We start from the raw sequence: 243,793 nt of genomic DNA on the forward strand, positions 1-243,793 counted from the left end.
AGTAAAAAATCCCCTGCATGGAATTTCCAGGAAAGGTCCCTCAAAGGGAGACAGGTAACTTGGTCAGTGCTCCATTGTCCTTTTTCCTTTTTATTCTTCCTGCCTGGAATACAGATGTGATGGCTGGAACTCTAGCAGCCATCTTGAGGCATGATGTGATCACAAGGCTAGAAATTAGGCACTTGAAATGGTGGAACGGAAGGATAGAAAGAGCTAGGCTCCTGCTGCACTATTGTGCCGTGGGAGGCTTCCTACCTCTGTACTTATTTTATAAGTACATTTCATAGAGGTTTGTGAGAGGAACAAACCTCTAACTTAGTTGAGCCACTTTAGCAGGTTCTCACTGTTAGCAATTAATCTCAGATTTGAACAGATACTACTTCAACACCTTATTCGCCCTTCTTTACTGACTTTTGGCATGAGCTGACTTACTTATAGCTTTCAGCTCCTGTCACTTCTTCAGAGCAGCCTTCTCTGATCAACCCCATATCTAAAGTTGCCAGCCTCCCCTTGTCACTCTCTGTCATGTCACCCTGGTCAATACTCCTTATTGTGATGTCCACACCAGCAGTTACCTTATTGCTTTTCATCCTGACTTGCTTTGTTACCTGTCTTCCTCGCCAGAGAATGTAAGTTGCACGACAGCAGGGACTGTGCCTGCCCTGCTCTCTGCTGTTGCTAGAATTCTTGGCATGCGGTGGGTGCCCGACAAGTGTGTGGGGACTAGATAAGTCTCCGTGGGAACCGAGATGACACGCCGGGAGTAGGTGGTGCTGTTGAAAATCTTCCTCAGAAAAAATCCAAGAAGCTCAAGGGGAAAACCCGTCAGTGGCTGTGGTTAAGAGTCCAGGGTCCTGAGTGGGAGGGAGATGTTGACTTTGGGAACATAAAACACACCTACTTGGTGCCCCACCGCCTCAGCGGAGCGTGAGTTCACACTCATTGCCTGAACCTCCATTGCATGGCCTCTAATGCTGGCCTGCACTGTGTGGCCTCAAATTCTTAAAACTTCCTAGGCAGGCTCTTACCTGGCCCCATGGGAAATGTTGCACCGCCACCCCCCCCAAGGAAGATGGCTGTTAATGGACTGAGCACCCGAGAGCCCACTGTCCATTTCCTTTCCTCCTGAGAAGACTTCTGACAGAAACAGTTCTGGCTTCTCACTGCTTCGTTACACCCCACTCAGTCTCAGCTGCCCGGCCCAGGTCCCTCTCCCTCATGGAGACACCCCTGGCTGCTCTGGGTCCTTCCTGTGCCTATTTCCACGACCCTCACTTTGATACATCACTCATGTACCTACTCACTCGTTCATTCACCTAAATAGTTTTACGTAGGGCCTCCTCTGAGCTGAGCACAATGCCAGTCCCTGAGTTAACAATGAGAGCAAAGATAGATTCAGTCCCAACTGATCACGCATTCATTATTGAACAGACATTTCCAGTTTTCAGTGCCTTGGTGATCACCAAACAGGGGTTCACAGAGCCCCCAAAGTCAGGTGGCAGGCACAGAGCAGAGGCAAAGCAGAGGGCTGGAGCTGAGAGTGGGGCAGCCAGGAGGTTGTTGAAGGGCAGCTTTGCTTTCTGACAAGGAGCTGCTGGGCTCAAGTGGGGGAAGAGGAGGGACTCTGTTACCCCACAAGAAGGTAGAACTGAAGCTGGGATGACCAAGAGGGAGAAGGGGCAAACATTTTGATTCTTTCAGTGAAAGCCCATGAGCTCACAGCAGGGTGGTCTGAAGGCCAGCCAAAGAGCCACAGAAGGGTCTCAATGGCACCCTCAGAGGGACAGAAAGACTGTCCTTCTCTTGTGGGTGAGTGGGGTCTGGGTAAGCACAGCTCTAGCCTTTCCTGGCTCAGGAAGTTTAAATATGCTCTAACCACAGTTGGTCAATCAACGAACCTGTTCCGAGGCCTCAAATTCAAATGCAGCCAAATGGTCATTATGAGATTGTATCTTAATCTAGAATCCAAGTCACCACAGGCTCTTATGACCAGGCTCTTTTCTGCCCTTGATTTGTGTGACCAGGAAGCAGCTTCTACGTTATAGAGGGCCAGCCAGTCCCCACGTGGCTTGCAAGCACCGCACAGTATCCTGGATAAGTCACATTCAAATTGATGTCCCCAGAGGCACTGCTGGATTCCAAGGGGTGACTGGATCGGCGTGGATGAGCCACGCTGAGTAGTATTTTAATGTTGTGTGTATTTCAGTGGAACATGACTTTGCAAATGCCTGGCCTCTTTAGCATTTGATCAGCTAGAATGTTGAAGGGACCGGGTTGGCCTGTACTTGGCCTTGCTGGGCAGGCCCGAGGTCACAGAATGAATGCAGGGAACCCATCTTATGATGACCTACCTTCTCTACACCCAGCCTGGCTTCTTCCTGCCACCCAGAACTCTGCAGGCTGCTCCTGCTCCTTGCTGTGTGCTCAGCAAACATAAATTCATTTTGGAGATTCAGCAAAACCTAATTAGGAGGAGAAATCTCTCGGAGAAAAGAAAACCATAAACAACGATGCATCCCAGCCCGAATCACCTGCTGCTTTAAACTCTTGAACACCCACCCCTTTCACTGAGCGTGGCACACGTTGGGAGTTGGCCCCGTAGCCCTGTGGCTATGACCATATTGGCGTGGTGTTTTGTGGGACAGGTTTCATCCACCGTGATTCACCAGGCTGTGAACTTTCAGGGACTAGGGACCAGTGTCAGAGCTCCTGGTGGAGGCCCTACCCATGCTCACCAAGTGTCTTTAGGACGAGCAAAATGATGCTGTGAGTCCAGGGAGTAAAGACACCAAGAGTAGATGGGAAGCAGCAGGGACTTGGGCCCGAGGGGTGTCTGGGGAGATGCCACCTTCTCCAGGTGGTCTGGGAAAGGGGGCAGAAGATCCCAGTGCAGCCGCCGCAGGGGATCGCCCAGCCCTAAGGCTGCAGAATAGCTCCAGCTGCTTCTACCTCCGCCGCTACCGCCAGCCCACAACCTGTTATGGGGCGAACTGCGTCCCATCCAGAAAAACGTGTTGAAGCTCCACTCATCCGTATCTCAGACGGTGACCCTATTTGGAAACGAAGTCATTAGGGATGCAATTAGGTAAGATGAGGTCATCCTGAACTAGGGCGGGCCCCTAGTCTAATGTAACTGGTGTCCTTAGAAGGCCATGTGAAGGCAGAGGCGCACGGGGAAAGTGCCGTGAGAAGATCAAGGCACAGATTTGGAGGGACACAGCTGCCAGCCAAGGAATTCCAGAGAGAGGTGGCAAACCACACGAGGCTGGGAAGAAGCAGGGAAGGATTCCTCGACAGGTTTCCGGGGAGCGTGGCCCTGCCAAAACCTTGATTTCAGACTTCTAGCCTCTGGAAGTCTGAGGCTCCAAGACAATAAACTTCTGTTGCTTGACTGCCCCCTCCCTGACCCCGAGTTTGTGGCACTCTGTCCCGGCAGCCCCAGCAAATGAATACACACACCACCCTGCTCATGATGGTGCTGTGCCCAAGGTGGCTCTGTCGTGAGGCTAATGGAGCCAAAGACCAGGGTCCCTCCCTGCAAGGGCTCTGCCGAGGCTATGCACCTCGCTTTGTGTTTGCAATTTTGGGTCCTTTCCCTAACAGAGCGTCCCTGGAACTGTGTGCGCTCCCCTCAGGCATGGCCAGCGGGGCAGGACTGCCATCCCCCTGGATTTCCGTGCCTGTCTCCACGGGCAGCATCCCAGGCCAGGAGGCTTTGGGAAGGGCAGCCGACGCTAGATTGCTCTGCGTGTTTGTGGGGCAGAAGGCTGCGTTACAGAGGACTTCTTGGGGTTTCTTCTGGCCGAGAGCCTAGAAGCCCTTTCCTTCAGAGTCTCAGCGGTGAACAGAAGCTGATGCAGCCACCAGGCACCCTCGGTTTTGAGCAGAGCCAAAAAGCCTGATGGGAGAGTCGAGTCCTGGGAGAGGCCTGTCACCGGTCCAGTCTGGCTGCTCCTGTGCCGGGCTGTCCTGCCGTGTGGCTTCCCTGCCTCCACCCACACCTGCCTTCACGGTCCACATTCAGATCAGCCGGGGTGGCCGAAACGCCCCCTCGCCCTGACCCACCACACATGCACACATGGACACGTCCCGGGTCTCCAGGCGGCTCCTGTCTCATCCTGTCTCCCCACTTCCGAGCCGACCCTGATTCAAGTTATCTCCACCAACATGTATGTGGCACTTGGTCTGTGCTAGGCCCTGGGGGGCCCTGGATGAAAGGTACACGGGGCCTGGGAAGGGGGGAACAGACCTGGATCTAAACAAGCACGCAGCACAGAAGTAACGCGAAAGAATGTGGAGAATACGCGTTGAGTAAGCAATGTGCTACGTGACTTCTCTGGAAGGCAATTAATTCTGATTTGCGTGGGGTAGGGCGGGAGGTGGGTGAGGTTTTACTATCGGAACTGGCAGCACTGACCAGTGGGCGATGAGATGAGCACATTCCTGAGGGGCCCTGATAGGAATCCTTGGTACCTGGGCCGTGGGAAAGTCCAGGGGCCTCGCAGTGAGAGGCCCAGCAGCTGGGGACGTGGCAAGGCCGGGGACAGCCCCTATTTACCGCACAGAACCAAAGCCTTGTGGCATTTTAACGACCCGTCCAGCCCTGGCCTCGGTGCACCAGCTGGCTCCGAGCCCTGAGTGGTGTGAGGGATGGGCAGCTCGACGGCACCTGGTCGGTCGCCTTTCCCTCTGCAAACGTATGTCCTTCCACTTTCAGAACAGCCGCTCACAGGTAGGCCTGCCTCTTCCCCCTCTGTGTTGCAACGGAACCACCTGCCTCCCGTGAAAGAAGGTATTGTTTCCCACCTGGGCCGCCCACAGCTGGGTGGGTAGAGGAGTGGGTGCCCAGTCCAGAGCGCTGTCCGGGGCAGGGCCCTGCCTGCCTCCTGCCCAGAGCAGCGAGGTGTGGGCCTGGTGTGTGTTGTGTGTGTACGGGGGTGGGGGTGGGGGCGGGGGGGTGTCCAGTCCTCCTGCTGCAGAGCTGCACAGTGGGTGTGGCTGCGTAGAACCAACAGCTCCCTCGGCCTCGCAAACTCAGACTCAGGGCCACAGCTTTCTCGAAGCTGTAATTACACTTGGGAAAACTATTCTCCCCAGAGCTCCCCAGCCCTCAGGGGAGGAAATGTTTACAAAAGGGAAAAAGGTAAAGAGATTTTGTTTGGTTTGGTTTCTCGTTAGCTTCCCCCCATCACAGCCACTGTAGAAGAAAACCCTCATCACTACAGCCCACGCGAAAAGAGCAAAGGGGGGAGCCCTGAGGTGGCAGGGTCAGGGTCAGGGTCAGGCCCAGGCCCGTGGGGGTGGGGACTGGGGGGAGACCAAGCCCCACCTGCTGACACACCAGCTGCACCACGTTGCCTGGGGGTGGGGCCTTGTCTGCAAAAGGCCAGTTGGGAGAGAGAGAAAGAGGCTTTATGAGGGGGGCATGGGCTCAGGGGGCACCCTCGGGTGGCTGCGCTGGCCCGTCAGCCAGCCCTGCTGTCTCAGCCTGAGAACACGTGCTCTTCAGCCACCTCAGCTTTTCCACTCTGACAGCTGCCAGCAGACAGTGAGTTCTGGGCTTCAGGTTGTTCTCCTGCAGAGGTCCTAGAAAAGCAAACAAGTAGGTGCCCGGCCCACGATGACGGGTCCTGTCCCCACAGTGGGTGTGTGCCACCCCCCCCCCCCCGCCCCCCTCCAGGCACCTCCTGGGGCCGGGCAGCTCCTGTGCAGACGGACCAGACCAGACCGCTGGAGCGGCACCGCCCTCGCTGGCGGGGGGCCCGGGCTTCTCTTGTCCCTTCCTTCTCTTGCAGTCTCTCCCCCCTTGCTCCTTCCTTGTCATTTTTAACCCTCTCACTGTCCTCTCTGCCCTCTCACGGGGTCGTGCTCAAGAAAGAAGCAAACTGCCAGCCACCGTGCACAGCCGGCTGCTCACAGGACACGTCTGAGTCCTGAGTTCACGGTGGGAACACGTGTCACCTCAAAGCCCCTCGAGGAGCAGCCCCTGGGGCGGCAGGAAGCGGCCCTGAGGGGCCGGGAGCTGGGAAGCTGTCTGGACATCCCGAGCCAGGCCCCAGGGGGTCCTCCGCCCCACACTGTCCCCTCGCAAGCCTGCCCCACTGCCACCACTAGCCAGTGCTCTCCGGGCCTGCCGGGCCTCGGAGGTTAGGAGCCGCTTCCCCCACACCAGGGTTGTCCCACCACGTCGGCTGCCCTGACTCAGAGCACTTCACGACGGGCTTTCTGCAAGCAGCCGTGTCGTCCTCGGAGGGCCACCCATGGGACCAGAGGCCACACGGCCAGGCCTGCGACGCCGTGCTCTGCCCTGGTCACTCCCCGACCTGCTTGCCAGCCTGGGCGTTGTCAGCTGCTCAGAGTCCTCCGCTCAGTTCCACTTTCCAGCTCACTCATCAAAGTTTATGTCATTCTCTTTATTATTGGTGTTAAATGTGCGTGCCCTCGGAAACTGGATGGGAGGAGGCATGCACCGGTCATGTAACCGTTGAGTGGAAAGCTTCCCTTCGACGTCCGAGGGCACGAGAGCAGCAGACCAGGAGTCGTATGTGTCTTGTTCCATGGGTGTGCACACGTGTGAGGGACCTTCAGTGGGTGGAGAGCCAGCAGGAGACAGGAGAGCTCGAGGCTGCTGTGGGACCGCCTCGTGCCACACCTGGGCCGGGCGTCCGTGCTCGCCTCTGCGAATCTGCCCGCCCGGCGAAGAATTTGTGTGGCTCCGGAGAGCCCCTGGTGTGCATACACTGAGTCCCAGAGGGTTTGGGATTGTGTTATGGTCCTTCTTCTCAAGAAGCATGCGATCTTTGGGGAGCACTAGAAACAGTGCCTGCAGGGTGCATTACAGAGCCGCACACCCCCAGAACAGCCCCTGCAGCGACGGGCTCAGGCAGGTGTGCTGCAGGGAGGTTACAGGGGGATCCATGGGGGCTGAGGTCCCAGGAGAAGGCTCCGCAGGTGGGTGTTCTCGGTCATTTGGGGGAACAGCAGGTGCCCAGGTTCAGACAGGGGCAGGAGAGACAAGCGGAGTGTGTGCGGGGTGGGGGGGACCCTGGGGGGCTCAACCCCACTGCCCACACTGCGGTGCCTACCTATTGGCTCGGGAGAGATCTGCGTCTTTGGCTCCTGAAACCTTCGACTGGAGACCGCGAGCAGGTCGCTTGTTCCTGGAGCCGCAGTGTCTCGTGAGGAAGACTGAGGGGTGGCAGTCACAGCACTGGACACACCGGAGCGGCTCGGGCCCTGATCCAACACGAGCGTGTCCTGTCTCGGCCCAGTGTCCACCTCTGAGCTGCGGGATCGTTAGGATGTGGAAGGGTGGGGTGCAGGGGGAGGCTTGGGGCTCAGGATAGTAGCTTTTACAGAAGCGTTTTGTTGTGTCGGCAGCCAGTGCAACTGTGCCGCTGTGTGCCGGCCAGCTCTCAGCCCCAGGGATGGTGACACTGGTTCTGCCCACCTTCCGTGGCTGTCGTGAGGATCAGACGCCCTCGTGCCCACGAGTGTGCTCTACGAACTGTGACCGCCTGCACACCCCAGTCGTCCCCGCTGCTGTCCCCGTGGGTGCAGGGTGGTGGGGGACCGTGTGCTGCGCTGGGCGGGGTGCTGCAAAGCAAGCCTCTATGATTATAACAAAAACAGGAAAGGGTTTTTTTTTACCACTTATAATTATTATTAGCTTATTTTATTTGAAATATTTAGTTTAACGTAAAGAACGAAATAGGAAAATCTTCTAATGTGTCACCTTCACAGCCAGATTATAAGCCCGAGAACGAGGATCTGGCTGACACGTTGTGTATCTTCCAGACCTGGGTTCTCGAACCCAGGACGCTTCATACTCGTCAATTACAGCGGAGACTTCCTCTCTGCAAGGTGATATACACACTTTCCCACAGTCCTTGAACTGATAAATGCAGCTAAAACCCTGAGCATGACATGCACAACAAACATAAGAAAGCGCTGAAACATAGAGAGAAGATGGCAGGATGGTTCGGGACCGCGGGACCCACGGAATGACACACGGGGGAGTTCCCTGGGTTCCCTTCTCATTTCATGGTATCCCAGGCTTGGAGCTACAGAAGCATCAACTCCAAAATATCAGTGATGCAGACAAAAAAAAAACCCTCCATCAAAATTCTCCCCTCTCCAGCTCAAGGGTCAGGAACTCAGCAGCTTAGCAAGACAGAAAGGTTTTAGGCAACAACCACTGTACTCTGGGCCCAAACCATGGCCCCACCGAAACCCACCTGGAAAAGGCCAAGCAGGGACCTCAGCTTCTACCCCCACGGGGCTGTGGTGAGGCACCCCGGTGCTGCCATGGGGTGGTGTCAGAGAAGGCCAAGCAGGGAGCCAGAATGTTCATCCCTGCCACCTATGAGCCCCCCCCCCCCCCGGCCCCACGGAGACCCCATAGCATCTGTGGAGACCATGTGGGCCACCTGGCTGTTCACCCATCGGGCAGTGAGGGGGGAGCACCCGTCCTGCCCCGTGGGCGGAGTCAGAGGCAGCGTCGTGGAGAGGTGGGACTTACATCTCCTTCCCCGGAGGGAATGAGGCCACCCTCACCGTGGTGTCGGTGGGACCACGTGACGATGAGAAGACAGAAATTGGTAGAGCAGTTTAAGAAATGTGTGGGACACCGATACAGCAGTGCTGGAAAGGAAATTTATAGAACTACATGTATACATTAGGAAAGAAGAAAAGTCTCAAAGCAATAATCTAGGCTCCTACTTCAAGAACTTAAACTCAAAGAAAGCAGAAGAAAAAATAGCAACAAAAATTAATGAAATGGAATCGGAGAAACATCAGTTTTTAAACAAAGAAAACCAATGAAACAATATACATTATATATTCATTCCTCATGAATATATATGCAGAAGTCCTTTAAAATATTATCAAAGAGAATTTAGCTATATCTAAAGAAGTTACACACCCTGACTAACTGGGGTTTATTCCAGGGATATGAGGCTAGTTCAGTATTTGAAATGGCCACTCTGTAAGGCTTTGGCAGTTTCTTTAAAAACAAAACATGCCACTAACATATGATCCAGCAATTATACTTTTGTGCATTTATCCCAGAGAAACAAAGACTTATGTGCACACAAAAACCAGTATCTCATTGTGGGTGGTAGCTTTGTTTGTAATAGCCAAAGCCTGAAAATGACCAGGTGTCCTTCAGCGAGTGAATGACTAAACAAACTATGGTAGGTTCATACAAAGGGATACTCCTCCGCAATAAAAGCAATCAACTACTGATACATTCAAAAATCTGGGTTAATCTCCAGAGAATTAAGCTGACTCTAAAAGGCCAGTTTCAAAGGTTACGTATTGTATAATTCCATTTATGTGACATCCTTGAAATGGTACCATTATAGAAAGGGAGGCCAGAGTCGTGGGTGCCAGCAGTGAAGAGAGGCGTGGAGGTGGGTGGGAGGTGAGTGTGGGTATCAAAGGGCAACAGGGGACCCTTATGGTGGAAATGCCCTGTATCCCGACCGTATCAATGTCAATATCCTGGTCATGATGTTGTGCTATAGTTTTGCCAGATGTTACTATCGTTACTCGGGAAACTGCATAAAAGGCACCTGATTATCTGTCTGCATTATTTCTTACAACTGCCTCTGAATCTACAGTCTCAATAAAAGAAGCTTAACTTTAAAAATCGTTGACAACAACAAATACTTGTTTATGTTGGCTGCATCTATTGATATATCTACAGTAGTAAGAATAAAAACAGAGGCATTAACCATGTTTACTTAATTCATTTGAAAAGAATAATGCATCCAACACACATGAAGACAAAGGGCATATTATCATGAAAAATACATTCTAAAACAAAGGAAAATTAGTGAGAAGCGTGGCTTTGCTTTCCATTTTCCGGATCTCTGTAATGTCTGACAATAAAAGGAAGACAGCTAGACTCTTGCACATGCTCCTGTATCCTTTCCCTTGCAAAAAATGTCACTTTGGTTGAAGAGTGTGAAGACAATCCAGCCCCAGTTTGATATGTAATTGGGAAAGAGGTGGATATTTTGCTAGCCTTTTCAAATAAGTGTAGATTTTCAACACTACACAGAAGTTTGACAAATGACAGTTTTTAAGAAGGTTAGTTGCAATGTCGAATCTGAAACTGTATCAGTGAACTTTCCATCCTCTGTGGCATTAAGATTCGTTGACCTTTCTTGCTCCTATGCTTGAATGTTGGCCTCGTGGAGCCCCTGGGGGAGTCTGGTACCCCCAGGGGTTCCTGGACCACACTTTGAGAATCATTGTCCTAATGTCCTTGGCGCCCAATAAATGCATTAATTTTCTGATGGAACATTGAAACCTTTAGTTCAAAAGACTGTGCAGAGACCCGGCAAACGAAGTGACTGGGGGCAGAGCACGGCTTCTCCGGGAGGAGTAAGGCATCGAACATTTGATAGAACACAGGGCCGCTGCTCTTTGGTGCCCACCTTGGGTGGCCCATGCTGGTCTGACTCCTGGGGTGCTACACTGTACCCTCAGAGAGGAAGGGGCTCCTCTGCAGCACCCCAGTCTAACAGGTGACATTTCAAATGCTTTTTAAAGACACTTTAGTCTCTTCTCACAGATGAAGATGAGGCATGATGGAGATGGCCAGTATGGGGGTGCAGACTGGGGAGCAGGACCTAGGACTTGTGACCCTCCTTCCCATCCATATCCCCAGCAGAGCAATGAATGGCCCCTTTTAGCTGCTATTAACCAGCTTATAACTCAGCTTTTCTCTTAACAGGGGCCTAATGCTTCCCACATGCATCTAAACCGATGAAACAAAGAGCTCTTTCCACTTCACAGTGAATAGTAACCCAGGAGAGCTCGCTGCCACAATGTATCATCACAGCCAGTAACTGAGCAAGGACAGAACAAGACCAGACACTTGTGTGAACAGGGAAACGCCAAGGCCCGCTTTTAAGCCCTTTTGCTTTGAAGCAGCCAGTGGCCACGAACTCCAATCTGCAAAGACATCTCAGTGAGAGACCACGAGGTGCGGCTCTGGGGTTTGCTTTGTTTTCTTAGGGGAAGGTTTTGCATGCTATTCTGAAATGGTCTGGGCGAACCCAGGAAGGGATTAGCTGCTGCACAACCCGTACCAAGGCCCCGATGGGTTTTCTGTTGTGACTACAGATGACAGGGGCCCCTTTGTGTCCTCTGGGGTGTCCCTGCGGGAGCCTGGTGCAGGACACAGTGAGGGTCCGCTTCCCTTCGAGAAGTCCCCGGGCACTGGGGGGGGGGGGGCCCTGTGCCTCAGCCCCTGTGCCACCCCTACCACAAACACATCAAGGCATGCAGAATGGCACGTCTGTGGAACTGCCAAATCCCCTTCGGCCAGCTAGGTGTTGAGTCCCCGCCGAGCAGTCAGACGGAAGCTTGCCCTGCCAGGCTGTTCTAAATTCTGTGGAAAGCATCCTGGAATTGCATTCAGGGGGCAACGGAATTGTGTGTGATGCTGCTTTTTCTAAATTTCCTAAGTTATTTTTAGTTAATTTAACTTAATTTGCCAAGGACTTCTGGGGGTCAAAAATCGTATTTTAAAATGCCTCCTCTCTCTTCCCTCGGAAGCTGAGGAACAGGCGAGTCTGACAAAGACTCAGAAAGCACTCGGAAGGGCAGTGTTCAGACCCAGAAACTGGCTTCCTGGTGTCACGCCGGGTCAGAAGCCAAGGGAGCCAGCCCCTCGGGGCACCTTGGAAATGGCTGCACGCTCTGCAGGTCTTTTGCCAGAGAAACACGGACACAGGGCTATTGTCCCACACGGTTTCTTTAACTTCTCACGGGCCTGGTGAGTTTACGCGTGCCTCAGAAGAGCTCTCAGTTAAATTCAATGACAATACATGTACGTGTAATACCGACAGCAATACAGACTCTGCATAATAAACATCTCCAAGCTCCAGCTGGTGGCCTACTTCCCGCAGCAATCACGGGGCCACCGGGTTTGCTCTGATGAGATCTGGTTCCTGTTTGGGGATCCTGGAGCAGTGCGCCAACGGGGGATTCCGGCGCGGTTTGTGGCTGTTACCAGGAGGCATACGTATCATACATAGTAGCTTAGAATTTTAATTCCAGTGTACTTCACTCATTTGTGTTTTTATTCACTCAATGGTTAACAGCTACTGTAAAATAGACACTATTTTAGGCTACCGAAAATAATTTTTAAATAAGCATTTGCACCTCTCTTACTATATGTCCGATACTTTACTATAGTACATCATTAAATCTCCTAACGACCTCATGCTGGAGGCATTTTATTGGTCCCTGCCAAGAGTGGATGGTCTTCCGAGGGAGACAAACACTTAAACAGATAAATACAGAAGAGTATGGTGGATGTAGTGGCAGATGTACCCCAAGGAAATCATGGGGACGCAAGAGAAAGACAGGTGACCCAATTTCCCCTAACACCAGGTTGAGGGGAAGGTAAGGAATACTGAGCTGAGACATTATCCTTTCTTTCACACTCAATTACTCAAACTCGCATGGCTTGAAGACATTCTGTAATATTTTATAGCGATCTGACACACCACTGTGTTCAGTATATTTCTAAATATCAAAGTGTTAGGGTTCAAAATATATCTATTTTATTCTGAAAATGTGGACTAAATCTGGCTTTGGCTGTTTCCAGCTATCTGTTGTTTCCGTTTTTATGAAGAGTCCACAAGCTTTACTCCTTGAGATATAAGAATTTGTGATGATGAGGTGAACTATTAAAAAGCAACTCTGGGTAACTCGGTGTGAAGCACTTTGATCAAGTTTGCAAAACGCCACTCGCGGTCTGAATTCAGAGACCAGTTGTGCTGTGTTTGACTCCATCCAACGTTTGCGCTGAACGGAGGCAACGTGAAAACGCTGGGAAATGATACATAAAAGTTGGTGGATTTCTCATTAAAACTGAGATTTTTTCATTTCCCTTTGGAAAAAACAGAATGGTGTAGTAACAGGGCCAATATTTTGGCGTGGGCAGCAGTCCTCCAGCCCTGAGAAGCAGCTGTCTCCTCGGGAGATGGTGAGCTGGTCTTGAAAGGCTGAGCCGCTGGGGTTTCGGGACGGGGGGCACTGGGGACAGTGAGTGGCAGGAGAAAAGGGGATCTGTGTGTGCAAGGTGAGCCACAAGGGGTTCCATGATGCACGCGTATAAAACTTGAGTTAGGAGGGGTGGAGATGAGGTCAAAGAAGCCAAGACAGACTAGATTTTGGCAGCTTTTGCATGTGACATTAAGGAGCTTGAACCTGACCTTGTAGGTGGTGAGCAGACATTCAGGGTTTAAGCATGTGAGTCAAATGGTCAGATTTCTGGGCCAGCCAGGTCACTGTGGTGGCCAGTGGCGGGAGAAGGGCAGGGCGCCGACCTGAGGGCTGGGAGTCTGGTTAAGAAGCTACAAGAGTTAGTTACTTAAGAAAGATATAGAGAAGCCTCGGAGTCCTCATACTTTTTTAAATTAAAAATATTTATTTTGTTGTAAAAAAAAACAAACCCTATATGCATTAAGCAATTTTTAAATAGGAAAAAAATTACCATTGTTCTAATAATACTCCATCACCCAAAAAACGTTTTTCGGCATTTTTCCTCACTTGTGTCTGGATGTTTCCATTCCACCTTATTTCCTTCTTTTACATCATTCGTTCTCCATGTTTCTCTTCCACAGATTCATTCCAAAGGCCGAAGGGCCCTCCTGGACACTTTTTAGTTCCTGTTCTCTTTTCCTACTCCGCTGCTCATTTTCCCCACCCTCTTCTCTGCCACAGGGCCTTGAGGAAGACCCGCCCACATTCCACAGTCCGAAATTCCCCGTGGATTCTCGGGCAGGAGCAAACTTCCCCCTGTCAGAAAAGCAGGGGAGGGCAGGGTGCTAGCAGCCTCTGGAAAATCCCCCCTGGGGCGCCCGAGTGCAGCCTGCTCTGTTTTTTCTTTTCATCTTGTGTCATCGGTATGCTTGGCCCTCGGGAACCAGCGGATACTGGGCCTGGTGACCTCCCGTCTGTTTCCTGAGTGGAAAGGCAAACAGCACCAGGACCTGCTCAGGCTGCCCCAGAGGTTAGTTATGGACGCAGCCTGAGGGTCTGAAAATAGAAACACGGGCGCCGGGAGGCGTCCCGAGGTGAGCGAGGCAGGGCCTGCAGATCCTTTACTAGGAACCAACAGCTATGGCTTCACAGAAAGAGTGAGCAGAGCCCGGTCCCTGCTGGGGCAGGACGCTCAGTTGCTTCCTGGTGTCCACAGATCGTCAGGGAGGGGTGCCGAGCTGCAGGCCTCCCGAAAGGGCTGGGTCCCCTTCGTGGCTGGAAAGGCTTTCATTGGCTCCCAGCCACCTGGCTTTCCCGCCCTCCGAGATGCTGGTGTCGGGAGGCCAGAGTGAGGCCTGGCCAGCAGGGCCTTCAAAAGTTCCCCAGACGATTCTAGTGTGCAGAAAAATACCGCCTAAGCTCAAAACTGAGCTGTTTGGGGATATCAAGGGACCTCCCGTCGTTTTTCTTGGTACTTGATTTAATAACTACCGTTCCTGGAAACCCATTATGTGCCAAAGGTGCTAAGCTCTGTTCACAGCAGCTCACGACAGTTAGGCCTGGGTTGCTGATAAGGAAGCAAAGGCTTACAGAGGTCGGGAGACTAGCCCGAGTTTGCACAGCAGAACTTGGACTTACATCCTGACCCCTGACTTCACCGTCTGCGCTGTAACCACTCCATCGCACTGCCCCTCTCTTGGAAGACTATCGGGGAGGGCTTGGAGCATGAGACAGCCCTTTCATTCAGTGCAGCCGCTGAGTATGACTTAAAACGTGAATGAGGCAGAGACAGAAGAATGCGAGGGAGTGAGGAAAGAGGAGGGAGTTGCCCAATTTGAATTTGGAATCAAAACCCATTCCACAATGAAGCCTTTCTTCGAGCGGCTCAGCAGCTCCGCAGTGTTCCGCTGCAGTCTGGGGCCCGGCGGGAGGCAGGCCCGGGCAGGGCTCGCACTCAGCTCTGACGGCAGACTCGGACGTGCCCACGACGTCCGCCGGATGCCTTGGTTTGGCGCCCCTGGGACCCGTCCAACGCACCCTCCCAGTGGCTGGAGACCCCCGTGCCATCCCCTGACCAGGAGGCGGAGACGAGAAAGCTAGGGAACTGGTGATACGATTTCAATTTTTCTTGTTATCAATTTTCTCATGTTTTAGTTTTATGATGACAAAAAAAAAAAAAAAGGAAAATATTGACTATTGGGTGGGCACTTACTCCACAGGCAGCTGTTCTTGAATCTACAACCTCCCCAGAGGCACTCGCTATAGACTGAGAATCTATTTTAAAAATTGAAACTATAGCGCAGGCTGTTTAGTAGCATGTAGACTATTTGGTCACTTAATTTGGGTGAAAACACGGTAAGAATACGGATTTTCTTCTCTTTGAGCTCAGAGTCTCTGCCCCCATCCCTGCTCCCCAGACTGCGGCGTTTTCCTCCACTTCCCATCGCCAGAATTTAAACTGATGATGGAAACTCGATGCTTGACGGGCGTTCCCTGCAATGGTTGCAGAGTCGCCCCGCTGTTCCCCTACACAACCGTCTCCTTCCACGGTGGCGTCTGTCCCGCCACCTTCCTGGCTTAAGCTGGAGAGTTCCACTGCCCACGTTTGCGAGGCAGAAGTGCGCCTGGTCTCTCTCTCCTGGAGTCCGGAGCACTACATGAAGACGCCTGCACGGAACGGTTCCCTTCCTGCCTGTGCACTGGCTTTCTCGTCGTGCTCTCACCTCCCTGGCTCTGGGGCTGTTACCCCAAGCACCAGGGGCAGACACAGCTTGTCACACTCGTCCTTGTGGTGCGTTTGTCTGTTCGTGCCGCAGACCCAGGATGTCCCAAGGAGCTGACTTGCTATTTCTCATTAAATATATTGAGTGCCGCCCTGGCTGGCGTAGCTCAGTGGATTGAGCATGGGCTGCAAACCAAAGTGTCACAGGTTCGATTCCCAGTCAGAGCACATGCCTGGGTTGCAGGCCATGGCCCCCAGCAACCGCACATTGATGTTTCTCTCTCTCTCTCTCTCCCTTCCCTCTCTAAAAATAAATAAATAAAATCTTAGCATACTTAGCTTTCACTGCCCTCCCAGCAGAAGGGTTATGGAACCAGGTTATGGAAGAGTTATGGAATCTGTATATTGAGTGTCCAGAGCCTTACATGGAAAGCCTATCAAAGTCTTTCTGACTACGTCAGAGACGGTCAGAGTTAATAGCACCCAAAACACTACTTAGATCATTGTAACAATTCTTTCACGTACCTCAGTTAGGTAGGCCATTGAAAAAAGATCGTGGAAAGATCTTGAAAAGACCTCGTCTTATGAAGTCTGACTTAGGACGTCTGCGCCTGAGTGTGTGCGGCACACATATGCACACCGGCACACAGTCGCACGGAAGCGTGAAGATGGTTCTATTGACACTAACGGAATAGGCAGCCATGGTTACAGGGCCTGGCCAAGGCTTTCATGGAGCCACCGTTGGGTTTCTCGAGAGAGTGCTTTTCCCCCCTTTCTAACAGTGGAGCACACAGACTGGCGGGACCACAAATTCCGGGAAGTGTTCACCCCACGTGGGGCAAAGGGCGGGTCTCTCTCATCTCTAACCAAGCCTCTGGTTCCATAACCCTTCTGCTGGGAGGGCGGTGAAAGCTAAATATGCTAACCCTGAGCACAGAAACCCGCATAAGCCTAGGAAGAAGCGCCTTTTCCTACAGCTGGCTTTTCCTAGAGAGGCGTGAAATTGGGAAATGCAGTGCCTTGGAGGAGATAAAATTGCTTTCATTACCACCAGTAAGACTCTTAGGCTTGGAGGTAAGACAAACTTAGGTCTACTCAGACCCATATAGCAATGTGAATTTGGCTTGTGTTACTTCCTTGTGTGGAATCAGATGGGAGTTTTTGTTCCAGTCTGAGTGCTATGGAAATTGTAGGATAGTGCCCGTGTGATGGAGATGTCACCACAGGAAGACCCCGACCCTGCCGAGAAGCTCAGGAGAAGGGGAGTCCCAGGGTGGGCAGAGACCTGCCCCCCCCCACCCCCCCGCCCACTGCCCAGCTCCTGGGGCAGCAGCCATGTTGTCTGGGTAAACCTAATGGGACCTTAGACACCAATGAGCTCTGGTGTAAAATCCCTAATGCCAGTGGGCTGTTAGAAGTGATCCAAATCGCAGTCCGTAAACCCCTGGAAGTTTGCAAATACACATTTAGGGATTTACCAGTGCCGCTCTGCCACTAACTAGCCGGGCGACCTCGCCGGGCCAGGCTGCAGACACCAGCAGTAGCAGGCGTGAGCTTGCCGTCGCCCTCAGACCCCGCTGCCGTCATTGACGACAGAATGCCCAAACCTATAGAGAAGTTTTCTAGGAGTTTATTTCAGCCCGCATTTTGAGGGTGTGGCTGGAAGCAAATCTCAACAGATTGAGAAAATGCTCCAGCGAATGGCAGTTTCACAGTTCTTTTCATGCACTAAGAATCAAAGGAGAAAACGTAAGGAAGGTTACATGAAATCTGTTGATCATAGATTAAGGAGGGGGGAGGAAGCAAAGCTGGAAGGAAATCTCTGGGACTGGGTAAAAAGCAAAATGGAGAGACACGTATTTCTTCCACACTGGTGGCTGCAGGATAGGTGCGAGCCAACCTTTACCGCACAGAGAGATGGTATTCGGGAAACAAAGAACAGTGAGGAATTCTGTTGTCTTGTGCTCCGGTGCCCACGGTTGTGCCTTCAAGGAGTCTGGAAGAGAAAATTACTCTGACATTTCAAAAGTATGTTATTCGAGATGCACGAAGATAATAGACAGGACTCGCTTCAGATAAAGATTGACCTTTTATCGAGGCAACTACAGGCCAGGACGTGACTATCCACGATGATCCACTGGGTTAGGAATTTTTCTGTTCAGAACATCCTGTGTGGTTATTTTCCATCACCGAGTGTATAAGGCCTGTCATGCAGCACCTCTGTGCTTGTCCAGGTTAGTATACAGCCCCCTTTTCATTCACACCTTCCTGCCTCCGTCCCAGGATCCTGGCCTAGCAACAGACCCAACATGCACACCTCCGCTGGGCTGGACCGACTACCGCCAGTGGGGTGTGGTGAGAGATCAGACAGGTATAACCAGGGGGTTGTTCTGGTGTTAGCTAGCTGTGTAGACCTTGAGCAAGTCATATCACTCCTCTAAGCCTCAGTTTCCTTGTATGTAAAATAAGGATAATAATAGCCCTACTTCATATGTGTAGGACTATTGCAGATTAAATGAGAAGTGTGTGTAAAGCACTTAGCACAATTAGCTATTGGTGATGATGATAATGGAGACAGTAATGATGACTTCCAATCCCACCCACCCCTCAGGGTGTTTTGAGCTCTTCAGCCAATGGTTTCCAGGGGAGACCCTGTCTTGACTCTGGACTGGATCCCTTTCCTCTTTCCTCTCTTAGGAACTTTATTCGAGCTGTCACATACACCATGATTATATCCGGGCATCCTGGGAGGCATGCTTTTTTGCAAAGAGAAATAAACCTTTTCTCCCATGGACTCACAGACGTCAATGCCTTGATCTTTTTTTCTTCCTTCTTTTCCTTTCTTTTTTCTTTTCTTTTCTTTTGTTTTCTTTCTTTCTTTCTTTCTTTCTTTCTTTCTTCTCTTTCTGTTTTATAAAAAATTTTCAATTACAGCTGATATACAATATTACATTAGTTTCTGGTGTACAGCATAGTGATTAGACATCTATATAACCTACTAAGGGGTCACCCTGAAAAGTCTAGCACCCACCTGACCCCATCCATAGTTGTCACAATATTATTGACTATGTTCCCTGTGCTGTACTTTACATCCCTGTGACTATTTTGTAACTGCCAATCTGTACTTCTCAATCCCTTCCCCTTTTTTACCCATCCTCCCAATCCCCCTCCCTTCTGCCAGCCATCAGCTTGTTCTCGGTGTCTATGAGTTTGCTTCTGTTTGGTTTATTTATGTGTTTATGGATTTATTTATTTGATTCCACATGTAAGTAAAATCATATGGCATTCATCTTTGTCTTATTTCACATAAGATAATACCTTCTAGCCCTGGCTGGCGTAGCTCAGTGGATTGAGCACGGGCTAGGAACCAAAGTGTCCCAGGTTCGATTCCCAGCCAGGGTACATTCCTGGGTTGCAGGCCATAACCCCCAGCAACTGCACATTGATGTCTCTCTCTCTCTCTCTATCTTCCTCCCTTCCCTCCTTTCCCTCCCTAAAAAAAAAATAAATAAATAAAATCTTTTTTTAAAAAAAGGCAACCACACATTGATGTTTCCCTCCCTCCCTTTCCCTCTCTCTAAAAATAAATAAATAAAGTTAATTTTAAAAAAGATAATACCTTCTACGTTCATTTATGTTGATCTTGACTTTCCTTTTTCTGCCATTTGTTTCCTCGTGTTTATAGCTCAAATGCATGTGTTACTCCAAGCTCAGCGACTGCCCCCCGGCCACCGACTCCCTAGGAGTGCCCGTCTACCCCCTCCCCCACATGCCACCAGCCACAGCCTTGGGTCTCGCAGGGGAGTTCGGGTTCTAGAAAGGCTGGAGGATGCCTGAGAGACGTCCTTCTTCCCCGCCACATAGTCCCGCCCCCAGTGCAAAAACTGTGAGACTCTGGCCATTTCCTTTATTTCCCTACAAATTTCTCCCTGCAGAGGTTCCTGTTCCTTTGAAGCTAAGTCGACTTTCACCATTGAACGGATCTGTACTCAGCAGTGGGTTTCTTTGGACTCTATACCAGCAGTAGGGTTGGTGGGTTTCAAGAAAAGCACAGATTAGCGGTAACAGATTGCGCAATAGTTTCCCACCAGTAGAGTTTGAGCGTATGCGTTGCTCAATATCCTTGTCAACACTTTGTCATGCTGGCCTTTTCATTTTAGTCATTCCGGTGGGTGTATGATAACATTTGGTTGTGATTTTAATTGGCATCTCCTGATGCAGTACTGATGTTAAGTAACTTTTAGAGGCTTGCCGGATGTCCTCTTTGGCAGTGCCTGTTTAAGTCTGTTGCTCACTTAAAAAATTGGATTATCCTTTCTACTTGTAGAAGCTCTCTACATATTCTGGACACTAATACCACGTTAGGTTTACATATTGTGAACACCTATTATCCTGTGGTTTGCCCCTTCGCTCTCTTAATTGTATCTTTTGGCACAGAAAATGTTCTGAATTTTAGTGTAGTCCAGTTGATCAAACCGATTTTTCAGGAGGAGTGCCTTCTACACCCTACTCAAGAAATCTTCGATTGCCTCTAAAGTCATGAAAACGTTCTCTTGTGTTTTCTTCCAGGAGCTGCACGTCTCACCCCTCACACTGAGACCTATAATCTGAATTAATTCTTGCGTGCAGTGTTAGGTAGGGGCCAAAGCTCATTTTTCCCATGTAGATATACAGTTGGTCTAGGACTGGTTACTGGAAGGACCATTCTTTCCCCCCTGAACTGCAGGAGCACCTCTGTCGTGAGGTAATTGTACGGGCAGGTCTGTCTGGGGCTCTGGGCTCTGCTCCGTGGATGTGTTTGAATATCTTTGTGCCGATGTCGCACTGTCTTGACTACCTGTCGCTTTATAGTAAATCTTGATAGCTGCTAGTATAAATCTTCTAATGTTATCCTCCAAGATTATCCTGAATATTCTAGATTTTCTTCCACTGCCACGTGAATTTTAGAATCAGGGTGCCAGTACTCTGTCTCTCTCATACACACACTCACACACACGCACTGGCATTCGATTGGGGACGCCCTTAAACCCCTAGATCATTTGGGGACGGAACTGACATAGTACAATATTGACACTTGACATATGCCTCCACTGTTTAGGTCTTTAGTTTCTCTCAGCAATCTTTTGTCATTTTTAATGTAGAAAAAAAAAATTTAAGTGAAATATATCTTTTTCGCATGGCATAATTCTTTCCTCTTTCATTGGGGGAAAGGACTAGCAATGTACAAACTATTGAAAATCAAACACTATGTCCAGTCTATCGATGATAACCTTTGAAGCAGCCCCGAGGTCCCACTGTGGCTTTTGTCCAGCTCGGCAAGCCTCCCTGGTGCCCATCCTGCCCCAGGTCCCCCCAGACCCCTTCAGTGCCCCCCACTTTTCTTCCCTCCCACTCTCCTCCTCTGCCACTTTCTCATCCCTCATCACGGATGTCTTCTTGCTACTCACCTACAGTGGTGTTTCAGACCGAGTGTTAGCAAGCTGGCTCCAGTAAAGTGATCCTTTACCAGCAGGATATCAGGGGCTTAGACTTGAATTTCTGAGAGCCTACCGATACTGTGATGCCACATGCCTCAGCAGACACACTCAGTCTAAAGGTGCCTTCTGCCCATTCCAAGCATTTCGTAGTCATTCTCCTTAAGTTTTGATGTGACTAGCTGTCGTATCCCTCATGCAAGCCTTCTCAAACAAAACACATCTGGTGTGGTTTGGGGAAGTGTGATGCTTGGAGAGTCCCCTCATCTAGAAGGGATCCTCAGGGATTTGGCTGGAGAGGTTCAGCGGGTTGAGCGCTGGCCCGTGAACTGACAGGTTGCCCGTTCAGTTCAGGGCACAGACCTGGGGTTGCAGGTTTGGTCCCTAGTTGGGGGCGTGGGAGAGGCAACTGACTGATGTTTCTCTCCCTCTTTTTTCCTCCCTTACCCTCTCTCTCAAAAATAAATTTTAAAAAATCTTTAAAAAATAAAATAAAAATAAAAGGGATCTTCAGGGCCCCCTGCTCACTTTCCCCTGAACTGAGATGCCCTGGGTTCCATCTCCTCCTTGGCATTGATCTGCGGCAGGTTCGCTCGTGAGGTTTTATTAGGCAGACCTCCCCCAAGAATCTTATCATTGACTTCACTGCCCGCATTTCAGCTGGGCTGCCGTGTCCTCCGTGTGTGAGTTGAAGGGGCCCACAGCGTGGCTGTTGACATGGCTGTCGGAGGAAATGGCTGTAGACCAGAGTGGGACAAGGCCTCTTTGAGCCAAGAACAGCTTTCACGGCCAAGCCCTTGAGCAGAAGTGGTGTTGAAAGCCCAGCTGGTGGTCAAAATCCCTAGTTACAGCTGAGCTGCAGAAAATGGAGACCAGTAAACAACTGAGCAGCCCCTCTGCCACGGAGCTCAAAGGCAGCCCATTCAATGTTAAGACAAGAAAGAACCAATCTGAGCCCTCTGGAGAACGGCCTCAGTAAAGCTTTTCATTAATTGAAGTTTGGATAGAAGTGCTAGAATCACTCTGGGAATCTCCCAAAATTAATTAACTGTTTGGCTGCAATGAGTAAATAGAAAGCTTATGAAAGGGGATTTCACTTCTCTGTCTACCATGGCTGGTAGCGTCCACTCAAGAGAGACTCAGCAGATGGGGCCAGAACAGTGGGGTCGGTAGAGCTGAGCCAGAGACGGTGGCCCTCACTTGGGCTGGCTTCTATTGTAGAGTCCCCTCTGCCAAAGCAGCGACACCTTTGTTCAACTTGCCACTTGCTTTTTCAGACCTTGCCAGGAATCTCCTCCTTCGGGCAGCCTTCTTTGCTCACCTCTCCCAAGCCCCCGCCCCCCCACCATGCCTGGGCTGGGTGGTAGCCTCCTCTGTGTTCTTACCCCTCCTGTGTCCACCTCTATCACTCCACTCTGTGCTGTGATTGGCGGTCCTGTCGTCAATCTCTGCCACGTGACCATAAGCATCTCCCTAAGGAGGCCTGTGTTCATTGTCCTCATGCCCGAGCTTCTATCACCCTGCCCAGCCTGTGGCCGTGCTCAGTGTGTTTAAGACTGAATTGTCACTAGAACCCTATTGAGATGTTTTCACGGTTTATTTTGGAACAACTGTGATCAGTTGCAAGAACAGTCCCTAAAGGTATAAATTGGCTGAATATGTGGATTACTTTGTGCATTTTTTTCAACTAAAAAAAAAGACATGCACTCTCATTTAATTAACTTTTGCTAATTAAAATTTAAAATCCACATGACTGTGCAGTAAGAAATATGGCACTTTGTAGGCCCAGTATATAATAACATAGTTAAAAAGTTCACTTTAATGTTGTATGTATTTTTGTATGTTATATGTATGTCATGTTGTGTGTATTTTAATGTTGCCTAACACACTATCTGTAACCAGCCCGAGGTGCACCTGAGTACCCTGGAGCCGCACGCACGGGGCAGGTGTTTCTGAAGCCAACCCGGACTCCCGGTGCCGCAGCAAAGAGAAAGCTCTTCTCGTCTCCGTCCCCTGGCACCTGGGCACACGTCGTTTGTACCATGTGAGGCTCGAGCTGCCGAACCTCTAAGGACTTCTGTGGGGTTTTCTTTTGCTGTCGTACTCTGGGGGAGCACCGAGGGGAATGTGAACTTGCTGTTAACACAGAGTCCTTGGAGAGTTTCTTAGAAAAAAGTCCTTCCTCTCTGAAGAGCTGCAAGGTGAGGCGTCTTAGCCGAGGTGAGCAGACTCGGGCTCCACGGCCAACACTTGTTGTTTTTAATCATGTGGGGCCACTGGGGAAAGAAAGTAAGCATGGATGAGATAAGGTCATGTTTTAAACGTGTTGGCACCTAATGTTTATCAGTTAGAGCTTGACTAGCATAAGTTAACGACCTGGAAGGGGACTGCCCAGGGAGGGGCAGGGGCACAAGGGGACACTAAAGAGAGATGGGAAGTGCCAAAGACACACTGTTCCTGATTGTGATTTTGTTCAGGGACCTGACTGCTCAGAACGACCTTTTGAGCATTTAGTGCATGTCCTAGGCTGGCAGTCTGTCACCTAGGAGGTCAAAGCAGGACGGCTTCGATTCCCTGAGGGCCCTTTGTCTGTGCAGAGCCCGGAGCCAGTAGGAGCCAGCAGGAGCCAGTAGGAGCCAGTAGCAGAAACAAACAAGCAAACAAATGAACTAAGCCAGGACAAAGGGTAATAGAGTTGCTAGATAAAATATACAATGCCCAGTTAAGTTTGAATTTCGATAAACAGTGATTTATTTTTTTAGTGTAAGTATGCCCCAAATATTGCCTGGGACATACTTATATTTAAAAAATCACTTGTTATGTGCATATGCTTCATGCTACTGAACTATGGTTATGCTGCATTAAAAATAGCATGATTTTAAAAATTATTTGTTGTTATCTGAGAGTCTAATTTAACTGGGTATCTTGTATTTTTTATTTGCTACATCTGGCAATCCTGTAGGAGAGGCAAAGAACACCCCTTCCCTTTCCCCCCTTTGCTCTAAGCCAGGGTAGAAAACGTGGCCATAAAAATTCTTTCAGGCTTGGAGATTCAGCCCCTGAAGAGGGGACAGGCACAGACACTCGGAGATGAAGGATGGGGTTCCAAATCAGAACTGCACTCCTTCCTGGGAATCTCCAAACTCTGGGCGGGGGGGGGGGGGGGGGGGGGGGAGGCGCGGCAGGTGGGCGGCCCTAACAAACAGAGTCCCCGGGGGTTGTAGGCCCACTGTGGCCAGGCTGCAGGGAGGCCGAGACCGAGTCCGGGGACCTCAAGATCCTGCAGAACAGACCTGGCAGAAGTCAGAGATCAATGGCCCAGATGTGCTGTCATCGTCGCTGCATCTTGCGCTGACAGTCACACCCACGTCTATAAACTGCAAAGCCATGCCTGCGCGCCCTCTCGTTTAAGCAGACCCAATACCACATCTAAAAACCTGTATTTGCCTGAAATACAGTAGAGGGACTGACCACAGACTTTCTTTGTTAGTATAATTCCCCACGTGCGTAAAATGGGATGCGTTTGGAAAAGAACGAAACGGGAGGAAGGCTGGCACGCCGCCCTGATGAAGGGCAGGGATCGCAAACGCAAGTTATTCCTGCAGAGGGACGGTCCCCCGCAGGCATCTCCAGGTGTCCAGGACGACTGTGTGCGTGAGGCGGGTTTATCGGTGGGCGAAGAGTGGCTGCACGGCAGCGAGACACCTGCCCCGGAGGTTCACAGAGGCAGGCGCGGTGCGTGGGTGTGGGACCAGGCTGCTGCTGGCTTCCATCGGCAGCGAGGTCCCTCCTCACCTTGACTGCTGGTGGGCGGAGGGTGGAGAGACGATGAGGACCTGGCAGGGAGGGGCAGTGGAAGGACTCCCTGCAGCCAAAGCATTGATGGAGAGAAGAGGGGCGCCTTGCTCTGGTCGGGGAGTTGGCGCGGGCGGGATGGAGGGAGCCACCAACGGAGACCTGCATTGGGCTGCTTTAAGAATCTGCCGCGAGGCCCGCGTTTGGTAACTGCCCTGAGCAGAGTGCCAGATTATGAGAACTTGGCAGTAGAAACGTGATAAAAATTACAATGATAATAACGTTCACTATTATAACAGTAGTACAAATTGCTTTAAGTAGTATAAAATTTACAAGCAACGGGAATAAACAAAATCCTATCCTTTGTGTCATGGGTTGCATTGGGTCCCCCCCCCCCCCCCGCAATAGATGTGTCAAGGTCCTAAGCCCCAACACCTCAGAATGTGGTTTCTTTGGAAATAGGGCCCTTGGGCGTATAACTAGGTTAAGATGAGGTTGCCCTGCAGCAGGGCGGGCCCCTAATCCAATGGCCAGTGTCCTAAGAAGACGGACGTGTGACCGCAGAGTCACACAGGGAGAGGACCATGTGACGGTGACGGCAGAGGCTGACGCAGCAGCTGTCAAGCAACGCTGGGGCTTGTCGGCAGACCGCTGAAGCTGGGAGATCGGCCTGGACCGGATTCTCGCTCACGGCCCTCAGAAGGCGCCAACCCTGCCCAGACCTTCATTGCATACTTCTGGCCCCCACAACCGTGGGATAGTACATTTCTGTTGTTTTAAGTCACCCAGTCTGTAGCTCTTGTTTACGGCAGCCCTAGGAAACTAATACGCACAATCATCATCATCATCGTCGTCATCATCGTCCTCATCACCACCATTGAATTATTACTATGTGGCAGGCACCATGTTGAGTGACTTGTTCAAATTACATCACGTATTGTCCAGCATAGCCCTGTGAGCAAGGAACTATTTTTATTGCATATCACAGCTGAGGGGAGGGAAGCTTAAAGAGGCTGAGGTCAAGTCCTTTTAGGCAGAAACTTAGACAACAAAGAGAGTGTTTCAGGCTGAGAAACCTTCAAATCACACATTAGAAGCATAGCTTACTTCATCCTGGTGTTCGGTGAGCCCTACTCAGCACCCAAAGGGAAAGAAGTTTAAAGTAGGCAGGTTGGGTGAGTCAGGACAGGCTAGGTTATGCCGCAGTAACAAAGGAGCCTGAGACCTGGTCCCTGGAAGCCTCTGCCACATTCAGTTACTGGGTAGAATTCATGGAGCGGCAAATCTAGATAGAAACTTAAAAGGAAGGTCAATGAGTGCAGCAATGGTCACTTCAATTTAAGGAGGATTTAGATTCATGGTTTATAAAATGATAATTTTGCTAAAAAGTAAAAAACTAGGCTTCGTGATCAAAGAGAAAGTTTCTTGATGGTAGCTATCTGGTAAAATATTAGCGTCCAACCCACGGTAAAGTTTCTCATGGATTAAATGTGTCGGAGAATAATAGGATACCCATTTAATATTTTTGTTTTATGTTGCTCATTTCTGACATAGTCAAAATCTTTTATCCCCTGAAGTAAACACCACATCTCGATAAGGTCTTTATCCAGTACATAGCAGATGCTCATTTAATGTCTGTTGATTGACTAAATGAAATGAATGCTAGGTGTTTATACTACAAAATAAGACACAGGTAGAATAATCACAGAAGAAAAGGGCCAAAAATCATGTCCTGGACTGCTTTTCCCCTCTGGGTTTTCATAGGCCAGTCAAGTCAAAAGAAAAAAGTGGACAAGGTGGCCCGCTCAGGGCTTTAACAACAGCCACAATGGTCACCCAGTGGCTCCACCAGCACAGTGAATCAGAACGTTAGGCTGGACACAGAATTAGAGTAAGAACAATCTTTACATTACCTATGTTTAGCTTTTTGAAAATCTCACTGCATTGTCCTCATGTTTCTTACTTAGTCAAAGCAAAATGCATCAACTGGCACAGAGCCAAGCCACCTGCCTTCCTCTCCAGAAGTCTGGTGGACAGAGCCTGGCCTCAGGGCCCGGCTGCAGGGCCCGGCCCCAGGGCTGTGCCAATGCCACTGGAGAGAGTCACCGCCTGTTTTTGGAGGGGGCCAGTGCTCCCAGGGACAGTGCCCCTCCTGGTTCCTAGCTGTCTCCCACCGAGCAGGGCAGCGTGGGGTGGTGGAATTCTCTCTCTCACGGGACAGCACCCAGGGCCCTGACGCCTGGACTCCTGCCCAGCTCTCCCCAAGCAAACGGTTCCCACAGGGATTAGCCGGAGGCCCGTCTGCCCTCCTCTCAGCAATGGGGGTGCATTTCTTTCCTTCTCTCCGCACCCACCTGGAAAAGCTGTGGCCTTGCAGCCTCCTGACTGCCTCCTGCCCAACAACCCTGCCCCCCACCCCGGCCTGCAGCAATGCCGGGGATGGAAGGCAGAAGCCCAGAACCCCAAGCTGGGGCCAGGGGGCTGGGCCCTGTCACTGGGCCCTGTTGCTGGGCCCGTGGCCCTTCCCTCTCAGTTTGCCCCTCCCCTCACATTGGGCCATTCCCGGAGGACCTTCTGGCACAGCCTCTGCTTTCAGGCTCCCGTGGAGCGGAGGGAAAAGGGTGCTTGTTCCGTGCCTCACAGGTGCATGGGCTCAGGGAAACGCCGTCTTCACTCCCGGGGGCTGGGTGGTGTGGCCCTCAGGCTGGGTCATGAGGAAGAAGGGCAAAGATGAGTACAGCAGGTATTTATAAGAATTCTCTCTCATATTCGCACAGAGCGGATGACTTCTGAAGGGTCCTAACAGGCAGCAAAAACTTTTTAATTAGTTGGATGACACGGCCGTTTGGGTGGCCACGAAGATGGGGAGAGGTAACAAGTGATACAATTAAGTTGCCTTTGGGGGCAATAGAATAGGAAACAGGACCTAGTGCTGTGGCGGTTTGCTCCTCGTCACCAGGCCCTTGTTTAGATATACGTGTGTGTTTTCCCAAGTTTAAATTTTCAGAGTTATGTAACAGTTCCCCTTGGCTTACAACCAGCCTCCCAGATTAGTGGGAGGCGCCCTGCACGAGTGGGGCGCTGGCATGGGGGCCCCACGTGACTCGGGGCTTCCTGGTCTGTGTTCTCTAAGGAAAAGCTCCGCTTGCAAAGGTCGGGGAAGAGTTGCTTGCAGTTAGGTCCTGAGCCCATGCGGGAGGCTTTGGGGCCAATCCCCTGAGCATCTCCAGTGACCATGCAAGGGAGGAACTCTCACAGGTGACCCCTTGCAAAGAATGCCGAGTGCCTTGAAACACCTCTCCTGGCAGGAGCTACCGGAGAGAAAGTCAAAGTTTCCAGTTCGTCAAGTTCTCACGTCAGTGGTGTGCTCAGCGTGACTCCTGGAAGCAGTGCCTTGCGGAGCCCACATCCTGAGTGTCTCCTCTCCTCTCCCTCTCTCTCTCTCTCTCTCTCTCTCTCTCTCTGTCTCTCTCTCCCTCTCCTGCTGCTGAATGACCAGTCGCTTAGCTGCTGCTGAAAATGCAAATTATGGCGATTTCTGTAAGATTTGCACATGTGTGGTGGAAAAGAGATTATGGGCAGGACTGAACATTTCAAACTTCTTTTAGTAAAACACTCTATCTGTCACTGCAGAATACTATAGCTCCCCTAAAACCCAAACCAACCAACCAGTCCCTTCCTGCCCCTGCCCACTCCACCCTCCACTCCCCTCCCCTCCCCTCCCCAGCAGTGTTTGCAATGAGGTTCAGTAGCTCCAAACTCTCCAGATTCCTAGTGAAAGGCCTATAGAAATGCAAAGCACCCAGCCTTGCTGAACCCTCCTAACAGGAAAAACAAGGCCTTGACTTCCTGCTCCTGAGGGGGTCACAGGGGGTGCCTAGCCCCAAGTCCTGGGGGAAGGCAAACATTCAGTTTAAGGAGAGCCAGGCAATCTTTTGCAATATGCACGGTGCAGAGAGAGAGAGAGAAGACCTTTCAGGCCCTGTGGGGGGCGGTTGGGGTGTACCTCTGGGTGAGAACTTAAACCCCAGGGAGCCCCACCCCTCCCCTGCTTCTCAATCTGATTTGCAACTTTAACAAGAGGTTAGCAGGATGAATGGAAAACAAGAGAAGCAGTGCAGGAATGTGAAAGTGTTGCCTGTGACTAAAACAGACCAGATTACTCAGGTTATTGTCCCGTGACCTATTTTCCAGAAAAGAATAACATTGATTTTTCTTATCATATTACTCATTCGAAAATTCAAATATTAGAAAGAGAGCTGGACCTCTACCGCTCTGGGGTAACAACTGGTAAGACCTGGTGGACGTTTTCCCAGATGGGGGTGTGTGCATGAGTGTGATTCATTGTGTGTGAGTGTGTCCAGTCTGGTATGCATTTAATTGTTTTCTAATATTTTACTATGATAAGCTATAATGCAGTGGATATTTGGGGGATTTTTGGCTGATTATTTACTTACAAATAAAATTCTAGAAGCTAAATGGCGGCCTCAAAAGGAAAGTTTGTCTTAAATTTTGATACAGATTATTATTCTGCCCTGCAGTTTATCATCTTGACATCAGAGTACAAGGATCCCAGTTTCCTCAGACGCCTGCAACCCCAGGCTCTGAGATGCTTTGGCCAATCTGGAGAACCCATATGTAATAGTTTTAATTGGCATTTCTTTGATTACTTGAGATAAGCACTGGACTAATTGATGTCAAACACCACATTCATTTTGCCTTTGTTCATTTAAAAAAAATTTTAATTGTGGTAAAATACACATGATAATTTATTATGTTAGTCATTTTAAGTGCACAGTTCAGTAATGTTATATACATTCATTATGGTGCAACCAGTCTCCAGAACTCTTTCTATCTTCACAATTAAAGCTCGGCGCCCCATAAACAATAAACGCTCTGCTTCCCCTCCTCCCAGCCCCTGTGACCACCAGGCTGCTTCCTGCCTCTATTAATCTGCCTGGCCTAGGCATCTCATGTCAGTGGAATTGCACAGTGTGTGTGTCTTTGACTTATTTTACTCAGAGTAATGTCCTCAAGATTCATCCGCGTGGCAGCGGGTGTGTGCATTTCTCTCATTCACGTGGTCGAATAGTGTTCCATTGTCTATATCACCACGCTTCGTTTCTCCACCTGTCAAGGGATGGTTGGTTGTCTCCACTCTTTGGCTATTTTAAAATAATGCTTCTATGAACACGGGTGTGCAAATATCTCTTCAACATCTTGCTTTCTATTCTTCTGGGCCCATACCCAGAAGTAGAATTGCTATGTATATTATAGTAATTCTGCTGTCACATTCTTGAGGCACCACTATATCACCGTCCACAGCAGATGCATCCTTTTTCATCCCCACCAACCATGCACAAGTGTTCAGATTTCCCCACGTTCTCGCCAACACTTGTTACTTTATGTTTTTTTTTAAATACTTGCCATCCTAATGAGTGTGAGGTAGGTGCCAGTGTTTTTGAACCTTATAAAAATTGAACCATTCAATATGTATGATTCCATATCTGGCCTTTTTTGTTTAATATTATTTTTATGAGAATCATTTGCATTATCACATAGAACAATATTTAATTAATTTTCAATGCTTTATAACATTTATTGTGCAAATTTGTTATATCTATTTATCTACTCTGATGTTGAGGGACTTTGGGGTTGTTTCTAGTTTTTTGGCTATTATAGCTACTATTATAAGGAACATTTTAAATGCCTTTTTGTAGTCACATGTGTGCACTCCTGTTGAATATATACCTAAGAATAGAATTGCTGGGTCATAATGTATGCATATATTTAGCTTTAGTAGATACTATCAAACAGTTTTCCAAATTTTTGTACCAATTTGCACACCTATCGATAGCGTTGTTCCACACACTCACCAACACGCAGTTGTTTTACTATTAGCCATTCTGGTGGGTAAAGCGTGGTATGGAACTGTGGTTTATACGTGCATTTCCCCGGTGAGAAACGAGCACCTTTTCAGATGTGTATTGGCCACTTGGATATTCTCTAGTGATCTGCCTGCTAAGGTCCTTGCCCGTTTTTTTTTTGTATTTTTCATTTTTTTTTAAGTAATGTAAAGAACTTCTTTATTCACTCTGAATGAGTCCTTTGTTAGAAATATATATTGCATTTTTTTTCAGTCTGTGGTTTGCCTTTTCATTCTTTTAAAATGGTATCCTTTGATGAACAGAAGTTCTTTCTTTTCATGCAGTCTAATTTATCAGTGTTTCCTCTTATGATCAGTGACTTTCATGTCCTGTTTAAGAAATCTGTGCGTATCTTGATAGCACGAAAATATTCTCCTGTGTTATCCTCTCAAAGTGTCTTTGTTTCCCTTTTCACAAAATCCAGCTGGATTTTCCTTTGAATCATGTGCGTTAGAGACTGAGATGAGGTTTTCTCTGTATCGGCATCTGCCGACCCAGAATCACTTAGTGAGAAGACTGGCCTCCCCCGCCCCGCCCCGCCCACCGCCCTACACCCCCCCAACCCCCCACCCCCCGCTGTGCTGCAGCATCAACTTTGTCATAGTTCCTGTGGGGGTGTTTCTGCTTTCTGTCTGCCATTCCGTCCACACGTTTTGCTCTCAGGCCAATACCAGCCTGCCTTAACCACGTGGCGTCGCGTTCTCTTGGGGCAGCACCTGCCGGTCTTTCCATTTGCTCTTCTTCATGCTCACCCGGGCCACTCCGGGCCCTTGCCTCTGTATTTCCATATATAATTAAACTACTGTGCTGAGTTCCACATTAAAAACACACAAACAAACCTGCCAGGATATTTTTGAGGTTTGCATGGAGTCTCTGGATTGATTTCGGGGAAATCGATATCTTTAAGATACTATGTGCCCCAGCCCACAGGCATCTCCCTCCACTTATTCAGGTCTCCTTCTAGTTGCTGCATAGGGACCTGGCACCTCTTTCGTTAGAGCTGTTCCTCAGTATTTGATTTTTAACACTGTTGCGTATGGTTTCAAGTTTGGAACTTAATTTTCTTTTTTTTTCTTTTTATTTATTTATTTATTTTTAGAGAGGGAAGGGAGGGAGAGAGAGAGAGAGAGAGAGAGAGAGAGAGATCAATGTGCGGTTGCTGGGGGTTATGGCCTGCGACCCAGGAATGTACCCTGGCTGGGAATCGAACCTGGGACACTTTCGTTCCCAGCCCGCACTCAATCCACTGAGCTACGCCAGCCAGAATTTTCTAATTATTTCTTGTGTATTGACCTTGTTTCCAGCAGATTTCCTTAACTGACTTATTAATTCTAAATTTGTACATAGATTAAGCTGAATGGATCATTAATTTTCATTCTTCTTTACTATTCAAGTGTTTTCTCCCAAACAATTCATTTTAAGATGATACATTTTCCTAGTAACCTTAGCTGCATCTCACATGTTTTGTTATATAATATTTTTATCTTCAGTAAGGTAAGATATTTTCTAATTCCACTGAGATTGTCTCTTTGACCCATGATTTATTTAGTAGTGTGTTACCTAATATAATAATACTGGGGAATTATCAACTTATTTTTTGTTATTGATTTGTTAATTCTACTTCAGTCATAGACATAGCCTATGACTTCAGTCCTTTGAAGTTGTTGACTTTGTTGTGTGGCCCAGCATTTGTTCAATTTGGTAACAGATCTATGTGAACATGAAAAATATCTATTCCACATTTGTTGGGTATAGTATTTAGAACATTTAAGTCAGGACAAACTTTGTGAATTATATATATCAAATCTTCTGTGTCTTCACTGGTTTGTTGTTTGCTTTAGACTACTTATTTATTTGTTTTTAAAGATCTTATTTATTTATTTTTAGAGAGAGGGGAAGGGAGGGAGAAAGAGAGGAAGAGAAACATCAATGTTTGGTCATCTCTCACACACCCCCAACTGGGGACCTGGCCTGCAACCCAGGCATGTGCTGTCGCTGGGAATCGAACCAGTGACCCTTTGGTTCTCAGGATGGCACTCAATCCACTGAGCCACACCAGCCTGGGCTGCTTTAGTCTACTTGTTCTGTCAGTTTCTGAGAAAAGTGTGTTAAAATCTCTCTCCCTGATTGTGGATTTATCTATTCTTTCTTTTGGATATACCAATTTTTGGATTTTAAAGAATAATTAGCCCTGGCTGGCGTAGCTCAGTGGATGGAGCGCAGGCTGGGAACCAAAGTGTCCCAGGTTTGATTCCCAGTCAGGGCACATGCATGGGTTGCAGGCCATAACCCCCAGCAACCTCACATTGATGTTTCTCTCTCTCTCTCCCTTCCCTCTCTAAAAATAAATAAAATCTTTAAAAAAAAAGAATAATTTCGCAGGACATAGAATTGTAGAGTGACATTTATTTACTTTTCCAGCACATCAAAGAGATTATTGAATTGTCTCCTGACTTCAGTTGTGTCTGATAAAATGTTAACTGTCACTCTTTTTGTAGCTTCTTTGGGAATAATATGCAGTTTTTAATATTCGTATTTCATTTCCAGCAGTTTTCGTATATTGTACCTAGGTGTGGTCTTCTTTGAATTTATTCTGCTTGATGTTTGCAAAGCCTGGATCCGTAGCTTGCTGTCATTTGTCAACTTCAGAAAGTTCTCAGCTGTCATCTTCAAACATTACTTCTGGTCCATGTTCGTTTCTCCTCTCTGGGATGCCGTTACCCACTCATGGGAATTTTTTACATTGTGTCCCATCGGTCTCTTACATTCTCTCCTATATTTTATGATCTTTTTGATCTCCTTTCTTAGTTTCAATCTTTTCTTCTGAGCTCTCTTGAAGTACATGAATCCTCTCTTTGGCTGAATCTAATTCACTATTAAACTCATTAATTAAGCTCTTAATTTCAATTGTATTTCAGTTCAATCATTTTCATTTGGTTATTTAAAAAAATTGAGATGTAATTGATATATAACATTGTGTTTGTTTCATGTGTACAACATAATACTTTGATATATGTATACACTGCAAAATGACCACAATAAGTTTAGTTAACATGGTTACCTTTATAGATTCCAATTCTTTGGTAAAATTTTCCATTTTGTCATCTATTTTCTTGATCATATTGATCAGTTATTTTATTTTTTTTTAAGATTTTATTTATTTTTGGAGAGAGGGGGAGGGAGGGAGAAAGAGAGGGAGAGAAACATCAACGTGCAAGAGACACATCCATTGGTTGCCTCTCGCATGCCCCAAACTGGGGACCTGGTCCAATCGAACCAGCAACCTTAAAGGTTCACAGTCTGGCGCTCAACCCACTGAGCCACAGCAGACAGGGCTGATCAGTTATTTTAAGTCCCTGCTGATAACGCCACTGTTTGGATCACCTATAGCTCTTGGGCAGGGGGGAGTGGGTGCCCATTTTTCACTTTCTTTGTTTCTGAGAATACCAAAACCCCCCCAAACTCACCAAATTTTACTAGTTGGGTTGGCTTTAAGTCCATGAAGCAAATTCAAGGTCTCATTCTCTAGCACGGACAACCTTTTAGCTATCTTTTTTTTTTTTTTTAAGTCTTCGTGTCTTCATAGCTGCTGTTTCCTACACTCTCAGATGCTTGACCCCATTCCTGCCTCCCTCCTTGTCGGCTGATGCCCTAGATCTCTGAACTTATTAAGGTTTGAATTTATTGAGGCCTCCACCTCAAGGTTTCTCTGTTTTCTTATCTATCTTCTCTTCCTTCACTCTTGATGTGGAGGAAGACTCAGAAGACACCTTGCTCCTCTTTCGTCAAAGAATCTCTGACCTTGATCTCATCTGAGTTGACTCCTCCTAGGCCTTGCCCTGTTAATGCTCATTCCTCTCCTCTGGTTCCTTAGTGTTTGTCAGTAAACACGGTCAAGTCTCCCCATCCCCACGTAAACAAATAAACAAACCAACCTTGGTTCCAAGCCTTCCATGAGTACTACTTCTAAGCGGTCACGACAACAAACTTTTCAAAGGAGCAATTTGTATTCGTTTTCTTATCTTCCTTACCCGCCCCTCATTCCTTGACATTTGGTTTCTAGCCCCACAATGGTATGGAGACTCTGTTCAGTAGCTGCCCTTGACCTCAGTCTGAATGCCCGTGGCTTCTCCCAGCGCGCCTCTTCTCTGACCTCTCTGCAACATGATCGATTGCTTCTTGACGCTCCCTTCCCCTTCAGCTTCTTCAACATTTTTCTCAGACCTTGCACTTTTCTAACAGGCGACTCCAATGCCCCTCACTGCATCCCACTCCTCCTTCCTTCTCTCCCTGCTCTTTCCCCCCTTAACTGCCACATTCACATTCACAGCCTCTTGTATCACCGGACTTCCAAAAACTTGTTTCCAGTTCCATTTTCACTCTTCACTCTTCATTCCAGCTACCTACTGGACACCTGTCTCTGGGTGCCCTACTAACCTCTCACATTCAACATGTCCAAAATAAGACAGCTTCTGCCCAAATAGGCTTCTTTTCCTGACCACCCTCTCTCTGTTCCAGGTACCAAGAAGTTCCCAATAACTCAAGCCTAAAAAAATGTGTAGCCCTCACTGACTCTTTATTTTCTGGTTCCACCCTCCAACAAATCAGACACAATGTTCTGTTAATCTTGTCAACGTAAGAAACATTTAAATCTGTAGAGAATTTTTTGTGAGTTTACTTAAGCCAAACTGACAACCATTGCTAGGAAGCAAAACCTCAACAAGTTGAGCTAATGCTCTAGAGAATGGCAGCTCAACCCCTTATTTCATACATCACCATCAAAGGAGGAGAGCCAAGGGGGTTACATGAAATCCACTGGTGACACATCGGGGAGGCGGGAGAAAGCAAAGCAGGGAAGTCTCTGCCATCGGACCAACAGTGAAATGGGGAGACACATACTTCTTTCACACTGGTGGGTGTGCCATCATTGACCATGAGCATTTGCAGCACTGAGATGGTGGGCAGTGGGGGCAAGATCACCATGAGGGGTTGCTTTGAGATGGTGCCCGGAGGGGTCTGGAAAAAGGAGATTATCTTGACATTGCAGAGGTATGTTTTTTTAGATGCCAAAAGACAACAGACAGGCTCAGTTAAGGGAAAGACTGACCTTTGTTAGGCAAAGATACCAGCCTGGGACATGACTACCCGCCACAAACAGCTCTTGGCTAATGAGTTTTCGTTTCAGACCACCCTGTGCGGTTCCTTGAGGTCTCCGACTTTGCAAGGCTGCCACGCAGGCCTCCGCTGAGCTTGTCAGGTTTAGCACGCGGCCCCCTTGCTTCTAGAATCTCTAAAATATGTCTTCCCTGTGCCTCTTTCTTGCATCGTTACTGCTCATTACTTTTGCAATGCACTTTCAGTCCTGTTTCTCTATCGTCTAATCTCGCTGGCTTGCTGCTACTAGATGAATATTGCTTAACATGTGTCGAATGAATAACCAAAGCACAGGTTAGTTATGTTACCTGCTGGCTACCTCCCTCCTGTTGGCTAAATGAAATTCGGATTTCTAAGTGAAATTTAAACTGGGTACAACTCAGCCCTCTGAATCTAGTCCTAGCATTTATCTGTATTTTTCCAGCTCTGAATCTCCCATACAGCCTGTGTCTCGGTCAAACACACCAGCATTTCCGAGCTGTGCACTGCAGTACAACCGTGCCCTTCAGGGGTTAATACTTCTTCCTTGATTTTTTTTTTTAAAAAGGGTCTTTGATAATTAAAGTTAACCAATGCCCAATAAATTTTCTGCATAATCTTTCAAAGCCTTTACTATTCTGACACTCACTGTGAATTTTCAACTGAGGGAGAAAGCATGTGGTATTTCCCAACGCTGTTTAAGCATGAATCATATGTAAGGGACTATCACTTATCTCACTGGATGTGCATGTTCCCAGGGACACGTTGTGAAACAGGCTGATACAGATGCTTTGTTATTCCCCAAACATACCCCCTTTCTAACATCATTCTCTTAAATTAGAACAGTGGTTCTTTCGAAGGTCGATTTTGCCCTCCAGGGGAAGTTGAGCAACGACTGGAGAGATTTTGGCTGTCAGAGCTGGGAGAGGAATCCAGTGGGCAGAGGCCGGAGATGCTGCTGAGTATCCCACAGCACACAGGGCAGGCGCCCCCGCCCCACAGAGAATTGTCCCAGCTCAAAACGTCAATATTGCCGAGGTTGAGAAACCCTGATCTAGATCAGCGATTTTCAACTGATGAGAAGCAGGAATTTTTAAAGCATGCCTGACTATTCGGTCAGGGGCACTGACCTCCTCCCCCTTAGATTATCAAGTGAAAAATGACAACAGCCAACACAACAATAGCAGCCTGGTATGAATGAGTCAAAATGATACTTAATTTTTTTATGTTAGATCGGCAAAAATGTATTTTTTGCTGTGCCCCAGAATGTTAGTAATTACTGACTGTGTGCCCCGAGATGAAAAAGGTTGAAAGTCACTGATCTGTATTGTCGTCCCCTCCCTTGCCCCCTCTGCCACTCAAACCTGTCTCCATTGCCTGAAGTCCAGATCAAGTATTTTCTCTTCCACGAATGCGTAGTTTTATCACTTAGATTCCTCCCCACCTTCTGACTGTCTATAGCACTTGGCCTGTTTCACCCTCATACTAATTCTTTCCGATATTATACATGTGCATGGACATTTATAACACCACAGGCAGGACGAGATTGTAAAGTTTTTGAGTGCAGGGGCCATATTGTAATTCTTTTTTTTTTTTCTTTCTTCAAATGACCAGCACAGTAGTAGCTAGCAGGAAGCTCTTGCTGGAAGACCAAAATGAGCTGTATTCAACTTCCTTTTCAGTCACCAGCTGAATGTAATTGTTCACCCAATCGGGTCTGTTTTTCCTTCTCGGTTACCCACGTCTTTGTTTTTCCTTCCATGTTTGTTCTTCCACTGCCCGGGCTCAGGCCCTGCAGCCGCCCACCCGCCTGCCCCTGTGACTCCCTGTCCCTGCTCCGCCCTGGGGCCTCACTCTGACCCACGGCTCTGTCCCGGCCTGCATGCTCCCAGGCAAAGCACTTGCCTTTCCCGGGAACTGTAGTTCTTCGTGCCAGCGTGGAGGTGAGCTTACCTGCCTCGCAGGGTTTTTCTGCGGGTCAGGGATGAGCGTATGAAGAGCCTGAATCCCGGGGGGCACAAGTCAGTGGGCTCTAGCGGTCAGGAGCTTCTGAAGGGCCCTTCCTGCCCCTAGCCCCTGCTCTGAAGACTCTTTGTTTGGTTCTCTGCCATCCCTGAAGCCTAAACTTCAATAAGCAAAGCTTTGGATCTTCATCAGCACTTTACTCAAAGAAGCTTATCTCTAATTCTCCTTCCCACACCCTCAGCTGCTGACACACTAGTCCGTTCGCTGTACTTCAGATAGGCCTGAGCATCCCCATCCGCACGGTCTAGTTCACAGCATCCTCCCCTTTGGAAACCCCGCGTCTGTGCACACATCCTATCCATCCAGCCTCTCCATCCGGCCTCTCCATCCGGCCTCTTCCCTCCACAAAGCTTCCTCCAGTGTCTTCACCTACAGAAGGGCTTTTCTTTTCTGAATATTTGGAGTCCTTATACTTTTTCACTAATGAGCCCATTAATTTTCATTGCCTGATGATATTTCTCATGTGGGGACCTGTTAAAATACACCTTCTAGGGTGGTGTAGCTTTTGTGTGTTTTCTTACTCTCATTTAGATTGTAAGCTGCTTGAAGATAATGCCCATATTTTACCAAAGTTTCCTTGCAAGTAAGTACTAGAGGCTCCAAAAATATTCAGTCCAAAATGTCCAGCCTCCTCTTGCTGTGCAGTGTGTCTTCACGTGTCTCTCCTCCTTGACCTCGTGCCACCTTTCGAGTGTCCCTCGAGCACAGGCCGAAAGGAAGAGGGGTATCCGGGCCCTGGAGGTGTCCTGGATGGAACAGGGCAGGCAGGAGAGGGCGGCACAGCATCCCCGGGGTCTGAGGGAATTCTCATCAACGAGAATAAAGGCAATCAGACACTAACATTGTGATTAATCATTGTAATGATTGATCCAACATAATCCTCTTGATCTGGAAGGATTAGATTCCACTTGATGAAACTACCAGTCCGCGTGGAGAGCTGCCCCCTTGCACTGCTCCTGTGGGTGCGCAGCAGGGCCCAGCGGGGCAGGAAGGGCTGCCCAGCAAAGTGCCCCTGGGGTAGGAGCCGCTGTCCCTGGGCAAGGTGCCGGCATCTTAAAGCCAACAACTAACAATTTGGAAATAATTTCAAATCTGCAGAGAAGTTACGAGAATAAGAATAGGACATAGTACACCCCATAGAGCCTTTAGTCAGATTCACCTTTTCTGCCTATTTTATTATTTGTGCTCATTCTCGCTCTCCCTCTCTCCCTCTTTCTCTCTCTCTCCCCGCGCCCCATTCTCCTTGGCTTTACTCTGTGTTAGCTTTATTCTCGGTCAGCCTTTTCTCCCCAGTTGGCAGAGGTGCCCTGTGGCCACGCTAGATTAATCCAACAGGTTTACCAACTCCAGCAGAAGTAGAGACACCTATTTCCCAGTGATTGCCACGAGAATCCCAGGAGCGTCCCTAACTGGCTGACAGCTGAACCAGTCACTGCCCGGGAGGGGCAGTGCTCTCACTGGCCAGGCTCCGCGCTCCCCTTCAGGCCAGAAGTGGCTGCGGAGTCTCCCCAGCCGCATGGACTGAGAGTGCAGGGAGGGAAAGCTCCCCAGAGAGACCTCGGAGAGGATGCACAAATGACCCCCAACCCCGCCTCTTTGTTGTGACAACTTCTCTCCCCTTCACACAAAACGCCTTACAGGAGGGAAAGCCTTTGTCCTCCTCAAGGGGAGGCCTCCCTCCCTGTGCCCTTGCTTCTGGCCTGGGAAGTGCTGTGGATGCCTGGTGCCCCCCAACAGAGAGGAGAGGAGGGGCCGCCCCAGGAGCGCAGGCATGAACAAGCCCCGTGCACTTCGGGGTGGGGGGGGGTGGTGGTGGTGGTGGCTCTCTCCCTCTGGCCCGGGCTGTTGCGTCATCTCCCCCACGTCCCCGGCAGGCCCCACAGGGAAGTGCCAGTCACAGTGGTGTGTTACCTCATGTCAGGTGGCGACTGAACGTGCAGTGAGCACACGCTGACAGGAAAGCTCCGGCAATCTGCTTATCTGGATGCCACCCTTGCTGAGTAAAGGGTCATTATCAGAATTATTCACACAAAATTACAGCAGCTGGAAGTCTGCAGATTATTCATTACATCACCCTCGTTTTAGTCACTCAGCACACACTGTACCTCTCAGGAACCTGCCCTCGCCCCTTCCCCCTTCCCCCTACCCCTGCTTTCCCTGGCACCTCCGAGGCTTCCCCCTTCCTCTGCCCGCTTCTGAAGTGAGAAGTTACGGCAGGTCAGCCTCGGGCATGGCCTTTCCACTGCCCAGGACCCCTTCACTGAGGTCACCACTTGGGCCGCCGTGAGCAGAGTTACGTGCCAGCAGGCCTCTGCAGCAAGGGCCTGGGACTCATCCCCATCGAGCCCATTCCTGCAACCAGCCCACCACCGACTTGGGTATCAAATGTCAAAACAAGCAATTTAATTGAGCTGTTAAATGTCAAGTCTGGTTCCCACATGACTGGCCACTTAATTCACGTCTTGTAAAGGAAAAGACACAAGTGTTCAGAGGAGGAGGCAACTTCAAGAACCTGTAGGCCCACCGAAACGATCCTGGGGTTGCTGGCATGTGCCAACCTTGGCCTCCACCTCGGCCACACCTGCCCCTCCTGCACCTCCTCATCCAACAAGCCTGCACCTGCAATGCAAACACTCGCAGAGCTCACGCAGCACACACGAGTGCCCATGCAAAACCCAGCCACGCCGAGGGTGGAAGCTGTGGGAAAGAGGCAGGAATGGAGGAGGCGGTTAACGAGGTGGGTTCAAAGGCGTGGGCTCCTGATTACCACCATCCAATGAGAACGCAGGAGAACGGTGTGTCCTGAACGTCAAGGCAAGATCAAGGCTTGTGGGGAAGGTAGAAATACCCTGCAGCTTCTTTGCTGATTTATTTTTTTAATGTGTTTCAACTTCCTAACATAGATATAGAATCTTAAACAATGCTTTAGAATCAGGCGACATTTCTCTGCCCTGTTCTCCCACCTCTGGGAGCAGTTTCCAGACACCGAGGTCTTGGAAACATGGCGCCAGAAAGCAGGCGCTCCTGCCCTTAACTTGTTCAGGCTCTGAGAGGGGCAGACGTTCTCTTTGTGCTCATAGGCCCAGAGGCCAGAGATCGGGGTGTAGGGCTGGGAAGGGCTCTGGGACACGTTACCCAGGGCAATGGAGGGATGCACCCGGACAGCCGTCCTGAGCATGCCCAGGGCTGCAGGCTGCACATTAGCTCCCCAGGACTCTGGTGACGAAGTACCGCGGCCTGGGTGGCTTACACAATAGCAATTTGCTATCTCCTACTCTGCAGGATAGAAGTCAAAATTAGGATGTCAGGGTTCGCCCCTCCCGGGGTGGAGGTGGTGCAGCCCCGCAGAGAAAGCTGGCCCAGCCCGGGACCCCGGCAGAGGCGGGGCCAAGACCGAGGCTTTGACGTTGCACGCACCATGCGGCTACTGACCCACTACCTGGGGGCCCTGCACTGCCACGTGGTGGCCACGTGGTGGCGCTCCATGCGTGGCTGCCCAGGTTCAGCAGTGTTACCAGCTCCTCTGGTTATCCCTACTTCATAGGTCAGTGAAACCACATGGAGTGCGTGGCTCAAACTGGCGCAAAAGATAGTCCAAGACAGTGGAGTCCCCAGCTGGGGCCTCGAGATGGTGCTCACGACCTTCGCGGGGACCCTGCTAGAAAGGCCACAGAGGGGACTAAAGGAATGGGAGTCCTGCGTTGACCTGGACTGCCAGAGCTGGTGGCCTTGTTGTGCGATTGGCCCACAGGACAGCCCGCGCCTGGCTGGAGGCACAAGGCGGGCGGGGATGGCTTTTGTGGCTTCTTCACACCCGCACAGACATCCTGGAGCAGACGCTGGTCCAGGGTCTTCTGTCGTGCTTTACAGCAACGATCTTAACCTATCTGTGGACAAATAGATCTTTTGAGTTCCAAAATTTCTAACTCACTTCCAACTGCCTGGCTGCGACCAGCCAAGTGAATTTGAGACCTGAAAGAAGAGAACGGAGTACAGCACCCCCTGACATTTTTACCGGCTTTCCTCTGAGGAGCCCTGTGGATTCAGCCAGCGTTTTAATTCCTGACAGACCCCCAAAGGTGTTAGGACGAGGCTCCTCTCTGACTGGGAAAAATGGGAATCGAAAGGCTTGTTGCGCCCCAAACATTGTAAAAGAAGCTGCATTTCATGAAATGGGAACCCCGGTGCTATTTGCTACATTTAGATGAATGCGAATGCGAGCCTCTCATCTACCCACAACTTCAAGTGCTGCTGCCGGCTAATTCATCGGGTGAGACGGCGGAGCGGTCCCCGAGTGCTCCAGGTACCCGTCTAACGAAGAACGTGATATCACACTTGCGCGAGGAATTCTTTCTAAACCCTTTGCAGTGGACTTCCTGGGACCTCCTGAGCTTCTTCTGGGTCTTCTTCTTAGAGTGAAAATTAAGAATTTACATTTCTGACTTCAGTAAATTGTTAAATGTCTTCAAAGTTTTTAATACATTTATGCATTTTTTTAAAAAAAGATGTCAGCAGAGTTTGCTCCTTCTGGGGCTGTGAGGGAGACTTTGTTGCAGGCCCTTCTCCTCGGGCTGCGGGTGGTCACCGTCAGGCTCATGGGGCGTTCGCCCGGTGGGTGTCTGCGTTCCAAGTCTCCCTCCTGTGCAAGGACGTCAGCCGTCCTGAGCCAGGCCCCACCCTGTCGCCCTCATCTTAACTCGGTCCCCTCTGTCAAGACCCTCCCTCCCAGGGAGGCCGTGTTCCGAGGTCCCGGGACAGGCTGTGGAGGGGCTAGGAAAGCAGCATGTATGAGTCTGAGGACACAGGCCCACCCATCACAGCCCGTAACCAGTTTCCTTGGCCTCTCGATCTGTGCCACCGCACTAACCCTCCTAATTTTTCCGACAAACCTTTTCCGTGGCTGAGTGCTTTTGGCAAACCCTTATGTCCACGGCTTATGGGGGGGGGTCTTAAAATCTGAGGTTCTTTTATTTTTAAGATTATTTATTTATTTATTTTTAGAGAGGGAAGAGAGGGAGAAAGAGAGAGAGAGAGAAACATCAATGTGCGGTTGCTGGGGGCCATGGCCTGCAACCCAGGCATGTGCCCTGACTGGGAATCAAACCTGCGATGCTTTGGTTTGCAGCCCGCACTCAATCCACTGAGCTACGCCAGCCAGGAAAATCTGAGGTTCTTGAGATCAGAAATGTGGGCTTCCCCCCACCCCCCAAGATCTCAGAGCCATCAGCTGGGAAGGTTGTCCTGGCCTTCTGCCTTTGCGAAGGGGATGCAAGGTCCGGACTTCCGAGCAATAAGAGAGAGCCGCCCTCATTTCTGCCTTTTCTAATCTCAGACAAGAAGAAAAAACAACAAACCGATTCGTGCCCAGGAAAACATCTACCAGTTCGACTGCATCCTGCTCCTTCCTCCACACCCTGGCCTTCTGCCCCCTCCCCTAACCTGTTACTCCTGATCCTGAGGGGAACAGCCCCTTCTGAGCTGGGTTCCTGTTTCATCTCCTTCCTGTTAATTAACATGAAGTACCCGTTTCTGAGAAAGTGCCCAACTGTTTATTTCAGAGCGGGCAAGTCTGAACACAGCTCTGCCAACCACAGTTGGAGAGAGAAGCGGTAAAGGTACTTGGCTCATCCAGACGAGAGCCATGGCAGAGAGGTTCTGGCGTTAGAGTGAATGGCATCTGTGTCTCAGGGCGTGAAGTTCAGGGCCTTGGAGACCCTCTCTGGGGGGCCAGCCGCACCAGCATGTAAAGCAGGGGCTCACTGAAGATGGAGGGGCTTCCAGCAGGGTTACTGCCTATAGTTACCTCCCCCCATCTTAACGACCCCTACCCCCAAATTTCACTATTAGAAAGTCTATCCTTTGGCTAGCGCAGGTTTTGTGGAGCCCCCTTTTAAAATAAAAATATCAGAGTATTTTACTTCAGCAAGAGAGAGATTCTTTGAAATGGGGACACAGACGTCCCACCTTGATGAGTGTGAGCTGCTGCGGCATTAGAGAGAGAGAGAGAGAGAGAATAGGTCAGAAGACAAAGGGTGACCAGCCAATAGGTGGGGGTGAAGGACCCTGGAGAGGAACGTCACTCGCTTGGGGATTTTGCTCAGGGATAGCCTTGCTCTGGTGGTTGCCCGTCAATAAATGTCGAGTTAGAGTCACTCTAAGTCACTGGTATCCACAAAAGTGGACTGAGGCCCGTTCGTGGTCACAGAGCCCAGGACGAAAGGTTGTGCTCAGGGGAGGCTGAGTTTGTGACCCATTATCAGTCTTGTAAAGATGGTCCTCAGTCGGGGAAGGAGGTGCTCAGTGAGAGAGCCGGATGGACAGGCTGCTGAGTTATTCAGTTATTTTCTTCTATTTTACTGCAGAACATTCATGGAAAAAAAGTCAGGATTCCCAGGGCATTTTGTTTGTTTGTTTTCAAGGACCCTCACAAGCCAAGGGGTAAAACATTGCAACTCAAAGGACTCTTTCTTTTCCCCATGCCGTGGGAGACCTCAAAGAGCTTCCTCCCTGCACTGCGCGGTTAGGGTGTTGTTATAAAACTAGGAGTCAAGTGCTCTAAATTGGAGGGGAAAATTAAAAAGAGGCCTGCCATTTGCGGATTCCCAGGCTTTCTCAGGTAACAAGGCAGCTTCCCAGCAGCCTACAAATCAAACCCAGCTCCTTTGTGCAGGACATTTGCATCTGAGGCAAAGATTTATAGCGAGTGGCCACCAGATGGTGTCTTAGTTCCCCTCCAGTTAATCTTTCGCCTTGCTTTGTTCTGTTCGCTGATGTGAGCTGACATTTCATGGGAAGAAGAGTCAAGGCCAGGGAAGGTGGTGGGACCAAAGGCGCCCTAAGCGCCATCTTATTTGTTCAGCCTGACAAGACTCCAAGCCCATAAACGTGGGAGCCACGGTCATTGACCTAGAGCTAATATAAGTGCGCATTTATTTCTTCACACAGTGGGATGAGATGATTAAAGTCGTATCAGCTCCCAACATGTACTTGGACCTGACTCAGTGTTAATTGCTCCCAGCAAGCATGTTGATGCTGGATTCGGAGCTAATTTCTAACTCTTAGGTTGTTTGGGTGACCTGGGTGTAGGGGAGATAAACTCCGTTCTTGGGGAAACCATCTTTACAAATCACACTTTCTACATATATATCACGCTACTTTTTAAAAAGCATCTTTTAGAGGCTGAATTTTTTAAAAAATTTCCACTGAGAAAACAGGAATCTAAATCGGAAAACTTGGCTCTAAATGAGCAGAGTGACCTTCTTAACTTTCTTCTCTTCAGCAGACATTCGGAACACTTTTCCCAAAGACGTCACAGTTATCCCGGGTAACTTGCCTGACTCCTCCTTTGAGTCACCAGATCCCTCCGCAGACGCTCCCAGCATTGGGGGACTAGCCCTGAGTGGCCGGTGCAGGAGGGGTGGAGGTACCAACAATGACCTGGAGACTTGGGGTCCTCATACCTGATGAAATAGCCCTGCCCCCTCCCTGAGCTGTGTCTCCTCTCCTTGGAGATGGTCGCTGTTGGGCGTCACTGCCGGTTTTCCTCATTAACACACGGGCACACGCCTGGACCTCGGGCGGAGCATCAAGAAGGAAGAATCCTTGTCTCCATCATTTCCTGCTCACTTCCCACGGGCCCAGGCACCAGTGGAGGTTCCATCCTCCAGGGCTTGTATCCAAGCGCCAAGACGAGGCAGCCACGGCGGGGCCAGCCAGGATCTCACTCGCTCCACCAGCAAGAAAGAGGCGACATACCGAGAAGAATTCTTGTCACTTCTCGGTGCCTGAGGTTGTCAGAGCGGCCCGGGGCCGCACTGTCCATGCTTCTGGGACTTACTCTCCCTGAAGATGGCATCTGTGTGCCTGGACCATTTCCGCAGGAAGCAAGCCCCTGGCGGTGCTTCTATCACAAACCCATGTCTGCACCTTCACTCGCCAAGTTCAGTGTGTGTATTTTTCACGCGTTCAAACAGGGGCTCCCGGTCAGAGGCCTCGCAGGGATTTCAGAGAGTGGGTTTGGGTGTGCTGTAGGCAGCAAGTCTCTGGTTGGTTAAAAACATCCACCTTGGTACGGCACGCATGTACTTCTTTCCCTTTCTTCACTTCTAAGGTTGACTCTAACACAGCGCTTGCAGGAAACATAAAGGTGCATTAAACGAGCTAACGGGAAGTGGTGGCTGGAGACCCCAGGCCTCCTGTCTTACCAAGTCAACCACGAGGAACTGCCCTGCAGCTGATGGAAAACCAAGCACAAAGGAGTCAGGCCAGTTGGTTAAACTCTCGCTCTGCCGCGTGGAAGCAGGTTGCTTTGCACCTACTACGACTGGGAACAAGTTTCTACTCCATTCCCACGCCACAACAGAGACGGTTGAGGGGGCAAGCATTCCTTGCCCTAAAGCCCTGGCAAACGGATTGCATGGTTGGCCGCGCGCCACCTGGTGGTTGATAGAGATAAAGCAGCCTCCCGAGCAAAACTGCACTGTTTTGGAGCAAGAGGGACTTTTTAAAGTGATTTCATCTTGCCCCCTTATTTTCAGGGGGGGACATTCGGGCTCAAGGAGGATGACAGGCTTGTCTGAGTTCTCACAGAGGCAGCGTGTGGCGGTTAAGAACAAGCATTCTGGCGTCTGTCTGTCTGAATCCGGCCTTGGCAGTCAGGAGCTAGTGTAAACTTGGGCAAGTTTTGTAACTTCTCAGTAACCAGTTTTCTTATCTATGAAATGAAGGAAATAATGCTCACTACCTCAAAGGTTTTTAAGAAGATAAAATTAGGCAATTGGTAGTACTTAGCACAGTGCCTGACCTCAGTAAGAGATGCCTTTCTAGAACACGCTCTCTTATGGCGATTTACCTGTATTTATAATTTCCCCTACAGTGGATAACACTCTGAATGTTTCATTCTGACCTAAGAGTAGAAGAATGGAGAATCTCAAAGACCACAGAAGAAAGCAGCAAGGGGTACTTGTCTTTGGTCATTGAGTCAAGGCAGGGTAGAAGTGACTTTTGGGGGCCGCCATGGCTCAAATTCATTACCACAGATGAAAGGCCCTGGGTGCTTCTTCAATGCGTGAAGGGGAAGGAGCCTGAGCACAGGGCTTGTGGGCGGGGCGGCTCTGTCTCTGAAGAGAGCCGTAGGGAAGGGAAGCCAGGGAAGGTCTCATTGGGCACTGCCTGCCTGTAGCCCGGAAGATCAGCTGGGAACCCCTGCAGCCACAGTTCCTCTGGCTCCCTCTGCTTAGAGCAATGGCATTACAAGGCCCACCTACCTAATGCCACGGATGCCATGTTCTTTTTTTTAAAAGATTTTATTTATTTATTTTTAGATAGGGAAGGGAGGGAGATAGATAGAGAAAGAGAAACATTAATGTGTGGTTGCTGGGGGTCATGGCCTGCAACCCAGGCAAGTACCCTGACTGGGAATCGAACCTGCGACACTTTGGTTCACAGCCTGAGCTGTGCCATGAGTTATGCCAGCCAGGGCTAGATGCCATGTTCTTTAAACAAGTGTGGACGCCTCCATCCTGTCTGTGACTGGCCTGGCAATCCTGCTGGAAATAAGACAAGTGCACCTTGCCAGGAGCCAGGGAGATAGAAAGGGAGAAAGGAAATGAATATGTCAGCCTCTTTCTCCTCCTTCTCTGTAATCTACTACCAGTGCCTCCCGGGGTTTAGCCCAAGTCAGAGCCAGGGGTGGAGGGGGAGGGCCCGGGGGAGGCAGCCCAGAGATGCCGGCCCCCCAGGGCAAGGAGTAGGCCAGGACATGGGTTGTATGCATGCATAGGCTGTTAAATTTTTAAAATATTATTTACATATTTATCTGTACCTCTCGCAGCTTGAAGAGGTTCTTTATAACCTCGTCTTATGGAACTGGTACTCCCAAAGGGAATGAAAATAGACCAAGCTCCCAGGTCCAGGGTGTGTGTGGGTCTCTGCCCAGACACCCTTTAGCGTGGGCACCAAAGCAGGACATGGCCTTGAGTGAGGCGAAGGGCACCCTGGCTCTGTTTTTCTTTTTACCACCTCGCACATTTAATTAGACGACCTTCTTTAAAAATTCCTCCTGTGAGTCGGTGTGGAACAGATAAAATGAAAGCATGCCCCACACACCGCCTTGACAAGCTCCCCAGGTTTATCGTTGACTGGCTGTGTGTCAGACCTCTAAGCTTATACCTGTGCCCGGAGGTTGCAGGTGGCCTCCATTTCCAGAAAAGACCTATTTTGGACCAAGGGCTGCAGCTGCTGGCCATTTCCTTTGGGAATTTCTTCCCAAATATCATGAGGAATCTCGGGTAGACGGGGGACTACCCATAGCCCACATTCGGGAGGACTTCCCGCAACGTACTCTGGGAGACCAAGCCCGGATTAGCCGGCCTTGGAAGCTGAAATGTTGGTTTTGGAAGCGCTGTGTTAATTTCTGTTCTGGTTATAAATAGTGAGATGAAAGAGTAGAGCTGAGGATTCTGACAGGACGTGTTTTTTTAAAACCAGGTGACAATGAAATACTGAATGCAATAATAAATTTCTTTGGAGGAAGTACAGAAAGGGTAAAATTATTGACGGGAAACTATAAGACGGCATATACACCAATGGGTATTTCACGACGCCCGTCGTTTTGCTGCGATTCCAACCAGAGTTGCATAAGATAATCACAGTACAAGGCAAGTATGATACTGGGGCTTCTGAGAACAATTTTTGCATTTTTAAAGAGTGAAGTTATTTCCCTGAAGGAGCCAAGATGGGGGAAAGCAAAGGAACATGGAGCCTCTGGAAGCATTCAGCTGCTGGCTTAGAATCTTGCAAGACAAATGTGTTTGCACGTAATTCTCAGAACAGAGAAGAAAGCCCTGAAAGATTACTTAGGGCAGGCATTTTAAAAATGATTAGAAATTTCTCTGAATAAAGTAAAGGAAGGGAATGAAGTGGCACCTATGCGAATGTGCAGACGGTTGGCACATGGGAAGCAATTCTGACAAAGCCTTACGTGCATCGTCCCAGGAAGCACGTGGGTGAGAGGCCGTCCACCTGCCAGGAGACAAAACAGGCATCAGACGTGGTCCCTGCCACCTACCGTGTCCTTGGGAATGTAAGGCGCTTCAGCACCAGACAAGTGTACGAGCAAGTGCAGACGTATAATTAACTCCACAGAGCAGCCTTTGAGTCCGATCCGAATGTGTCCTTGCCCACTCTCGGAACTGAAACCGCACAGTGAGGCAGTTCAGGCAGCTCAAACAAAGGGGCGGCAGAACCGTAACTGACAAGGCTTTAAAGTTATTTAAAAACAGCTTTTGTATTTCAGCTTTAGCTTTGTTTAAAAGCATTTCCTTCTTCATCTAGCCTCTCTTTCCTTTCTCTAACACTAAGTGGAAATAACAAAACTGGACGACTTAGGTGGCTTCGGAGGCAAAGAATCTCTTGTCAGGTAAGGTCACTGTGATGACTCAGATATGAATAAAGAGCGATTACTACCTTGGAAGAGGGATCTGTCGGTTTAGGCTAAAACCTCAAATGACAGTTGTCTCATGTAAAAGGTGACCAACGGTAGGCAGTCTATGCCTAGGAGGATGCTGCAGGGACCCAGGCTGCTTCTCTCTTTCTCCCCTACCACCCTCAACATGGGGCCTCTGCCTCATTGCCTCATGGTGGCTGCAGGGGGTCCAGCCATTGTGTTGAATTTTAGCCAGCCATTAAGAGAAGGGAGAGAAGAAGGGCATACCCCACCCCTTAAGGCTGCATCTTAAAAATGTCACACGACATTCCCACCTGCATCCATCAGCCAGGACAAACACCATGTAAAGGTTAAACAGTGTCTCCTTTTTGCCCCTCTCTGAGAAGTGAGGTGGGGGGGTAGTCAATGTTTATTCACTGCCTACCTCAGCCTGCTGGTTCGCCCTCCCCACCCTCCACCTCCTGGCAGCCCTGACTGTGTATTGAGTCCTGGGAAGAAATCTGATGACTGGGTTTGTAGTTCTTGTTTGAGAGAAATGATGAAAAACAAAAACAAAAATACTAACCCTGAGACTGGGAAGTAAAAGAGACTTAAGTATGTCTGCCACCTCAAGCTGCTTACATACAGATCAGGTCCCCATATTCTCCTTTCCCTCCGATTTACAAAGGCCCAGTTAAAGCGATTCTTACCTGAGCACCCAGGGCTTGGGGAAGGGGTCCCACAGGTCTGCATCTGATCTGGGTACAGGGCTCTCCAGGGAGCGGGGTGGGGGCCTTGATTCCACTGATTCCACGGGTACCCCAGCATAGCCTAGGTGGGTTAACATTTAAACTGGAGAACATTAAAACGGAGAATATTTAAACAGCTCGCACATTTTCTCCCAGCGAACAGTGCTGCTGTGCACATTCGGGTCCATGTCTCCGGGGGCATGTGGGCAAGAATCGGTCTGGAGCGCTGTCTTGCTGGGTGTGTGGTCTTGCTGGGTGTGCAGTCTGCACGCCTCCATCTGAAGCAGACGTTGCTGCGGGCTCCCCAGAGCTGCCCAGGCCCCGCCCACTGCGGTGTGTGACCTCCTGCTCTCCCTCCCTCTGTGACCTCCCAGCTCTCAGAACTGCTGGACTTTTGTGTTTCCTAAACTAAAGGCTGCAAAAATGCTTTTTCATCATGACTTTAGTTTGCATTTTCCTATTTCTGAATGAGCTGGTGCATCTTTGGTGTTATTTGTATGGGCTGTTCAGGTTTCCTTGTCTGTCAATTGCTCCTTCGTGTCCTTTGCCAGTTTTTCTGCTGCGTTGTTCCTCTTTCTTGTTGATTTATTGGAGTTCCGTGCGTAATCCGGTTACCACTCCCCCGTCGGTGATCCATCAGGGTATGGGGGTTTCCTTCAACTTCCCCAAGAAGGAAAAGGATTCCTTTCATGAGCTGCAGACCATGGTTTGATATAAATCTCTAGCACCATTCTAGAACAGATTACTCAGTGGATGATTTGTGAATATTTAGAACAAGAAGTCATAACCCCTGCGAGGGACACAGATCACCGAAAATGAGTCACACCGGACTCTCAGCCTTGTCTTGGTAGGGTTGCCACTGATAAGGGGGTGACACTTGTAAATGATGAGCCACCGAGCGCTTTCACAAACAGTATCTCATGACAGCCTGAGACCAGCATTGCCACTGTCCTTGTTGTAGGGGCTGGAAGAGAGAGGCCTTACACAGCTCAGTGGAGTGGCAACTGAGGAAGAACCTGGCCTGACAGGCCAGGGGACTGCTGAAGTTTTTGTGCTGGGATGTCAGCAAGGCCTTTGACCTTGGCCTTGTCAACACGTGGAGAAATGTTGACTGACTCATCTATGTCAGATGTGCTGCGGAGTCGGTCCTGTGGGAATTTTCTGGACACCTGCAGGGGGCACTGTACTGAGCCCATTCAACAAGCTCATCAATGTCTTTTAAAAGGGCAGAGGTGACCAGCAAATCATATTTGTAAATGGCTTGAAACGGAAGTAGGATAAAAAATTATTAACACATGAGCCAATTCAAGCCAAATGCAGATGCTGGAGACACAGGGAAAGAGGTCTGTCCACATCTTTCCTCCTCCCCTCCCTGATTTCAAAGACCCAGCCAAGGAGGAGGCCAGAGGGCAGCTTTGGGCGGGGCGGGGGGGGGCGGGGGCGGGCAGGCCGAGAGGCCGGGCGTCCTGTGGGGGTGGGATGGAGCACAGGAGCCAGAGGCTAAGTCTATGTCTAATTTAGACTGAGTCCCAAGGGCAGGAGCAGTGTGAGAAAGGGCATCTGAGGTCGAGGTTCCGGAGGGGGCTGGGGGAGCTGGAGAGGAGTGGGGCTGAGCTGGGGGGTCGGGGGGAAGGACCCAGAATCAACAGGGCTATTGTCAGAGGCCCGAAGTCTGAGGGCCCTGGGCTCCCTTGTAGGTACCAGTTAAGGACAAGCAGGGTTAGGAGAATAAAAAAAAACACCCGCACACAATTGTGCACGTGCTAGGTGTCGTGTCCAGACAGGAACAGGCCCTGTCCAGGAGAGACACTGTAGAAAAGACCCGCAGATCCAGAACAGTCAGGGCATTCCAGCTCCAGGTCTTCTGACTCGGCGTTGGAGGGATAGTTAAGGATCAAGTTCAAGGAGCACCTGATTTTCGCAGGAAGGTAGAGTGCAGAGGCAGGAAGGGTGGCCCTGTAAGGGGAAGTATCCCCTGGATTGTGGGCCAAAGGAAACCATGAAAAGTTTCTTTGTTTTTTATTTTATTTTATTTGTACATTTTTTCTTACTTGCAACAACCTCTCCCTGAAATGCTCAGAAGTTTCAATATTCCTCCCAGAGAGAAAGAAAGAGAGAAAAAAAAAAACATTTGAGAATATATTAGTCAAGACTAATTTTCTTTCTTTTTTCCTCAGAACTCCCAAGTGGTAAACATTCATTGTCATTTTTGGAAAATACAGTAAAGTACTAAGAAAATAAAATTTCCCATGCTCCTATCCACTGTTATTATAGTTCCAGTGCATGATTATTTCCAGGCCCACATATGCCAGTAGATAAACTTGTGTTTGTTTATTTTGCCAAATTGGAATCATAATTGTGTGTTCGGTAACCTGCTTTTGCACTTAATGATTTATTGTGAGCGTTTTCCCATATTCCCCAACCACGCAATTTGTAATGGCCACCTAACATTCCATTGTACAAACATCTCGTAATTTATTTCACAGACCCCTTGCTGCTAGACGTGCATGAATGTAAATCCTGAGATGCAATCTGGACATGAATCCAGACAAACAAGCCCGAGCGCTTCAGCTCTGCCCTTAGGAGACGACCGCGAGGAGCCAGGAAGCCCGCTGCTGCATGCTGGAGCGGCCCCCACAGGCTGGGTCCCCCCGCTGTCAAGGGCAGCTGTCCCCCAAAGCTCCCAAGTGATCGCGCCGAGTGCTCCGCAGCATCGCCCAGACCCGCAGCCCTCTGCCCTCTCCACGCCGAGGGACTCGGGTCACCAGGACTCACAAGCCTATCCAACTCGGTCCCAGGAGAAGCCAACGCTGGGCATTTGTGCCCCAACTCTCGTCCCTGTTCCCTTTCCACGCCCCCTGCAGGCGCCGACAGCTCCGCTCACCACACCCACAACTCCGCTGTGGTCCGTGCACGCTACACATCCCATTCCATCTCTGAGCCTTCCTTTCCTCTCTGTGTCGGTGGAAACCAGGCTGCTCCCCGCCCCCCCACTCAACAGGACACCGCTCCCCTTGGAGCCCCCACCGCCACCCCTTGCCACTTCCCTTGTCTGGAAAAACCACGGCTTATTTGAAGCTCGGGCCGGCCAGCTCAACCCCGTCTGTCTTTCGCCACTGCTGTCTCTACCAGCCTCTGGTCCTCCATGGTATTCATTAATAATGTGCACTTCTCCTCAGCCTGCACTTCTGTCACGGTTCACAGCGACTCTGATATCCATGTGGAGGACCCTCCAACACCACGTCTGCCAGGGTCCTGTATGAGTTTCCAACCCGGGGGTTAAGATAACAAAATTATTCTTCCACAGTCCTAGAGGCCAGAAGTCCCGGATCTCCTGGGTGTGTCTGTGTCTGCTGCTTTCTGAGATGAGGGTAGTTGCTGGATTTAGGGCACGCTCAGGTAATTCAGGATTCCTGATTTAATTACATCTGCAGACTCTTTTCCAAGCAGGTCGCATTCACGGGTTCCAGGGCATGAGCATACCTTTTTGGGGGCCGCCATTTACCCTTATCCCGCTTCCCACTCAACTTTCCTTGACTCCACGGGCCTCAGTTTCTCTCCCCTTTTCCTCTGTTTAGCGTCAAAGCAAAGCTTCTCCAAGTCGTCTACACACAGTATGGCCTCTGCCTGGCCGCCTACCGTGAACTCTGCAATCCCCTCCGGCCTAGGTCTCGGCTCAGTCGCCCTCCATTCACTCCTCTCATCAAGGCCACCTGTGACTCCCTGTTGTCAAGTTCAAGTTGGTCTCATATGACCGTCCTGTAAGTTTTCTCCAATCCCTCTCCTCTCGTGTTTGCCCCGATTCAGTCCTCTCTAAATTTCCCTCCGATCCCACCACCCACTTCTAACCAGCTCCCTTCACCGGGCCACCCTCTCCCCGACCTGTATAATATGCCATCTCATTCTTCTCTCTCCCTCTCTCTGTTCTTTGTGTGTGAGAGAGAGAGAGGGGAACGGAGAGTGAAAGAGAGGGAGAGAAACATCGGTGTAAGATGTTTACATTAGTTGCCTCTCGTGCGTGCCCCAACCAGAGAAAGAATGCACCACCTGGCGTGCCCAGAAATCGATGGAGGACCTTCAGCTTTGCTGAATGACACGCAGCCAACCGAGCCGCGCTGGCCGGGGTCGTCCTCCTCTTTGAGTTTCTTTTCCCTACATGTCCTCACATGTGGCTTTAAATGTCATCCATTGGCTGATGTCTGTCCAACTTATTCCTCTATTCAAATATCCTTGACCTCCAGACTGTTGCACCCATCCAAGTACCAGCTTAGCACCTGCTTCAGCTATTTCAGGGGCAGCTCAAACCAAACATTTCTTAAATGTGACCCTCGATTCCCACCGGCTTCGACCCCATCTGTTTTCTCCATCGGGTCCTCCAAAACGGTACGCCCATCTTGCTGGTAACTCGAGCCTTGTGGAAAAGTTCCTGGAGATAAAGTCCTAGTGTAGGAAACTCTGAGTAAATTGTTTGTGCCACTTGTTAAACGTTCAGAGATCTTTGACATGTTTTCTTCACGAATAACAAGTGAGGCTTTGAAGCTCCCGACTTTATCAGCTCTGGAAAGAGTTACGGGGATTTTTTTTTAAGTAGGTAGTTTCCTTTACTTGGGATTCTTTCCCTCTTTGAGACGCTGGTTGATTCATCGAGGGCTTTTAGATGCAAGCAGTGGACACAAACTGTGGCTGATTCAAGTAGAACATATAGTTCCTGGAGAGCTCACGGAGGGCCGCCGGTAAGAAGGGACACTGTTCCCTTCCAAGGGAAGCCCTCAGACCAGCACTCCCCCAAAATCATGCCCTGGCCCCCGCTCAGCTGCCATCACCGTCACTGTCTGAAAGATGAGGTCCTCGTCCCTGACTCTTTGCGTCACAAATTCAGAGTTCAAAGCCAGGAGCAGACAGAGCTTCCTGGCTGAGCCTGGGTCGGCGTCTCTGCCCCAGTTTCCCAGGATCAGGGAAAGGACATGTGGGCCATGTCAACAGCCTCCCTCACGACTCCTCCAGTGTCACCTCTGGGCAGCCTCCCAGGTGACCAGTACCCAGGGCCTGGTGCTGAGGGCTTTCCCAGGTCTTGTTACCTTTCAGAAGAGATGACAAGTTCACGGCAGCTGTGTCACAGAAGCCGTGTGAGACTCTGGAGAGGAACTGTGGCTTGGGGTGGGGAGGGTTTAGTTTATGCCCTTCTGAAGGTCTGGCCCCCAGTCCGTCCCACTGGCCAGCAAGCCCTGCAGGCTGTGTGTCAGTGGCTGTCTTGGTATCCATGCTGGGCCTCTGCTTCCATGTTCTACAAGAAACATGTTGCCAATGTTTTGTCCTCTTTTTGTAATCAGAGGGGCTGAGGACCCTTTGCCAACATGAATACGGGGTAAGAAGCCAGGACATGGTTGTGACGAAGCAGCGGGAATTTTCTCAGCTGGGTGCTTCCTTGTTTCCTCCCTCTGCCCACCAAGACTGGGGGGAGGAACTGGACTCCCCTTTCTTTCAAGCATTACCTTACCACCCTACTGCTTCCCCTGGCACTTACAGTGGAAACTCGCCGCGTCCATTTCCAGCTCGGTATGGAATCTACTTGCATTCTGGCCACTAGAGCAGTATTTCTTTCCTCCACGGGGTTGGGTGGTGAGCTTTGCCCTGGTTTCTGAGGTCTCATGTTCACCACGGTAAGCCAGGCCTCCTTTTTGCCCCTGTTGTTGTTTTTTTTTTTTCCTTCAGAGAAGAGCAAACAAAGGCAGATATCTAGCAAAGGTGCCCCAAATGCTAAAGCTGTTGTCCTCAGAGTGTGCCTGACAGTCACCCGCGTCAGCAGCCTCTTGAAGGGCATGTTCAAAATAAAAGCCACGAACTCCCCACCAGCCCTCCCCTCATCAGCGTCTTCAGCAGCAGAGCCAAGGAAACTGCACTTTTCTTCCATTCCCAGGTGACAGGTGTGCTCTGTCCTTTGAAAACCACGGGCCCAGACGGGCTGGGGGAGTCAGGACAGTGACGGAGTTTGAAGTCTTAGTCCTGGGTCCTCTGCCCCTCCCAGTACGTGAGGGTCAGTGTGGGCAGAGGGCAGCGGGTGAGCGCTGTCCGACAGTGTCCCCCGTCTGCTCCACAAGCATTTGGTGGTCGGTCATCTGTTACGTGCAAAACCCATGCCAGGAAGGATTCAGAGCCTCCTCAATCTCAAAATTGTGTCAGGACACAAGGGTTTGGATTTATGGCAGGCCCGTCCCCCTGGGTCTTTCATAGTACCCCACGCCAGGGCAAACCGTGACCTTGAACTCTCCTCTGGCCTCCATCCATAGGCCACAGACACTGAAGCAGGTTACACAGTGGAAAAAAAAAAAAATAAAAATTGCATTAGGCCTACTAGTTCTTTTTTCTGTCATGTAAAATAAGGAGCCTAATGAATGGAGTTGGAAGGTCTTCTAGTTCCCATTCCTGTAATTTGTGAAGTGGGTGGATTTAGCCATGACTGCTTCCTAGACTCTCTTTAAGAGAAAAAGGAAAATGTTCAAACACACACACAAAGGCACAAAGAATAATTTAACAGATAACCATGTGCCAGCACCAATATTGAACAAACACACTTCCACGTGTTGCAATAGTTCCCCTGCATCGTTTTTAAAACAAGAAATCTTCATAAACAGCCCTGGAGTCCCCCCACCACCATCCTGTTCCCTCCTCCCCACAGTAATTCGGGTGAGGCTGGGATGTGTCCTTCACCGTGGTTGTTGTTGTTCAGTGCAAAGTGCCGTACTATGTGTCGTTTCTGTTCCTTTGTAGGGACAAAAAGCCTGTGGCATGTTTTTGCCTCACCAAATGCATATTAATGCAGGTGCACTGTCTTGTTCCTTTTGTCTGGTGTGTGGTACCCCAGTGGAGGAGTGTCGCCCCAGTTGCTTTAGCCTAGGTCCCCTAGGGGTCGACACTTCCTACCGCCATTCCTGCTATGCAGATGATAACAAAGTGCCACCCCTTCCTACCGTGTCCCAGTGCCACTTACACTCCCACTGAACTCCTTTCCTATTCTGTCATCCGAAATTCCACTGTGTGCTAATTTTATGATAATTAGAAAGGAAGCCTTTCTCTATTTCCCTCTGGTGTTCCAAGTTCAATTTTGAAGGGTTGGCCAGAAAAGGGGGGAAGGGGAGTTCCTCACCGCCTTTGGGTTTTCTAAGTGCTCTAAGGGTCAGAGTTCGCAGCCCGGCGGGGGCGCGCTGCCACAGCCCATGCTGCAGAGGGGACGGGGCTTCCCTCCGAAGCGGCCCAGCGCCTCACCGAGCCCGGAGCGTTGACTGTGGCAGATTTAAAGATGAGGTCACAAAGAAGCATGCCGTTTCGACCTGAAAGGCACCATATTTCCCTTATGGCAAACTGTCAAGTCAACGTGGCATTTCTTTATGAAGCTGTAAGTGCAATCGTAAGCCCTAGGCCACGAATTTTTTTTTGAGGGCTGGGACCGGGCTCCTAGTGCGTTGCCAGCACTGTGAAAAAATGCTCTCAGGGGGAAGGAAGGAGCAACCGACAAGCCCAGAGGTCAGAGTCCGGAATCCTCCCCACCCAGATCCTCCGTTTGAACGCCCACCCCTGAGGACCTGACTCACAGGTGCTCTCTGATGGTGAAGGAGAAAAACAGGCGTTGCTCTCAGCACACCACGTGGAGAGGAGCCGCTCATCCCGGGGGCACGGCGCGTGTTTTCGTAAGTACAGCGTTCAGCACAAACACGCAGCCGTGGGGCGTGTCGGGTGCTGGGCTCGCCTGGCGTCCCGCTCCGTCGGGGAGCTTGAATGCCCCTCTTCACAGGGGCGGAGGCTCGGATGGAATTCCAAAGGCAGCAACTTCATCCCTGCACAAACACTGCTGAGTGCCTACCCGGGAGGCACGATGGGAGCGAGGCCCCAGGGGTAGGAGGATGAGAGACTCGCTGGAAAGAATAAACTCAGGGTCACAGCGCGAGGCGGACTGGGGCGCAGGGCGGGCAGCGGGCGCTGGTTCCCCGAGGAGGGCGCAGAACTCATGGCTCGGGGTCGGCAAGCGCCTTTCCTGAGAAGGTGACATGTGAACTGAGAGTCGCAAGAGAAGGCTCGGATTTGCTAGGGCTTCAGACTTAAAAGCCTCCCCCGTCCCTCCTGACTTCACATGGCCTTACAGGTTTCGGCGAGTGTTCGAGCCAGCGTGTGACGGTTCCCTTGGCTAGGCCGTGGCACCGGCCCTGCCCAGCTGTCTGGTCAAACTCCAGTCCAGGTGTTGCTGTGACGGTATTTTTTTTTTTCCAGATGGGATCAACATTTAAATCAGGAGACTATGAGGAAAGCAGATTCTCTTCCTCGGTGTGGGTGGGCCTCGTCTGATCCGTTGAAGGCCTGGGGAAGAGCCCTCCGACGAAGACGGAATTCCGCCTCTAGGTGGCAGCAGAGAGGAATCCGCTTGTGTTTCCAGCCCTCAGACTCCAAACTGCAAAGTCAACTTCCATCCGAGCTTCCGGCCTGCCCGCCTGCCTTGCAAACTTCGGCCAGCTCCCACAGTAGCATGAGCCGATTTCCTTAAATAGCTCTCGCTTTATATATGTATACCCCGTATAATATACCCTGTATAACCCTAGTACAGAGGGCTTTGTGTTTAACCCACAGCATTGGTAGGCTTGGGCCCCTGGCTGTTTGCCTTCATACAGGGGGGCACAGAACACACAGCCTCCCTGGGGAAATACACCCGGACTCTGCCTGTCTTGCTCCCAGCGCTGCTGTTCTGTGTCTTGGCTCTTGTTGGCTCATGAACTCTGCGGCAGGAGCAGATCCCAGGACATCCTGGCCGCCCTTTCCCGGCCCACACTGCCCTCATCGCAACTTCAGCCGCCATCTGCACTCAGCAGCTGCTGTCAGCCCGGCCTCCAGGGCAGCCAGAGCAGCTAAGGCTTGCACTGGTACACTGCTGACCCTCGGTCCCTCCAGGGACCCGTGGCAGGTAGACCGGGAGGGCATACTGTGGCTTTACCTGTGCAGGTTTGCATTTTGAGTCTCAGGGAAAATTCAAGATACTAGGTGTGTGGTAGTGCCCCTCCCAGTTACCAACGATGGTGAGCCAACCACTACTGAGACACTCGTTGAAATATATTTTGGTTAGCTGTGGTTCCCCCACACGTCACTCCTGACTGAAAGGAGTAAGTTGGGTCTCTTGTCTTTGTATCTTTGGTGTTTGGTACAAAGCTTTGAGTAGAATAGGTGCTTAATAAATGCTTGTTAAAGTATCAAGAATGGATGAGGATAAGCACTCAACACGTGTCAGCCCCCTTTCTAAGCATTATATATAATATGCACATAAATGCATCTGTCTGTGTAATTCTCACAGCAAAATCCTAAATGGCATGTGTACTGCCATTATCCCCACTTTCCAGATGAGAGACCTGAGGCACATACAGTGAGATCATTTTCTTAGATGCAATGGAAAAGGCTGAATCAAGATTCAAACTCATGTTCCAGAGGCCGCACTCTGCCAACATGCTGCTTACATAAACCCTGTAAAGCCCAGAAGGACTGGGATGATGTTAGAGGTCATCTCTCTGTGGCCACATCGGCACACCATTTCTAGGATCAGAACTGGAAGAGCGTGGCTGTCCTGGCCGGTATTATGGAAAGAGCTCTGTGCTGAGAGTTAGGAGACCTAGGTGCTAGCCTGATGCGGGGCCTGTGGGTTGGAGACTCGCTTTCCTTATTTGCAGAATAAAGGCATTGGAGCAGATGGCCTCAAAGGTCGCCGTGGGGTCTGCATGCTGTGAGAGGCTCTGACAGCTCTTTCTGGCTCTTCTGCCAACCAAGTCTTGATAGCACTTCTCTGGCTTCAGTTCACTCACTGTCCCTCTGGGGTGGTTTACATGCCCTCTGGGAGCCGGAAAGTCCTCTGGGAGCCGGAAAGTCCTCTGGGAATCCCAGGAAAGCTAAGGCTCATCCACTCAGAGGGGAAAAAAGAGAGATTTTTATAAGCTCACAGCTGACACCTGACTTCAGGTGTTCCAGACCCGAAAGCTGTCCACCTGTAAGGTCCCAGCAAGAAATCGCCCGCACTAACCAGACAATAAGCAGGAAGTGACCGAGTTGAAAATGGCTCTGATCAAGGATGTCATGGGGCGGGGAAAGGTGAGCTTGGTTCACAGGGCGCAGGTAGCAAGGGCCTCACCCTAGTTTCCTGGTGCCTCCAGACAGGAAATCCAGAGGGGCTGGATGGGGAGTGCAGTGGGGCCTCTCCTGGGCGCCTGCCACCCAGTCCTTCTCCTGGGGACCCTCCTGGGGGCAGTGCCCCTTTTCAGGCCATCACGGGCTCCCTTCCTGGCCAGCCTAGCCCATCGGAGAGATTGCTGGAAGCAGCAACTGTCATCCCCTCAGCTGCGCTCCCACCCGACACACCTGGCCTTTTCCAGACGCGCCCCAGCTTGTGCACTACGAGTGTGGCCACTGTCTTTACACAGCGAAGCTGTTGCTTTTTAACAGGAGACTCACTTAACTCAATACCTTAAGGTCCCTTAGGCCAAGAGATACCCATATAGATAAAACTCCAAGAAGCTCATGCTTTTAGCATAATTGCTTCTAAAAATACTTTCCAGAAAGGCATGCTGAAAAGTTCAGTGTCATACTTTCAAGCTGTAGCTGAATCCTCCTCAAGAACTGCAATGTTTCTGTTGTCTCTTATTCCGGTCCTTTGATTCCTGGATTCTGCAATGCATCACCATAACTTATGCAAAGGAGCTTATTTTGTCAACCAAGACTTCTTGCCTGTTGCTCCCCCCCACACAGCCCTCCGGCTCTTCCGCCCTGTGCTCTCCTGGGAGGGACAATGAACCCATCTTTCTGGAGCGGCCAAACCTGCCTCTTTATAGATTAAAGTGCTGTTGTTTGCTATAGAAAAGAAAATGCCCCGGAGAGCTAAGAAACGAGTGTCAATATTAGGAGCTTAAGGACCTGTGAGTACACAAGGGGGCTGGGTTTCCATCGTGTGTGTTTGCTCGGAGTTGCTTGCTCCGAGGCTATTCCTGTCTCTGTGTTTGCTGAGGAATATTTGCTGTTTTCTGCAAAACAGACCATGAAAGTGGCTCTAAGTTTTTAAAAGCGTAATTATTTGAGTAAAGCTATTCCTATGGAGGAGATGTGTTTTCAGTAGTAAACTAGAATAAACAGTGAGGGATAAGAACCTAGGGCGTGATTTGGGGACCTATCTTACCCTTTTGTCCCACCAAATACAGGATTCGTGTTAAAATGTGTTGGTATGGGGTTCAGCAATGCCTGAGAGCATGTCATCCTGGGAAAACGTAAGTCGGGCAGAATTGGCTGTTGAATAAATAGGGATCACTAGGATGGAAGTACTATGGTAAGCAAACAATATGCTTTAAAAAAAACAGTGATTTTCAGCATATATATATATATATATATATATACATACACAAAATGCAGTATTCAACCTGTCTCTGACAAGTCATGGCTGAGTTAGAAGCTGTTTGTGGAGATTATGGGAGGCAGCATTAACTGTTGAGTTTCTCTTGCTTTTTAAAATTGTACCGTTTTGTTCTCAGTTCTGGGGGTGGGATGTGCCTCTTCGCTGCTAACCTTCCACGTTGACAGGCAGCTCCCTTGAGTAGTCTGGAGAACCAGTGCCCTCTTCTGGACAATCCGCTAATTGCAAATTCAGGAACCTTTGGTCTGGTTACCAAGCAGGCCCGGTCATTGAATTTTCTTGGTAGAAAACACAAAATAAATTATACTATGTTCCATGCATTAAAGGCCTACTTTTATCTTTGAAGATAAAACAGCTTGCTTCGGAATTTTCAGAGTGATTTGGAGAGACAAGGGGAATCTATTATTTTCATAGTGTTTCTTACAGAAATATGGCCTTACTTTATAGCCAAAATTTTATTTTTTTAATCTAATGACTTATTTTCTTTCTCTTCAAATTATTTCAAAATATACCATTTAAAACTCCTTTTTTAATAAAAAGAGTAGAAACAGAATGAATAGCAAGGGCATGTAGGACATTTGTTTTCAGTAAAGATAGCTGGGACTTTAAGATCATTTTGAAAGAGAAAAGTTATAGTTGTAATTTTTTTCTGTGGAGGTTTTTTTTTTTTCCCTAGAGTACTTACAATGTCTGTAGTAATGTTTTTCTGAAATTTTCCCTCCTTTTCCTTCCTTAGAACTTTCTATAGAATTTGACTTTCTTCTTCTCTTGCTCATTTTTAAGAAAGTTAGTTTTCCTTAACTTTTAGAAGGCGACAGGGTAGTTTTTCTATCTCCCCAGGACTCCCTCTTGTTTTGGGGGTTGTGTGAGTGTGTATGTGCGACTTGATCTCTGAGATGTTCCCCCTCTCCGCCCCTCCACCGCTCCCATCCGGACCTCCTCTTTCCGGGTCTTCCTCGTGCGCGCCCTGCTCCATCCGACGGCAGGGTTCCCCCTTGGTGTGGAGCTGTGTGCGGGAAGGAGGCCTTGGCTGGACCGCTTGGGGAGTTCAAGGGAGTGAAGCCGAGCTCCCCTGGACCCCTTGCATATCTGCCCACTCCCGGACTGGGCAGACCCCTCCCAGTTTTGGCGGCTCTTCTCGCACTGTTCCTGTGTGCTTTCCAGGGAGCACCTCGCGGGGACCTGGGATTCTGCTGTTCACCTGTGTGTCAAACGCGCCCCGTGCCTCTTCCGCACACACACGATCGGCCGCTGTGCAGGCCTACGGCTGTGGGTGGTTTGCTCTCGCCCCCCTGTAGTCTGGGGTTTGTGGGGGATGGCTTAACCTGCAGTTGCGCTGCAAAGGTTATCCATGGGTGTTTGGTTTTGCTACTTAGTTGCTCTTTCTGTTTTCACCAGGGAATTTGGTGTGATCAAAAAACTATGGGGCCACCCCTTCCAACTTCCCAGAGTCCCTCTCAGACCATTTACTGACAATGAAATTCAATTTGCCTTTCATTTCGCAGTTTGCTTTGAACTTCGTTTGTTCTCCTCTAGTGCAGGTTCGGGTTGAGGTTAATAATCTCACCCAGCTCATTAGTTACTTCAAATCTAGTGTGTTCTTCACTCGGGCGAATCAGAGCTGAAGGTTCTGGGCACTCTGGGTTCTCTCGAATCGCATTTGGCCGTCAGCAGGCCCCAAGGCCAGTGATTCATTCAGCAGGTGCATCCAGGCTGCATGTGACCAAGAGCTGAGCCGCCCCAGATCAACCATGGTTCATCTTTCCCAGTCCATTGCATCTCTACTCTGCATCTTGCTGACAGATTCCATCTCACTGAGAACTTACTACCAGCGTGCTTTTTGAAAATGTCAGGACCTCCACTCCAATCCAAGTGCTAAATGTCTAGAATCCCATGGACTCCAGACTCTGTATAAACTCGAGGAATAACCTCAGCCTGGGCTAATCTGCTCTGATTGCTCTGGGCTTGCAGTCACTTGCTCCACAGGCCTTTCCTGAGCGCCAGCTGCATCACCCGACCCGCCGTGCTGGATGTTAAGAACGTAAAGACAGGTATGATCTGATCTCCCCCTCTGGGGACAGGGGAGAGTGATACACAAGTACTCGTTGTGGTGCAGGGACAGGATTGCTAGAGTAGAAATACAGGTTACATGCATGCTTGGGGGGGGGGGAGATGCAGAGAAAGAAGCAGCTAACTGTCAGCGGCAATTTCTATGTCAGAAAATAAAATCACATGTGTTCTATAATCGAACATATAAAGTGGGAATGGGATACACAGTTACAAACATAGTTTTTGCATTAAGAAAAATGAGTGGTTTTATTCCTGCCAAAATCTATTTCATTTGTGTTACTTTTCAACAGTGATGCTGTTTGGTGAAGGCACACATACAGACACATACATACATGGGCACATATGTGACCCCAGCTATTTTCTCTCACAAGGCTTGATGAGTGAAGCTCTAGGCCCCGATGGTAGACACCTGGGAGGGTTTGCATCCTCTCTCCCTCCTCACCTGCACCAGTTGGAAATCACTTGAGATTTTCAATATGTCTCCATCATTATGATTTTCAAAAGAGAAAGGAGGTAGGAAAATGACAGGCATGAATCCTAGACAGCATCGTTTTTGAAGCAGACACTAAAGAAGGGAAATGACAAGCCGGTGTTTCCAGAACCACAGTGAGACTCTCAGCAAGCATGGCAGGTGGCACCGCTGCTGACTGAGCGGTGAGGCATGGACCACGTGCGGAGCATGGTGCTGGGGACTCACAGGCCCTTCCCAGTGGGGAGGGGGTGGACGTAACTACCCCAGGAGTCCGCTGAGGCCCCTCGGTTGTGCCAGGCTGGAGGTAGGGTGGGGAATTAAACACCAGTGGAAGTAAAGTTGTGATTTAGAGAAAATGACCCCTGGGCACTCCTCAGGCAGACATAAGAAGAGTTTAAACTATATACAAAAGAAAGAGAGAGTCAATTAATCTTGGACTTAATTTTGGAAGATTTCAGCCAGGGCAGCAGATGACATGAGTGCTTCTGGTCCTTGTAGCAACCCCAGAAGTTCCCCAGGGCCCAGCTCCCACCTTCCAGCACCTGGTCTCCCTCCAGCTACTTGGGGACGTGTGATCTGACCTCTGAGTGTGTCAGGAGCTGCAGGGTCACGAAGCAGGCAACCCCCCTCTCTCCCTGTGAGTTGCACTATATCTGAAAACCATACACGAAAGTGCAGACGCCTGAGTCTGACACTCCAAGCTCTGCTCCTCCTGGCGAATGTCCCCAGTCCCTCCCCGGAAAGCCAGGTCTGGGGATTGCAGACAACTCACAGGATTTTCAGGTGACTGCTGCACAGAGCATGGCATCAGCTTGGCATCAGGCTTGCCAAGTTACAGATAATGAATTCCCATGTGTTTGAAAATGGGTATTTCTCTAAATCAAGTTCTATTTCATAAGTCTTGGGGGGAATTCCATATTATTTTAAAATCCGTTTCAACAGAAGAAATAAGGAAGGAAAGGTTTCGAGGGAAGGGAAGGTGCCTCCCATTGCTGTATTGAACATTAGAGTTTTGGGGTTTTTGTTTTATTTCATTGATTCCATAGCAGAATGTAGACAGGTGCACGGCAGATGTCTAAGTCAGAGTTATTGGGAATGCACGTTTCGGGAGTGAGGATGGAAGGATGCTGTGTGGGAGGCTGAGGAGCAGGGCCAGCCCTGAACTGACTGCCCTCACGAAGCAGACCAGAGCCTCCCCAGGGAGGGAGCTGCTCCCCAGCTTACGCGGGGTCCAGCTCTGGAACAACCCACAGTCCAGCTGTGGCCGAGAAGCACCAACCACAAACGTCATGGGAGAGAGTGTTCTTGGGAAACGACGGGGCTGCCGTTGGTTGAAAGGGATGAAGCTCCGAACAATCTCATTAGCATCAGCATCTTTACCGGCACCCTTCGAACGCTGTCTGGGTTTTATTTCATTTCCTGCCATTGTCGTGAGCAGCCCTTATCTGGATAAGGACACCCTCCGGCCCTGGCCCTCGGGTTCTGGTTGGTGCCTGGGCCTTATCTAAAATGACAGACGCTTTCATGACTCGGAGAGCTAAATGCCTCTTTTTTTCTTTCAAACAAAAACCGTGGTAGCAGAAATCCTCCTTTCTCATCTTCTGCAGAGCGTGGTCCATACGCGCCTCTTCCAAGTCCTAAAGATGACCGTACTGTGACCGTTGCTTTGCCGACGAAACGCTAAATGGACCCCAAAACGTCTTGGGTAAACGGTAAGAAACCGTTACACTTGAAATCTGATAAACATCTGAACATACAGAATGGATAGAATTATGGTACAAATACATATCTCCAGAACTGAATCTTTCTCTTCTCCCCGAAGGGATTTGCCACAGACCTTTTCCAGCAGGTCCCATTGTGCTTTTACGATAAGAAAGAGCAGGCAGGGGCTCTGATACCCAGCCACCTGAGCCCCTGTCTGGCTTTGCTCTTTACGTCCACTGGGATCTGGGTGAGCTAATCACTGTGCGCCAGACTTCCTCATTGGTGCCCAGGCCTGCTGCTTCGCCCTGCTGAGATGATTGCCGGAGATAAAGCAAAGAAACAGAATTAGCCCGGGGGCTTGGTTAGCTGTTATTAGCATATTTAACAACTGATGCTCTCCTCACTCTTTGGGGATATTATCTATTACACAGAATAATGTCTACAGTAGTCTGCCCGTTTTGAGACAGTTGCCGAATTTTACAAACCAGTGAATGCAAACAGAGGCCACAGAGTGGGAGTCTTTTGGTGAAAGGGATGGTTCACTAACAGCCAAGAAGGAGCTTCGTGATCTCACCTGTATCAAGGAAAGGTGATGAGTGCCTGTCACTCAGAGGAGACACTGGAGTGGTGTCAGCTGCAGTGGGCAGGTGCGGCTGGAGGAAAACATGGAGAGAGGCTTAAGGACCAGATCTGGGTCCCAGCTCTGCCTGTTTTTCTCCTGGGCCATCTGGGACTTTTGCTTTAAGGATTTGCACACGAATCCTATGTTGAATAGCAGGAGAAAAGCCTGGTGAAGAGCAGGTGGGTGGGGATTACCAAGTGTTGGGACGCTGAGCAGCAGTCCACTCAGTGTCAGGGTGTTAGAAGTCTAAAAGTTTGAGAAACCAGTTATGAAACTTTTCTAAAAGATCTATGAAAAAGCAGGTAAAACAGAACTTAAAGGGGATGTCTAAATGACACTCTAGTTTTAATCTGATGATCTTGTAAAATAAATGCCACCTTTTCCTGCAAATAATAGAGAGCTGAAATCAAGATTTCTTATAAGATCAAAGGAGTTTATTGATTCAATGGTAACTAAAAATCTTGAGGTACTGATTTCAGGTGAGGTTTGATCTAGCAGCTCAAAAGATGTCACCTAGGGCCAGTCTTCTCTCCTTCCCACAGTGCCTTATATGGCAACGACTTCACCCTCAGCCTCCCACAAGGTGGCCCCAAAGGCAGGTCTGAGATCCCCGCTAATGGAAAAAGGGTTGCAGTTGCTCCGAAACTGACATCCTCATCTCACACTTTCCAGGGTCTCTTCTCCCAGAGCTACCACAAGAGAAAGATGGCGCATTTGCCCCAAGCCCCAGCAAATGTCTTCTCTTGGCTTGTAGGCTCTGATGCGGTTAGTGCCAATCTGCAAGCCAATCCCGGTGACGGAGACACATGTGGCTGTGCCGGCTGGTTTAAGGCCACCAAAGCCCACTCTTGGAACTGGGGGTAGGTTCAGTCCCATCCAAGCAAAATTTCTCTTGGAAATTTGAGGTCCCGTTGCCAGGACAGGGAATAGATAGATGCTGAGTAGCAAATAACCGATGTGCAGTACGTCACATTTTGAAGAGGGACCACCAAATGCACATTTGTGCTTACGGATTTGGATACTAGGAACAAAGGCAAGAAAAATGCATCTCTGTCACATGATTTTTCCTGTTGATAAGTCATAATAATCAGGAAGGATTTTAGCACTGGGCGGTTTTGCACCTTAGTTCTGACATGGAAGGGGTGCCTCAAGGTCGGTGTGACATTGACAGGTTAGCAACTGAAGGCCAAGGTCAAACGAACAGAGGGCTTAATTAGTTCCCTAAACAGAGAACTGTCTGCTGCCTCCCTGGCCCCGGTGCCTTCTGAAGAAGGTGCTGTCGCTCCAGCCCCAAGGGCTCTGCATTCTTGGGCTCCTGTTCCTGTCTCACCTGATCCCCAATGACAGTGTCCTCTGACTAATACAAACATGTGTATATATTTCACGTGTGCCTTACGAGCAAAACCTTGAATTCAGGCCTTGAAGTGAGATAAGGTGCCTTGTCTGCAGCGACAAAAGGATACTAGAAATGCAGGAAACCGGCGGGTCGGCCAGAGCAGCCTGAGGACTCTGCCTTCAGTGGCCGCATCCCTCTCCTGTTAGTCCTGCAGGGACACTCACAGTGGGCCCTGGGCTTCCGGCCCTCGTAACGGCAGCCAGGAAGGCAGTTGTTGTAATGCAATGGGGCTAAATGAAAGGTTCCTCACTCCAACTTTCGATCATAGTCCAGAAAAGGATTTAGTGATGGAAGTGAAGGCACCCGGAGATCAGCTGCAGCGAAGATGAGCACTTAGATGTTCCAGTGCTCCATTTGCTCCGTGGGAGGGGCTGGTTTGTGTGTTCAGCAGAGACTTGCCCAGGGCCCATCTGGGACAGGTGCTGGGTGCCGCGGTGAGCACATGCACCACCCCGCCCCGCCCACATGGAGCTCACGGTCGAGCTCAGAGAAGACAGACAATAACCGGGTGACTATGCAATTCCACTTCGGGTCAGGGCTACAAATTAAAAACACAGGCACGCGTAGACCCTGTTAAGGAAGTCTTAGATAATCTAGATTTTGTAAATTAAATATGTAGAGAAGCTTGCAATATGGAACGCCTTACAATGCTGGGTAAATTATAAAGATCACAGTCTTTTTTGTCAGTTCTGTTAAGGTGCAGTTTACGTGTGATGAAATTCATTGATTTTCATTGTGCCAGTCAGTGGATGTTGACAAGCGTCTGGAAGTCATGCACCACGACCACAGCCAGGATGCAGCTCGTTTCTGCCGTCCCACCAAGCCACCTTGTGCCTTTTACAGTCCGTTCCTGCCCCTCACTCTCATCACCGTCCCTGGCAACCACCGCTCTACTTCCTGTTAGGACAGTTTTGCATATTCTAGAATTTCCTATAAGTTCAGCCCTACAGCATGCAGTCCTTTGTGTCTGATGGAGCAGGTCATCGAGAGGAAGTGACCACTAGGTGACCCAGGAGCTGGACCCAGGCTGTAGGAGGCTCCTCACCCCCACCCAGTCCTTGGAGTGCTCACCTGCTTCCCTTCCCAGCTGGGAGCTGCTGCAGGGAGCAGCCTGGAGACAGTCATGTGTTGTTGAGGCCATCGGATGGTGTACATGACCGAACCCAGTTAAGGCCTGTCTATAAACTTCTAAGATTCTGGTGGACAGGTGCAGAGATTTTATCTCGTGGCCACCCCAAGACAAGCCTCCTAAATAAGTTCTCCTGCCCGTTAAGCCCGTCACCTCTCTTTGCCCTCTGTGAATGGGGTCCAGTTTCAGATTTCGCCTGGAATTCTCCGGAGGTTTCAAACCGACAGTGTTTGAATTCTTTCACTTAGGGCCACGCTTTTAAGATTTCTGCATGTTTGTGAGCATGGCAGGCATCTGTTCCTTCGTGTTGACAAGGGCTACTCCCCCGAATGTAAACACCCGAGTTGTGTTATTAATTCACCGGTCGATGGACACTAGAGTTCTCCCTGCTGTTTAGCTATCATGTATGAAGCATAAACTAGTCGCCTGTAAGTCTCTGCACAGGCACATACTTCAATTTCTCTGGGGTAAGGGGTGGATTGGCCGAGCCATACGGTATAGTAAGCAGAATTCTAAGAACGACCCCTGGGGATTCTCACCCTGGTACACTCCCCGTCCAGCGAGTGCAGGGAGCCGTGTCACTGCCCTGGTTGTTACCACAGTGGCAAAGGGAAGGGAGCTGAGTGGGCCTGAGCGAACCATGGGAGCGCTTTACAAGGCGGCAGGAAAAAACCAAAGAAGTTCAAGCAGATGAGAAGCACGGGAGGACTCGGCGTGTCTTGACCGCTTGAAGATGGGGGCGGGCCCTGAGGAGGCATGGGGCTGCCTTTAGGAGTGAGAGATGCCCCCAGCTGACGACCATCAAGGAGAGTCTCCACCCAGAGATTAATCATCGACATATTATAATGTACACAGTAACATCTTAATCCGAACAGGCCCCTGGGTTTTCACTTTCAGTGAGTTAAATGTGAAACATACAATTCATAGTAAGGGAAACCAATGTGGAAACCAATACGTGCGTGTGCGCATGCGGGCCTGTGTACCTTGCACGGAGCTCGTTAACTCGTTCCATTTTACTTTTTTAGCACCTACTTGTGGTTTGATGAATTTAAAATGTCCACACCCACAGTAAGAAGGTAGCATATGAACATTTAAATGTCTAACGTATGTGGATAGTCTCACCCACTCTTCCTTGTTCCCCACCCGCGCCTTCCCCTGAAACCTTGAGTTCAATGTTGCAGCCGTGGCCGCACCACCGCGCGACGGCCAAGGCTGTGTTCAGGACCGTCGGTGCGCGAGGCCAGCCGCAGTCAAACGCCGTTCCTGGGCCTCCCCTTCCCTTCACGCGTCTTCACAGGCCTGTCCTCACTTCTACCAGGAGCTAGCTAGCCCCCAGACTGTGCAAAATGACTTTTAGACAGTAACTTAAACAGAATAGGAAAAAGTGCATATGCTGAAGGTAACGACAGAATTCATTCTAAAACCATATGTAAATTCTCTCGGGTGGAGGGAGGCAGGAGCGATGCGGTCCCCGCGGGTCCGTGAGGTCCACTCAACTGCACCCACTGGCGGCCTCTCGTGGCTCCGCCCCGTTCCCAAATCCCACAGCCCTGCTCTTCCTGTCTGACCACCCTCATGAATGATCTCTTTGCGTCTGCGATCTTAAACAAGAATCCGCTGACATCCTCCGCTGGACCGCCTCACGCTAGGTCGCAGTCGTCCGGGTAACACCGTTTGGGCTGCGAGCACCGCTCCCCGGAGTTTCCAAGAAAACCACTCCCTGCAGAGGCAGGTGCTGCGGCCCCTGGGGTGCGGAGCGGCCCCGGGGAGGCCGCGGGGTGTGGCCGCCGGACTGCCGTGGGCCCCGTCTTGGTCATAAGTACAGTATTTTTTTTTAATGGAGCACTTTCACTTGCAAACCAGAACCACTCATTCCTTCCGGCTTGATAAAATCCAGTCGCTGTCCTGACTTTGGAGAAGGTCCAGGATGATGTGCCAAGGAGCACCCCGGCCGCCAGGCGCCCCCCCGCCCCCCCCCCACCCGCTGCCAGGCAACAGGGTTCTGTGGGCCAGAACTCCCCGGAGAGGCGGGAGGTGGGCGCCACTGAAACGTGAGGGGAGCGCGGTTCCATGGCCTTCCTGCGCTTTGCGCGCTGCTGCCGGGATATCCCACCCCTGCCCAGCAGTCAAGCCGAAATAGCACCGAGGTCAGCGGCATTCTTTTAAATCAGTCCCCTCTCCAGCTGAGCCGCAGGTTGGTCAGGTTAACTGGAAACGCACCCGCCTCTTTTTTTTTTTTTTGTCTCATAAATACCGTGGGGAAGAGTATCAGATGTATGCTCGGAGCGAATAGGAAACAACTGAGGTTTCTGGAAAATTCCTAGGTCAATGCTGGCATTTAAGCCTTGCCTCGTCGGTCCTTTCAAAGTCATTGCAGCTGCGGCACCGCCGGAGCTGCAGTCGGGTGACTGCGCCTGGACGCGGGGACCCTGGTCCCCGGCCGTGTCATCTTTGTGTCTCTCTGTGGGGAGGAGGGGCTGCCTGACACGGTTATTAAACCTGGCAGCTGCGTTGGCGGCCCCGGGCAGCGTTTTGAGTGAGCTTGCAGAAAATGCGGGGCTTTCAGCTGACCGCCAGCTGGTCGCTCCTAGCTGCCTGAAAGGCGGCTCCGGAGCACTTTTCCCTCTCCCTCCTCGCCAGTGGCGGTGCGGGGAGTGCGCACACCTCAAGGAAACCATTGGAAACGTGAGTACCTGGCTCGCCGCTGCCGGCAGGCGGGCGGGCGGCACGAGGAGAGGCCGGCGCGCGGGGGATCAGGCTGCGGGCCGCCTCACCACGCATGTCGCCTGGGCTAGAGGTGGTTCGCGCTGGCACAACGAGGAGGCGACCACCCGGGCTGCTGCAGGAGGGGATGCGAGCTCCAGGTCTCTAGCGCACCGCTCCGGGATTGGGTCCTGTGCTTTGGGGACGGATGCACAAAGAACCTCAGGCCCAGGCAGCCGAGGTAGCCTGCCCGGCCCCAACCCCCCCCCCCCGCCCCCGCCCCCGGCTCCTTTTTGAGGAAGGGGAGAAGCTGCGTTTTCGTGGTTGAATCAAAACACTGAGATTAGGTCCGCGTTGCCCCGCCCGGGGGGACCTTGGTGCCGCCACTCCCTCAGGGACCTGGGCGTGGCTGTGGGAGAGCGAGGCGCCCGTCCGGGTTCCTCTGGGATCTCAGAGCCTTCGGGATTTCAGAGCCTGGAGCTCGCACCTTCTTTCTCATCCTCACCTACCCGCCCTAACAGGGCAGACATTTGTATGGAGACCAGGCACACAGTGTAAAGACCTCAGTTCCCCCAAAAGCAGGAGTGTGAAGGGGTGTGGTTCTTTTCTATTGATTGCTAGAGGAGTTCTTGAAGTTCAATTTCGTTTTTACATGCGCATTTTATTTGTGAAAAGGATTTTCAGCTTCACAGAGCTCGAACCATGCAAGGGTCTCTCTGTGGTTGATGGGTTTGTCAGCAAACCTTGGCTTTTTCCTAGGGCTTCCAAGGAGGGTTTAGCAGCGTCATTTGGCTCCGGAATGTCCTGTTCGGTGTTTCGCGTGCATGTCCATGTCCGTGTGGTTCAGGCCCCAGTGTGTGACACCGAGACGCAGTCTCTGCTCTTGCCAGATCTACGGCCTGGCTCTCGCCGACTGGGAGGCTCAGTTCCTTGACTGCCCAGCGCCAGGGTCAGGGGCTGGTGACCACAGAAGGCTTCACCTTCCCCAAGCGGCGGGCCAGAACCGGGACTCAGGTGGTGGTGGGTGTGTTGCCAGTCAACTGGGGGTCAGCTTGTTTGAGCTGCCCAGGCCTCCGTTTTGTGATCTGTAAAATGGGTATAACAAAGTGATGTTATCTTATGGAGGGAGGCTAGGATTTGTGCTGGTTTTCCAATTCCATCTTCCACCAAGCAGCATTTCTCTTATAACCTGACAGTTGAGGATTGGCCTAATGAGCACAAGTAGGAAAGAAATGGAAAAAACTGCAAAATGTGAAAATTTTAAATAACAACCCTCAAAAAAAACTTACTAAATTAACTTTGCAGTTGCCTAAAAACAGGCTAACCTATTGATTGTGAGTTAACTTATAAGGTAAAGAACTAAAATTGTTACGATGTGCACATGACCCCACTGAGTTTACGGGTCACCTAACTGGAAAGTGAGGCTTGGTAGTTGGCGCCTTAATTTTGCCCCAAATCTGGGTTTTCCATCCTGGAGTGTGGTTTCTCAGGTTTTTACAAATAAGTTCCTCATTAATTAAAACCAGGTGATGATTAGGTTTAAAATAAGGCAAAAAAGACATTGTGAAAAGGAATTAATATGATTCCGAGATATTAAGTATAACACTAAAGAACAAGAAATAAATATCTCTACTGACTTCTACTCTAGTAAAGTAATGGTTAGAGTATTGTTTCTAATTTTGTCCATTGTGCTTTTAAAAGAATGTGGAGAAACTGGGGGTGGGGTTCAGAATGGAGAGACCAAAATAACTTGATGAAACAGAGAGAAGAGATGCTAAGAAAGAAAGAGACTCAGAGAGAGAGAGAGAAAGAGAAAGCAAAAAAGAAAAGAAAAAAGAAGAAAGAAAGAGAAAGAGAGAAAGAAAAAGAAAAGAGAAGAGAGAGGAGAAAAAGAAAGAGAAGAGAGGGAGAAAAAAGAAAGAGAAAGAAAGAAGAAAGAAAGAAAAAGAGAGAGAGAGAAGAGAGAGAGAGAGAGAGAAGAGAGAGAGAGGGAGAGAGAGAGGAGAAAGAAAGAAAGAAAGAAAGAAAGAAGAAAGAAAGAAAGAAAGAAGAAAGAAGAAAGAAAGAACCTCTGAGGCTGTCTGTGTGAGATGCAGAGAAGGCGGCACAGGAGGAAACCAGATTCGGGCAGAATGTAATAAAGAACTCCAGAAATGGAGAAGGAGTGACATGAGCCACGAGGAGCTTTAGGAAGAAAATAATTTATCACCTGCCCTTCATGGTCTAGCCTTATCCTTTCTTAAACCTAATGTGTCTGAGCGCAGGTAAGGATATTTTGCCACAGCTCCCAGTGAAACATCGGATAGAGAAACACTGGCCATGCCCAAGAGGCCAAGTCCATGGCTACAGAGGCCAGCAGGGCGCACACAGGCCCCAGGAGGGCAGCTGTGACTCACACCTGGGTGACAGCCCGCTCTGCCCGGTCTTCTGCTTTGTCAAGGCATCCTGGAAATCTAGTTTTTGTTGTTGTTTTGGTTTTTTGTTTCTTAATATGAAACCTCCAGATCTTTAAAGGTTGGCAACTAATTAGGAGTAAAACATTAAAAAATATCTTGTGTTTGCCAAACAAAACACACCTGCGGAGTGGCCCCCAGGCCCCTCAGTACCCACCCAACTGCTCCTTCTCTGTGGGGGAGGGGCAGGGGTGGGCTAGCTGTCCCCCACCCCCACCCCCTGCGCCTCTTCTTGCTTGAGTTTTGTGCTTTGTTTCATTTGTTTTTTTTATGCTTTGCTTTTAACTTAAAGAAACATTTCTTTGCCTCATTCTTTCTGAAGGCACATATCTTTCTGGCTGAGTGCGTACTCCTTGATAGATCTTTCTGGATTATCTGAATGAGAGGCATTCTCTAGTTCCCTAATCTTCTCCCGACTCCAAGGTAAGGAGGCTGGCCCCTGGAGATCGGGATAGTGACCATGGGCCCCTGATAAGAGGCACTCACACCGGCCCTCTCCCCATGGTGACCACCGGAGCTTTCTCCGCTGGTGTGGTGAAGGTGGGGTGAGTGGGGATCCGGAGGCTCCATCCCTTCTATGGGGCGCCTCGGAACTGTCCGGAAGCTGCCTTCTGGTGTCTCTTGGATTGGGGGCAAGGGGAACCCTGGATTGTCCATGCATGAAAGAAGCACTAAAGCTCAAGTGTGATTTCAAAAGTTCCCAGTTCCCACACCTCTTAAATCTCCCTCTAGCCTTCCCTAAGCTACACGAGCCACGGAAGGTAGTAAGTCTCCACGAGCAAAGGGGGGGCATTCAACACCACTTTCCACAGTTAAGAACTTCTTCGCCAGAGGCAGAAAAAATTCAAGAGACCTAAAAATGTGATGGCTGGGTTCTCCTCGCCTCTCCCCTCTGGGTTAGGGATGCTGTTATTCTGTTTGGATGCTGGGCACAGGCCAAGTCACAGGAAGGCAAAGCACCCACCTCTCTTTCTCTGGCTGCTCCCCCCACCCTCACTGTGGAGCTAAGGCCAGGGTGGTGCCTCTCTCTTCCCAGCGATGAGGCACGGAGAGCCTTCCAGGCAGACACGGAGACCAGTGCGTGTCAGGTGGCAGGGACACACACAGAGGAGGTGAGCGCTTGCCTCAGAGCCGTGAGCAGAAGCCAGGCTGGTTCGTGCAGCTGTGTGAAGCAAGGTGGCGCATCCATAAATGCAATCAGCATTCCCCAGTAGCCGCCTGGTTCGCCTCCCGTTGGCTCTGGGTAAGCAAGCGAAACCAGAGCGAGTGAACAGGTGTCAGGCTCCCCTCCGCGGTGATGAAAAGCCTCCCAAAGCTATGGCCGTGCTGTCTTCAATCCCTTTGCCAGCCCCTCAGGTCTCCAGAGTGGAAAAAGCAGCACCTGTGATCCAATCGTTTTACTATCAATGAGACGGAAAGGAGAGTTTTGAAGTTAGAATGTGGAAACAGCCAGGGAAAAGGGAAGGAAATAGGGTTCAGGTATTTGGTTGGGTTTCTGGTTGCCAAAACCTGGAAGTGTGTTTCTCGGAGAGGCAGAAGCCACACCAGCCGGAGTGCGGAGTTGCCAAGGCCTTAGTAGGCTGGGCAGAAATGCTTTCCCCGCCACAGTCCTCTCTGTCCCAACGGCCGCATGAAAACAGTGGCAGACTCTTCCCCTGGAACCTGAGAGGAGCACATTCTACCCCATCAGACTGTGTCACCGCCTGGGGGCCAGCTCTGGAGGACGTGGGTGCAAGGTGGGCTGCTTCGAGGCCTGTCTGAGGATCTGACTCACTTCAAACCACTATGCAGGCTGTGGCTCCCGAATGACTGAATTCGAGAATCCTTCCCTCTCCATCCTCCTGGTAGTCCTCGGACCAACCTGCAGAGTGTGCTCTGGAATCAGCCCTCCCTGCTGTCTCCCTGTCTTCCTGCCGTAGCCCAGCTGATGGTTAAATATACCAGTTGCCTTGCCCCATTGATCATGCCTGGAAGATCAGCTTCTGCCCATTTCTCGATTCATAACGACAGGGTTGCCTGTGGCGAATCCTCACTGATGGGCTGTTTTCCAGGGTTTATATGTTTCCTTAAGGTAGCTTATCCAGTTGTCTTGGCACTCCTCAACTCCCCCGTTGGCTCTTTTTGGCAAGTTTAATCTTAAGAGAGCATCTACGTAAGTGTGTCCAGGGACAGAGAGAAATGGTAAAACTCCAATCCATTCTTTTGAACTTCTTCATGATGACGGTAGAAAAATTAAGGGGAAATCTGATACTGTTGGCTAAAATGCAGCTGTATATTCATGACTGTTCAATTCATCTTTGTCCTATATGGTTAAAGATTCTTGTTATATGAGATTAATAAGAATATCATTAGTAAAGTGGCCCTGGATGGTATGGCTCAGTGTGTTGAGTGCTGGCCTGTGAACCAAAGGGTCACTGGTTCAATTCCCAGTCAGGGCACATGCCTGGGTTGCATGACAGGTCTCCAGTAGAGGGCGCATGAGAGGCAACCACACATTGATGTTTTACTCCCTCTCTTCCTCCTTTCTCCTCTCTTTAAAAATAAATAAAGTCTTTTAGCAAAGAATTTAGTAAAACACAATTATATAATACTATGAACCATAATTTTTTAAAACGCAGCAATGCTACTGGAAATTTTATTTTCTTTTAAAGTAGATTGTTCTCATCATCAAACCAAAAAGGAAGTTATCCTTCTAATGTGTTGTTATATACAGTGGGTCACAAAAATGCAGGACATTTTAAATGAAATCTACTAAATAGCTAATGTTTTTCCCACAAAGTGTAAAGAAGGAAGAGTATGACAATTTAGAAGACCAGCTCTTGCTGTCATGGTTAGAAGAAAGATTTACACACAACCCCCCTCCCCCAACGATTATAACAAAGGCAGGGTTAGGTGGAGTGCCAGTCGGGCTAAGCAAATGCTGGAATGAGTGACTCATGGTCTGTGCTGTGTCCAGGCTGGAAGGGGGACACCGGTGTTCGCGGTACAAACAGGGTCCTCCATGGTGGCTCGGGGCCTTGAGAACAGTCTAGGACTGGAAGGGTAAGCAGGGAAGGTGGAGGTGTTTTTCAGCTAAAGGCAAACAGCTTAAGCAGTGGCTCCGAAGCATGGATCTGGCAACTCCGCTTTGATGGTGGAGGGGGAGAAAGAAGACAGGCCTCCTTGCTGGAGTCAGATGATTGAAATTCGAATCCCGAAGGTGTGCGAGCAATTTGCTTCACACACAGAGTCTCTGTTTTCTCATCTGTAACGGGACGGCCATTGCACGGCTTTGCTTATAGAGAATGGACGCAGAGGGTCCAGCGGGTTCACGGTGCTCAGACGGTGAACCTGTGATGAATGTTGTTAGCAACACAGAGACTGAGATGAGACTTCACCCAAGGTCCATATTGGGAGGAGGACGTAGAACTTGCTCCCAAGAAGCTTTCTTATACCGCTTATGTAAAAGGCTCACTGAATTTTTACATTCTCTGCTTGGATCTCTCTCTCTCTCTCTCTCTCTCTCTCTCTCTCTCTCGGTGGGGGGAAGGGTCTGTAATTCAAACTTTAATACTTGAACAAGTTAATGGGAATTTAAGTGCACTTTGTCGGTAAGCCATGTGGTCTATGGTCAGAATCACACTGGGCTCCATCCAGCCTTTCTGGACAGCTAATAGTGGCTCCGAGTTTAATGATGTCATAAGCTGTGACTTCCAGTTACTTCAGTGACAGATGAACTTGGTGAAAATTCAATACTCAAACACAATTAAATGTCGTATGGGATCACCTAATTTCCACTAGCATATTATTCTTCCTGGACATATCCCAACCACCCTTTATTTTTTTGCTATTTTAAGTGAAAGTTACAACTTTATTATGCCTTGGGTCTGGCAATGAATAATATGTTTCCATTGTTATATCTCTGTGTTACAACTTTCCAGAACAGTTTAGTGCAATTTTTAGAATATGAGTCAGTTGCAGTGCTCACGCTGTGGCTCTGAAATGTCTCTTTTATGACCCTTCCGAGCGAAAATTTTCTCCCCACTCTCGTCTTCCCTCCCTGCCTTACTTTCTTTGTTAAACATAATCACCGAGCTGAGTAAGCTGTGTCATCTGACACTCCCTTGCCAAGGTTCCAGGAATAAGCATCTTAAATAATCCAGTAAAAATCACTGAGCTCATTAGTGCCCCCAAAGAAAAACAAATCAGTCTTGTATTAGGATTTTTAGAAGACTGTTTTCCAGGCTTTTTTTTTTAATAGAGTGGATGGGGAGGGCCAGGGGCAAGCTTTCTGCCTTACAAAAAGTAAGGCCTCCCATTTTCTGTTCTTTCATTCACATTTATGTCTCCAAAGGAAGAAGAGTGGGGACCAGGCGCAATCTCTCACCAATGTCAATTAACTCTTTACTGGCCAGATTCTCTGGCCATTTACGGCCCACTCTCTAGTGTTCTGAGTAACAAAGATTTTGTTGTACTTTGAACTAGACTAGGTCCTTTGTTCTAAAAGCTCAATACGGAATTTTGAAATGAACAGAAACACTTTGCAAGCAAATGTTTACGGCCAACCCCTAATGCTTTCACAAGCACCGAGATGGATCAAAGATACACCAACCCTCCGTGTTCAAAAGCAACCTCCGGTGATGGCCCACGTGTCGTAGGCAGCGGGCCTGGCGTTGTTACCTTACCACACCGGCCCTTCAGTCCTAACAGGAACCCCAGGCCGAGGCCTTGTTGTCCTCATTTTTAGAGCTGAGAAAACCAAAGCTCAGAGAGGTCAAATACATTCTCCCAGGTCACCAGTACTGAGAAGCAGGCACAGGAGGCCGACTGAGGCCCTCCCGGCCTGAAAGCCCTTGCTGTACCCCGTGTATTCTGCCTACGATGTGGTGCACAGCAGACCCCCTTGGAAGAGTCTGTCCCCCATGTAAGTTCCACTAGAGAGCCCCAGTGAGTGAACGGTTGATGCTGGAAGCAGGCTCCTGGACAAGGCCAGTGCACGGGTGTGTGTTCGTGTGTCATCTGGTTCCCAAGAGCTAACCGCTGCGGGGCAGATCCAGCAAATTTCCTCGATGACTGGCTATCGGGCAGCCCTCCACGGTGGTAAATCACATCTGAGACCCACACAAAAGGGTAAGCAGGGTTACTCCACGGACCACAAGCCAACAAAGGCTCTGTGTCCTCTGCAGATGCCATGATTAAGGAGTGGAAATATGTATTTCGCTGGAACCCTCCATCCACTGGAAAAAACAGATAAAGTAAGATTGGAAAAACCAAGCGCTTAAGCAAACTTGGTCAGGCTTTAATCATGACTAAGCCCAGGGAAGCCTCAGACTGCTAAATGAAATGCATGTGCACATTCTCTCGTTGTGGGGCCAACTCACTCTCAGGAGTAACTGTTTGTTGTCCATATAATTGCCAAGTTCCTCAATCTTCAAGGGTACGGACTGTGATTTTAACTCTCTATCCTGGCACTTAGTTTAGTCTTTGGCATAATAGTTCACGTTAAAGAAATATTTGTTCAAATGAGTGTATTAGCCATTTTTCTCCAGAGAAACAGGGCCAACGAGGTATTGGTTGGTTGGTTTATTGTAAAGGACTGGCTCACATGATTACGGAGGTTGGCAAGTTCAGTCCGCAGGACTGGGCAGCAGGCTGGGGGCCCGGGGACAGCCCGTGCTCCAGTTCAGAAGGAATCAGGCAGGAAGAGCCGATGTTGCAGAGGAAGTACAAAGGCAGTCTGCTGGCGAGTTTTCTCTCCCTCGGGAGAAGGTGCATCTTTTTGTTTTATGTAGCCCTTCAGCTGACCGGACGAGGCTCGCCCAAGTTACAGAGGGTGATCTGTTTTACGCCACCGATGAAAATGTTACTGCCGTCCAAAAACATGGTTGCAGAAACATGAGCGTACCCTGGTCCCCAGCCTCCCTGATCCCCACGCTGGAGAATAATGTCTGATTACTGACTGGGCACCCTGGGGCCCAGTCAAGTGGACACATCAAGTTAACTATCACAGTGACAGGATGAGCAGATTCGAAATGAATGGTAGTTTCTGAACTGAGGCAGAGCAAGTAGGATGGCAGGCACTGGTCGCTATTAGTATGGGCTTCTGCTAAAAGACACCTGTTGGTTAGAAGTACTTGTCTTCCCGGTGAGGCAGCTCCAACAGACCACAGAGTTTAAACCCAAGATGCTACTCTAAGTGAGTCTTCCTTTGGCCACTTGTACCTGGGTGATCATTTACCACTGGACCAAGGGAACTGAAGAAAGGAGTTGAGACATGCACCATGCTCCCCAGAGTTGGAGGGATAAAAAGCTGCCTTTCTTTGGGGTAATGTCATTTGGAGGTAAAATCTTAAAACGTGCAAAACCTAGTTTTTCCAAGAACTTATGGAGGAAACAATCTCTATGCTGTCCAAATGCACATAGCCATATTTTAGATGACTTTGTTTAGTTGATTTAATGCGATTAGGAGCTAAACATGAACAGTAAAAGCCCCATGAGGAAAAGAGCACATTTGGATTTTATTTTCCTTTAACCTGAGCTAAATAGTTTGTATTTTTAAAAATGCTTTCTTCTATAACACAGCACCAAACCAATGAAAGCAGAGAGGAATATAATCGCACACACGATCTTTCTGCAAAGATAGTATGGCATTTCCCGCTGAAGTAATTCATTGTTCACAGAATTTGGCAATGAGAAAAGGGGGAAAAGCCTCTAAACAAATAGTCCATTGAAAATATACGCCATGACCTAAGGATGATGCAATGGCACATTGCAATTTGGAAAGAAGTCCTGAATGACAATTTTGTTACAAAAGGATCAAAAGCTATGCAACAAAATGACAAAGAAACAATGTTTATTTTGAAGTCTTATTCAGTTTTCCTGTTTGACTCTACCCTGGGAGTTTTTAACGAGTTATTTGTTTTCAGTTCTCTGCCACACTTAGAATTAGCATGGGTATTTCTCAGCTCTTGAGTTCCCTTTGCCTCTGGGGTAAGTAAAAGACTGTGGGGGACAGAGAACCCCATGTCTGCCATGGTAAGAAAGGAAGGGGAGGAGCAACCCCCCCCACCCCCCCCGGGAAAAGTGCAGCAGAGGAGAGGTGCAGACTCGCTGTGGTCACACCTTCACGAACAACACAGTTTAGGGAGAAGGAGACAGGCCTGAGGTTCTGTCCCCAAATGGGCCTAGGTTTGCAGGGGTTATTGAAAATGGTCCTAAATCCCTCTACTCGGAATTTCTCTTCTGAAGATTTTCCAGCTCAGAAGCCTAGAAAATGACAAAATATGCAAGTATTTGAATAATACAGAATGTTAAGTGGACTTTCCAAGGCTCATTTGCCAATTTCCTTCTCATTTAGTTAAATTCTTTTTTTTAAAGATTTATTTATTTATTTATTTATTTTTAGAGAAGGAAGAGACGGGGGAGAGAGAGAGAGAGAGAGAGAGAGAGAGGGAGAGAGAGAGAGAGACATTAATGTGCGGTTGCTGGGGGTCATGGCCTGCAACCCAGGCATGTACCTGGCTGGAAATCAAACCTGGGACACTTTGGTTCCCAGCCCGCGCTCAATCCACTGAGCTATGCCAGCCAGGGCTTCATTTAGTTAAATTCTTAATTTATCTATTATGATTTAAAAATCCCTAGCTGGTGTGACTCAGTGAATCCAGTGCCAGCCTGTGAACCAAAGGATCACCATTTCCATTCAAAGATCAGGGCACATGCCTGGGTTGAGGGCCAGGTCCCCAGTAGGGGGCGCATGAGAGGCAACCACGCATTGATGTTTCCCTCTCTCTTTCTCCCCCTCCTCCCCCGTCTAAAAATAAATAAAATCTTTAAAAAAGAAAAGAAAATCAGGGGAAATATAACCAGCTACATATATGTAAAGAAAACATTTTAAATAGGAAAATTTGCAAAGGTATATGTACAAGAATGGCTTTTTTCTTTTTGTATTTGTTTATAAGTTAATTTACCTACATTAGGGTATTAATTAAATAAAGTAAACTACATGCTTAAAACAGCATACTCTGCAACCACACATCCCAAAATGGGCTTATATTGTAGGACTAAATATTCCCATGTGGAAAGTTATCCATGATATGTTATTGGTAGAAAGGTAAAATAAATTATGCATTACCATGCATTATTTTGTTTTAATAAAAACTGTGAATAATATGTTTGTTTAGAAAACAATCTGGCATAATGCTAAATTGTTAAGTAATCATGGTAGGTAACAGATGCATAATTGGATTTCTGTGAAGAGCATTTATTGCTTTTGAAACTTGAAAGAAAATGTATGTAACCACAAAGTGACTGAAGGCCTGCAGTAGAAAGCATGGAGTTAGAAGAAAATGACCTTAATAGTACACATATTGGATGATCATGATTGATTGAGGTTAAAACTGTAGAGACTTTCTTTGAAATAACTCAAAACGTTAAGGTCCCATTTTCTCAAATGAAACCAGTTGAATAGCCTTAAACATACAAAATGTGTCATAAATTAGAAAGTAGAAGTAATAAATTGTGGTTGATTTCATTGAATTGTTTAAAAGTCTTTACTTTCTCAGGTTGATTTTTTTTCAGCTCTATTATTTAAAATTCTTTAAAAGATTCTCCTTTGTTATGAATTCTGCAGTAGTGGAGGGACTTGCTCTCCTCCCGAAGTCAGCCTCCACCGAGGGGCACGGAGGTCGGTGTTTCCGGCACAGCTGGGCCGACGCATAAAGTAGATTCTGAAAGAAATGTTATCGTGTGATTGGAATGCCTCGGACAACATGGGTCCACGCACCACGCTTTACAGATGTAACGCTTCTCGTTTGCTTTGTGTAATTACCCTGACACCTGTCCCCTGGGAGGCAAGGGTCCCAGCTATCAGATTAGTCAAAGAGAAACTGTGCACTGTGCCCCACTCATTGCACTCTGCTTTGGTATATGGACTGTGGTTTAATTTTACTTGCCTATTGGAGGTAGCACTTCTTCCCCTGTCATTTTTCTGGTGTGATTCCAGTTTTATAAATGTGCACACATTTACGTGTGTGTGTAAGGTGCATGTGAGTGAATATGTGGTGACAGGACATTTTCCTCGAAAAGACGGCCCTAAACCACCGCATCCTAGTCGGCCAAGGCTCCTGTGATCCTCCGCCCTGACTCTGACGAAAGGTGCGAACTTCGTGAAGCAGTTCTCCAGCCTCCCAGAGAGTCTGCCGTTGGAGCGGGTGTGGATTTTTGATTTCTGGCTGTGTGTGCGTGGCATCTACCCGTGCCTAAATACGGCGCACACATGGACCGTGCACATCTGTCCCTCCAGCACGGTACTCGGAGCGTCTCTCCACAACGGCCTCGGCACAGCCAGGCACGCCCTGGCCCCACCCCCTCCACGGAACAGACGTGCGCTTGTGTGACTCCCCGTCCACGGAAGCGCCAGTGGGGCCTGCAGCTGGGATGAGGATGGTACATTTCAGTCCACCCCACAGAGAAACACACGCGGGAGTGAATAGCCCCATTGTTGGGGCCAACAGTGTCAGCCTTTCAATTACAGAAAGGGGGGAGAGAGGGAGGGGAGGAAGAGGAGAAGACAAAACAAGACAAGGTATAATCAAGTCTGGTGATAAAGTAATTTTTTTTTCTTTTTAATGTTCAATGAACTCTGAACTTTTTATTGGCCTCCTTCCCAGCCAGGGATGCCCCACTTCCGCTGCCTTTAACGCCTCAAAACCGGTGTCGTTGACCTCGGACACCACTTTGCCATCGACAGTCCTGCCGGTCATGGTCTTTTTGGATGATTTGTAAGGAGTGGCTTTTGTCCAGGGCGTCAACAAGATTGAAATCCTCCCCTTCTTCCAGTGGGCTGCGGTAGGCGGTGATCTCAGCCTCTAGCTTGACCTTGATGTTCAGCAGGGCCTCATCCCCCTGGGCCTGGCGCTGGCCCTCTGCCCGGGTCTGGGCCAGTGCTGACCCCAGGTGCAGCAGGGTCCCGTTGAGCTGTGCTATCTGCCTGGCCCAGCGTGTCTCCACCTCCCTCAGGCTGTTCTCCAAAGTGGCCTGCAGATTCCTCACTGAGTCCAGGTCGCTCTCCAAAGACTAGACCGCATGTCTCAGCTCTGTGAGTGTCATCTCAGCAGCGCCTACCTCAGCAGACTGTGAGGTGGCCCTGTGGTGCTTGGTCTCCTCCATCTTCTGGGGCCAGTACTTGTCTAGCTCCTCTCGGTTCTTCCGAGCCAGCTCGCCGTCTGGGCCCGGATGTCTGCCATGGTCTTGCTGAGGTCCTGAGATTTGGGGGCATCTAACTCCACGGTCAACCCAGAACTGGCAATCTGGTTTTGTAGACCATCTACTTCCTCCTCGTGGTTCTTCTTCATGAAGAGCAGCTCCTCCTCGAGAGCCTCGATCTGTGTCTCCAGCTGCAGCCGAGCAATATTGGTGTCATCACTGACCTTTTGGAGCCCATTGATGTCATTCTGCACAGACTGGTGTGTGGCCGGCTCCGTCTCATACTTGCCTCTGAAGTTAGAAGCAGCAAGATAGGCATCGTCAGTCTGTAGAACGATGCGGGCATTGTCCACAGAATTTGCAAAGATCTGAGCCCTCAGGTCCTCAATGGTCTTGAAATAATGCCCCCAGTCTTTGATCTGGGTTCCCTTCCTCTCTAAGTGTTCCCGGATTTTGATCTCCAATCTCCAATTATCAGTCTTCAGGCATCTCACCCTCCCCACGGAGGAAGCCAGGTGGTCAGTCAGGCATTGCATAGTCTCCTTCTCGCTCTGTATGTCCCCTTTGCCCATGAGACCCCCTGCTATCCCTGTAGCTGGGACCCTTGAGTCCCCAGCTGTCCCGCACTCTGGTGGAGTAGGACACGGAGATCCGGGAGCCTGAGCCACCAGCACCTGCATAGACGCTGTGGCCAAGCTGCTGGCCAGCCAGACCCGGTAGCTTGTGCAGAAGCTAGAGCGTGTGCTGAAGCTCATGTTGTTCAGGGAGGAAGGTGAGAAGCAGAGGCTCAGGTCGAAACTGCCTAAAGTAACTTTTATTTTAAGTGCAACATTCAAATTAATCTGCATTAATACATTAGTCACCATCCCTATTATCATCATTTGGGAGGAGAATACAGAGAGTCCCCAATTTACAATGGTTCAACTTAACAATTTTTTCTGCTTTCTGGTGGTGCAGGAGCAATATGCATTCAGTGGAAACCACACTCTGAATTCTGAACTTTGATCTTTTCCCAGCTGATGATAAGTGGTTTGGTAGTCTCTCATGATGCTGGGCAGCAGCAGCGAGCCGTGGCTCCCAGCCAGCCATGTGATCACCAGGGTCAGCACCCAATCCATACTCGGTTGTTGCCAGGTTTTTTTGGATACTGTGTTCTGAGCACATTTAAGGTAGGCTAGGCTAAGCTATGATGTTTGGTAGGTTAGGGGCAGTAAATTCAGTTCTGACTGTAGATAGTTTCAAACTATGATGGGTTTACCAGGACATAAGTAAGTCAAGCAGCACCTGTACCATTTAAAAATCGATCAGTAGGATTCCACTGGCGCCAGGAATGGCATGTTTAGCTCAGCCCCGGCCTGGTGGAGGAGCAGAGGGGGAGGTTTAGGGGGAATTGTCGCAAAGGTTTACCGCGTGGATGCTTTTTGCTCACCCTGCCGTCCAGCTGCGGCAATCACCAGACACGGCTCAGCTCACACCGCATGTCTGCTTTCTGAGTGTTGAGCACATCTGCCCACATGTGAGGCCGGAGGCAAGCTCTGGAGCTTTGATTCCTCTAGGGAAACTGGATGGGGGTTAGGGTGGGCCTGGGAAGCCTATTCAGAGGCCCTATACCAGGAGCCAGCCCTGACTGCCACCAGCCGTCCCTCCATTCACTGAGCCCTTTCACTCGCTCCAGCCCTGAGAAAGGACCATCTCTTTCTAGCCACACAAAGCACCACTGCTGGGCTGCTCCTAGAGAGAAAATAATGTGAGCTAACGTTATTGACTTGTTATCAAAAGCCTGGGATGCTCCTAGGCTGGGCCTATTATTATCTTACTTAATACTCACGACCAGTCCACAAAGGGAGTACTACCGAGAGCTGTTTTTTTTTTTCAAATAAATGAGAAACTGAAGGCTTAGAAGAGGGAAGTGGCTCCCCAGGATCGCCTGGTTAGTAAAGGGTGTAGCTGTAGCACTGAGGCTATCAGGCTACAGATCAGCATACCCAGTGTCTGGGAAGGTTCAGGGTTTTCCGTGCCCAAGTGGTCAACTATAAACCCCTTGAGATATTTATCCCAGACATATTTGATATTTGATCATGCCTCATGTAGCTCCGGACCCCTCGCAGTTCCCACCACAGTGCTTTCTGCATAGTGGAGTTTCAGTAACTAAGTGAGGAATTAACTAGTGGAAAAAAAGATGGTACATTCTAGTTCAAGGGTTGGAGATTGTGGCTTTAGCTACTTTTAAAATATTTTTCTTTTCAAAGATTTCCAGGTTACAAAAACATAGGAAAAATAGCATCCCGAACTTCATGAACCCATCCACTATCATCAACTATCAACGTTTTTGCCAACCTTACCCCTCCCTCCCCAACTGTTTTGCTGTGTTTTGTTTTTTTCCTATTATGTTTGAAAGCAAATTCCAGCTGTGTCATTTCCCTCTAAATACTTTACTATGGATAACTCACATGCACACACACACACATAACTATAATGCAAATATCATAACAACATTAACAATAATTTTTTAATATCATGTAATACCTAGTCCATATTCAAATTGTCTCAAAAGCATCTTTTTTACAGTTTGTGGAATCAGAATAGGAATTGTGTGCACACTGCATTTAGTGTATCTCTTATGTGTCTTTTCTTTTACAGTCTTACCCTCTGCCCCCCTTTTAAATGACAGTGAGCTTTTTTGCTTTTTTGAAAAACTGAGGCATTTGTCCATCGTATTGCTTTTTAACTGACTCTGGAAGTACTTTCTGGAGGGAGTTGATGATGCCCAATTTTTAGAAGATCTTCATCCCTGACATCCTCTAGAATGGTGTCTATACCAGTGGGATTCTGGGTCGCATCATAATTCAGTGATTAATGTGCATTGAATGCCTGCCACATGCCCATCCCGGGTCCAGTGCAGGAGATAAGCAGCTTGGGCCTTGCTGTAAAAAGAGATAAGATGAAAATAAACTCTCTAGGGTGAATAAATGATGTCTCCTAAGTCACCTTCATAAAATGCATTCAAGATATTGGTCGACCGTATCTGAACAATGATGCTTCAGAACCCTATCATGGCTGGTTGCACTCAGAAGGCTTAAATGGACCTCGTTCTCAGCTCTTTGTCAAGTGCCCGTGCCATTTTCCCCCGGTGTGTTGGTTCCTTCAGGGATCGACTGTGGGAAATTACGGGCACAGCAGAGAGCTCTCCACTCTCGAGTGCTGCGCAGGGGAGAATTTCTAACAAGAACAAGGCCTCCCTGCGACTGGTCAGACCGGACTGGGAGGAATCCCAGGGGAAGGACTGGGAATAACTGGGAAAGGGGGTTGGGCTGTGGGGCAGGCACGTGTCTGGGCAGCTGCTGCCTTCAGGGGCCTGACTGAGCTCCACTGAAGGAGAGTTTGTGAATCTTAAAGGGTAAAATGCAGGTGTGGCAAGAAGCTAGATATGCAAACAATATTTCTTCTTTTTAATTTGGACTTTTTTTTAAAGAAATACTCCCTTTAAAATGGTTATCTGAGACATGATACCTTGAGTTATTTTTAAAGGGATGTTTAGAAAATCGATACCTTATCTGTGGCAGGATCACAGCACGGCTGGGCGCCAGGGCCCGTGGGAGGAAACCCCAGGTCCTCCGCGTCCAGCAGCACTCCCACGGGGGACCTGAACGCAGATGGCCGGCTGCTCCGGGCTTCAGATGCCTGTTTAGGGGCATGGTGACCTCCAATTGTAAGACTTTTATTGCCAGGTCTATCGTGGTTAACAGGACAAAGATCAAAGCCCTGGAGTTCCCTTCCACACCACGTCCAGTTCTCAGGATGCTAAATTGAGCTTTATTAAGCTGGTAAGGAGATGAGGACAGGCAGGTATGCTCACTTTTCATTTGAAACCAGCAGTGAATAAAATAGATTTGCTTTTTCTTCAGGTAACCAGCTGATACCACCGTAACCCTGTCTCTGTGAAATGAACTAAAGCAAGAATAATACTTTGTCTTCAGAAAATTAACAGCCCCATTAACTCCGTGCTTTCTTGCTATATTTCAAATAATTGTGCTTGATAGTAGTGTAAGGTTTTCTTTTGTGAAGCTCATGGCACAATTCACAGGCCATCTCACTAAGTTTTGTTATACCCCTAGGATGTGGGTATTGTTATTCTTATCAGGAAAATGAAGACACCCAACAGCCTCGGGTCATGTAGCTAACTGGGACGTGGGCAGAAGCAGAGGCAGGGGCTCCTGGCCCCAGTCTCAGCTCTGTGTTGGAGCACACAGCCTTTGAAAGTCAGGTTTTCAGTGCTGCAATTTACACAGAAATACAAAAAAAATTGTCTCTTGGGAAAAATACTACCCACTCCTGCTAGCTCCTTTAGGCATTCTACAGATTCATTCATTCATTCATTCATTCAGTATATATCAGTTGCCCACTTGTGCCACACATTGTCCTGAGTGCTGGGGATGCCCTCTCTCAGAGACAGGTGCCTGTGCCCTTGTCTCAAGTGCCACCTAGCACCCTGTGGGGGTGTACAAAAGTGGTAAGGGCTGAGAAGAGGACCTCGGAAGAATGGGCATTTATAATGGTAACAATCATCACAAGAGCTAATTCTTACACAACGCACTGTTCTAAGTACTAGCTCACACATCCCCATAGCAACTGTTTGAGGTGGGTACCGCTGTTAAATCCATCATACAGATGAGGAAATTGGGGCCCACAGTGGTTTAGTGACTTGAGTAGGAAATATCAGGAATATTTAGTTTTCATCTCATGGGCTGTTTTACTCCAAGGTGATGACTCAGTTTTGACCTTACCATGCAAAGCAAAAAAGAACATTAGGCCCTGGCCGGTGTGGCCCAGGTGACTGAGCACAGGCCTGTGAACCAAAAGGTCTCGGGGTGGATTCCCCGAGAGCAGGAGGCAACCATGCATTGCAAGAGGCAACCACACATTGATGTTTCTCTCCTTCTTTTTCTCCCTTCCTTCCTCTCCCTGAAAGTAAATAAATAAATTCTTTAAAAGGAAAGAAAAGGAGCATCAGTCATGAAGGCTTGGCTCCCTGGTTGATGGTACCTAGGACAGCCTACCGCATTCTTGGTGCAACTGCGTGCATCTTGAGCCACGGTGGGACTGCCAGGCGGTCCTCTTCCGGGCTCTGCTCCTTCCACGCCTGCTCCGATGTTCACAGGTGTGACCTGAGCAGCTGCACCTGTGTGTTTGGACAAAGCCAGGCCTCACTGAGGCGTTGTTTAGCCAATAGCATTTATTGCTTTTTCTGCTGTGTCCCTAGCACAGGATGTACTAGGGACGATTCCAGGATGAATTATGCGAACCAGGGAGAATACCCCTCCCATCCCAGGGAGCTCAGAAAGGAGGGGAGGAGACCAGACACAGGCGCAGGAAATCACACGAGGGGAATTGCGGAACCAGAGGAGGATTTCAGGACTCCTGCCCATCATGACCAGGGGGCTCACTAAAGAGGAGTTTGATGAGAAAGATTGGATTTGATCAGCAGCCGACGGCAGAGGTGGACTAGGGAAGGCGCCTTTGTACAGGCTCCTGCTGATGTTAAAACTGTCTGTTCCTTCGCCCCCTGCCTGTGGGCAAGGTGGAAGACTTTGCTAGATCAGTGGTTCTCAGCCAGAGCTGGTTTTGCCACTCGGGGAAAAATCAGGGGACATTTGGCAAGGTCTGGAGACCTTTCTGGCTGTCACAATGGAGGAGGGAGAAGAGATTCTGGTGATTCTAGTGGGAAGAGGCCTGGGACACAGATACATGTCCTGTGATCACAGCCCGATGGGCAGAGAAGTGTCCTGCCCAGGTTTATCTGGCCCTGAGCAGTGCTGAGTCTGAGAAACCCCATGACAGCCTGAGGGAGAGAGTCTGGTCCGAGCGGTGAGAACTGGGTCACTTTAGCTCCTTGGGACATGGTTTATTTCCCTGTGACGTAATGGCTTCTTCGGTTACACCTGCTCTCACAGTCTGTGATTCAGTGAAGGTAACTAAACTGGAGATTAGAGATGGAACCTGAATGTCTTCAGAAAAGCGGAAGAAATATGGAAGGCTGAGAAGAGGCTTTTTAGGAGATAGTGCTTAAACCTCAGGTGAACCTTTAAAAACCTGAACCATTTCATCTTCATAAAACCTGTCCAAGATGCTGGGAGGGCCTCATTCTCTTGCTTTGTCTCTAAGGAAGGAATTCTTGTTGGGACTCGGGGGACAGCCCTGAGCAGAATCGTCTAGAGTTACACACACCCGAAGATGCCAGCCGGCTGCGGCTGAGGGCTGCTTTTCAAGTATTGTCCCTGCTGCCAAGTCCCTGAAAGGAGTCGCCCTGCTCCCCCCAGCCCGGGGCCGTTCTTCCACATCCCTGGCTGAACTAGAGCCACACCCTGTCTGCTACCTGTCTCTCTTCAGGTCACAAAGAATCTACTCTTCCGTCTTAAGAAACGACCAGAAGGGAAGGCATGAAAAGAAAACAAAACAAGCTTTGCCTACCTGGGGAAGCGGGCTTAAGGAGAGCCCAAATTGTCAGAGTTGCCCACATAGATGGATGATACTGTAACTGGAAAAGACACTGGCATTCAGGCTGCCTGTCACTACCAAATCCAATAAGCAATGTCAGTGATTGAATCTTTTATGGGTGCTTTATTCAGATGGCCGGCGATCCGAGAAGATGGCGGGTTCATACCGTAACAAACCATCTTGCCTTCTCTTTCCTGGCCAGATCTTTTCTAAGGGGGGTTGGGGGGGACAAAGGGTTCAGTGAAAGCCTTGAAATTCCAAGGGCAGGGGTAGTTGCCTGGTAGGGATGTCTCCAGGTGGTATCTTTAGCCAGTACCCCAGAAGGTCAGCCACTTTTTTCCTCAGGTGCCAGATGGGCCTTATCTATAGTTTCTGAAACAAAAAGCTTAACATACACATTACTTGCTAGATTTATGGCTAGATTTTTACCTTAAGCTAAAATTTTCCAAGTTTTGAGTCCCCTATCGATACTACATGTATTGGTACATTCCAGAAAAAGCAATGGATGCTAACAAAATCTCCTGCCCACAAACTAGTAAAGGCTGTTTTTTTTTGTACCGTAAAAAAAATCCAACATTAAAAATTCAAAACATCTCTTGTAAAAACATGCTGTTTATAAAGAGAATATTCTATATGAAGATAACTCTAATTATGGGTCTACTGCCATGTCAAAATATGATCAATTTTAATTTTGGAATATTGGAGCAATATTTTCATGGGAGTATCAGAATCTATTTATAGGCAGTTATAGTCACAAATTGTATACAAGCATATGAGATTAGAATACTAAAACAGAATAATTTCTGTAGCATAGTCAACAGAGAACATGAAGGTCAAGAAAAAAAATTAGTAGATAGTCTATACTTATGATCTTGAGATCATAGCAAGTCCAAGAAGAATGTGAAGAATGTACTAGAAGGGGGATCAGGGACTGGTGATACTGATTCCATCATGTACCTTGAGGCTTCCAGTGGCTCTTTAGAGAGATTGTCAGAGCGAGAGCACCTACCCTCAGGGCTCGTTGGGAGGGTGAGATGAGTTAGTCAGATAAACTCTCTTAGAGCAGTGCCTGGCACAGAGCAGATGCTGAATGCCTATCATTACCATTATTATTCCGTTCTGCTCCCACTTCTGAAGGGGTGGCTCGGCTTGTGGCTTCCTCAGAACTGATGGTGCTTTCTCTTCCATCATGTGGGTTGTTGGTGAAAACATTGCATTACTCTTGGATCTAGAATGACCCTCCTTTATGGGTCCTGGAATTACTTCTGAGCTAGGAAGGAGGCCAATTTACTCTTCACCAGCTACTTGAAAACCTTTGTGTGCTGAAGATTGGCATGGGTCAGCTCAATGGGCTGGGTGATGGGCACTTGGGCCCAAGGCCATTGCTTGGCCCACCATGTAAGTCAGTTTGCTGCTCTTTCCCACAGATACAGCCTAACTTCAGGTACCATTTTACAAATGTGGGCCACTGGACATGTAGGGACAGACTAAAACACTGCATAGGAGGCTTATAAAAATGCACCAGCCTGGATGGCATAGCTCAGTGGATTGAGCATGGGCTGTGAACCAAAGTGTTGCAGGTTCCATTCCCAGTCAGGGCACATGCCTAGGTTGTAGGCCATGACCCCCAGGAACCGCACATTGATGTTTCTCTCTCTCTCTCTCTCTCTCTCTCTCTCTCTCTCTCTCTATCTCCCTCACTTCCTTCTCTAAGAATAAATACATAAAATCTTAAAAAAATGCACCAGCGTGATGAGGAAATAAAAGTACTTTCCCGTTGATACGTGGTTAGCAGAGTTCTCCTCACAGCTCAGCTCCATCCGAAACCTGACTCCAAGCCTTACCATCACTGTCTTTTTTCAAGAATTACAAGGAAATCATATAGAGTGATAAATGTAGTGACGGTTAAGTCCACACAATCAGTTGTCACTTGCCTTATCTACAGAGAATAAAGGCATTTGAGGATGAAGAAAGTTGAATGGAATGTGTTTAGAACTTTGAATATCTTTAACAAGTTATGGGCTGACCTAAGAGTGAATGATTTTTATCCAGAATTTCCAAGGCATTGAGGAACAGCCAAGCAGAACAAACTCAAAATCCTTGTCGAAGTCAGGAAAGATCGTAGCTTTCGTTCCATCTATCTGCAAAGTTCTTCAGTGCTGCTGAGGGTTAAGTCTTCAGCTTCTTTTTATTAAGCCATGTTGCCAATGCATCCCTTTTACTTCCTTAAAAAAAGAGGATTTAAAAAATAGATGATTTAGACTTAAATGTTTATCATTTCTAGAATCATCTGAGAAGAGTTAAGGGGTCTGACCATTTATCCATATGTTATCCAAAGAGACTCTTGTGACTCCAACCAATTCCATGAACCGTAGTATTCCATGGTCTGTAAATGTGAGAACCTAATGCAATGTGTATATCACTTTAAAAAAAAATGTGAGCGGACAACTTAATATTTTCCTTCAGTACTGTGTTTTGTATGCTGGCAAATCAGGGGTTTGATGGTTGAGGGCACCCTGGGATGTTGAGCTAAGTCTGCTAAGAGTTGTTTCCGCCCCCCGGAAGGGTTGCCGGAAGCCCTGCTGATGGGTAACTGCAGCCTCAGGTCGCCAAGGCGGATGGTCAAGAGGTGGCCATGTTGGGTCCAGGGTAAAATTCTAATTGGATGATGAGCATTCTCAACGGGCATATAGCAATTTTCCGAATTGTGTAATCTAATGGCTTGAAATTTAGAAAGTAGTGATGTCATCTCCCTGTCTTTTACAAGAACATGCATCTCCCCCTGTAATTATTCTGTATGTTATTTTAAATAAGAGCAGCATGCCAATGCCGGCGACTAGGAGGGTTGGGAAAGAAAGCGGCCAACGGGGTGTGGGCGACAGCTTTGTCGGAGAGCCGGTCTGACGTCACTGGGCTTTCTTGATAAAATTCCTGGCAAAGTCTTCTTCGTGTGTTTTCAAAGCCTCCTCTTTGTTCTCAGTTCATGTCCTATTCCAACTTTCCAAGAGGTTGGTTTACCTGCGTTGAAATGAACTCAATTCAAATATAGTCCTTCCCAGATTACAATGTTGACTCTCTTCTTTATTGGTTTTTAACAAAATATATGATGAAAGAGAAGTAGTAAACTCACTGAAAATGCCCAACACTGTGTAGGCCATTACACTCCAAGTTTGTAGAGGCAAGAATTACATCCACTAACACTATGGAGGGGGGGGAACTTGAGATCTGCTCAGTGAAAGGTTAATGTGGAATCGGTGTCTTCATTTGTGGTGTGTGGCGTCGCAGAAAGAACCCCGGACTAGCGGTTACGAGGCCTGAGCCCCATCCCTGGTTCTGCTGCTGTCTTACTGTGTAATTCTGGGCATTTCGTTTAATTTTGCAGCGCTTCAGATTTCTCATCTGAAAAATGAGGGCATATGGTCAGATTACTTAGAAAACCCCTCATTTTCTAAAGTTCTATGGTTGCTTTCTGAAAATGAAACCGAGTAAAAGTTTGACAGTTCGTTATGGTCTTTTCCTGGCTTGTTTCCTTATCCCACCAGAGAGAGAGAGAACCACACTGCTGTTTTTGATATCAAAGGTACTTCTTTTTTAAATATATTTTATTGGTTATGCTATTACAGTTGTCCCATTTTCCCCCTTCACTCCCCTCCACCCTGTACACCCTCTCCTACCCATATCCCCCCCTTTAGTCATGTCCATGTGTCATACTTATAAGTTCTTTAGCTTCTACATTTCCCGTACTATTCTTACTCTCCCCCTGTCTATTTTCAACCTACATTCTATGCTACTTATTCTCCGTACCTTTTCCCCCTCTCTCCTCCTCCCACCCCCCTGCTGCTAGCCCTCCATGTGATCTCCATTTCTGTGGTTCTGTTCCTGTTCTAGTTGTTTGCTTAGATTCTTTTGGTTTTGCTTTAGGTGTGGTTGTTCATAATTGTGAGTTTGCTGTCCTTTTACTATACATGTTTTTTCTTTATTTTCTTTTCTTATATAAGTCCCTTTAACATTTCATAAAATAAGGGCTTGGTGATGATGAACTCTCAAAGGTACTTCTTAACAAGTGCATTTGTTTTTCCTTCTGCATTGGGAAACATCTTTTCCCCAGCAGGCTTGGTTCCTCACACACCCCTGCTCAAGGAGCAGCGTGGTGGGGTAGAGAGACCCAGGCCTCATTGCCTCAGGCTGGGCGACGTGGGAAGTGGAACTCTCTGACCCTCAGTTTCTGTATCCATAAAGTGGGAATAATAATGCCTGCCATCACCACTCCAAGCGGTTTTGAACGTGAACGGGGTCAAGCGTGAGGTGAGCTGGTGTGTAGCAGCCAGGTACCAAACGTGAGTTCTCTCGCCCTGCTTGCCGAGGTCCTTCCCCCATGAGATGGCCCTGCCCTTTCCCACTTGCATGGGGTACAAATGGGTCTCCTGGCACCCAGCTGCCCCACGGCGTTTGGCACTTCACAGATGCTGAACAACGCATAAATATCGTGTGAATGGATGAACTGAATAAACCTTTTTTAAATTCTTCAGTAAACTCATGGGGTAACCTTGGAAGAGGTTCCTGATTAACCTAGAAGGTATTGCAGCTTAAAAACAAAACATAGAAGTAACTATTTTAAAATGAACAATTCAATAGCATATAGCACATTCCCAATGTTATATAATCACCACTTCTACCTAGTTTAAAAATAAAGCCCTGCATTCCTTAAACAGTTTCTCCCGTCCTTCCCCTTCCCTCCAGTCGTGGCAACCACCAATCTGCCTTCTGTCTCTACGGATTTATCTGTTCTGGATATTTCATATAAGTGCGATAATATAATATGTGATCTTTAGTGCCTGGTTTCTTTCATTTAGCATCATGTTTTTGAGGTTCAACCATGTTGTGATTGAACACTATTCCATGTAGGTATATACCACAATTTCTTTATCTAGTAATCCATTTATCTATTAATCTGTTATTAATCTAGTAATTCCTTGGCTTTAGTGACTGAGGCTGCTATTAACATGGATGTACAGGTATTTGTATGAGTGCCTGTTCTTGCTTCTTTTGGGTTTTTTTCCAGGAGAGGGACTACTGGGGTACATGCTAATTCTACGTTTGACTTTTGTGCAGAAGTGTAGAATGGTTTTCCACGACAGCTGCCCCATTTTACATTCCTGCCAGCAATGTGTGAGGGTTCCTGTTTCTTCTCGTCGTCCTCAACACTTTTTATTTCTCCTTTTTTCATTTTCATTTTTATTTTTGTATAGCTACCCTAGTGGTTGTGAAGTGGTGCCCCATTGTGTTTTGGTTTGCATCTCCCTAAATGACTAATGATATTGAACACCTTTTCCTGTTTTTGTTGACCATCTGTGTATCATTTTTGAAGAAATGTCTCTTCAAGACTTTTGACCATTTTAGGACCAGGCTGTTTGTCTTTTTGTTGTTGAGTTGTAAGAGTTCTTTATATATTCTGGATATTGGAGCCTTATCAGATCTATGACCTGTGAATATTTCTCCCAGCTTGTAGGTTATCTTTTTCACTTCCTTTTCTTAAAGATTTTATTTATTTATTTTTAGAGAGGGAAGAGAGGGAGAAAGAGAGAGAGAGAGAGAAAGAGAGAGAGATCAATGTGCGGTTGCTGGGGGCCATGCCCTGCAACCCAGGCATGTGCCCTGGCTGGGAATCGAACCTATGATACTTTGGTTCGCAGCCTGCACTCAATCCACTGAGCTACACCAGCCAGGGCTCTTTTTCACTTTCTTGACAATGTTCTCTGATGCACAAAATTTTTTAATCTTGATGAAGTCCAATTTACCTATTTTATTTGGTTGTTCATGCATTTTGTGTCCTGATGCTTTTTTTTTAAAAAAAATGACAGAATCTTAATGCTTTAGAGGAAGATGAAACCTTTGCCAGAAGGTAACCTGTGCTTTGAAATCAAGAGCCAGGCAAGTGCAGATGCGACGGCCCTTTGCAGCCACCAGAGGGGAAGGGCCAGAAGCAGCCTCGTGCCAAAGAGCTCCCAGAGAGTGTGGCTTTAATACAAATGAAGCATCAGCGTCAACATCATAAACATTTTACTAACATATATCAGAAAGGACCATGTCTTTGGGTTATTATTTTTATATTCAAAGTCAGAAAAGCTAGATGGAGTTTGTGGAAAATAAATATATTTTAATACCTTTTCCCTGCTAGTTAATTTCGATAGCTCCTGCGCTTCTCTTTATAAATAATGAGATCATTCCACATTGTAATGACCGTACTTTTCTCCAAGTCTCTACACCCATCATTTATGCCATGCCACAAGTCAACCAAACAGCTCTTAACTATATTTTTACTTCACTAGATTATTTGGGAATCATATGAAGAAAGAAAGCCACAGTTTATTTTCTGGATCATGGTTATTAGCATGGGGCATTGCAAGGTTAGGCTGGTGTAGCAGCTTTAAAAGCAGAAATTCCTTAAGTTCAGGAGAGGAAAAAAAAAAAAAAGCCATGGCTATTGGCCTCCTTCCACATATCCTGTGCTAACTTCTGCTTTGTTTGCGTGTGTACGGTCAGGTTAAGTGAGCATTCAAAAAACGAATGTCGGCCACTTCTATCTGGGGAATAAAACAAGCCCCTCTGCCCGGGTTCTGAAGGTGTGCAGTCCGATCAGGCGTCTTCTCTGCAGGTGTGCTGAGTGTCCCTCCTCAGACATTACCGTCAGCGAAGGAAGCGTGTCACCGAGGCGGCTTCCTCGGATTTTGTTCTTTGATTGAAAAACTCCTTTGCACCTCAGTGAGCACTTCATTTATTCACCCCAGAGGACCAAAGCTAGCTAATACAACACAAATGTCTATGGCCTTTAAAACGCGCAGTATTATGTGTGAGGCACGCAGACTCCTTGAAACTGGACTTCTGTGAGCTGTGATGGATGTCTTCCACTTGAGCCCCTTTCACGCTGCTGCACCGTCCAGGTGAGGATGCGGCCCTTCCTTTTCAGTGTCCCCCAAGCTCAGTCTCCCCTACTCCAGGATGAAATACAATATCTCAAGCGAACAGAGCCTCAAGAGGCTGGTCATTGGTTCTCTCTGTCCCCTGAGGCCATAGCCCCGCCCCGTTGGCTGGTGCTGACAGGCTGTTTATATTTTGTAAGGGCTACTCTTTAACCAGGCAGCCGGGTGACGAGAATGGGCCCGGCTGTCTGCGGGCTGCAGGGAGCTGGGGCCGCACGCCAGAGGAGTCCGGAGCGGGCGCAGGAGCCACCGTTATGGAACTCGGGTAAGGACGCTCTGCGGTGAGGGACAGCGCCGCTTCTGCGCGCTGCTGAGTTCCTCGGCACTGGTTGGGAGTTGAGATTGAGTTGCTGGCTTTTTCCCGGTTTTATTTTATTTTATTTTTTCCTGCTGAAGACAGAAGGAGCATATGGGTTTATGGGATTTACCGACAAAGCTCAGAGTGATCCCCATCAGCCCAGGCAAGAACGGAGCAGGGAGGCAAAAATTTAGAGACAGGCACAAGTTGGTGGCACGTTTGAGACCAAAGCAACCCAACATGGAAGGGGCAGAGCTTACAGCTAGTTCGGTGCTGCAGTGAGAATCAAAGGCTGTTTTATTTTCTGACTTAACCATGCACAGCCAGGAGCTGAGCTCTGCCTCTGAGCTGTTTCTCAAGCCAACTGTGAGCCCACGTAACCCAGTCAACCCCTTTTGAAAGGGTCTCATATCCGCTGATATTTTCAAAAGGCAAACCCAATTAGTCTTGTATGCCGTAAATCATTCTATTCAGAAATGTGGGAACCCTTTAGAGCTGGCAGGCTCTAAAGTTTACTGCCCCATAAAAGTGCTCAAAGGGCACTATGGCAGTGGAGCCCAGGAAGGAAGGAAGAGAGCCCCAGGCGATGAGGGCACAGGGTGAGCCAAAGGACAGCCTGTGAGGTGGGGGGCGGGGGGGCCTGAAATGCCCTTAGCCTGCCCACCTGTGTTCTTTCTGGCCTGTGTGTAGACGAGTGAGGACTGAAAACTGCTCAGACACAGGTCTTTGGGGCCCGATTCCATCACCTCGATGACCCATTCGGTGGCGAGTCAGACACCTCTCCTAGTGCCAGGGACACACAAAGCACAAAGGGTGTGTGTGTGCTGTCCTTGGACCAGAAGTGGGGGGCAGCGAGGGGATGGGGCAACCAGAGCCCTGGGAGTTGCTTTGGGAACTCCTGCCTCCTGCTGAACAGATCACCCAGGGCAGCTTTGGTCAGAGAAGTTTGTCCTTTCCTTTCTGGTGGGCCTCATGGTATAAAGTCTGTGTTTGATAAGGATGGAGCCCCAAAACAAAAGAGGTGTGGTTTAATTTTGAGATAAAGCTAAAAGTGAATCATGGGGTGTTAATGCTTCTAGTACCTTACACATTTCCCCACCTCCGCTAATCCCCAGACTTTGTCGGTATTATCTAGAGACAGCATGTTTAACGCCAATACATTCTGGGGACTCCTGGAGGCATTAAGTCAGATGCAAAGGTTATTTTTTAAATGAATTTGATCCAAAGCAACATGAATGTTTCAGCGCAGTGTGTGAGAACATTAGGTGGTTCCTTCCTGGGGTCCAAGATCTCCTTCTGTGGCTGAGAGCCTGGGAAAGGGGCAGCAGTTGCTCATAAAGGGGAGGGGGGACGTGTACCACCCCCACCTTCCTCAGACCTCCCAGATCCTGGCTTTTCTCATGTCGGTGCGTTCTCACATTCCCACAGAAGGCCTCCCCCAGCCCCCCATGGTGGCAAGATGAAGGAGAGGGAGGAGGAAGCCTGGTGAGAGAGAAGATGGGGTGAATTCTAGGAAACCCCACAAAGCACCAAGACAGCTCTTGCCTGCTTCTTATATGAGAACAGTGGACATGCCAGGCTCCTATTTCAGACAGGGTATTTTCAGATAGATGTACAATCTCCTAGAGCTTTTATTTTTTAATTTTTTTTATCTTTTAAAATATTTTATTATTTATTTTTAGAGAGGGGGCAGGGAGGGAGAAAGAGAGAGAGAAATATCCATGTGTGGTTGCCTCTCCCATGCCCCCAACTAGGGATCTGGCCCACAACCCAGTCATGTGCCCTGACTAGGAATTGAATCAACGACTCTGGTTCGAAGGCCAGCACTCAATCCACTGAGCCACACCAGCCAGGGCCCTAGAGCTTTTAAATACTGAGAACTGTTCTCATGGGCTTTTGAAACCAAAGAAACAAGCATGTATGGATGAAATGCTACAGCAGTGACAAGTACTAATGGTTATAGTAACTGTGATTTTTTGAGCACCTATCGTGGGCCAGGTCTTTACCTGTGTTATCCGCTCAGTCTTCACTAACCCCGTTAAAATGAGCATAATTATTGTCCCCATTGTACAGAGGAGGGAACTGGGGCACAGAGAGGTTAAGGAACTTGCACAAAATCACACCTGAAATGTGAACCATTAGGAAGGGACACAGCACCTAACCTTGTGTCATGAAATAAGGATTTCCTGTGGATTATAATTCGCATTCGTACTGGTAGATTTTCAAGGATCCATCTAGACACTGCCACCCAAAGGTGGCCTCCTGCGGAAAGCTAACTGGCAGCTCAGAAGGAAAGCCAAGAACCGCTGTGTTTAAATGGGTGAGAGTGCCCAAGGGCTGCCGCCTTGCCCCGGGGCACACAAGGCCAGGACTGGCCGACTGACGGGGGGGCGTTTGGGGCCTGGTCCTGCCACACTGGGGACCTGTGCTGTATGGTAACCCCTCAAGAAAGACGGAAGGTGAATCAGAATCATAGACTGGGACTGCATACCCTGGGGAGCCCCTGGGAGCCGTTTAGATAAGCATCAATTCACCTCAAGTCTTACCTGCTGGAAAAGCCACACCTGCTGGGAACATTATCCCTTATCACACCTGCAGCCCTGTTCAGCTTTTCAAGGAGAGCTTTTCCAGGTATGCAGGCCTTTAACACCAGGTGTATTTGCCCACTCTCAGCCCACGCCTTCCGCCTTCCGGGACCGTACCTGACGAGCTGGCGCAGAGGGAATGGCACGAGGCACGTTTTGCAGCCATTGTGCAAATAGAACTTCAGTGAAATTCTTCAACCCCTTGGCTCTAGAAACCACAGGGACTCGAAGGGCCAACCTCTGACTTTACAAATATCAGATATGCTTCAAAGAACTAACTTGGGAAATGATATGTGTCCTTACAGGGGTGTGTGGGAGGAAGATATTTAAACCTTAGCACCCCAAAACCTGGTATGAACTCAAGGCAGACAGCTCTCACTGTGTGTTCTTTGAGGCGTTAAGGAGCTAACTCTATCCTAACTGAGAGCCCACCAGGGACCCCCAAAGGCAGAGTTCTCCCGGGGTGCATGGCCTCTCTCAGACGTCTCTGCTCTTCCCAGAAGGGCACAACAGCACTTAAACTGAATTCTGGGGCTGTAATCTGACCTCAGAACTATGTACCACAAAGAGCGCTGGTGTGCTTTCCAAGGTGGTTTCAAATTCACAGAGTTTTCCAAGACATTCTTGTGCAACATTAGGCGATTTAGCTTTCAGTACAGCAGCCCTCAGCACAGTGTTGCTGAGGAGCCTCTGACTCCAGCAGAAGTCCGGGGAAATCTGTGAGGTCGGCTCCTTCCGGGGCCAAGTGCTTCCCAGACCATCGATAACCGCATTTCCAGGACCGGCCAGAACCGGGTCCCTGTAATAGACAGATCACTGGGGACCATGAGTCTGCAGCTGAGCCTCTCAGGATGTAGGAACCTTGACTTGTGCCCCTCACTGGGTGATTCTATTAAGAGCGCTTTTTAGCAAGAAAACAGCAACCATCAGTGATTTCTTAAAAGTGTGGCCCCTTTAAGTCAACCCTCAGGGAGGGCAGGTACTGTGCCTTCTGGATCCTCTCTGTGTTCTGGGCACACTGTGGGCGCAGCATAAATACTAATTAATGCCAGCTCATTACACAAAGACAATGAAAAGACTCCTGTGAGGTAGCCGTGACCCTCCAAGCCTCAGGAGCCCTGTTGGATCTGTGACAAGGAAGGACGGTGACGAGGCCTGAAAACGGCAGCTCCCTTCCCACACTGCACACACGCAGGGACCCGAAAGCACCATTGTCTGCACTGCCAGGCCGGGCTGGGCGGGGGCAGGGCAGCCACCCCGCCTTCCCCATGGTGGTCCAGGGGTCTCAGGGAATGCTGGCCTCCAGGGTGAGGCTGCCTTTTCCTCACAGGCCACGCTGACCAGGGCTCTGCAGCTGCCACCAGCTCACAGACCTGGTGGTGGCTGAAGCTTTTCTGGGTGTGGCTTTGGAGGAGCAGGGTCCTGGGAGAGGCATCTGCTGATCATCAAGGACCTGAAGCCGGGGTGGAATGGGGCTCGGTGGATGCAGGGCTCAGTGAGAGCTGATCCTTGTCCTTTCCAGGGATTGGGGTTACTGGGTCAGAGGAACATTCAATACCAGCTGGGTTTCCGAGGCTGGTTGTAAACCTGCTCCTTGCAAAGGGAAACCATGTCTAGCTGAGCCTGCACCCCCACCCAGAGCGTTAGGAGTGGGTGGGGGTCAGTCACAGCAGAGCTCCCAGACCCCCCATGGAAACCGTTACTGTACATCTCCTTCCCCAAATGGACATCAATCTATCTTCTCTTATTTCCTGCACTTTACTCTCTGAAAAGCCCAAGGTCGGGGTTTAGGGAGGCCACAGGCAGGGAAATGGATGGCGACTGGAGATCAGGGAAACCATTCCAGCTCCTCCCCCCCCCGCCCCCCCCCCCCCCCCCCCCCCCCCCCCCCCCCCCGCAAAACGTGCTTGTTGCTGTGATGGGAGCTGGTGTGCAGGGGCCTTCCACTGTCCCCTTTAGATCCAAGCAGTCCGTTCTGCACGAGAACAACTCTTCCCAGTCCCTTCACCTGGCGATTGTGCTTGGAAGGTCTGGGCCTAGGCTCAAATCTGTGATTCCTTCTATTGACTCCGAGGGAAATTTCGGTTTTATTCAGGCGCCTCCTCCTGGGGCCACAATGTGCACTCTTGGCCATTGACTGGGAAGCTTGGGGCGATGACAGGTCATCAGGCTGCAGAGCTACATTTCAGAGAGAGAGACTAGCCCTGATTAAACACCACCCAGATGCCAGGAACTGTTCTAAGTGCTTTATGTATGTGAGCCAGCTGCCCCTTCAGGGTGCCTGTTATTTGTCTCTGTTTTCAGGTTAGGAAACTGACGCTCAGAGAGCAGAACAAACCGTCCAAGGTGGCACAGCTGGTCAGGTCGGGCTGGCACGCAGGCTCCAGAGCCTGCATTTCCGAGCACTGTGTGATACCCCCAGGGACGCTTCATGTTCCTCTGTATGGGTGTATGCATTACCCTATTTCTGCTCATTTAACTTTTACGTCTGTATGATTATAAATAATGGGTGGTGAAAGTTTTTGTAAAAATAGCTAATAATTAACATTATTGAATTGCTAACTGTGTAACAGACACTCTTTCAGGTTCTTTATGTGTTATGAGCAATTTAGCCTTTGTTATGACCATTTAACAGATGAGGAAACCGAGGCACAGTGCAGGTGGTTAAATGTGTGTCCCAGGCTGCACGAGTACATCGTGGCAGAGCCGCCTGAGGGCTGCCACTCTCTGTCATTGTCTAGAGGTCCATCCGTGACCACGCCTCTGAGTTGCTTTGGGAAAGATGTTTACACTGGAATTACCAAGGCATAAAATATAGACTTTTTAAAGATCTGGAAACATATGACAAATGACTTGCCAGTAACCCTGGATGGTTATGCGGATTTGTATCCCCATGAGCACTGTGCAGGTGATGAAGGAATCCAAACGTTTGGAGAGGAATCCAGGGAGAAGTCCTGGGAAATGGTGATACCCTCCACCCCCTGGGCCCTGCGTCCACAAGCCATTTAGATCCTGTGGGCTGGTCTGACACTTCCTACCCTCAATAATATTCTTTTTATGAAAAAATGTATTGACTTCAAAGCCATATTTGGGAGGAGGCTTCTAGGACGCTGGTAATGTCCTATTTTTTAAATCTAGATAGTGATCTGTTGTGGTTTCTTTGTGATAATTCATTGAACTGTTGCCTTGGACTTGTGCGCTTCTTGTAATTCATACTTATTAAATGTTACTTTAAAAATCCATGTGACAGGTATAGATGCTTTGGAAGTTAAGCACAGGATACGTGGAAATGTACGGTATAGAGTAAGAAAAATGACTCAGTTGCTACCATATTTTCTCCACATGTTGGATGGAAAGAGATTTTGAAAGAAACATTTTCATGGTTCCTTTCTTTTTTTTCATCTCTAATTCAGGAACTGAAAAGACATTAAGTTACAAGAGTCCTAAGGAACACAGTTCTGAAAAAAATGTCCTGTTTCTGTTTTTATTGGTTTTTTTTTTTTTTGAAGTTTCAAACTAACAAAAAAAAAAAACTCACTCGGGCCAGAGCATGACACATATTTAAAATATGCAGTTATGATGACTGAGTTTTGGCAGGGACTTGAGAACAAGAGAGTGGTTCTCCTTCTCTCTTAGCTTTCGATGTGTTCTTCCATAACATTTGGTTCCAAAATCGAGTGTGACTCTGTGATATGGCCTGGTGCTTCCACTGAGTGACGTCCCTAGAGACTCGGGAACATCTTTCCACGGCTGATGGGTCAGCCTAAGATGATCACAGACCATCGTTTCAAAAGAACATGAGAAAGTCCGCTCTTGGTCTAATGGAAGCCGGTAGCAATTTCCTTGTCGGCCTTCCAGTTGTTTTGAAATATTATTTTGGTGTTTATTTGCCTCTATATTTGATTTAAAATTAATTGTTTAGCCCCATTCAGTTTCTTAGCCCCTGGACTCCAGTTGTAATTTTCATCAGTTTTTATTCCTCTGCCACGGGGGTCTTAAGTGGCTGTAGAATAAGGGGGCATCTTGTGCCTTTTTTTGATGAGACCAAAGGAGCATGTTTCCTAATTCTTCTTTTAGTTTCCACCCTCTAAAGTTCTTGACACGAGATTCTGGGAGTTCTTTGGTTGAGTTATTAATGCTCATTTGTTTAGACTGACTTTCTTCCATTTCTAGCTAACGTCTTACTGTTACCACTGTATTAGTCAGCACCTGCTGCCATAAAAATACCATGGACTCGGTGGCTTAAACACCTGAAATGTATTTTCTCGTGGTTCTGATGGCGGGAAGTCCAAGATCGAGGTCCCTGATGGCTGGGTTCTGATGAGCGCTCTCTTTCTGGTTTGCAGACCGTGCCTTCTCACTAGGTCTTCATTCAGCCTTTTTGCTGGGCATGCAAATGAGGAGAAAGCTCTCAAGTCTTCTTCTCTTCCTAGAAGGATACCAGTCCTGTTGCATTAGGCCCCCGTCCTTACAACCTCTTTTAACCTTTACTACTTTCCTGAAGGCCTTACCTCCAAATACACTTAACATGGGAGTCAGGGTGTCGACACGTGAAATTGACAGGAAGATGCAATTCGTTCGATGACATCACCACATTCAGTGCAGTGGTCCCCCCTTATCTATGGGGAAGTGTGTTCCAGGATCCCCGGAGGATGCCTGAAACTGCATGGTATTGAACCCTGAATATACAGTGCTTTCTCCAATATATACATACGTACATGCCTGTGATAAAGTTTAATTTGTAAATTAGGCACAGTCAGAGACTAGCCACAATAAATAAGAAAATAGAATAATTACAACAATACACCGTAATAAAATATATGTGAATGCACTCTGTCTCTCAAAATACTGTACTGTGCCCACCCTTCTTCTGCCTGTGGTGACGTAAGGTGATACAATGCCTATGTGGTGAGATGAAGTCAGGTGACATTTTCCATTTAATGTTTTCAGATTGTGGTTGACTGCAGGTAGCCGGAGCTGGATAAGGGAGCTACTGTACAATCAAAATTAAACATTTTTCTCCTTTGAAATTAGCTCCCCCCGCAGTGTTTCTCTTAAATGATATTTTATTTTCTTAATCTGTAAAACACTTTTGGATTTCTGCTAATGTGTTATGGGAATCCAGACACAAATAAGCATACAGACACCTTAAGGGGCTTACAGAGGGATGGAGATGAGCCGCATGAACAAAGGGCCAGGACACTGGGAGAGCAGAAGTGCTGTGAGTAATGTATAGTGTGCTATGGCACTCGGAGGAAGAGGCTACTCTCACCTAAGGGCCGCCATCTGAGCTTTCTAATCAGAGACGGGCAGGACTGGGGCTGAGGGAGATGTAGAAAAGGCCACACCAGACTCGGCGGGAAGAGAACCACGAAAGCAGGAAGGCGCAGTTTCACTGAGATTTGGGGAGTCCACTGAAGAACACTGTGGCATTTAATGTTGTGGCACAGGAGAAGGTTAGGTTCAAAGATCAGCACTTACAGAGAGAGTCACAGTGACTAAGTGACCCTTGGCAATCTGGAAACACTGTCCTTCAGTGACTCCAGCTCCACCCGTTCTCTCTCCAGTGTTGCACAGGCCAGTTTCTCTGAGCACCAGGTGAAGTAGGTGGCAGTGTTTAGCCAACCACGTGAAGTAGTTGGCTGTGTTTAGGGGCTATTTCATGGCAAACAGAAAGAGGGAGAGAGAAGGAGAGAAGGGGGTGAGGGGGGAGAAAGGGAGGGAGAGAGAGAGAGGAAAAGGAATGATAAGGTAACTTTAAGAAATGAGATCACACTCACTGTGGCAGGGAGCTCACACAGTGACAGCCGTGGCGAGCTAGGATTGGCAGAAAGAACTACAGGTTCTCTCCGTGTTCCCCAAGGATAAATGGACAAAGAATGTGAACTAGCAACCTAAAGGAAATATTAATGGAAATGATCATATTTAAAATGGTCCATATGATTAGTGATAGCATAAATCCAAAACTGAAGACCAATGATTTACTATTTTCTCCTTATCAGATTAGCAAATATTTTAGAATAACACTTGGTAAAGTGTTATTTGTCAATCTCATATGTCACTAATGGGAATGTAAATTGATACAACCTTTCTTAAAAGTAATTGTGCAATGTTTTACTCTCTTGATAGCCCTAGAAAAATAAGTAAATAAAATCTTAAAAATATTCTACAGATTTAAAATGCATATTATATGATATTTTAAAAGCAGTTTTCAAAATTATATGTATAATAAAAACATGCCTCAGGGAAAAATAGAAATAATAAGTGATAATCACTTATTCATTTGGTCATATTGCAAATATTTATTAAATGTACATGTCTGGCAATGCATTTATCTGTAGGCAGTGAGTCTATAGATAATTTCTGTTTTATTCTTTATGCTTTACTGGGTGTTCCAGATTTTCTAGAGCATTTACTTGTTTTTTATCTAAAATATAAGTTTTAATAAATCCTTTCTATTTTTTAGGGCCCACACCCCCTTCCCATAAAGTTCTTCCTAGCTACTCTAACAGGAAGTGAACCCTGAACCCTCACTTTTCTGTGACTCTTTCAAACCCGTCTTATCACATATGGCCTTGGACTGCAGCCGCTTGTATGTGCGACTTTCTTCCCAGGTAGTTTGGACCATTAGAGACCAGTGAATACAGTTTAGTTAGGTCCTCAGTTTCTAAGCAAAAAGCCTAGCTTGCCTTCCTTACCTTTTTCATAAAGTCTGTCCTACTACTTGAAAAAGTCAGCAATTTCTTCTTCTCTTCATCTTCAAAACAGTTTTTTAATGCTCCTTTTACTGGAAGTCCATTCTACTTCAGATTATCGTTCATTGTGTTTGTCTTTTTTTTTAATTTATTTTTAGAGAGGGAAGGGAGGGAGATAGAGAGAGAGGAACATCAATGTGCAGTTGCTGGAGGTTATGGCCTGCAACCCAGGCATGTACCCTAGCTGGGAATTGAACCTGCGACACTTTGGCTCGCAGCCCGCGGTCAATCCACTGAGCTACGCCAGCCAGGCCATTGTGTTTGTCTTGACTGCCGCGTTCATCCTCCAGCCCCTTAAGACAGGAAAGAAATCTCATTCCTCTTTGTGTCCAGAGCACGCCTTACGCCAAGTGTGTGCTTGGTAAACACGGGGAATGCTTGTGACCGAAGGAACGCAGGCTCTCTTCAGCTGTTTGCAATGGGTGCCTTTTAGTGAGTTACTTATCTGAAGAGCGTAAGCTTCACAGGTGCAGGAGCAAAAAGGTGGGATAAGAAAATGTACAAAACCAAGCAGACCCAAGCACTGAGCAGTGGCAGCCCTGAAGCCTAACTCTCCAGAAAACTCTGCCGGGAAGTGCTGGCACCTTGGACTCATGGTGCCCCAATAATACTCTTTAGCTCCTCTCTGCATCTCGAGAACTTTCTCCATGAAGCTTTACCTTTTCCGCCATTGCACAGACTCCTAGAGATTAATTCCCCAAAGAATTCCATTCTTCCAGCCACAAACTGAACACCATAGATTTGCCCTGCAACCGGCTATCGGGTCCTAATCCTCCAAACGTGGCTATTAAGGGAAAAGTTTAAAATCAAGGACTGCATAAATGTTCTTTTAGAATAAACACTAAATGAAATAGGGCACAAGATCCCATTCAATTTAACATGTACTTATTGTGCTCCAGGTTTTTACCAAGTTTTGTCCTGGGCATCAAGGATGATCCAAAGATTAAATAGGACACTGATCCTCATCCATAAGATTTCCAGGCAATAGCACAGGAAAGGGAGGAGTGAAGTGGGAGGAGCCTGGAGAGAGGGAGGGCACTGCACTGCACGGGAGGGTCAAGGTGCTGGGTCAGGGCTGGACAGAGGTGGGAAGTAGGTGGGAGGGCTGCTCGTGGCTGTGTCATAATTGCATTAGCGGAGGCCATTGATACTTATGGTCTGCACCCAGGAAATGTAAGCTGTGGGTGGGATTCCAACAGAATAGGAAACACTTCAGGAAAAAAAATCTAAAGCAATATTGAAGATGTGTCTTGAGACCTGTTGCTATAGGAAATGGAAAAGGGTAGTTTTTAACAGGATCCAGTATGTCTCTGAGTGTTCTTAGCTCCTGGCGACAGAAGCTACTCCAGCTAGTTTGCGCATAGTAGGAACTTATTAAAGATGGCCGTGACACCATCAAGAGAGTGGTAGAACAGCCTACGCATGTGAGAAAATATTTTCAAATCACATCTGATAAGGGACTTGTATCTAAAATGTGAAAGTTCAACAATAAAACATTAATTTTAAAAGACAGTTAGCCCTGGATGATGTGGACTGAGCACCACGGCCTGCAAACCAAAATGTCACTGGTTCCATTCCCAGTCGGGGCACATGCCTGGGTTGTGGGTCAGGTCCCCAGTAGGGGGCATGCAAAAAGCAACCCGTCGATGTTTCTCTCCCTCTTTTTCACTCTCCTTTCCCTTCTCTCTGAAAGTAAATGAATAAAAACCTTTTTTAAAAAGACAATTAAAAATGGGCAAAGAATGATGGTTGCACAACAATGTGAATTGTACTTCACAACAATGTATTCACAACAATGTGAATATCACTGACTTAAACACTTAACATGGTGAAAATGGTAAACTTTATGTTATGAATATTTAACCACAATTTAAAAAAATATTAAAAATAAGTGAAGGATTTCAAGAGATATGTCTTCAAAGAAGATACACAAATGGCCAATAAGCACATGAAATATGTTCACCATTATTAGTCACTAGGGAAACACAAATCAAAACCACAATGAAATACCACTTCACACTCACGGGAAGTTAGAACCCTCAGGCCGTGCTAGGGGTAGTATGTGATGTAACCACTGTGGAAATCAGTCTGGCGGTCCCCCAAGTGTTAAATATAGAATTTCTCTATGAACCAACAATTCTACTCCTAAGCGTATAACAAAGAGAAATGAAAATATATGTCCACACAAAAAATGGCACACAAGTATTCAGAGCACTATTCATGCCAACCAAAAATGGAACAGATCCACATGCTCGTCGGCTGATGGCTGGGCCAACAAACCACAGTTTGTCCATACAATGGAATATTAGTCTGCGATAAAAACAAATGAAGTACTGACATGTGCGACAGCATGGGTGAACCTTAAAAAAATTGCTAAGAGAAAGAAACAAGACACAAAGCCCATATTGTGGGATCTTATTTGTACGAAATGTCCAGAATAAGCAAATTCGTGGAGACAGAAAGTGGATTAGTGGTTGCCGCAGGCTGAGGGGAGGGGGGAATGGGAGTGACTGCTAGCAAGAATGCGGTTTCATTTTTGGGGATGATGAAAATGTTCTGGAGCCCTGAGTGGTGCGGCTCAGTGGGTTGGGCGCTGTACCGTAAACCGAAAGATCACTAGTTTAATTCCTGGTCAGGACAGGAATTAAACTAGTGGGCCAGGTCCTGTTTGGGGGTGCGCAGGGGGCAGGCAATCAATGTTTCTTTCCCTCTCTTTCTCCCTCCTTTCTCTGCCCTCTAAAAACTGAAAAAATAAAAAAGGTTCTAGAATTAGATAGTAGTAATGGTTGTACAACATTGTGAATATCCTAAGACCCACTGAATTGTACACTTTTTTTTTACTTTTCTCACCTGTAAGGTCTTTTTTTTTTCCAGGCAATTTTTAAAAAGGTTTTATTTATTTATTTTTAGAGGGAAGGGAGGGAGAAAGAGAAAGAGAGAAACATCAATGTGTGGTTGCTGGGGGCCGTGGCCTGCAACCCAAGCATGTGCCCTGACTGGGAATTGAACCTGCGATGCCTAGTTCGAAGCCCGAGCTCAATCCACTGAGCTACGTCAGCCAGGGCCACCTGTAAGGTCTTTTTAATTTTTTTATTGTTGTTCAGTTACAGTTGAACCTATTTTCCCCCATTGCTCTCCCCTGCCCTACACTCCCCCCACATTCAATCCTGCCCCCCCTCCATTATCCTTGCCCATGGGTCCTTTATACATGTTCCTTAACTTGACCCTTCCCCTTCTTTTCCCCCTTTTCCCCCTCCCCTCTCCCTTCTGGTCATTGTCGATTTGTTCTTATTTCCATGTCTCTGGTTCTGTTTTGCTTGCTGAATTGTACCCTTTCAATGAACAGATTTTGTAGTATGTGAATTCTATCTCAATAAGGTTGTTACTTTAAAAAAAAAATAAAGAGTAGTAAGAGGCTCAGAGAATCTCTAAGAAATCCAGAGAATCAGGCTTGGAGGCCACTCGGCTGAGAACAATGCCTAAATTATACCACCAGATGGGTGCAGGTTGGGCCCTGATACTGCTCCTGCAGACACAGGCACCAGGAACACACCTTTGGACAGCTGCTGGGACCTTTGCCCCTGTGAGCCCTGAGGGTTACGTCACTCCACCAGGTTCTGCTTCCTCACAGGAAGTGACTTCTCTGCAGTCTGCTTTCTCATCTTGTTCTAGGCAAACTGAATCAAGTGTCTCTCCACCCGATGCCAGAGGCCTAGGTCAGAGTTTCAAACTGCAGGGCAGGCCAAGAAAGCAGGTGGTGGCCTGGGAGGCAAGACCCAAACAAATGTCCACTGTACCACATCTCTCTTGATGGACCCTCCTGGACAGTGGTGTAAATGAAATGTTCAAGCTGAGCAAGCCCTTTGAAATTCATCTACCAGCCTGACCACGTGGTCTGGTGACTGTTACATCGCCAAAGGCAATGGGCGATTCCTAGCTTTATCTCGCCTGACTTTTTGAACTGATGGCAAAGTTAACCACTCCTTTCTTAAACATTCCTCTTCACCATTTGTGTTCCTTTCTAACCAGTTTTCTCTCTGTTCCCATCTAGAGCTCCCTTCCCACTGAAAGCTAGTATTCTCATTTCCATAGTTAATCCTGCTCTTAGTAACCGAGTCCACATGGTGTAAATGTTATGGGTTGAATCGTGTCCCTCCCCCTTCAAATACATATGTTGGAGTCCGAAGCCCCACTACCTCACATGGATATAGGGTAATTTCCAAAGAGAAGATGGAAATAAGTCCGATGTGACTAGTTAAAATGAGATCATACTAGAGTAGGGTGGGCCCCTAACCCAATATGACTGGGGTCCTTATAGAAAGGGGACATTTGAACACAGACACACAGAGAGAAGGCCATGAGGGCATTGGGGTTATGTTGCCACAAGCCAAGGAGCTGCCAGAAGCTAGGAGAGTGTTCTGGAATAGAGTTCGTCCCAGCAGTAGTCAGAGGGAGAAAGTTCCTGTTGACATATTGAACTTGGATTTCCAGCCTCCAGAACCATGAGCAAATAAATTTCTGTTTTTTAAGCTGCTTCACTTATGGCACTTTTTAGGACAGCTCTAGCAAACTAAGTGAATTTTTCTCTACTCCTATATTTGGCTTCCTACGTATAAGTGGACCACCACCTAATCGTATAGCTAGCCCATAACGCCCAAACTACCTAACAGATCCAAGTGGCTGTCCGGCTGCTGGCACATGTGCACTCGGATAACCCACAAAAACCACAGGTTCAACTTGTCTAAACTCAGGTCATCACATCTCTGGTCCTACCTGCTCTTCCTCCTTTTTTCTCTCTTGGCAAGTGGTACCCTCCATCCATCGTGTTGCCCCATGTCGGCACCTGGGTGTTAGCTACAACTCTACTCTGTGGCTTGTCACTAAAGGTTCTACTTCTCCCACATCTTTGGAGCCTTTCCCGTCCATCCCAGGCCAGGCTGTCTTCCTTCCACTTGCCTTCCACAGTAATTTTTTTGCAACACAATCTAATCAAGTCACTCATCAGCTTAAAATCCTTCAGAGGGTCCCCATAGCTTCCAAACAAAGGTCAAATCCCAGAGCTTAGCAGGTAAGACCTTTGTGGTCTGACTCCTTGCTGCCCTCCATAAGCTCACCTCTCACCTTTGCTCCTAGCACTTGCTCTCTGCAGCCATGCAGAGGTTCAGATCTGCCCCCCTCACCCCCCCACCTCCGCCCACTTCTCTCTCCTCATCCTGCCTGATGCCTGCTCAGGCTTCAAAACAAATGCAGCCTCTCCTGGGAAGGATAGGCTTAAATTTGCTTCTGTGTTCTCATAACCCTCTGGGCATAGACTCCATCACAGCAATTTCACAATGCACTACAATAGTTGGTCCCCCTTCTTACCACCCTCCCCCAAAAGTAAGGCACTTCAGAGTCAAGACTTCAGGCTCAGTCTAGTGCCTGGCACATAGGAGACACTCTATCAATGTGGAAGGCAGGCAGGCAGGCAGGAAGGAAGGAAGGCTCCTCACCCCAACCTGTTTTAGAGTAAAAAACAAGACCCTGAGAGATAGTAATATCTCATCATTTTCAGTGACGATTGTGTTGTGGTTGACTCATTTGTGAGCATGAAGGTATAGCAGAGATTTTGTCCTCTCTCACATCCGGGAGTTGTGATTGCTTTTAATAATGCACCGTCCTGTAATGAAGGCTGGCTCATTTCAGCTCTCTAGGCTCCTTCCAACTCCAGTCACTTCCCCTGAGGGGAAGAGTCTGCGGTGTGTTTACAGGCCCGGCCAGCAGGACACGTGAGGAGCAGACCTGCACGGTGAGCCAAGCCCCTTTTTTCCTGCTCCCTAGGGCTGCGATTGGCCCTTCCCGGAGGCTGGCCTCTGGAGCCTTTAGTCATCGCGCTGGGAAATCCTTCTGGGACTGGGCACCGGTTTGCATGTTGTTTTCCTGCTTGGTGGGGGATTAGCTGCCGGCGGGTCGGGAATGCTGCGAAATAGAGCCGGGCAACACGTAATCCAGGATTTGCCTCTGCCGCTCCGCATATGGGAAACAGATGCCGCTGCTCGGGCCTGAGCGCAGAATGGGAATGAGGAGCCCGAGGGCCTTTCGGAACCCAGGACTCGGCGATAAGGCCCTGCGACCTCCAGCCAGGAGGCAGCTTTTCCTCCGCTGGTCTGGTGTCACTACTCCAGTTTAGCGCTCAGGAACGGCTGGGGATAAAGCAGTGTCACCTTCAGAGACGGCGGGACGGCAGGATCACGGCGGCAGGGAGGAGCGGCGCCAGCGCCTCGGTCCTGTGCCCGGCCGTGAGCGGGCACACCCAGCCCCGGCAGGGGGCACAGCGGGCCGGAGGCAGGGTCCCCGATCGCCCCCGCGCGGGTCTCTCAGTAAGTCAGGGATTCTGCGGTGGTGCTTGCGGAGCTGGCGGCTGCCACTCGGAGGCCTGGTCCTGCCCACCTGGAACCTCCCCTGGGGCGAGGTCTGGGGAGGGGGTGAGGTGTGCGGGAAGCGGGCGAGCCGTCCACTTCCTGATCCCAGCTCCGGGTGGAAGCCCGTCCCGAGCCCCGCGGGGGCGGCCCGCAGCGGCTGCAGGCGCTGTCCGCGGGGGCTGTGGAACTGCGCGACCCCGACGTCGCCTCGCTCCCAGGCTGGGCCAGCGGAGGTCTCCCGGGGCTTGGGAACCATTTGCCATTCCTTAAATAGTGCGTGCGCAAAGCTTCGGAAGTAAAGCTTTAAATGTCATTTTGCACCGAGGAACAAAAAGGAAAAGATATTCGGCAGTCTTAAAGTGGTAGCTTTACTAATTTTAAAAAACTGGGTTTCTTTCTCCACTCTATCCTTCACACCCCTTCTCTTAAATTTTGGCCATTTCCCTAAAACTACTCAAGTAGATTTCCGTCCTATTAGCCTCGACCCTTACCCTCCGCCCGAGTTCATACAACAGTTCTGGCTTATGTGAGGAGGGGGATATCGATTTTTTAAGGCTTTTCAGGGCGCTTTTGGATTGATGTGTTCTGAAAAATGCATGCCCCGTGTTGGAAACTTTATGCTGCTAACAAATCAGGTACAAGGCTGGGGGTGGGGAGGAAGGTTTGTTGCCTGGCATGCCTGCCTGATTCCAAGCGTTTTCTGAATGGGCACTTTGTTCCCCCCTCTGTAGTCCGACCCCAGCGAGCCACCGGTTCCTTCTTTAACCCTTCCCTCCCCCAAGACATCATCAGCCTTCCTTTGTGAAACAGAGACAGCTTTAGATCCAACTGGTTTTAGATAGCTAATTTTAAAGCACTTAGAATTCCAGGCATCCAAAGATTAGGTTAGCCCTTAGGGTGGGTTAGGTTGGGTGGTGGTTGTGTCACTATGCACACCAATGCCTTTTCTTCAGTAAACGTTTTGTAGCCTGTTTCCTTCTAAAAACGGAGATCAGCTCTTCCATCAGTGTTTTAAGAATATAGTTGCAGGTATCGTTGCATGACAACTTGCCTGTCGGGGTTTCTTTTCCAGGGCTTAGGAGGAGGTATTGTGTCAAGTTTGGCTTCCCAGTTGCACTTGACCTCTAGTCTCAGATTTCCACTTGACTTCACCCTTGGCAGACCTAGTACCTGCCCTTCAGCTGTAGGAAACAAAAGAGCAGGAAGGATTCAAAACACTTCAACTACCACGACCTCGACCAAAGACGCCAAGCATTTCATCGACTTCTTTATGGCGCACATTACGTTACATTTCCTTCCTCTTCAAATGTAGGTACACCTAGCCATTAAGGGTCAATTAAAAAACGTGAAAACAAAAATCTCCACTTCCCTCCTCCCTCAGGGTACATACAGATTTGGTGGAGTCAGGTTAGGCCACCTACTTTCATGAAATATCTTCATGGTGAGATAATTCTGGAGTGGGTGCAGAAAGGTTAACAGCCAATCTCCTTCCTCACCCTCATAATTGCACATTTTTTTACCCTGTAGCCTCCCTGTTCTTTCTACTTTTTTCTATACGATCCCATGTAGGTACATGGCCATGGCTTTATCTGGGGTTGTGGAATCCAGGGTATTACCTGTCAGTGTCAAGGTTTGTTTAGGTGACAGTGTCCCCCTTATCTAGTCTCAGAAACTTTTTTCCAAGCCCTGCCCTTGTTTTCCTGGAAAAATCTTTGTTTATTAAATCCTCCATTGGAAAGTCCATTGTATCTTTTAAAATTAAACATGGCGCCTACATCTTGAATTATTTTTCTTGCATCATCATTTGAATGTTGACTGGCATGGTTTCCTGATTGGTCAGCCTATTATTTCTGCTTCATATTGAAACACAAGTGGAAGGATCTTTTCATAAGATGTGAGTAAAAATGGGTCAGGGAGTCTCCTTGAAAATTAATAACATACACTCTAACCTTATCTTTGGTCTGCCCTTGGGTTGAATTCTGTCCTTTGAATTTTTGTCCACTAACTTAGAAAGAAATTGGATATTTACTTTGGGGCTCATGAGTGATCTGTTTACTTGGCCTTTTCTGCCCAGCAGTAACTCACCACCACTTCAAATGCTGCCTGGTTCAAATGTGCCTGTTTACTGGAGATAACCCAGTTGGGGAATGCAGCAATGTGCTAGGAACCTTTGAAAATGACACCTGGAGCCCTGGCTGGTGTGGCTCAGTGGTTTGAGCACAGGCTTGTGAGGGTCGCAGGTTCGATTCCCTGTTGGGGCACATGCCTGGGTTGCCGGCCAGGTCCCTGGTGGGGGGACGTGTGAAAAGCAACCACACATTGATGTTTCTCTCCCTATCTTTCTCCCCCCCTCCCCCTCTCTCTAAAAATAAATAAAATCTTAAAATAAAAAGGAAAGATAATGCCACCTGGAAATCCTGACATCTGGGGAGCAAACATTTTTCAGAACTTTCCTCTTCTCTCGCCACTCCACCGCCTGGTTTACACCGATTCCATCTTGGATTACAGATTCCCAAAAGGCAGTTTTAGCTTGATGTGTACAGGTTCGAAAGGTTTATGTTGGCATGTGTTGGGAAGACGCTTTTGGTGCTGCTGCTAACGATGCAGATCTGAACAATGACGGTTTTCCGTTTGGGTTTCACGTGAAAATATATTCCAGGGCGTCTGTTTGAGAAGCCTTTCTGAGATTATCTTAAAAGTCTGGAGTCAAGGCTGAATTACTATCACACTGTAACACCACCATTGTCTCATAGGCTCTTATGTGTTTGATCTTAAGTCTGACTTACCAGTTGGCAGGTCTGAAAGCGTCCCTGCAGGACATCTGTGAGTTTAGTTTATTACTTTCCCCGGAAGCGAGTGGTCTTTGATAGGGATAATATTTGGTCAGAATTAGAAGAATTGTCAAGTAGAACCTCCGAGATGAATAGGTAAAGGGGAAGTGAAGCGGGGGAGTAAACCCAAGGGCACTGAGCCACTGTGTACTGGCCACTCAACTTTTTTACATATATTTTTAGAGTTTCATAGAAATTCAATCTCAGCAACTGAGCTTCTGTTGGCAAATATTTTGTCTACTAATGCTGGTTCCTTTCTATTATTTTTGCACATCCAGCCTTTGATTCTCATCTTAATCCTTGAACAGATGTATCTTCACCCTGGAATTTTCAGTACATTCTTCTTTTTTGTACTATCCTGGATATCTAGATGAAATTATTTAGGCAGAGGGGCTGGCCAGGGAGATGAGGATGTGTCCTTGAGTCCAACAAAACCAGTGCCTGTCAGCATCTTTATGAATTTATGACAGTTTAAAGGTGCTCAGAGACAAGCTGTGGCTACAGATGCACTTCTGCCTTAACTGCTTGAGATGAATCAAGCTAAGAGTGCAGGCTTTTGGAACCAGCGCAATTTGTAGAAGTATGCTGGAGGCAACTGCAGTTCTGGGAGGTGATTAGCCTTTTAAATCACCATCTCCTTATTGTAAATGTATTCCAGGTTTCAGAATGCCTGCTGGTGAAGGATGTCTTTTTTAGTTTCAATGTAGCCATTGCTTTCAACCAAAACACCAGACAGGTGTCCAGTCTTGCTGACCTGCTTATTCGCCATTAGGATCAGGACTAGAACTCTGGGACTCCCATTGCTGATCTTCAGAGATGATGGTTTTAAGGACCGGGAAGCAAACAAAATGAAGTCTCTCAATGTAAGACTGCTGAAAAGAGAGATTTGGCATAAGACCCAACATGTGAAAGATTAGGTAGAGACACAGTTGTGTTTAACTCTGTCCAATCAGGTAGAAGAAAGGAAATATGCATATCCAGCTGAGTCTGCCAGCCCACAGGATTTATTGAACAAATATTATGTGTCAAGTCCCCTGCTTTATGACTGAAAGGTACAACAGTGTAACAGGCAGAACATAAGCCTTGAAAGGATTTTCAAGCCTGGGCGGTACCTTCAGGCATTAGTGAGCATCCTTCTTCCACCTGTTCACTGTCAAGGGCTGTGGTAGGACCCTCTGCCCTCGTCCAGCTACACCCACTTCCCATGGAAATCAAGATGGTCCTCTGACCTGAGCTTTGCTTCTTTTGGTAACGGAAGGTGTGTTCTTGGCTCTTTCGACATGACCTGGGCAAAGTTACACTTCTACCTAAACCCAAGACTCCTATTTGGTATTTGGCTTTATTCCTATAATGCCGCTCAACACTTAAGTGGGCCAGCATCAAACTGACTGGAGGGTAAATGATAGACATCCTTGAGCTTTGCCTTCATTAAGAGGATGAGATCAGGTCTCCTTAATCATGAAAATAGCCCCTTAGACTAAACAAAGGACTGACTCTTTTGCTGACTACATGCAATTTATTTAAATTAGTGTTGCACATTCAACAGTGGTATCAACGCTATAGTATAAAATCTCCAAACAGGTTAAGTTTTCTTGTCTTTTGCCCAGGGATAAAAAAGGCGTCAGCCACATTGAATGGGATTTGTATCTTCTTAGCTGTGCCTGTATCTCTTCAACTGGTAAAATGGAAGGGGGCCCATCTATCTTATTTGCTGGGAAACCTGCCTTCGTTATGATTCTGCTGGGAATTAAAATAGTGAACCAGAAGCAAAGGAGGGGGAGGGAAAGGGCAGGAACTTGCAGGATACTCAAAAGAAGGGAAGTGTGGGGTCAGTTCTGACACTCCCACTTTTTTTTTGTAATTCAAGATTAACTGTACAGTTAGCCTTAGCAGCACACAGGCTACCTCAGTGGGTAGTGACCTCCATGGTGTTGGTGAGAAAACCGTCTCTGTCTCCTTGCAGATTTGAGACGGCTGGCTTCTGTGTATTGTTCAGCATATGCCCAGGGCTGCTTCTACTAACCCTACGCACTGGATTCTGCTTATTTAAAAGGCAAAATGATTGCCATATTAGTGGAAGGAGGAGATTATAAAAGTGAACCTCTCATGAAATGCAGGCTCATATCGTGGATACCCCCTTATTTAGCATGGCCCATCGGAAGTCACCCAAGCAGAGTGGATAAAAAGTTACTCAGACGGGCTGAGTGTTTGCTTCTCCATTGCTGCAGAAAACAAATGGCCAGGACTCGATGTCTTTCTCTTCTAAATCTGAGCCAATATGAAGTCACTGATCAAACAAAAATGTAACAACTAGTTAGAGAATGTGGTCTCCAGACTCCTACTACTAGTAAAAAGAATTCTTTTTTCACAAAGCCATTTGCGTTTTAGAGAAGCAGTGCCTCATCCCTGCGTCGCGCCACCCACTGTACAACACGAGCCTTGAATGATAGAGGCTCTCCTTTGCCCCAGGTCACGTGGACGCCACATGGTCATGTTGTACAAAGGAGTGATGTGACAGGGAGCCATCGATGAGAGGAAGGATGAGCAGAAGCCGACTGCAACATTTTTGCCTTTTCCCCCTATTTTCGGACATTAAGTAGTAATTACACTTTGAGGGTCCTTCATCCCCTTCCTCCCCGAATGTCTCAGGTGAGAAACTTGAAGTACAAAGGAATTAATACCTGAAGTCTGAGCCACACTCAAGCTGCCAAAACATCCGCCAAGACAACATGAAAAGATCTAGGAGCTTGGAAAGGAAAGATGTGGGGGTGAAGGGTTTGGGGGGCCTGTGCAAAGTGCTCCTTTTTCTCGTGAGATTTGCTCTAATAGCTCCACTTCAGCTATAGATCCCACAGAAGAAGGTGTGTTTTATTCATTTGTAACACAATTGCATTAAAAGAAAGCATACTGGATTTCTCAGGGATTTCCTCTACAAGGATTTTACTTATCCACATACATTGTTAAGCAAAGTTACGGAATCTTTTTTGTTTGTTTGTTTCGTTCCTGAATCTTTAATAAGCATCTCTTACAGATCAAATTCATACTACTTTCTAAAGAGTCTTTACAATATCAAGAATGGAAGTAATTAAGAATTTGCTTTGAATAGTTAAAGCAGTTTCTATAATGAGAGGAAGACAGATTTGTGGGGTGATGAAATGCTGAATTCCATCTGGATGGGAGCTGGTTTGTATTTATAATGCGGTACAAAATATTCTTGGCATGTTGGGCTTATTGCATACAGGATGCTCCATGCTAAAACTGAATCTAGATAGCGCTCAATAGATTTCTTTTCCTAGATTTTTTTCCCTAAACTATTGCCTCCTCATCCGGTCCTTTGGATAAAGGCATTCACTGAAGTGCTGCCGGGTCTCTCTCTCTCTGAGTAGTTTGGTCTTCTGTCTTCATTATTCAGCCCTTCCCTTCAGCTGGTATCTGCAGGTGGCGGTCAAGGGAAACTGGAGTTCACCTGCAGACCAGAGGGACCGGCTCATTCCAGGTGAAGAAGCCCAGGACTCCTGCTTGTGTCTTTCCTTTGTTTTTCTGTTCCTGGAAATTCAGGGCCTATCTTTCTAAATTTTATGCATACTGACTGCTACAATAATTACACTCGATATGCATGCTGCCTTTGGCATCTGCAGCTTAAAAAACATTCACTTGATTCACTTGAAATCCTTGGCTAGGGTATATAAAGTTTGTGAAACAAACACTGAAGGTGAAGTGAAAGAAAAAAAGTGAATTTAACTCCCTCATTTAAAAAAAAGATTTTATTTATTTATTTTTAGAGAGATGGGAAGAGAGGGAGAAAAACATTTAAGAGTGAGATATATTGACTGGTTACCTCTCACAAGCCTCCACCTGGGGACCTGGCCTGCAACCCAGGTATGTGCCCTAACCCAGAATTGAACTGGTGACCTTTTGGTTCACAGGCCAGTGTTCAATCCACTGAGCCACACCAGCCAGGACTAACTGAACCCTTTAAAGTAAAAATATTTAATTTTTTTTAAAGTCTGAATTTATATGGCTGGTTTTGCAGAGAAAATTTGATGGTTTGGGGATGTGATTATTGACTCCGTGTACTACTGAAGCTCATCCTCATTGGAAATGGGAGTGAGGGTTTGGCCCTTTCTTAATTCAGTATGCTCAAGGGGTGAGCCATATTGAGATTCTAAGTGACAGAGGTTGACTTGCCTTTTGTATTGCAGGCATGGTTTATCAATTCTTGGTTAGCTTTCAGTCTTAAAACCAGTAGAATTCCATTACAGAAGAAAACCCAAAATAAAACATTAAGCTCTTGACTTAGGTAAAGCCTTGTGGATTTTTTGCACCGGAGCTGATTGTGTCGGGGACTGTCAGTTATTTCTCCCGAGAACCTGGGATACTGCCTGCCTTAAGGTAGATTGAGGTGACTGTATGCTGTCCATCTTTTATTTATGAGAGAACCTTGCTGACCCCTCAGGATGTGCCGTGCAGTTTTCCCCATTCCTCCTCTCACCCTTTATTAGTCATGAGATTTATTGGCCCCTGTGGCATGAATCTGGATGAACCAGCTCACTGGTTCGAGCCCATCATTTCATCAGCATAGCAGGTAACTTTGAGCTGAGCTAACTTGGCACTGAGACGACAATCATGATTTAATCTCACATTTGAGCAAATCTTTACCTTTAAAAAAATCACTTCCATAAATTATTCCATCGTATCTTTATAATGGCTCTGAGAGGTAACATGTGAGAGGCGAGGAAAGTGAGGTTTAGAGAAGACCCGTGACTTGCCCAGTAACCCAAGAGTTAGAACTCATCCTTAGGGCATCCTTCTCTCTAAACCAAAATGCTCAATAATACTCAATTGTATGACAAATGATAAAGTCATGCAAGAATTATGGGAAGCTCTAGATTTCATTTAGAGCTCCATGTTTTATTGAGAAAACAAATCTAGGAAGGTGTCTGGGAAAGTAATTTGCAATAGAGACTCATCATTAAAATTTAACTCTAACAAGCATGGATACCCCGGGAGGTCACTCTCCCTGGGCTCTGTCCAGGTGGTGTAGGGGAGCACAGGGCTCAGCCCTGTGAGGCACAGTCCCTTTCCACAACGCTGGAGAGGAAGCCAGGCCCTGAGTCTGCGCCTGCACATTCCCACAGCTTCTCGGAGTCCTATGGTCAGTGACTGAGGCAACAAACCACACAGGAAACATCTAGGAAAAAAGTAAAAATAAAATTTAACCCATGAGGAAACTATGTGAATAAGATATAATCAAGTGTCCTCTTACATGACACAAATGATAAGCACAAAGACGGTTTAGAGGAGAGAGAGGTGACCACAGGCCAAAAAGCAGGGGCAGTATCACTAAGGAAGAGGGACTACAGGTAGTGCTTAAAGAATGTGCAAGTTTTGATGGAAGAGAGAAGTGGATTGGACATAACAGGCTGTCGGGAACATCCCAAGAAAAGTTGGAGAGCCGTCTTCCAGATGCGGATTAGCAGGGAGACCTATCTGGAGGAGGTCTAGGTGGGGAAGGTGTGGGAATTAAAGTTCAATAGGGAGGATGGGGCAGGCAGAGAGACAGGGACTGATATCAGGAGCTGTAAGGTGTGTGGGCAGGGCTCGTTCCTTCCGAGGGCTGTGCCGGAGACTCTGTTCTGTGCCTCCCTCCTCGCCTCAGGCATTCCTTGGCTTCTCTCTGGGTTTCTCCTGTGCATTCCCTTCTAGGCATGTCTCTGCGCCCAAATCTCCCCTTTTATTAAGGATGCTGGTGATATTGCGTTAAGGCCCACCCTCGTGACCTCTGTGAAGGCCGATTTGCAAGTCAGATCGTAGTGTGAAGTCCTGGCACCTCTCGTGGAGGAGTGACTTCAGGAGGAGCAGCAGAGGGTCTGCGCACCTGGGGGCCGGAAGTGGTGGTGGGAGGGTGAGGACTGGAGGGAGAAGGTGGTGGGATATGCTGAGCTGCAGACACTGTGGGACAACCACGTGGAGAGGTCAAGCAGGCTGTTGAGTTCACAGTTCTGGGCTCAGAAGAAAGGTCTGGGCAGGAAACAGAAATCTAGGCTACAGACCTAGGGAGGAAGAGAAATTATAATAATAAGCATTGACTATTAATCAGGCACAGTCCATAATGCTTTCCATGAATTTTCTCTTTAACCCCCTCAACAACCTTGTGTAATAGATACTGTTATTTTCCCCATTTTACAGACTATGGATCTAACTAAGCCACAGGGACATTCAGTAGTAACGTGCCCAGGTTCCCACTGTTAGTAGAGGATCCACACACTTCTGCACCCAAATTTCCCCCACGTGACCTTGGCTGTGATCCACAGCAGAAACATATTTTACGTTGCAGTCCACTGTAGACACATATTTCAAGGAAACAAAAGTTTCATGAGATCGCACTTAGCCCTCTGCTGTTTTCCATTCTATTTCATTGTTACACAGGCTGGTTGCAACCCACGACTTGATACTCACTCCTGACACCCACAGTTTTAGAATTACAGTTTAACACCCTTCTGCCTCCTGCACCCAAACCGGCTGGCGGTTGTGGGGCTGCGAAGATGAGGAGAGACGGAAGTGACATCACAGGCATTAGGAAGGGACTTCACCAAATCATGCCCAGAAGACTTGTCTGTGGAAACCGTCTAGCTCTTTGTCAGTGAGTCATTTACGGCTGTCACATGAATTGAGGAGGATTGAAGCCATTGTCATTGCCAAGTTTTTCTACTGGATGGTACAGGAAAAGATGCAGATGCACTTACCTTTGGAGAGTTCTGAAGTTTGTTAGTTCTAAAATAGCTGCGGGATTGCACGGCAGAATTTGGGTACACAGCCCAAAGAAATCCTGCCCTGTGCCTGCACTGCACTGTGATGAGGTTCCTGCAGGCAGTCACTGCAGTGGGAAATGATACCTCCAACACAGAAGACTCGGTATAGGGAGTTTCACATCTTGCTGAGCAGAGAAGGGTTTTGCTGGTAAGACAGCTAGGAGTCCACTCCCAGCATGCATCATAGACCCCAAGTACACTCATCCTTCCTTCCACGCACAGGAAGCAGGAAAATGTTCATTTTCACTTAAAAACCCCTTTTGAGTAGCCGTCCGCCTCCTCGCCACCTCCAGGGTCTCACTCCCTCAGCTAACCCTTCCTTTCCTCTTTGGTGCAGTTGTTTTCTCCTTTCCCAGGGCTTCCGTCCTTCCGACTTCTAATACACCTTGGTTTCCTCCCCCAAGCCCCTCAGCAGGAGTGTGGGGGGTGAGGTGTCCATTCTCTGTCTCGGTAGTGGTGGTGGTTATGAGACTGCGTGCTTGTCAAAACTCATAGAATTGAACACTAGGAAGAGCGAATTTTTGCTATACATAAACTACATATTTTTTAAAACATGACTTTAAAATAAAGGCCCCTCACCCTTTTCTTAATCCTACCACCCTGTGGTCATCATCCTTTTCCCTTTCTCCCTCTTTCCCTGACACTTTCTTTTCTCACTGTCTTTGTGTTAGCTAAAACCATGGCAAGGACAGGGCGGTGGGGAGGGCACTGGGGGAGGGCAGCTCTAACCAAGCACGGGAGCTCCTGTGAGGAGCTCACCCCTGCCTCATGAAGACCCAGCGATTTTGCCATTTACTGGGGAGAGGCCACCTCTTCCTCTCTGTACTTCAGACCTCAGAATGCAGTGATGATTCTTGACTGATTCTTGAAAAATCGAGAGCTGGCAGAGACAGGATGAATAAAGAACAGAAGCCAGAGGCCATAGGAAGAAGGCTGGGTAAAGGTCCCAGAATGCTGCTAGGAGAGCCCTGGCTGGTGGCATAAACAGGAAAATAGAAATAAAATCTGTTCTTATAATGCATATGCTTTATGGGCAAGTCTAAATTAAGACTGGGGTCTTCCCCTTCTTTGGGCAACCTGACCTGTGTTAATAGCTTTGGAGAAACAGAGTGGCAGTTCCACCAGGAACTGCCCCATGAGGGAGCACGAGAAAGGAGGGGCCTCTCCATGGCTGCCATCCATGCCAACGGTGCAGGTCTTGAGTAAGGCCGTACCCTTCTGTCCCTGCAGCCTGCTGTCAAGTTTGACTAGATTGGAAGGCTTCACACACAGTCTGGACAACTGCGAGCGATTTAACGTCCACTCCTCTCTGTTTGTTTTGGTGTCAGATGTTTATTTTCAAGGTCGTCCTGAAGACACGCAGTTGCTTCACCGTGCAGAGTTGGTACAGTCTAAGTACCAACGCCTCCGTCTATTCTGTCTTGTATCTTTTTTTTTTTCTTTCTAGTCCCAGGAGGCTGTCTTCTCTGTGAATCCCCTTCTAACAGGATGTCGTGGTTTATTTTTTCCTTGCCCTTGGCCATGAGGATGGGCCAAGTTTTAACCTTTTACTATCCTCTTCCTTTGGGGAGGGTTCCGGTTCCTCAGCTGTCTTGGGAACTCCTGCTGGCTGACTGCAGGTTTGCATGTCCGTGAATTCTGAACCCTCAACTCCTGGAGCAGCCCAGCCGTGCTCTGGGAGCTGTTATTCCTCAATACAGTATTTTTATTCTCACTCGGCAAGACCTGTGCCCGTTGCATTTCCAGTCGTTTCGGTGGTGGAACAGTCTCCACAGGACTTCCGTCCTCATTGTGTAACAGGCAGCCTGCACGGGCCTGCAGCTCCCGGGGCTGTGTGTAAAGTGAGGGCAGTGGGGCCGACGAGAGGTGTGCACTGGGGCCTGATTCTGCCACAGCCTTCGTCACTTGCTAGTTGTGTGGCGTCGGGGTGTGGGGAGGAGTCACGTCACCTCTCAGACCTGTTTCTTTGTCTGTATGATGGGGATTGGAGTGGATGTGGCCACGGAGCTCCAGGTATTCCAGAGAGATGCATCTGGGACCCTGCAAAAGTGAGAGGTGACCGTGTTGACGGGGCCCCCAGGATTAGGACCAGTTCTTTAGAGAAAGTATTATCTCTACAGCTCTTTCCAACTTTAAATGCCTCTGATTCTGTGAAAAAAATGAGAGTACCTTGTGCCTCCCTGCTTCCTGTGACAGGTGGGGAGGCTCTGCCAGGGCAGAGAGTAGGGTCGAGTAGGAATCCAACCTGGGGCTGGGGAGAGAGCTGAGCCCACTGTGGGGCTGGGAGGTGATGGAGTTCATGCCCCTGACCGAGGTCATTTGGTCTGACACTGGAGATGCACTTGACAGGGAGGGTGGCTCTTATCCCTCTAGAGGTTCAATGCCACCACATGTGGTGGGGTAAAGATGAAAGAAAATGCCCAGTTCTTTGACCCTGGACTGGTTGTTGGGTAGGGAAGGAGTATCGGGTACAGTTGGGGACATCCTGGCCAGGGTTCCTTGCCAGATCCCAGTTCCTCGCCTTTTCCTTTCTAAAGAGGTCTCGCTTGCTTTCTTCAGCAGACAGCAGGTAAAAAAGAGAGGTGATTCTGAAGGGAGCCGGCAGGTTATCTATGAGGCAAACTGTGTCCACACATCTGTGTCCCGACCATGTGCTTCCTGGAGGAGAGTCCCCGCTCCCCCCCGAGTCAGACGGCATTACTGTGACGTCCAGCCTTGAGGACTGGCCGCTTACCCTTCAGTCGGGCAGATTCCTCATCTAGTCGTGACAGCAGGACATGGGTGGGTCCCAAACATGTTTTTTTTTAAGATGTGGAAGAACAGGTCTGATTCTTGGAATGGCTTTATAAGAAAGCCTTGGCGTTTTCTTTGAGTCTAGGGAAACACGTTTAATTATTAATTGTTATGTGTCTGGGATATGGCCTTTTAAGTAGCATTAGAGGAAGAATTTCTGGCCCGTGAGGAATTTGATATGAAGTAGACCGTAAAACTGTCTGTAGGTGGCAGTGGAAAGGCAAGCACAACGCCCTAGCTCCATTCACGGATGCTTGAGAAGGTGGGGGAAGGCAAGGAAGGAAGGGATTAGGGCTCACATGGCATTTCCTGGGGCATCTGACTGCTTTATAACAAAATCATTTGCAGCCTGATTTCTCCGGCGGTGAGACTCGGCCTGTTTTCGGGCAGGTTTCTCCTGCCCGCTCTCATTTGCTCTTACCTTCTTCACCCACCACACATTCTGTCTTCCCTCCGTGTCTGTGTGCAATCCAGGGGCGTGGTGGCCCTCCACGGCGTGGTCTGCAGCTGGACTTCTCTGTGCACAGCACGGAGAAGCGAAGTGCACACACAGCTCATCCGTGTGCCAGTGGGGACAGGCAGCGTGCTTTTGCCGACAAAATACAGGCGATGCATCCAAAGAACTGATTGCCTTTTCCATTTTTTAACTTATGCACAAGTAAATTGTAGGCATTGTTTACTTACCCTTGTGTGTGCATAAATACATCACAAGCATTGTTTTTCTTGTAGGAGACTTTTATTGTCCTTGGGTTATTGGTTTATAGCCTTGTTAAAGTTAGTGGGGCTTGTGACTTAATATTCAGACACTGCATTAGGATATCATGGACCCACCGAGTAGGTTTTTCTTTGAAGCAAAATCCATGAAAGGAAATGCCAGCCGTTTTATTAGGCCTGGTCAGGGGTGGGCGGACTACGGCCTGCAGGCCAAATCCGGCCCACTGACTGTTTTGTACAGCCTGTGAGCTAAGAATGGCTTTACATTTTTTATTTTTATCCTCACCTGAGGACAAACTTTAATTGCTTTGAGGGAGAGAGAGAGATAGGGAGAGGGAAACATTGATGTGAGAAAGATACACCGACCAGTCACCTCCCGTGCAAGCCCTGACCGGGACTGGAACGCGTGACCTTTCGGTTTACAGGATGATGCTCCCACCAACTGAGCCACACCGGCCAGGGCAGTCTTACATTTTGTAATGCTTGGGAAAAAATTATAATAATATTCTGTGACATGTGAAATTTCCATAAGATTTCACATTTTAATGTTTATAGATGCAGTTCTTTGGAGCACAGCTAAGCCCCTTCACTTATGTTACGTAGGGCACGTCCCATGACACTGGAGGAGGGGAGTAGTTCAAACAGAGACAGTGTGGCCAAACATCTAGAATATTTACTCTTGGGCCCTTTGCAGAGAAAGCTGCCGACCCCGAGCCCACGACGACAGTGGACATCTTTCGAGTTTCAGTGTGTGCCAGGCACGGTGCTGAGCACCTGTGAGGCACTGTCTTAGTTGCTCTCCGCAGCAGCCCTGTGAAGTGCACTCTTTCATTGCCGTTTTACAGATGGGGAAGAAGAGGGTCCGAGAGGTGGCGTGATTTCCCCCAAATCATGCCGCTGCTCAGCGTCAGAGCTGGGATTTTCCACACAGTGTCTGATTCCGGGGTCTGGATCGTTGTCAGCTTCCGAACACCGTCCTGGTCAGTGGGAGAGTCAGAGGCCTCAGATGGAGATTGTTTGTTTAAGATAGAATGTTTTTTCATTTTTGTTACTTTAGTTCATTGTTTGAGGTTTTGTGTTTGTCTCTGTCATGAGAGTGCATGCGTTCCTTAAGGACAGCAACCAAGGTGGGCCCCAGGGCGGGGCCCTGCACACAGGAGGAGCTTGCTGATGGAAGGAACGAGGTGGGGGGTGGGGATAGGCAAGAGAGGAGGGGAGGAAGATGTGACGAAGAAATGTGTTGTCGGGGAAGAGCTGGGTACCCGCAGCACTGTTCCCAGGCCATGGGTGGCTGCACTTGGCACCGAGGTGGCTTGCCCCATACCAGGATGTGCCAGCGTGGGCAGGGCACGCTGGGCCTGGCGGGCCTGACCCGACCCGTGTGCGCCCTCCCTCTGCTGCGGCCTAGCTGCTCCTGTTCCCCCGCCCCTGTTCCCCTAACCTCTGGTGGCACTGTGGCTTCCCTGGCTCCCAGCCTGGACACGTTGCCAGCCCTCTATGGGGAGAGCTGGGGCAGTCGGTATGTACTTTGGAGCATATCCATCCAGGGAGGGCGTGAAAGGGAGCCCTCCTGTTCTCACGACGAGAGACGAGTTCCATCACAGGGGAAGTTTCAACGCTGGAAAGGCGCCAAAAGAAGCCGTTTCTCTTCCTACCTTTCCAAGAAGCCTGCTGAGTCTAAAGGGGAGATGCTGGCTAATGAGACTCGTTTCCACTGGTTGTTGACCAGCATGAAGTGCAGGCCTCTTATGTCACTGTAAGAAATGTCCAAACGTGTACAGAATTTTTACAAGAGTCCATTTGAGCCAAACTGACAACATATGCCAGGGAGCAAGGTCTCAAATGCACCCAAGAATAAGTTTTCTAGCTCCTTTTATGCACGTGTAGTTAAAGACGGCCGTGAGAAAGACTGGAGAGAGCAAGGTTGGAAGGGATACAGGACAGTTCACATCATGTGCTCTCTTGAGGGTTAATATCCCCTTCCAGGGACATTTCTCTGGCATTTCAAAGGTGTGTTAACTGAGATGCACTCGAACAATGGACAGGGCTGACTTAAGACTTTTCACTAAAGAAGTTATAGGCCTGGGGAGTGGCTACCCACCCTAACCTACCCAGTTAGGGGTTTATGATCAGATCACCCTGGGAGGTCACTTTCCGTAGAACCCCCTTTTTGGTCCACACTCACAAGAGCAAGGAGCAGATGGGCTTGAGCAGAGACCCTCTTCCTTCCTGGAGTGGGAGTTGGTGTGAGGAAACACCAAGGGCAACAAAGTAACACTCCAGCCTCTTGCTCTGCTGTGTCAAAGCCAGCTGGGAGACGTGGGCCTAAGTGGGTGCCGTGGTGAAGGGAAGCTGTGTCCAGGCGAGTATGATAAAAAGTATATAGATATATCTCTCCTGATTTCTCATGATTCTGCCCACTCTCTTTTATTGATTTTATTGGGCATAAGAAAAGAATTAATGGGGAGTAGTGTTTTATTAGTCCATTCATCCAAAAAAATAAATGTTTATTGAACCCCTGCATGAGCCAGGCTCTAGGAACACAAAAGTGAATCGTTAGGTGTTCCTAAAGGAACTCATAAATCTTGCGTTGGCAGTGCTACCAGAATGCTGCTGCGCCAATACATTAGTGACTGCGTGCTCTGTCCGTCCCTGAGGCGGTCTCCCTTCACGGACCAAGTCATTCACTGCTCACGATCATCTGTGAAAAGTAGGTTTTATCCCCCTTTTACGAAAGATGAAACTGAGGCACAGAGAGGTTGCAATACTTACTCGGAGTCATCAGCGGCTGAGCCAGGATTCAAATCCGCCCGCACTCTCCACCACTCGCACCACTTCTGATGGTCGGAACTCGAGACTTGCTGTGCGCTCAGCCTGGTGCTGTGGCCCCGACACACCGCACGGTTTAGCCCTCAGCGCAGCCTCCCGAGTGACATTTTACAAATGCACCTACAGAGGCAGTGAACAGCCTGAGCACAGAGCGGATACAGATGTGTCTCCAGGGCCTGTGCCTTGGTCACAGCTCCACGCTGCCGTCCCGACAGGGCTGTAATGTTGGGTAGGCATGCCCAGTGTGGCGCGGTGCCACCTGTGCTGCTTAGGAAAGTCCTCCCTCCTGATTATGTGGGGCGGGGGCGGGGGTGGGGGGGGGCAGCCTCCTGCAGGTGAGGTCAAGTTCAGCTGTGCTCAGACACCGAGGGTATTGTGGGGGGAGAAAAAAATATTATTTTCTACCTTTCTAAGTTCTTCTAGATGGCGTAATAATCAAATTGACAGGAGACAGATTAACAGGAGGAAATAACCACATTTATGATGTGTATGTACCTATGGGTGTTCCGTAAGATGATGGGACAAGCACAGCCAGGCACTTAAGGTCTGTATATGCCTGGTGAGCTCAGGAGAAGGGGGCGGGGGCTGTTTCTGTTTGGGACCTCAAAGCGGAGGAAGGCAGTTCACCTGGAAATGGAAATCAAAGGTTTGATACATAAATGTTTTCTCGGTCATCTCTAACAATCGGACAGAGAGGACTTTGAACGAAAGGGCCTTGCTAGGTTCCTCCCTGTTTACCACACACGGAAGATTGAACTCTGGTTTTCTAGGATGTTATAGCTCCTTCCCTGGAGCCGGTCTTCTATCTAAATTCTTCTCGGCAGTTAGGGGGAAGGTCAAAGGTTTTTCCTCAGTCTCTTGTTTCTTAAAAATAACCAACTTAAAATAACCAATACCCCCAACAAGGCCTATTTTGGGGAAGCGAACTCTGCTTCCCCTCTCCCCAGCTCTCCACCGAGGTGTCCGGACTCCTACGTGAGCACCACCCTGCGGCTTAAAGCCCTGAGCTCAGGTCTTCCTCGACTCAGGCGCGGCAGCGAGAGGCAGTCCCACCTTGGCCCCGGAGCACCACCGTGGTCAGGGACGCTCCGAGGCCGAAGGCAGGAGAGCCGTGCGGTGCCAGGAGCAGGGAACCCGCCACGACCTGAGCACCCGCACTGGCGGGCGGCCAGGCCGGGACTCTCCCCTCCCTCCCTCCCTCGGCACTCCCGTCGCCACTCCCATCGCCACCATTTGAATCAGATATTTTACAGAGCGGTCGCGTTTCGTGGTGGGAAATCAGGTTAGGAAAGGAAACATGGGATGGGGGGTGCGGGGCAGGGGGAAGGGTTTCATAATACTGTATAAACCGAGCCTCGGACATCTCTTGTCCTGGAGGCGCCAGCATTTCTTTAGCCGGAGACGACCTTGGCTCCCTGGGGGAGGAGCTTGTTGCCATAGAAACCACCGCCCAGCGCGTGGAGCTGGGGATTGCTCTCTGACTCAGGCTGGACTGGGGAGCAGGGTTGTTCGAGATTGGCCGGTATCTGCGATGTTCGAGTCAAGTCCTAGAAGTGGGATTACTTGGTCAACAGTTACACACGTTTATAAGGTTCTCCCTGAACTGCATGTTGGTTTAAAAATAACCCAGCTCACGGGGACAGAGAGGAAGGAACGTAGGGGAGAGGAGGGCAGCGTCCAGCAGGGCATCGTCAGCGACACACCTGTATCAGCCAGCTCCTGGCTCCTAGTGGCGGTCAGTCAGGGCTCGGCCCCACCTGCTCAGATCTGGTTTCCGCGTGCACCTGGTCAGACACCGCGGGGAAATTTGCTCATAGAATCCCTCACCAACTCCCAACCTGGTAGTCAGACCCGCCGCCCTGTTGAATTAAACAAGGTAAACCGCCGAAGCAAGCAGTCACCTGGCACCGCCTCGCATGCGATTGCCAAAGTGAGAAATGTAATCACAGAGCTGCGGAGAAAAACTCGAGACCGGTGTTTTCCTCAGTGTGGACACTAGTGTACTAGGGTAGGGAGTCTGGAGTGAGGACTGGGAGGCTACCTTCCAAGCATACTCAGGACAAATAGTCAGCTTTGAATTAGACCAAACCATGGCAAAAACAAATGAGCATTTTGTTGACTTGCTTTTGCTCTTTATTTTCGTCAGAGCCAGATAAAGAATAAAAAGGGGGTAGCATGCTGTATTAGCAGATGGCAGAGCCTTGCAATTTTTTTTTTTTTTGCGTCAGTCTTCTCTGCGAAGGACATCTTCCCACCGAGAAAGGGCTGCTGAAGGCTAATGAGAAGGAAGTCACACTAGGGTTGGCCAGCAGCACAGGGTTTGAGCTGCCAATCAGACACGGGCAGGCTTCAATCTGATAATATGGTTAGTAAGTATTGGCGAAGGAGACAAAGCAGGAGATAACAGTACTTTCCTCTCTTCAGGAGGCTGAGAAGCTTCCTTTGCCCCTCCCCTGCTTGGGGTATGTACCAGGGATGAGAGCCAGGGAGTGTGGAGGTCACCTTGACACGCAAACACGTAGCCAGTCACCTCACGGCTCCACTAATGCACACTGTAAGTGAAGCAGACATAACACTCCCCATTTATCTTACCTACTGTTTTCAAGGGCACAGTGCTCTGGGAAAACCAGGTCACTTTCATGTGGGCCTACATCAGCCCCGGCCTCACGTTGACCTTTTTCCCACAAGTAGGTGTTGGGGGTTGAATTGTGTTTCTCCAAATGATGTCAAAGTCCCAAATCCCAGCACCTATGAATGTGATCTTATTTGGAGATAGGATCTTTGTAGATATAGTCCAGTTCAGGTGAGGTCATACTCTATGAGGGTGGGCCCTAATCCAACATGACAGGTGTGCTTACAAGAAGAAAAAACAGGGACACAGGGAGAGGAGTGCCAGGCAGAGACACACAGGGAGAAGAGAGCCATGTGCTATGGAGGTAGATGCACCTACGAGTCAAGTAATGCCTGGGCTGGCCAGAGACTAGAAGAGACAAGGAATGGTCTCTCCTGGCGTCTTAGGAGGGAGCTTGCCACCTCGAGTTTTGTACTGCTAGCCTCCAGAGGTGTAAGAGAATACATTTCTGCAGTTTTAAGCCACGCCACAGTATGGTACTTTGTCACAGCAGCCCTAGGAAACAAATACAGGAGGTAAAAATAGGAAAACCATTCATTGTAAATAAATGTTAAGCCTCCTGGCTTCAACAAGTGACATTCCAGGTTTTTGAAAGAGCGTGATTGCCAAATCACAGACCCTTATTTTTAGATCTCAGGGAACAGGTAAAGTTTCTTAAAGACTGGAGATAGGGAAACACACTTTTCATTTACAAAGCTTAAATTGTAAGCTAAGGAACACTATCAAGCATAATTTTATAGAGGAATATGAATGGGATGGTTCACAAACACCTAGGAAAGAAAGCATTCTGGGTTTCATAGGAATAAATTATACCAGGCTCACTGTGAATTCCATTTTTGGTAGAGTTGTTAGACGTGAGTGTTAGTTACCTGTCAGTATGACTCAGCATGGCAAAAGTGCCAAGAAAGGTAAAGTGAACTCAGAAGTCATTAGTGAAAGTGTAGGGCCTACATCCAGGAAAGTGAGTGTCTCGCTCTACTCTGCGCTGAGCAGACCCCTCCTGGATTTTGTCATCAGTTTTTTGGGCAGCGCCCCATGGAAATACACAGGCCACCTAGAGGGGTTGCTAAGATACTGAGCAGGGGGTCAGGGGTGCTTGATCTGGGTCACTTCTACTGCAAACACGGTGCCTGTCTGGGAAGGGCTATCCTGACACCTGAGACCCGACCAGCATGGCTGTGACTGGTAGGCAGGGAACTCTGGCCCCGTGAGTGATTTCGAGAGGTTCCGTTTGTTCCTTATTTTCGTATTGTCAGTGCCCAGTATATCATCTGGCACATGATCGTTTGTGAAATGTAGAATATTAAATGGTACTCCTAGGCACAGGCCAGCTTGGGTGTGAGTTTTTGGCTTGCAACTGGGTCAGCTGGTTTTCTGTTAATCCATTTCTGTCCACATCACCCCATTAGGTTAAGGCTGGCTTGGACCTTCTCTTTTCCTGAGGAAAACATGACAGGGAAGATTCTGTTTCATCACCATTATTTTCATAGTCCTCTTTGGTGTAGGACCTCCTCAACCCCCCAATGTGGGGGACCTCCAAGGACCACCGACAGTAGCAAGGAACAGCCTCCTGGGGCCCAAGCCAAACCATCACCCCAACTGCCTGCAAAAGTCTGGAGTGGCTGGGAGGAGCCTGGTTTTGAGGGGCTGCACCTGGAGAGCTGTGAAATCCATCATAATAATGTCTCTTCTCCAGTTGCTCATGCCCTGAACGAAGGCTGGAATAATTGTTCCATATTATCCTCTTTCAGAGGACCATCTGGCAATAATTTTCATAAAGGTTTCTGAAAGCAAAGATAAGAAAAACTCAATAATGACTGCATTAGGCAGAGTTTCTGGGCTCCTGATTTCAGGTTGCCTCCTTCTAGCTGATAGTGTTTGTCTGCCGCTGGAACACACCACCTCTCTAATCAGCTGGCTTTGTTCCACTGCAGAGCTGCCTGATAACTGTGCAGCTTTAGCCCGTCCTCGCAGGGCATTGTGGCCCTGAAAGAGGACCCGTGCCAGCCAAAGACCTGAACTCTAATTCACCTCTGCTGCGTAATGGCTACTCCACAGTGGGCTGGTCCTGTAACCTTTCCGAACCCCAATTTCCACTAAAATAATAATTGTGCCCGCTCTATCTGTTTCTGGGTTTGCTTTGCTTTGGATTATGAAAGTGCTTTCTAAATTATAAACCACCAATCTGATATGAAGAATTGCATCTCCCTAGTGATCTCTGATCCGACTATTTTCCAATTCTGACATGAATGTTTACCTTTACATCATGTTATGTCACTCATTCATTTGCAGAAGGATTTTTGCCATGCTGCATCTGTGTGTCAGCCACTGCACTAGGGCCTGGGGACTTGCAGGTAGAAGATGGGGCTCTCAGTAATTTCCAGCAAAGAATGCTATGGAGTACACCAGAGTGGCACTCAATCCAGACTGAGGTGGGAGGGTCTGGTATTGGAGGGATTGTCAGAGGATCTTCCCTAAAGTGGGTGATGTCTTTGCTACATTCTGAAGGATTGGGAGGACTTAACCAGGGGAAAGAGTCAGTCAAGAATGAGAGCATTCCAGGCAGAACACGTGGCCTGTGAGCCTAGAGATTGGTGTTTCTCAAAGGGGATGCTATTGGCAGTTTGAGAGGACAAACGTACGTGTGTGTGACTTTTCCATGCACTGGAGGGTGTTTGGCATCCCTGCCTCTAGGCACTAAATATCAGCAGTACTTCCCACCCCAGAAACACAATCAATAGGACACCTCAGAATGCCCCTTCATATTTCCAAAAGCATGCCCACCACTCCATCTGGGGCTTTGGAGCCATTTCGTGGGTGAGAGCCACTACAAAATATATAGATACAGATACAGATACAGATATAGATACATAGTGGTATATTTAGGAGCTAGAGTGCGGCTGGGGAGGACGGGACAGAAAGTGGAAAAAAGACGGGGGAGGCACAGGTCGGGTGATGAACGGTCTGGAGTGCTGTCTTCCGGGGTTCACTTTCTAGGAGCAGCTTCTTCCATCGGGGAGAGACAGGCTGTGTGTAAAGGGCTTCGGCACGTAACAGATGGCCAATAACTTTAAGATCTCTGTTTCCCAGGATGCTGCCAACCCCAGTTTAGTTAGCACATGCCCTGTTCTTGGGCATGCGCACTGTCCGTCCACCTCCTAATGCCTGTGTGCATCAGAGCCAAACTTGCCAGTGACAGCTAACTCTCCAATGTCTGTTCAACTGTGGGGAAAGAGTGGGTGGGCAAGACAGCCCCAAGAAGTCAGTGAGGTGTGTAGTGGGCTCAGTCCTAAGGATCTTGGGCTCTTCTCTGCTCGTGTGGCCCCACGATCTGGCTGCTTGAGGTCTCGAAACGAGCACACTCCAACTCAGAAAGAAACTGCACTCTTACATACCAGCAGCCACTGCCGCCACCACCTGTTGCCAAGGAGTGTCAAGGGGGAAGATGCTGTGGCCTCTAATACATCCTGTGGTAACTTAGGCCCAAATTATAAACAGTTGATTCATTTGCCGAGACCTGCTACAAATAAGGCTGTACTTGCCTGTAGTAAAGAATGCTGTGTGCGTTAGGTTCCTGGCTGAGCCCTCGAAGCCCACTTACTCAGACAGTAAGCAGGTAAGCCATCGTGATGAGGGTGTTTGGGACCCAAGTATCCTGTGTAATGCTGTTTCCCAGGAAGAGCTAGTCCAACTCCAGGAAAAGATCAGAAGCACGTACGGTCCCCATTTGTTCTGTCGCACCCCGGGCCACAGCACACTGCAGTGACCACTCTCAGTTGCTGGGAGCCATCTCTCGTCTCCAAGCCTTTGCCTGTTCTGTGCTCCGTGCCTGAGATGCACCCCACTCCTCCTCACCCCACTCCTCCTCACCCTGGGATGACCCCCTGGTGGGCTCCAGAGTCTCCACTTCCTCCGGCAACCAAAGCACTTACCACACTGAGTTGCAATTTCCTGCTTACTCATCCATTTCCCAGGCTAGACTGGACCTTCCTGAGGGCTAAGAAATTATGTTTTTCTCCGTATCCTCAATGCCTACTCAGTGCCTGGCGCACGCTAGACATTTCACGGGTATTCGTCGGAATGAGTGATTGAATCAGTGGGTGAGCCTTCTCTGACTACACACCCAGCAACAAGACCAAGGATCTCTGCCACTTCTCCACCATCTTGTGAGCACAGAGACTCACTCCAGTTGTGTGGCCCCGAGTTTGGGAAGAGTGGGGATGAGAAAGCAAGAGGAAGGAAAGAGGATGTGCTTGGGGGGAGGGGTCAGCATTTGACCAATTCAGCTACCAGATGGGCTCAGCAGCACAAATGAGAAGAAGAGGGGACTCCCTTCACAGCAAGTCAGGCACCTTCATGATGGTCTGTCTTGGGAAGGAGATGTTGTGAAACGAAGGGGGCGGGTAGCCGGCCCGTAGCCTCAGGTGCTGTTCTCATTAGATTGTAAACTAAGACAGAACGCGTGTCCGCGCAAACGCCTGTATGTGAGTGTTCACAGAGGTGCATTCTTCATCGCCAAAAAGGGCGGGAACAGCTCAAATGTCCACCTACTGACAGATGGATACACAAAATGTGCTGCTATTCCATACAATAGGGTAGATTTTTCAGCTGTAGAAAGGAATGAAATACTGGTACGTGTTACAACATGGACGAACCTTGGAAACATTATGCTCAGTGAGAAAAGCCAGACACCTGAGACCCCATGTTCTGTGATTCCATGCGTGTGACCAGCCAGAACAGAGACAGAAAGCAGGTTAGTGGTTGCTCAGGACCATGGGGGCGGGGGGCGGTGACACAGTAGGGAGTGATAGCTACCAGGTACAGGGTTGTCTTTTGAGGCAATGAAAATGTCTTAAAATTGACCGTGGTGATGGTTGCCTACATCTGTGATACATACTAAAAGCCATTGAATTGTACACTTGAAATGGGGGGAACGTATACTGTATGAGTTATGTCACAATAAAGCTGCTGGAAAAAACAAAACGTCTAAAACAGCGTTAACCTGGGCTTAAATCTTTTTTTTTTTAATGATTTATTTATTTTTAGAGAGAGGGGAAGGGAGGGAGAAAGAAAGGGAGAGAAACATCAATGTGTGGTTGCCTCTCATACTCCCCTAGCTGGGGACCTGGCCTGCAACCCAGACATGTGCCCTGACTGGGAATCGAATTGGTGACCCTTTGGTTTGTAGTCCAGCACTCAATCCACTGAGCCACACCAGCCAGGGCAAATTATTTATTTATTTATTTATTGGTTTGAATGTGGGGTTGGAGGGGAGGGGAGAGAGAGAGAGAAACATCAATTTGTTGTTCCACCTATTTATGTATTTGTCGGTTGATTTTTGTAAGTGCCCTGACTGTGGATTGAGCCCCATAACCTTGGTGTATCGGGGTGATACTCTAACCAACTGAGCTACCTGGCCCAGGCAACCTGGGCTTTTGAGAACTGTGGACCACCTGGAATAGCATGCTAAAACCGGCATGTCTGCACATTTTCCTGGGCCTGTCAATGTCCCTGGATTCTCGCCCACCCCCCTCCCCTCCCACTAACAAAGGAAACCACTGCCCTGCTGCCCTCCAGGGCTCAGCGCAAAGCCTGACTGCAGGAAAAGAATGTGCTGAATATTGATGTGATCAAGTATGCAAATTGACAATTTTATTTAAACAAAAGTGTTTCGTGTCCACTCTTCAACTAGTAATTAACCAAGGAATAGAATGCAGTATGGTTCTAGAACTGCCTTCATTGCTGAAGAAAATGGGATGATTGTGAATTCCATCCTGAAGTGTATGATTTTTTAACTCGAAAGTATTATTTGTAATGTGAGCATTTAATAGTTTGTACATGGCTACATGCCGATCATTTTTAAGTTAGCAGACCCTTAAGAAGTAAGTTTAGTGACTTGGTAGGAAATCAAGTTATGTGTATATGTAAAGTTTGTCAAGTTTCTGAACCTTTAACTAAAAACTTTTGCGTCATCAGAAAAAGCAGTGAGGTCTGTTCATCCCCTGAAACAAATAAATACTGCATGATCCTTTTCTCTGAATGATCAGAACCACTAAAAGCAGAGAGATGTCATTTGCACTATTTGAGGAATTGTATTTTATTTCCTGGGCAAATATCAAGAGGGGAAAAGATAGTGGCGGCTTGTTGAACTGAGCTGTTTTGCATTTTTTAAATTTGCATTTGTGTTTCAAACTACTTGAAAGGCTTAAGGAAAGATTTTTTTTTTTTTTTTTGCTAAAGAAAGTGTGTGCTCTCACACCCTTTAAATTTGAACTTTTCCTATTGAGTTACTGTAGGTCTAATTTTCTTTGAAGAAGCCATTCTCTCTGCATCTCCCTTTTGCTCATCAGCGCGCCCTCTTTCCTATTTGTAGCGCTCACGGTGCGGTCCAGGCTGCGCCGCGCCGGGAGACCTGTGCACTGGTCGGCTCTCCCTGGGTGGGTCGTACAGTCACATTGTGGCGATGGACCTCAGCGGCCCAGCGGAGAGCCTGGAAACAGCTGACTGCTGACTCAGAGGGGGCGAGCAAGCCACCCACGAATCTCATTGCAGCTCGCTGCTGCATCCCTATCCCATAATCCCTTGCTTGGTTTGCTGCAGTCTTTTCAACAGACCCTGAGTGAGAAAAAGATGTCCTGTAAGATAAAGATTGATTGGTTTGGATGCCGAGAGGGGTCTTCCACTTGTTAAGGACCCAGAAACATTCCTGCGGACTTGGCCGAGCTTCCTCTCCTCTCATTTCCTCCATTTTTCTCTTCCTCTGTTCTGTTCATGATCTGGCGCATCCCTCCACAGAGCAGAAGATATGCTGGGCTTCTGATGATGGCTGCACCGCATGGTAGGGGATTTTAACCGGTCTCTTTGCATGGTGCTTCCAAACTTGAGATGTTAGCAGAAATGTGCATTGTTCTTTTGGATTCCCGCGGGGCTGCAGCTGGGGAGGGTTTAACGCCTTGCCTTGTTGATTAGTTTGTCTGCAGAAATAAGTAGGTCCTAAACGTTCCGATTGCTTAGTATTATGCCAGGTGGATAACTGATCTCTCCTGCTCTCTGTTCTGCTCCCCACCCCACCTTTCCTCTCTCGGTAATACTGCATGATCTGTAACTATAAGACAGAGGGAGACTTGCTCTTTGCTTAAACAAAGGCGCTGAATTCACAAAAATAGGGAGAAAGTCGTGCAAGATTTTCTTGTCAAGTTCCTAATGTGATCTGACTAGCTTTTTTTAAAAAAAAAACTAGCTTTTATTTTAACGTGTATCTCGCCTTATTTTAAATAGAAGATTTTTTTTTCTCCAGCATATGCTGGGTACGAAGATGGGGATGCAATATTGCATTTGCAGGATTCCTTGCTGGATACCCCAGGATGGAGGGGAATGTGCGATGGACCCTTCCCCCACCCGGTCTTCTGTTAGAGAACCCTGGGGTTGAGCTCCACGGTTCCCAGTTACCATTGGAAACCCATTCATTCATAATGCATGACTCGACCTTCTGAATTCCAAGCCCCATTGATGGCCAGCAAAGATGCGGGAGATGATTTGAGTTTTTTTTTCCTGACATTTTCCCCACTGCCTTTGCAGTAGACTCAAATCTGGGTGGAGTTCAATGGTAGCATTACTGGAGAAAAAAAATCTTTGGGTTGGACCTTAGGTTTGCTTCCTGAAGGAGTGGGCATTATCTTTGTATCGGAGAAATTTTTCTGCAAGTGTGCCCCACCCTGTCATTATTCCTGGTTTGGGGGAGGGGGTGGATAGGAGAGCAAGTCAGAAAGCTATTCATTTTCAACTACTAACTAGGTGGACTTCTGAACCAAAAGATAAGATGATGTTTCTGTCTTAGAAAAAGATGGGTTTTAAGCTTTCAGGGACGGATCTAGATTTAGAATGAGGCATTTTAAAAAATTATCGGTTCTTCTTTGGCTTTGATCCTATTGTGACAGTTTTATTCCTCGTGCTTGTCAATTGTTAGAGGTTCATTATTATTATTATTATTATTATTATTATTATTTGAAAGAAATTAGAATATGTAAGGAGAGCCATTTGTTTGCCCAGATCCTTAAACTGATTTCTTACGTATTAGGATTGCATTCTGCCTGGTGCGAACCTATTTCCTGGAGCCTTTCTTTCCCAGCAGATGCCTTAGCAGCGCCAGCCCCAACCCACCGTGGTGTTAAATCACGCACGCCCTCCCGAGCAGGCAGACAAAGCGAAGTTTCCCGTGTGCGGTGGTCTGAGAAAGCAGCTTTCTGCTGCCGAGAGGTCCGCTGTGGCCTTTCCCAAACCTCTAAATATTCCTTTCCGATATTCTCCTAGAAAGACACAAGTGATTTTCGTTGGAAAGGCTGACACGGGGCCTAATGTAAAAAGGCTCTTTGATAGAATGTACTGCTCCTAGAAATACGAACGCAGCGTGTACAATGCACACATTTTTAAAACAGAGAATAAAACCCATATACATTTCACTGTAGTTATTATTATAATCCTGAGGTGACCTTTCTAATACAACAAAAGCTTAAGTGGGTTTTCTTGCATGTGAAATAGAGTAAAAATATTTATTCTTTGTGTCAAAAAGAAATGAAAATGTCCTTCATTTGGATATCTTTAGATGTTCATTTCTTCAAACTTACAACTTTCTTCTATCAAGTAGGGAAAACCCCTAAATAAATAGCAATTTTCAAAAAATTTAACTAATCTCAATTTTTAAGTCTCCCTTGTGTCTTTTTCCATTACCTCTTTCATACGACTAAGACTTTAACCCAACATTGGTATTGCTATATATTATTGAAATATATAGAAGAAAGGTCCTTTCAAACTTTAAAAAAATTGCTGCCAAATTATTTACTATTATAGTTTTTTCTTTAAAAAATGTGACCGAATTACCTCTAATTGTGGCACCATTATAGTTTGCACACAACTGTAATTGCTTAAGAATGCCATCTGTGCCCCTTCATGACTTATGTAAGGGTTTTAATATCAGAGCAGAATTTGTTCTGTAATAGGATTGGCCGTTAGGGTTCTCTGGGTATTATGATGTGGGTTGTCTGAATTTAACAAACCCTCCTACATTTTGGAGGTTTAGATGAGACCAGATACGGAGGAATAAATGAGCCCAGCATAATGTATTCAAATCGCCTCACTGAAGGAAGTATTCACGACTGCTTTCTGCACGCCAGCCTTTCTGCCCACTCCTGCCTTACCTTCTCTGCCTCTCTAGGCTCCGCAGCCTTCCTGAGTGCTGCTTATTCTTCTTCTTGAAAATGCACTTATTTAAGTAAACATTCTAATCAACATCAGCATTAAATAATAAGCTTCCTACTAACCAGGGGCGAAAGAGGTTTACTGTGAGCAGGCCTGTCTTTTGAAGTTCCGATGTAGAATAAATTTCTCCTCACCCTACTTGTGAACCGCGCCCAACCCCCAGAGCTTAGGGGCCTGGCTGTGCTCTGCCATTTTTGTGCTCCCAGAATATTCAGCCTCTTTGTGGAGTCCCCGAGGAAAGCAAGGGAGGAGACTTGGAAAGCGAGGTGATGGATGTGGGGAGAGGAGACCCCACTCATCCGGATGGTCCCAGGGTACTGCAGGGTGAACTGAACGTCAATTAGCCTGACCACTTAACACTCCATCGTGCAGACTCCTTCTGGAAATTAGAATCCCCAGAGCAAATCTGAACAACTGACTGCAGAGGGTGAGGGCTTTTATGAAGAAAGCAATGGCAAACAGTTATCCATACTAAGGAAGGAGGTAGAGGACACAGGCATAAAGACAAGTTGGGGACTTGGCTTTTAAATCAGCTTCTGCCCTGGCTGGGGTGGCTCAGTGGACTGAGTGCCAGCCTGTGAACTGAAGGGTTGCTGGATTGACTCCCAGTCAGGGCACGTGCCCAGGTTGCAGGCCAGGTCCCCAGTAGGGGGTGCACGAGAGGCAACCACACATTGATGATTATCTCCTTCTCTTTCTCCCTCTCTAAAAAGAAAATTTTTAAAAATCTTTAAATTTTTTTTTAAATCAACTTCCATGTAAGCAAAACCCAGCAGTTTAGGGAAGCTGCCATGCACCTGACCCTGCAAGTAAGAACCTTTGGAAAGCTTGAGCATGTCCTCGTCTGGAAACAGAAGTTGGAGTACAATACATACCCTCCCCCGCGAATGTCCCCCCACCAAAACACACACTCACACATACGTGGCTGCATACATACTGTCAGGAAAGATACTGCATCTGGCCTTCTAACTTACAAAACGGCCCATTTGGGAGAGCCGCTTGATTTAACTGGAAATAGGTCACCCTGTTTTAATTCCACTGAAGAGTGTCCTCTTTTATTCTAGTTGAGTTCTCAGCTCCAATGCCAGTTCCACTGTGGACGAACACTCACACACTTTAAAAATTAAAAGTACCTGGTTTCTTTAGTCATGTTTCAACCTGTGGCTTGAGCTCGAGGTACCACCTGTCCTGGCAGGTAAAAGGTGGCATATTGTGAGCTACATAGACAGTCCTAATGGTTCAAGAGTTCCTTTCTAGAACTGCACCAGAAGATTTTTAACTCCTTGAGAAGCTGATTTTAGCATATCTGCACCGCCGTCATCTGCCCGAGAGCAGTACAAAATGCAGCCATATTAATACATTCAGCTGAGTGGCAACCAAGAGCAGGAGCAACCCAGGAATGCCATAACGTTAAGCAACAGGCATGGAATCTAGCGCCTGGAGGGTGATGTAGAATCCAATATGCTTGCTGCCTCCTACCCGCAATCACGTGCTAAAGTTGTATTCTCCAAAGGAATCTTGACCGGTTTCCCGACCGGTTTCCCAACCATGTTTCATAGACCAGCCAGACAAGTTTTCACCAACTCTCTCCCGTTCCCATGAAGAGGCCTATTCAGGGTAGCTGTTCTCGTCCATCCTCCCTGACTGCTCTTCCTCGCTGTGGTGTCGGCAGTAGGGGTTTGGATGGTTTTCGCATCTAAATGGCATAATTTGGGGTGGGAAATATGGTCTCAACCACAGAATTGTGGGTGCAGGCATTTTTCTTTCATTTCATCTCCTCCTATCAAGTTCTACTTTTCCATTTGGTTGTAATTCTCACCAAGCTGTGGATCTGAGAACATAAGCCAAGAAAAATACCAGGGATGACGAGAGGAGAGAAGTTTCGGGACAGGAGTTTTCTCTGCCCAAGGACTCAGTGGTGTGATTGCTGCATTGTTTTTACCCGCAAGGAGCTGCATTTAGGCGGCAAGCCCCCTGTTACAAGGAATTTATGTGGCAACCTTCTTAGACTTTTACTTGCCACGCGTATTTGTCGTCTGCAGTTCTCAGTTTCCTTCCCTGCATCTGTGAGTGTGTTAACGTATTTTGCTAACTCTTTACCTACTGGATGATAGCCTGTGTTGCTAAGCATTAGACTATCACATGGGGAGACAGGCACTGTCTGACGTCAAGCAAAAACTTTCCCATGACCGGTAATGACCTTGCTCTTTATCATGTCGTTCAGCAAGTGCCCCTCTTTTCTGCTGCGGGGACTGAGTTCATTCTCATGTTAGACTTTATTTGTTCGGTTCATTCAAAATAGTATGTGTCTGTGATGTACCAGGCACAGTTCTAGGAGCTGGGGCTACTGCAGTGAGTAATCAGACAAGAATCCCTTGAGACTTCTACATCCTCGTGGGATGTGGGAGGAAGTAATATACAAAATAAATACATCACATCGTTGTGTTAGAAAGTGAAGTATGGAGGAAAACAGCAAGGATGGGAGTAAGCAAGTCCTGGGGGTTGGGGGCAAGTTTCAATTTTAAATGATGGCCAGTTAGAGAAAGGTCCTGAGCAGCGCTGGACAGAGGGAGTGCGGCCCTCTGCAAGCGGAGGTGCTCTCGGTTTGCCCCGGACGAGGAGCCTCGGACAGTGTCCCCGCACGGGAGCTCTCGCAGCCTGTGGAAGTCAGCATCACATCAGTGGTGGCTACTTCTGCAGTTTCAAAATGGCTCTTCCTGCCTCCCCTTCTCTGCCATTTCCTTTCATCAGTGTGTCTGGGGCTTGTCTCTGTATCCAAAGCATCTGGGGTCCTGCAGAGGCAAAGCCCACCCCAGGTGTGTTTTCATGTGCGTGTCTTCAGAAATTGGTTTTGCTGATCTCCCGCAGAACCGTTCTGTCTCCTCATCTCCTTCCTGATCGTTCACTTGTTTCTGCTGCGAATGTGAGTAAAGAAGGACCTTGGACACTTCCGAAGCCAAGATGGGGAAAGATGTCAGCTGAGAATCTAGATAAGAATGTACTGCTTTCCTAATCAAGGCGATCTGAAACTGCGGTCATGCCCAAACACTTTGATTAACGGCTGTCATATGTTCTGTGTGTTTTCCTCCAGGCGTATTCAGACTGATGGGAGGCTTCCCACGGTGCGGACTGGTACATTCTGGCTTCCAGTTTTCTGAGTACATTACGCCTTTAGGAGCAGTCAAACTGCCTTCCTCTTGTGGGTATCTGTCATATTCAGGCGGTGATCATTCCTGGCAGAGACTCTGTTTGGGGGTTTTGGAAACGTTTTGTGCTGATCCTGGGAGCCCTAAAAACCCAGATGCCTTCAACAGGTCACTTGTGCCAGATCCATAGCGCCGCTGTGATTTTAAATTAGTGTGAACGCGCACAAAGATTCTCACCCCTACAATAATGATCATGAAAGTAGAATAAAATGTTTCTATTTTGGCTTTAGAGAATAAAAACGCTGGCTCAGGAAATTTCATTTAGTCAACATTATATCATCAAAACAAATGTCTTTTTCTTTTGCCCAAAATCCAAAGGTCTAAGGTTAAAAAAAAGTAAAATCCAATATGATCTTTTTCTCTCTGCTTTCTTTAATACTCAGCATGACTGATTATTTCAAATGGCAATATGAAAATTTTCAAAAGGTATTCAAAATAAAATGGTGAACATGTAATTTTAACTGAAAAGTTCGAGATATATATTTTTAAAATACAGGATGCACCCTTGCTCCAGAGCCTTGCTGATCTTCTGCATCATTGCAATTTCAGTGTTGCTGAAGTGTGAGCACTCTGTCATTTTTATGTCTCTCTCCCACACACATGGTCAGGTGTAACACGTGTTTAGGTGTCACGACTTACCAGATAAGGCAGGAAACTTGAAATCTGAGCTTTCTGAGTCCCTGATTTTGCTGGATGGCCTTGGGCAAGCCATTTAACCCCTAAGCTTTGGTTTCCTGATCTTACAGACAGGCGAATCCATTCCTTCCCTAGTCTGATGTCACAGGGAAGTGGCTGAAGAAAGGAGATGATGTGCCAACACTTTGAGCTCCTGAGAGATGAGCTCCATTGAATTCAATTAATTTCATTCTCCACTCGTTCTTCAGGGAGACATTCAATGAAAGTCTAGCAGATAATGCAGGCTAATTAGGTGTGTCACACCTACACTGTTTAACTAGCGCAGTGAGTCGTTTGAATGTGACACTCCTGCGTAGCAGGCGCTTTCACAAGGCTCTATCTGTATATTAATCATGCTCTTTAATGAACTTATCGAGAAGGTACAGCATTGCAAAATGGGTGTGTCCTGTTTGTAACGCCACCCAAATCTGTGTAAATAGAATTTTCTTAATACAAGTTGACAACTTTTTAAAACTTTGATGATTGGGCGGGGAGAAAGAAGTATCATTTCTCTTTGGAAAAGAGTGTTTCCTTTAGAAAATACAGAATTGTTGATTCCGGAAGTATAGTTTATTTTCCGGCTTCAAACGCAGGTCCCAGGCCACGTTAGCATGCCATCCATGAACCAACCTTCCCTAGTACAGCCTTCTTAAAACACAAGTCAAGGGAGGCGTGGCGGCTTAAGGAGTGAAAAGACTGTGGGTTTTACAGGCATACACACCCCAGTTTGCATTCTGGCACATTTCCGAACGGAGCCTTACTTTTAAAAAATCTTACAGAGTGAGAAGAATACCCTGCCTGCCCAGGTCCTGAAGATGAATTCCTCCTCCTCCTCCTTCTTCTCTTCTTCTTTTTTGGCAACAAGCATTTCTATTGGGAATTAAAAGCTGTGGATACCTTAACCAAATATTTAGAAAATTAGGAAGTGAATTTAGCTCAGCCTTGGGTTGGGATAGAAGCCAGCCGTCCTCTGAGGTGGTAAATGGGGCCGTGTTTCATGTGGTGACTGCCTCTTCCCCTGTTCTCTCCCAGGCCCTCTGCCTGCTTCTCTGTCGTTGCCTTCTGCTAAGTCTCCACTTCTGACTAATCCCTCACTAACCGAAACCTGCCCTGAGTGAGTTCCCTCCAAATACCAACCGACATTGCTTAAAGTAGTAAGGACTAACTCGAGCCTTCGTCCCTGATCCATGACAAATACATTTTAGCATGAAATCTACAGGCCTTCAGTGTGGAGGAAAACACTCTGAACCACATACAAAGTTTTTAATTAAAAGTTCTAATTATTCCTATCCTACATAGCAAACAGTCCATAGTGGGTGGGGGGGACTTTTTCTCTACACTCTTCTGTTCTGTGCCTGGGGACTGCGAATGAACCTGACAAAAGACAGATTATCAGGAGAAGAAAGATGTACAAATTTATGGCTCTTTTATTTTCCTCAAATAAAATGTGTGACACTTTATTGAATTTTATTGACTTAGTACTTTTAATCTACATGCATGGGGGGCTCCACAGAAAAGAAGTGAAAATCCAACGAGGTGGTTTTACCTGGGAGCGTATATGCTGTTCTAACGGAGGGTAAGACATTGTGGAGAAGGGACTAGATGGGGGCAGGGGAGGTGGGGGCAGGCCGTTTGCACTCTTAGGAGCAGTGAGTTGTGGGAAAGTGACCAGGAAACGTGTGGTGTAGGTGAGGATGTTGAGTGAGGTTTGCTATGCAGATTCCTCTCTGTGCTGTCTCTGAGTCTTCCCCTCTTCCTAGCATGGGGGAGTGGGGAACCTTTATGGATGGGGAAACACTAGGCAGGTGGGAGAGGCACGAAGCCTCCCACGCCTGCTGCTTCTCAGTTGCCTTCAGGTCAAAATACTTATTCTTATGTCAAAGTGGCATATTTTGGTCCCTTTCAAGGACTGTGTAATAGTTGGAAAAACATATTCTATCTTTACAAGACTATTTAATATAGGCTATAAGACTATCTTTTAAAAAGATTTTGTTTATTTATTTTTAGAGAGGGAAGGGAGGGAAAAAGAGAGATAGAGAGAAACATCAATGTGCGGTTGCTGGGGGTCATGGCCTGCAACCCAGGCATGTGCCCTGGCTGGGAATCAAACCTGCGACACTTTGGTTCGCAGCCCGTGCTCAATCCACTGAGCTACGCCAGCCAGGGCTGTAAAACTATTTTAATAAGACAGTAAAGATATATTCAAATATAGCCATGGCCGAAGGCATGAACAGGCACAGCTATGTAAGTATGTAACCCCCTCAGCTGCTGCTGTGTTGGAAGTCAGCAAGCACACCTCTTTGTACAGCGCCTCTTCTTCTAATCTGCTTTGTTTGCATGATGAACCTGTGATCCTTTTGTGGATTTGCAAAATAGGCAGCTCATCGTACTTCCTCCAGAGCAGGAGGGTGGGCTACGGTCCTTCTGAGGTCGCTAGCATGGAATTCTACCTGCATTCCTAACCCCACGCCCATAGTGAATGAGCCAATGATTGATTTGCACTTACAGACTATTAAATATGTTTCCGTTTTGGTTTTTCTGTCTGACAGCAGCAGTGTGCAGGGTCAAAGACAGCCGGCCCCCCATGTCAGTGGTCTAGGATGGCCAGTGAAGCCACCAACATCCCAAGTCCTGTGGTGCGCCAGATTGACAAGCAGTTTCTGATTTGCAGTATATGCCTGGAACGGTACAAAAACCCCAAGGTTCTCCCCTGTCTGCACACTTTCTGCGAGAGGTAAGCCTCCTTTGTGCGCGGGGAAGGGAGTCGCGCAGACTGACCTCCTACCCAGGGTTCTCCCCAGCGCTCCAGTCGCCGACGGGAGACGTGAGTCTTCCATGCTTCTGATAGACAGCGAGGAACGTAACCGTGAATTGCCAATAGTTTACTTTCTTTCAAGTAATTACAAATGGGGCAAAAAAAAAATCTAGTAGCTGTTTATTCATTTCCACAGGAGGTGGAGCATTAAACATTTGAAGATTTAAAATTTAAAAAAAAATTGCCCCCTGTTTTTTGTGGAACAATTTTTGCCAATCATAGTTCCCTCACAAAGGGTCTTTGGTGAGGGTCAGTTAAAAATCTATCGTTCCTTCCCATATAGCAGTCAGGTAAAAATACCCGCATATATGTGGCATTAGAAGGCGAGAGCTTCCCTTCCAAAGACACTTCGGAAGACACTGATGACACATTGGAACATTATTATATTTCAGATGAAGAAAAACTACACATGTAATAACTATAAATGATGTATATAGCAATTTGCTATATATAAAAATATACTTCCTTATTTATTTTTCTTAAATGGTTTTTTCTGCCGAGTCACTCATTTATCAGAATCCACATTTATTGCCTTGTTCAATTTCCCACATAAGCAGTTAAGCATAAAGATCTTGTTAGTAATTAGTTTGTCTGTGGCCTAATATAAGCATTTCCCTAGTAAGGTTATATATTTTTCTTAAAAAAGAATATGGTAACTATGTTTTATAGCATTTTGTTAAATACATTTGCTATTATTATTTAATATATATAATTAGAATACTTTGCTTTCTCTTATAGAACAGGAAATTTGTATTTCCAAAGGCTTGAAATCAATGCTAATTACATCTGCCATCCAATTTAACATAGATTTGTTAACTGATCGAGCATGCTTTGAGTTGATTTACTTTGGAAGGTCTCAACTGCAACAGAATAATCACAGTTGGTGGTGATGGATGGAGGGAGAGGTTTATTATTGGTAGTTATGGGGTTTTGTTTGTTTGCTTTGCTTTCTTTGTTGTGAATTGTTTTGTGGTTATGTGTGTATGTGTGGATATCAGGTTTTTGTTTGTTTTAGTGGTGGTATGTAGAGCACCAATACTTTTTACTTTAGTCTTTTTATACTTGGGCTTACGTACTCTGTAATTCATATTCCGGAATGGCTAAATGGAGAGTGGTCTTTCCCCCTACCCCCACTTAATAGGTGTGGCTAAAACACGAACACCAGCTCATTGTCCGTAGGTCCCTGGGCTCCAGTGCTGAGAGCATCATTTGATTGGCAGCAGTTGCCATTGTCTGGGGCTCTTTATGGACAGTGCTGAGAGCCACTCGGTCTAACTCGGCGGAGCTGCCCCTGTTCCCGGAGTTCAGTGCCCAGTTGGTCTGCTGTCCGGGTCCCATTTCCTTGTTCTGACAGGTGAGAGGCAACACTCTGGCCTGCCCTGAGTCTGCCTCCTGCCCTCTCTCTTCGGTTTAGCCCGCTCCATCTGTGTGAGATAGAGGTGCTTTTCATGGAGATGGGAAGAAGTTACAGCTTGGGGGACAATCATGGGCTGGGTTGGGGACATGCTGAGTTTTAGAACTAAACCCATGTGACATCTAAGAGGAAATGTGAAGAAGGCAGATGGTGTACAGACTTGGGGCTCAGAGGAGAGACATCTGTGGGAAAAAATGTAAACGTGGCTGTGTTGTGCTTCAGGCAGGCACGTGGATATGATATCCGGGGGAGAGAAGAGTGCTTACAGTGGAGCCTGGATTAACTCCAAACTGTACTGACTCAGTAGGGAAAACAGAGCAGACAGGAGACCCAGCCGAGTGCAGTGTCATAAGCCCCGAGGGAGGATGAGGTTTCAGAGGAAGGGAGGCGGGTGAAGCATAGTGGTCAAGTTTGATGACTGCTACTGAGAAGTCTAATAAGATAGGATTAAATGATGTTTATGGAATTTAGATGTCATTAGCTCCTTCTGTGACCTAAGGAAGGTCAATTAACTTCTTGTTGTTGGTTTCCTCATCTGCAAAATAGGTGAGATCATTGGTATTTGAACTCTGTTTTGCCGAGAAACTAGAAAATATTGTATAATGTAGTTGTTCAGAGTTTAGATTCTGGCACCAAATTGCCTTGGTTCAAATTCCTGCTTTCCCCCTGGCCACCTACATCCTATGGGCAAGTGACTTAGCTTCTCTCTGCCTGCATTTTGTCATACGTGTAAAGGTGATCGTAAGAGTCCCTACTTCACTGGGTCGTTGGAAGTACTTTGAATTTAGTGGTCAGTATATACAATATGTTGGTCATTATTAGCAATGCATTTCATTAATTAAATGAACTAAGTTGATGCCTGTTGAGGAGAGGCAAGAAGAGATCATGTTAGTGTGACTCAGGGTCCCCTTCCTGCTTCAAACAAAACACTTTCACTTGGGTGTGTTTTTAACAGCAGAGATCTGCTTATGACTTTGTATGTAAAAAGCATTTCCAAAAAAGTGTGACGTGTTTCTTCCCTCTGTGAAAGGCCGCAAGTTCATGAACACCAGACTAGATATTCCAGACCAATGCATCTCAGCCTTAATGTGATTACAAATTGCCTGAGATCTGGTGCATTACTCAGAGTTTGCATTACTGCCAAGCTCCCTCGTGAGGCCAAGGCTGCCTGTCCACAGACCACATGTGTGTGTGTGTGTGTGTGTGTGTGTGAGAGAGAGAGAGAGAGAGAGAAAGAGAGAGAAAGGGAGAGAGAGAGACAAGGCTCTAGAAAACACTACCAAAGTCAGTGGCATCACTCTTTCCTTCAACAGGGCCAGTGTGAGTATAGGTTACCTCCTGGTTTCTGAAATGTTCTTTTCCTAGTAAAAGGAGGGACAAGGTAGTTTCTGCAAAGTGACCTGGGTAGTTACTGAGAACATATGGGGTACCTGCGAGAAGTGGCGGTTCTGTTCCCTGAGCCCCCCTGTGCTGACAGCTCCCCCGGCTTCTGTTTCTGTCCCTGCCACAGGTGCCTGCAGAACTATATTCCCGCCCACAGTTTAACCCTCTCCTGCCCAGTGTGCCGCCAGACCTCCATCCTGCCCGAGAAGGGGGTGGCCGCGCTCCAGAACAACTTCTTCATCACGAACCTGATGGACGTGCTGCAGCGAACGCCAGGCAGCAACGTTGAGGAGTCCTCCATCCTGGAGACAGTCACCGCGGTGGCTGCGGGAAAGCCCCTCTCTTGCCCAAACCACGATGGGAACGTAAGTCACTGCCTGGTGGCGCAACTGCTTGATTGGGGTTGGCTCTGGGCACTCACGGGCTCTATGTGTAGACAGGACTCCACCTGGAACAGGAGGAATTACAAAAGATTCTCCCAGCCCTCAGACTGTTTGGCCTGCTTACGTTCTCTGACCCAATTTATTTAAGTAATAAAGTCCATCTTCGTTGTGTCTGCTAAGCACAGATTGTTGGTTTCCCCCGGAGAGGAGGCCTGTCACTCTTTGCACGCTAAGCATACGTTGACCCGCATAAATATCTGTGTAATAAATTATGGATAAAGATTTAATAATAGATAAGTTCTGCAAATTGAGGCTGTTTACAAAAATGTGAATTACAGTTGCTTATTTTCCTTGTGAGGAAAATTTTTCTCATGCTCCTTGAGACCCTATTTTTTTTTAGCAATAAATAGAATTTGAAGATACATGAGTCCCTGATAATAGATTGTGAATTTCAAACATACTTTGTGCTACTAGAAAGCACAATACTGTTGCAGACTCAAGGGAACCAGCATGAATCACCAAATAATTGACTCACAATAGCTGTGTAACTTGAAGAGGCGGCATTGCGTGGTTGCTAAGAGCACGGGTTTTGGATTCAGACGGCCTGATTCAGACCCTGCCCTTCAACATGTCCTCTGTTGGCTTTGGCTAGTTGGTCAGGCTCTCTGTGCCTCAGCTCCTCATTTATAAAAAGGAAGTAATTACAGTATTTGCCATGTAGGATACTTTGGGAGAATTCAATGTTTAAGTCCTATAAAGTATATAGTAAACTCTTGACAAATGTTAGCCATTAAAATGACTTCTAATGAATAACTTTAGTTCCCCTTTTTAATATGATGACCACTTCAGAAGTGTTTGAAACTACTTATAATATAAGGCTCAAGTATAATAAAACCACTTAAGCAACAAGAGATTGTTTGAGCAAAGCAATTATAAGGCATAACTGGTATTTATATACTTTATCGCAGACCACTCTCTCTGATCACTGTGCTACAGCCTCACTGGCCTAGAACTTGCCAAGTGGTTTCCCACCTCCGGCCTGGCCTGTCTCTGTTCCTTATGCCTGGAATGCTCTTTGCTCTCTCTCTCTATGTGGCTGTAGCTCATTCCTATCCTTCAAGCATCAGCTCAAGTTTCTCCTACACTGAGCAGTCTTCTCTGAGATGCGACTTCCGTCACCTAGGGATGCGCATCACATCACTTCCTGGTTTCCTTCACAGCACCCTTCATCCTTCATCTGTGTAGTTGCTGACTTATTGACCTTCTGGCTTTCCTTTTGGAAAGGGAGCTCCAGGAGGGCAGGGGCCATGTTCCCATTATACCTCTAGGTCTAAGCACAGTGTCTCATATACACAGACATACAGAAAGCATCGGAGACCAACCAGATGAAAACAAGCAAATGCTGTGTATTCCAAACTGGTTATAACAAGGAGTCAGCCACCATCACTTGCATGTTGGCAGAGACTTGAAGGAAGGCAAGGAGTGAGCATGCTCAGTAGTAGAGAAAAGAGGAGGCTTTAGGTGTGCCCTGATGTGAGGCTATTGACACAAGGAAGCTGGAGGTGGGACAAGTAGAAGGGGACAGCTATGTGATTGGTTAAGAGGTACATATTTGCCTTCCTCTGATTGGCCCTAAGTTGGGAGCAGAGACGAAAATTAGGGAAGCTATCAGTAATCCAGTGCTAGCCATTTCAGAGCAGTCGCTACCAAAGATATTGTTTAGCTTTTTGGACTGATACTAGAGGTAGTAATCAATCTGACTTCCTACAAATCTGACTTACAGCAGGCTGACTTCCCGGACCGTGTGTTACAGACGTGGAGTTGGTTTCCTGGGCAGGTTGTCGGTCAGAGTTCTGTTTTTATACATGGTCTGGCCATTGTCCATTCGTAGAGTTAGTCTCTCAGAAGTCAGTCAGTACCTCTTTGTACTGATTGAGTGTGCCAGACACTGTGCTTGGCGTCTTACACACCACTTTGCAAAGGAGGCGTTAGTCACCTTCATTTTATAGGTGAAGACACAGACTAGGACAGTTTAAGTCACAAATCTAAGTGACTCATCATAATGCTAGACCCAGAGGAAAGAGGGCCCTGAGCTTTGTGGGAACCAGAAATAAGGGAGACATCATGGATTACCTATTTTTATTTAAATGAAAGCACATCAGGCTATCAATAGCTAGGTTGTCTTCTGCACATCACACTCCAAGGGAGAGTTACCATGTCAGTTTTGTCAAAGGAACTTAAAACGGTGCCTTCAAAAGTAGTTTCAGGATTCTCCTTATGACCATTTCTCACACTGGCGCTTAGTAAAAGCTGCGGCTGCCTCCTCCGGAGCTCACGTTCTAAATACTGGTCTGGGAGGGCATTTCTCTCAAGGACGAGTCCCCTTAATGTGTCATCCAGGCTCATAGCTCTCTGGAGTGCAGACTTGGTGGGGGAGTAAAGTTTTAGAGGCACTAGGGGACCTGCTGTAGACCCTAGTCTACGTTTGGGGTGAAAGGGCCATCATTTAGAATGAGAAATATTGGGAAATAATAATAACAAAAAGATTACATCAGTAAGTAAAGGCAAGAGTGTTGTGGAATTCAGGGAAGAGCTTGTAGCTCAGTGCAGCTAGAGACTGGAGGCGGGGCGCTGGGGCGGGACCGCAGGCGGCTGGAGAGCACTGGAGGAGCCAGGGCAGAAAGATGGGGAGAAACGGTGACGGAGCTGTGAATGTCATTGAGAAAACGTTTGACCTGAATTTCATTGGCCGTGGGGAAGCATTAAAGCCTTTAAACAGGACACGAGTATTTTAGCCGAGTTGTGGAGGGATGGAGGAGCAGAGACCGGAGGCTGTGACACCGATTGTGAATTCACTGAGTTGTTCAAAGGAGTAGAACAAGAGTAGCATCAGTGGGCATGGAAAAGAAAAGATGACTTTCAGAGAAAAGAATGCTCTTTCAATAGAGAGTCTGCCTCCTCTGGATAAAAAGGCACATGCTAAAATCTGTTCAACTAAGCTATTAAGATTGTGAGAATTTAAGCAGTTAAAATTGCTCATATACTAAAAATATCACTATATTTTCTGATTGCGTAAACCAAGACCCTACACCACCACGAACTCACGTGACATTAGTAACATGTTATAGCAGAAATCCAAATCCTTTAAAAAAGCTTACAACTATTTAATCAAAGAAAAAAATGGGAAAATTAGACAACAAAATATTGAAAGTGGAAGCCTTGTCTATTAAATGTATAAGGTAAAGTCAAATCTATACTCGGGAAATTTTATAGGTTTAGGTATTTTCCTTTATTGAAAAAAGAGTTCAATTCAGAAAGTTAGGGAAAACACAGTAAACATATGGAACAAAAGAAAAAATATTAAACTTACACAATTTAAAAATAATGAGACAATTTAACTCTAAAAGCTGAATGTTTTAAACAAATTAATTCAATAATTTGACATCTGATAAAACAGTAAAAGAAAAATATAAATCAGGACTAATAAAGAGATATCAGTACAGATAAAAAGATTTTAAAAGGAGTAAATCCATCCTACGTGCTGAAGGCTTATAGATTGAAAGTCTTGAATGAAGTGGATGATCAAGAAAATGTGAGTAGACTGGTAATCTCGAAAGGAAGTGGCAAAAGTTAACTTAAAATCCTTCAAACCTGCATAAAACAGATATGATTCACAGTGTGTATACTTCTGGGTCATAAGATAGAAAACTGGCCAATTCGCCTAAGATATACTCATAACCCTGACACCAAAATCTAGTAAGGCAAAACAAGAAAAAAAGTATTACTCATTCGGTTTATCCAAGTAGCTGTAAAATTCTTAATTAAAATACCCCATCAAATTTTTACAGTATAAGAACACTTAAAAATTAAGAAAAGTATGAATATTACAAAGGAAAATGGGCAAAGAACTCAGTAGATTCACAGGGGATATGTAAAATGGTAAAAATGCTGAACTTCACAAATAGGCAAATCTTTTCCAGTTAGCCACAAGTTTTTAAAAAGCTAACAACCATGCTGATGAGGGCAAGGTGAGATATTCTCCCATCCTGTGGGCCGGAGGGTAAGTTGCTCCTGGGAAAGTTTGTATCAGTTTGACAACATACAGTGGCAGTTTTACACAACTTCTTATCCTTCACTCCAGGAATTCCACAAACAGGAAAGTTCCGAGGAAATAGCTAGAGATGACAATGAAGATCTGAGATAAGAATATCATTTAAACATTTTATGTTGCAGTAGAAATTGGAACTAATCTAAACGTGCAATTTTAGGGAAATGGTTAATTACGGTAAGCCCATATAACTGATGGTTGAGAGGCCATTAAAACTGGTGTTTTGGTAACAGATGACCTTCGTGCCAGTACATGAGTGTGCTTGTATGTTTTCTGATCAGTAGGACCGCAGCACATGTGTAGTGCAGACAGGGGAGGTGCTTGGGGCAGAGGGACAAAGTATGGGGGGGAGGGGAATGGAGACATGAAGAGCCTGTCCCTCTCTCCACGATCTCAGGGCTGCAGGAACCAGGAAGTGCTGGGTGACTGGTGAGGGTGAGAGAGGTAAAAGGTCTGGGAGGGCCCTGGATGCCCCTTTAGGGAACTTGGGTCTGTCGAAGTCATGGGGAGCTATTCAATGATGTTAGGCATTGAAAGGCCCAGGTAAGGTTTGCATTCAGCTCATTTCAAAGTTGCTAGAGATGTGATGGGGGAGGGGAGAGTAGAGTTGAGGGAATGTGCCAGGGGCTGGGGGGAAGCACCTGTGAGCCTACAGGGCTAATCCCCAAGGGGGCCTGACCCAGAGCAGCCGGAGTGAGATGGGAGAAGTAGCCGTGTAAGAGGTGATCAGCTGGGGGGGCTGGTGGGGTCAGCCCGCCTCCCAGGTGTCCAGCTCCGTGCCTCTGTGAACAGCAGTGCAGGCCACTGAAACAGAGGTTGACTCTTCAAAGTTACTACGAAGTTTTATAAAATGGTACTGTCGATCTTAGAGAAGCTCCAGAGAGAGAAGTATGTCGTTAGTGCCTGAAGGCACATGGAAAGGAATTTCTAAAGATGTATTTCCTGGTTGCCGCAGGCTTCTGGGCAGAAACTCTCTCAGAGACGCTAATTTCAGCAAAATTTAAGAATCCTTTAGGTCAAAGCTTTACTTTCTACCAGATGCATCAGATCAGATCACACTAAAACTGAAATCCGTCTAAAGAGTTTGATCCTCCTTAGGGTGAAGGAAGCTACTGAAAATGTGTTTTGAGCACTTTCTCAATGCTGGGTCATTGTGATTCTTTGGAATTGTAAAATTTATAAGCCAGCAAGAGGCCTTGGAGAATTAGCAGCGTGTCTCGAATCCTTCTATTGTTTCATCATAGACTGTAGGAGTTCACGGCTGCTGCTTTGAAACAAGGGTCCTCATTGCACATTCAAGCCAAATGCATGCGATATTACAAATAAATTGCTGCAGTTAATTGTCGTGGGTAAATCTTTAAAAACGTTTCCAGCGTCTGAAGGTTAATAAAACCCAGTAATTAACAATAAAGCGGGATGTTGCTGCCATAAACGGCCTGGTTCTGATTAGCACATGTGGATGAAAGCCTGTCATTTGCTCTAAGTGCTGTGGCACAATCTGTCCTCTAATTAAACCGCTGTGGCCACATTGTCCAAATACAAAGAAAATGGGAATAGCGGTCAGTGATTGAAGAGGGTTTTTGCACCGAAAGCAGACACTTGAGGTCATGCCTTGCAGCCCCAGAGCTCGAATGATCCTTAAACCCTACTTTTGCTTGCTTAGGCCTTGCTAACAAGAACGTTAAGAGGTGCCAAGGGGAGAACCTCAGCAAGAATGCCATGCCAGGATCGAGTCCCCACTTCCAGAAGCCTCAGGGTCGGTTGCGAGGCCCTGACTGTACATTTCGGCAGTTAGTACTGCACGTGGTCCTGGTCATCTTCTCTCCTACTGAACACAAATGGCGACGACCTCTCACCAGTAATAAGCTCCTCTGGGCCTCTGGTCCCCCTCCCCGCTCCTCCCTCCCCCTGGTGAGATCAAGCCCCAGCATCATCTCACTCTCATCTCACTCGAGATGGATGAGCCCAGCTCAGTCTCACTCCTCACAGGATGAACTCTTAGCTGGGGTCAAAGCTGTCAGCACCCAAGCTCCGGCATCTGAGAACTGACTAGCTGTTGATACTTCAAAAGGATTTTAGGGCCTTTGCCTCCCAAAAAACGCTTAGAATCCTGAATCAGGGATGATGACGCAGGTTTGCTGCTGTCTTTTCCAAGCAATCACATTTTTTTTAATGGAGGTAGAATTCACATAACACAGACTTCACATTTTAACCATTTTAAAGTGTACAATTCAGTGGTTTTTAGTATATTCAAAGGGTTGTGCAAACATCACCACTATCTAATTCCAGAACTTTTTCATTATCCCCCAAAGAATCTCTGCATTCATGAAGCAGCCACTCATTACCCCCCACCCCCTACCCCGGCCCCTGGCAAACATCAGTCTGCATTCTGCCTCTGGATGTGCCCATATAGATACTTGATGTAAGTGGGATCTTACATACACTGTGTAGCTCTTTGTGTCTGGCTTGTAGCACTTATAATAATGTTTCAAGTTTCATCTATATTGTAGCATATATTAGAACTTCATTCATTTAAAAAAATATTTATTTATTTTAAGACAGGGGGGAAGGGAGGGAGAGCGAGAGGGAGAGAAACTTCAATGGGTTGTGCCCCCTCCAGGTACTGAACCTGCAACCCAGGCATGCGCCCTGACCAGGAATTGAACCGGCAAACTTTTGCTTTGCAGGATGACACCCAACCAACTGAGCCACACCAGTCAGGGCAGAACCTCACTTGTTTTTATGGCTAGGTAATATTCCACACTCTGGATATACTAAAACTTGTTTATTCCTTCATCAATCGATGGACATTTGTGGTGGTTCACTTTTTGGCTATTGTGAATAATGCTGCTACAAACACTTGTGAACGAGTTTGCATGTGGACATGCTTTCAATTCTCGGTACATACCTAGGAGTGGAATCGCTGGGTCCTAGGGTAATCACGTTTAACTTTTAAAGTAACTTTTTTTTAGATTTTATTAATTTATTTTTAGAGAGGGAAGGGAGGGAGAAAGAGAGAGAGAGGGAGAAACATCAATGTGTGGTTCCTGGGGGCCGTGGCCTGCAACCCAGGTATGTGCCCTGACTGGGAATCAAACCTGCGATGCTTTGGTTCGCAGCCTGCGCTCAATCCACTGAGCTATGCCAGCCAGGGCCCGTTTAACTTTTGAGGAACCATCAGCTGTTTTTACAGTGGCTACACCATTTTACATTCTCACCAACAAAATATGAGACTTCAAATTTTTCCAGATTCTCACCAACACTTGTTATTATCTGACTTTCTAAGTCCAGCCAACCTGGTGGGTGTGAAGCTGACCTTGCTTCCCACAGGTTTGCTGAATTCATTTGTTTGTTCTAATTGTGTGTATGTGTGTAGAATCTTCTGTATATAAAATCATGTCATCTCTGAACAGAGAAATTTTTACTTCTTCCTCTCCAACTTGCATGCATTGTATTTATTTTTCTTGCTTAAATGCCCTGGCTAGAACTTCCATTACATTGTTGAATGGAAGTGGCAAGAGAATCCTTGTCCTTTTCCTGATCTTAAGTATGACATTAGCTGTGGATGTTTTGTAGATGCTCTTTATTAAATTGAGGCAGTTTCCTTCTCTTTCTAGTTTGTTTTTTTTTCATTAATGAAAGGGTGTTGGATATTGTCAAATGCTTCTTCTGCATCAATTGAGAGGATCCTGTGGGGTTTTTCCCTTCATTATATTAGTGTGATGTATTACATATAGTGATTTTTATATGTGAACTACCCTTGCATTTCTGGGATAAATCTCATTTGGTCATGGTATACCTCTTTTAATATACTGCTGGATTCAGTTTACTAGTATTCTAGTAGGAATTCTTGCACTGGTATGCATGAGGGATATTAGTCTATAATTTTCTTTCCTTGTGATGTATTTGGCTTTGGTGTCAGGGCATCACTGGCCTAACAGAATGAGTTAGGAAATGTTACCTCTTCATCACACTTTCATGAAGAATTTGGAAGGATTGGTGTTAATTCTTTGTTTGTGAGAAATCACCAGTGAAACCATCTGGGTCCTGGGTTTGTCTTTGTTGAAAGTTTTTTGAAGATTGATTCACCTCTTTACTTATGATAGGTCTATTCACATTTTTATCCTTCCATAAAATGTTTGTGGGAGATGGTGTTTGTGTGTCTAACAATTTTCCCACTGTGTCTAGGTCAATTCCTTGATATATAGCTGTTCACATCACTCTGTTCTCGGTTTTGTTGAGCTTTACGAAGAACCAGATTTTGGCTTCATTGTTTATTCTATTGTTTTCCTGCTCTCGATCTTATTTATCTCCACTCTAATCTTTATTTCCTTTCTTCTGGTTTCTTTACATTTAGTTTGTTCTTTTTTCTAGTTCCCTAAGGTAGAAGCTGAGGTTATTGATTTGAGATCTTCTTTTTAATGTGGGCATTTACAGCTATAAATGTTGCTCTGAGCACCATCTCTCATAAGCTTTGGTATCTTGTGTTTTGATTTTTATTCATCTCGTAGTGTTTTTATGGTTCCCTTGTGAGATCTTCTTTGATTCATTATTTGTCTGGGGGAGCTTCACACAACACAAATGCATTCTCTTACAGTTCGGGAATTCAGAAGTCTAAGAGCAAAATGTAGGAGGGGCTGTGTTCCTTCTGGAGGCTCCATAGAGAACCTGTTGCTCTGTGTGGTTTAGCTTCTAGGGGCTGCCTGCACCCTCTCAGCTTGTGACCTGCCCCTCCGACCACTCCAGTCTCTCGTTTCTGTGGTCTCACCTCCTGCACTGTCTTTGACCCGCCCCGCCTGCCTCCTACGAGGACTCGTGCGATTACATGGGGCCCCGCTGGCTAACCCAGCATAATCGTCTGTTTCAAGAGCCTTAACTTACTCACATTTGCAAGTCCATTTTGCCATATAAGGTAAACACATGAACAAGCTTCCAGGATTCGGATGCGGACATCTTTGGAGCACCATTACTCAGGGTACCACACCTGCTTTGCTATGTGTTCTTTCCACAAGTCTGCATCCCTGATGGTAATCAGTTACACAGTTCTGTACTATTGGGGCTGCAATATCTGCCCTGCTCACATGCCCCGGAAGAGACAGTGTGAGCATCACATGACTCCACCGTCCTTGGCATGGCAGGAGTTGATGCTGATCTATTTTCTGGTGAATGACCTATTGTCCCACTGATTTGCCTTTTACTAGCCAGTGATTCAGGGCTAATGAATTTGGATGAAATCGCACAGGGACTATAACCAGCTGATGATAGTTTCTTTGTTTTATTTTTTCCCCTTTATATATAGGAACAAGCTTTATATATACTTATTTAATTATTTTTAATTGAACTTACTGGGGTGACATTGGCTAATAAACATATGTAGGTTTCAGGTGAATGCCATTCTTCTCGTAACCTTTTTGTTTTGCAAAGTAGTTATTTTTATAAACTATATTATTCATGTTACTATCTAATGGGCTTCTCATTGCTTGTAATAAATTAATATTTAAACTTTTTCTGTTTCAATGTTAAAGTGAAAGCTATCTATAGATAAAACACATAAACTAAAGTGCTTTGCAGTCCTCAATCACTTACGAAGAGTATAAAGGGGTCCTGAGACCAAAGAGTATGAGCGCCGCAGCCCAGCACTGTCCTGCCTTAGTGCACTGGTCGCACAAAAGCTGGTTTTGTGACCAGCTTTACAGTAGCTCTGGCGTCCGATCCACCCCTGATGGAGACCTGGCACAGAAACGTTTGTCCTTCCTTTCCTCCTGTGAAACTGGACATACTGTGGCCGACATCCTGGGGAGGCTGGGAGGATTAGATGGCAGAATGTGAGTAAAGCCCTCCCTCAGTGGCACCGGTCCTGGCATTGTTCTTGTGTCGCCCACAGGTGATGGACTTTTACTGCCAGTCTTGTGAGACTGCCATGTGTCGGGAGTGCACCGAGGGGGAGCATGCGGAGCACCCCACGGTGCCCCTCAAGGACGTGGTGGAGCAGCACAAAGCCTCGCTCCAGGTCCAGCTGGACGCTGTCAACAAAAGGTGCGCACGTCTCCTACCCCCCTCCCCCGCCCCCGCCCCGCCCCGCCCCTGGCACCCAACTGGTCGCCTATGCATCGGGCGTGGCCTCGGGGTCTCTTGTCTCAGTGAGATGGTAGGTTCACGTCACCTAAACAAATTCTTTGATCATAGTCTGTAATCACAAACTAGTGAGTGGAGGGTTGTCCCCTGCCCCTTGGGAAAATTCTCCCTTCTGTTAGGAGTGGTGGCATGTTGTGTTACCACCTTAGATGATTATGAATAAAATACCCTCGAGGAAAATGCTCTCCGGTGACCTCTGAAATGTGTGCATGAAACCAGGCTTCCTGAGGAGCCTTTCTCACCTGCTATTCTTGACGTCCTCAGAGGCCCGTTGGGCCGCCTGTGCCTGGCTCCCCTCTGCTTCAGGGCAGCAAAGGGGTACTGGGCAGGAATTGCTCCATTTTCCTTACGTCGTGCTACATCTGGGCTCTTTCTCTGCCATGGCCTTGAAGGAACAGAGTAACTGTGTGAGGCATGAGAAAGACCAAAGAGAGCAAATAAGTAGCCAGCTGAAAATAAGTCTCTTCAACAGTTATAATGAAAAAAGTGTGGCTATTCTATATGAATGACGAGAACGTGGAAACTTGCAAGAACTTCCCAGGGAACTCTGAGTTTGGATAAGGTTTTCATGTGATTGAGAAAAAAGGTGCAGCTGTATGTCTAGAATAGTGGTTCACAGTCACAGGTAATTAACTCCCCCCCTCCAGGACATTTATCAATGCCTGGGGACAATTTAGTGTCACAGCTCTGTGTGTGTGTATGTGGAGGGGCACTAATGGCATCTGGTAAAGGACAGGATGCTATTAAACATCTGTGAGGCACAGCATAGTTTCCTGCAACACAGAATTCTCCCTCCCAAAATATCGATAGCATCAAGATTGAGAAAGCAAGCCTGGTCTAGAGGATGCGGGAAAGACCGGGGTTCAGAGAGCGTCAAGGCTTCGCCCCATTATTCAAAGCAGATGACTGAGGTCAACGGAAGGAGACACGGGTCCTCGAAGGCTGAAGTTATGTCTTATGCCTTTTGTTCTTCGGTTGTTACGTCTTAAAGATGATGAGAGGCACATACAGAGATTTTTTTTCTTCAGAGAATAGTGTTGAGATAGATTTTTTTTTTACTATCTCTAAGTTGATGTTAAATAACAATGATCTTTAACAACTGTCCTCAGGCTCCCAGAAATAGATTCTGCCCTTCAGTTCATCTCAGAAATCATTCATCAGTTAACCAACCAGAAGGCCAGCATTGTGGACGACATCCATTCCACCTTCGACGAGCTGCAGAAGACTTTAAACGTGCGCAAGAGCGTGTTGCTCATGGAACTGGAGGTCAACTACGGCCTCAAACACAAAGTAAGGCTCCGGCGGTTCTCACAGCTATCCCGGGAGAGACCCGATGCCTGGTGCACGGCGTGGCCCTTGCTTGCTGTGTTCCAACAGCAGCAAAGGGGTCTCCAAGGGGTCCTTAAGTGTCACTGCTGCACAGTAAGCAGGAGTTTTCATTTAGTGGCATATCCAGCTTTTTTTTTCCTTCCTGTTTTCAGCAAAACTCTCATTCTGTGACCGTAAGCCCCCATTTATACTTTGACACAAGGCAAGGTTGGATACAAAGGAATGCTTTCAGGATTTGGGGTTAAACTGGATTGTTTTCCTTCCTTAATAATAATGTCTAATAGTTCGTTAATTGCTCTCTCACCCGCACCAACCTGTTAGTCAGCTTCTAAGTGAGCCGTGACTGCTGCCTTTGTTTGGCTTTGCACGTCTGATCACAAAAGCAGGGATGAAAAGCTTCTGAGATTCAAGGGTGGAAGAGTTTTCATGCCTCTGCTTTCTGTTCCTTTAAGAGGTGACAGGGGAGCTTTGGACATTAAGGAAACATACTGAATAATGAATATTTCAGATGTCAAGCACAAATTGTTTGCCAAGCTCTCTGTGGCGCGGTTTCTGCTCCATGCTCTCAAAAACACATGACCCAAGAAGTATGTGTGTGGGAGAAACAGGGCGAGGCGGAAGGGAGAGAAGGTAATGGGAATGCAGTGTGGGATGAGGCATTAGAACTGGGTTCACTAGTGAAATTAAACATCTCTTGCTGAGAGCCACTGGCGTGGGCAGGTACACAACCGGTTCCGGCCCACCCACGGAAGGCTCTGCCCCTGTGCGGGCTCCACTCCAGTGCTGCAGGAGGCGCTCACCCGGGTGCACTTTTCCTGCAGGTCCTCCAGTCGCAGCTGGATACTCTGCTCGAGGGGCAGGAGAATATTAAGAGCTGCAGCAACTTCACCGCGCAAGCCCTTAACCATGGCACGGAAACGGAGGTGCTGCTGGTGAAGAAGCAGATGAGCGAGAAGCTGAACGAGCTGGCGGACCAGGACTTCCCCCTGCACCCGCGGGAGAACGACCAGCTGGATTTCATCGTAGAGACCGAAGGGCTCAAGAAGTCCATCCACAACCTCGGGACGATCTTAACCACCAACGCCGTCGCCTCCGAGACGGTGGCCACGGGCGAGGGGTTGCGGCAGACCATAATTGGGCAGCCCATGTCCGTTACCATAACAACCAAGGACAAAGACGGGGAGCTCTGCAAAACCGGCAATGCCTACATCACCGCGGAGCTGAGCACGCCCGACGGCAGCGTGGCAGACGGAGAAATCCTGGACAACAAAAACGGCACGTACGAGTTTTTGTACACGGTGCAGAAGGAAGGGGACTTCACCCTCTCCCTGAGACTCTACGACCAGCACATCCGGGGCAGCCCGTTTAAGCTGAAAGTGATCAGGTCGGCTGACGTGTCGCCCACTACCGAGGGCGTGAAGAGGCGTGTGAAATCCCCGGGAAGCGGTCACGTTAAGCAAAAAGCTGTGAAAAGACCCGCAAGCATGTACAGCACCGGAAAAAGAAAAGAGAATCCCATCGAGGATGATTTGATCTTTCGAGTGGGTAAGGAGGCGGCGGCGCGCCTGCGGGCTGAGGGGTGCTCTGGTGGAGGGCTAACGGGGGGAGAACAGTTGGAAACGGGAGCATTGCAGGTCAGAACTTCTACCTGAAGGGGCTGGAACACACTGGCATGTTTTACTAGGTGAGCTTTACTAGGTGAGCGGTCTTGTTCTCTGGAGATATTATGATTTATCCGCCCCCCCTTTTCTTCCTCCTTGTCCCCCCTCCTTCCTGCCCTTCCTCTTTCTCCTATCACAAGGCTGCATGTTCATTGTAGAAAATTAGAAACGGAAAATAAGCAGGGAGAGAATTAGAACTATCACAGCACTCATAATCTGGAAATTTTAGAGGAATGTTGGCAATCGTTTACCTCCCTGTAGGAATGAATGCCTTCGGAGCAGTGCAGACTAACCCAGGGAGGGCGGGGAGATCGTTCTAGGAGATAACCTTCAGTTTCTCTGAAGTCTGCCAGCTACCCCCGTGGTGTGGGCAGGGGGTCGGATGCCTCCTTGTCACTGCTTCTGCACTACTGTAAGGGCTGGGGGTGGGGCAGTGGTGCGTTGTGAGTTGGGGTCACCTCCAGTGTGCTGGCCCGCAGAGCAGCCCCCCAGTGGGAGGGAGGGTGGAAACCTGGAGATGGAATGGGGCTGGGGTGGAGGCAGAAGGCTCCTCCTGAGCCAAGAGGTTGGGGTATGCAAACAGCCCATCCCTTTTCTGATTCAGTGCCTGTGTTTTTTGTTGTTGTTGTTGGTTTTGAATTGCAAAACCAACACTTATTGAGACTAATGTTTTTTTTTTAATACAAAGCAAAAATTGATTGAGTCAAATGTTAGTTTTAGGTGTTTATTTTCCCAGTAAAAAGCAAGCCAGGTGTAAACAAACGATCTGATAATTCTTAAGGGAAAAAGAGTCTTTAGTTACTGCTTCCAAAAGCAAACACAGCCTGCTTCTCTTTCCGCCCCTTCAGTCCTTTATTGCAGAACCTCTAAAAGGCCACTGTCCCAAGTATTACCTGACACATGTAGAAAAACAATTCTATGGGTCAAGCATATTGGGGGAAAGCTAGGCTCAAGTGAAGGAAACAGATTTTTTTAACTGCAGAACCTCTAGAATGTGCTGACGTGCGCTTTACGTTTGCGAGGCAGGGGAGGGATCCCAGGCAGCACTTCCAAACTTTCCTGACCATAGAGCTTTCCCCAGGGAACATCTCGGGGAGATAACCCCTCGGCACATTCCTGGGCAAAGCTGCTGCATGCTGACACGTGAGCCTGAGTCTTGGGAAAGACCGTGACGTGAGATGTCCGTTGTCCGCTCAGAGTGTGGAGGCCTCGTACAGTCGCTGGCCATTTGCGCAGCGTGGGTGCAGAAATCGTCGAGCCGCCCACCAAAGCAGAGAGGGCGAGCTGGGATGGGCGAAGGATTGGGAGCCGCCCAGGTCTGCCACACCGGTTCTGCCGCTTGAAAGTCAGGCAGGTCTCTCGGCTTCCCTGGGCTTCAGTTTCCATGTCCATCCAGTGAAAAGACAAATATCCGCTTCTGAGAATTGTTCTCAGTTCCAAGAGTCATGCCCGGCACGTAGGAGGAGCTAAATAAATGAAAAGTATTGTTTTTGCATGTGCAATTAAGGTTGTGAGATTTTTCCTACTACCTTCTCAAACAGTTCAACCCGCTGCTGCCCACTGATCTCCTGCATTAAGAACAAACTCAGTCTCCAATTCAGAAACCCCCACCCCAAGCCTAGGACCCCCGTCTGCTTGCCCGAGCGGTGCGCACAGTAGAGAAAGGGCTCAGACCTGAGTCTGATTGTGGCCCTGATTCTCTTTGCCCGCTGGGCAACTGACTTACCCTTCCTTAACATGGTTTCTTCCTCTGTAAAACAAAGGAATGAAGTATTACCAACTCCCAAGGTTGTTGTGCAGTTGAAAGAGAGAATTCTTGTAATGTGGCTGGCACTTACCTGTGTAAAGCAGGTGCTCAGTTCCTGGTAGCTGTTACTTTACTATTGTTACTATCAATCATCATTATCACCTCCTGTGATTCTCACCTGAGTAAAAAGACATTTCTATTAGGGGTATTTTCTCTCCAACTATATTGACTTTGGATTCCCAGCTCCCACCCTAAGGGGCAGGGGATCAGCTCTGCCCCCTCCCACCCACTGAGAAATGCAGCATTAATGATTCGTTGACCCCGGTGGGCAGGTGTTTAAATGCTCAAACATTTGTAAAGTGCTTACAACAGTGCCTGGCAAGCAGCACTATGCCTGCATTTATTAAGGAAGTGAAGATTCTGTCTTAGTTTGTTCAGGCTGCCACAGACTAGGTGGCATAAACAAAATGCATTTTCTCACATTTCTGGAGGATGGAAGTCCAAGATCAAGGTGGCGGCAGGGTCAGGGTTGGTTTCCTCTGAGGCCTCTCTCCCGGGCTTGCAGGTGGCAGCCTTCTTGCTGCCTTGCGCTCCCATGGCTGTCCTCCTGTGCACGGCATCCTGGTGCTTCCTGCTCTTCTCACAATGGGGACACCAATCACATTGGATTAGGGCCTCACACCCCTGGCCCCATTTTAAGTTAACCCACTCTTTAAAGATCTTATCTCCAAATACAGTTATCTTATGTGGTACAACTGGCACTTCAACATATGAATTTTTGCAGAGGACACAGTTCAGCCCACAGCTGGTGCTAAGCGCCCCAGGTATGTAGGGGCAGAAAGGAAAGCAGGTCCTGCTGGCCTATTCCTCTCTAAATGTATGTTCCAATCCAGAGTCTAGCTGAAAGAGGCCAGTCACTGTGCAATAGTATAACTTGAAGACATTTCTGGAGCCCTTAGTGCCTGCTGGGTACTATGCCAGGTGATAGGAATATAGAGATGAAAGAAATGAGGTCCCCTCCTCAAGGAGTTTGGGGTGACATATGTATGGCCAGCTAACCCTAAGATTGTAGATTAGGTGATGGTAAGCTACAGAAATGAGGAGGAACTTAAATGGGACATGGATGATGAATACGACTTCTCCAAGTTGACAGGTGGAAACAGCATCCCAGGTAGAGGGACCAGTGTGAAGGGCAAAGGCAAGGTAAAGAGGCATGGGCACGGCTGATGTTTTAGGGGAACACATGCGTGAGAAGATGTAGGTGGGCCAAAGGGCAGAGGGGTGGAACGTGATGGGGGCGCTGGCAGGACGTGAGGCCGGACAAGTCATTGCTGGAGCCCGTGCTCCTGGAGCGCCTGTGAGCTCTCACGAGGGGCGCCTTCATGCAAAGTATGAAGCCCTTTCCCAGTTGTATTCGTCCCTCAGCACCACTTCCTCCTGTATAAGACACTGCAATTATTATTATTTATGCCTGGGGCTTATTTCCCAACAAGATTATAAATTACTTCAGGGCAGGGATGATGTCTTTAACCATTTATAATCTTCAACAATACCCAGAAGACTCTTTTACATAAGTACATGGCCCATTTGAAATAGGATCAAGTCATGACCTACTGCATGATTTCACTCCTCGCTCACCACGCTCTTCACGCTCACCCAGTTTCGAGGCCCAGGGGCAGCCAGACCAGGCAATGATGCACTAAACTCAAGGGCAGCCATTCACATGCCTGTGGCTCTGCTGGGCCCCGTCAGACAGTGCTGGCCTTTTAAGATTTTGCCTTCTCAACATGTATACCGTTGGCTACCAGTGGGTAGAGCTTATATCAATAATTAGAAGAGTGCAGCTTTCTTTGTCAGTTATTTTGGTTTAGAACTGTGTTTCTTAGTACAGCCAGGCTCTTAGGTGCACGATAATAGAACATGGTGATTGGAACAGTCCTGTGCATGAGTTAAAGCCTGCCATATGCAATCCACAATTCACTGAAACTCAGCTACCTGTCTGAGGTAGCAACCGTGATTCTGCTGGTGTGGCGCTGACTTTGTGTTTAAAGATACATAGTTTCATAGTACATGGGTTAGGAGTTAATCCAACAGCCCTAAATAACGTGTTAATGTTGTGTATTCGTGAAAGTAAACTGTCACTTTTTGAGTGATATAGAAGATTTTTGGGGGGTAAATTTGACTCAAATTTTCACCTTCCTCACCAGTTATCCTGCCCCAGGTTGGACGTGACTTTGCCATTTGAGCACCAGCTCTATGCCAGACCCTTTGCCGGGTTAGGGTATAAGGAGAGGAAGGAGATTCTAAATTTGACCTAGAGGAGGCCATAGTCTAGGAGGAGGCAGATGTGGGAAAAATGCCCTCGGTATGACTGAAGGCACAGGAGCTGGGGTGAGGTGGAGGAGGAGCCAGACAGGCAGTGGGGCGTTAAGGAACATTCCTGGAGTTGAGCAACACCTAAACCTAAGCTGGCTTTGAAAGAGAGCCTGTCTGATGGAAGGAAGAAAAGGGTGGTGTTAGATGAAAGGTGAGCAGGTACAAAGACACGAAGGTGAGAAGCAGAGCTGTTCAAGGAACTGTAAATACTTCCATCATCCTGGGGCATCCAATGAAGCGAGATGCAGAGGGGAGGCTGCCTTTCCCTGATTAGGAGCTGGGACTGTGTTCTCTGTACCCGTGTTTCTCAAGGTGTTTCTCAAAGTGTAGTCCGTAAACCGCTTGAATCCCTGGGGCTGCTTGGTAACAATGCTGTGTTTACAGAATCAAGACCCCTGGGGGAAGGGCAGGGAATCTGCATTCTGTAAGCTCCAGTGAAGCTTGTGCTCACTGAGGTTTGAGAACCAGCGCTAGGTGGGTGATAAGGAAGCCCTGAAAGGTGTGTAGTGACTTACTGAGATAGAATTTCTCTCCAGAAAGCCTGGGGGCATTATAGAGCACCTGTTGGAAAGGTCTCTGGGAAGCAGGGAGCTGCTTTCTACTGCAGCCGTCGCATGAGCCAGAATTAAGGGTGATGCTCTGGCATGGGGAGGAAGCAGCAGATTTGTAAGATGCTTAGGAGCAAGAGGGCAAGACTTGGTGACCAAATCCAGCTTCTAACTATTTGACTTGAGTGCCATAGGGATGTGAGGCAGCAGAGTGAATGATGGCCGAGGCTGCGGATGCTGGGCGAGGCGCCCGAGTCCCAGCCCCAGCACGGCCACTTTCTTACCTGTGCATTCTCGGGTAAGCTACTCAACCTCTCTGTGCCTCAGTTTCCTCCAGAAAAAGGGGATTTACAAAAAAGAACCTACCTAATAGGGGTTTGAGGATTATATGAATTAATACATGAAAGAGCTTAGAATAGTAAGCTCTAATTTGAATAATATTCAATAAGTTCTAGAGAAGCAACATAGATAATACTAGTTAACATATTCATAGTGGTAGTGTAGAAGTAACAGTTAACCTAAGTAGTTAAGAACATGCTGAGAGCACGAAAGCCCGATCATCTGATTCGAACCCCAGCCTACTATTCATTAGCTGTATGATTGAGAGAAAATTAACCTCTCTGTGTTCATTCGTAAGGTGGGGGTGATCTTCATGCACATGTCACTTGGTGAGGATGAAAATAGTACATATGGAGGCTTAGAACAGTGCAGGCACATAGTAAGGACTCCATAAATGTGACCGTCGTCGCCATTATCAACCAAGAATAAAAGTAAGAGGAGGAAGGGTGTGTTTCAGTTTAATCGTCCAGGTCGAAGTGTCCTGTAGGCAGTCAGGGTGTGGGTTTGGAGCTCAGCACAGAAGTCAGGGCTAGACACCAATTTGGAATTGAAATGCACAGAGAAGTTACATTAAAGCACGAGTTTCCGTGAGATGTCAAAGACAGGCCCTGTGGTTCTGGGAGGAATGGCGGGGGCGCTGGAAGTGGGAGGCAGGGACAGGCCTTCTCTGGGCCAGGCATTGTGCGGTCCACTTCCACGTGTGCTCTCACTTCAAATCTCCAGCAAGTACACTCTACTTTCAGTTCCCGGTGTCCCTCCGGTATCACACACCCACTGTAGTGTAATTTGTCATGTGCTGGGGTCAGCCTATACTGGTTCTCAAGCCACCTCCTAGCTCCGCTCGGTGGCTTCATGTTGGCAGCCTGACATCAGCCAAGGGGGGAGCATTTACATCTACAGACAGGCAAACGTTGCAGATCAGAGCTCCCCTCCCAGCCCCTGGCCCTCAATGGTCAAATTTCCAGGACAACGTATAATTTATCCTTACTGTGGAAGCCACGGAGGCGCAGAGAGCTGGGGCAGGAGCCCGAGCCGTCTGGGACGCTGACAGAACCCAAGCTGCCCGTGACTCTCACGCCTGTGCCTTTTTAATTGCACCGTGATTCCCCTTCACCTAAAATGTCCTTTAACTACTGTGGTTTTCCAAAGTTGAGGGACTTGCTACCTCCCGCCTCTGAAAACTTAATGATGTGCCCATGGTGAATGAGTCATCATGTTTCTCTAATGCTGGATTGCAGGAACAGTCCTGAATGAGTTGAGGGAAGTAGCTCAGAGCATCTGTTGACAGTGATTCCTTGAAACCCGGGGATTAGTTTTCCCCAGCGAGCTGGTTTTGTCAGCTGCTAAAGAAAGTCACTGAACAAAAGGGAAGCCAGAAGACGTGGGAGGGAGTGAAAGAATTACAGTTGAATTGTTTCAAACTATGTAATTAATACACCATACCTTAGTGAGGCCGTAAGAAGTGTGGAAAGAACCACTCATGTGTACTGCAGTTCTTTCAATATAAAGTGGGTGTGTAAAGTCACTTAGCACGAGTCCAGAGGCTTTGCAGGAAGATAGGATCTTTGATGCCTCTCTCGCCTGCCTCACCTCTGCAAACCACCACCTTCCCTCCCTAGAATCTCCGAGGAAGGAGATCATACTAGTTTGACATCTGAGGTCATTGTAGGCACCCTGCCCTCACCCACCTTGAGCATTCACCCTCGGGATCTGTTCATGCTTACTGAGCGCTAGGTGGGCACCGTGCTGTGTGAGAGGGGGCGGCGGGTACCCCTGCCCCTTGGGGAGCTCACAGGTCAGCGAGGGAGACAGGACTGTTCCATAGGTGAAATACTGTGTGATAAGGGATGGAATTTCCTAAAGGACTTTATGGAGAAAGCATGACCTGTGTGAGCCCAAAGGGTAATTATCCTCATCTCAGAAAACTGGTGTTCTCAAGTCCAATTAGAAAGAAACATTGTGTGTATCAGGAAAAAAAAAAGGGGGTTATGTAAACCTCCTAGTCTCCGGGTCAGGAGAACCTGGGTTTTGGTCTCCTGTCCGTCTCTACTACCTTTGCAATGTGTCTGGCTTCAGTTTTGCCTCCATAAAATGGACCGATGGGTAATATTTATCATGTTAACTCATGGGGATGTCGTAAGGTGTGCATGAGAGAAAGTACATGAAAGTGCTGTAAATACAAAGACACCTTTCATTTTCCCATGACGTAATGTGGGTTGTAATTTACTCAGATGGTAATAGCTCATTCAGGCATTTGCTTACTCAGCAAACATGGAGGAAGCACCGACTTGATGGTCCTGTGTGAGACCTTCTATTTGGCTCGCTTTCCTCCTCTTGCATCATCCCATCTAAGTATCTAGATTTGCCTAACATTAATTTTCTCATTAAATAGAGTGGGGCGGGGTTTACAGTTTTTAATCCCTTATTTCAGCCCAGGGCCCGGTTACCTATCACCTTACTCCGTAATTGTCCTGGAGGCGTGGGCGGACGTGACCAGGAGGGATACAGATGAGGGAAACTGGTGGCTTAAAATTTCATTTTATGCCTCATCAGCTCGTTAAACATCTGGGGAAAACAAGTTTAATTATCTTATAGAATCGTTGCCCAGTTGTTTATAATTACTTTAAAACTCGTGTTACTTGCTTTACTAGCCAAATGTTACTTACCATCAAATGAAATCTTTTCCAAAAGTGGCAGGAAAAGATTTTGTAAGGACCCTCTGTGTTTTGTGTTACATTCATGTTTGTTAGGAAAGAACTAATTTTCATTATATATTTGGAATACTTTGGGGGCACTTTTCTATAGACTCAATAAAGTTTACTAACGATCGTGAAGAGTGAAGCATGATCCCAAATTGTCTCTAGCTTCTGGAATTCCTGTTTATTTTACTTGGGTCTCAAGACCTTCTGTCAACATTCGGATGTGGGCATTTCAGCATAACGACAATGGGTAGTAGTTCTGCATCACAGCTCGGCATCGGGATTTTCCTGGTTTAACTGCTGGTGGGAAGTAGTATTCGTTGTCCCTCCAGTTAGAGGGTGCTGGTGGTTTCCTTTGATCCTCAGGGGAACGCTGAGATCCTGCTGTGGTTCAAAAGCACAAATAGAGTTAAAAAAATGATGATCAATAACTCTGGCAGAAGATGTTTGTTAGAATCGGGATGTTACGCCAGCCATTTGTAAACTGAGTCATGTGGCTTCAGGAAGCAGATTTTTTTTAAAAAAACAAATATTATAAAATTAAAATGGCAATGCCTGTTCCATTTAGCTCTTTTTAAAACGTATAAGTGATCGTGGACTAACAGACGTGCCTCCAGCTCTGAGATCTCATTTACACGTGGGGCAACAGACCCCAGCTCTAGCTAACTTGAGACCGAGAACAAGAGCTGGGCCAGCACCTCGCCCTGGGGCTCGGGATGGGCTGCAGGCCCCTCTTCTGGCGGTGTGGCCTGCTGCAGCGAGCCCCATTGCCCTCCCGAGCCAGTGTAGGCAGGCACTGAGCAGCACGCGTTCAGGCAGCGTCTTTCTCCCCTTGTTCTGAATGGTGTGCTCTGGAGTCCAGCTAAGCATCTTTGCCCGCTCTTTCCCAAGGCCCTGCACCGATGTCCAAAGACAAAATATCAAATTGCTCTTCTGACTATAAATGAAATGATAAAACAGAGGCACAGCCTTCTCTCTCACTGTAAACTTTAACCTCCCTGGTCATTTCTGAGCGAAATTTATTCTGTTCCCATCCATTATTATTCACGTGGTCCTATTGAAATAAGTTCTAAACACTCCTTCTGAAACAAAAACAGGCATCTGTCAACCCATAGATTCCTTTGCTCTTTTTTTCTCCTGCCTCATCTCTCTCATTAAAGAAAAAGTCAGCAAAGATGAATATATTGCTTGGTTAAATTCATTTTCTTTTGCTTTTCTTCTTTATGTAATCCAGAAAGTGTTCTGTCAGGATATCATTTACATTTTCATACAGCCCGTGAATACACAGTCTATGAGATACTGAGTCTGTGAAAATAATGCAGAAGTAAATCCAGTGTATGAAACTCAGCCTGCTAGTTTGTAACAGCTCGGCCTTAAGGTTCGGTGAATGCACTGAAAGTCAAATGTCCAGGTTTCTTCTAAGAACTGCTGGGCGAGAGGGTGGGGATTTTGGCAAAACTGTAAGGGTCTCTCCTATTGCAAATCCTTAATTATAAAGTTAGTTTCTATTTTGGTGTCTTTGTGGAATCTTAATCTATTTTAATCATATTAATATGCAGCTACAACTTAGGGAGAGAAAATTGGCATTTGCCTGAAAGAACGATTTGTTGAAGACTCGATTGTTCTGGAAGAGAGTTTAGTAGCAGATAAGTCAGGTCATGGGGAGGGGGTTCTCTTGTTTGTTTGTTTTTCTCTTTTTTACAGTATAATTTTAAAACAGTGCATTCTCAGGTTACCTATGGAAGCCTGAGTAATTCTCTTGCTGAAACTGAGAAATTTGATTCTCTATTGCTAAATTTCTGTGGTTTTATTATTTTTAGGTACCAAAGGAAGAAATAAAGGGGAATTTACAAATCTTCAAGGGGTAGCTGCATCTACCAGTGGGAAGATATTAATTGCAGACAGTAACAACCAGTGCGTGCAGGTATGGCCCCTGACTGTATACCTCCAACCACCAGTGGTGATAAAATGGGTACAGTTGCCCATTTTCCTGCTTAACACTTGGGGTACACGGTGCAAGGAAAGCTTAGAATGTGTGCATAGACTTCTGTTCAAGCAGGACTGGCAAGTTCTGACCTGTCGTGCAGACGACAGTGTTTCTGGCTGGGTTCTTCTGTGCGGGTTCTCATTCCAATGAATGCAATTTGTTTTATAGATATTTTCCAACGATGGCCAGTTCAAAAGTCGTTTTGGCATACGAGGACGCTCTCCCGGGCAGCTGCAGCGGCCCACAGGGGTAGCGGTGCATCCCAGTGGGGACATAATCATTGCAGATTATGATAACAAGTGGGTTAGCATATTCTCTTCAGATGGAAAGTTTAAGGTAAGATTAACTACTGCATAACCACTAAACAGTAGAGAGAAGGAATGAGAAATGCAAAAATGAAATTTTGCATTTCCTTGTCTTTTTCCTTTTTGAGATCCAATAAAATAGTCAATAATTCTTCATATACAAAGACATCTAGACTGTGTTACATCTAAGTTTTGTGAAGCGAGAGTAACAATAATATTGCCATCAATTTACTCCTGTATATCCTAAATATGACTTCATTTTATAAAGTAATTGTGTTACCCAGTCAATTTTTTTAAAGATTTTATTTATTTATTTTTAGAGAGCAGAAGGGAGGGAGAAAGAGAGGGAGAGAAACATCAGTGTGTAGTTGCCTCTCATGCATCTCCACCTGGGGACCTGACCCGGCCCGCAACCCAGGCCTGTGCCCTGACTGGGAATCGAACTGATGACCCCTTGGTCCATAGGCTGGCACTCAATCCACTGAGCCACACCAGCCAGGGCTCCAGTCAATTTTTTTATACCATCATATGTAAGGGTTATTAAGAGTCAATTTATATTTTCCAAATTAACGTACAGGTTGTCATTTATGAAGTGGCTTCTACTTTCTCAGTCCCGTGACAGGTATATGGGGAGAGATAAAATTGTAAGACACGGTCCCCTCCTTTTGAAAATATACAAGCCCCTTGAGAAAAAGAGATGAACACACAGAAAACAATACATGTCAGCCTTTATTCCGTCATACATTGTTTGGTACGATCTCAAAGCAGAGTGTTAAAGAATAGAGCATAAGAGTTGGAAAGAAAACGGGGGCTGGCATCACTGAGAAAATGCAAATAGAGCTACACTTTGAGGGGTCCCATCATTTGACATATTTGCTGTCACTCCCGGTGTCATCTTCTGTTTCTTCAGCAAGTCACCCAAGAGTAGAGAGCTCTCTGGTGATAACAAATGTCACCTCCTAAGGTGTCAATAAGGAATATTATCGTCCAGCCCATTTTCTACACTGGCTATAGGAAGATTATGAGACCCTGTGTCAAAGGTGTTTTTGAAAGTCACATGGACTATGCCTTCTATATTCCCCCGTCCAACCTTCTAGAGACTTCTTTTCAGTTGACAACATGAACTTTAACTCAGATTAACATATGAGAATCCATTTGGCAAATTATATAACTCTCTCAAGCCTTGATAGCCTCATATTGCAATTTGGGACTTGGGTGAGGACTAAATGAGGTTTTATTTGTGGATTTTGTATGTGTCCAATAGGAAATAGGCATCCAAACGTGTTCTTTTCCAATGCCTGTAGTAAGTCTGTTCGAAAAATGAAGTCTATTCAGTCAGCTGTCTATAATTCGGGCTTCGTGGCCTCACACGGCAGCTGCCAGTGGTCACGTTCCTTGTCTGAGAGTGGGCAGTGCTCTCCCTAGCCTATTCTGGAGTCCTGGAGACGGCACGAAGCTCACCTGCTCGTCTTTACTGGAGGCACTTACATTTTCCTTTTTCGGGCTGTGAGATCACCGTAGTCATAGCATTGATATTATTAAGGAAGTTCCTTACACAATTACTCATCTTCAGATGGGAGCCCCTGCTTTGTGTGAGGCAGCGTCTTTTCAAACTGGGAAAATGAAAAGCTACTGTTTCCAGCTCTACCCTAGTGCACGTGGTTCTTTGATTGCCCTTGATGTTTTCCACCCCACTAGTCATGTAATGCCTTCATTTGAAGTCCATGCCCACAGGAAGGTCTCTTGCCTCTCTAATTTCCTTCCTTTCTTTCATGTCTTCATAATCGTGTGTGTGATATGCTGTACCCAAATATGACAATGTTACCATCAAAAGAATAAAAACTATACAGGGACCTCTTGAAAAGATCTATCTAGATAGGGGCCAACCCATAGACTCTAGCATAATCATGACCTGTTTTTTTTAAAATTCAGAAACAAATATTAAGACAGGTATTGAAACAGGAGTTCTATATCTATATATTATATTGAGATCTTGTATATCTAATATATTGACACATTGAAACAGAAGAGAGAAGGGTTTCCTGAATTAAGCCCTTTTCATTCAGTGGCTCATCAAAATCCTAAGGGTTGAAAGACAGCGAGTGAAAACACTCCAGTACTCTAAAGGGATTCACCCAGTTGTGACGTCCAGGACCACACACTGAGAGACGCTCATTTTCTTTGATGGGGTTCAGTAAAATAAAGCAGGGGCTCACAAGGACAAACCTTTACCACACATGTGGATTCTTCATATTTATCCCTAATAGTTCTAGAGATATAGCATCTTATCTCCTCTTTCTTTTACTCACTCACTTCTTAGCCCCAATACTCATTCCTGTCTGCCTCTAACTTATTTTCTTTCCATCTTCCCTCCTGACTTACATCTTCTGGCCCATCTAGGAGCCTTCTGTGACCCCAGAACAGATACAGTAGTACCCGTCACAAAGAAGTAGGGAATCAGGAGGTGCCAGTTCAGCTTTTCTTTTCTTTTCTTTTTAAAATAATTTTATTGTTATTGTTTTAAAGATTTTATTTATTTATTTTTAGAGAGGGAAGGGAGGGAGAAAGAGAGAGAGAGAGAGAGAAACATCAATGTGCGGTTGCTGGGGGCCGTGGCCTGCAACCCAGGCATGTGCCTTGACTGGGAATCGAACCTGTGATGCTTTGGTTTGCAGCCCGTGCTCAATCCACTGAGCTATGCCAGCCAGGGCTTCTTTTTTTTCTAAATGATAGAAGTAAAGACCCTTGCCACCATATTCTAAAATATCTTATCTTTTTCCTCTTCCACTTAAGGACCTGTTTGTTGACCTAAATACTTTCATTTAACAGTTCCAGAGCCAGGATCTAGAATATCTTTGCTGACTATTCTATTTAAGATGGGAGACATATTGTCGGGCCAAATGTTATTAATTCTCATTTTACTTGGTAGAATCTAATGCAGCTAAACTAGGACTGAAGGGAAGTGACAAGAAAAGAGGTTTTGGCTCAACACTTAAGTTTTGTCTTTCGGACCCACCCTAACTAGCTCTTAACTACGTGATAGAATGGCAGTAATCCTTTATTTTCTGTTTGCAAGCGACATAATTATCATCCACTTGGCATTATTATGTGGCTGAGTCATTTTAAGTAACAACTACTGTTCATAATGTGAGGTACTAATAATATTCTTGTTTTAATAATCAGAGTCTTCTCTCTTTTGATCCCTACTGACATATCTTCTATTCAGACATGAAAGAGAGCATACAGTGTCTTTGTAAGTTATTATGTTATAGTGTCTTTGATCTTGGGGCTAGATTGCAGAATCAGAATCAAATTTATACAACCGATTCCCTTGCCAGGACACCATTGTTTCCTTCCTGAGTAAATGTGTGTTTGTTCTAAAGAGGTTGAATCTGAATCTCAGTCACTTATAAATATCCAAGAACAAAAGATGATACAAAGTCTGAACTTCCGCATAGGAAAGCCCCCACCCTTGTCTTCATGCTCTCTTTTTTTTTTTTTTTGCACATCTCTTGGTGTCTTTGTTGGGAAAGAAGATAATCCTGTGTGTCGGGTATGATACCAGCTGAGTAGGGTGAAAGAGAGGAGATTATCTATGTGTCATGTGCTGGGGTTGACATTTTCCTTGATCCTTTGGAACCTGCAAGACCCAGGAGGTAAATAGCATAGTTGCCATTTTACAGATGAGAAAACTCAGGTTCAAACTGATGAAAGAATAAATGAATTTTGCTTTGAAATTTTGATCCTCGTTCACTAGGTGAACTGTGATATCATAAAAGGAACTAGCAAATCAGGAGGTGCTACTTTGGCTTTTCTTTTCATTTTTTTAAAAGACTTTATTTATTTTTAGAGAGAGGGGAAGGGAGGGAGCCAGAGTGGGAGAGAAACACCAATTGGTTGCTTCTCACATGTCCCCAACCGGGGATCTGACCCATAACCCAGGCATGTGCCCTGACTGGGAGTTGAACTGGCAACCTTTTGGTTCACAGGCTGGCACGTGATTTACTGAGCCACACCAGCCCAGGCATTTTCCTTTTTTTTTTTTTATAATGGTAGAAGTGAAGAAGATAAATTTAGTTGGACATTTGTTGAGTGTAAGCTGAAACTTGTAAAGTAGGCCATGACTAAAGATACGGATTTGAGAATCTCACACATAGAAGTGGAAGGTGAGGCTTTAGCACAAATGAGACATTAGAAGAAGTGTAGGGTTGCATCGTCCACTATGGTGACCGTTAGGCACACGTGGATACTGAGTTCCTGAATGGGGCTGGTCTGAGCTGAGATGTGCTGTGAGTGTAAAATACATTCTGGGTTTCAAGGATTTAGTCCTCCAAAGAGAATGTAAAATATCTCATTATTTTTATGTTGATTACATGTTGAAATGATCACTTTTAGTTATGTTGAGTTAAATGAAATATATAATTCAAATAAATTTTCCCTTTTTATTCTTTTGATTTGGCTACTAGAAGACTTTAAGTTCCACGTGTAGCACGTGTTCTCCTTCCATCAAACAGCACTGATGTGGAGAGAAAACCTGAGAGGACTAAACGGAAACTTGGAGAATGTAGCTATTCAGGAGTTAACATTTTAAATTTACAAAGTAATGTTTGCAAATAGATTTTTCAAATAAGCCTGTAGAAGAAATGAAAATGAAAAGTTCGAGTTTCTCTTGCCACTACTAGTATCTCTTTCCAAGATACAAATTCTGTCTGGTTTTTCACTTTCTCCTCCAGGAGGATGTGTCCACATACAAACGCATTTAACACAAGTGGGCTCAGATTACACCGCCTGTTCTGTGTGTTGCTTCATAATATATAGGAGAGATTTTTTGTAAAATCACATAGAGCTCTATCTTGTTCGGACACTTTAAGTCTCGGTGCCGAGGACAGCTGTGCTTCTTGCTGTCCCCTCATGTACCAGGCGTGCCTTCCGGTACATGAGCATCATGGGTGCCCTTTCTCCTTCCCTGTCTACAGTGACCTGTGCCATCGAGTTGTCCCACATGCCTTCTGGCTCATGGCTCATGGGCATGCTCCCAAACCTACCGTGTGGAACACTCACGACCAGGCACTTTAAAACAGGCACAGGAGACACGTCTGTCTGTGCCACGCCACCCAGACACCTTCGAGTGCCACACACTGGGTGCCCCATCAGCGTTTGTGGAATTAGTAAATAAACAGGGAAAGGAGTCAATACTTTATCAGCACCCCAGAAAATGGAGCTATAAAAGTAAAGGTGTAAGGCATGGGTCTAGGGGCAAAGAGGCCTCCAGTGCACACTGTGGCCTACTCAGCAAAATGAATACCATTTAAAATGCGTATGATAGAAATAATGCTTTCCTCCCATTTTAAAATACTGTGAAAACTGGAACCATTTAGTCATCATTTTACCCTAGAACACTGCTAGAGTTTTATAATTAACACATCAAGGAGATAATTGTTGAGTGCCTATTGGACACCAAGAAGTACGCTAGGCTCGGAATGAGTACATGGTGCTGGATAAAACAGGCATGGCTCCTGGCTGTGCGGAACTTGACTCTACTGCAGTTCAAGGGCAGATGACTGGCAATTTTGATGTGAATTATGATGTTAAATAATGACGATGATAGTTTCTCTTTTATGATGGCTTAATATAGGTTAGACTCTATACTACACACTTTACCTACATTGTTTAATTTTGATACATATTCTAAAAATACCATTGGAAATGATTGAGGTCCTTTTTTGGCATTTTTAAATATATGAGGAATCTGAAGCCTAAAGAAATTGCATGCGCTTGTGCTATACCAGCTGTGTCCAAAGCAAGCGACAGACAGAAGTCAGACTCCCTACTCCTTGTCCAGGAGTCTTTTGCTATATACCAGGCTGACCCCAGTTGAGGGGATTGCAGAACATTTTTGGTGGTGATTCCTTTAAAAAATAAGAATTTAGTTCTGGCTGGCATAGCTCAGTGGATTGAGCGCACGGGCTGCGAACCAGGCATCGGAGGTTCGATTCCCAGTCAGGACACATGCCTGGGTTGCAGGCACAGCCCCCAGCAACCGCACATTATGTTTTTCTCTCTCTCTTTCTCCCTCCCTTCCCTCTCTAAAAATAAATAAATAAAATCTTTAAAAAAATAAGAACTTCATATAAATATCAATAGCAGATAATAGATGGGACAGAGACAGTTTTCCAAGTCAGAGACCATCGTGGCATGAGTCACTGTGTACCCGTGTTTGCACATTTCAGTAAGTGGTTGCTAAGCAAAATGTCTGTCTTCATGTTCTGTGTTGCGTCTTCAACCTCACTGCTGTCTTTGTCTCCAACAGACAAAAATCGGGTCAGGAAAGCTGATGGGGCCCAAAGGAGTCTCTGTGGACCGCAACGGGCACGTCATCGTGGTGGATAATAAGGCGTGCTGCGTGTTCATCTTCCAGCCCAACGGGAAAATCGTCACCAGGTTTGGTAGCCGAGGAAACGGGGACAGGCAGTTTGCAGGTACACTTGACGGTAATACGTAAACCCCCTTTTTAATGCCCCTTCTGCTCACATTTGCATGGTGTTGGAGCATGTTGGAGACGCCTCACCCCCACTGTGTTTGCTGGCTTTGGGGAAGGTACTGGGGGTGAAATCTAAGCGAAATGCATGGTTAGGTGCTTCTCAATGACGCCCCCACAACTCCCCGCAGTAAGTTGAACTGCCATCCACGTGTGGCCTTTGTCGGTGGCACGTCACAAGTCAGAAGTCTAATCTTCAAATAGTAATAGTAAATAACATATAAATTTTAAGATCAAATATTTTTAAAGAAGAATGTTTGAGAAACAGTGGAGTAACTCCTATTTCTACCTAGCTGGAACTTTATTTAAAGAGCCTCTGAATGAGAAATTTTTCACGTTTCTAGGTGACTGTAGGAGAACAGGCGTTCAGAGTATGTGCTGATTGTGGGAAGGGCAGATCTTTCGTTTCTCTTCTTGCTGTACTACCTTGCAGTCACCAGCTTGCAGTCACAAGCTTACTTAGTTTTTCACATCTGCAAGAAGCTGAAAACAGTTTATTAAATTTCCTTCTTAAAAGGGTGTTTTTTCCATTTAACCTTAATTTGCATAATATTTCTTTGTGCTTTGTCTCCAGTTCTACCACATTCTGAATGTCACCGAAAATTAGAGAGTGTAGGTTTTCTGCTCTACTTTAGAAAAATCTTATATATTGGGGTCTTTTTTTCTCAATGCTGAGCATTACCATGTCTTTCCTCAGTGGGCCCTGGGGACCCTAAAATAACTAACATGTACTCAGGCAAGCTGGCAGATGTGACATTCAGATGGTGGTTTGGAGACTGAGTTCTGATGCTTACTGCTCATCTCCTCTTCCGTAGGGCTGCTGGAGCTTTTAGCTTAATCTGGAGGAAGTCGGAGTAGACAGTCAGAAGGGTAGAGTGATAGACATTCCATGTTGTCTGCAGCCGGGGGTCTGGCTGAACGATCTCTCAAGCTCTGAGTCTCCCCTTATTTGTTTTTTTTCTTAAATAACTCAGTACTGTGTTAAGTTTTATAACTGCCATGTTGCAATTATTTTTGTTGTGGTGGTCATCTCACATTCTTTTCCATCTTTATTGCAGGTCCCCATTTTGCAGCTGTAAATAGCAATAATGAAATTATTGTTACAGATTTCCATAATCATTCTGTCAAGGTACTGAAAACACATCAACTGTTCTTACCTTTTAACTGCTTTTATTGAGAAACTGGTCTGGGAGAAAATAACGCCATGGTCCCATATACACAGAGGACCTTAAGGAGTTAATGTTCAAGAGCGGATTTTGTTTCTCCTTAAAGAGGCAGGTTTTCATTTGGACACACACACTTTGGAGAGTCAGGAAATTGAACAAAATATGGGGGCGATGAGTCTCTTAACTAGAAACTGTGTAAATGGAGACGACTTGAAACTTAAATTTGAAAAAGCAATGGCTTGAACTTGGAGAGGCAGAACTTTCTGAAACGTAATGTTTTGTGGCTATTCAATAATAAAAACAAGATCACTTTTTTCAATTTTCTGCATCGTAAGGCCTTTCGAACAAAGTTAGATATTTAACTCTGCTACAACAGAACATTTGGGGAGGAAAATAGCCACCGCATGCGCTCACGTAGCACACCTCATACTTTGTAGGATGCTTTCACACCATCAGTGTTCCTGAGAGAACATGCCCACCCCCTCTCCCCAAATAGTGGAGCACATGGTTCTCACTAGGTATAGGGGGAAGAAAGATTTGATCTTCGTTCTGAACAAATCAGGAAATAAAAAAGTGGTTCAAAATAAGTTCCCCACTTATGGAAATGAGAAAATGTTCAGTAACATTCAGGACCAGGCTTCTCAAGGTGGGATGCACGTTCCATTGAAGGTATGCCAGGTGGGCACGGGCGGTGTACAGGTGGATGTTTTTAAGAGTCATATGTTTGCCTTAAGGGTTACCTTCTGACCATATCAACTGGTACTGGTTTGCACTTATCGAAGTGACATAAAATTTTCCTTGTAAAGTAAGTGTGCTTAAGTTTGAACTTTAAATTAAGGATAATAAGGAAATAGCATAGGTGCTATGCCAGGGACTGAGGTTTGTACTTGGAGACAGCCACGGAGCAAGCAGCATGAAAACATTAAGATGATTTGTCAGTGTTGGTAACTGGAATAGATGGAAGGGACTTCAACACCCAGAGGTACTTCCTCTTCTGTGTCCTTCACGGCTTCACTTCCCCAGCCCATTCGGGAAGATTTCTTTAAAAGGGTTAAGCTTTTCTGCTGGTTATGTCAGTTTGCCTCTGCAAAGAGTAGATGGAGCCCAGTGGGCTGTGGAGAGGGGGCCGGACGGGGGAAGAGGATGCCCATCGATCGGGCTGACTGCCAAGGCTGCCTTCTGCCACGCCTTCTCCCCTGAGTTGCTACCAAAGTAGTAGAACTCCACCCCCACGACCCCCACCTCCCTCAATGCCAGTAAGCCGCATGTTCTCACCTGCTTGGGACATGTCTTGACAAAGGGAAGACAGCAGTGGGGAAATCAATGGCAGGGGAGGAAGGAAACTGACAGCAAAGAGGCAGCAGAGACAGGGCTTGTGCCCCTCCTCCTGGGGGGCTCTCCCGGCCCCGTGCAAGAGCAAAACTATCCAAGGATGGCACAGGCTGTTACCCCATGCTGGCCTTCCTTCAGTTTATAGAGGCATCGTTCACTAAACTATATAATGGCCCTTCACCGGAAGAAAACCCATGTATATCCTAACAGTGCAAAGGCCAGCAAAGGCCAGCAGACGCCTGGCCACAGATGCTCTTTCCTGCCCCCTGCTGGAAGGCAATGATATTAGTCAAGTTGCTCTTTTCTACTAAGTACACCTGTGTCCCCAGAGCCTTTCCTGTCCCCGGGGTTCCAGGCAGCCTCTATGAGTCCTCTGGCATTGGTGTGTGGGACGCCCCCCATTTATCAGCCCTGCAGACACTGTAGAAGGAAATAAGACATATAAGCAACCAAAATGCAAGGCAGATAGCAATAAATATCTTCTCACAAATAGGTACATATAAAGTTCCGTAAGTATCTGGAAGAAAAGAGGAGATGTCTCAGACTATCAGGGAAGCCTTCCAAGTGGAGTGGTCTTTGAGGCAAGCAGAATTTGGAAATCGGAGAGGGATTATCATCAATGTTATGAAAACATGCCATACACACTCCAAAAAGCAAAGCTATAAAACATGATTTCAGGTCATACTTCCACCACTTACTATGTTTACACCCGAATAATTTATAAGCAGTTAATGACATTTTAGATGGAGGATATAGGAAATGTGAGAAATTTATAATTATTGATTCTGAAAACTCTTCATGTTTCCAGTACAGTAGAGGTAGATTATTTTAGTTAAACTCTATTTTCCTCTTACTTAAAATCAGTCTCTTTTTTGTCTTCTCTTTGATAACCATTGCCATTTAACTTTTATGGCTAGTTGGAGTTTTTGGTCTGTTTTTTGTTTGTTTGTTTTCCATATAACACAGAGCAGTTGGCAATAGGTCTGGATTCAAGTCACTTCTCCTGATAAATGTAGACACTATACCTTTAGGTCAGGGCTAACAAGTGGTCTGGTTAATTCTCTAGCTACCGTCGTTATGTATTTTCTTTTAGTGGCAAAACAAGTAAGAGTCCATCTGGCATCATCCGTCATTCCAAAATGACGCAGAAGCGCCCAAGCATTGAAATTGTGCCATGGAAAACCTACTGACTCAGAGAGAGAAATACAAAGAAGCCAACAAAAGGATTATTTGTAGGACTTAAAGAAAGGATCAGAGAATGATAAATTGGATCCTCACCTGCATCCAGACACTCTGATTGCTCTTTAAAATTAGAGTGTTTTATGTGAAGGGAGATAAACATAGTCAGGAGAGATTTTTGAAACATGGTATATCTTAGTATTGAGTTGGCCAAAAAGTTTGTTTGTTCCATGCAATGGCTCTGGTAGTGCCTAGTTGTCTTTAACTTTACTCAACAATTTTGTTAGGTTGCATTGTGACAGCTGTCATATCAGCATGCATTTAAAAAAATGATCAAAATTGGTGAATTTTTGTATAGCCATTTTAATACTGAAGATGGGAGAAAACACAGAACACTTTTGGTGTATTATACTTTATTATTTTAAGAAAAGTAAAAACACAACTGAAATGCTAAAAATGATTTGTGCAATATATGAAGAGACTGATAGAACGTGTCAAAAGTGATTTGCAAAGTTTCTTGGTATTGTGGACTTTTTGGCCAAATACTCCTTTGCTGTGGGGCTGTCACATGCACTGGAAGATGTTTAGCAGCACCCCAGGCCTCTACCCAGTAGAAGGCAATAGCAGGAGAGAGCTGACATACTCAAAGTATCCAAATCAATAGTTATTGGTGAAAATGAAAGATGTGTCTTTTATTTTACAGACAAAATGTAACAGACTTTTTGGCCAACTCATAAAATCTGGTTCTTGTCTTTGTCTTTTGCAAAGAAGCACAGAGGTAACTTGCTTACGTGGCAAGTAAGTAAGTAGTTCAGGAGGTGGTCAATTCAGGAAGTGGTCATGACTCCTCTTCTTTATCTTAAAGTAAGTTTAGCCACTTAGGGACTGAAGTGTCTCACTTTCCTGATATAAGTGACTGAAAGAGAGTCACTTAAGCCTTGCCGACCACAGAGATGGCAGTAGGAGAATCACTGAAAGGCCCCAGGGTCATCCTCACATCCGATCCGCACCCCGATGTAGTGCCCTCCCTCCATTTCACCTTGGAGGAACCCTTCCTCTCCTAGTGCTTTACCTGTAATACTTGCAGATTGCTAATGAGTCTTTCAGTACGTGGAGGCTGCATAATAATGCGAGCTTAAAATAATATCCTGGAGACATTTCAGAATCATTGAGTATCATCTGAATCATCAAGATAAAATTATGCTTACTATGGTCTTATCATTGAACACATTCATTCTCTCAAAATCAGTCATCTGTATTGGATGCGTATACAGTAACATTCTAGTGACAATAGTAATAAGAATATTTAATTAACTGCAACACCCCACTGCTTGCCCGTATCAGATTAGAGAACTCGTGTACGAGTTCTGTTTGCCTCCCTACTCTGTCCGCCTCCCTTCTCTCCATAGCCTTAGGGCCATAGAAACTCTAATTTAACTGAAATATATTCTGAAGACACATACCCACTGCCACCTCTGTCTGTCTCTGTGTGTGGGTCTGTGTGTCTTTCCCTCACACGCAGTCCATCTCCCCTGTTATGATTTAAGTCCTGCCTACTCTTCCTTGTTGTATTGACTTAGTAAAATGGTAATAAAATCTGGCCTAACAAAAGCCTCCTACTTTCTGACCCAACTCTGAATCATTATCCATCCTGTTAGAAATGCAATGCTTCTTGAAGTTTAGGTATTTATTTAAAGGCAGAAAGAATAGTATGTTGAACATTATAGCTCTACTTTCTCATACTATGTTACATTTGTATATATTTATAATTTATAATGGAAGTGTCTTTAATATAAGTATTCACTAACCAGATATAAGCTAGAAAAAAATGAGTTAAATAATAAATCAGATTTCTTTGGTAAGTTGAGAAATGACAATACGGTGTTTAGTTTGTAGATCTTTTAAAAGCATGTCTGACATCATAGGTCTTGTTATAAACAACCTGCTCCGATAGGAGTTTTTAAATCCATAACGTTGCCTCATCTATTTTCATTTAAAATAAAGCAATTTAAAAACACTTTACACAGGTGTTCAATCAGGAAGGAGAGTTCATGTTGAAGTTCGGCTCGAACGGAGAGGGGAACGGGCAGTTCAACGCCCCGACGGGCGTGGCAGTGGACTCCAACGGCAACATCATCGTGGCCGACTGGGGCAACAGCAGGATCCAGGCAGGTTCAAGTGCTCACCTATTCGTGTGGCGGGATTGGTGCTTGTCAAAAGTGGAGAATTAGTGGTCCCCAAATCTCAACGTTTTTCGTTCTTCATTTGGCCATGTCACAAGACCATAGATAATCTCACAGGAAGTGCTGAACTAAGGAAGGAGGAGTAGGAAGAGTGTCGGGGGTTGGGGCGTGGGGGGCAGAGAGGGGCTGCCACATAGCGACAGGAGATGATTCGACTGTGGGTGGTGGGCACACATGTCATACACACATCATGTGTCATAGAAATGTACACTTGAAACCTATATGGTCCTATGAACCAGTGTCACCCCAATACATTTAATAATTTTTTGAAAGGTAATATATTACCAGAGTAAAACCATCTAAACCAGGCATTTTGAACATGGATCCCACAGACCCCCAAAGGGGTTTGTGGATAGAATTCATGAGGTCCATTGAACAGAAATATTATATGATTTTTTTACTAACTTCTGATTAAAAGTTGTCATTTGCTTTAATTATGAATATAGGCAATAATCACAGTACTTTCTGCAATATTTATAAGTTTGTCATCCAGAGAAATCATAGTTGCAAACATCTCAAATTATCATTTATACTCATCACTACTTCACAACAAAAAGTTCTTATTAGACCCATCGCTGTTTCTTGTTATCTAATGTGTTGGTTCCAAAAGCACACATACTACTCTACTCAAAATTTAGTACAGTCTTGCCCTGGCTATACCTAGGGGATTACTCACATGCTTCTATTTTAACCACATTGGCATCAAGAGTTTTCTAACTCCTATGTCCTAATATTCCTTCAGCTTTTCCTATAACACTCTGACTCCATATTTTTGACAGGTTTTTGATGGAAGTGGGTCATTCTTGTCCTACATCAACACATCCGCTGACCCCCTCTATGGCCCCCAAGGCCTGGCCCTGACTTCGGACGGCCACGTTGTGGTCGCAGACTCTGGGAACCACTGTTTCAAGGTCTATCGGTACTTACAGTGACGGTGGGCAGCTGGACCGCCCCTTCCGAAGGTCTTGCACTATAAACTGGAATGGATTTCTCGGCGCGGGACCAGATTACACTAGACTTTTCATGCTAGAAGGAATCATTGGTGAACTTTCCAAGGTTATTTCTGAATGTAATAATTTCCTTAAAAACTGCATATCTGATTTCTGTAATTGACCTTTAGGGTTAAAAAAAGAGAGAAAGAGATCTCGTCTACTGAATCTGTAAAAACTGCAAAGTTTCACACCTGTGATCTATGGCTTATAGGACAGGGATTTATGTAGTTAAACTAATTTTGCAAATCAAACAAGCGTTAAAAGAAAACCTAGAAGATTTAAAGGTATCTGTTAGTCCGGTGAATGGTAGCCTTTGCACAGAGCTTCCAAAAACAAAACGAAAACAAAATCTGTTGTAGTTATATACTTTAACCTCAGTCACAAGACCTGGGGGATCTTCTAACCTCACTTTTACACTAGGTATGACTCTTGTGACATTTTTTTGGTTATCAACAACTACATATAAATTACTTTAGGAAAACAAATAAGACTGTCTTACAAAATCCTCTCACCTGTGATTAGCAGGCCTCTGAGTTTAGCACTTAAAAATAAATGCAGATTCTCCATCCTTCCCAGGTTAGATCAAAGATTTTTTCGTGTGTGTGTGTGTGTGTGTGTTCTTTTCACCTTCTCTTTTCTGCTCACCTTGTATCAAAAACAAAGTACATTTTCAGGGAAACCTGAAATTCCTAATGTTTTGAAAAGCATATTACAATAGTAATGGTACCTGCTGGTAAACAGCCCAACTCCAGGTCCATGCACTGGAATGTAATCACGAGAAAGTTAGTCATGTTTTATGTGCCATGTTCTCACATGTGTCTCTCTTCTTCCACTTCATGAAAGCGAAAGGTTTACCTCCTGCAAAGTGTCAGCACATGTAATAGGACACCAGTATCCTAGGACAGAGAGCCATAAGTAGCCCTTTGGAGGACGGATGGTGTCAACCAAAGGCATGTGGTTGAGTAACGGTTTCCCCTTAGAAAGCAAGTGTTACCAAAGTTGTGAAAGCATTACAGGTAAGGGCATGTTATGGTTATTTATCGTTGTCTAATGAATAGTAGAGGCATTAAAGGACTATGTATACATGATTAGGGTAAGGTAGAATGTATCATATATATCTATCTATATATATATAGCTGAATCTTCGGTGTATTGACATAGGCAGCACTCGGAAAGACAGGAGCATCACGCAGCCTTTCTTCAGCACATTCCTTTGCAGAGCAGCTTCCAGCCGTCCTCGCAGAACAAGCCCTAAAGCAGATCGAATGTTTGCCGTTTTCTAGGCATGATGGTATCAGCTGACTTCGCATCAGAAAATGACCTTCTGGTCTTTCAAAAATAAACACAAAAACCAAAAACAGGTCAAAAGAGAACAGTTGAACTTGAGTTACTTTGAAAGGACATATAAATGCATTTTGAGAAATGTTCAGAATAATTTAGTCAATAATTAATCTGTCATTGAGACTGTAAAATAAGATGTGATTTATTTTCACTGCTTAATTTTCTACTCAGTTCTACCAAATAGGATGTCATGTTTGGCATTTTCAGTAATGACTTTGGGATTTTTTTCACTGAAAGCACCTTAGAACTGTACTGTAAGAAAACATGGCCCATATGTATAATTATATGAATGTGATGTTTATCGCTTATTAATTTATAATTCAGTGATTCTCTTCTGTAGGAATTTTTAAATTTAAAAAGGAAATCTAGTTACTTCCCATTGTCTATCAAATCTATGCCCAAATCAGCCTCTGAAAAAAAATTTCAGAAAGATTTACATTTAGATTTAGTACTTTTTTAGTTTAGGTAGAGTCTTCAAAATATTTAAGATTGTGATAAAGTTATAAAATTCAATAACATTTTTAGAGCGTTAAGATCCTGTTTCCTAGCATTAGTGAAATAAGTCTTTGACGATAGATGCTCATATGTAACAAGTGCCTGCCAGGCGCCGGGAGCTCTCCCGGGCCCTGGGGACATAGTGACGGAGGAAACAGACAACGCCCTGCCCTCTTGGAGCTTACCCTCTAGGGAGGGAATTTCATCTTGCCCTTGAGTAATATTCTGCCCTTTATTAATATTCTGCATCTTGCCCTTTATTACTCTTCTGCATATTTCAGTTGGCTAGGCTTTTGATAGCTCTTAGACTATTTAAAAGAAAACTTTTTAAATTGGTTAAATTAATTTTAGCTTATTTTCACAAGTAAAAATGGCTTCCTATTTAGATTTGTCACAAACTATTGAACTTCAGACTAGTTTACTTAAAGGTTTTTTTTTTTGCACATTTAAATTACATGTGTGAATTTAGAAATTAACCAGCCATCATACTGTATCATGCTGAGTATCTCAACTAGTAGATTGAAGACAAAGCTAATTTTTTTTACATGTCAATACTGGCGCAAACTGGAATGAAAGAATAGATACTTTGATTCAGACCTGTTTATCTGTTCCTAAAACACATGCTAAGGGCACTCCAGGAAACACTATATTCCTCCCCCAGATATATAATCATATATATGTTAAAATATACATAACATTTCATATTTGGATACATATGTGCATTTACTGTATTTCCTGGTAAGCATATTTTAGGGGGAAAGTGCTGCTAAGATACAAATAGGCAAGATTTAAGTGAGATTTCGTCACATTCTATGGAAAATGGTTTCTGGTAAACTGAGAAGGATATTAAAGTAAGTGACTTTGTTTCTGGGCTCCCATTATTGCTTGATTTCTCTTTGTCACGTGTACAGAACCTGTCATACACTCATGATAAGTAGCACTGAAAAGTTACCCATTCAAATTTCCCCTGGGCACTAGGGTAAAATATTGCCAGTTAGAATGTAAAGGTCAATGGCACTGCATTCTCTCCCGATACAGACCTCCCCTGCTGGACATGGGGTGGCAGAGAGTCACTTGACCATTCAGAAACACACGAATACAAAGCCTTTATGACTGTTCGCCATTTTTTTAAATGGTACTTAGTATCTTGATCAAACTTTTGTCTCCAATAACTAAACAAGCCCCCTAGTTCCTTATTTTTATTTATTCTTTGAGTAGATTTGAGGCAAATACATACTACAGGTCCATGCAACTAGAACACACTTGCTCCTACTACTAAATATACAGGGTATGTCCTAACAGGGAGTGAACTGGAACAGTGGTACGCCAGCAAGTGGCAATGGACCCTCCTCATTAAAGGGTTCACGTAAATGCTTTGGTAACGCCTCCTGAGTTCATTGGAAGGAATGCCAAGTAAACATCAGGTCCTCTGCAGATTGCTTCAAATGGGAAAAACCTTTGTACGTTTGGACTCGATAGTATCCTCTCTAATCACCAGCTTCTGGAAAGGGAGGAGTATTTTTAGTTTCATAACTTTTAAAAAGACGTTTCCAGGTAGGACAAAATTAAAGCTATTTGCTGCAAACATTATCTAATTTTGCTTAGACCCGAAAGTTGTAATACTGTTGCATTCTGTAAACATTGCAGGGTTTTAAATTTTACAATTATTTTAATATTTTTGATAACTAGGAATCTAGTATTGCCATAAAGGAACTAAGTGCCCATTAAAGATTTGCTTGGTATAAATAAATAATTTTTTGTTTGTTTTAAATGACAGTAAGCTACAAATCATGGTGTTAATAAACTTTCTGAAGATGAATTGTGTGGCAGTGATTGTGAGGTTTGTTTGTGGAGAACGTATGAAAGCTACTAATATTCTAAAGCCGATGAATTAATTGGCTCTGTTGTTCCAATGAATGTACAGCACTTTCATGGACCTTTGAAAGCAGCGCAGCCTTAAACTCGCTTTTGCTTTATGACATGGAATGTTCTGTCATCGAGAGTGTGTTTTTGTAATAGGATTCTTTGTATCATTCTCAGTTCTACAGCCTTTCAATCCTATGTATGAGCATAAAGATTTTTTGCTTCCTTTATTTTCTTTTTAAATTTTGTACATTCCATCTTTATAGGTCTGTTTCATATGTTTTGTGTATAGAACACTACGCCTTGCGCTCATCGATACTGATTGATACATGCTCATTTGTTCTTTTATGAATCAAAATGCTGACTGCCTATTTAAAGAAAAGAATAAACGCTGTGCATCGAAGTGTTTGTATGTTCATAGCTACATACGTACCACAGTATTTTGGATGCTTTAGTCTACAATAAAACTTTAATTCTGTCTTGAAACATAGGAGAAACAAGATTCATGTGTATTATCTTTACCATGCACAAAAAAATCTCAAATCATTTTAATAAAGCTTGTTTTCTCCGTTTCCAGAGTGAATGTTTATTTAATATACTCTGTTTTCTAGTGGAAGGAAATGAAAGAATGTTCTAGAATTTGTGGAAGCTAGCAATACCTCAACGAAACTTGACACGGAGATCCCACCACACCCCTGGTGGCCTCTCCGCGGGGCCACCAGGGGTCGCTGCGCGCCTTCGGGGAGAGGGTCGGTCTCTCCCACCCCCTCCCTTCCGTTGCCCCGCCCCTGGGCGGGGTTGGCGCCAAAATTAAATCGTGGGCGGGCCCCGCCCCTCGTCCCCAGCGCAGGCCTGGCCACGGAGAAACGCGCCGCCTACGCCATGGTAAGGGCTGAAGTCACGCTCTCGGGTCCCCCTCCTCTCCAGTCTCCGGGCTGCGGGGGTCCGGGTCTTGGCGGGCTTCGGGGCCTGGTGCTCGGTCCCTGGGCCTCACCCGGAGGGGCCGCTGAGACGACGCCTTCCGGGCGCGACGGGGCGGCCCCGAGCGCGTGCCAGCCTACCTGCCTCCGCGGGGCGCCCGGAGGCCGAAAGTCTACGCAGAGATGCGCGCGCCCCCAGCGCGCTCCGGGGCCGCCGGGACGCCCCCGCTTTTGCCCCCGCCGGCGCTCTCCCTGCGAATTAGCTTCTACACGCGTAGCGTTCGCGAGCGTGGCCTGAGTGTCTCCCAAACTCTGCGATCTGTCCGAAGGAAAACGAGTCCCTTCCGAACATGGGCCCCTGCTCCCCGGTTTCGGCCACCAAGAAAACGTGGCCCCTTATGAAGAACTAAGAAAGAAAAGTGTCGGGGAGACGGGGCGGAACGCCCTATGCCCCAAATGGCTCTCGGTTTTTGACGATCGAGTGGCTGTGTGCATCGCAGCGTGTAGAGCACGTTTCTGAATGGCTCGGTTTCAAAAGTACCCCAGTGAATCTTCATTTTATGCCAGTTAGATGATTTCTGTGAAATCCTGCCCCGGGCTGCAGGTCTGTAGGGAGTTGGTCGTTTGATTAGGGCAGCGCCGCAATTAGTTTGTCCTTGCGCGCCGTGATGGGTTAAGTGCTGGTAAGGTTCCAAATCGTCTCTGAAGTTAATGTCTTTGTAGTCCTCAAGTCATTTTCATAACCTTCAGAGTTTCATGCTGTTTTTTTTTTTTTTTTGCTTCTGTTGGCAGAGAATCAACACCTAATTAAATGGATCAAGACTTTAATATCTTAATTTAGTTCAGTAGCCGTTATTTTGCCGAGCTGGTTGATGGTAGACGTGGATGTAGGTTGTACGATGTTTATTTGAAGATACTTGTCCAGATGTAATTAGAACTGATAACGGCTTCTTTGTGGTTAAACTACCATCCGAGCCACCTGGGCGTGAAATTATGTAAGAAGCCAAACAGGACCACCCTTAAATCTGTTACCAGTGCTCTGTGATACCGTATTTCTCTGACAGAGTTCCTGGCCCAATGGAACTGACTGCTGATAACTGTGCAGTGCAAATGCATTAACTTTGTCCTTGTACCTAATCTCTCTCTACTCATAGACCACCTTCTAATGTGTAACGGTTTCACATGCTGTTAACTATTCAGATTCTCACCTCCGATAATGGAGAAATATGAAGCAAATTAGAAAACTTTTTGTAAGCTACATACTTCCTATTTTTATTAATGATTAAGAAACAAGTTCAATGTTTTGCTGATCAAAGATAACTTTTTGTTCTCTTTCCTGGTTGTGAATTAATAGCTGTTTTGATTTGGTTGGGCTTGCAGAGTAGACAGTTATTCTAAGTCCAGGCGTATTTTTGGAAGTGGAGAAATACCATGTAGTCTGCCACTTTTGAGGGCTGTGAATATCAGCTACTTTTAATTTTGCAAAATTTTATTGTAATTGATCGACAGGGCTGACTTTAGGGATTCTGTAACTCCTCATTGGAGAACGTTCCTTTGTTGTCCTCAAGTCAAGTTTTGAGTCCCCTTACTTACTGGTTTGAGTGCATCTCTAACTTACACTATCAGGAGATTTTCTTTAATCTTAAGTATTAAATGAGCTTTTTTTTTTTAAGAGAAATTTCCAAATACAGATTAATATGGAATCCTTTCACATTAGTTATTTTAACTCCAGCCACGATAATCTGCGACTGTGGTTAATAGTAAAGAGTGCTTGTAGTCATAAAAGAGGCAGATGAATAAATGAACCTGAAAGCAATGTATTTGGATGATACAGCTCATCCACAGCCCTTGAGGAACTTTCATGGCTGTGAGCTGGGTGTTAAGAGTGTTCCTAAAACTGTCCCCAGCACGCTAGATTTCTCTCATTGCCTGCCCCTGGGTGGTAGGTTCTTGGGCCAATAGGTCTCTCCGAGGAACTGCTTATAATGCTAAAACATTAGGATGAGGAGCCTTTCCTAAAGTGTTGAATCTGTTTTTCGCTGATACAGCCGCAGACTGAAAACCTGAAGGGATGCTCACTGCTCTGCGAGTGCCCCCGCTATGGTCTCTAGACTCTGGGGTGGGAAAAGCAGTGTTCTCAATCCTGGGGCACAATTAAAGCGCCTGGAAAAGATTCTGTAAATTAGCATACCCAGGCTGGGGCCCCTTCCCAGAGATTCTGATTCCGTTCTTATGGGATGTGCATGGGCATCAGTGTTTTTTAAAAGCCCCTGACATGATTCTAACGGCAGCTTGAGACCCCTCGGACTAGCCGACTGACCTGAGGAAGCCTTCACACTGAGCGTGCATTTCGTGCTTGGTTTGTTCAGGTACTGCAGAGGACTGTGGAAGGCCTCTGACACAGCTGGTAAAGCCATATTGGACTCTAGCTCCCTACCCTGCATTTAGGGCACAGGTCTACCTACGATTTTTCTGCTTCACCTCTCTAAGCCAGGCTGTAAATGGTTATCGCAGAATCTCTTCTTCTTATTTCACCCTGTACCATATTTATGGGAGTGCAGTGGGTGTTGTGGGGTTTGGGGACTAACAGCCTCAACTTTTTTTTTTTAAGATTTTATTTATTTATCTTTAGAGAGGGAAGGGAAGGAGAGAGAGAGAGAGAGAAACATCAATGTGCCTGCAACCCAGGCATGTGCCCTGACTGGGAATTGAACCTGCAATGCTTTGGTTTGCAGCCCGCACTCAATCCACTGAGCTACGCCAGCCAGGGCCAGCCTCAACTTTTAGGTTAGGGTTTTACATGGTCCTGATACTAAGGTTTGGCCTTTATGCCAGCTCTGTCTAACCTGGCACTAAACCCTGAGCAGGCAAAGGCAGTTCGTGTGCTGAAGATTCTCATTCTGCTGAGAGAGACAAGCAAACACATCTTTTTAACTGTAGTGAGTGACTGGATGAAAGTGTCTCCTAGGGACACAGCGGGGCACTCGGCCCAGCCAGGGAGCTGGGGGAGGTTCTCTTAGAGGACACCTGAAGGCAGCCTCGGGAGACTTTTCGGAGTTTGGAATAGGTAAGAAGAGAAGGTGTTTAGGTAGAACAGCATTTTGAAAGGCACAGAAATGGGAAAGAGCATTCTACGAGTGGAGAACTGCAAGTAATTTTTGTATTACAGCTCAAATTGCTTAGCTCTCCATGTTTCTATGGTAGAAGTTGAGGTGGGGAGGGGCACCTGTGAGAGTGGATGGGGTCAGGTGATATAGGGCCTTTGTAGGTCACTCCTGGGGTACTGGGTGCTTCCGGTGGTGCGGAGCCATTGAAGGCTTTGGACAGTGCAGAACTGGGACTGGGAGGTTGAGATGAAGTGTGTTGGGGGCCTGCAGGTACGTTGCAGGAGGCAGATACGGAAGGCCTGAGTTGAGGTAGAGGTGGTGGGGACGGAGCAGGCAGTGTGATGAAGCCACCTGGGATGACTGCTGGGCCCCTGCTCTGGCTGGGGTACATGGTGGTATCTGACTGAACTCCGGATCTAGGACAGCAGGTCTGGGGCGTAGATAGGGGAGAGGGGGAGTTCAGCGTAGGCCTGCTGAGTTTGAAGTGTGGCCAGCAGGCAGGTAGGTACAGGAGATCAAAGCTCAGGAGCACGCTCAGGAACTCTTCTGGAAAGATTTCAGGACTCTGTGTGTTAGGAAAAACCATGAAGGCCAATGACATCAAAGGGAAGGTGTGAGGAGGAGAAGGCAGCCCTGAAGAGCCCTGGGGAGCTGCAGTGTGGAGAGTAGACAGAGAAAAAGGGGGGAAACGTAAACTTGAAGGTTACTTCTTTTACCTGCACGACTCATCAAGGAGCACAGGATAATTTCATTGCTGTGAAGGTGAGCTGGCGGGTTTCTAGGCTCTGCAAGTGGAAGAGAGACTCATACTCGGGTATAGATTCAGAGCGGCGATCCCAAACCCCTCTCTCCCCGTGTCATGGGCTCTCCTGTTCTGGTGGAGTTTTGGGTTGGAGAGGGTCAGTCTTTCATTGTTGTTTTATTTATGCCTGCTTTTTAAGTGGTATAAAGTGTTTTCAAATTTTTTATGTGCGATTTCTGAGAAAAATGCAAATCTTAAACGTTAGTGCAGAGTCCTCTGTTAGAGCGCTAGAAGTGATTATTCTCTCCTGTCATTTTCTGTGAGTCTCTGCACTGAGGAGATCTGGCTTTTCTTCTGCTCTTTTTATTTTGGACCGTGTGTACAATAGATAGTAAAGTTTACTAACATACATTTTAGTTACATAGTATCTTACTTCAAGTTGGCTCGAAGAATATTAGTAACTTGAAGGAGGCTCCATTGCCTACTTGGGTAGGTTTTCCTTTCTCCAGCCCACCCTCGGCAATGCCAGATGACTGTCTTCCTAAAATGCAGTTCTAATACGGTCACTCCCTGCTTTAGAAAGTGTGTGCTAGCTGTTCACTGCCTAGAATAGAGTCCACTCCCTTCGGCTGGACAGTCAGCCATCCAGCATCTGACCCCAGACCACCTTTCTCACCCCACCTGCCACTCCCTCTTCCTGTGCCATACAGAAGTCATCCACGGTCTTTCTGGAGCATTCTGTGCCTTAACATTGTGCCCGCGCATGGTTAGTGATCTGTCCAGGACGCCTTTCTCACCATTTCTCAGCTCCCGAAATCCTTCTCGTGCCCAGCTGTCCTAGCGAACTCTCCTCCCTCCTCAGGCGGAATCAGCTCACTCCGGCCACTCGGAGGAGTTCCTTCTGTTCTGTGAGACAGTCTGTGCGTGTTACATATCTGTCCATCAGTTGTACGTAGTTACGCCTGTTTGTCTTCTTTGAGACATTGTAAGTCTTTTGAAGGTAAACACAGTGATTTGTCATTGGATCACTTGATAAACAATGAATTTCTACAAAATGCCAGGCTCTCTGTCTCAGTCAGTTTTTATTGTGCTGGCTGCACCTCTCACAGCTCGGTACAGTAAGTAAAATAGTCAGAATCAGTCCGTAGGCCTGGCTCTGAGTGTTGTCAAACCTGTTGGTGTCAGACAAGCTCATTCATAAAATTTCTGATGTTTTGGACCAAGTCCTTTTAAACGGCAGTGTTTAAAAATACAGTTTGGTTTTTGTTTTTGTGCTTTAGTCAAAGAAGAAAGGACTGAGCGCGGAGGAGAAGAGAGCCCGCATGATGGAGATTTTTTTTGAGACGGTAAGTCGTTTTCCCTAAGATGTTTAGTATTTTGCATAATTTTTCCTTACACATATGTCATCCAGTGTTAACCGTACCTTTTTTATTCACCAATACTCACCAGTTTTGTGAAGAATGAATAAAATTCTGCAAACATTTGTGGCACTTATGAGGTGTGAGGCACAAGAGGATCTTACCCCAGCGTTCACAGGGCGTCTCCTACCCCAGGGCCCCTGCAGGGCACACCCAGAGCTCTCTGAGGCACATTCGATTGCATCCTCTTTCTGCCTGTAGACAATGAGAATAGCGCACCTCTACCGAGTGTCTCCTAAGCCACTTGGTGTAGTTTATCTGACTGCATCCTTTTTAACTCTATGGGAACAGCACTGTTGTTATCATTCTCATTCTACAGATCTGGACATTGAGATACAGCTTAAAACACTAGCCCTGGATCTCAAGAAATAGAAGAGATGATAGTACGAGGATTTAAACCCAGGGGGCGTCATCTGACTTGAAAGGCAGGGCTGAACACTGCCTCTTTGCATTTATAAAGCAGTCTATGGTGTAACACATATGTGATGGTACATAGGCCTCCTTAATTTTTCTGCTTATTTGTGCCTGCCAGAAACAGGAAATGTTTTGAAGTTTCCTCTCCTAAGTGGCAGAGCCAGGATCCAAATTCAGCCACTTGGCTCTGAAGCCTGTTTTCTGTACCAGGCTGCTACATAGGGGCTTTTCTTAGCTTCCAGGGTAAAGTCCATGCCTTTGACCTATGAAGAACATGCACTTGGGACTTAGCCCACTACCTGACTAGACCTTCAGAGTCTGGTCTGGCCCCAACCTACCGGCTATTTTCATTGTATATTAATGTGAACAAGGTGGGGGAAATGGCAAAATAGAATATGAAATTAATAAGTAGTGCACATCCTTGGCATTTTCATTTTCATAATGCTGATTCTCAGTAAAACAAGTGAAATATTCTGGATTCATCTTTTCTGTTTTAATAAAGATTTTATTTACCTTTGGAGAGGAGAGAAGGGAGGGAGAAGGAGAGGGAGAGGAACAGCAATGTGTGAGAGATATATCCATCAGTTGCCTCTTGTACACCTCACCTGGAACCTGGTCTGTAACCCAGGCATGTGCCCTGACTGGGAATCGAACCGGTGACCTTTTGGTCTGCAGGCCCATCCTCAATCTACTGAGCCACACCAGCCAGGGCAACTTTTTCCTTTTAAACTATTTGCCTTCTAGGTGTGATCTTACTGATCTCACATACGATGACTGACTAAAAATCATTGGCAGTTCTAAACAGACTATCATATTAATGAGGATATGATTAGGAAGATAGATTGATGAAGTTTATACATGAGGATTATAATTATTTGTTCTGCTGAGTTGAAACATTTTCCTTATGGTCTCAGAGCAAGAAAAGTAGATTTAATTCCTACCAGGCAGTGGCAAGTTGGGGAGAATGGTGAGGAAATTATTTTTTCCTTTCTGATATTGTTAGAATTTTCTCAAATATCAAAATTGGCTATTTGTAATTGCAATGTTCTTCAATTCTACTCTTAATTATAGTCATGCACAGCTTAACGATGGGCTCCATTCCAAGAAGTGCTTTGTTGGGTGATGTTGTTGTTACAGGAACTTAGGCAGTAGAGCCCACTACACGCCTAGGCTACGTGGTGCAGCCCATCGCTCCGAGGCTACAAGCCCCTGCAGCTCACTGCTGAAGGAAAGAACGCGATGGAATCAAGCACAAGAGAAGATGATGCAACAGACGCAGTAAACACGAGATATATGAGTCTGCTGCCAGCATAGCATAGCATAGCATAGCATACTGTTTTACAGCAAAGTTTTTTTTTTTTTATGAACAGAAAGAGTACACTCTACAATAATGGTAGAACGTTCAGTACAGTAAACACATAAACCAGTAACAGTCCTTACTATCATCATCAAGGATCATATACTGGACAGAATTGTGTGTGCTCTACTTACATACAGCTGGCAGCGCAGTGGGTGTTACCCCGGCCTTTCCACAGCCTGTGAGTAGTGCTGGCACTGCTGGGACGGCAGCTGAACGTCACTGGGCGATAGGAATTGTTCAGCTCCGTTATGATCTTATGGGACATTGACCGAAGTGTCATCATGCAGTACATGACTGTAATTGTATTAATTGGTGGATTGATTGGTTTCAGTTCTTATATTCCTATGTATGTTCATTCATATGGTATGTGTGTGTATATATATATATATATATATATATATATACACACACATATATTTGAAGTTGCGAATGTACTAGAGAAAGAATTCTTCGACTGTTACATTTAAGAAGAACGTGGGAGCAGTATAACTCAATGATAAAGAACTTGTACCTGAAGTCTGTTTCACCTAATAGCTTTGTGATCTTAAGAAAGTAATTTGACCTAAGTATCAGTTTCCTCACCTATTAAGGAGGATGACAATAACGGTACCCAGCTCACAGTGTTGTTACAAGAATTAGATGAGATAATCTGTGTAAAACATTGCAATACCTAGGTCATAAGAACTTAATGAAAAGTTATCTAGTGGTATCTTACACATTTTGTTTGTTTGTTTTTTGGTAAGGGCTAGAACCATTGTGTTCATCTCTCCTTTATTATGTTCCTTTTATGCTGGGGAGAAATAATATATACTTGTCCATTTTCTGTGTCCATTTAAATGACCACATTTTAGTTCTGCGGCTAGTTCTTTGTGAGCTCATTTACGAACACAGCGACCATACTGGGGCAGCCGCCACGCCTGGGGCTCTTCCTTGATGCCCGCATGTAGGCACACGTCTCCAGGAGGACGTGACCTGTTTCCAGGAAATCTACAGTGTTTGCAAATAGGTTTGATTCATTTATTTTTTAATGCGTTGGAGGCCTAAATCCGGTAATCCATTGCATGTTCTCTGAGACCCTAATGTGTTATTTTTAAACAGTTTATTCCCCGTGTGCAAAAATTGGTTTCACATCCTAAGACCAACAACTTAGTATTTTCCTTAATTTACTAAATCTTAAGTTTAGTGAGATGATGTTACTTTTTCTACCATTTTATTATGAAAGGCAAAAGAATTTTATAGTGATACCTGTGTGTTCCACACCTAAATTCTACCATTAACATTGTACTCTACTTGCTTCATCACATATATGTTCACCTATCCACTCCTTTATCCATCCATCAGTTTGTCTTGGGGAGGTGTGTGGAATGTACACCCGGGTACCAGGCTTGTGTGAATACTGTCTTCTCATCGGTATTTTTCTTTTCAGTTTCTAAATAGTACCTTGGATGAGCAGAAGTTTTAAATTTTTATGAAGTCTAATTTTCATCCTATTGAAGTTGCCTGTTCAAGTTTATTTTGGAAGGAATAGATCCCAGATTTTCATAACAATAATCACAATAATTCTCTTCTAATTACTGAATATGTCTGTCTTAAACATTTCACTTTGTTTATCCAAATCTTTTTCACCACTTCAACCAAAGCTTATTACAAAAAGAAAGGCGTAATCGTAAGGTTAACGCCCTACACGTGTGGATTCCTGTAATTTTTGCTTTGGTGGACATGCGACCCGTGTAGATGAATGATTGATGGGCAGCCGTGAGTTATCTAGTTTTCCTGTTGTTTAAGTGTAGCTCTTCCGTGAAACTCACTGTAAACAAGTCTTGACAGTTGCCTGTTGTGCTTTCAGTTAGAACTGCTGAATATGTAACGTATACTGTATGGTAAGCAAAGTACTGTTAGTGTTTTTTTTTTAGTTTATGCAAAACTCTGTTACTTGCTTTGGGTTGTGGTTCAACTTCATGTTTACAATCCTCAGTGTTCAGGTTTTTGGTGGGGCTAGAACAGAGAATCATGTACTTAAAAATACACGTGATAGGTGTATATGTTACTACACAGAAAACTTTATGGCTTTGAAATTACAGCATTTTTATCTTCCTTATTTTCCATGAACACCTCTAACTCTTAGGGACATTGTTGTCTTATCTCAAATTTGAGATCAGTTTTAGCCATCCTCTAATAAAGGATCGTATTTTCAAGGATATGGCCCAGAAATGGGTTTTAAGATTATTTTTACTTATTTATTTATTGTCATTGTTTTCTTTTTTCTTTTTTTATTGTTGTTCAAGTACAGTTGTCTCCATTTTACCCCCACCACACTCCCCCGCCCCACCCACCCCCATCTCCCACCCTCGATCCTACCCCTCTTTGGCTTTGTCCATGTGCCATTTATACATGTTCCTTGATGACCCTCCCCTTTTTCCCCCCTTGATCCCCCTCCCCTTATTTTTATTGCATTTTTTCCATTACCCCTTAAACCCCTCTCCTCTCCCAGCAGTCGCCACACTGTTGTCCATGTCCATGAGCCCTTATTCCTTTCTGGTTGATCCCTCCACCCCCATCCCCCACCCCATAGCTGTCAGCCTGCTCTCCATCTGTGAGTCTGTCTCTGTTTTGCATGTTAGTTCAGTTTGTTCTTAGACTCCACTTATAAGTGAAGTGATATGGTATTTGTCTTTCTCTGACTTATTTCACTTAGCATAATGTTCACCGGGTCTATCCATACTGTCGCAAAGGGTAAAATTTCCTTTTTTACGGCCCAGTAGAATTCCATCGTGTAAATGTCCCATAGTTGTTTTTTCCACTCATCTACTGATGGACACTTGGGCTGCTTCCATTTCTTGGTGATTGTAAATAATGCTGCAATGAACACAGGGGTGCTTATGTTCTTTCAAATTAGTGTTTTGGATTTCTTTGAATGTATTTCCAGAAGTGAGATCACTAGGTTGAAAGGCAGATCCATTTTTAATTTTTTGAGTTATCTCCATACTGCTTTTCACAGTGTTTGCACCAGTCTGCATTCCCACCAATGGTGCAAAAGGGTTCCCCTTTCTCCCTATCCTCACCAGGACTTGTTTGTTGATTTATTGATGATAGCCATTCTGAAGCTGTGAGGTGATATCTCATTGTGGTTTTAATTTGCATTTCTCTGATGATTCATGATGTTGAGCATCTTTTCGTATTTTTAATAGCCACCTGTGAGTCCTCTTTGGAGAAACGTCTGTTCAGGTCCTTTGCCCAATTTTCAATTGAATTGTTTGTTGGTTTGGGCTTGTTTTTGGTGTTGAGTTTTATAAGTTCTTTACAAATTTTGGATATTAACCCCTTATCAGATGTATTGCTGAGTGTGTCCTCTCATTCCCATTCTGGCACTTAAAATCAATGTCAGAGAAGCTGGATTATCTCTTGTTAACAAATGGTTCATCTTAATTAGTTGTTATACTTCAATGGGAAGGTGTTCTCCAGGGACTTTAAAAATTGTATGTTCAAGCCCTGGCTGGTGTAGCTCAGTGGATTGAGCTCAGGCCTGTGAACCAAAGCATCTCTGGTTTGATTCCCAGTCAGGGCACATGCCTGGGTTGCAGGCCATATCCATAGTATGGGGTGTGCTAGAGGCAACCATACATTGATGTTTCACTCCCTCTCTTTCTCCCTCCCTTCCCCATCTCTCTAAAATAAATAAATAAAATCTTTAAAAGATACGTATTTCTTTAGCCCTGGCTGGTGTGGCTCAGTGGATTGAGCATGGGCTGTGAACCAAAGGGTCACTGGTTCAGTTCCCAGTCAGGACACATGCCTGGTCCCCAGTGGGGGCCACATGAGAGACAACCACACATTGATGTCTCTCTCTCTCTCTTTCTCCTTCCCTTCCCCTCTCTCAAAAAATAAATAAATAAAATCTTTTAAAAAATGGTTAAGATCGTAAATTTAAAAAAAAAAGAATTGTATGTTTATACAAAACCTGTCCATTTTAATTCCTATTGAAGATACTCGTGGTTTCTTCTAGCTCCAAAATGCTTAATTCTATTGCACTTATTCATTTCCAGGCATAGTTTTTTAATACAATGTTTTATGAACATAGTTATGATAAATATATAGTATAAAAGCATGTTTTACATCTCTGAATATTTTTTTAAAACAGAAAGATGTATTTCAATTAAAAGACATGGAGAAGATTGCTCCCAAAGAAAAAGGCATTAGTAAGTATCAAAGGCATTTGGGGACATTAAGGGAAATATCGCCCGTCTTTCCTGCTATGGTCTTTCATTTTACAGAAATATAAATTCTAGAGATGAATGTTTCTAAAAGTCTTTACATGATGTCCTCGGGCTACAGCCATGATTCCTGTGTTTGGAGTATCCGCTGTAGGAAAGTTAAAATGGAATATGCATGCATGCCTGTGGACACACAGGCACGTATGTACGTGCACAAATTCCACATTTATCTGTGTATGGGTATAATGTACTTCAAGAGTAAAAGCTGTTCACATATGTTTTAATATTTGTTAAATGTGACTTTTTGTCTTTACACGGCGTATTAGTTTTCTGTGGTAGCAAATTATCACAAACTTGGTAGCTTCACACAATCGAAATTTACCTTCTCATAGTTCTGGAGACCAGAAGTCAAAAATCCAGGAGTCCACAGGGTGGGCTCCTTCGGGAGGCTCCGAGGCAGAATCAGATCCATGGTCCTCTCCTCGCTCCCGGGGCTGTCTGCAGGGCTGTCTGCCGTGCTGTCTGCAGGGCCTAGTGCACAGAAACATTGTTCTGATCCCTGCCTCCGTCTTCACGTGGCCCTCCCCTCCTTCTTTTCCCCTTTCATCTCTCGTGAGGACACGTGTCATTGGATTTGGGGCCCATCCTAAACCCAGGATGACTTCTCCTTGAGATCCTTAATCATATCTGTACAGATGCCTTTAATGAACAAGGTCACATTCACAGGTTCTGGGGGTTATCCTTGGAGGGGTCACTGTTGAACCCACTACGTATTATACATTTAAAAAAACTTTTCTGATTAGAGAAACTACTTGCTTATTTTAACAGATTTAGAAACTATAAGGGATGTGATGAAAATAAAACTTGTCCGTCATCTTTCTATTCTGAGACCACTGCTGTGAACACTCGAGTGTAGTTAGCTATCTTATTCTTCGGGTCTGTTTGTCTCTGTATGTGTGTGTTTGTCCATTTCACTGAGACGGAACTCTGCTGCACACATGGTTTTGTGCTCATGTGTTTTTGTCACGTGGCTTTTCATCATCCCCATGTACCTGTGTCACTTGCCTTGAAGAATGATGCCCAACAGCGGCATCTCCCCATGTCTGAGTCTGTGAGCACCTACCGTGCCGTGATTTGCTGAGCCCGTTTCCTGTTGTTGGACATCTGGCTCATTCCCAAATCTTTGCTGCTGAAATGAATGGGTGATTAACATGCTATGCATAAATTTTTTCCTAAAAGACTAGTTTTATAGAGCAGTTTCAGGTTCACGGAAAATTTGGGAGGAAAGTACAGAGATTTCTCCTATAATTCCTATCTCCTGCCCCCAGCGTGCATAGCTTCTATTATCAACATCACGCACCAGTGGTACATTTGTCACAGTTACGAACCTGCAGGGACACAGCACAATCCCCAAAAGTCCATGGGTTACACTAGGGTTCACTATCAGTGGTGTACATCCTGTGGGTTTGGACAAACGCATGACCACACAGTCCTTCACATGGTGTAGTACAGAGTGTCCCAACTGCCCGAAAAGTCCTCCGTGCCCTGCCTGTTCATCCCTTCCTCCCCCCCTCAAACTGTTTCCACGTCTCATGACTGCAGAAGGAAATAGAATAGAAAATAGAGACTTGTGTAGTCCTAGGCTTTTTATATGTATTCTCAAATTACACCAGTAAAGGATATACCAAATCAAACTCACATTCATTTCCCAGAACTGTGTTTTCACTTTAGAATTCTTTGACATTTTATTTTAGTTTTTACTTCTTCAATGAGATTAAATGTTTTACGTATTTGGTGTCAATTTTATTTATTTATTAAACCTTTAATTTTCTAATAGATTTTATTATATTTGGTGATCTCTAGGAAAAAATTAAAATGGACATTAAAATATGGATAATTTCTTGGTACGGTTTTATTTAATGGAAAGTAAAAAAAATAGAAAGTAAGAAGTGTTCATGAATTTCATACATTTGTGAAACATTACTTTGTATTTTAATGTGCTACTTTTTTGATTTTTAAACTTACCCCTAACCATAATATCTAGTTTATGTCTTTATTTATTATTTAATTTTTCATAATAGTTTTTAGTTTTCTTTTTTTAAAATTTTATTATTATTATTATTATTATTATTAAAGATTTTTATTTCTTTATTTTTAGGGAGAGAAGGGAGGGAGGGAGGGAGAGAGAGAGAGAGAGAGATCAATGTGCGGTTGCTGGGGGTTATGGCCTGCAACCCAGGAATGTACCCTGGCTGGGAATCGAACCTGGGACACTTTGGTTCCCAGCCCGTGCTCAATCCACTGAGCTACGCCAGCCGGGGCTTTGTTTTTAGTTTTCTTAACAAAAAAGGTAATACATGTTTATTGTTAAAAAATAAGAAAATAAGCAAAAAGAAGGAAATAAAAATTGCTTCTTAATCTGTCATTCAAAGGTAATCACTTCACATTGGTGTATACTGTTTTTTAACTACCTTTTGATATAATACATTCTACATAATTTTGAATGTATGTATAGCATGCCATTAAACATTTTGTAGCATAAACTTAATAATCGCATAGTATCCCATCACAACCAAATATTTTTAAACGTCCAGTTATTGGACTGGTCTCCAGCTTTTTACTATTGAAAACAGTGCTTTGACAAGAACCCTTATGTGTGTCCATCACTATTTTCTTTGGCTGAGTGTATACAAGGGGCACTTCCACATAAAAGGCACTCGTAAACCCACACCTTTAGCTCCGTGCCACCGTGGGTTTTCCGCCCGTGTTGAGAGCACCCATTTCCCTGAGTCCTTTTGTGTGTCTTTCAGTGTTTTTAATTTGGCAGTCAAAACATCCTATCTCACTGCTGTTTTACATTTTTCTAACTATTAACGGGGTTGAACATTCTCCCCGTTCACTGACTGTGCACATTTGTAGGTGTCCATTGCTCCTTAAAGCTCCTTATTTATTAACTCTTTTTAAAAATATTTTATTGTTTATGCTGTTGTACTTGATGAACTTACTAACTCTTGATCTATAATATCTGTTGTATTTCCTGTTAATGGCCTTTTAATCTCATTTATAATAAATGTTTAAAAATTGTCTCTTTCAGCTGCCATGTCAGTGAAAGAAGTTCTTCAAAGCCTAGTGGATGATGGTATGGTGGACTGTGAGCGGATCGGAACGTCCAATTACTATTGGGCCTTTCCGAGCAAAGCTCTCCATGCGAGGAAACGGAAGTTGGAGGTTCTGGAGTCTCAGGTAAGCCACCACAGTTAAAAATAATAGATTTACCTCATAGGAAATTCGTTCCACTTAATCTTTTTATTTAATGGTTTCTGTTAAATTGTTCACATACGTTATTTGACTTAATGCGTAAAGATACCAACATCGCTTTCTCCCAAACAATATAAGGGCCTGAGGCCCTGACCCACATGGCTGAGCTTGTTGGATGTTGTTCTGCAGATGAAAAGGTTGCTGGTTCAATTTCTGCTCAGGGCACAAGCCTGAGTTGTCAGTTCGGTCCCTGGCTGAGGTTTCTCTCACACAGCAATGTTTTTCTTCCTCCCTTCCCCTCACTCTAAAAATAAATAAAATCTTAAAAAAAAAAAAAAAAATATATATATATATATATATATATATATATGTACATCTTAGGATGTCTTAACCTTCGTCTTCCCACATACCATGATATTGTGTTCGAGTATTTTAGTTCCTTTTTAGGTTTGTAGAAGAATTGATGGCAAGGAACAGAGAGTTCCCTGAAACCCACCCCCTCCTCCCTACCAAATACAGTTTCTCTCATTATCCTGTTTTGTGTTAGTTTTTGTGTGGACATATGCTTTCATTCATCTTGGGAATTGCTGAGTCAGATGATAATACGTTTCATCGTTTGAAGGACTTCCAGACTGTTTTCTAAAGCAGCTGCGCTCTTCTGCATTCCCATCAGCAGTGTATGAAGCTTTCACCACTTTCGCACGGAAACTTGTCATTACCTGACTTTCTGATTGGCGGGTGTGAAGTGGTATCTCGTTGCTCTGATCTCCACTTCCCTGATGACTAAGGATGTTGAACATCTTTTCATGTGTTTACTGACCATTTGTGTATCTTTCTTAGAGATCTATCTGTTCAGATCTTTTGCCATGTTTCATCTCTTAAATGTGATGCTGCATTTTTTTCCTGTGAGGACACAACATGTGTATTTATCACTCAGCAATTTTTTAAAATGGTTATGCAATTAAAAACTTCATGCAGGCAATTTACTTTTAGGCCTTACTGTGTCTGTCTGTCTTCATGAGTTTTTGTTCTGGCTTCCTTCCTCTTTGTAAATTCCCTCGTCCTTCATTTCTACTTAGCCATTTCTAAACATCTCTCCTGAGAAACCTTGAACTCCCGTAGCTTAAGGATACATGCCACAGATTTTCTCTTCTTTTAACTTTTCACACGTATATGTGTTCTCTTCTTGGTTAGTTTTTAAAATAACTCTATCGAGGAACTATTGACAAACAAAATCTGCTTGTATTTAAAGTTTATAAACTGATAAGTTTTGACATATGTATATGTTCATGAAACTATCACCCCAGTCAAGATAATGACTTACCTGTCACCCCAGAAAGTTTTTTTATTCCCTTTTTCAGCTTTTCTCTCCCGCCCTTCCCTGCGCTGTTCCCCTGCCCCCACCCCCAGGCAACTACTGGTTTGCTCTTTGTCACTATGCATTAGTTTATCTTTCCTAGAGTGTTCTATAAATGGAATCATACAGTCTGTCCTGTTTTTCCTGGCTTCTTTTACTCAGCATAATTATTTTAAGATGTATCTATGTTGCTTATATATTCATCATTTGTTTTTATTGTTGAGTGGTCCTCCGTTGTATGCATGTACAATAGTTTGTTTACCTGTTGATGGACATTCGGATTTTTTGTTTGTTTTAGTTTGGGGTTATTAGAAATAAAGCTGCTATGAATATTCATATACAAGTCTTTGTATGAATGTTTGTTTTCATTTATAGTTGGAAAATAACCTTGGAATGAAATAGTTGGATCATATGGTAGGCGTATGTTTAACTTTTTAAGAGATTGGCAAACTGTTTTTCATAGTGTTATATGATTTTATATTCCCACTAGCAATGCGTGAGAGTTCCAGTCCCTCCACATCCTGATTAATGCTTGGTACGATACCCATTCTAAAACGTGTATCGTGATATCGCGTGGTTTTACTTCCCATTTCCCTGTTGACTAGTGATCTTGAGCATCCTTGCATGAGTTCATTTGTCACCCATGTACCTTCACGGATGACGTGTCTGTACAGATCTTTCTGTCTCTTAAAAAATTGAGTCGTTTTTATTACTGAGTTTAGACAGTTCTCTGTACTTAATGGATATAAATTCTATCTCAAATAAATGCTTTCCAAATGTTTTTCTCCTAGTCTGTAGTTCATCTTTTTATTTTCTTAACTGTTTTGAAGAGCAGAAGTACTTAATTTTGATGAAGTCTATTTTATCCATTTGTTTCTTTATGGTTGGTGTTTCTGGTGTTATAACTTACTTTCTTCCAGGCAATTATTCATGCCTGAAATTGGGTGTAACAGGTGCTCATTAAGCATTTCTTGGTTGATTTCACATGACCGAGAAACTGTGACTTTGAGGAAAAAGGCCAAATGTACGTTTTTCATTTCCTCGCCTCTGGATTTAGCACAGTCTCGACTAAGCAAGCAGAGGAGCTTGGCAAACATTAATAGGAATAAGCAAGAGATTCTTGCTAGTATGCTAGAATATGAATGTACTTCTAAAAAGTAAGCACAATATGTTTATTTATACTGAATGGTTGAGGAATAGGATGTTCTAATTAGTTACTGTCAATATACTCCTCCCTGCTGGTCTGAGAGTTGGCATCCAATGTGTTCTGTGACGCACCCCTCTCTCCCCACCCTTGTTTGCAAACTGGAGGTCAAAGCTTACCCTCACACACCTGTTCAGAAACCAGAGGTCAAGTCAGGGGCTGACACATAGGTAGTGTGTTTAGTATTGTCCATTTTAAGCACTCCAGAAGTAGATGAGTGAGATTCTGATATGTCATTTGTGAAAGGCTGATAGCTGTTAGCGTTTGTTATCAAGCAAACAAACAAACAAATAGTGCCATTTCACTGATCTAAACCTACTGTATTCTTTCCCCAAACTTGGAGAAGTCACGTCGATGGCATACTCTGCCCCCTCAATCATGGCTCTGAGGATTGCTTACTATTTTAGAGAGGCGATACAGCTTAATAGAAAGAAAGTTAGAAATCAGGCATGGATTTAAGTCAGGTTTCACTTCTTACTAATTGTAGGATCTTGGAAAAATTGCTTTCAAGTCTCAGTTTCACAATTTGTAGAAGAGAGATGATACCAGTTTCAAAGGGCTGTGGTGCAGCTTTAAGTGACGTGTGAAGTGCCTGGTGGAAGTGGGCACTCAGCATGTGGCGGCCACAGGTTCAGTCACATTAGTACGCATCCAGGAGTGTGTGCTGCAAGTTTATGTGTTCAGTCGAAACGGGTCAGGGGCTGCTATGTACAAAACATTTTACCAGATACGAGAAAAAGTAGAATTCAAAATCCACGCTTGGTAAGAAAGAGCTTGTAACCTGCGCTGAAGCTAATACACATGCACACGGAAGAGGTGAAAGTGCTATGTGGCTAACTGCTTGAATGAGTTGTGGAGATAAAAAATGCTGCAAGAGATGGTGGGACTTACATAAAGATGGAAGGCACTCAGTTAATGTTGAATTGAACCAGATTCCAAATTCAAGGTTGCACTGAAGGATCCCTTTATTCAACACATTGCCAAAGTAAAATGTGAATTTCCTTTGAGTTTCTTGTTAATTACTTCCAGATTAGAGAGAGGGAGGACTCTTAATTTCTTTCCCCCATCAATCTCTTCTTTGGTTCTGCCAGTGATTTCAATTATGTGCAGGAATGTATTCGTCTCTTGAGAATAGACATTTTTGTAGTAGATCTGAAAATTAAATCAGGAAACACATTTTTTTCCTCCCTTTTTTTTTTCAGTTGTATGTATTGACCATTATTAAAGACAGTCTAAAAAAAGCCTCATGATTATAATTTAGGTTTCTCTTTAACATTTCTAAGCTAGCAAACAAGCCATTAGTTGTGTGTGGGGAGGATTAACTACTAATACTTCTACCGATACTTACTGTGTGGCTGTTCTCTGCACACACCGTGACAAGTTTTTTGGGTGATATAAAATAATGGAGTATGTATTTCATGTTGAGATGATTTACACTTTATTTGGTAGTGCAAGGTAAATAGCTTATGTAGTTAACTTTTTATGAAAAGACATAGTTAATTTTTTATGAAAACTTAATTAATTGTGTAAAATTCAATTATATGAGATCAATGCCGAAGACTATTTTTGCTACAGGTCCTGATTGTCACACGAATTTAGAGGATGGTAGTATTTTTCTAAATCCCTGTAGTTAAGGGAAACTTCTTAGAAACAATTACTTTGAGCAGAGATCGTAATAGATTTAGGTGGGTGGGAAATTACGAGGGGGCCGAGGAGGCCACTGATGCTTACGTTACAATGACAGCCAGAATGTATTGAGCATGTAGCCGGGCACCGTTCTAAGAGCTCATTTTCGTTACTTCGGACTGCTGTAACGAAATACCACAGGCCGGGCAGCTGACAAAAGGCAGAGACTTATTTCTCACAGTTTTGGGGACTGGTCAGGTAGGAGTCCTCTCTGGGTTACTGATTTCTCAGTTTACAAACCTCACGTGGTGGAAGGGGCTCTGCATCTCTCTGGATACTCTTTCATAAGGGCACTAACCTTATTCACAAGGACTTGACCCTCAGGCTTAAGCACCTCCCAGAGGCCCCTCCTACTAATACCACTACCTCTCTCGGGGTTAGGACTTCAATATAGGAATTTGAGGAGGACACAAACATTCAGATCATAGCAGAGCTTTTACATGTTTTATGTCATTTGATTCTTACAACTGCATGAGGTGGGTACTAACTCCATTTTGCATGTGAAAAGACTGAGGCACCAGAGATTAAACAACTTGCTGGAGGTGATAGCATTAGTGGAGGGTGAAGCAGGATGCAAATCCAGGCATTCTGGCTCCATAGTCCTTGCTCCAGACAACAGATAAACAAAACTTTAAAGCAGATTGCATTCAGTGAATTGTTGGTGACCAGCGTGCAAAGAATGTGCAATTTTTTGGTTGTATAGTAATGGGAGAATTAGAAATTAGATTGAGGGCCTGTTTGGGGATGTTTTAATGGTTGGTTTGATTTTTATCATATACATCAAGGAGGGAAAGTTGAAAATTTCCTTGCCAGATTATTTTTATATTTTTTTCCTGATCTAATTAGAAGCTTAGAAAATAGTGCCATTACATTATAATATTAAGCACAAAAAAATTCTCCCTCACTGTATGTAGTATAGTATTCCTAATATTGCTGAAAATATATGATTTTCTGCAAAGCTGAAATAAATATTTGGGTTGGGTAGAAAAAGTTAAGCTAGATCCTCTAAATAGCTGTTACACAGATGCATTCCTGAAGTCCATTTACATAAATTAATAACTTTAATGGGCAAGAAAAGCTTTATGTGGAGATGAACAAAATGGTAGTATATGTTTAAATCTGTTAGTTCTTCTGACATATATGTAAATATGTTACAGTATTTGGGTGATTGTAGAAATAGCTGTTTGGCTCAACAGAAAGTATAAACTATCAGATCCTTTTCTCATGTCATTGTTCTAATTTTGTTGTGAATTTTTGTGTGACTTAAAATTTAATTCTAGTGTGGAACTCCCAGACAAAATGGCATTGCTCCCTGTCCTGAAGAGTGTATGGAACTTGTTAAAGGTCAAGAAATGATTTTTTTTCTTGACAACCATTTAAGAGTCTTGGCTGAAACTTGCTAATTATTTCAGTGTGATAATGACGTTCAGTTACTGTGTGTGTGTGCCTGTGTGTGGTTTTTCTGAACATTTTTCATACGGATAAACAAGACAGGGTGTGTTAGGATAAATAACTCTTCCCATCATCCTCTGATTTTCTCCCTTTCTTTGCCCCTTTCAAGTAGCTTTTAACAATGAAGGAACAGTCTTAACTTCAAGGGAATGACTCAGAGCAGTGTCGCTGCTGTTGTGTTTGACGTGCTGCTGAAGTCACTGCCAGTCTGGGAAATAACTGACCACTGCTGATTAGAAATGCCCTTTTTTAAGCCTTTCACAAAAGCACTAGACTTTTCCCAAAAGGAACAGCATTTCAGTATGCTTTTGCTTTTGTGTTCTTGTCCCTGCCCTTGCTGCCCTTGCTTCCACACTCCGTTCTGACTGGCCCACTCCTTTCCTTTGCTGAATTAGCTCCCTGAACCGACTCCGGTCTGCCACACCCTGCTGCTTGTTAGTTTGCACAGCCCCGTCTCTGAGTCCTCAGTAGCCAGTAGCACAGTCCTTGGCATATGGCAGATACTTGAGAAGTGAATGAGAATGAAAGGAGACAAGGCAATGATAACCATCTACTAATAACCATCCACTGATTCAGAGAATTTCATTAGTGCTGCAAACTAGTGTGTAGCAGTTTTTAACTGATTTTTTATTTTAAGGGTCAAAATGATAGAAATCATACTCTTTCGTTTTCCTGCTCTGCTAAGATCGCCCATAGTTCTTCATCCAAGTTCTGGTTTCAAACCCATTTATTACCAGTGGAAGGTGGGGAAGGGGCAGATTTTCTAGGAGTTGGTTTACATTTGGACATCGACATTAAGCTGGATTTCAGATATAGTGTATTGGTTTTGGAAGACACTAATAGATTCTTAGGATAATTAAACAAATGTTTTTACCGGTGTTTAGAAATGAGTATAGAGAATTTTCTATTGCTAAAATTAAATGAATAAAGAATAGGTTTGCTGTTGGACTGTGTGGATGGACAACTTGAAATGCTTTTGGAAAAAAATAGGCGTTACCTCTACTGAAATTCTTTGAGGTCAGTAATTGTGTAGGGAATGCCTGCCCTGGTAGGCACTGTGACCGATGAGAGGGACATAAGAGTAAATTAGTAGTTCCTGTCCTCCAGGGCCTCACAGTCTGGTGAGACACATGTGCCAACGAATCATTGCAGTATGTGCGATGTGTGCAGGGGAGGGGTGCAAAGGGGGTGCCCCTGCTGAGGAAAGGCTTAACAGTTAAGGAAGGAGACAGTTAAGTTGGTTCTGGAGACATGTATGGGAGATGATAAGGTAGTTAGGGTGCAGGGCGTTCTGGGTGCAGAGGCCAGCATGGTAAGGCAGTATCGTGTAATGGTTTAAGAGTGGACTCTAGACCCAGATTGCAAACTCAAATCCAACTTCCTCCACTTACTAGAAGCTTCTTATACTTCTGTTTTCTCATCCACCAAATGTTGCTAATTTTTTACTTCCTAAGGTAGTTAGGATAATTAAATGTTTTATGCAACTGCTTACTTACAACAATGACTAGTACGTAATACGTGCCTTAGCTTGTGTTATCATATGCAAAGATCTCCATCATGGTGTGAGTGGGACGCCGTGGCGTGTGAGAGAGCCTTGAGTTGTGTTCGTGCCACTCCACTGTGCGTGCGGGATGTGCGAACTGTAACTAGACCAGGAGGCAGGTGCTGGTAATGAAGGGCCCTGTGTATCTGGGCTGAAGACTTTTGAGTAGGGGAGTGAGATCACGAGAGCCTTATTTTAGAAAGACGGCGTGGAGGAGTGTGCACTGTGAAAGCGTCCAGCTCGGAGATGAGGAAGTCTTACACGAAGGCTCTGGACCTCGGGTTGGGGGTAATGGACAGGCCGGGGGAGTTTAGGAGGTAGAGTCTGCAGCCATTAGTAGTGTACACTCTGGGTCTGTAAAGTTCAGATTTTAAAGTAAGCAGGCGGATTTTTATCTAAACACGGATTTCCCGTTTGTTGCCTGTCTTCGGGTGTGGATGGGGAACACATGCCGTCTGTCTGTCTGTCTTCTCTGAACGTCGGGGTCAGGTAGCATAGGTTATGACAGTAATTAAAATTCATGCTTCATTATTTCTATATATAGAAAGGCTGGATTTTAAAAAATCTAGATTACTGTAGTCGTTACCAGCTAATGAAAATCATCTTTACTGTTGTATGTTGTGGACTGGAAGGAAGAGAAAAGCTGACCCGGAGATAACCTCCTAGACCAAGTACGCCGCCATCGGGCAGAAACCGGGCGGTGCCGACCTGATTTACGCGTTCACTCATCAGCGTTTATTAGGTCTCTGCGTGTCTCGGGCACCGCATTCTGTGCTGGCAGTGAACGTGATCAAGATATGCCTGCCTCAGAGGATGTCTGCCGTGCAAGCAAGGCGCTCTACAAAAGAAATAAAGCACAAGGAAGTACTAAGCTCTGCTGAGAAGGGGGTGATAAAAAGTTTCCCAGAAGAAAAGGTTTTTGAAGTGGGGATATATAGATATATACATGTATCACTGGTTAGTGGACAGGTTGGGGTCTGTTAGAGGAGCAAGAAGATCCACCCAGGCCAGCGTGTTAAAACACAAAGATATAAAATGAATGGCATTCAGAAAGCTGTGAACAATTTGGCGTGACTAGTGTGTGGGGTTACAGGAGGGGTAACAGCAGGTCATTAGGCTGGCCAGTGGCAGGAGCAGGATTACGGAGAGCCTTAAAGCCAGGCCGAGGAGTCTGGACTTCATTATTCAGGGCTGGGAAACCATCCAGTGGGCGGGCACTGAAGATAACTGCCGCAGCAGATGGGAGGCGGTGAGGACGCCAGTTCAGAATTCTGGACCGGAGATGTCTAAGCCAAGAAAGATTGTGGCAGTGGGGATGGAAGAAGGGGAGAGACGTGAGAGGTATCAGTATGTAGTAGCATCAACAGAGGTTTGAGACCAACTGGACGTGGAAAAAAGGGAGAGGAAAAAATATATAACTGCCAGGTGGTTTGGGTGACTAAGTGCATAGTGGTCTCAGAGTCTAGAAGACACAGAGGAGCAGGTTTGGGCGATGAGCTGAATTTCGAACACCCTGAATATGAGTCGCCTATCTCTCTACATTTCTGTAGAGATGCTCAGTAGGGAGCCGAGTGGATGGAGGTGGATCTCGGTGCACAGGCATAGGCAGGAGACAAAAACGGGGAAATCGAAGGGACGGAAGTGGCAGTGGGAGCCGTGGGAGTAGATGAGACTTCCCAGGAAGAGTGTGCGGAGCGAGAAGGGAAAGGGACTGAGCACAGAACGCTGGAGATCAGCCCAGGATCCGTAGTATGACAAGGGAGGTGGCCTGGATTTGAGTCACTTTTCTCTGTTTCGGTAATCTTAACAGAAAACATATATTACCTTAACATGGGGCTGCACAGGCTAGTGAAATCTCACGGATGGTCGTTCTTCTAAATGGTAGTTCTTCAAAAACGAGATTCTCATGGAAAGAAGACACTAACCCTTCTTTGTAATTAGGAAGACTGGAGTGTTGTTTGCCTAGATTTATATCAACTAAGTATGTTAGGACTAGTTATTTCACATCAATTCTCAGAAGTGCTAATCGGTGTCATCTGGACCATGTGTTGTGCATCTTACCTGACCCACTCTCGTGAGCTGAGAGGCTGGTGCTGCATGGAACACACTTTGGGAAATGCGGCCCGACCTGATGGGTGTGTTTCAGCAGAGAGGGCTGTTCCCTGCCTTAGGGCTGATGTCCGTTCCGTGTTGCTGCCTGCAGTAGTCTTCCCAGTTGGCAAACCACATTCCAACGTGTTCAAAGCTGTACTGATCAAATATTCCTGTGCAGAGTCTCTCCAAGGGCCCAACCCATAGTCCTTTCCCCTTAACAGCTCCCTCATTCCAAGGCACTTAAGTGCAGCGGTCAGCTTTCTGTTAGGGTGTATGTATAGTGTCTACTTTAGGGATTTTCCATCTGTTCTCTATCCATTTAGCATACTTTAGATTTGTATCTCTAACATGACATTAGCAAGTGAGAACTTCTCGAGCCACAAAAACTATGTATTGTACTATTTTTAAATATTTACATTGGCATTTTTCTCTAATAAATGTAAAATGCATTCACTGTAGAAAAGGAATAAAGGAAAAAAGGTAAATTCCTTGCAATCCTATCATTTAAAACTAATTACTGTTGGTATTTTCATATATAGTCTTTCATCTTGTATGCATGAATCAGGATATTTTCAGCCACAAATAACAGAAAAGTAGATCCATATTGACTTAAATAATAGGGTTTTTTTTCTACCTTACATAAGAAATTTAGAGAAGTGGGCTCTTTCAGGACTGGTTAATCTTGCCACACATCGATGTCAGGTCTGGACTGGCTCTTCTGACATTTTTGGCTTTCTGTTTTGGGTGCAGGTAGCTGGGACACCTGCTCTGTCTTCCCTTGACAATGTCTAAAGCAGGAAGAGAGATGGGCTTTCTTGTCCATCTCTCTCTTTTTTACTGAGGAGGAAAATCTCAGAATGCCCCTTTCCCACGTAGGCTGCCCTGTGTGTCTCATGGGCCAGGTCTGAGGCGCATGCTCAGGTGGAAGGGTAAGCCGCCCCAGTTCCCCCGTGAGGCCGGGAGGGGCCGTTCTCTCTGAGCACGCTGCCTTCCCAGTCTGAACAGAGTTGGAGTTTGTGGGTAAAGGCTTTAGAGAGGCGACTACCAGGGTCTGCAAAATTTCATCGCTATGAATATAAAAGTCATGTATTTTAAAGTGAATGTTTATTACTTCTCTCCACCATCTTGGATAATCAACAGTTAAATATACGTTTGTTGAGATCAAGTGGCTCAAAAATTGGGGGTGGGTAGTAGATAGAGGAAGTATATAAACTGAGTATTTTTATTAGTAAATAATAAAAAGTAATACAAAGTTATAGTACTACAGCTGTGAAACGTGCCAATTTTTATGATAGGACTTAAGAGATTTACTTTCGATATTTATTTGTTTTGCTTTTGTAGTAGGTAACTTTGGGCCAAGCTTCTAAACCTTCTCCTAGGAATTGTTCTCCTTTGCTCTCGGAGCACCTTGCCGGATGAGTCTGAAAAACGGACTCCAGAACTATGGAATGTCACCACGCCCAAAACACTCTTCAGTACTTTTTCATATGAGTTACAGGTTTATGACAGGCATTCTTCCGTCACAACTGTTTTCTCCCAAAATCAGCCGTCCCAGGAAAGATTTACTCCACGAACCACTGGCCCTACAATTCTGATGGCATGCCACCAGGTGGTGGCAGTCTCAAGGTCATATGTACCCTTAGTCTCGGGATAGCCCTCACTTCAGTTTGTTTGGCCTGTTTTTTCCTCAAAAAGCATATCAATATTTTATACAGTTTCATATTTCAATATTTCTAATCTCTTTGGCTGCCTTATGTATTTAGAAGTTTTACAGAAATAGCAGTTAGTTGGGTGCTTTTTTTGTTTAAATATGCATTTTACTCGATCAAAGGTCATCCTTCAGACTTCCAGGCCTGCATCTCATCAGATTCACATATAGGGTTTTGTTCAGGTTCCCTAGTATTTATATTTATTTATAACTATGTTTCCTGCACTATAAATCCTTTTGAAAAATAGCTTTTGATTAGATGCAAAACAACCTCAATTTCAAATTTTGTTAGTTATTTTCTTTTTAAAATCTATATGCATTTCACCTTTTCAATAATTTTTAACATTTAAAAGTGCCTCAGATCACCCTGGCTAGTGTGGCTTAGTGGATTGAGCATCAACCTGTGAACCAAAAGGTCACAGGTTTGATTCCCAATCAGGCACATACCTGGGTTGTGGGCCAGCTCCCCAAGTGGGGGCATGTGAAAGGCAATCAGTCGATGTATCTCTCACACATTGATGTTTCTCTCCCTCCCTCCTCTCCCTTCTTCCTAAAAAGTAAGTAAATAAATTTTTTTTTAAAGAAAGTACTTCAAATCTTAGCTTGTTTGGCTGCTTTCCACTCTTGAGTTAGTTTACCATCTAACAGTGTTAGGTGCTCTCTTTACTCTGCCAGAGCTATTTAGGCTCTGAAAGAGAAGAAATTAGTTTGCTTTTGTAATTTTTTTTGAAGTCCAAGTTTTCTTGAACCTTTCAGCTTTGTGAGGCAGAAATAGAAAAAGAAGAAAGAGCATTCATTATTCTCTGTCATGAGCAAGGAAACATCCCTCCCTGCGTGTCTGTGTCTTTCCACAATGCCAGGTCTGTCAGGGGACACCTCCCCAACAAGCCAGTGGGGTCACATGCGGGTTACACAGAGCGGGGGCAGCTTGTGCGACAGAAACGAGCGGAGCGAGCAGCTGCCGTGAAGTGCCAGTCCTCGGCGGGTCCCCAGGTGGAGAGGCTGCGGCAGCCCCGGCCCAAGTCCAGTGGAGCTCGACCTGTATGTAGCACAGCCAAGCCTGAGCACTGGGTGGTCAAAGCTCTGCGTTCTTGTAGTCCACAAGGGGCTGCAGGCCCCCTCATATCAGTGTCCACATGGAGTCCTTTTCCAAGTGTCCAGACTTGTGGTTTGGGCATTCTGGGCCCACTGACGGGCGTTCCTGTTACACCCCATTACCTCGGTCTTGGGCATACTGCTGCTCAACGTGTCATGGCTGACTGTGACTCCATATTGGATTGTCAAAGGGGTCCGTAGAGTCCGCTCTGCTCTTGCTCTTGCTCTGTGCGTTCTCTTACAAAGATGGTTTTAGCAGAAAGCCTTTATGGGCAGGTACCATAACCACTGTTTCTCAGCACTGTTGTCTCTTTATGGCTTTTTCTTTGGCTTTATGAATTTAATGAAGAGTTTCTTATAATCTGGCCTATTTAAATTAAATTTGAGATTAAGCACTTTAATGCTTTTTATAGCAAGTAATTTTTTTAGATTGGTGGCTTCTAATGAAAACTAAATTACTTAAAGAAATTGAATAACTTATTAGATCAAAACATTTAAAATTTCACTCAAGCAGCATTTTCATTAGAAATCTCCATAGTGGACAATCTTAATTCTCCTAAGAAGTTTTTGGAAATTTTAGGAGTAAAACGTGAGCATATTATCTCCCATTATTCTTGAAAGATAGTAGGAAAATAAGCAATACCTTATGTAAAGATAATTTTAACATCTATGTAGATCTGCTGTTAGATCCTCGTCGATTACTATAATCTATAAAAGTAAGGAGCTGGACAGCAGTCCTGGAGTTCACTGGGTATGTGGGTGTCCCCGTGGGCCACATGTGAGCCCCACCCAACAGTGAGAGAATGGGAGCCCACCTGGAGCTACGCTAACCTCTGTCCCTGAGGACACTGAAACCTAACTCTGAGAGGCTGTATGGACTGACCCTCTGTTCAGTGGCTAGAAGAAGGGAGTGGGGCGGTGAGGGGTGGCGTGGCGTGTAGCCCCCCAGAGGGACAGAACATGTCTTCTGTATCGTGGGGGTTACGGGCAGGGGGACCCGACGGGAAAGCCTACCAAGAACCCAGGAGCTTGGCCACGCCAGGATTCAGCTCACACGTCTGTCGGGCCCAGGGAGCACTGAGGCATCTTAACAGCAGCACGATGTGTTCTACCCCCTTGACCTGCTTCTTCTCCCCTTCCCCAAGCCGGGGTGGCGTGGGTGGGGCCAGGAAGGAGAAACAGCAGTCAGGGCTGGAGGGAGAGCACAAACTCCAGACCAGGAAAGGAAAGGACAATGTGTCCTCTCCAGCAAAAGAGCCCTGGCAGCCAGTTGTTGTGGAAAAGAGGAGAAGTCTTACTTTTAAATCAAGATTTAAGTGTTAACTTTGGTGTTAGACATTCTGATTTCTGAATCAAGGCTCCTACTGACAACTTAAAACAGTTGTAGATCTTGATTAAGAGTAATCCAAGGAGTCAGTGCATTTTTGGGTCAGAGATAGGCTCTCAAATGTATCAACAGTTTTGTCACCACTTTTAAAAAACTCTTTTCTCTGAGCATTTTACAGTGTCCTTAAAAATTCTTTGAAAACATTTCCTTTGGCTGTATAATTGTGACACCTCCATACCATGAAATACTGATTGAGCATTTCTCTATTGTTAAGACAATTACATGGCTCCTGTCTTTATATATAAATATGTCTTTATAGTGTTTATTGTTTTTTAAATTGATTCCTAAATTGGGTATTGCCTTAAAAGATAAAGTTTAATGTTTTAGATACTTTTCTTAATTTTTAAAAATGTATACTGATTTTAGAGAGAGGGGAAGGGGGTAGAGAAAGAGAGATACATCAGTGTGAGAGAGGAACATGGATCGGTGGATTCCCATACACACCCCGACCTGGGATCGAACCCAAAACCTATGTTTGTGCCCTGACCAGGAATTGAACCCCCAACCTTTTGGTGTATGGGGACAATGCTTCAGCCAACTGAGCCACACTGACCAGGGCTGTTTTAAAGACTCTTCACAAGACTTTTTAACTATATAAAATTTTAAAGTGAATGGTACTTCATTTTGAAGGAAAAATAAAAGATATAGAATCCATTTTTTTCATGACATTGTACATGGATTTTGATAAAGCCGAGACTGATCCGGATTCTCTTGCTATTTCCTCTTTTCCCCATTTTCTGCTTCTTGACATTCCTTTCCACCTATGAAAATGTCCATCTTCCTTTTCTTTGCTTTGGAATTTTTTTTTTAATTTCTAAAAAGGAGCAAATAAAAATTCCAAAGCAGCCAGCTTGAATCAATCTTTCTGTTCCTCTTATGAATAGGCAGTTCCTCCAGGCAGTGAATTAGCCCTTTAGAAAACATTGGCATTATGTTTCTCGACCCTGAGTGTCTGCATAGGTGGCCTGGAATGCATTGAAGAGACACATTGTGTCAGACCCTCACATCTGAAGATGAAATCCTGTTCTTACTGATTATAAGTAGTTTTTGTTGTTGCTGCTGCTGCTGCTGCTTTGTTCTGAGTTACTGGTTTTTAAAAATTATTACTTGCTTTTGTGAAAGTTGGAGATGGATTTATTACAGTATGGAGTTGGTTCTTGCTTCATGTTGTAGAAATATGTCAGGGGAGTTTGCTCTTTAAAGGAATCCTGTGCTGAATGCCTTCTTTGAATATAGAGTATGGAAATGCGGACTTTTCTATTTCTTCCTGCGATGGAAATAATATTTTGTCTAAGTTCAGGCTACAGTATTTAGCAGTAATTAATTTTTACTGATACACTAGATAATATTCTCCCATATATTAGTATCTCGTGTGTTTTTGCTAGGCTTGTTGCTGCAAGCATAGATGTTGTTTGGCTCAGTTCTCCGGTGTGGTGCCCCCCCCCCCAGAAGCATCAGAATCACCCCCACCTAAGAGCCCATTAGAACGTTACTAGGCTCCATCTCAGGCCTCCTGTTCAGAAACTGGGAGGTGGAGCCCACAAACCCGTGTTTTAACAAGCCCTTTCGGTGAGTCTGGTACATGCTAAAGTTGGAGAACTCCTGGTTTAGATAATAGCTGCACAGCTCCTATCACTTGAGGCCGGGGTTTGGTTTAATGCCAAGATATGCATTAGGAACCGTGGCAGTATGGCTTCGGAGAGATGTGTAGATGGAACACTGATAGCAAAGGCTGCCTCACATGAGTTGCTTCCATTGTTTCCAGCAGCTGAGCTTTTAAAAACTGAACAGTGCCAAGAACACTTCGCCGCTGAGCTGAACCCAAGTGTTCCGTACTTAGGGTAATTAGCAGAAGCTTCTCATTTGTTTACATCCTTCGGATCGTGTCTCCTTTCATTACCCAGACGGTAAAACTGACAAATCATGAAAACATATTTCAAATGCATCGGGTTATTTTCAGAGTTAAGGAATTTTTTAATTAGTTCTCTTCAAATGCTTTTAAGTTGTAAATAATCACAAGCAGACATACAATACCTGGAAGACACTTCAGTAGTATAATATATGCATTTGTTAATTATTAACATTTTTATAGGTTTTAACTTATTTCTAAATGTTTATAACAGCTATCTATCTGGTTATTTTTAAAACATTTTTAGATCTGGCTGGTGTGGCTCAGTGGATTGAGTGCTGGCCTATGAACCGGCCAGTTCGATTCCCAGTCAGGGCACAGGCCTGGGTTGCAGGCCAGGACCCCACTTAGGGGCTTGCAAGAGACAACAGATCTTTGTGTCTCTCATACATTGATATTTCTCTCTCTCTCTCCTTTCCTTACCCTTTCTCTAAAAACAAATAGATAAAATCTTAAAAAACATTTTTTAATGGAAAAATGTTATGGTAGTATGTATGTGCATATATGTGTGCATTTTTTATTGGAAAATTCTCCTTTCCTGAACTTAAATAGTACATGCATTTATTATTTCAAGTGGATCCTTAAGGGTGGAATATTAACTTTTTAAACATGGTGTTATTTTATAAATGGGAACACCTTTTTTTTAAAAAAAGAACTAGAAGTCCTTGCTAAATTTAGGGCTTTAGAGCTTTTCTGGATCTTAAATCTACAGCAGATTTTAATTTTTTTTAACTGCGGAAGATAATTACTCTCAGGAAGAGGTATAACTGGTTTGGGGCGGTGTCTTCTTGGCCGCACAGGTGGATCTTGTTCTTGCTGCGGATTAGAATCAGTGACGAGAGGCCATTGGAGAAAGCTGACAGCGCTCCCTTTGTGCGTGTTGAAAAGTGGGAGATCTCCAGGGGTAGAGCTACCAGCTTTTTGAGGATACTGTTTGTGATTTTTAAGCAAAAAGTGTGTCTAACTATTGCCCACCCTCTCCATATTGTAAAGGGTCAGTTTCTTATAATCAGCCAAACAAAATCACTCATTCAATCCTTATTTTCTAAATGACTTTTGACTCAAGCATGAGGGAGGATTGGAACATATTTTAGAAAGAAAGTCTGTAATTGCTGACTAGTTTATAGCAAAAGATGTGGTGGAGAATTTAGTATTGGGAATTTCCTGTGACTATTTACTTATTTGTGGGCTCAAGTGAGATTTAAAAAATTGGAAGGGGAAGCAATGTTCTGAAATTAATCAGTCCTTTTGCGCATGGGCCCAGCCACAGCTAATGAATATCCTGTATCTATGGTCTTTATGCGGGTACACTATGTAAGCCATTTCCATATATAATTTACTACCTAAGCTTAGTACAACACTTAAACTGATCACTTTTAAGGTACATAAAATTATACAAAATTGGCCACAGGCTAATAGATTTTTTATTCTCTGAGAACTTAGAATGTAAAGAATCAATTCCTCATAAGGTAACTTATTCAAGAATAATAAGTGCTGCATTAATTTTTGTTAATGAAATAGGTCACATATGAGTACAAGAAATAGTTTAAGTGAGGCTGGGTGAGGGCAAAGGGGGGAAGGTGGGAGATATCTGTAATAATGTGAAAAACAACAAAAAAGACAGCAAAATGAAATTTGAAGAGAATTTATATAGAACAGGTTTTGAATTTTCAAATTCAATTTTAATTTTTTTAAAGATTTTATTTATTAATTTTTAGAGGGGGAAAGGGAAGAAGAGAGAGAAATATCATGTGTGATTGCCTCTCGTGTGCCCCCTACTGGAGACCTGGCCTGCAACCCACGCATGTGACCTGACTGGGAATCGAACCGGTGACCCCTTGGTTCTCAGCCTGTGCTCAATCCACTAACCTACACCAGCCAGGGCTCAAATTCAATTTTTAAATAATATGCCTCAAATTATTTGAAATGGGCATGGGGAACATGATAAATGAAAACTAGAAAAGATTAAAGCATGTTACTCATTTTCTACATGGGATAGGAAGAAATATTTTTAAACTTGTTTTTCAGTTTGTCCTAATGATTCATGGTACTTGGTTTTCTTTGAATTAGAGTAGTTCTCAGTGGAGTCTTTGACCGTTTTGTTATATTGTCTTGGGCTGAAGACAAATCTCATTGTGTCTTTTTGACTCGTAAGCGTCATGTTTAGCAGGTTTACCCCAACAAACCATTTTATTTGTTTTACTTCTCTAGTTATCCGAGGGAAACCAAAAGCACGCAAACCTACAGAAAAGCATCGAGAAAGCTAAGGTTGGCCGCCAAGAAACGGTGAGTCTGTGTCGGTGGACTCTTGAATCGGTTCTAAATGGGGGAGTAAGGATGCACGGGGTCCTGTGAGGAGCGTGCCGTTTCTGCCGGGAGAGAAGCGAGTCACAGCAAAGGACGTGACCATTTGCCCTGGGAGGACTCACTAGTTGCGAATCTAGATGCATTATTGTTTTATGGTGTCGTATACGGCAGCATAGCACAGCAGCATACGCTCTGGAGCCAGACTGCCTGGGCTTGAAAGTCTCCTGAACTCTCTGCCCTTGATTTTCTCAGTTGTAAAATGGGGAATAATAAAATCTACCTCGTTAGGTAATTGTGTGGATTAAATTAATATTGGCAAAGCACTTAGAAGAGAACCTGGCATAAGGTAAGCCCTATATGAATGTTTATATATGTTTTTAAGAGTCTTGTTTTTTAAGTCTTGGCCCAGAACAAATTGAAAACTATCAATATAATATCCTTGTGACCTTTAATATTTCTAAATTATTTAAGTGAATATTGACTTACTCTTATTTTTTAAAGTGCAGTGTTCTCTCAAGTATTGTGTTGGGGTTTTTGAAAAATTACTTTCTTGTGTCATCGTCATCTCAGGTATAGATTCATGACTTGAGAAAATATTGAAGATCAACACGAACCCTTACGCATTCTATGTAGGCTTCTGTTTGCACCAGTTGATTGTGAAAGAGACTCAAAAACTTGTCAGATGGTAGAAAAGAATACATCTTGGGTTTACAGTGGCTTTATGCCTTTCCAAGTTATTTTACACACCCCCTCTCACGTGAATAGCCAGCATCGTCACAGCCGGGAACCGCCGAATGGTGATTTCTGAAGAATATTCAGGGGAAGGAAAGTTCTGGGTGTAACCCGAAGCTGTAATTTCTTCTTCGGTTGACAGTAACAGAAGAAGAAATCTCCTATTCTTTACTTGATCCTTTTTTTCTTTAACACTGGCAATAACTTGTAGAGGCACCTTCAACTAATGGTGACCTGCCCATGCCCACAACTTGTCAGCCGGTCTGCTGAGTGCTACCCAGTCCCCCGGCACCACTGTGACAGGCGAAGAACCAGCGGCACGCCTCACTGGTGCCTGCGGCTGGCGGAGGAGTATAGTGGTTCAGAGAGGCTCCTGAGAAAGATGCGTTCTAATGACCATCCCACTCTCACCCGTCAGAGTTTTCCAGAAATACGCAGCTCCTGTCTACTAGATATTATTTATGGTGATGATGCTGATGATGATGATGAGGAAGGAGAAATAGCTAACATAAATACTCTGCTTAATATGAGCCAGGCAGTTAGTGTTCCAGATGCACTTTTTATATTTATTCAGTTCTGCCGACGGTTCAGGGAGGCAGCCATAATTACCGTCTCCGTTTTGGTGGAAGCACAAAGAGGTCAGGTGATTTGGCAAGGATCTTTGTACTCCTAGCAGTCTGAGGTGGCTCCAGTTCTCCGTGTCTGGGGCAGTCATTGTGTCCACACAGGTGTTCATCATTCTGCTTCTCCCGTCTTCATTAATTAGCTTTTTCTCCTCCCATATTTTCATTGGGGAGCATATATAATCTGGGTGTGGTTGGTGATCTCTTGTCTGTTATGAGCCTTTCATTCTACCTATTCTCATTCAGTTAGTCATATGTTCATATTATAGGATGCTTGAGATGCAGTTATGTTCATATTATATGATGCAGTTAGTCATATGTTCATATTATAGGATGCTTGAGAGAAAAATGATAATTGAGTTTGTTCTTCACTTTAAATATATAGGTATATTTATAATATTGTCAAAGCCTAATGCATCAGTGTATGAGGAATAAAATGAAGATGTCTATAAAGTATATAACCTTATAATATATGGCATTTTATTTGCCTTAGTTGTACATAAAACTATTTTTTTTATAAATGCAGGAAGAGCGAAGCAGGCTAGCAAAACAGCTTTCTTCACTTCGAGAACAAAGGGACCAGCTCAAGGCAGAACTGGAGAAATACAAAGAATGTGACCCGCAAGTCGTGGAAGAAATACGTAAGCTTGTGTCACATATTGAGGGTTTTAACTTTGCTAATGCAGAAGACTTTGTACTTCTGGTTGCCTGGTAACCATTCTACAAGTATATGAGAGAATAAAGCCATTAATAGTATTCATGTTGCATAAAAATTTCCTTTGAGGAGACTTAATGTTAAAGCATTGAACAGTGGTAGCTTTAAAATGAGAAGCATTTCCAGAATAAGAAGTTTGGTGGGGCAGAAGGATAAAGACATAAAATATAAGCTTAGGAAACTAAGGAGTCAGAGAGGGAGCTAAGTTGACCCCAAGTACCTTGACTTGAGAAAGAAATCCACCATCATCTTCTAGGGAAAATGACACCAAAATATAAGTGTTTGCAGGTCGCAGAAAGTCAGCCTGTGCGTTGACTTGCCTTTTGAATATACAATGATGTTTTGACCTACTTTTAAACCAGAGTCTTCAGAGCTTCGTTTTGAATAATTTGTGTATGTTTATGTAAAGATAGAAATTTGAATATTTAAAGAAATGAAAGGGTATATTATAAGGATGCTGCGTTTAATTATTGGCACTTGAAAATTAACCGGAGATTAGTTTGATTATAATTAAGTTATCCTTGATGGTATTCTTGTGTAATCTTAAAGTGAAACTTAATTTTAGAGACAGGTTCCCATCTGCGCAGCTCCAGGGGGCACGTCCCCGCACATGGGGTACACGGCCTAGGGGGTGGCATGTGTCTGTGGCTCCGTTGATTGTCCAGGGTGGTTTTCAAAGAGAGGTGGAGGCAGAAGAGCCCGCTGAGCTAGTCACTTTCTGTGACTAGGTTTTTGGGGAGGCAGGTTAGCTCTTTCACACCACGCACAGGTTCATTTCATTTATCGTCATCCTGCAGAAGAAAAGTGCTAACCAAATCTATTGCTACAAAATTAGCCACTTTAATCTGTTTTAAAGTTTTAACTGGTATCAGATGAGACGCTCAGTGAATACAAGGGCAGCAGAGTGGCAGGAGAAAGTAGGAGGTTACTGCTAGAACATTTCACCTGCTCATGCTTCATGCTTCATTTTTCAAAGAAAACCCAGACCATTTGGTAAAGAGGACACCAAATGTTGTGTCTTGTCTATAGTGGTTTTGTTTTTTTTTTTAAGTCCTAACCCAAGGATGTGTTTATCAGTTTGAGAAAGAGAGAGAAATTGATGTGAGATAGAAACTTTGATTAGTTTTCTTCTGTATGTGCCCCGAACGAGGATCAAACCTGTGACCTTTTGGTGTTCAGGACAACACTCCAACCAACTGACCCACCCGGCCGAGGCTGAGAACAGTTTTATTACCCAGGTTCAATACCTTCAGCTGATTTGTTTTCAGGATCAGTATAGCTGTACCCTCTAGCAGTTCATCGTGAAAATTCTTTCACACAGTACAACAATTACCAAATCTGATCCTTCATTTGATACTCTTACTTGGTTCTACCTCGCTTCCCGATTTCAGTTTTGTGGGATTCTTGGACGTCTTCCTTGAAGTGCCAACTCTTGCTTACCCGTTGTATTCTCTTTGCTGTCTGGCACCCGCAGCGCTTCGCCATAGCCAATCAAGGCTTCTGCCTTTCCACTCTGTGGTCCCCGTGTGTTGCCTCGGCTGCTTAGATGACCCTGGCTGATGATATCACTTCTACTTATGGCCTCCTCATTTACAGTACTTGTCACAATTTTGACAAAACTACTCTTTCGTATACCAGTGGTTGCCCCTAAGGCAGCAGGTCACCGTGAGCCACACACAATCAGTGGGGACAGAGAATTGTCTAGACTGATTCGTGAAGCGGGAAAACTTTTACTGCAGACACGTAACTTCAGATGTTGCCGTTCCACGTGCCTCTGGGTCATGCAGCAGCTGCAGCAAGTGCGTCGCCTCTGAAAAAGGAAAATAAAACTTTAAGAAGTTTTGGGGTATATAGAGGGTGATGGATTTTCTGGGGAGCAGGAAGCGTGGCTGAGGAGGAAGTTATAACTGATTTTATACCGGTTGCCGGAATTCTGCTCTTCGTCATAACCCTTGAATGTTAAGGCTTGGCTAGTTGGTTCTCAGCCCAAGGCAAACATGCCAGCATCAGTGAGGGTGATGGGTATGAGGTCTGTTTGAATGGCAAGGACATTTTCTGGTTTAGAATGAGTTAAGAGACTTTATCAGTCTTCCTCAACATCAGACCTAGTTGTCTTTTAATATTTATTTGTACAGCCACATAAGATGGATCTATGTTTTGATCCTATAGAATTTGCAGTGGTGAATTTATCACAGATGTGGTAGTTTTTGACATTTTCATATTGTACATTTCTGATCTTAATAGGGCAATGAGCGTAAGTCCTTCCTTCTTGGCTTCGTGCTGTTTGTCTCCTCCATTAAAAACACTATTTTTATTATATATTAATTATAGAAAGTTAGAACATACTTAATAGACAGTAGGTATGCAGCATAATTACATTATTTCATAAATAAATTTTAGCTATCAAGGTAAGATATCTTTTTCTACAAAAAGCTACCAAACTAAGGTGGGGTGGGCAGGGGGACTGTCAAAGCCTACGTACCTGTAAACACAATTTTTAGTCTAATTTCAGTTTATACTTGTCTAGAGAAATGTACAATTTCTCACAAAAAGACAGCTCACAAAACTTTATTCACACATGGCACTTCCAGCACAGAGAGTAATGCGCTAGATTTATCCTCCCACCTGAAACAAAAATATATGAAATAATGGTTTTCAAGATGCTTGATATCAGACAACAAAGGGTAGCAATCATTAGAGCAGACAAGATAAGCCTTATCATTGTTCCTCCTTATTTTGCTGAGTTTCCTGGCTTTGGCACAAGAAAGGAGAACCTAGGCAGACTTCTGCGGACTCCCTTAACTGATGAGAAGGCATGGCGGATCAGGGAGACCAGCGTGGCTGGAGCTGAGCAAGGGCAGCATATTGGAGAGGAGAGAGGTACACAGAAATCTGAGGACCCTGGGTATTTATAAAGGGTTCCTCTCAGGTATTCAGTTCATGAATATGAGGAGACTGCCCAACGCTGGGAAAAGAGCAGTCTCAAAGAATTAGAAGGAACAGTGCCAGGCACTCACAGAGGACCAGGACTAGCGCTTACTCTTACCAGCCGGCTTGGGAAAATGTGTAACTCACAAGGCATCGGGTAGAGTACTCAAGAAGGTCTTGCCTCCTCTCAACCCACCTAACAAACTGTAAGAGCAAGTCTTGAAAGCATCATTGTTTCAAAGTAACTTTTGGCATCCCAGAACAAGTTCAGGAACATTTATAGGAATACAAAAGTATCTAGCACCCAACAAAATAAAATTCATAATGTAATAATAATGTAATAAAATTCACAATGAAAGATTATCAGGCAGTCAAGGAAGTTGGAAAACATGATCTGTATAAGAAGAATAAACCATCAATCAAAAGTGATCCAAAACTGACGCAGTTAAATTAGAAGATTATGACATTAAAACTTTTTGTAAATGTATTCTGTATGTTCAAAAAGTTAAGGAGAAACATGGAAGGTATAAAAAAGACCCAAGTCAAATTTGCAGAGATGACTATTTCTGAATTGGAATAACAGCAGATTAAACTTTGCAAAGGAAAGGATTTGAAAGGGAAAGAAAGTATTTGAAGACACGGCAACAGAAATGATCCAAAATGAAACTCAAGACTTTCTGACGACAACAGCACCTGTGACTGGTCTGCCGTAGTCGGGGCGCCAGAGGAGTGCCTGGTGGGGCGGCGGGGGCTGAGGCCAGAAAAGTACCTGGAGACATTTACATCAGGAATAAAGGCTGGATTGTTTTCCAGTTCGACAAAGACTATCACCCACAGATTCAAGAAATTTAAATACATAATTAGTAAATGGCAATGATCTCCTTGTCACTGAATCTAAAGAACTTTTTTAGACTTGAACCTCTACTCACCCCACATCCCCTTTCTCCAATGAGACTATTGTTTTTCAATGTGCTTTTTGATAATGATTACATAGTATTTGGCTGTCATGTTATTGTGGAACAGGTTATACTGGATTAAAGGTTTATGAGTTTCAGAAATTGATTTTGATAGGACTTGGCTTTTTGGGGTTTTTTAAAGATATTTATTATATTTATTTATTTATTTCTAGAGAGGAGGAGAGAGGGAGAGAAACATCAATGTGTGGTTGTCTCTCGCACATCCCCCGCTGGGGGCCTGGCCCATAACACACACACGTGCCCCGCCTGGGAATCAAACCGGCAACCCTTTGCTTTGCAGGCCGGCGCTCAATCCACTGAGACACGCCATCCAGGGCAAGGATTTGGTTCTTAGTGACATGACTATAGCACCCATATTACAACAATTAGGCTTATCTTTAAATCTGTCATGATTCATTTTGAAACAGTTTTTCTGCTGATAATAGCTATAACTCTTACATTCTTGTAGACATGCTATGTATTATCTCTTACTTCTCAATAACTCCTGCAGGAAATATTTATGTTTCATCATGCCAGTAGAATTACTGATATCATTAAGCAGGTATTAGCAACATTAGTTGCAAATATTTAAGAATTAAGTAAAAGGAATAATTTATAAAAAATAAAATTTAATTTTAGCTGCTGTGACCATTGCTTAAGAACAAGTGCAATAAGTTGTAAGAATTGAATTCCCACAAAAATACTTGAAAGTAAATCTTAAAAGTATTTAACAACTTCTCTTGGAAATAAATGCCAGGATGACAGTAAAAAATGGTGTAGTAAGGACTTCTGAAAATGTTTATTCTTCCATGAAAGCTGGCAGAAATTGTCTCAACTTTGTCAGAATTCTAAAAACAAAGGAAAGAGTTGCCTAGTCAAGGAAATGGCTGAATCTCAGCAAGAGTAGGTGTTTTGTGGTGGTTTAACTTGCCCTGCTTTCAACCCCTACTCTCCAGCTTAAAAAAAAAAAACAAAAAAACAGCCCTGCATCCTGGCATCAGAGGAAGCAGAAAGAAGCTGGATCTCTTTAAGACCCTCATTCCCAAAGAATTGTCATGATTTGATGTCTCTGGTGGTTCTCGGAAAGGCACCAGTAGAAAGGATTGTCTTTAATTGACCTGAATTGGAGTATGCTTAATGCTAACAGCCTCTCCCTGGGGAGTGTTTGTCTAAAACAATTATAGGCAAGAATTTTAAGTTTGTGTCTGTCTTAGGTGATGAACAGCAACTATGGCAAACAGACTAACCAAAAAGCTTCAAAAAGCTTCAGAGCTGAGGCCCTGACCTAGTAGCTCAGTTAGTTAGAGCATTGTCTCAATATGCGAAGGCTGCGGGTTTGATCCCTGGTCAGGGCACCTACAAGAAACTAACCAATGAATGCATGAATAAGTGGAACAGCAAATCAGTGTTTCTCCTTCTCTCTCTCTAAAATCTATGAACAACAAATTACTTTTACAAAGGAGAGACTGAAAGACATGTTTGTCGGCACCTTGAAAATCAACATGTTCCTGGAAATGTAGAAGGAATGTCACATGCATTGCCTACGTCTGTGTACATTCTCAGGAAAGACCTGAGAAGTTCCTAATTTCCCACATCTAGCTGACCTTCCTTGACATTCTGCAAGCAGGAAGTGAAAGCTAAGGCAGAGTTGTAAATTGCCTAACTGAGTGTTTAAACATGCCCCAGCACACACTTTCAAAAAATCCTGAAAAAAAGAAACCGGAAGAAGCCCTGGCCATGTGGCTGGCTCAGTTGGCTGGGCATCGTCCCGCAGAGCAGAAGGTTGCTGGCTCAGTCCCAGGTGAGGGCGCATGCCCGGCTGTGCGTTCAGTCCCAAGTCAGGGCGCACACGGGAGGCAGCCAGCTGACCTTTCCCTCTCACATCAGTATTTCGTTCCCTCTCTTTCTTCCTCCTTCCCCTCTGTCTGAAAATAAGTAAATTAAATCTTAAATTAAAAAAGAAGCTGGAAAAAGAAGAGCAAACTAAACCTAAAGCAGACAGAAGAAAGGAAATACAATGAATAGAGCAGAAGTAAGAGTAATAGAGAATCGAAAAATGAGAAAATCAACAAAACCAGAAGTTGGTTCTTTAAGCAGATCAACAAAATTGGCAAACCTTTAGCTACACTGACCAAGGAAAAAGGAAGATTCAAATGACTAAAATCAGGAATGAAAGAAGGAATATTATTGTTGACCTTACAGAAATAGAAGTATAAGCAGTTGTAGGTCAATACATTTGATAAGCTAGGTGACATTAGGAAATTCCTCAAAAGATACAAACTACCAAAACTGTCTGAAGCAGAAATTGACTATCTAAATAGATGTTTCACATGTAAAGAGAATGAATTAGAAATGAAAATAAAACTTTATGCAACAAAAAGCCTAGTCTATGCTTCAGAATTCTACCAGTTTAGAGAAGAATGACCTTTTAAAAAAAAAATTGGGAAGGAAGAAAACATTTCCTAACTCATTCTTTGAGGTCAGTATTAGCTTGATACCGAAACCAAACAAAGACATTATAAGAAAAGAAAACTAGATGAATATTGCTTATGAATATAAATGTGAGCATTCTCAACAAAATACTAGCAAATCAGATCCAGCAGTATATAAAAAGGATTGTGTGCCCTGATTACCTGACATTTATCCCAGGTACTCAAAGTTGGTTCAACATACAAAAATCAATCACGTACATCATATTTATAGAGTAACGGTGGTGGAATCCCACATGACTGTCTCAATAGAAAAAAAAAATATTTGAAAAAAATCCAACACCATTTTACAATAATAACATTCAACAAACTGGGAATAGAAGTCAATTTCTTAATCTAATAAAAGGACATCTACAAAAAACACATAGCTAACATCATATTGGATGGTAAAAGGCTGTATGCTTTCCCCAAGAATGTCTACTCTCACTACTTCTACTCAACATTATACTGGAAGTTCAAGCCAGGACAATTAGGCAGGAAAGAAATAATTGACATCTGTGTTGGAAAGGGAAAAATAGAAGTGTCTCTATTTATAGTATAGCCCTAAACAATCCACCAGAACCAACCAACAAACAAAAACTATTAGTGCTAACAAGTGAGGTCAGCCAGTTGAAGCATACAAAATCAATATACAAGAATCTCTTATATTTTATGAAGAGATAAACGAAGCACTCTGAAATGAAATTAAGACAAAAAAATCCCATTACAATAGCAGCAAAATGAGTAAAATTCCAAGGAACAAAATCAAAGAAGTGCATGACATGCTGAAAACTACAAAACATTGAAATTAAAGACCTATATGAATAGAAAGACATCGTATGTTCATAGATTGAAGACTTAAGGTTGTTAAGGTGGAAATACTCCCCAGTTGATCTACAGATTCAATGTAAAGCCTATAAAAAAATCCATTTGCTTTTTTCAGAGTATGATGAGTTGATCCTAAAATCTATATGAAATGCAAGGGACCCCGAATTGCCAAAAGACATGGAGTGGATGAAATAGAATTGAGAATTCAGAAGTAAACCTAGCTGATTTTCCCTAAGTGTGCCAAGACTATTCAATCAGGAGTGAATAGTATTTTCAACTAGCAGTGCTGGGCACAACTGGTCAACCACGTGCAAGTAAATCCATGAGGACTCTCGCTTCACATCACATTTAAAAATCAGCTCAGCCAGATCAAAGGCCTACGAGCTAAAACTATGTAACCCTTAGAAGAAAACTTAGGCTTATCCTTGGAGTAGGAAACGGTTTCTTGGATATGACATCAAAAGCTCAAGCAATCGAAATATGTAGATAAATGTGACTTCATCAAAATTTGCCACTTTTTTGTGTTAGAGTACATTATCAAGAAAGTGAAAAGAATACCCACAGAATGGGAGAAAATATTTGCAAATTTTGTATCTGATAAGTGTCCAATATATATATTTATGTGATATATAAAATATATATTATATATATAAAAACCTTACAGTTCAACAATTAAAAAACAACTCAGTTTAAACGTGGGCAAAGGATTTGAGTGGACATTTTCCCAAGAACAATACAGTTGTCCAATAAGCGCATCAAAACAAGCTCGACATCGTTAGCCAACAGGGAACTACAAATCAAAACCACAACGAGGTACCACTTCATACCCATTAGAATGGCTGTCATAAAAAGAACAGAAAATAGTTAATTGTTGGTGAGCATGTGAAGAAATTGGAACTGTTAGATTGCTGGGAGGTGGGGGTGACTGGATGAAGTAGCACTTCTAAAAACAATGTATTGTTCCCAGAAATGTTATGCATAGAGTTACCATTTGAGCCAACAATTCCACTCCTAGGTATATACTCTGCCTTGAAATGGAGAACATGTTCACACAAAAATTATTAAATTATATTAGCAATAATAACCCACATATTTGTCACTTGGTGAATAGGTAAACAAAAAGTGGTTTATCTAGCCAGTGGAATATTATTTGCCAGTGAAAAGGAGTGCAGTAGTGATATACACGTCACAACGTGGATGAAACAGCAACACTGTGCCAGGACGGGCAGATCTGTGAAGAGGGAAGGGAGACGCGTGTCTCGGTGGGGTGACTCCTAAGGTGTATGGGATTCCTTTTGGGCACTGAGAACGTTCTAGAATTAGGTAGTTCTGGTTGTATAGTCCTGTGAATATACTAAAAACCACTGAATTACACACTTTCATATAGTGAATTCTGTGGTATATAAATTACCTTCCAATAAATAAATTCTGTCACATAATATTTATTCCCAGTTGATCATGGCATTGTTATGTGCTGTGTAGGTTAACTTGAGAGACACAATATAGATAGAGCCACATTTCATAGAAAGATGTATAATTCAGTGTAAGTAAATATTTCCTTCTGTAGGGCTACTATATGATCACTGAAATTTTTTTAGGTCAGGTTTATTGTGATCTGATGTGTGTGTGTGTGTGTGTGTACACACAATACACTAAAATTCTTACCATTAAACTTAAATTATTTTATCTTATTTTGGCGTTGTAAACTATGAACAATTTACATCTCAGACTTTCCTGTTGTCTTTAAAGGAGCAAGTACAATAATAATGGATATTTAGGAAAGGGGTATTGTTCACTTGGACTTTCTGTTAATGACTAATGTAACTACAGCTTCTAAAATTTGGGGGGAAAGCTAAGCAGGTTTGTGATGTATTTGTGATAAAATATATCACAAACCTGTATCTCAAACCTTTGAGCTTTTTTCTATAGCCATTTTATTTGTATAAACTTGTTCATGTAAGAAAAAGAATCTCTAGATAGATACAGATGATTGTGTGTGTGTGTGTGTGTGTGTATACACACATGTATGTATTCCTTTTTTTTTCAGGTCAAGCAAATAAAGTAGCCAAAGAAGCTGCCAACAGATGGACTGGTACGTATTTCAGTGGCACTGCTAAAATATAAACTTCACACTCTGCTGTGAAAGGCAGAAGCCATTGTGTCTACTTTTGTTCAAGGAAAGACATTTTTAAATCTTATTATGAGTCATTTTGTAAAATTCAAGATTTTTTTGAAAAAGCAATGATTATTTCCACTTTAACTCCTGTGTGACTTTTCCCGGAGACGTCACTTAGGCCACCCACTTAACTTGCACAAAACTTCAAGAGGTCCGTGGAACCCTTGGGGTCTGTCTTCTCGCTGGTGGTAACGGCTAACACGTGGGGAGGGCTGAGTGTGTGTCAGCCGGGCACTACAAGGATGTCTGTGGTGCATTCTCATTGGTCTCCACAACGATTTTGTGAGGTGGGTAGGGTTATTATCCCTACATTTAGAGATGAGACGGAGGCCGTCGGGAGCCCCTGGCCACACAAGTGCTCGGCGGTAGAACAGGAATCAGAATCCAGCTTTCCTGAACTCCGAGAGCAAGCCCTCACCCACTCACTGCCTGTCACTGTCCTCTCTACCTGCCTTCCTGAAATGCCTCATCAATTCATTTGCCAATGAATATACATCTGGTCTACACCAGAGGTATTCTAAGAAGTGGGAATTAATAAGACATTATCTATGTGTATTACAATTTAGAAGAAAGTTAATGAATAATAATTGCTGTGAATCATATACAAGTGTGATTATTTTTGTTAAAACCTGTCTGAAAATTACACTGATGAGTTTTCAGTATTTAATTATAAAATAGTGGTAATTGAACTGTTCCGCCCTGGGAAGAGTTTATAATGCCTTCACATGTGTCACCCCCCTCATTCTGTTTCTCTGGGGGTGGATGGGAAAGACTGTGTTCCCGTGGAGGTCAGAAAGCTCCGAGTGACCGCTGTCAGTCAAGGTGACTAGGTCAGACGCTGGAAGACAGATTTGAGCTGGGTTTCCCTGACCCTGTGCTCAGCCCTTTGTATTCCTCAAAAAGTTTTAAAATCCCTTTTCCTCATCTGTTTTAGAATTTAATAGATTGATAAAATCAATGTAATTGGCCTTTGGTTCCTACAAAATTGTAATCTTATTTATTCTGAAGTTATTTCCTAAATAATGTAATGCTTTAGTGGTAAGAACAGAGAAGGGTAAAACAGCAAACTAACCTAAAAGACAAGAGAATAATGAATTCTGTGTCCAATAAAGTCTAAATAATACATACATTCTATCACATGGGTTTGGAAAAACAAGTGAATTTTCAGGCTAAAATAAGAGGGTCACAAAGCGATCTCCCGCAGTCGTTCTCAGCAAGCAGCTCAGCGAACAGCAGGAGCAGGCGGCCCGCGTGCCCGGCGAGGAGGGCTCGCTGTGGAGGGAACCCAGGTCGTTTGCTCCGGGACTTCACTGAGCTTCTCCAAGCTTCCTTACATGCTCGGTGTGGACAGTACCTCCTTCCCGTTTGGGCAGGGTTAAATAAGACAGTTAGGTAAATAAGCCACACAGATAAATACTCCCCTTTTCCCTTTCTCCTCTTCAAAAAATGCCCTTGTTTTCCACTTGTCATAAACTTCCAAAGTTATACTTTAAAGACATTTTGAACAACTCCGCCACCCATGTTATTAGCTGGGAAAGAGCCTGGAACTTTTAAAGTCCTGTAGGAAGGAAGATATTTTTAGAGCGGCGGGAACAGCTGCGGAGGACGGTGTGTCCGGGTGAGGCTCGGGCCTGCCCCCCCAGCGGCAGCGTCCTGAGAAGATCCTGGAGTTAACACAGAGGACCCCTCGGGAAACCTCTCCGTCCTCAACGGGACGGGAGGGAAACACCAGTAGCACAGCTAAAGGTTGTTATGTAGTTATTAGTTAAGGTGTTGTTTCTTTTTACTTAAAAATTCCCAAACGTGGGGCGGGGGGGCAAACGTAGGTTTACAGTTGTGAGTACATGAAATGCAGCACTTATTGTATTATTAATTATTGTGTTATTTTTCATATAAACAGCTGTAAACCTACTTTTGCCCCACTGTGTATATAGAATTGAGAATACTTGCTGTTCAGTAATTAAGTATTTCAGTTTTATAGAATGAGGGATTATCTCACAGTACAAATGTAACAAGAAATACTGCATTTAAATGTTTTGTGACAGCAAATACACTTTAAATGCGATTTAACAAATTATATCATCAAACACCTTGCTTAATAATTAAGACAGTGGAGTTTCTATGACTGTGCACGAGAGGCATCGTAATGAGCACAGGGGCACGGAGCGGGTGAGGGCCTGAGAGGGACTGGCGCGTGCGATGTTGCCGTCCCGTCCCTGTGTCTCTCGGGCACGCCGCCACATCAGCAGGAGCTCTGCCAGTCTTCGAGAGGCTGTTTCTTTATTTTTTAAATACAGTTTTTATCCATTTATAAAATCTTCCGCCAAATATGGAACGTATTTAACAAGGGAATGAACTATCGAGATTGTGAGTAACATTGTCTTGAAGGCAGACACCCAGGGCTCAAGGACTTGTTTCATTGAGTCTTTTTGAATTGGCCCATTAAGCCGTGCTGCGGAGGGTCTTGTATGTTTATTTTGTTCGTGTTTAATCTCAGAAGGTATGTGATAAAGTGGTGCCTTGCCCTCCTGTGGACCAGAGCTCCTTCCTGCCCAGGCCATAGCCTCACTGTGTTGTCTCATTTTCTTCTCTCCCGACCGGAAGCCCCTTGCTCCAGACTCCCTACTTCCACGCGTGCATCTGTCCTTTCATTCCCCGGAAACCAGGCTGTACCCTTGGGGACTTGTCCCAAAAGCTGTCCACTTCGCACTCGGTCTTTTCTTTCTAAGAGACTTGGAAGTTGTTGAGTAGCGCATTGACTTTTCTCTCCCTATTCTTGTGTCAGCTTAACGAGGTAGGTTCTTTATGTTCTGGAGTACCCATAATACACTTAATACCTGTCTTATGTAGCCCTCTGTAAGTATTTCGTTCAGGAGTAACTCATGCTATCAGTATTTAGTGAGGTTTCCTCTTAGGTCCTTAAAAAAAGTAAAATTTAAGCCCTGGCTGGCATAGCTCAGTGGATTGAGCTCGGGCTTCGAACCAAAGTGTCGCAGATTCGATTCCCAGTCAGGGCACATGCCTGGGTTGCAGGCCACGGCCCCCAGCAACCGCACATTGATGTTTCTCTCTCTCTCTCTTTCTCCCTCCCTTCCCTCTCTAAAAATAAATAAATAAATAAATATAAAGTCTTTTAAAAAAAGTAAAATTTGTTTTAGCTTATTTTTAAAAAGTAAAGATTTATTTTAATATCTATTGATATTCTATAACACTTTAACTGAAAGAAATGAGGATATTTTTTAGCATTTTTCTATTCACTCTGTTAGTTACCTTAGAAATGAACTTCATTTTAAACATTTCATCATTATTTGATGCCCAGAGTTAAACTTTTTTGTTTTATAATTTTTTATTTTACTAAATGTGCCCAGATATTCTTAGTATAGTAAATAACATGTCTGAAACAGACCAAGTAGCATTTCTGGTAGGGGAAGCATTGTCATCCCTAACATGAATGTAATGGTAATATAAAAACTGTTGTCTATCTTGTCATTATAGTAATATAATGGTTAACATTGAATTTTCATGAGCCAGATATTGTACTAGATTTTGTGTGTTTGTTTTTCTGTTCTTAGTCAAAGTTACACACACATACAGAGTCAAAAAATCTACAATTTTTTTTCTAAAAACACCCTACCTTGACCACTTCCCCTTTCCTGTCTCAAGAATAAGTCTTTCAACTTTTTTAGTTGATTTTTTTTGCTCTTTTAACTGTATTTCCAAATAACACTTATATATTGCTTTTGCTTGATTTTTAAATTTTAAGCAGTTCTTTAATTTTTTAAATAAAGCTTCGCTATTCTGCTTCCCAACCATTACATATTTCCTTCACTGCTCCTTTTTTCCCATCATCATCATTATAATTCCTTGTTACATTGTTCACTGTGATTAGGAATATTTACATTATTAAGATTATGTAATGCCATGCATAGTTGAATGTATACTCTTGCCCTAAACCACATACATTTCCATGTACTTATTGCTAATTCAGTCCCAAACTCCACTAGATGTGTGACTATCTTCTTCACATGTTCAGACATACCAGTTGTTCATCATTTTCCTCCATCTTCTTGAAGAAATTGTTCCTGTTTTGTCCCATCTGGTCTCCTTGCCTTTCGTGACTGGTACATACCCGTCATCCTAGAATTTCGTTTCACCGTCATCCTGGGATTGCTTGCCTCTCCCCTGTGTTGGATTTCCTGATTTCCCACTTCCTGCATCTTATATCTTTCCTTTTTTTAAAAGTATATTTTATCAATTATGCTGTTACAGTCGTCCCAGTTTTCCCCTCTTTGCCCCGGTCTGCCTGGTACCCCCTTCCCTCCAGCAACCCCACCTTAGTTCATGTCCATGGTCATGCATGTAAGTTCTTTGGCTCCTCCTTTTCCCGTACTGTAATTACCATCCCACTGTCTATTTTGTTCCTTCCAGTTATGCTCCTGAATCCCTGCACCATCCCCCCATTCTTCCCCTTCCCCCTCCCAGCTGCTAACCCTCTGTGTGATCCCCATACCCATGATTCTGTCCCTTTTCTGGTTGTTCGCTTAGTTTGTTTTGTTTTGTTTTGTTTTGTTTTAGATTCAGTTGTTGATAATTGTGAATTTGTTGCCTTTTTAATGTTCATGGTTTTGATCTTTTTGTTAAATAAGCCCCTTTAACGTTTCATGTAATAAGGGCTTGGTGATCCTGAACTCCTTTAGCTTTTCCTTGTCTGGGAAGCTCTTTATCTGCCCTTCCATTCTAAATGATAGCTTTGCTGGGTAGAGTCATCTAGGTTGTAGGTCTTTCTTAGATTTACTCCTTCATTTATGTGGGTCATATCCTGAAGTAGCTTCCTCTCTCCATGCCGTGCAGTGGTTTGGAAATAATTGCGTTCTTCTGCGTCAGGCCCTTCGAGGGCAACCACAAGGCTGATGTGGCCCCTGGTGAAAATGATTTTGACACCCCTGCCCTAGTGTCTCAGTGTATCCACATTTCCTTGTCTTATAAGGACACCAGTCGGATTGGATGAGGGTCTCCCCTAACATGCTCGTTTTAACTCAGTCACTTCTTTAAAGATCAGCTCACAGGTCATCGGACCCTCTTCACCAAAATGTCTTTCACTCCGGGATTACAAAATGAGATGAGTAAAAACAAAAATTAAGATAAAGGTTGTGCCCAAACATGGTCACACTCTGCAGTACTGCGGGTTAGGACTACAACATGAATTTAGGGGAGGTGACACGCTTCAGCCCCTAACGGCTCCAGGAGAACCTATTTTAACCCTCTGACTTCATTGTCACCACAATGCTTATAGAATACGCTGAACCAGAAAATTTTATACCACTATTTTTTATATTTGTAATATCTGTTCATTATACAGGTGGTGTGCGTACATTAATGAAAACGTGTAAAATGAAAGCAAGAAAGCTCGCCATCACCCCCACTCCTGCATGCACCCGCGGCTGAGCGCACGGGCATTGCCTGTGCGGACGCCCTCCCGGTGCTGGGGCAGGGAGGCTGTTATTCTTTTTTCCTTTATTACACATGGGTGACGTCTTGACCATGCATCTTTGTACACACAGTTTGTTGTATTTCCTTGGGACAGATTCCTCTAAGTAGATAGAACAGCTTTTCAGTGGTAAAAGGCATTTTCAATTCGCCCGAGAGAATGCTGAGGATACACATCTGCTCCCCTCTTACAGCCTTTAGAGAGGGCAGCCGCCTTCTCTCCTCTGACCCCTCTCCCTCACACTGGCCCGATTGTCTGGAAGCCGTTCCTGTCTGTCGGGGAGGGAGCAGGGCTGGAGGGAGGGGTTCCTCTGGGCGGCGAGCAGCTCTGCTGCCTGGGGCGAGAGTCCTGACCTGTCCGTGGGGCCCGTGGAGCCAGGGGCAGCACCGTTAGCTTTTCCCTGTCTCTGGATGATTCTTCGGTTGGTTATTCTTCAGTGGCACCTGATTTCCTGGGATTTGAAGTACGAGATCTGTTTATTCAAAATACTCCTGAAATATTTTCTTCTGAAATTAATTGCCATTATGCCATTATTCTTGAAAAAACAAACACCCTTATTTTGCTGCTTCTGAAAGTAAAAACAATGGATATAATTACATTTGAAATGTTTTATAATGGTGTTTTGAATTCTCAAAAGTATTTCTTATTTTCTTTATAGATAACATATTTGCAATAAAATCTTGGGCCAAAAGAAAATTTGGGCTTGAAGAAAATAAAATTGATAAAAATTTTGGAATTCCAGAAGACTTTGACTACATAGACTGAAGTGTTCGGTGGTGGTAAAAGAGCTATGTGCTTGTGAATGTGTAATTTTTGTATGTTATCCAACGAGATGTACAGAACTGTCATTTACCTGTGATTGTGATTATCATCTTATTCATTGTAAATAAAGTACAAGGTTTGATGGTTTTCACACTTTTTATTTGATGGAAAGCAGGGTGATAGCCATATTCCCACAGTGCTTATTGAAGTATAATATGCAGATCAGAAGCCATCTGCCTCAGTTAGGGTTATAAATAATTTTAACCGGTCAAAGCCATCATGAGTTGATTACACTTTTTGGTTTCACTTGCATGTTAAATATTAAGAACAAAGGGTACTTTTGAAGGCTCTACTATACACATGAACTCACACATAAATACTTGGAAATAACCTTTAAAACTCTAGTAGCTGCTTTAGCATTTCTCAGTATTTAGTGGAAAATGTGTGTGGTTAATTCCCAGTATACTGCATCGTATTTGCAAATTCCCCACTTAGAAACAAGAATGCAGAAAGTTGCTGTTTCTCACATTTAGACTTAGGTAGCAATTCCTGAGACATGAAAACTACTTTCTTTTGAACTTTTTATGTCTTTCTATTGTAAAGAGCAAGCACATGGCCCTCTGTCCTTTTATATGTCCTTTTATACGATGCTATAGTGGTGTTAGTACACTACACGTCACCAACTAGCGTGTGGGGATTTTGTTTTTCAACTGCCTAAGAGGCAGGTTAAAAATAACAAGTGTCTTGTGTATCTTTTTCCAGTTCATCTTAGGCATTTAGATTATTTGCAGGCACTCTAAGACAAACAAAGAAATCAAAACTCATATATAATGCCTTTTACACACGTGCCTTAATTTTTTTTACACTATCCAATTTTGATATTCTTTTAGGT

At 45.7% G+C, this 243,793-nt stretch overlaps 2 protein-coding genes, 2 non-coding genes and 1 pseudogene across 8 annotated transcripts; 4 read left to right on the forward strand and 1 right to left on the reverse strand.

Moving 5' to 3' along the window:
- The first annotated feature begins 56,441 nt into the window (after positions 1-56,441).
- Positions 56,442-56,575, forward strand: LOC114504408. The gene has a single exon (XR_003685181.1). It is a non-coding gene; the product is annotated as a small nucleolar RNA SNORA42/SNORA80 family (small nucleolar RNA).
- Positions 56,576-83,780: 27,205 nt separating this feature from the next.
- Positions 83,781-85,169, reverse strand: LOC114503583 (annotated as a pseudogene).
- A 28,426-nt stretch (positions 85,170-113,595) lies between these two features.
- On the forward strand, positions 113,596-192,625 carry TRIM2 (tripartite motif containing 2). 5 transcript variants are annotated; one of them, XM_036031917.1, is made up of 12 exons: positions 113,596-113,886; positions 148,225-148,409; positions 151,415-151,652; positions 161,663-161,814; positions 163,023-163,203; positions 164,064-164,787; positions 174,433-174,536; positions 174,768-174,935; positions 181,215-181,383; positions 182,501-182,571; positions 187,147-187,287; positions 188,142-192,625. In XM_036031917.1, the coding sequence occupies exons 2-12, from the start codon at positions 148,276-148,278 to the stop codon at positions 188,292-188,294; spliced, it is 2,235 nt and encodes a 744-aa protein (XP_035887810.1). In that variant the 5' UTR covers positions 113,596-113,886; positions 148,225-148,275; the 3' UTR covers positions 188,295-192,625. The 5 variants fall into 5 exon arrangements, with proteins under 5 accessions (XP_035887810.1, XP_035887812.1, XP_035887809.1 ...); XM_036031916.1 differs by having other exon boundaries at positions 113,786-113,886; positions 148,228-148,409; XM_028522050.2 differs by lacking the exon at positions 113,596-113,886 and adding an exon at positions 138,941-139,377.
- Positions 121,749-121,952, forward strand: LOC114504379. The gene has a single exon (XR_003685155.1). It is a non-coding gene; the product is annotated as a small nucleolar RNA SNORA73 family (small nucleolar RNA).
- Positions 192,626-192,835: 210 nt separating the features above from the next.
- Positions 192,836-243,039, forward strand: MND1 (meiotic nuclear divisions 1). The gene is made up of 8 exons (XM_028521732.2): positions 192,836-192,938; positions 198,103-198,168; positions 204,153-204,210; positions 207,320-207,468; positions 225,130-225,204; positions 227,107-227,221; positions 236,523-236,567; positions 242,798-243,039. Exons 1-8 carry the CDS (start codon positions 192,936-192,938, stop codon positions 242,902-242,904), a joined length of 618 nt encoding a protein of 205 aa, XP_028377533.1. The 5' UTR covers positions 192,836-192,935; the 3' UTR covers positions 242,905-243,039.
- The last annotated feature ends 754 nt before the right edge of the window (positions 243,040-243,793 follow it).

The sequence above is a fragment of the Phyllostomus discolor genome, chromosome 8 (assembly GCF_004126475.2).
Source record: "Phyllostomus discolor isolate MPI-MPIP mPhyDis1 chromosome 8, mPhyDis1.pri.v3, whole genome shotgun sequence".
In the NCBI taxonomy this organism is placed as follows: Eukaryota; Metazoa; Chordata; class Mammalia; order Chiroptera; family Phyllostomidae; genus Phyllostomus; species Phyllostomus discolor.

Coding starts and splice junctions, on each gene's coding strand:
- TRIM2 (XM_028522050.2), top strand. Junction 174,537..174,767: donor GTAACAACCAGTGCGTGCAG/GTATGGCCCCTG, acceptor TTTGTTTTATAG/ATATTTTCCAACGATGGCCA. Junction 182,572..187,146: donor TCCATAATCATTCTGTCAAG/GTACTGAAAACA, acceptor CACTTTACACAG/GTGTTCAATCAGGAAGGAGA.
- MND1 (XM_028521732.2), top strand. Junction 225,205..227,106: donor AGGTTGGCCGCCAAGAAACG/GTGAGTCTGTGT, acceptor TTATAAATGCAG/GAAGAGCGAAGCAGGCTAGC. Junction 227,222..236,522: donor GCAAGTCGTGGAAGAAATAC/GTAAGCTTGTGT, acceptor TTTTTTTTTCAG/GTCAAGCAAATAAAGTAGCC.